This window comes from Anas platyrhynchos, chromosome 4 (genome assembly GCF_047663525.1).
Source record: "Anas platyrhynchos isolate ZD024472 breed Pekin duck chromosome 4, IASCAAS_PekinDuck_T2T, whole genome shotgun sequence".
Lineage (NCBI taxonomy): Eukaryota > Metazoa > Chordata > Aves > Anseriformes > Anatidae > Anas > Anas platyrhynchos.
This window is the reverse complement of record NC_092590.1, coordinates 32,041,237-32,298,055: the sequence shown is the minus strand read 5'-3', so window position 1 is coordinate 32,298,055 and position 256,819 is coordinate 32,041,237. Positions and strand designations below refer to the sequence as shown.

General features: G+C 35.3%; 1 long non-coding RNA gene across 3 annotated transcripts; it reads right to left on the bottom strand.

Moving 5' to 3' along the window:
• Nucleotides 1-58,390: 58,390 nt before the first annotated feature.
• Nucleotides 58,391-251,440, bottom strand: LOC106016068 (uncharacterized). Of its 3 annotated transcripts, XR_005265792.2 has the most exons (7): nt 160,074-160,144; nt 159,912-159,983; nt 92,818-92,984; nt 75,951-75,982; nt 69,267-69,349; nt 61,319-61,353; nt 58,391-59,393 (listed from the first exon to the last, which is right to left on the bottom strand). It is a non-coding gene; the product is annotated as an uncharacterized lncRNA (long non-coding RNA). The 3 variants fall into 3 exon arrangements; XR_011809039.1 differs by lacking the exons at nt 159,912-159,983; nt 160,074-160,144 and adding an exon at nt 251,304-251,440; XR_011809038.1 differs by lacking the exon at nt 75,951-75,982.
• Between the last annotated feature and the right edge of the window lie 5,379 nt (nt 251,441-256,819).

Genomic DNA, 256,819 nt, shown 5'->3' with positions numbered 1-256,819 from the left:
TAACTAGAGAGGTTTTCTCAGAATCTTCACTTACTTTCTCTATTTATTTACCCATTCATTCTCATTAACAGCTCTCAGAGTTCCGGGATGCCACAAAGGAAATGTAACAGGTGTGTAGAGAGAGATATCAGCATCTAAGGAACAAAGATTGCATTTTCTTGAATTCATAAGCTGTTGAAAAGAAACTATTAATTGTCACAAATAAAATTTCCTAGATAATAGATATTCAAGTAACCTGTTTCACCTTTTCCCATTTTTAAATTTTTATTTTTATTTTCATCCTAGAGTGCTATTTGAAAATGGGATTTAATACCAAGGCTTGACACTAAGAAGGATGATGGTGTGAGATGGTTAGCATATGGTGAGTAAAACTATCTGTAGCAGAAAGCACAAGTCTGACTCCCTAGACATGTTTCTTCTCTTTTGAACAGGTGTGTGGGACATAAATAGACAGAAACAGGTTGTGGGAACCATTTCATCTTGAACAGTGGTAGACGAAATCTGTTGTTTCTCAGTAGTTCCACAGTAGAATCTTCTTTTAGGGATAGAACAATTTTCTCTTGGTGCTATGGACTAGCCAGCAAGCAAAAATATTACTCTTAAGTTACAGTACCATGTTTGTTCTGCTGCTAGAACTCCAAAATTGGAGTTGCTGCTTTTTGGTACTCTATTTTCTCCTGTAATTATTAAAGAGTTAAAACCCACTGTTGAACAGTAAATAACATACTGCTGCAATAATTTGCTTAGCGTATTTTAAACGCTGCAGTTGCATAGTAATCTGAACTGTGAAGGAATGCATCAATTTTTTCAAAAGGCTTTACTCTGCAGAACACAATTTCAATTTCCATAAAGGTGAGATATATATAAAAATACGTAAGTGTGCATCTTGTGTGGTTTATATGCCAATACATATATTCTGCAAAAAATAACTGGAAAAAAATAAATGTTTCTTGTTCTATGCTTCTCTAAAATATATTTGCATTATGAAACAAGCTCTTAATGTTACACTGAGAACAAATGGAAGTATAACCATTTTGCAAATGCAGAGTAATCACTAACATCTGCATGCACTTCCTATAACCCTTGTTACTTAGACTCCTCTCATATCTTAATGCTCTTTTTTTCCCCGCCTCACTTTTCCATTCAATAAGTGGTTTTAGAAAATCTTTTCATGAAGCAGAGGCAAATAAATACTTGATCTTTTCATCTTTATACAAAGTACTTGATATTGCAATTCATTTGATTCTTTTCATGACTTTCTTGTAGGTGCAATAAAAGCATACATAGCCTTCCAAATAATTCCAGATAGCTCTCTTATTGTAGGGTGCCATTATATTCCTTAAATTCCTGAACTTTAAAATTAATTTATAATATAAATATATAATTTATTTTAAAATATAAATGTGTACATGAGTGTACAATATTTGTATATGGTATCAAAATGGAGAACATAAATATTTTATGAAGACAAACATAAATTGAAAAAAAAAAAAAAAAAGAAAATGCCACCACCTTTTCCTATTTCTCATATATGGAAACAATTGTGATAATTCTCAGGTACCAATACAATTTCTCCTTACTTTTAGTATCTTATTTTCACAACATTTTGGAAGAATCATTGTTATTTTACTCTTATGACTTAAATAATAAAGAAGTAGAGCAAAGGACATGAATGATATGGGCTGGTCCACAATTGTGGAGCTTTGTAAATTATGGTGTGAGAGAATGTAACTGCAGCTAGATATAGAAATCCTCTGAATAAATCCAACTCAGCTCTCAAAAAGTAAATATCACAGCCTTTTTGGTGTATCAGTGTGAATGTAACAGCTCAGATGAGGGGTTAGATTAATTATCCTGGTGTCATTGCTATAAAAACATGTCTATCTTCTTTATGGGATCCAAGTTAGTAAGACCGTAAAGTATAAGGCTGTGCTCTGTCAACATGTTCAGTGCTTACTGTGGCATTTCTATATGGTAATGATGTGCGTAGCTCACATGTGACCTCAGAGACTACTCAGCTCTAATTGCCTTTTAGCTCCAACATGCTATTGCTTTCCCCTCCATTTCTTCTTCTGTTCTCTTCTCTTTTCTGTATCTGAAAATGGTCATATGTATATTCTTGAGCAAAGAGAAATTTAAGTACATCTTTTCCTCTGATTTTGATCATATGCTGGAACTCAAAAATGTAAAATTTATATCTCAGGATCTTCACCTACTTCTTTGTTTCAATTTCTATCTCATGAATATTCCATGGTAAACTGCTGTCCTGAATTTGTAAAAGAGAAATCTGAGGAGATATTCTGAGTGTCATTTCTGATATTTGCAGTCCCTTGAGTGAAACATTGGGGAAAAATTATCATAGGCAAAGACTCCTAGCTTTAGATCTTTCTTCCACTCTTTCCCTTTGCAATATTTAACTCTGTGAACATGAGGGTGTGCGTACTGTATTTCTGATTCTTTTGGAACTATATGACACACTTTCTCTGGTATACTAAATTGGTTAGCTCAATTTTATTTGCACTCACTTTCAATCTGGTTGTACATCCATGTCAGCAAAGTCTTGTAAACTCCTTCATGGAATACTTTCATGATGCTAATGAACCAACAGACTAAACTCTTTGGGAGATTTCATGCATGCATACTTGTAATTCACCTCAGTATAATATCCTTCTATGCCAGAAATCCCGCTCAAAATATCAAAATATGTTTTGTTTTATAGTGACAAAGATGATGAGAATCATCTTTGATTCTTTGATGATTCAAAGAATCATCAGAATCATCTTTGACGATTCTTCCAAATTGAAGAATTTCAATTTGTTGATGCTTTTGTGTTCTCCTTACAACCACTTGGACAAGAATTTGTTTCTGAATGCTCATAAAGATGTATCCGTTTGGAGTTAATCCGATACAAGCTGCAGATTTGGAGTTAATGGCCTTGGAAGGATGCCTTCTCTTCTTTAGTTCAGTTATATATAGAAATCAGTAGATGCTGTAAGCACCTCTTATTCAACAACTTCTGCTTCAGGGACAGTAGTTCTTTTCTTTCACAATTATCTGATTTGCCAGTATCTTCTCTTTTTCCCTACCCACTGCTAAAGATGAAAAGATTGAAAAGTACCATTAGTTACAAGAACTTGTTTGTTTGTTTGGCTCGTTTTTCTTGTTCTGATTTGAAATTAATCATATTCTTGCCCTTTCTTTTATCCCTGCCCTGTGTGTTCTACTTATTAGTAAGAAGATTGAAAGCACACAAGCAGATCTGTTTTCTAAAAGCACGAGTGAAAATAACTGCTTTGACTCCTGTGTACAAGCATTTCTTTAAATCTTTAAAATTGCTATCTTTATAAAACAAAAGCTTTGTAAGAACTTAACTATAATTCACTGTAGTTCATTTATGAATCTACAGTTATTATCAAACCAATTTTATGAACACTAAGCTTTATGAACACTAAACTAAGGTTCATTCTTCTGTGCTGCTTGTACTTTATTCCTACAGAATCCTACTGCTATGGACCAAAAATAATTTGTCGAAAACAGAGAAAGTCCTCTGTCAGTACAGGTGCACGTGAAACTATTTTGTCTGGACAACTGTTAGGGATACATACTGTAGGGTTTTTTTTTTGCTTTATTTACCAGCAATATTGCTTCATTTTTCCCTCCCACAGAAATTGTACAGATCTGTGCTGCTGTTTCAGGCACCCTTGCTCTGTGCTAGAACAGAGTGTAAGCCTCTGTCCTGATCTACATATAGGTAAATTGCAAACGTGGATTATGGTCTGGTATATAGCAAACAAACTGCTTCAAACAGGTAGTGACATTTTACTCCTTAGTCTTCATTATTTATTTTATAAGTCAGTACACACAAGGTGCAGTGGAGGGAGAATAGTTCTTCCATTGACTCCAGGCACTGCCCCACAGAGGGATGTCTGTAAATAGCGCAACTTGTATTCAGCGCAGTTACTGAATTATTACTGGTCTCCACTATTACTGGTCTCAAGTACAAACAGCCCTTTTACATCAGCCATCAAAAGCTTTACATTTTGCTAGAAGAATACATGTAAACACAGGGACAGATTAGCCTCTGGATGGATGGAGAAATGAGCAGAAAGTAAGTGATTTATGTAGTACACAAGTCAGGTTATGTCAGGCAATGAGTTATTTTGGTTTTGGAGATTTATTCATTTTCTGAGGGGAGAAAAAAAAATGACGAAGAAGGGGAATCTTTATTTGAGAAGGAAAACCTTCATTGGTTTCTAATGGAACACAGAATATAGACAAAGATTGCAAGACCTGTGAGAGAAATGTGTAAGACTCTAGTACCAGGTACTGGGGCACAAGTGCTGGAAGCAAGGCTGCAGGACCTCCAGGAGGGAAGGCTGGTGCTGCCCTGTACCTGATGCAGACAACCCCAGCTGGCTCCAAGGGCATGGCTGGGCATTTGGCTACAAGCTGGGGCCAACATACCACAATTCTCTAGACTCCAGGGTGAATACAGTATTTTAATAAACATAAATTGTAATGAAATTCTACAGATGCATTTTACAACATGCAAATGACCCATAAATTAAAGGAGTAATTATGACACATGCATCCTTGTTTGTTCAAAAAATAAATAAATAAAAAAAAGGACTCAAACTAGAGTGCCTGGTGCCAAAGCAGTTACAGAAATATACGGGAGTAGAAAGGGAAGCTGGCACCTCCTTTTTTCTCCAAAACTCACCACCACAAGTGATCAATAGTTCATCAGATTTAAATGCTTTTTGCTGCATTTTGTAGGGACAAAATGAGAGAATTAGGACAGATCACCACCGAATGAGAAAATGTATACTGTTCTGTACTCTAGGGAACTTCTCAGATATTTTGGTGCCCTGAGCAAGGCAGATATTTTTGGCAGTGTGAGGAAGGGCTAAAAGATCAGACAAGTGTTATTTGTAGCTGTCATTATTGTTGCAAAGATATTGGTCTCCTAGGAGGCCAAAGAGAGGGCTTAAAGCTGCCTTAACTGCTCTGTTTTTTTACATTTTTTTTACATTTTTACATTTCACCTCCACCCTTCTCCATTATGTTGCTAAGTGAACACCAGCTCTCTTTGTATTTTATGGTAATGTTTAAGTTTAGAACAATATTTTGTCAAGTAAGACATCAAAAATGATAGAGTCATAGAATGGCTTGGGTTGGAAAGGACCTTGAAGATCATATAGTTCTAGTGGGATGACACCCACTTGATCAGGTTGCCCAGGGCCTTGTACAACCTGGTCTTGAACACTTCCAGGCGTGGGGCATCCACAGCTTCTTTGGGCCACTTGTTCCTGTGCCTCACCACTCTCTGAGTGAATGATTTCCTCCTAACCTCTAATCTAAATCTGCCCTCTTTTAGTTTAAAACCATTCCTCCTTGTCCTGTCATTATCTGACTGAGCAAAAAGTTGCTCTCCATCTTTTTTTATAAGTCCCCTTTAAGTATTGAAAAGCTGCAGTTGAGGACACCACACAGCCTTCTCTTCTTCAGGTTGAATAGCCCCCACTCTCAGCCTTTCTTCATAGGAGAGGTGCTCCAGCCCTCTGATCATCCTCGTAGCCTTCCTCTGGAGCTGCTCTAACAGGTCCACATCCTTTTGGGATGTGGAGCCCCAGACCTGGATGCAGTGCTGGTGGGACCTCACAAGGGGGCAATCCCCTCTGGTGACCCACTGCCCACTCCTCTGGTGATACAGCCCAGGATGCAGTTCATCTTCTGGGCTGCAAGTGCACACTGCTGGCTTATGTCAAACTTTTTGTTCACCAGAACCCCCAAGTCTCTCTCTGCAGAGCTGCTCTCAATGAGTTATTCTTCCAGTCTATACTCATGTTTGGGATTGCCCCAGCCCAGGTGCAGCACCTTGCACTTGAACTTGTTGAACCTTGTTAGGTTCATGTGAGAACACTTCTCAAACTTGTCCAGGTCCCTTTAGATGGCTTCCTTTCCTTCTGTTGTATCAACTGCACCACTCAATTTAGAGTCATCTGCAAACTTGCTGAGGGTGCACTTGATCCCATTGTCTATGTTGTCGAGAAAGATATTAAACCTTACCAGTCCCGGGACAGACCCCCAAGGGACACTATTCATCACCAGCTCCACCTGGATATATAGCCATTGACCACCACTCTCTGGGTGCAATCTTCAAAAAATAGTGTAAGTAATGTAAACATTGCATTAGGTTTTTTAGTCTCTTCTTTTTTAAATATTGGCACAGGAGATTTGCACTTATATGTAATAGCTCCGAGGGACTTACACTGCCAAAATTTAGGTTAAATTAATAAAAGCTATACAAATTTGTTAAATAAACATATGGCTCCTTTACAGCTATATCTGCAAATAGCAACCAGAGATATTTATTTGTTTTCCACAGGTATTAAATTTCTGTTGGCCAAATTGTGCCTTCAGCTATAACCATGCTGAGGCTGTTTAAAGTAAGTTTTTATTTTCTGTAATGACTGATGTGCTATGAGGTATCAGGAAACTTGCCTGAAGAAATTTTTCTTGATAGATACAGGAGCAAATCCCTATTCATTGAAAGGATAAAAGTGAACAATTTTCTAGGTCTAAATAACATTATAAATTAATGGAACTTCTAACGAGGGATCAGAGTGATTTTGTTTCAAAAAGTATTTTCTTTTTCTAAGTGTTTCTTATTAATAAAATATGATTTCAAGTATGAAAGTAGATCAAATTGATTTTGTATCAACTGACACAAGTGCCAATAAGACTGGTCTGAGATCAATATAACAGCACTTAGAACAATGTTCTTAATTTTTTGCTTAGCCAACAAATTAAATGAAGTAAATACTACATGTGCAGATTTTCTGAGAAGGAAAATAATCAGACTATTATTAGCACTAGCAGTATTCTTTATTCACATGTCCCAACAAATCCACAGATTTTTCTGTTTGTTGTTGGTGGTGGTGTTTTTTTTTTTTGTTTGTTTGTTTTAGTATAAAAAGGCAACAATGGAAAACACTTTCATGTTTTCTGTAAAGTTCCATTTAGGCTCTATTTAATTCATAAAATGATGTGATTTTCTTGTTAACCTAAACATTCAGATCAGTATTTTCTGTTTGATTGCTTAGCATTTTTTGGTAATTATTTTCATGGTCATATTTAATTTCATTTAGACTATAAAGCTGTTGTGATAAACATCAAGCCTTTACGTGTTTTTGTACTAGTGCAGTGGTGGTGTTATGTGGATAAGAACCTCTGAATTCATTTGTAAGATAAACTGCAAAATAACTGTAAGTGACAGAAATTGCTGAATTCAAGTGACCGGGGATAGTTTTTGTTTGTATGTTCAATTTTAATCATAACTGAGAAAAAACATTCTGTGAGATTTTAGTGCTAATAACTAAACTGATGTCAGTTCAAACACTAGAAATGTTTGAAAAGGTCTAACTCCCTGCTGCTCTTCAATTCATAAACTTGTCAATTATTTGCAGGAGAAAAAAAAAAAAAAAAAAAAAAGAGGAAGGAAATAACATTCCAGTACCCAGCAATTTACTAACGTGTTGTAACTAGCTTTTCTTGGAACAATGAGATTATCCCAGAGCATACTATAGTTGAAATTACTTAGAAATCTCTATACCCAGAAACACAAAAAGACTTACAGCTGATAAAACCTTCCTATGAGGCCCGGAACAAACAGAGTAAGCATGTGGCTCCTTTATGTTTGTTCTCCAGAAAATGTTAACAAGTCTGACTGGGATTTAAATATTTATAGTAGAAATCTAATTTTTATAGTTACTATGTAGTACTATAGGGACTGTGGCGAAACAAGCAATAGCAAGCTAACAGTAAAGACAGCTTTAGAAGTGACATTTACTTCATAAGTGACAGCATATGCTTTGTCTACCATCTTCAGCTGTGGAAATGCCAAAACTTTGTCTCTGTTCTTACAAGATGATGACTACCCTCAACTCCCCATGGGCTAAGTTCTGCTGTCTTTGTTTACTGAAGTAAGTTTGGAGATATCTCATTTATCAAGGCAATTGCCATGGATTCACATGGTAAGGTAGTGGTAGCAAAATTCAGTCATTTATTTAGGTTGCAATGCAGAGTGCTTCTAAACATGCAGAGTGAGACCCTTAATTTGCCATCTGTTTGAAATAGCAAAATCTCACCAACGAAGTTAGCATATATTTTTGTAATTTTCTCTTGGTCTAATTGCTGGATATTATTTATTTATTTATTTTAAATCCCGCTCTTGTCATAATGTGCCTTACAGATCAAAGGGTATAAAATGCAGAAATATGCATATGAACACCAAAGTGAGAACAAGTCAAGACTGTGTGGCTCCTTCAGATCACTACTGGGTTATTTGCAAAGAAACACCTCCTGGACCTCTTTTGTCCACAAGCCAGCATAGAATCTGTAGATCCCAGTAGTGGTGCAGCACTGTTACTCTTCACAGTCCTTCTCCCTAGCTACAGCCAAACTACACTGGTTGTTTTCTACCCCTTACTGTAGACCTTGGAGCTCTAGGCTGGAGACATTAATTCTGTGTGGTCCATGTGCCATCTATATCTAAGATGGGAAAAAAGACAGATGGCTCTTTTCCCACTTGCCTGAAACAAGCCAGCCAGGCATATTGCAGTTCTAATACGTTTTTTTCCATTAAACTAAAAATTAGGAATTCACAAAGAAGAAATTCACTATAGTGTGCAATCTTTTATTGAATTTGCAGTATGACGATGATCCAAAGTAATTGAAACCATATAGATAAATCATAATAATACTTTGGTTTCTAAATTCTATATAGTAAGTTAAAAAAGTCAGTACCAGTTTTGTAAAACTGTTTATTTTCAGTTAATGTAGTTAACAGTTGTGATATTTGCTACTTTTATGGATAAGTGAGTTGTAGCACTAGGCAGAGATCAGTGTTACCCAAAATTGAGTCATTACTAGTCCTTCAAATATCGAGATCCAATTTCTCAGTTCAGTCACTCAGAGTCAGTTAGGGATAATTTGGGACTTGGTGTTTCTGTGGTGTAGGGTTGTAGATTTTTCTCTCATTTTTTGGGGGGGCATATTCACTGAGTAGAGCTGTTCCTTCACTTTACAGTCTTCTCCAAGGATTTTTTTTTCTTTCTAAAATTTATAATTTGTGCTAGACACCCAAGGTAACACCACATTTAGAGCTGTAAAGTAGTAATATCATGAATTGTGTGTGTGGTTAAGATATTTAGGTAAACTCCGCTGTTTTATTTGTCAGTGACACTACCGGCTGAAAGCAGAGGCATACAATTTCTCCTGACAAAACCACATCTACTACAAGCAGGAAGAAAGTTGCATGCTACGCCTGATAACTTCCTGAGATCACCTTCCTGCACATGTAGGAAAAATCTTTCAGGTTGTGGATCAAGTAGATTTAAAACAATCTTGGCTTCATTTAGAACATCTTTGCTTTCAAGAGACACCCTACAACATATTCCAAAGTCCAGTCTTTTAGTGTTTGCAAATATTATTTGTTAATTCTATGAAGCTTTTATTGTAAAGAAACAAACAAACAAAATATTTAAATATTGTGTAGATTTGTTTGGAGATCAGAATAGTAATGTCTATGTGTATGAATGATTATTATAGAAGTATAAACTACTGATAAAATAGAGACAGAATTTGTGCTATCAGCCACAGTCATCCATTTTGTAATTATGTAATTATCCATTTTTGTAATTATTAAAAGATAACATTACAGTAAGAGTATCAGTGTATGGGTTTCCATATTTCAGATATATAGTTGCAAGTCTTGTTCTTTATCATGTAAATGTGCATTAGCCACAGGGAATCTGAAATTCAAAAGTTTGCACACAGGTGAAATGGAGGATTTTTGTTTTGCTTTGTGTCAATCAAACATATCAAGAGAGAAGGGCTTCTGCTTCTTTATCTATTTGCTTCATCTTTTTGATTGGATTTCTACAGTTAATGGTTAGTCATATTGTTAGTAAACAACTTCAGAGAGAAAATAACTGAGGCAAATCTGGGCATACATCCAGTCCTGAGAGTGGTGTTAAAATAAATTCACACAAACTAATAAAAGGACTGCTGCAGCTAAGGACCGGTGTTAGCCCTTATCACTCAGAATGGAGAGTTTATAAGACTGATTTATATTATTGTTTGGTACTTGCAGTGTTAGATCACATAAATTTTGTTAGGTAAACTACCACTTTGACAAGTATTTCTGTAGTTTAGTACCCCTGAGCCTCTAGGAGTTGCATCACAACTAGAAATAACAACTATGAAATGAAGTTTTCTAAATATGCCCCAAAATGAAAGCAATAAGAACTGAGACGAGATTTTTAGGTAAGACTCACTATCTCAGGTTTATTTTTATTTATTTATTTATTAAGAAAAGAAGGGCAAAATAGTTAACTTTCAAGTTCGACTTTCTTATAGATAGGAATAATCATCATACGGGCATGGAAAAAAACATAAAATATTTGCCTTATTTATTTGTTCTGTTTTTGAAATAAACAACAATAAACAAACACCAAAGAGGTACAAGATAAAATATGAGTCAAAACAAATTTGTATTTGTTTACAGTACAGCAAGTCATTTAGTTCAACTTGTGATTGTGAGATGATGCAGGATACTTACAGCTACATTTGCAGTTATATATTTTTAGCATCTAAACTATTATTTTCCTTAACTTTGAACAGAATAATTAACTACAGAATCATAGAACCATAGAATCATTAAGGTTGGAAAAGACCTCCAAGATCATGTGGTCTAACCATCACCCTACTACCAATGTCACCCAGTAAACCATGTCCCTAAACACCAGGTCCAGCTGCATGCAGCTGCAATGGACAGGGGGAAAAGGGAGGCCTCTGTGCCTATTCATGTCTGAGAGCGAGCATTCTCAGAAGCACTATATTGAATAAGATGCAGCCCTGTGTATACTTAGTTTGATTTAACTTTAAAAAAGGGTTCAATACAATTGTTGATAATATTGAGTTTTATGCCACTTAATTATAAAATTATTAAGTACATGTTTAAATTATTAAAAATAATTTTAAAAATATATATTTGTCCTACTATTAATTTTTCAATGCCAATTCCCACAAGGAATGGAGGGACTTCAGTGTTAAAAACTTGGTCATATGTTGTGTGTGGAATGCTCACAAGAACAAAGCTACATTAGTCAGAGGCATATAGTCAGAGGCTTGCAAAGGTGATTGGCTCCGGGGCAGACGCTTTCTGCAGTGGAGCGGGGGATTGGACAGGCAGGGCTAATTTTTCCGGCACCGAGTTCACTCCAGGGAGCCACAAGGACCCGGCAGCCCTGGCGAGGGAGGGGAACGAGGCGAGAACGAGGCGTAGGCGGAGCCAGCAACGCCCCCTCCCCGGCCGTTCATAAGCTGCCCCTCGGGAGTGTGAACGACCAGGAGTGCGGCGACCAGGACAGGCAAATAGGGCGTGACGCGGCAGTTAGCATGGCAGTTAGCACAGGCAGGGCAGCAGGAAGGGCAGAGCGCTTCCCCTGCCCATACAAACACCTCCTTAACGGCGGTCTACCGCTAGCTCAGCTGCAATGGTGTACACCAGGCACAGTGTGCTCTCCAGGAAGTCTGTACACACCCAGACCGACTGCCCGCTCAAAACTGCGGCAGTTCAGGTCTCCGGGTGCAGGGAGTGCCTGAGCCTGTTGCTACCACCTGCGGGGGGCAAAGAGACTGTGTGAGTGAGGTGCCAGCAGATGGACGACCTGGTCCGCCTTGTGGCAGAACTCAAGGAGGAGATCGAGAGGTTGAGGGATATCAGGGAGTGTGAGCAGGAGATAGACTTGCGCAGCAACTCCCTGTGCGGCCTGAAGGGCAGGCCCCAGGGTGAGACACCCCAAATGGCGGTGGACCCCCTGCCCTGTTGCTGTCGGGCAGAGGCAGGGGACCTAGGAGTTGAGGAGGAATGGAGACAGGTCCCTGCTCGACATTGCAGGCGATGCCCTCCCCTACCAGCCCCACCTTCCCAGGTGCCCTTACCCAACAGGTTTGAGGCCCTGGAGCTTGAGAGACCAGTAGCTGAGGAAGAGGTAGGAAGTCTACCCAGGAGGATGCCTAGGGCAAGGAAGTCAACTCCACGCCTCAGGACTGCCTCCACCAGGACAGAAAGAAGGGTGATTGTTGTGGCTGACTCCCTTCTCAGGGGAACATTTTGTCGGCCTGACCCTACCCGTAGGGAAGTCTGCTGCTTCCTTGGGTCCAGGGTCAGGGACATTGCCAGAAAGCTTCCCAACCTGGTTCACCCCTCTGACTATTATCCTCTTTTAATAGTCTAGGCTGGTAGTGATGACATTGAAGAGAGAAGCCTGAAGATCATCACATGGGACTTCAGGGGACTGGGATGGTTAGTGGATGGAGCGGGAGTACAGGTGGTGTTTTCTTCCATCCCTACGGTGGCAGGGAAGGGTACAGAGAGGACACAGAAAGCCCACCTGATAAACACGTGGCTCAGAGGCTGGTGCCAACACAGAATTTTTTTGTTTTTTTGACCATGGGGCGCTTTAGTCATCACCCGGCCTGATGGCCGCAGACGGGTCCCTATCTCTAGGGGGAAAACGGACCCTGGGCCAGGAGCTGGCAGGGCTCATTGAGAGGGCTTTAAACTAGGTGAGAAGGGGGATGGGGCTGAAACAAGGCTTGTTAGAGCTGTGCCGGGGTAACAATGGCAAGGCTGGGAGAGAAGGCAATGGCCCAACTGAAGTGCATCTACACTAATGCACGCAGCATGGGTAACGAACAGGAGGAGCTGGAAGCCATTGTGTGGCAGGCAGGCTACGACTTGGTTGCCATCACGGAAACATGGTGGGACCACTCTCATGACTGGAGTGCTGCAATGTCTGGCTATAGGCTCTTCAGAAGGGACAGGCAGCATGGAAGGGGTGATGGTGTGGCTCTCTGTATCAGAGAGAGTTTTGATGTCGCGGAACTTGAGTCTGGGAATGACAAGGTTGAGTCCCAATGGGTTAGGATCAGTGAGAAGGCCAACAAGGCAAGCATCCTGGTGGGGGTCTGTTATAGACTGCCGAACCAGGATGAGGAGACTGATGAGGAGTTCTACAGGCAGCTGACAAAAGTTGTGAAATCGTCAGCACTTGTTCTTGTGGGGGACTTCAACTTCCCTGACATATCCTGGAAGCACAACACAGCCCAGAGAAAGCAGTCTAGGAGGTTCCTGGAGAGCATGGAAGATAGCTTCCTGATGCAGCTGGTTAGTGAGCCTACCAGGGGAGGTGCCCCACTAGACCTTCTCTTCACAAACAGAGAAGGACTGGCGGGAGATGTGGTGGTTGGAAACTGTCTTGGGCAGAGTGACCATGAAATGGTAGAGTTCTCCATTCTCGGAGAAGCCAGGAAGGGGACCAGTAAAACCACTGTATTGGATTTCTAGAGGGCTGACTTTGAACTGTTCAGGACACTGGTTGGCAGAGTCCCTCGGGAGGCGGTTCTGAAGGGCAGAGGAGTCCAGGAAGGCTGGGCGCTCTTCAAGAAGGAAATCTCAATGGCACAGGAGCGGTCTGTCCCCATGTGCCCACAGATGAGTCGATGGGGAAGAAGACCGGCCTGGCTGAACAGAGAATTGTGGCTTGAGCTTAGGAGGAAAAAGAGGGTTTACAATCTTTGGAAAAGAGGGCGGGCCATCTGGATGAGGGGGTCGTGTGCACCCTCAGTAAGTTCACAGATGACACCTAGTTAGGTGCGTGTGTCCATCTGCTTGAGGGTAGGAAGGCTCCGCAGGAGGATCTGGATAGGCTGGACCGATGGGCTGAGGTAAACTGTAATTTTAATTATTAATTTATTTTTTTTTTTTCTTCTAATGATATTTCAAAGATTTAAGATATTTCAAAATCAGCATCAAATAGATACAGCATCATGTCCTATTTCCATGCAGGCTTCCCTGAAAATGCTTCTCTGAAACAAATAAGACTTATTCACGTCAGACCAGGCAGGGCTCAAATTTTGAAATATATTTCAAAATGTATCTCTTCTCAAACCAAATAATTTCAGTTCTTTGTTTTCTTGAGCATCGTGTTTTGTATCTTCCTGTCATCCTCTCAACTCCATCAGTTTATTTCTTTGGAAATACAGTGACCAAACCTTGATATGGTATTCCAGCTGAAACACTGTATATGCTCAATAAATTAGGAGAAATTTCTCTGATGTCTTAGAGGTGTCATGTTTGTTTATGCATCCAAGTATACTTTTTCTTGTTTTGTGACAGCTTGATGTTAGTAACTAATGCTTTCTTTGTGATCTGCATAGACTACAAAATTATGACTACTGAACTAACTCATATCCATCTTGCATTGGTGCTTAGCTTTACCTTTCAGTTGCTTATGTTATACTTGCTTTTCATTATCCTATTACTGCTATTGACAAGCTGTATTATCACTGGCAAGCTATGTTTACAGAGGTAGTTTTAGAGTTGAAGTTTTTTCACTTAAAAGCTCTATTCAGTTTTTGATAAAATTGTCACGTAGATGTGAAGGCTCAGTGTTGGGTAGGGTTATTTTCAGTAAGAATGAACAGTAAGGGACTCCAACTAGATTAGGCTGTCACAATTCTCTCCCTCTCGTGAGATCACAAATAGAAGACACTTAAGGCAGCACATGCTGGTTTGGTAAGGAGGAATTAAAAAATGCATACACAAATATGCATTAGATTTGGTGGTAATGAGGGCAGTATAGTATTTGTTTCTGGCTAATAACAGCAGATATCAGTGTGTGCCATTGGCAAAGAAAAATAATCCATGTTCTGATTCAGAATGGGACCTTCACCTCTGCTGTGTCTTCCTTACCAAAAGGTTGTATATGCACTAAAAATCCAGACTCCCATTAGGTCTTTACCACTCCTTGTTTCTCCTGTTATTTAAGGTCCTTTTGTAGGGGGTTAGTATATCTGGGTAATACTGTTCTCCAAGTACCATTAGGATGTTCTGGTTATTGCCTGGAGCTATATAAGATACGAATTCAGCAAGAGATGTAGATCAGAAGAAGAAAAAGATGTCAAAGCTGAGAAGCCCCCCGGCCTTGCAGAAGTTCAGAGAGAAGCGCGGGAATGGTAGGAGAGAATCTCCATCTGTCTGGGGCTTCAGGCACCAGTGGTTCCTTAGTGTCTGCTGTACTCACCTGTAGCTTGTGCTTTAATTTTTCTGAAGACTGAAATGTTTTGCTAACTACAGTTTTTCCACCTGATAGAGCATCTCTAAGTGAAACCCGGTGGCTTTTGATGTACAGAAGGACAGACAAAATAGTAATTGAAATTTCTAAAGAAACAACAGGGGTTAGACATGAAAAGAAGCTTTTGAGGCCTTCAGTTGCTTACGTGTCTGGAGTATGCTGCAACACCCTGTGGGCTGCTTGAGACTGCAGATTTTTCTTTATCATTCTGCATTCACATCGTAGGAAGACAGTGGTACTTGCCTAACATATGAAAACATCTAATGATACCTCTGGCTTTAATTTGTATGAAATTATGAAGGTTTCCACAGAAGCAGACATTTTGTCTTATCTTGTACCTGAAAAGTTCAGTTCTGTCATTGGCCAGAAGAAGATAAACTGTGTGAAGAGTCTGTCAAAAAATGAGTGTATTTTTCTGCATGTTAGTGATACAAACAGGATGAAATACTGTTTTTGTTGCAGTCAATGAGAGATTTCTGCTTGACTTAGTCAAGACAGGGTGTCACCCACAGAGGCAAAGCTGAAGCTAAAATAAGCCTTTGGTCTTCTTTGGATTCAGCAGTTATTCTAACCACCATCCAAGTTAGATAAGAAACTCAATAGCACTCACTTAAACATCTACTTGGATAGTTTAACGCTATCCCAGTGGAAACAGTCTCATTCTTTCCTTACTCTCAGGGAGCTTAAATGCAAAATCATATGTTTTATGTTTCGGAGTAGTGAATATTGTCTGAAAAGTCCCAAAAGTAACATCCCTTATTTCTTTGTGATGTATAGAAGTATATTCTACCAGTTTCCTTGCATGCTACTTTAATGAGAAGAAAAAAAAAAAAGGTAAAAAAAAAATGAACAAGTACCCAACAGCGATACCCCAAAATGACCTGTCTAAATATTACCTTTACTCTTCAATCTGTAAACAATGTTGCATTGGGAAGCAGACCACAGAACAGCAGTCATTAACCTGAATGTTGCTTGATCTTAGCAATCAATATGGGTTTATCAAACCACTGCATTTGCTAAAACTGCAGTGCTTCTGGCATAGGTCCAAGCAGATTTTAGACTTCAGAGTGATGACAATAGGATTCACTTGCCTGCACAATCAGATGACTGCAGACCTTTCAGCTGTCATTGAATGTAACAGCTTTGACAAATGTCACAGTCACATGGAAGCTTGTGGGGTATGTTATCTTGCTTTCCCTCTCATTGCATCCAGAGCGCACAGAGTGAAAAATATCCAGAGGACCTCTTTGAGTCAAAAAAGATTCATCACAGAGTATTATGAATTATTATTATTATATTATTTTTCCCTGAAACTGAAGGGTTAGGATGTCTTTGTTTATTTCAGTGAAGAAGCTAGGGACTTGATATAATATCGCCTTTAGTTTCTTAATAAGTGAATGCACTCATGTATGTCACCTCTAATTTAACCACAGGTAGTCTGCCTCCTATGTGTCATGTTGTGCTTTCAGGATAAGATATGGTAGTTCAGACAAGTATATTTTCCTCATGTTTAGATGGAATCCTACTGAAATTTTAAAAGAAATGTTGGATTCAAAATGCTTTGTAGTTTTTTTAATTATGTTAATGTAAAATAAGTGTACCACAGTTACACAGATACAGTGCTTTAAGAACCTTCATGTCTTTGCCCAAAGCTGAAGCCATAAACTACAGAATAAGCATTGTACAGGATTTGAAGAGGAGCTGCTTTACTTTAGTAAATAGCATATATATGCTGCGGCCAGATGGGGGGGTACTATATTTTCATTGGTTTGTCATGAAGAGCTAACAAAAATATACATTAGTTTTTCATGATGAACCATAGGCTTTTCCCACTAAAGTTGATGTCAAAATTGATATTGACCTCAGTGCTGTCAGAGCAAAGCACTGATGACTTGCAATGCCAAAACACATTCTGCCTTTTTTTGTTACATCTTACTCCTAATGTTTCTGTACCTTTCATTATAAAGATCCACTGACTTTTTCTCTCACTTGTCTCAGGAAAAGCATCCTGTTAACGAGAGCAGTGGTTTTTAGCCATTCAAGCATAGTTTTCAGCAATACTGTTCTAAAAATGTTTTAAATGATACTATTAGTGTCTGTGTACTGACTGTGTTACCCCACAGAAGACTCAATTTCACTTAAATGCAGAGTAATGAGGTATTATTAAGAAGTGGATATGAAAGCTTTTGTGTCATGATTTAAAAAAAAAAAAAAAAAAGAGAGAGAAAAGTGACACTGTGAAGTGAAAAGAAGTGAAGTGAAAAAGTGAAGTGAAGAGAAAAGTGAAGGAAGGGTTGAGGGAATGAAAGGTTAAGTATAGATTTGGAAAATGGAAAGAGCAAGAAAATATAGAAGAAAAAATAGAGGGATATAGAGGTAGGAGGGGCTGGCTTTAAGCCCAGTACACTGACAGCTTAGATTTCACCATACACCTACAAAACATGCAAAAATGTTTACATGTAAATATTTGAATACATATATTAAATAATCATTATATAAAAATGTAAATCCATGTCCATACATTAAAAAGTAAACAATACTTACATGTGAAATATTTACACAGACTCACCTTTCTGTGAGAAAAATGGGGAAGAGAAAGGGTAAGCAACACATAGCATCCCTTGTATTCATCATAACTAAGCTGAGCAGAGAGGAGAACATTTTCAGTGTATCTGATGGCCAGTCACACAAAAAGGTTATTTCGTAGGAACAAAGGGGAAGTGCAGGTTGGAATGGGGCCTAGAACTGTGGCTCTGGGACAGTTCAAGTGTTGATTCAGCCATATTTCAATACAAAATTAGACTAAGTAAAATAGTCTGTAATTTCAAGGCAAGATATAAATTTCATAACATGAAAAGTAAATAATGCTAGTGTCATTGTGCCAAGAACAGAAGACTTTCTGGAGTACTTGCTGCTACTCTGACAGAACAACATGAATTCTCCTGCAGACTACAATCTAAATTTTATTGAACAAATACACAAAAAGGCATGGAATCTTTTTGACAACAGCTGAAATTAATTACCTAATAGCTTTAAGTATCAATCTTATTCTCACCTTCCCGTAAAATATTTGCTTGTCATCAGCCTTTTTGAATTTGGTTTTTGGGACTGGAGTTGCCTTCACAGCACTCTTAATCTAAGTAATTTGGTAAATTTAATCTGTTTGTGAGTCTGTGTGTGAGATATCCTGGACTCAGCAAGAACTACTCACTAAATACTAACAAGGAGAAAAATCCAGTTTGTGGTTCCTTGAATATATGCAGGTTAAGGAAAAGGCTTGTGCAATCGTTGTGGTATCTTAAGAATTGAGAAGAAAAATGAGCATTCTTACTACTTTGCAAAAGGTTTATAAAACAATGTTTCTTACATTTGCAACTGGCAGCTGTTCTGTTGTTTCTGATGGGGTCTACTGTAGCAAAAAGTGGGCTTAAGTAGGTCACAAATATAAGCATGAAATACAGAACTTTTGAATTAACACAGATTGTCACACTCAAATATATATTATGACAGTTGAAGGTTTTTTTTTTTTTTTTTTTTTTTTTTTTTTTTTTTCTGTTTTGTTTATGTTGTCTGAAACACCAGAGATTATTTTTATTCAGAATATTAACAGCTTGCAGAACGGGAGAATGACATGGTGTTTCCTAGCTACTTTGAGAGAGGAAGGTGCAGAGATGTACAGTATTTTGTTTTCTTGCATTGTACCTCTGGGCTAGCCTTAGAGATGTCACAACTACCAGGCTAAGGAAGGTGGCTGGTCTTCCTAGGCAAACTAGAGGGGGAGTCCCCTTTAGGCAGTGAGCCAAAGAAATCAGCATAATTTTTTTCAAAGTACTTTTGCAACTGTGTCAAATGACTGGAAAACACTATGAATGGTACTTGACTAAACTTTTTAATTTGGGTGCCCAAAGTCAGGTGGTGTGAATGCTATACGAATGTTACATATGTTATGCCATCTCTATAACATTGTCACTGATGTATAGTGGACTTTTAAGGCATGAAAAACAAAAGCATAGCTACAAATGAAATAAAATTACTAGAAATGTTTCTATCCTCCCACTCCGACTGTGTCCCCACAATTTTGCTACAAAGAAATACATATTGAACTGCACCTTCTTAATTTGAATGAATTTTTTTTTTTTTCCCCAACATTTAGATGTTACAAAAAATATTAATTTTGATTAAATATTTAAATATGTAACCTGAAATCTCATGAGAGTCTGACCCAAGCTCTGGAACGCTGCGGTTTTCTCCAAGAGCATTGTTTTCATCTTGACATTGCTGCTAACTGCAGCTCAGTACAGATACATAATGGCCCAGTCTACTTAGAGGCAATCAAGAAACATTGCTTCTACTAAGATGTCTGACCAAGCATTGCATTATATTTCAACACCAACCTTTAAATTTGGGAATTATGAAAACCACTGTAAACCACAGAGACTGAAAAACTACAATTAAAAATACATCTTTCTGTCTGCAGTGTCATAAATTAAATTTGTTAACATCATGATAATGATTATGGATAATATTATCACAAGCAACTCAGGTAAAATGGACTACACAGAGCATAAGCAGCTACTAAAGCCCTAGTATTTCTATTTCCTTCCAGGGACATTATTCTTATTTGTTAACATCATAACCTACTCAATTTGAGTTAGGTGTGCTTGTGATGTTGCCAAATCCAGAAATCCAGGCTGAGTGTTCCTGAAGAGCAAAGAACACATTCATAGTAAATCAAGAAAAGACTGGTTTTCTTTTCTAATTCATGGATATATTGAAGTACCTCACGGCATTGCAGCATAATGGCAACAAAATGTATGTCTAATCAAGTGTGTTGCCAAAAAGCAAACAAAACAACTATTTTTTCCCCACTCTGTACTAAGAAAGATGCAGAATATTCGCACTTCACAGAATGACTAAATTTTGAATGATACATGAAATAACAAAAACCTGTATGACCTACTGCTCAGAGAAAATGCAGACAACATTGTGCTTTCATATTTAGGAGAGCTGTATCTGCTAGTTGTGAAATATACAATCTGATTGTAAACTAAGTCCAAGAAACCTCAAACATCTTCACATTAAAGCCAAAGTAAAAGAGCTGTCCACCTCACTTTTCTTTCTTCTTCTTTCTTTTTTTTTTTTCTTTTTTTCTTCCCCTTACTTTCTTTGCCTTCCTTACGAAGTCAGTTAGTCAGTTGGAATACAGAAAGCCCTTCTTCTCACAGACTGCAAATGCACCCTTTAACCTTTAAAATAAGAAGTGAAATCTAGAGCACATATCAGTTTAACCTTGGAAAGATCTTTAACAACTTCTGAATAATTTCTTCATTTATTTCCTTTTCATTTGACTGTTTCTTACTTTTTTTTTTTTTTCTAATTTAATCCATTAACTGGTTTGTGTAGAGAAAAATAACTGGAGTTGGGAAGTTAGATCAGAAGATGAAGAAAGTAGCTTTTCAGGGAAACAGAAAGGTGTTATTTATCCTGTTGTGCAGCACAGCTGGAGTGCTCTCAGGGGCAGAAAATGTTCATGCTGAAAATTCAGTGGAAAAATCAATAGCAGTAGTAGGAGGATGCTTTTATCATTTTAATGATCATACACTCAGCAAAATTTTAAAGTTCTGACTAACAGCATGATCATAAGTGAGAATGGCAGGTACTACTGGAAAGAACAGCATAATGTCTATCAAAAGCAGTGAGTTTTATTTTTTACACCCTTATAAGCAGAATGATTGTTAGTATTATTCATGACTAGAGACCATGTGGTGCAACAGAAAGTCCTTTACAATGATATAGATTCAGAATTCTAACTAAGAGTAAGAAGTGCATGGGGCCAGTCCTGTTCTAACTGGAAAGTAAGAGTTTTGCCAGCAATCAGACTGCAGAATTTCTGTATCTTCAGTGTAATGCACAGAAACAGTGAATCCTGAAAAAGAAAGGCTCTTTCAGAAGACCAAGCTTTGCATCTCTGGGTAGCTCTGAATAATAGAGCAAACCTTTTCTAACAATTCTAATGCCTTTACTCCCCACAAACTGGTAAAACACTAGATCTCCTTTTATTACCTTACTTTTGGTTGCATCTTCTACATGCTTTAAAGGGAAATACATATTTATTTTTCAGCATATATGTAGAAAACATAGGAAGCATATATAAAATGAACTCCTGGTTCAAGAAAAATGATGCCTATTTTATAGTTACTCTGCAGAAAAAATATGCAAATCCCTTTATGTGAAGAAGTTATTGTGTTTGACCCACCATTATTTACTGAAGAGATTTACTAGAAGAGAACATTGCTAGAGTTTCTGACATCTCTGATTTATCAAGCAGTCTGTGATACTCTAAGGCATTAATTACATTTAACTGGGAAACATAAAGTAATGATTTTTGCTGAATAATTTAAGAGATTAATATTTTAGTTTTATGAATAGGCAGTTTTATTTTAAGATGTACTTTATGATCTCTTTTGGTAAGTCCATTCAAAAATGCATATTAAAGTTGTGGGCATTTTTTAACTCTTACTATCCCTTTTTTTGGCTATTAGTGTGTGTTTACTTGGGTCTTCTTGCTTAGGGTCAGAATTTGCCTAAATGTCAAACAGTTAGGAAATGAAAGCCCAGAGTGAGGTATTTTAAGACATAATTTGGTAAAGAAAAACAAATTTTTGCAAAGATTGAACATAACCTTGAAAGTTTGCTAACCCCTTTACTAAAATGTAGAAGACATTGAGAAAGAGAGAGGGCAAAATAAAAGATCAGAAGGGGAGGGAGACACAAAGAGCTTTTCCTACTTACAGAAGAATAGTTTTCCTTATAGCTTTACATCCCTCATTCAAGGACAGCATAAGTTTAATATCAATGCAGACGTTGGACCTGGGAACATCATAATGATATTGCCTTTTAAAGACTAGAGGCAAAGTGTTACTCCAGTAACTGTCAGAAAATAAAGTGAATCTACTTCCAATTTCAGATGTTTCTTGTGGTGTGTTGTTATTTGAAATCAGAGAGATCTGATAGATTCCATATCTGAAAATCCAAATCCAAAGTCTGAGAATCCAAATTGAAAAATACTTTGAAATGCTTTTGTCTTGTTTTGCTTTTTTTTTTTTTTTTTTAGAGGAAGTCCAGGTAAACCTGGACTTACTAAAGCAAAACTGATGTGCTGGAATAGTACATATTGATATGTGTGTAAATACTTTGTGTCTATCTAAGAATGTAGCACAATATTCAGTCTGAAAAGAGACTGAAACAATGTGAATGGTAATACAAAGCTACAGTTAAGTATATAAAGTTGTGATGAGGGTTACAGGTAAAAAGAAGTAAATGTGAAGCATCACAAATTTTTTTTGTTGGCCTTTTGAATCCGAGTTAAAAAAAAAAAAATAAAGATATAATTAAATAAACTTTTCCTAGAGTAAGACTTTATTACAGCATTCACTAGAATCTTCACAGACATTGAAATTCCTTTAAATTATATTGTAAAGTATAATAAATCTATTGTATTTTTTTCCAGAATTTCACAAAAAGAAATAAATGACATCAGACTCAATGCCTGTTTGAAGAGAAAGTATGCTGCCTGTGATTTTGGAAATGGTGATAACTGCACATTAGCAAGAGTGAATATTTCAGGGTACTCCATTTCACGTTCCTGGCCTCCCTATCCAACATGGTAGAGATTTTGTAAATTAATGCCGTATACCAGGCCTGGACAAGGTTCTCAGAAAATGTAAATCAGCATAAATCTAATGAAGACAATTGACCAAAGCCAGATGACAAATCAAATTGGTTCAGTTAATCTTAATTCTGATTTATTTTTTAAATAGTTAATTTACAATTTTTTTAATATACTTCCTTGTTTTAATAAATACTAAATAATGAATGGTATTATATTCCATCTATCTTATTTATAGCTAAAACAGGAAACTGTGAATGATTCACACAGAACTCTCTCAGATAAACTGTTAGTTCACATTGATTCAAGTGCTGCAGCAGACATAGATTCTGCTTGTCTTCTTTTTGTCCCCTACTCATCTCAGCATTTTTATTTTCCCTGTCATACCCCGTCTCACATTTTACATCCTATATCCTGTGTTTATCTGAAAGACATTGCTAGATACTGCTTTTTTTCTTTAGAGTTGGAAGTAAGGTAAATAAGACCATGCTGATAAAGAACTGCAGAGGATCTGAAGAATGGAGGAAATGATGACAAAATGAGAGGCTATTGTCTCTTCCTTATTCTTGAATAGTACCCTAGTGAAAGATCGCAGTGTCACATGGTCAAGTCCTGGTGGCTACTGAGTTAGTTGGCGCATAGAAAGAAGTTTAGTTTTGAGAAGATTATGGAAAAGAGAAGAATCTACATGAACACAGAAAATGGAGAAGAGTGCTCAGAGAAAGATTTGCTGCTGCAGAAAAAAACAAGTCATATTAGATGGCAGGTTTAGAAAATAAATAAATAAATAAATGAAAATAGCAGTTAGTACAGCATAGAAGGGAATGCTAGGGGACAACTACTACAACTTAGGAAAGCAGAAGACAAGATACCAAGTCATATGAAACAAGAAAGACCAGCAGATATTATCTGAGGCTGAATTAAATTCCAAGGTAAACACAGCAAAATCTGCTGTTGACAGGACACTTGACAGATTCCTGCTAAATTATCAAGAATGACTTTGCTAAATTATGATACCATCAAAGAATTAGAATCTTGAAGGATTTCAAAGTTTTTTTTGTTGTTGTTGTTGTTTTGTCTGTAAACAAATAAACAAAAAAGGAGTGTAATTAGCCTGGATCAAACTCAATTTGAAAAAGAACAAATTGTAAAAGTGATAGAGTGATGTCAGGATCTTTATTTATTTATTTATTTATTTATTTATTTATTTATCTATTTATTTATTTATTTTGCATTTTATTACCTACCTCTTTTATTCAGTAAATAATAACAAATTATGATCCTGTATTAGATTTAGTTTCATTAAGAAGTAACCAAGATTTATGGGTTGTAGATAACATGGGGAACTAAAGATTCATCTCTGTGCCTGGGAAGATCATAGAGCATTTCTCTTGGAAGCAAGCAATGTTAAAAACATGCAAGAGGAGGAGGTGAGCTGAGACAGCCAGCATGCCTTCATCCAGGTTTTGTTTTTTATTTGTTTATTTTGTTTTCATTTTGACCTGTACAAAAGTGTTTCTGGTTATTTAATTCTGTACTGAAAACCCATCATGTAAATGTCAGCCCCTTCTTTACTTTGTATATTGCATTCATGGTGGTCAACTATTGTCAATATAACTTCAGAGTTGTTCCAATTATTTAGAAGAAAGTGCTGCTGTTATAATTGCTAACTATATATTGCTGTTCCTAAGTGCAACCAATTTTTGTGACAGTTTGGGATAATCACATATTAAACCTTCGTGAAGTAAGCTTGAATTTTAATAAAGGATTTCTACCTTCAAAAACATGAACCCTTCCAATGTTCAGATTGAGGGCTTCAGATTTCATGCAGTTATTTGTTGCTGAAAGGTGTGAGAAGGTCAGGAATGAAAATACAGATACTGTGCTAATGCTGGCAGTTTCAATTCTGCATCTGTTGGCTTCTCCATATTGCAGCTGAACTCTGATAAATTATACCAATTTATAATTCTAAAGTGGTCCCATGGGTATCTTTTTCTTCTGCATTTTGGTATCTGCAGTGATACAGTTTTACAGGTTGCCTTTATGTAGCAAATATAGCAGACTGCTTTTCACTGCAATTGTCATGCTGTGCAGGAGGACTGTATTAGGATTTGGGAAAAGGCCATTGTTACTATCCTTTAGGAAAGCTCTCACCTCAGCTAATGTATTCTTTCATCCTGCAAGTTCTAGTGTGATATGAAAGAAGGCATAGAGAGTTATTTTTTAGCTTAACACAAAGTCCATTGGAAAAAGCCTGGGAAGTACCTCAGAGGGTCGACTCAACTGTTCATCCCAAAAACTGCAAGGAGCGGGACTCTGCATAAGAGAAATTTTCTGTGCTACATTTTGTGATAGTCTCTAATCTGTGATTATACTTTTATTTATGATTATACTGCCTTACTGACATGCACAAGATGAAATATTTAGAAACAAAAATTAAAAAGTGAAACAAATTTACCATTGCATTTTATCTATTTGTATTATTATTTATTTTTCAAGATGTTCTTCCAGCATAGCATTTTTCTTTCTTTTTTTTTTTTTTTGTAATTTCAAAGCCTGTGAGTTTCACTCATCTACAGTTCTTTTTCTGTTCAGGTTGATTACATTTTACAAAGAAGAAGTTGTTTTAACAATCTTACATGAGTCAGTATTTTCTGTGTAAGAACAAATATATCAAACATGATGAGGATTTTGTGGTTTTATATTGTTTTTATTTGTAGAGGGGTTTGTAGAATAAGAACACAATTTATAATAAAATACTGGAATTCTTCTCCTGATGCTTATACTCCATTATAAATAATTCATTTAAGGTTAGACCATGGTTAAATATTATTTTACAGCTATTTTAATATGATTATTCGTGGATCTTTCAAATTTTAATTGATGATGAATATGATCCAATATACATTTCTTAAATAAATATGCAATCTTGAATCCCATGAAGTTGACTAGCTAATAAAAACCTTTGATTACCAAGAATAAAATTCATCCTATATCACAATTCATCGCTATTTCTGTCATTTAATAATTTTTAATGGAATTAAGTGATGTTTATATATTTATTGCTGTTTAATTTATTTATACACTACTGAGTTTTATGACATTTCTAAGTAAATTAATTACATCTATCATTTTCCCCACTCTTCAATCTGTACACATGATTAGAGGCCATTTGAATTAATATCTATATGTATCCTGAACAGAAGAGGTATGTTTGAGGTACGTTTGCAGATGTTTGACTATGGTAATTCTATTAAAATGTTAGTAAAATAATACATGAACATCTGAGGTGAAAATAAGCAGAAGATGTAACCATTCTGTATATAATTATACTGTATATAATCTGTTAGCTTATGCCTATGATAATGGCACTGAGAATATATTTAAATAATGTAAAACTTTATCTGAATTATGAAGTATCTACTTAAAAATCTGCCTTCTGTCATACTACAATATAATATCTTTCCAACATGTTAGTTGCTATTATGTAGTAGTTCTAAATATTACTCATATTGGAATTAATTTCTTCTTCCAATAAAAATGTGCATGCTAAAAATGAAGCACCAATAGCTGACAATATGCCATAAAAATCACATCAAGGATAAATAGATGTCTGTTCCAATAGGAAATGAATATTTAAAAAAAAATTCTCCCCTATATCTTATAACTTAGAAGTAGAAATGCTTCAGTATTAACAATTAAAATTAGTATTTCAGTAACCAGTAAGAGGAAAAATAAATGGAACAATGGAATTAAGGGAAAACGGTGACATATTACCATATGAGCATTTAAGATAGCTAACATTCAACATTTCTTATTTCCCATCTCCCCCCGCCCAGTACTTACAAATGGAACAGAACATATCAGACCACGTACTTAGATAAGGCATTAGGCTTTTATTCCTGGTATTCATAAAGTTCAGTGGAACTGAGAAGGTATGAACTTCCAAATCAGAATAATTTCCAGTAAAGATTAATAATTTTCCCTCAGTGCTAAAGCACATTAAAGTAGATTATTAATTGCAACAGTTTATCTATATACATATATATTTATATAAAAGTAAAAAATAAAAATAAAAAATAAGTGCTATACTACCAATGTCTTCCCATTGTTTAATACTGTTTAACACAAACCATGTAAGGTTCAAATATATTACATCATAAAAACAAGCTTGATCCCCATCTTCACTATCAGCCACCATCCGTTGCATGAGTACAATCACTGTCCTTGATGTAGATCACACAGATCTTTTTCCAAGACCAGAGATTAGACTAAATGCTGGATTTTAATGTCTTTATTATCTCCATATGTGGTTTATTACTGAAAACTGACATGGAAATTTAAGTACTGAAGGTTAGACCTGAAAGGTAACATTATTATTCACAATGCTTTAAATGAATTCTCCTCATAACAACTTGGACACAATCAATTATCTCAAAGTTATGTGGAAGATGGAAGATTACATTTAGATTTTTTTTCTTCTGTTATTTGTTCATTGGTTTCTAAAGACAGAGCTAAGAATTCAGGTTTGATATACAAAGGACTGTGAATGCGTCACATACATAACCAACTGATTGATGTACAGTACCATGTTTAAGTAATGTTGCAATACTTAGGAATAATATTTGGTAGCTATCTGCTAGTCTCGATTTAATATCTTTTATAAAATGATAATACAATTTGAAGTATATTAAAAGTTAACATTTTGAGATGGAGAACAAAGAAATACCACCAACTGTAACTGCACAAAATTGTTACTTTCGAAGATGTGAGCTGTGTTTTAAACTGATAGTGCTTTTATATGTTTAAGTAATTGACAGGTAGTTAGGATGGTGTTTTTAAGGGAGGTTTATTGCCACAATCAGTGTTGAAATTGTGCAAATGGTCCAAATATAGCCTCCAGATTCCTTTACCAGAATTTGATCTAAAATGTCCATTTGTCTGTATATTTCCTGAGGGAATTTAAAAAATAAAATAAAATTGCCTGCCACTGAATCTACATACAAATTACATTAGCCAATGAAATTCTTAAATCTTAAAAGGCCAGTTTTTGAAGCTCATGGTAATGATGACAGTGATCAGGTAAAATTCCCAGAACAGATAGATGGGTTAGCAGTGGTAACTGTTGGTACATTCTACTATTCTTATTGCTTAATATACCTTAAAAACTGTTCTGTGGGAGTTAAAACTCATTAATAAATAAACACATACCCGTGGAAAAATGCTTTCAGCTTGAATTTTAAGGAAATGATGTTGGTGTTTATCATAAGATATAGGTAGAATTTTCCCATTCTCCATGACTCCGTCCTTGCATTAATAGGGAAGCACAAGAATCATGCCAACTTCTTAGGATGCCAAACAATATTTAGCAATAGATATGTATATATTGCACAGTATGCAGAATACTGGTCCTTTACATTTTCAACAGAACAGTCAAAGAATATCAACAATTAATACTGTAAATCTGTGTAAAGTTTTTTGGTTTTTTCTTTGTGTTTTTTTTTTTTTTTTTCAGTCATTTGAAATACCAGTTGTGATGTTAAGCACAAAATAAGACTACAAATGTGTTTAAATAACTTTGGATCTAGCTTAAACTGACGAAGGAAGGAAGGAAGGAAGGAAGGAAGGAAGGAAGGAAGGAAGGAAGGAAGGAAGGAAGGAAGGAAGGAAGGAAGGAAGGAAGGAAGGAAGAAAAGAAATTAAGCCACCTTTGCACCTCTCAGTGCAGCATGCTGAGTTACGAAGAGAGAATACGATTCAGTTGTTTTTATATCATCATCCCTATACAAGAAAGCACTTTACACAGAGTCAAACACAAACTGCAAAGTAAAATAAGCTTTTAAAACCAAATTTTAAACAAGAAACATATTTAAAGAATGGGTGACAATTAGAATAAGAATTTCACATTCACTGGCCATCATTTGTTTAAAGGGTCTTGTGCTTAAAAATATCAGTACTTAGCAATGACTAGGAGTTGAGTTTAGATGGAATAGAAAAGATTTTTAAGTACCTAAAACAAAACAAAACAAAACAAACAAAAAAAGTTTGAAGGAAATATCCTTCATATGTTATGTGTAAATGTACTTGTGCCACTGGGACTCATTTATGTATAAAAATAAAATAAAATAAAATAAAATAAAATAAAATAAAATAAAATAAAATAAAATAAAATAAAATAAAAACAAAAAAATGAATTAAACAAGTTAAGACCAATTCTTTGAAGATGAAGCTACTTGAGCTACTGGATCAAGCATGAACATGAACTCTAAGAAGACAATGTATTAGTCTGTTATTTTTTTCCATTGTTACATCTTTTTCCAACAACAGAAAAATAATCAAGCTCCTTTCTAGTACGAACTCCAAAGTACTTGCTTAGCAGAGCATGAAGAACTGCCTTTTTCTGAGGTGATGGGGGGGAAGAAGAAAGGATTCTAAGTAGCTTTAAAGGCATAATTTATGAAACAAAAAAAAAAAAAAAAAAAAAAAAAAAAAAAAAAAAAAAAAAAGCCTATGTCAGAATCTGGGTCAACATGCTAAAGACCAGAGGAAAAAAATACATTCAGCTATAAATTATGACAGCTTCTTATTTGCCACAGGAGTAAACATATATAATATTATTTAAAATACTCATATTCACGTAATTATAGAAAGATGATTAGGGTACTGAAGCATCTTTTATACAAGGAGAGGGTGAGAGATCTGGGACTGTTTAGCCTGAAGAGGTGAAGGTTCAGGAGGACTATCTCAGTGTGTACAAATATCAGATGGAGAAAGTACAGAAGACAGAGCTAGACTCTTCTCATTGATGCCCAGTGAAAAGACAACAGATGGGGCATAAACTGAAATACAGGAAATTTCACTTAAACAAAAGAAAAAACTTATTTACTGTAAGGGTGATTGACCACTGGAACAAGGTATCCAGTCTGTTTCTGTAGTCTCCATCCTTGGAGACAGTCAAAACCTGAAGACATGGTTCTGAGCAACATGCTTTTAAGCAGGGGGTTAGACTAGATAATCTCCCCTCCAGCCTCAGTGATTCTGTAATTTCGTGGCACATTTCCTATCAACGTGGATAAGTAAGCATTCTAAAGAAGAAATAATTCTGGCAAATAGTAATAATAATAATAATTAATAATAACAATAGTTTAGAATTGACTAGTCTCCATTTGTCATACTTGTCAGTTAGATGAGTGTCTTGTATTCTTTATTTCCGTTGCTTGAAACTGGCCCTGCCTTGCCAATGACTGCAATGACAATGAATTTGTCAAATATGTCTTTTATTTATTCTGGCAGTAAGTATCCACAAAATATTGTAGTCTCTGTGCTATAAACTATGTCTCTCAGTCGGGAGTTTTTACATAGCTGAAACATTACAGGGTAAGTCAGCAAAGGCCCTCTAGCTGTTAGAAAAAATAAATAAATAAAAAAAAAAATGCTGCACTAGACATGACTTTCTTCTGGGCACAATCCTCTTATAAGCAAGCTGTTCAACAAAAGTATTTCTTACACATATGGAAAAAGTCAGATTTACCTCCTAATAAGATGTTCTCTTCTCATGTTATGATTGGAAGAAAGGAGTGGTGGTCCTCATACAATCTGCTAAACTATGATCAAAGCAACTAAAGACTGACTGACATGAATGGCAAGCAATCAACACTTCATATAAACTTGAAGTGGTTATGTTTTTTAAATACTTGGTTTTATTTATTTATTTATTTTTAATGTTTATGCACTATGTTTTTATCATCGTTCAGTCCTAGTTCAATTACGCATTTGTACTCAGGAAAGAATTTATAACATTTGAATAATTTTGGCTTTAACACAGCAGAAAAGTAAGTTATAAAATAGAGGGAGGATAAACTACTAGTTTAGAAGGGGCAATAGTGATATTCAGATGAAAGAATAGTTGTACAAATCTATGAGTTGTGCACAATACCTTCTATTTGACACAGAGAGTGTCAAATATAGAGGATCTAGTCATCTTGGAAACATAAACCTAATTTAGAGGGTCTAGCAGACCTTGACTCTTATGTATATATGCAAATCATAGGAAATCCCATATTCCCTCGCACATAATTTTTCCGTGTATATCACTAAAGGTGTTCTCTTTTTCATTGTTTTGCAGGTCATTGTATGGCCTCAGTGTATTTTATGTCATGGAGGAATACACTTATAAAGTACGTGTTTAAAATTCAAGGCAATATTTCAGAGAAAAGGATACTTTACCCTAGTATATGAAACAAGGCCATTCTATGCACCCAGAATGTAAATGTTTATTCTGTCACATTTTTAGAATAGATGGCACTAGCAGGAGCAAATAATTCCTGTTGTTTTGATAGCATGGGGCAGAGAATGATTGAGCTGTATGGCCAGCACTGTATCACTTTGCCATGCTACCTTTCTCTTCCATCCAAAGATTTCAGTGTAGGTTGATTTCCCACACCCTACTTTCTTTGCTCATGATTTCACCACTCCAGACATATATTTTGGTGTCCTATTATAAAACAAAGAAAAACAAAACAAAACAAAAACAACCAACCAAAACCACTTCTGACAGTTGTGGAACTTCCTTCTAGTATTTTTTCTCAGGTTGTTCCAGGGATCTGGCACCAACAGCAAAGGAACATGAGGAGAGGGTAGTAATCCTGGCCTTTATTTGAGGAAATTTGTCCCAGGTGCACAGATAATTTGATTCAGTAGACCTCCTTTGGCACTTAAACCCAGATGGCCTGCTGTGCAGTGATGGAGAGCTACAGTTCCATGGTTATACTCAAGAGGCTTCATCTGGCCTGCTGGAAGGCCAGGCCCCAACATGGCTGATCCCATGTGACTTGGAATAGTTGCTCTACATGCTCCAAATTGCAAAGGAGGTGTGCAATTCTTGGTTATCTTTCAGCGGCTCCTATTCCAGATTCTCCTCCTTTGAGGAGAATCTCCTCCGCCTGGCAGTAATAAGCTATAGGCCCAGATATGGTGACAGGAAACTGATTATGAAGCATGCTTGTAGGGAAAGAGAATAAAGTAAAAAAGATATGGATACGCTATCTTCAACAAAATGTTTTTTGTTTGTTTGCTTTTATTTGTGTGGTTTTTGTTGTTGTTTGTTTTTAAAGACAAAATTCTGATGCATTTTAAATGATAGCAGTGGCATTGTATTATGTTTGATTTGTTGATTATACTTTAAATTGTAGCTTCTGGTATATAATTCAGCTGCTAGAGGACCAGAGAACTAATTTTCACTAATAAAGTAAGAATTTACTGTCATATTTTACCTGAATGATGTAATAAGACTGACTTAATGACAGCAGAATAAGATTGGGATGTATGTTATTTATGGGATGTATGTTATTTATGACCCAGGTAGGTTCTTCTCTGTTAACTTAAAAATCATTTTAAAATAGATCCTTTTTCAGTTGTTGTTACATTACGGAACTGTACTGAACATCCTATAAGTGCCCATTCATTAAATTTACTGTCAATTCTTTCATGTGAATAATTTACAGCAAATGATCTCCAAAAAAATCAATATTAGACTTCTGAATTTCCAAAGCCTTAGGAAATGAAGAAGTAAAGCTTTTATATTAATTAGCAATAGATTTTGCTTTTCCCCTGCCATTGAAAACAAAACAAAACAAAACAAAACAAAAACAACAACAAGACAAACAAACAAACAAACAACAACAAAAAGACTTTCTGACTCGTATTAAATATTAGTACTTTTCAGTTATATATTAAAACATGGTATGCATCCTAGGACTGCTTCTGGCAATGATTTCCTTATTTGCATGGTGAGGGCTGATGTATAGGAATTAGAAGGTCTAATCATAAGGTTTAGTGGAGGGCTTGTTAGGACTTGTTTGTGTTAGGTCAGGTTGGACTAGATGATTTTGGAGGTCTCTTCCAACCTAGATGATTCTGTGATTCCCTTCTCATGGACCGATATGCTGGGAACTCAATCAGTCAACAGAGTATCGATAAAACAGGTAACTACAATGCTTATTTTTGATATCAGTAAGTAAAACTTGCTTTAGTGTGCAAATAAGCCGTTGTAGCAGTCTCCACCACTTCTCAGAAGCAGAGGCTCCCAGCCCTGTGTGTGTGAGCTTCTATGGCCAGGTGGCATCACAGCCCCACGATCAGTCCGCCATGGCATACCTTTCTAGCAGGCTCAAGTATTTTTCTCCTGTTAGTTCTGGATTCATGGTTCAAACCAAGGCTCAAAAGTCTGTTTGTATTGTACTCACCTCTTGTTCAGGGCAAGGACTTGATAGTCCTATCTCACACACATACAATACCTTTTTAATGACTTTAGCATGAGCTTAAGATCTTATTCTTTCCTTTTTCAAGTGGGTCAAAAATCTGCCAATTAATTGCTTACATGTTACTTTACAAGGGAAAAATCTATGCACTATACATCATATAATTTCCTTGACGAAATGAGATTGCAAGGGGAAAAGTAGTAGAAATAAGAAAATGCATTTCTGATTTACATTCAAAGAGAAATGAATGTTTTCCATAAACATAAGCATGCCAGAAAGATGTGAAAGTGAGTTGATACGTAACTGTTTGTCCCCAAGAGCTGTTTAATTCCTTAGTTGTCACTTTTGTACCTACCATCAAACTAGTTATTGAATCACAGATATTTTGGAAGGGGGGAAAAGAGAGGAGTTCATTAAGAAGCTATGGATTTTATTCAACCTTCAGATGCAGAGTGCAGATATGGTAAAAAGCATTTTAAGCTAAGCTTCTTTATTTAGCACTTAGAGTACCTATAAAGAGTGAAGTATGGCTCTTGTCTCATAAGTCTGTTATTCCAGCCTTAACTACTTGCTTTATAAATGTGTATTCATGAACAAACACACACTTCTATCTAAATTATATATAAAAGAAAAGGGGGAAGAAATCAGGTGACTCACAACCATAAAGGTGAATAGCCATGTGATAGGGACCTCACCTCCTTCCACCTCAAAGATGTTTTAAGCTTGTAAGGATATAAAGATTTTTTTATTATTATTTATTTATAATTATTAGAATATAAGCTCTCGTGGAACGAACTGCAGCATCTTGTTTTTATAAGATAAAACAAGTGGGTTTTATCATCTTTGTTTCTACCTTCAGATACTAACAAAATAAAAAATCAGTTTAAGCTTTAGCCTGAAAAGGGCCCAGGTCTTTCACTGTTTGGAAGGCTACTAGATATTTATTAGCACCCAACATGGTATTAGATTTTAAAGGATAAAGTTTGTTCTGCTCACCATTTCAGAAGCTACCCTAATGTATTAAGCTAAGAAGTAGCTGAATAGCCACCAGTACCTCTAAAGACATCATTAAGTTGTGAGATGGGATTCAGACACTGTTTTACTTACTTAAAATTTTTCACTGGCTGGCTATTTCCTGCTCAGTGCAATTGTTCCCAGATCTTTAGGAGCTTCCTAGACATCAGATACAGAAAATAAATAAATAAATAAATAAAAGTTCTTTCAGGCAACTAAATTCTCTACCAGCTTTCCACTTTTTTTCAACCTCTTTAGGATAGTATGAATGTGACATATAAATAATCGCTTCTCACTCTGGTAATAACATTCCAAAGTTTTCCTTTGAATTTCAGAAACCAAGAAAATGAAATTAGAGAAATGTTTTATTGCTTTCTTTTGTTAATGTTACCTGTCAGATATTAAACAGTGTGTGAATTTTTTGTAGCAATTGAGGTTAAATAATTTATTTTTAAGTAAGGATACAAACTAGCAAATGAGTAGTTTTTAATCTCTTTCTAAAGCCTGCATCATGAAGGCAGATATTATGCAAGCACCCAATGAAATATCTAACATCTTAAGCTATTCACATTAGAACAAGTAGAATATTGTCTTCAGCGGAAAATCAATTGACCCTCTGCTAGCATAGCATCTATTATGCAGATCCCAGTTGCATTCTTGTAGATTTGATTAGACTTTTTATTTCAAATAACAGTGATAAAAAACTTACTCAGCTTTCACATGTGAAAATCCTTCATTAATCAACCCTATTTTTTTAATAATTCATTTGCTACTTACATAAGTATTTACAAACTAAAGCAATGTTTTGGATGATGGTGTTATTTCACCCTTTGTGGAGAACCATTCCCCAAGTCATGCCGTATTAATTCCGATACGCATGAGTGAAATATTTTAAAAAATGATTTAGCAACAGAAATAATTGGTACTCTGTGCCCCATTTGAATTGTCAGAGCATCAAAATGTAACCAGTGAACAAAAAAAGAAATCATTAATGAGAAGACTTTAACAAGCAAGTAGGAGCCAAAGTCATTGTTCTCATTCACATATAATCAGTTTGCATTACTCAAGCAGCACGAGGAAAAACCATGTACAAGTGCGAACTAATGGATAAAATCATATATTATAGAGATAGGAGTAATTGAGAAAATAAATGTGTTAGGAGGAGACTGAAGAAATATGTGATATACATGTATGTACATTAGGAGACATAAGTAGGCTGATTATTCTAGAAGTGTAGATGAAAGTCTAGTATGGTACTGTAAATGTGATTATTGTCTGATCTACAGACATAAGAGATTGTAAAGAAACAATAGTCAATAGGCTACTGAAGCTTCTGTAGATGCCAAATAAATGCATTTTCTTGGGCTGAGTGAGAAGATTATCAGGAAAGAAAACAAAGGGCACTGCAGTTGCACTGAACTAGTAATCAGTCACTAACCAAACCAGGTCTGGAAAATGTGATTTTTTTCACATCAGGAAGTGTGGTTCTGATGCAAATCTGGGAAGATACCGGATGCTTTAGGTTGCATGAAATTACAAGTGATCTCAGGAGGATGATCCTGAGAATTGAATAATCACAAATCACAATATATGGATAAATGTCTGCTTTCATATATATAGAAAGAAATGTAGAAAAAAGAACCTAAAATGCCAAATTATTATACTACCTCTATCCCTTATTCAATAGCATCTACACTGCTTTCATAAATTACACAAGTGTTAGTGCATAGATAAGCATTAATATTGTCATGCTGGGAGCTCCAACCTCAGAAACGTGGTGTGACACAGCACCTGGAATATGAATCATAACATTTAGTTCAAGCAATTGTTCGTAATATTGTTCCTATTACTGATTTTACAGACATTTTTAGTAACAGAAATCCTCATATTATTAATTTTCTATTGACTGCATTCTAAGTTGAGCATGTTTTAGTATGGATAATATTGCAACTTTTTTTTTTAATTTTGATTTTTTTCTGTGTTTTTAAATTATTAAGTAATATCATTTTTTGTCATTCTTTAAAGGACAAGGATACTCTGATTATATTTAAATGGTAACTACACCTAACACCTTTAGGTTTAAAAAGGAACTTCAATTATGATGACATCTCCATACAGGACTTTGAAAATTGAAATGATATATTTTCTACATCTGCTTACAGTCATGAAATGAATTTGACTTCTGAAGACTTCTGAAGACTTTTTCACTTGCCTGCCTTATTGCTAACATGTCAAAGAACATGCTACATAGAAACCTTTCTGTTGTACAAGTCAATAAATGTAGAGGACTTTGTGTTCTCTGTTTTTCCAAGGTGTGTATCTATACATTCTGACAAAACCTCCCATGACCTTTCCTTCATCCCACACTGATATTTTTTTATGTAACCAACAGTCATGACCTGCTTTTGTCATTACTGACAGTGTTATGAATCTCTTCTATAGTCACAACAGTCTGATTTTATATGAGATATTCCTTCACAGTAAGAGAGTTTTTGATGATCAACAATGCTTCTGAGAAGTAAGTACATCTTAGTATGTAACATGTAAAAATAATTTTTCTTGGTAAAAAAAAAAAAAAAAAAGTCTTTTTATTTAACCATGTCTTTTATTCTGTGGGTAAACACTAATTTCAAAGCTATTTGTTTTGTGATCTGCCACATTTGCAGGTGAAAAAATTACATGTGTAAAATTGGTTTATCTAGGGTTTTCACACAAGCACATTATCTCACATTGCATTTTGTTTGTAAGTGAAAGTACTTTCACACAATTATTACTCTTTGTGAATGATTTCAGCAGAACAAAAATAGGTACGTGTCGACACAACTCCACTGAACTGTGGGATGATTTGCAACATTTGAAGATGTAACTGAGAGACCACATTTGAACTCGCTTGAACTACAGTCCAATATAGTCTTCAGACTGAAAGATAGAAGAAATATCATATAAAGCCCATAAGACATTAAAAAATGTGCATTATCTGACTGCCTACTGAATCCTGATCATGTACATTATATTCATTACTGGGTTGCAGAGACTTGTTTATAAATAATATTAAGTCCAATTATACAAAACCATGACAACTGGGAGATAATGCTGACATTCAGTTAATTTTTTCACTGCCTTAACACTGCTTTTATTCAGCTTTTGTTTACATTATATGTAATGCCCTTGTTTCAAAGCTATACTTCTTTCATTCCAAATTACTTTGTATTGCTGATACTTTTTTGTATTGGTCCAAAATTACACTTTCAAGAAGTTGAACAAGTAGATGCACTCTCTACAGCAGAGGCAATGTAGTCAGGAAAATATTGCAGGTAGCTCCACATTCCCACTACTCAAAAAATCCTACATTCCTGAAATGCATAGAGGACTATATTTGACAGAAAGACTTAGCATTGCAATGACTGCTGTTCTACTGGTAGTAGCTCTACTGATAGTTCTACTACCAGTTTAAGTCCTCAATAACAAACAATAAATTTGGGCTTATAGGGAATTAAGAGAAATATATGTGGATATTGATAGGCAGAAAGGAGCTTCCCCCATACCTCCCCTGTCCACCCAGTAGCTGCCTAGACCAGTTATAGTCTCAAGTAATTCAGCACAGCTCAAGTCTATGTTAATACTTGACCAAATAATTTAATCATTGGGCAGGCCTGTATTCCAGGGTGAATGTCCCTCCTTTGGAAAATGCCCACTTTCAATTAAGCAGTTTCAGTGTTCACTGGAACAAGTACTAGACCCCACAAATGAACTAAGTTTGCAATTCTTCCCTCTACTTTCTCTTTGTTCCAGTTACCATTTCATTATCTTCTTGTAGAAAAAAAAAATAATTAAATACCTTCAGCTGAAAAAAATTCAGAGCAAGAGAGATCTGTCCCAAACTATCTGGTAATATTGCAATTAGGGCGCTCTGCTGAGAAGTAAAATACTTTCATCAAAATGCAATCAGATAAGGAAGAGACATTAACTGAGTCCCAGCTGAGCACCCTGTCAGCTTGCAGCTGTGCTCTGTGGCAGGAGTGGACACTTCTCCACATTTTTTTTTTCTCAGGGAATTCAGATTGCTCAGAGCATGCCTGTGAGATCAGGCCCTGAAGGTCTAATCTGTGAATCCCACTGTCAATGAGATACAGCATAGAAAAAAGCAGCTTTACTATAGGCATTTCTCTTCATCCCCAGCAGCAGAAATGTAGGCACTCCTAAGCTTTTCTGGGTGTTTTGAGGCTGTAAGTTTTGGTCATTTCACATGGTGTGTGCCAACCTGTCTAGCTGCACCTGATGAGGAGCTGCAGTAACGGTATCTCTCACAGGCTGCTGCAACGCACTGGGCATCATCCTGCTCCCAGTACAGAATATAGAATTACACACTTTGTGACTCAAGGACTCATCACATTACATGCTGCTGTAGAGTGCCATTAATATATTGTTTATTTGAGAAGCTGCTTGCCTGAAATCTGTGATACAAGTTTGATGTATAATATTCACCTTTGCACTGTCATTAGGTTTGAAATTATTTGTCAGTTTGGGGGAAAATGGTACCTTTTATCTAGACAGGATATCATGCAGGGATGTATCTGTAAGATATGTACACCAGACAAAACCTTTTTGCTAGAAAATTCAAAATATTTTATTTTCAGTGTGTTTCAAACAGATTTTAAAAGAAAGAAAAAATAGGTCAGGAACTATGACAACTTGAACAATAGAAAGATTCACTGTAAAATGCATCTGTGAGATGCATAAGCAAATTACAGTCTGAGGAGGAAAAATAAGATATTCTAAACTGATAATTCTGTGTAAGTCTGTTTAATACAGTGGTGCCTTGAGACTTTTCATATCCTCCATTTTCCTTGATGTTTAGTAGTTTTATATTTAAAAAAAAATATATCTGAATAAAATACATTAAAACTCATAAGGTTCCTTTTTCACTTTCTCTCTTAAGGAATCCTTTCACGTCAGTCTGCTTTCATGCTTGTCAGTACGTGACTATCTGAAAGGCTTCTGCAATGCTGAAAGTGACAACCATACATACCCATAACTAAACCTCACTGCAGGTCAGAATCTGTCATTCCTTTTCCCCTCTGTCACCATTGTGGTCTATACCTTAGCAACAGTTTGAAAGCTGCACCTCGGCTCTCTGTGCTGACTTGAAAGAAGTTTCTGCTGAACTTATATCAATGAAATGAAATGAGAATAAGACAATAGTTGACCACTTATATTATAAGTGAATACTTATGGTATTTTGTAGATATAGTTCCAGTTGTCAGCTGGAGTCTGATAGCATCTGGCCATGCAATGAAGAACTGCATCACCATAAGTAGATAAGGAATAGGGTGACTGAGGATTTTGTACTTTACCACTACTATTTCTGATGAGAGTGCAGTGTTCTTGGAGGCTATATAAACCACCACCAAAAAGAAAACTGTTCATTGTTATTAGGAACCTATGATGTTCTGCTGCAAGTTCTTGTTTCTTGATGTTAGCCCTCTGTTCTTTAACTGCCTTTGCTTTTTTTGATTTGTTGTTCTTTTCTGTAGCTTCCTCCCCTCCTTTTCTTTTTTTTTTCCCCGAGGAGATTTTTTACAACCTACTCTTCAAAAACAACATACCCAATCGGTCAGAACAGACCCCTCTAGAGAAAGCCTGTTTATACTGCTTTGTTTATTTTAGTGTAATATTATTGGCTTTACAGGTTGAAATATTTTTTACTTTTCAAAGAGCAGCTCCAAACCTTTCAAAGACTTTTGTTAAATGTCCTTATTCAAGTTTTATACATTTACATTTGGACTGCATTAGATATCTACAAATACATGTAGTCACATCACCATATAAAATCAAAAATTGAGCATGTAAGAACTCTTTCAAAGACAACAAAACCAAACTGTGTTAGTGGTATAAGCAACCTGTGTGCATACTCATGGTAACGTATACTGTATTGAACATTATTTGGATAGGACAGTATTTAAAATAATATTTTTTTGAAAGAACATTTCTCCCTCTATAAGCCTGTAATATTCACAGTCTCTTTGTAAGTAAGGACTTCTTAAAGACTATATCTCTAGAAACCAATGTGCCTAGAATTAGGACCACCAAACGGACAAGTTAATATCAGTGCAGTGGAAACATTAATATACATGTAGTAGTTAAAAGGCTTACAGAAAAGTAGATCATTAATCTTTTCACTAATTCACTCAAGTCCATTGTATGCATATCAGTACCTGGGACTAATTGTCCCATGTTAACAGCTTTTACTGAAAGCTTTGTCTTGAAAGAGTGAGTAAAGATTTCCTAACAACAACCTAATTCTTTATTTATTTTCAACTGTTTCATTAACATTTTAATTTCACATGTTTCAGAGGTGTTGCAAAGTCATCATGCACATATTTAAATACAAAATACTCAGAAGACTTCATTTCACGGAACTGAGCCACACTTAATGTGTGAGGTGTCAGTTTGAAATGTTTAACTATAAGGTAACATTTAAACAAGCCTTAAGGCCAAATTTATCAAGAAGTTTAAGTGAATGTTTCAGTACTTTTTTGAACTGCAGTCTTAATCATTTTGCCAGAATAATATACGCATTATATTTTTCTAACAAATCTGATCATCTTGTATAATGTCTCATCCAGATAATAATTCTTGCTTTCTAAAATTTTCAATCTTCAGGAAGAATAGGGATGCTTAAGAAGATGCAAAGAAATCAGAAAAAGTGAAAAATATTTCTATAAATGTTGAATTCCAATACAATTTGATGTTCTTTGGAACTAGAGAAGTTAAGCAGACTCAGTCTTAAAAGAGGCCACATGAAAAATTCATCACAATGCTAAAGCAGACTAGGGAGAAGAAGCTGCATGGGCTACGGAAAGAGTTAATGGAACTTTCTCTTGTGTTACAGTTCTATTACTGAATAATGCAGCTGTTTTATTTTTCAAAATTGAGATTAAAAGTTGTATAAAACTGTTACAGAGGAATGATGCTATCCCTTTAGTGTAAGGAAACATAACAACACTAGGAACTGGTTTGTTATACTCTTCCATTAGGTTGTCTGCTTAAAGTTGATTGTTACTTTTAAGTCCTTTAGAGCAGACTTATTGCTGAGGAATACCACACACATTTATATAACACATATAAGAAACTAATAGCACACTTTTACTACCCCCTTTACACTATGGGAAGCCAAACCAAACCAAACCAAACTAAACTAAACAAAAAACATGCTTTCACTTAGACAAAACATTTTTTTCCATGGCACTGAAGTACTTTATTAGAAAGTCCCTTTGACACACAGGATAAATGCCAAATCTATTCTGTAATAACCAGGCCTGAAAAGAATGATTATATGGTCATGGTCTGCCTAGACCTGCTGGTATGCTGGTATGGCTGGTATGCCTAAAACACAGCAGGCCAACATGTGAACTTCCTGCCCACAGCCATACAAAGGCCAGTAGCTGGCTTCTGGACTCCCTCCTGGTGCTCTTTTGGATCTTGTACCCCTTAGCAGACTCCTAATGCATAACTGAAAGAGTTTTTGCTTCCTATTCAAAGGAAAACTATGTAAAGTCTTACGTTTGAGGCTCAGAACTGGTCCATATTAGCATATAAGAAAATTCTAGCTGTTAATTATAAATCACGTATTACTAAAAAATTCTTGGTCAGATTAAAGTCATTTAGAACCTCATCTTCCAGGCCATTAAATCACTTGTATTTGTACAGCATACTTGTGATCTATTTTCTTTTCCTTTCCTTTCTGTCACTGAAAAATAACATTTGAAAGATTTCTTTTTGCATCTGACAAATATTCCATCTTATGATTTCTCTTACCTTTTCTGCACACATAAGATTGAACTCCCAGGGAACTCCATGAAAGCCTATTTCTGTTACTTTAGATTCTACACAGTGGCAAAAGTGTAACTTTTTAATGTTATATTTAAAATGATAATTATATACTGAAAAAAAAAATGACTAGAGAATTACTGTGTGGGAGACAGCCTTCTATAGGTACACATTTTTCAGTACTTCAGTGTCGATGATTGAATAGCTACAGCTACTGATGTCGATGATTGAATAGCTACAGCTACTGATGTGCATCTGAATGCTCTAGGAGGAACATAGTACATTAGCTCAAAAGAATTGCTGAACAGGTGTTTTCTTCCTCCCCACAGAGATTGCTAGAAACAGTATTAAATTGCCCTGTACATATTTGTGTAAAATATAGATGAGCTTGTGTTTTATTTATATAAGTGTCATCCTCATACACCTAAAGATGAAAGAAGAACACCCACCTCCATTATTGCAAGTGAAAACGATGTATTAGAATACCAGAAAATAGTTAAAATACAATGTATTTCAAACAGAATAAAAAGGAAATATATAAATAAAACACAATAAAAAACCTGAAATTCTAAATAGGGCATGTGGGACACAAATGATGATAAAGCTGGTTTGGTTGATTCTTTATGTGGTATCCTGAAAAAATGTGTGGGAAAAAAAAAAAAAAAAAAAAAAGGATAGTCAAGGGTGACCTGTGGTAACTTCCAAGATAATTTTTTTTTTTTTTTTTTGAAACGAGGCAAATATATGAAAGAAATGATTTTTTTATACATGCAGTATGAACCACTTCATAGCTTAAAAGAGATGTGTCAATCATTGACTACCAAAACAGAACAAGGTTTAAGTTCCATAACAAACAATTTTAAGAAAAACTAAAAAAAAACAACAGAGAATGCAAGAACGGCTGCTTCCAATTTAGTTCTAGAGTATCAGTTTTTATCACAGAACTAGGAAATAGAACTAGAAGGAAACTCAAGATTCTATCTAAGCTGTTTCTTGGTCAGAGGATATGAACCACTGAAACAAAGCTGTTCTTGAGAGATATTTGTTTGATCTCTTCTTAACGTCTAAGAAAAACCATAGGAGAAAATTAGTGGAAAAGAATTCTATGCTGTTTGCAATGCAGTCTGTTTAATAACATCCCAAACAATTAAAAAGATACTACTCGAGACAAGGTTTAAATATAAGAAAGAGTAAGGAAAATATAAAAATTTTCTTTTTACAATAGCTTTTCCTATTATATATATACATAATATTATCCTATATTGTCCTAGTATAATTTAGTATTTTTTTCTTTAAGCTTTTATTTTAAATACAATTACACTGCAAGAGCATACTTCTCTTCTTAAAAGTAATATAGCAAAAATAATGCTCCTAATGGAGATATTAGCAAAGATTAATCTAGCACATACTTTTATTATATGTTTATTTTTCAGTAAATATTGACATGTTGTCATTCCTCTAAAGGGTGATTTTCCTTACTACAAGACCACTTTGAACTTCACTAATCTATGTGGAATTAAATTGAATTGCTATCCACTGATTTTCTTTTCTTTTTTTTTTTTTTCTTTTTTTTTTTTACAACCTTATTTATAATTGTCAAGGTGTTTTCTTTTTATTGGAAAAAAAGTGTGTGCTATCATGGCCATTATTTAAAGCCTACAAAACAAACAACAAGCAAAAACACACACACACAAAACACACCAAAGAGAAATTTTTCAAATAAAAATCTCTCAGGTATCTGAACTAAAAGAGCATAACTTCTGTCATTTATTGCTGTTTTCAAAAACACCAGTGTTACACTTCAAGGTTCTACCAAAATGAAAGTCATAGCACACATGGATTATTGGTAGAAAAGTGTCTTAGAGATGCACTTGTTTGTAATTTAGCTGAGTTTACAGTAATTTCTCCTTATTGGCTATTGACTGGAATTGATGGCTTCCTGTTTTGCCACAACTGGGACTTAATAAGAGAAAATATTCTCATTAAAACCTATACTGGAGCATTTCATCACCTGCCTTTAAAAAAGAAAAAAAGGGCATGGATGGCATAGAGATGCCATCCATTCTTATCCCTTCCCTCTTCTCCTCCCCTCAACCCCTTCACATAGCTCTCTTTGAATCAAGAGTTTGAGGAGAATGTTAGAACTTTCTTAAATTTACTTGAGGACAGTTTAATAATGAATGCTTTGAGTTTTACATAAGTATGTATATGAGGATAAATCACATTATGACTTTTACAAATGAAAGATCTAGTCATGAAATAATTGAGTTTATATTAAAAAAAAAAAAGCAGAAGCCGTTTACAAGAGATAAAAATAATAGCAGTTGGGTAAGAAACTAGAAGACTAAGAAAAACAGCAACTGAAAACTATAAGATATAAAAACTGGAAACACACAAGTAGATGATTAAGGGCTTCAGATGAAAAGATAATGCTGAGGGAATGCTGACAAGTGACAACTCACCTGCAGCATACTTCTCAATATATTTGATAGAGGACATTTTCATGTTAGTTATGATTTCTGTTTTTATTGTGTTTATTAAAATAATTGAAATAGCAAAGACTGAAATAAGAACCGCACTGCTGATGTGCAGGCTGCTTGGAGGTACCTTGCTCTTCCTAACAGGTAATGCTGGGGAACAGGCCATGCAGAATGTTCCTAGCATGAAAGTTCATCAGAAAATACTGTAAAGATTTTTCTTTGTTTTGTTTTGTTTGTTTGTTTCTATCATCTGCAGATAATCAGGTTACAGAATGCACCATTCATCTGATCTGAAGTTCTACCTTGCTATTGATAGGATTAATGATACAGATCAATTTGGGAGAGAAAAGGCTGCATGGAAAGGGAAGGAATGAGTCCCTGTGTCATCTGAAGTTTTTTTCATTTTTCTCCAGTATGATACTAGTACTAGTCAGTGTGAAGACTGAAGGCCCTGAAGGCAGCATAGACATGATAGGAGGGAACATATAGATACTCCTCCCAGGACACAGAGCAGCCATCTGGACAGTAGTTGTGCTCATCTTTATTCAGGGAGGCTATACACACCTCAGGCTCTGAAGAGCCATAAGGGTTGACTGATTAGAGAATATTTTCTGAGACTAAATACTGTACTTAAAACACCATGACAATTAATACAAACACAACTGAGAATACGGGCTCAGCTGGGCATGGGTAGCCATGGTTTTCAAATCACTTGCTGATTTTGTAATGGCTGACTTGAAAGTCCAGCTGTGATATGCAACTACTACACATTATAATTATTTGAAAGGGAATACACTAAATGCGAAAAGAAAATGCTAATGAGTTGTTTTGCTTGTTGTTACATTTTATTGTACAATATACTGACAGTCTTCTCAAGATTTATGGTGGTATGTCTTCCAGAATAGTAAATGCTGTTTTATTTGCTGTGTATCTCAGAGCTCCTATGAATATAAAGAGTTGGCTTGATACAGAAGGGTGGGTAAGCAGTGTTGTGGGTCTTTTGTACCATAACAGACAAAAGATACCATATTAGGCGGAAAATAATCGATTTTGGTAGAATGGTAATTTATTATCTCCAGTTTTAAAACTGTATTCACATCTTTTCTAAGCACTTCATTGCTACAGGAATCAGAAAAGAGAATTGGCAAACTTACATTTAGATAACCACAGGAAGCAAAAGCTAAGCAGTGACAGCTGAAATGATCAAGTATAACTGCATATGTATATGTATAAAGAGTGTTTTGAATAGCTTTTTAAAATAACAGCTTTACAACTAGCAGTTACTGACTCCTGGAAATTCTGGTGGCTGAGTAAGAAAGAGAATAGCCACCTGTGATGAGGGTGTACTAGCAAAGAAAAGCTCTCTCCATTCCCTACACTCCTTATCCCATTTCTAAGCAGACTGCCTTCAGCAAATGATCTCTGCTCACACCACTGCAATGGAAGGTGAATACAGTTTGCACAATTAATAACAGAAGACATTGCATGCTCAAATCAGTAGGTCAAATCAAAACAGTAGTTTCTTTCATATATTAGCCTTATGTTCATTATCAGTAATTCTTTTCATACGTATATTGTATTCTGTGTTGGAGTTATTGTTTTAAATTGAGGCATTGTAACTGAACACATTGATAAGGCTTTCGTTGGGCTGCAGATAGGAAAAAAGAATGAAAATATTTTTTTTTTTTTTGTAGTGTGGTTTTGAAAGCTGATGTTAGAGATGTGTATTAGCTAAGAATGGTAGAGATTCAGCAAAACAAGGGTTGAGGGCTGGGGGCTTAGGTGAAAGCCGAGGTTTACTAATGGCAAGGAGGACTAGGAGACAGTAGAAGAAGACTCTCCCGTGTTGACTCTGCCAGCTCACTGGAATGTTTCTCAAAAGTCCACTAGGAACAACATTAGGTGTAACAGAGGCTTCTCCAAGTAAGAGGCAATAAATGATTGATTGGGTTGTACTTGCTGCTACAACAACTAACTCCTTATTTTGCGTTACTTAATACCAACCATGTTCTAGATCAGTTCATTTTATCCCATTTGTTTAATAATATTTTATTTAATATTAGATTCTAAGACTGAAGGAAAATGATCCCTTAGGTAAGCAGAAGAAATAAAACTTGTTTTTTGCCTCCTCCCCTCTCTCAACAGTGAGACAATGTTGATTTAGCAGAGCAAATACAAACTGACAGGGGTTTTCAGTTATTATTATTATTTATGATAGCTATCCTGGTTTGCTTAGATACACATTGAAAAAAAGGAAGTAGTAGTAGAATGATGAAAAACACAATAACACAAAAGGAAAGCAAAAGAAATCCTCTAAAAAAGGAAAGATTCAAGTAAATATCAGCTCTCTGAACTATGAATAAAAGGACTGAACCAGGCTACAGGATGTTTAACTGTAGTCATTCTCATTTTTTAAAATGGAGGAAAAATCTGGAAGGCTTTGATTTCATCTAAATTTTTTTTTGATAACACTTTCTCCTAAACGGTTGTATTTTAAGAATTTATACAATTTTAACCCTTTTAGCAGCAAGTGCAATTTACAACATTCAAAAAAAAAAAAAATCCACATTTTTAACAAGATGCTAATGAGGAACACTGCCAGGAGAAACAAAAGAAAATAAAAAGAAAATATGTTAGAGGTAGGTATGCAGCCTCTTGTAAGGGTAGCATTCATTGAATTCACTAGATTTCAGTTAAACTTCTGTGGATATTTTTTCTGGTTTTGTCTTTTTGTCCTATCCCCTTGGTGATACTCTTTACAGTAGGCTGACATGCATTCACAAGATACATCGAAATGAGCTTGTACCCAGTCTTCCAAAGTACATGCTCTACTGCATGTTTCAGATTGTAGGCACCACTTGTAAAGCCTAGGAAAACTATCAGTAGATTGAAATGTGGTTTGATATAAAATAAATTCAAATCTCATGAAAATTTAGGCCTGCACTCGTCTGAATGTCATCTTTGTATACAGAGCACATTCTTGGCCAGAGCACATTCTTTGCAAAGATCTAGGTTGCCCAATTTAGCTGCTTCATGAATAAAACATAGGTGTTTGGTTCTGGCACACTCGTTAACATATCTAACTTAAAGTTTCTCCACATACTTCAAGCATGGGTGTATCTAAAACTTCTCTAGCAATATTGGCCAGATATAAGGCAACTCTTTATTGATAGTTACAGACCTGTCAACAAAGTGTTCAGCCAAATGCACTTTGCCTTTCTTTGGAACTGCCTTAGTCAGAAAGACTGTTCATCATCAGCAGAAGCAGCAGAAGGATACACAAATTAATGCAAAGCAAGCAAATGATCCTTGGAGAGGACCTACTGCCTAATTTTATGATTAAATATGTATATAAAATATCTTTATTTCTGTATTTAAGTAGTTTTGTTTGGGGCAGATTTGACTCTATTTTCTGGGACGTAGTACTTTATGCTTGTCTTTAGTCCTTATTGAATTTTATCTTATTGATTTCAGACTGTTTCTCCAGTCTATCAAGAACATTGCAAATTCCAATCCTGTCCTCCAAAGTGCTTGCAAACATTTCCATTGGATTTTATAAGGAGACCATTTATTCCATAATGAAAATCATTAATGGAGATATTGAACACTTTCTTGTCCCGTACAGACTGCTACTAAACTCCCCTGATGTAGCCTGAGAGTAAATCATGAATCAATAAAGTCAGAGTGTCAAAAAAGTAGTGATTCTTAAGGTATCATAGCTACAGTTTTCTCCACTGTTGACCAAGTGAGTTCTCACACTGAAAGCAAAATAAAACAAATCAACAAACAAACAAACAAAACAAACAAACAAACAAAAAACACTGGTTTGACTTAACTTCTTCCTCATAAATTCCTACTGGCCATTTCTAAGCATCTTGTTATTCTAACAAATCAAACTCTGCTCTTCTAAAATTGATTCAGCAATTAATCTTGCACTTTGCTTATGGCACCTCTTTAATCCAAGTTACTTCACCGGAAATTATGACGTTTAAGTGCTTATTCTGTCAGGCATTTATTTCTGGAAGCTGACACTGGGTATGTTACATTAATTACTCTGGTATTTTGAAGACTTAGAACACACACAATTAGCACAGGTGCCCATTTTTATACTTTTCTCATAAGCACATACTGTATCCTTTGGTTTACTGCATTACTCTTAATAGGTTGAAACACAGAAAATTTTTCATCAAAAAAGGAGGGGGAAGGGAAGAGAAGAGAGACAAGAACGAGGTTATTACTAACTGTATACTACTGAATTCCTCTCATGGAAACAGACTTCACTGACACATCTATATAGCCTGTTACTTGGCAACCTTGACACATTAGATATTAGATGTCATCTGTGTCCCTTTAGGGAAGGGAAGGGAAGGGAAGGGAAGGGAAGGGAAGGGAAGGGAAGGGAAGGGAAGGGAAGGGAAGGGAAGGGAAGGGAAGGGAAGGGAAGGGAAGGGAAGGGAAGGGAAGGGAAGGGAAGGGAAGGGAAGGGAAGGGAAGGGAAGGGAAGGGAAGGGAAGGGAAGGGAAGGGAAGGGAAGGGAAGGGAAGGGGGAAACTTTAAAAAGGCCAAACCAAAATTGGGCTTTGTCTTTCCAATGCACTGAAACATATTCTTTTCAGACATCTCGTTCAGTCAAAGTCTATGTTATTAGCAGTTATTCAAACCAGACGAATATACCTCTAAAATCAAGCCCATAAATAGAGAACTAACTATGAGCAGCTAGAACCAACAGAGTTTAATAATTCATGCTGTTATTAATATCTATTGTGTTCTTTTACCATTGCCTTTTTCCATCTTTATCCCTCCCCCCCCCCCCCCCACCCCCCTCCCACCCTACCCACTCCCCCCCATTTTGGAATGGCAATTAATACAACAGTTCTGTGAAACCAATGAAGTGATGGAAGATAGCCTTTAGTATAAAGCCTTGGCATTATCAGTCACTAAAAATAAATTATGACATACTAATTAGGCCAAAGTATGGCAATTTGAATGAATAAGCTCTTCAAAATACTAGTCAACTGAAATCCTCACCAGGGAAATGGATCGTGAATCCCTCCCTATCCTCCTCCAAAAAAAAGTGTACTGCAATAGGAATGGGGCGATCAAAAGCTGTACAGGCACCCTGGAAAAAAAAAAAAAAAAAAAAAAAAAAAAAAAGAGCATTGGGAGATTACGAAAGAGATCTTCAAGATAATGAGATTTTTGGAAAGAAGAGGGTGGATTGAGATAAAATCTTCACATCTCTGCCAAGATGACACTTATAAGATCCAGGGAAACTCATAAAACTGTTAGACAGTAGGATCCATATTCAAAACATGAAAAAGGTATCTTTCCTTACAACAGATTTTTGCTAAAATACATTCTGGATTTAAGAAGTTAAGAGGGTCTCAGGGAAACTGTGGAAAAAGTTGAGAGGGGTAGCCAATGTGGGTTGCTAAATAGGCCTACCATACTGGGCCTGAAAATCCTTTCATTTGACAATAGTTTGAAGTTTAGATGATATTGCAGGGTATGGGCAAATCTATTTGCCCTGCTCCTAGTCTTCCCTAGGCATCTGCTTAGGTTCAAGGTTGGCAATAGAATGCTGGGTTAGAGTGACTCAGTTTGGACCAGTGAAGTCATTCTCATATTCTTTCACCAGATCAAAGCCTATAAAAGCCATTAACTTTGATTGTGTGGATAATGTGTATCAAGTCCTGCACTGGCAAAAAGATGCATTCGTCAGTGGATGGGCATCCTTAAGTTTGTACTCAATTATGCACCAAAGTATTCTCATCAAACTGTTTATGAAACAGTAGGACAGCTCTTAATCTGGACAAAGAGTTCTGCAAGAATTCCTTGCTGTGTGATAGTGACTGTGCAACTACCATAGTTTTGCACTGAAACATGAAATACGACTAGACTCACAGGAAACTAGAACCTTCATTACTTCTGGTATGTTTTCCACCATGCAGTCACTATGCTCTGCTGTATTCCTCAGTTATTGCAGGAACCACCTGGATTGACACCATTTGTTGTTGTAGCTGACAACATGTACCAGATCACATTCAGTAATAAGCCCAAGGTTCCTCTGCTGAAAGTAAGAGAAGGGTGATAAGGCAAAGAGTGGTCTGCCAGGTAATGGAAAAGCTCAGACTTCTACTAACCCTGCAATGAACTCTTTCAGCAGGTACTACCTAGCACAAACAGACAAAACATTATTTTCCAGTTCTTCGTCCTTCCTGTCCACGCCTACCAATCCATAAAAGTGTATAGGCACCTAGGATATCTGTCAGTTAAACCCTAAAATTAGTTTCATACTTAAAGATGCACTGAAGTGCTTTTCTGGACCAGCGCCAGACACTCAGCATCTTACAAAATCAAGTTCATATTTATGAGTGCTTCATAAGTGAAGAAAATCATAAAATTGAATGGTTTCATTCCCATAAAAAGGAAATATGAAACACTCAGTGAAAAGTAACCATGTGTTAAGCACTCAGAGAATATTTTTTCTTTGTTAATTAAGCAAAAATTTCATCTGGGTGGGGCACTTCCTGGCAGCTGATGTTCAGATGAGAGTCATGAGTTTTAATTGCCACTTAAATCTAGGGCATGTTATTGAGCAAACAGGTGGAGCATATCCACTTTGAATGTATGCAAACAGCTTTATTTATTGTAGATATGAGAATGAGTTTTCTGATTGGTTTCTTTTCATTCCAAGCAAGTTATGGCCAATTGCAGTCAGTGCAGATTTTCTGCGTGGGATATAACAGTGTTTACACAGAGAAACATTTCAAAGAGAACCCTTACTGTTTTAAAATCTGTACTAATGTGAAAGTAAAACTACCAAGCAAGCATATTCCATTTATATGTCAGAAATGAGGGTTATTAATTGAAATATGTGGCTGAAAATAATCTATTAAAGACTGACGGGAATCACTGGCAACCATTTCTAGGCTGACACTTTGCATGATATAAAGGTTGGTTAGGAATCAGCTATTAAAGTATCCAAAATCAGTATCCAATCTATGTACTGGGATCTGGAAAACAAATCAGTGTTTTACATTCCTGTTTCTAGCATACAGAGAAAGGGAGAATGCATTTGTAAAATGTATTCAGTTTTATTCTAATAGTAAGCAGTTAGCAATTAAGAAAACTTTCTCTCCTTTGAATCACCTATCAATACAAATATATATATATATACACTATATATATATATATATATATGTGTCATGTAAACAGCTCTCAGAGGCAACATACTAGTTCAATGAGTTTTTAAATTAAGTAGTAGGAGATGATATGCAATCTATTTCACCTGTTCGGGGCAAGTCTGGAAAACACTTCTGAGCAAAGGCTGTAGATGTAAATTGGATGTGTCTTCAGCCTTTTAGTTTATACTTCTGATTTTCAGTTATCAAAGCCCTTGATTCCTTTATCAGTATATGTGAAAGGTGGAAGTTGACCCTTGCCTATGTTAGTGTTTTCATGCTTTGTGACCTGTATCACTTTAATCACGGTACCTGAAACTGTGAAGTTTACAATGCAGACTTACAGAGCTTACAAAGGATTGCATCTGATATTCTTTCATTTCACTAACATAAGACAAGTTTGCAAAAATATTTACCACTATGTTTTTCTCTTGCATAAATTTATATATACATTTTGCTATATCCAACATTTCTTCAAGAACAGTAATGCTTGTTCCTATTACACAGAGTATTAAAAGGATGTTATCTTTTGTAAGTGATATCCAATTTAGAAATAAAGCTTATGCATTTTTATAAAAAAAAAAAAAAAAAAAAAAGGTTGTTGTTCTTAGGGTTTTTTGTTTGTTTGTTTTTCCCAATAACATGAATTGTAAATTGTTAGTGGAGAACTGAGCCCTGTCAGGTAGAAAAAGCAAAAACAAACAAACAAAAAAAATCCTGTGGTAATCACATGAACGTTGCGAAAAAGAGATCACTACTTTTGCTACATTTTTGTATGGGAAATGACCTGTGAGATGTACTTTGAGAACCTGTGCATTTGCCTGTAGGTCATCTTGAGTGTTTACATCTATACTGGGTTGGTTTGAAGACAATGTCAACTATAGGAAATGAGATAAGCTAATGTCTAAACCACAAACAAAAGGGAAGGACTAACAAAAGACCACTTTTGTGATTCAAAGCAAGCTAGGATATGTTAGGAAATTCAGGAACTATGAAACAGAGGGCCAAAGGCAAGAGCATGGTTAGAGGCCAGACAGATGATCAGTTAAATAGGGAGTCATAGCACTGAAAATGACCATGGAAGAGGATCAAGCAAGAAACAGAGGGATGCAAAGTGGGTATAAGCATAAATAATATCTGGAACAACAGGAAGCATGGAGAGCAAATGGTATGGAAACGGAGTATCAATGAGGATCTCAACCAAAGAATTGCTCTCCAGGAAATCTATATCAACCAAAGAGTCCTTGTCAAGGCATTAGCTTAGCAATTTTGGATTGGGATAGGGTCAATTTCTACATGTGAAGAGTAATAGCCAATGATGGATTCTTTGCAGGCTGTAAAAGTATTTCTATATCAGAAGTAAAAAAAAAATATATATAAATAAAACGTTAAAGTCAATTTATTCTTAGTAACAAGTGGCTACCAACTCTCACTGTGGTAGGCAGAATGTAACCTTTTAATACAGCCTGAAAAATTTTCCAATGTACATCTGCTTAGAATATAACCAAACTTCATAACCTGCTTCATAATCAGGAAACATAATATCAGACTTAGAACAGTACTTCAGAAAGGTGGTCACAATGGTAGTCTTGAGTTACCAAAAGAAAACATAATCTTAATTACAGTGAACTGTGTCTTTGACATGAGCTTTAAAATTATTTCTCTCCTCTTTCCCTAAAGAGTGAATTAATTTAGTTTTGTCATATATCTTAATAGGATTTGTTTCTCAGTAAGGCCTTTTTAATCAGAGCTCATATTTGAAGGTGACAATAACAGTTTTCAATGAGGAGGGATAAAACCAAATCATAAGGAGCTATTGTTAGGACACAATGACAAAAATAAGTTTTTTTTAAAAGAAGAAATATATAAAAAAAGTGTGGATATTATTGCTATATAAAAAGAAAGTGGAGATCCTAGAAAACATTTGAACAATTTAAAGTTTGAGAATCTGTTTTACATTTTTTCACTTTAAAGTGTTTCATTCATTAAGGTAATTGCTAATTGTTTATTTAAAATTTTGAGACTTTAAAAACTATTGCTGTTGTTTGGGACATAGATCCCCCCTCCAGTAAATGCAACTTTTATTTAATTATTTATTGAAAATAAAAAATAAGGAGTAATGAGAGCTATTTGGGTCTTTGTTTTCAAGTCATTAATTTTGCTTAAGAATTAAAATCATTATATAGGTTACAATAATGGGTTGATAATCTTTGTTGGTGTTCTATTTGAATGTACAATGTGAGAAACAATTTGAAATGAATAAAAATATGGCATGATGAGAACCAGCTATTACTGAATGCCAGAAATAATCTTTAAACAATAGCCAAACATAGAGATTGCTTTAATGACACCATATCTGAAGAACGGTTTCAGCAGAATGCAATTAGGATAAAGATGCTGCTTTAGCATTGCAAGGCCATTTGAAGAAAATATCTTTTGGTATTTACTAGCAAGGCTATCTAAAATGATTCTTTCTTTCAAAAAGAAAAACTGAATTATCTTGTGTTTCCATAGTCGACTAAGATGGATATAGGACAGATCTTCCAATACTTAAAAGGATGTGGCAATGATAGAAAAAATCATTTTGGGTAGAAAAGTATGGAAGAAATATGGGACAGAAAAAAATCAATTCCTTAAAATGTATTTCAACTCAAAGTAGAGTTTTATATATTTTGCTTCTTCTAGAAGACTTGACCAAAGGCTGTAGCTTATGTTAGCTATCTAAAATTAATTGCCTCAGACCCTGTTCCACTAGAACACAGGAGAAAAATGAGCTGATGAAAAACATACCAAAGAGATAAAATCTACTTCCAGACAGGAGACATACCATCTTAATCCTTCCTCACCCCTTACTTCTGAAGGCAATACAAGTTGTTACAACTGTTGTTATGATACAAAATTGAGTATAAAATTATCAATGTTCAAATCGTCTCTTGTTATCTGCACTAGTTTCCATCATGTACTGTTTTTTGCCAGGACACTTAATATATTTCTTCATAGTATCTTGTATAATGATATGTTTTGGATTTGGCATTTGTCTTCCCAAGTCACTGATACATGTGATGAGTCCTGCTTTCAAGAAAATGGCTGAACATCTGCCTGCTGATGGGAAGTAGTGAATGAATTCCTAGTTTTGTTTTCCTTGTGTGCACAGCTTTTGCTTTATCTATTAAACTGCTTATCTCAGACCACAAGTTCTTTTTTTTTTTTCTTCCCAATGCTTTTCATCACTGCTGGACATGAGTGAGCAGCCATGTAGAGCTGAGCTGCCTGCCAAGTTTTACCCACAACACAGACAGGTGAAATGATCTGGATGATCAGCTGACATTATTAGAAACAGCTTTTAAAAATATAATTTATCACAATATAATTATCTGCATCAATATCAAATAAAATTTCAAATTTAAAGGCTTGCTCAAATATTTACATGTGTTATTTCAAGTCAGTCTAACCACCGTTTTCACCCCCTTTATTCTGAAGACTCAATTTTATCGCATATTGTTTATAGAGAGGGTATGTGCTAGCCTAACCAGCTGTGACATGTGAAGTGAAGGCAGCAGAACCATACCTACAGAAAGTCTTGTGGCTGGTTCTCACAGGAGACTGCTCACGTCTCCACAGAGGAGTGCTTCATACAGACTCATCACTGCATGTGCATGATATGACACTGCTTACATCATGTGTATATAATTATCACAGAGCAAGACTTTTCAAATTTGTCTCAATGCTCTATACTTAAGCCCTTTTCACCAAAAATACCTGTTTTTCCTCTTATGAACACTTCTGTTAATGGGCCTTTTGAAGATTATTTAACTTACTCTATTTTATTACCTGCAACATAGCAGTCTTGAAATGGGAACATTGAAGTTAACCATGACCTTTTTTAATCTTACAGTTTAAGGTTCAACTCTGTACTAGTATTTAAGCATCTGTTGTCTATTATTATTCAACTAGTATGTGATTTTCTCCTAAATTTATTCTTGCCCACATAGCTCCCTTTGCAAGATCAGTATGTAGTTGCAATTATTAGTATCCATATTTTAGACACTCCTCAGTTTTGTCTTTATCCATTGACAATTGCTTAACACAATATGCCTAACTTTTGTATAGTTAGCAGGATAACAGTTCTTAAACTCTTTTCTGGAAAGGTGAAGCTCTCCAAAGTTTCTTTTTCCCTTTCTTTTTCCAATCTTGTATGCATTTTTTCTCCCTCTCATAAGCATTAATTTCTCCACAGGCTCTTCACTGTTATTGAAAATGTATTGACTTGAAAAGAGTTGAAGGGATTTATTTCTTGCTTCTTTCCTGCTATGTATTTGGCATATGCTACCTTTTGCTTTTGCAGCACTGCATTTAACATTTCTGTAAAGAAATAGAAGCAAGTGCTACAAAACAAAGAGCACTAAGATTCATGAGAATGCTTTTTCTTCTAATAGTATTACAGTGAAGTTGAACAGATGTTACTTTTAATGATAAATTCTTTCCAGAGGATTTTTTTATCTATTTTTTTCTAGAAATTTCACCTGTATTTTATATAGATAGAACTCTTAAAATAACCTGGCTTTTTCAAAAATGGAATTCAGCTAAAGAATTGAAATGGTAATATTTGTTGAGGAATAAAGTAGGGACACAACTGAACCATACCAATATTAGCACATTGGCATCCATACGCTGATTTACTGAAATCTTCATATTCTTTTTTAGTTATCTAATATTTTTAGCAAAGTCATTATAAAAATGTTTGCTTTTATTATTAGTGTTTCAAAAATCTGCTTCTGATTATGTTTATTGATACTATTAATGCAAGCACATGCTTCACAAATCATGCTAAAAAGAGAATATGTACAATAAAATTAAAAATCTGTCAAAGCTAGAACAGAAGTCTCTAAACTTGATATCTCATTTCTAAGGCTCTATAAGCAATTTCCTTTTACTGCTTGATAATTGTCTGTTCCATGTTTCCTCTTAGACTACAATAGAGGGGTTATGGAAATCACAAGGTCTTTAAATATAACAGCAAATAAATATAACAGCAAATGTTTTTTATATTATCAATGGTCTACAGCATCACCTATTTGCAAGGTTGTTCAACTGCGGTATGTAGGAATGAAAATAGAATTTTCATTCACAGAATGGAACAGCAATTAAAAAGTCATTATTTTCTGTGGAATTACATCTAGTATGCTTTTACTTGGGCTAAATTTTGGAAGACTTCAAAGTTTTTGCTAGTCATTGCTAGGTAAGGAAAAGTTACTTTTAATGGTGCTAAGTGATTCTAAGAATTTCTCTGATTAAATGTGTTATTTCATCATGTGTCTTATTGTGTTATGAGAAAGATATCAAAAATTTGATAGGATTTGGTCAGGAATACCTTACTTATTACAGAAGAGGGGAAAGGGTAAGACAGAAATAAAATGTTAACTGATGTGGCTAGCATTAATTCAGCTGTGAGACAGATTGATCCATAAGGAGGGGAAACATAAAGAGAAACAGGTTACACAGACATGGACTGTGAATAAAGAACTGTGTCCAACCAAAAGAGATTGTGGGATAAACAAGGAAAACCTTAGCATGAGATGGGTTGTCTTCAGATTGGGTAGAGAAAAGAGAAAATGACTTTGTGAGAAACAGGAATCAGACAGTAATTATTCTTTCTGAGGAAAGAAGGATACTGGCAGAAACACACTAGAAAGTAAAGCTAGCTAGAAAGTAAAACTAGGAAGCTGAGGAGGAGAGAGTCCTAATGGGGACTGGGTAAATGGGGTCTGGAAGGAGCAGCCTGAAGAAAAGAACATTGCAATACATATTTGTGTTATGAGAGATTGTAACATATAATACTTAAAATAACAAAGAGTCCTATGATAATTCTTGGCAGTTTGACAAGTGCTACGCGTATATGGAAAAAAGGCTGGACTCTGGTGCTCTGTGCTGGAAGCTTCAACACACATAAGCTAACTGTGTAGACTAGGATGATAGGAGGGTGAAACACAGACTAGGGTGGACTGCAAGGTAGGAAGAGAATGCTGTATTTGGTCAAAGTGCACAGCAAACAATGTACAGCTCTCTCTCTATATATACCTATTGTGTCTCATTTTCTGTCAAGCAATGCATTTGCAGAAAGGCTGTCTCAAGGTTCACTGGCAAATTCCAGAGTTTTCTAACTTCGAAACGATGTTCTGACAGTTCTTTTAATGAAGTGTTACAATATTTTATATAAGCAATATTTAAAGGAAATGTATTTCTACAATACTGTTATTACCCAGAATTGACTGGTTTTTGTGCTAAAAACTAGGACGATGTAATCTGCTGGAGAGCTTGTAACTCAAAGCATCAGTCCTATAAAAAGCTCTTATGGGATTTTTACAGTTTAAAGGTTGATGGGTGTACCATCTCTTACAATTGTTAAAGAGCTTAAGATATATAGTTAGAGAACACCTTTCTAACAGTTGTACAGCCTAAGCTTTAATAGAGCTATTCAAGAAACAGACTACAGTAACTTCAGAAACATTTGGGTCAGCATGGTTCCTCGGGGAACCATAGAAATTTCTGGATGCCCAAAAGACAAATTGCCACTTACACTAGCTGGAAGTGCTTCAGCAGACCTATGCTGAAACAACACGTCTCTACTCAGCCACAGTAATAGAGTCTGATATCAATGCGATCAAACACCTCTGAAACCAAGAAGACTGACTCTGTCAACTGTGCTAACTAGGTTAGTTTTCTTGTGCCTGAGAAACACCAGCCAAACTTGATTTTTTATATTACAGATAACAATAACAACAAAACACAAAGAACAATAACAGAAAAACAAAAACAAAACCCAAAACTTTCATCAAATATTAAGTCCAAATATATAGTTCAATATATAGTCCATTTCTTTCTAAGGAAGCTGTATTCCATTTTAAGGGAGGACAAATAAGCTTCATTAATTCTGTATTCTTATCTATGGCATATCTTTTCCTCAGTAGTATCTGCTAAAAAGAAGGCAAATGGAAAACAACCCAAACAACCCAAACCACCCCATCCAATGAAGATTAAGATCAAAATGAAGATCAAAACAGCATTGCCCCAAGTTACCAAGTGCCTCTTCAAACTCAGGTCTTTGTTCAGAGAAAATCCATCTGAGATCCTACCAGCAAGCTGAAATTAATCTAACTCCTGGTAAGATTTGATCTCAAATAGATCTGTAAACCTTGACTCATGCTGAAGTTTATGAATCTCCAGCTCTAACTTGTGAATCTAAACTCACACACTTGTGTTTTGAAAATCCAGGGAAATAGGTCCTTGCTTTGTCACTGACTGTGGGTGATTAAAATATAAGATTAAACTAGTTCTAGAATAATCTTTTCACTAAAATATGAGAAAAAGAACAAGCAGGTGTATCTGCAAGTACCTAAAGTAAAGGGAGCTATGATGTCAAGGACAAATGTTAGAGAAATGGAGAAATATGAGTGCATGCAGTTGTAGGAATGTATGCACACATGCGTGTGTGCACACATACCTGTGTTAGTGTGATTACAATACCTTGAGGTTAGCTACAGAACAGCATTTAGAAATTTGTTGTTGTTTCTCAACATTTCATAACAACCTAGTGTTACTGTTTATCTGTTGCACTAATACAGGTTTTGAATGTATAGTCCGTTGACTGTTGTCTAATGATATATCAAATTAACAAATCAATAAACTGCTTCGATCATGATTTGGCTGAAGCTAAGTTAAATGAGTAGTCTTCTCCTGTGACAGTCATATACCTTTAGAAAGAAAAAAAAATCAGTTTGGAAGGCTGTAATATACAGTTTACGCCATTACTTTTTTTTTTTTCCTCTCATATTAAGGGAAACAGAATGCAGGTAAAGTCTATTAAATGAAAGAATGGCATTGAGTAAGACTAACAAAATTTTTGTGGTGAGGCACAAGACAGGAAAAAAAACACACATGAATATGGTAAAAAGTATTTTAGTATTTCTTCTATATAAATGCAAAACAAATGAAATAACAGAACCCTTTATGGGTTTCTATTATAATGTAGAAAATCTGTTCTGGTATTTGTATTATCCTTTCAATAATTACATATCTTTTGGAAAGGAACACAGAAATATTAATGGCAATGCATGTACTATTTATTCACAGAAGAAAAAAAGGCAGTTAGGGTAGAGACTATAGCTATATGTTTTGTATAGCCAGGTTCATAATTAATATCTATCAAAGTTCAGAAGATCCTTCAGCTGTCTTTAAAGTGAATACTGCAATTTAGATTCCAGAAAATCTCCATTCTTAACTTCTTCCTGAGCAATCAAATTGCCTTTCAGGTTTGCTTACTTAAAAATGACCTGAGTTATTCAGTTATTCTGAACCTGAAGGGCCCTTTACTATGCTTAAAAATGTAAGGTCTAAGAGTGTCTAACTCTTCACTGAAATGAGACACTACAGTTAAAAAAAAAAGAAAAAAGAAAAAAAAAGGTCAAGTCCTATATGCTATATGTCAAGTTCTTTCTTGTTTCTTGTTAATCCCTTCTTGTATTGGAAACTCCTTTAGAGAGCTCCAGGACTGATCTCATATTAACCAAGAGATAAATACACCACAGAATTGAACTTTGTAATAGTCAAATTCAGTGTTAGCTACTGATGTCATCGGAACATGATTGGTTTCTATCACAGAGCAACTGATCTGCCGTGATTACTTTTCAGAATAGCAGATAATTGACTGACTCTTTTTCCTTAGAAGATGTTTAGAGCTGAAGCAGGGTGATACACACTGGACTGAGATTAGTTTTTGAAGTTGTATGAGTACCTAGAGGTCTTCAAAGAAATATCAACATAATTTTCAGCAAATCAGGAAGCTGCAGCTACTTGCAGACTATTACTACTGCTACTAATAACAACTTAGGTATCAAAAATACAAAAATGAAATTACCTTTAACTTTCTGCTTAGGATCAGCCTATATAAATCTGCAGCAGCAAAGTGGCTGCCTGACATTTGCAGCCAACACAACTTGAGCTCCTACCAGATGACTTAGCTGTTTGACAAATTTGTAGGGAGGATTGATGTAGTTTATGTGCGGCCTCAAGAACAATAAGCTTATGATGTCTATGCTACTGAAATAATTGGAACATTGATTTAGTGGTTTTGAACAGAAATTATGAGTAAGTTGAGGATCTTAATGTACCCACACTAATGAATAGGTTGTTCAGATTATAGTATTTTCTGAACAGATGCTTATGACTGTCAATAAGAGGGCAGCCTTTTAAGATTTTCTTTGGCTGAAAGACCAGTTCCTAATTATGTCTCTGACTTGAGGCATTTTGGCTTATATTCACTAAAGTTCTGAAGTGCTGAGTAAAATCAAAATCTAAAGCTTTCATAATCTGCACAAGACAGAAACGGAAATAAATATGGAAATGCACCAAAATTAGCAGACAGGAGAAATCTGTGCCATAATTCTCCCTCCCCTGGGTTGACTTGGAGCTGTTTTCCTTTCATCTCCTTCCTGAGATTTTGCTGAGAGGGAGGCATTCAGCTTCTCCATTCTAAATGTTACTAATGCTTGAAATACGTCGCTTTACAGTAAAACAGCTTAAAATCTTTATAAGCAGATCCAGAAGTGTCATAGTATACAGGAAATAATGCAGTTAAAAAAAAAAAAAAAGGCACAAAGAAACAAAAAAACAAACTCACCGAACTCTGACATACATGCGTGTCCTTCTTGAGGTCTGGAGAAAAAAAAAAAAAAAAAAAACAAGCAGTACGAATCAAATTGAAAAGCCTTTGATAGATTTACTACACTTCACTTAGATTCATCTGAAAATGAATATTGCATTATATTGCATCACCTTAATAAAATACTGCCCCTCTAAGCAAAGAATTTTCATTTTATATTGTGATAACGTTCTAGAGTGATTCCATAGAGTCAACTCAGACATTTGATCTTCTGGAAGGTTTGACACTGAGAACAGATGTACTCAGCACCTGAGAGTTATTGCATTAAGGCTTTATTATTTTTATTTTTTTTTTCAAGTCATCAGTGACAGACATATTGAGTGCTGTTGTTGATTTCACTGTCATTGCATTTCTATAGCTTAAACATTATAATATGTATTTTCAGTTAACACTTCAAGGGAGAAACTTATGGCGATTTCAGATGTGCCATGCCAAAGCTCTTGTGTATCTGCTTGATACTACAGGAGAGAAGTACTTTCACAGTCATCATTTTAATCAGTTCTTGCTCAGCTATTGTCTGTATTAGTTGCTTTCCTCTCTAGAAACAGACTTGTCTATCACGATGATTTTAAAATGCACATTTACAACTAGAAGGACTTAATCTAGAGGCATGTAATAAATTATTTTCAGTACAGAACCTCTCAAATTTTTAAGACATTCATCTTGTTTCAACTCATGTCTGCTTTGTGTTCATTTTCAATTACTCATCTAAACAGTTTCTTATGACAGTAGGGGGAGGACTCTAGAAAAAGGGTCTGAAATTCTTAACTATGACAGCATAGAGGTTGCAGTCTGTTCAAAAAACACTTGGTTTCATGTTTATCAGTGCACTCCTGTTGCTTTTTTGTTCCCCTCCATATTTCTGTTTTAGTCAATGATTCTTTTTCTGTCCATCTTTATTTTATTATCTCTTTAGGACAGACAGCATCCTTTGTTCTTCCCCTTCTTTGGTGTATAATCTACGAGCTATTGCTGAGACCACTCAACAGTACTCCTGAAGAACTGTTGTGAGATGAATCATCCATGCTGCATTTTTGTATTAAATTCAATCTCCTGTAGAAAATTGAAAGCAAAATATATGGTTTCTTTAAAGAAGGATACAGAATTTGATTCCAAGCTTTCTTATGCCCTTTAAGGATTGGGAAAAGAGAAAGAAGTATTTATCTAATAGTTATTAAGTATTTTTATTCATATGCATGATTAAACTCTTGTTCATTATAGGACTTACAATATTTTAATTACATAGGTTAAGAAAATAATATAATTCTTTTTCTGGTATGTGTCTCTGTGAAGTGTCAAAACCTCAGTTCATTGCATGCAGCCTGGTGGTAGCTGGTACAGCTTAAGACATGTTAAATGTGGTGAAAAAAGTAGGAAATAGTTTGAAAATGTTATTCCAGTCATTGGAGTAGAACTACAGAAAGACTTTGTAAGAATTCAAATTTTTTAAACCTTCATCCTGAATTATAAAAGCTATGACAGTACCTTAGGAAAAACAAGTGTTACTTTGTGTTATCCACATGTACACATTTACAGTGTCAGAAAGGCATTTCTTTATCAGGGTTGACATTAGTACATTCAAACATATGTCTCAAGGAACATTACTAGGGACTCATCTAACATTACGTTTTAGTAACACATTGTAAAAGAAATAAATTGTAATTAGTAACTACATTTTAAATTGTACACTGTTATGTGATTGCTAATTTTTACTATTAAAATGTGTTTTTTATGCATGTATATGCAATAACATACAGCAAGATTGTCTGGGGCTTAGGTCAGCTCTTCGTATTTACAACAGGAAGCTACCTAAAGCAAGTAGGTAAGTGAGGTTGACTGTGAGGTAGCTCCCATTCATTTTATCTAAATTTATTCCAACATCATGATATGTCTTTTGGGGGACTTCAGAATAACAGTGGGTAGAAGACTGTGAACCACAGGATCTGCCATTTAGAGCAATTTTGTTCTGTTTTGTCCTCCTTTACTTTTGAAGGTACAGAGAATGCTGCTTTAATCAGCATCGTTATCCTACGCTTTTCTTTTTCTTATTGTTGTATAAATACTTCACTATGGCTGTTCTAATTATAATGACTAGCAAACAAGTGTCCTGTTTGGTAAGTTGAAGAATAGAACCTTAAAACTACCATATTTTCCCTGTAGAATGCCTCTCTTTTTTCCACTATGCTTTCAATACTTTGTCTATACAGCAAATCTATAAGTAAGGTATATCTAAGCTTACTGTGAGCTTAATTTTCCTGTTTGTTTTTCTCATCCATATCCAGTTTCATCTGCCTAATCTAATCTTAAGCATCCTTTCAAAATGTTTCACTTTCCTATCTACTCTCCCTGTTATGCACAATATCAATATAGTTTTATTGATAATGTCTATATGATTCTCTAATCATACCACCAGAGTGCTCAGCTTTGGAAACATGCATTACATGTAGGTCTAGGGTCAGCAGTAAAGCCTCCTGAGCATTTTCCACCTCCAATTACAATCAATTCCTCAACTAAGTACACAGCCAAACTCCAGCTGTCAGGCAGAAGAAAATCTGAGAGTGAAGGTCACCACTCTAGAGAAAATCTTTTATGTGGTGATCAGACAGGCTCAATCAGGGAATAACTAACTATGACAGATAAGGTGGCCTTACCAGGCACATTGTCAGTGAGCAAGTCCCTTGTTGAAACCTACACATGCCAGATGGAGAAAATCAAAGTGGGGGCTTTGCATCATTTTTCTAATTGCAACAGGCAATGATGGGGGAGATGCAAAAATGTGTCCTTTTTAAAATCTAAGGGGCAAGCAATAAGAATTCATAATTATATGACTCTTGGAATTCTGGGATAAAATGTGCTATCCTAACTTTGGCAATATTATTAAAAATACAGAAAATAGTGCAATTTGAAGACAGTAAAATGTAACACAAAGTAAGCCTGGCAATAATAATGTAATTGAATTTTCTTCATAGACACCAACAATTAGCATATTGAGAGAACAGCTGACTCCAAATAGTTTATCTGCTTTCAAACACATTTTGTTTCCACCAAAAAAAAAAAAAAACCTTCTTTAATATTCTTGAATTTTTTTTTAAGTTCTTTCTCAATTTTCAAACATTACAGAACTTCCAATGATATAGGAAGGCCTTCCTCTGAAACTTTTTTTTTGACTAGTACTTTTCCCAAAACAGTGAGAATCAGGTAACTCCCAACTCTTGCTTCTCAGAACCAGAACAAAAATTCCATCACAGTGGAATATGATTTCTCCTCTGTCCCAGCTCCATACCGGTCCCTCAGGTCCAGTTACCGTCCCCAAAGAGCAGAGCTCAGCGCCTGCACCTCCACTCTCCTCATGAAGAAGCTGCAGGCCGCCATGAGGCCTCCCCTCAGCCTCCTCTGCTCTGGGCTGAACAAACCAAAGAACTTCAGCCTCTCCTCATGTGTCTTCCCCTCTATACCCATCACCATTTTCTTAGTCCTTCTTTGGACACACTTTAATTGTTTTATGTCCTTCTTATACAGTGGCAACCCTCTAATTTGTCAAGCTGTCTCTGCATGGCATCTCTGCCCTGGCTGGAGTTAACAGCTCTTCCTAATTTAGTGTTGTCCACAAACTTACTTAGTATATGTTTGAGTCCTGCATCCAAGTAATTTATGAAAGCATTAGAGAAACAGCCCTAAAATGGAGCCCTGCAGAACCCCATTAGTGACTGAACTGAAAGTATTAAAAAAAAAAAAAAAGACAAATTTACCTGGAGTATTTTTTTTTTTTATATATGTATCATATCCAGAGCAGGTTTTAAGGCTGCAAAGCCTAATTATAATGTCACAATGTAAGTCATATTCTACCAGCTGTGGCCGCAATTGAGGACTAAATCTTTCTTTGTAAAAACACAGTAGTATGAAGAAGTCCATAATTTCTCATCAACTGCCAGTATTTAGACTTCCATTTCATTTCTCTCTGGACATTTTTTTCCCCTCTTTCTTTCAGAATGTATTCAGGTTTCACATTTCTTAACACGCTTAACCCTTTCCAATAAACCTTTAAAATTTACTTCTCTGTTGCTTGCATGACCACATCTCTAGGCCTTTCAAATTACCAGTCCTCATGAACTTACTGAAGTACATCAGCCTGCTTATTTGAGTTCATATTAATGACTATTAATTGGTTTTGTAACTTCAAACCTTTCTTTTCTCTTTTTTTTTTGTTGTTTTGTTTTGTTGTTAGTTTGGTTTTAATTCATAAGCTTAAACCTTTTCACATAGAAGAATTTCAGTTTCCTTGCAGAAGATGTATCTAATAACTACTAAAATTAGGTGAAAGATAGTTCTGTGGAATTGGAGTATTTTAAGCAAACTTTAATGCAAGCAATGTGTTAAAGTTATGACTACAGGAAAAAAAAATTACTTTGCTTTGGATCTCACATCTCCGGGCCATACACCATAAATCATAATTTTTTTTTTTCCCCACAGCATTTAGTTTTCACTGCAGCACCCTCTTGGTCCAGAAAGAATAACATGATCTGATCATTTAAGCATTCTGTGATAGAGAAGGCTAACTAAATCCTCTGGATACCGCTTAAGTCTCTACTTCAGGAGATAGTCTCTCCTGTCAAGGAAGATAGTCTAGAGACTATCCAAAAGAGTTTGGCCAAACTCTTTTGAATTTCTCTCATTAATAATGATGTTTAGAACTGAACCAGAATTCTCTTTGCTTCTCCTTGGCTATTTTTTCTCTACAGATTTTGTGTAACATTGCCCCCATCAAAACAGAGGTTCACTTTTTTGTTTTTGTGCTGAAAGAATGAAATTATATGTTGGAAACCCTGCCGTCAGATGTTGCAATTAAAAAAAAAAAAAAGTTTCCTTTTCATCTCAAAGATGTTTATCTCCTTTGGTACAGTATTTTCACTTATTCTTCCAGTCCATCCTTAGCTTGTCCACAGCTTCCCCTTTCTTCCAAACCATTCTAGGCTTTGTGCCTGGCTCTCTGTAAATCACTCTGTGCTGGATTAGTCTGTATCCTGGCTAATTCTCCTAAAATCTTTATCCAAACGCATTAATCATAAGTAGCTATCAGCTAGCCTTCCTTCTTTCCATTTCTGTCTGAGAACGCGAAGTTGTGTTATCTTTCCTAAGAAAGCCTTTTTACATTTTCCCCTCTGTAAACATAGGCTTTCTACAGTATCTCTTGTTAAAGAGGAAGTAGAATAGAACAGTTCAGTTGGAAGGGACCTACAAAGATCGTATAGTGCAACTACCTTACCACTTTAAGGCTAACCAAAAATTAAAGCATGTTATATTGAAGGCATTATCCAAATGCCTCTTGAACGCAAAAACAGGCATGGGGCATCAACCACCTCTCTAGGAAGCCGTTTGCAGTGTTTGAACACCCTCACGGTGAGGAATGTTTCCTGGTGTCCAGTCTGACTCTACCACGGAGCACTTTCATGCTGTTCCCATCCTTCGTGTTATTGGGTCCAGGGAGAGGAGACTAGCACCTCTCTCTACACTTTCCCTCCACAGGAAGTTGCAGAAAGCAGCGAAGTCACCTCTTGGCCTCCTTTTCTCCAAACTAGACAATCCAAGTGTCCTTAACCTCTCCTTATAGGAAATGCCTTCCATCCCTTTTACCAGCTAGGCTGTCTTCCCTTCCTTGACTTTACATGTCTAAATTACATTCCAGTGAGCTTCAGCTCAGGAATGGCAAGATCTAGGACTATATTTGGAAAAACAACCCCCTTAATAGCTGACAGAAACATAGAGAATAGAAAACAAAATGAAACATGATGCCCCAGTACTCCTTTCAAAATATTATTGTAATTAATTACTCAGAAATAGTCATCTCTTTATAATCCATCCACAGTCTAAACAAAGGATATATATTAAATAATATGCTTAGCTATGTTAAATAGTTATTATGCAAACATTTAGAAAAACCCATTCCTGAAATATACTACATATGTGCCATGTATTGTAATGCAGATTTGTTACTTGGCAGCACGGCAGAATCGTCTAATAGACCTAGACATATATAACAGATGTTGCTATGCAGTGTCCTTGAGTTGTAAGATAGTTGATCTCCCTAAGCAAGGCTCATCTGTGTCATATCAGGTAAAACAGAATATTCCCCTGCAGCTTACTCTAGAGATAAGGGGAAAAAACATAAAAAATAATAATAAAAAAAAAGATTCAGAATGAAATTTGCATTTTTGTTTCTTCATTTTAGGTTTTTAATGTTATGTACTTTCTAGAAGCATTGACTGTATATGTCTTGATATTCATTTCAGAAGTGTACCTAAATATATATATATATTTATTATACTGTTCTAGTGTATTTTTGATGATATTAAGTGCACTAACCTTCACAAAAACTTTTTTTTCACATATACTTGTTTTAGAAATAGACTTTTAGGTTTCCTCTTTCTTTCATTACCTAAAATATTGTTTATTGGCAAGTGAAATCGATAATGGCAATCACAGTTTTAACCCTTCTAGTAATTTCATGGATATAAAATTATGGCAAAGAAAATAAATAATGGATAATTATTAAAAATATATTGTTTTTATTACTTTTGGGTGTTTGTTGTCATGGTTATTAGCTTTGGAGTTCATGTTTTCAGATTGTTGCTCTTTCGCTCATTACGACTTCATGGGAGAAACAGAAATGAGGTATTTTGTGTAATTTTGTGAGTTTATATAACCTTCGGTTAGCAATAAAAACATTATATCTTGTAATGATCAACATAAATTCAGTACACTAGGTCATATTTAGTAGTAGCTTATGGAAGAAACAGCAGGTGCATTATACATAAAAAGTAAGCAGTTATTCTGCATCAGATTCCCCTTCTTGCTTTGATTAACCATCAAGCACAATAGAAAAGCGGTATACAACACACACTCAATTCCAATACACAGATACAACATTCAATACAGTAATAAATTAGCATAGGACTTTGTGTACTTTTTTACATTACTTATCTGATTTTCTAGTATAGCTGTAGAGGACATGCCTGAATATTTCAAAAGCAATCCTTCCTCAAAATCTCTACACTTGTTTTCAGTTATAACTTAAAATACATTTTATTTTACTCTTATATCATAGAGATGTTGTGGAGATAGCCTGCTTTTAAAGGAGATTTACTCTTAGTTTGCTTTATCTGGATAAGCTGAAGAACATCTTAATAGATTGTTTTACTGAATCACAAAGTTTATGGCACATACATTCTGTCTAACTTCTAGATCTCTAACAGATACCTAGATATCTACCATATATCAATAATGGACCTCTGGAGATTGAGATTTTAGAGGAGAAAAGCCTTCAAATCAAACTGCAAGAGGTATTAAAACAACAGCATTGAAATGAACACAGGAATACCCTGGAAAAAGTCATTCCTCAACTTTATTTACTTACAGGGGCATCACACAACTTAAATGATGTGCTGAAAACAACTTATAAAAGAAAGAAAGGGAACAAACCTAAAAACAACATCAAAAAACAGACTACATTGAGCAGTATTTTCAGTCTGTAAGTTCTTTTTGTTGACAATTATTATTATTTTTTTTTTTTTTTTTTTTTAATTTAAATGGAAATTACTTATGCTTAATTAGGCCATCATTTGGAGGAATGTCATATGGTATGAATAACTAACTTTTCAGTAAGCTAAAAACGCATAAATGTATGTCAGGTACTGATACTTAAATTCATATTGTTCCATGGAAGTATATCCATAACACTTAACCACTTAGAGCTGACTGACAATGGCTTCATCATATGACTGATTATAGACATCCCAAGGATATGCATGCCATGAGAAGCATATAAAAAAAGTTGCTTAACATACTTGTAAAAATTCTCCCACGTGCATCGTGTAATCCGTCTTGTGAGGTTGCAAGAATATAACCTTACCCATTTCACTGAAGGTTTCTTTGGTCACAGCAGGTGTCCACTGCATTGTCAATCCTCCTGAGTGAAATAGCTGTTAAAAATAACTAAAAAAAATAAATAAAATATCAGACATTGCTGCTGTCTCTATATAAATCTGGAACACAGAAAGAATTTCAGTATGCCATAGCCTAAACAGGATAAATAAAAAGATAGGGAAAAAATATTCCTTAAAATAGTCTTTTATTTCCTCAAAACTGTTAAAATCTAGGGAAGGTGAGTGGTTTTTTATTTTTTTATTTTTTTTCCTGGAAATGAAAACAGAAAATTTTTGACAGGGTATGTTTTCACTTAGATTTCTAATCTGTCCAGAGAAGATATTATACAGCTTGAAGATAGTTCATTTTATGAAATTTTCTGATAGTTCATTTCTGAACCCTTGTAAATCATTTTTATAACTGTGCCTTCACTTCTTTTTTCATGTGTACAGTGACAGTGCATAGTGAGACTTTACATATAAAATCCTATAAATTCAGTAAACCTAAATTTTTAAACACACTGTTTATATTCAATATTTACTTTAAGTTTCATAACTAACATTATTACTGATTTCTAGGACTGGAAAACTATTACTTATTTTATCTTTCCTCACAGGGCCACTAAGAACACTTTATTTACATTCTGCTTCATGTCCTAGTATTGTTGGTGGCTTTCTACAGAGGTTTACTTTCTACACTTAAAGGAAGAGATAGGTCAGATGTATTTCAGTAAAACAAGAGCTTAGAAAAAGAGATAGCATAGAGTTAGAAATGAAACACTGAAATCACCAGATTGTTGCTGCTATACCTCTGACCTATGCCAAACTTCTTGCCAAACTGAAACATCTGTATCTTAAAATATTTGTTCTGAGCAGAACTTTTATTATCAGCTTAAAAACTGTGATTTATTTTATTTTACTGAAAGCATGAGAAAAGTTATGTTTAACACTTTATTTTCTATGTAGAACTTTGTAAAAGTAAAACTGGCTTCACCTGATGCTTATATCAGCAATCTTGTTTCAGAGCTGTTGGAAACATTATCACTAAAAAGCCAGCAACAAAGGCAAGGAGGCAACCAGGCATACACATGTACAATTCTGGTTAAACTTATTACAATGATCACAAATACAAGAGTTACTTTCAAATATACTGAAAATCCAGGATTCTCATGTTTTAGTCTACATGCAGAAATGTTCTGCTGACTACTGGCTGATTTACTAGCAGTAGCTCTGCTACTGTAGAAGGCAATGTTGATTAAGATACAGCTGTATCCTTCACTATGAGTAGGATGCTTTTAAGACTCAAGTGTGTCCATTCAACTGCTGTAATAAATCATCTATTCAAATGAATGGACTACCAGAACACATCAGCTGTATTTGCATTTATCAGCATTAAAAAACTTTTAATTAATTTGTGTTCACCGTACCCATGCTAAAATATATTTTAATTTGTTATTATGCAGATTAAGCTTTGCATCAATATTTAAAAGTGTACTTCAACTGTCACCACTATAAATAAATCCAAGACACAGCAGAAACAGTACAGTAAGGGTGAAAAAAGACATAATTCTTTCAAGACAACTCTTCAAAATACCAAAAATAAGCACATTCTTTATCTGAAGGCTAAAATTCCAGTCTTGGATAAAAGCCTATGACCTTGGATTAAACTTTCACCTTGATCTTCCAGGCAACAAAAGCCTTAAACCAAGTTCATTCAAAACCTACTCTATAATACAAAAGCTTTCATAAAGTTGTCAAAATTTGTAGAACTCAGAAATAACATATATCAGGACTCCCATTAACATATGCAGGAGAGAGAAAATCAAGTCACCCAAATACCATCACATGGACAAAGACTGACGAACATATTCTGCTTCTCTGTATTTTGATAGAGGACAGATAACAAAACATTTCATAACTCTCTTGTCCATTTTCATGCTTTTTCAGGAAAAAAATACCTACCTGTGCAACTGAAGGCATTTATACTCCATTGAGGGGAATAGAAAAAAAAAAGTTATGCTATGCCATTCCATCCTAATCTCCAGATTTATATTAATTGACCTCGGCTGTGGTGGTGGTGCAGTGGTTTCTGTGGTGAAACTCTTATCTGAATCCCTGATGTTACCCCCTTCCCTACAAAAAGATTCAAAGAGATTCATTTTGTTTAACTTTGAAAAAACAAACAAACAACAATGGAAAAGTTCCCAGTTGTGTTCTAAATATGGTGCAAGTTGTCACATGCCACATAGTATGTGCTCTTGCTTCTGGAGCTAATTGTCTGTTTGTGAAAGACAGAATAAAATATCACCCATCACATATGCTGCTACTTACAATTTTGTTCGTTTGTTTGTTTTGGTAAGTTTATCTGCTTTCCACAAATAAGTGAAAACTTCCTTGGTGACATTAAAACTGTCACACTGAATACCTGGCAAAGAGTCTTAAATGCAGAAGGCAGAATTTAACAGTAGTAGTCAATAGTCAGACTGGTAACAAAAGAATCAATTTTATTTATTTCATTTAATCTGCTTCTGACTAGAACAGTGACCTGAGGTGCTTTAGATAACTTGTCTCTTGCATAAACCATTCTCATTTGGCCTCCCAAACTGTAAATTACTACTTTTTTTGAGTCTTATTTCAAGTGATAGCCATGTTTAAATTATTTAGAATGAAATCAACACAATAAATAGGCAAAACATTTGAAATATATTCTCTCCTTTCTAGAATATTCCTTCTTTGACCAGTCTAGTCCACTAAAGTGGACAGGAAAGTTAACGGTCTTTACATGGTGCTTGACTGTAATCACATCTGCAGGCTCATGGCCATAGATATGATTAATTTATCATCATTCAGAATGTCACAACTGACTTATCTACTTATTTCCATGTGCCTGAAAAAGCCTTAAATAATCATGAAATCTACCTTTAAAACTCACAGACATCTGAAAATATATGAACTGTTATATTGAGTCCTTCTGACCTGAACAATACACAATATGAATATAGCAGGATTTCTGAGCTGAGTTTCGAACATCACACACACATCGTAAGAATGACATTATTTTCTTCAAAACATCACTATTTTTAGGGACATTGTCATTTTTAATGACCTATTACCATAACTGTAACACCTCTCTATCACTGTAAATAAATTGGGCATGTAAATCCAAAAAGAAATTATAGAGACACAAAATAAAATTGAGTTTGACAACTAAATTTTACTGGACATTTTGAGGAAGGACTTAAATGTTTGAGAAATACATAATATAGAAATACGGTTACTTTTTGTAAGAAAGACTCATGTGAAATTAGATTGAGTATGGGCTGAGAAAAAGTAGTTTATAGACTGCTGCAGATAATGATATAAATAGAAATATTAATTTATGCTCTGCCTAGGAATTTCTACCTCAAATGTTACCATGCTTTGTAGCAGGTGACCAAATTTAATGAGACAGATGGTAAAAACAGCTGTGACATTTTAAGAGATTGTCTTTCACCATCCTATTACATTGGACATATTTGGGCATATTGTCCAAAGGTGCAGAAATGCCCTGTTAATACCTAAGTTAAAGATGAATGGAATTAGTCTGAACAGACACTAAAAATGTTTTGAATCAATTCAGCCAACTTTGCATGAAAGCAGATAATGAATGTTCATAAACTTTGTTCTTCCAACCAAGTGGTGGTGTCAATAACCTCCAAATGGAGGAGTAAAAACAGACTAACTAATTAACAGGTTTCACTGACATGGGATCTTCTGTGGTGCATGAATACTGTCTGAGATTAAAAGAAATTTCCCAGTTAAATAAATCAAGATGAAAAGGTAATGGTTTACAGTTTTGATTGAATAACTTTGAAAAGAGTTTATCAAGTGTCTTTTTCCCCCCTCTGATCATTTAAATGAGCAAGTTGCTTTTAAAGCAACTAACTGTACCCTTACTTCATTCACAGAACTCCCTTTGAAATAGCAATGTGAAGAAAAGAACAACGTAAAATAGGTTTAATGTACAAATAAATATTGAATATTTTTCAATTTTTTTTTAATTTTAATTATACACTTATTAAAAGTTAAGTGTTCTGTCATATGGTGAAAAAGAAATTATAACCATCAATCATCTTATTTCAACAGCATGTGTTTTATATTTTTACATTTGTCTAAGCAGAATGCTTGAGAAAACATTACCTGTTCCCAGTTCAGTCATTTTTCATTTTATTTTTTGTTTAGCTGTATCCTTTGTAAATCTTTAGCATCTCCCCTATTCTGTTTGCATTCTACTTTAAACTCATTTTTCTTCTAGTTTTATTTTCCCCTTGGCTTCGTCATGAAAGTTTGACACTGAAAATTCATTTCAATCATTTAAAATGTATGCTATTCCATGTACTGTAGCAGCATGGAGAGAAATATAACATTTGAATTAGCATAGGGAGAAACTATTAAATTCAGCAAACTACTTATAATAATACAATAAAAAAATTTCCAAGCAGCAGTCTGAAGGAAAATGTTGTTTCATACCTTAATTTATCATTTCAACCAGAAAACTTTAATCATTAACAGAAGGCTTTAATGCTATGATGTGAGTGGTAAAGGTAGCATGTAGGTGCAATTATTTTACAGCTAAGAGAGATTATTTTTAAATATTATACGTTAATTTTTCTTTTATCTAATTTTCTCTTTCTCCTATGGTATGTTTTCCAATACATCCCTTCATTCCAATCTGCATGGAAAGCAGAGAATTCCTCTTAATAATAGGTAACGTAGACTGGAAAAACAAGTAGGTTGAGTTGTAACATAAGACATTTAAATAAAAAAATAAGCACTCCAATTCACTGATGCTTATTCTCACCTTAACTGATTCTTTTTACTTCTGCAAAAGAGGACTAAACCTTTAGAAAAAGGACTTGTTCACTATGTTTCTTCTAGTCATGTTGAAAGTATCCCAATCTCAAGTCTACACAAGAAATTAGGTGTGTACAATCAAAGAGAAATATTAAGTAAGTTGAACATTTTTGGAAAGATTCATATAATTATATATAAATAAACACATAAGAAGTTTGGTTTCAATAGAAACAGTAATATATTGATAAATTAACAGTATTAGAAAATAAGCATCAATTTTTTTTTATTATTTTTTTTTAATTTCCCCAGAGGCAGTACCTGTTAAAAAGATGTCTAAAAACATTTACAAGATGCTAAAAAAATTGTCGTTATAATAAAAATATTCATTTTCAGTCTTCATTGATGAGTATCCTTAGGTTTAAATCTTCCCCAATTATTAAAGGTATATATAACAATGTTTTATTAACAACAGCTCCTGTGCTGTGTATTTTATATGGTTTTGGGCTGATACATAATTAAAAATAATTAAAATAAATAAATAATCATTCTTCTGGGCTTTCTATATATTTCTGTGTGTTTAACAAACTGAAGGATTATATAAGCATTCATTTTAAATGTGTGAATGTGTGAGATGTTTTTTGTGTGTGTATGGATGCATGAGTGTGTTTGTTGACACACATGTCTAGCAATTTCTGTGTAAAACAGTGGACGCCTTTGTATGTAGTATTATAATGCATTCATAAGTTTTGAAGTAGTCACAGAAGATTTAATAACAGGAGACAGAAATATTTTGTCCTAAGGCAGTTCACCACCACAAATATTATTTTATCATCCTTGTTGAAATATTCTTTTGTTCCTGGAGTATAGTGTATATTTGTAGTTGAAACACAACGTTTCCTTAAAAGGAAAATATCTTCACATTAGGAAAGGAATTAAACAGTCTTAATGCAGGTAAGAATATCATCCTTCTCCCTTTCCTCTAAAACCAAAACAAAACACAACCAACCAAATCAAACCAAACCAATCCACAAAATATAAATGCCTACCATAAAGTAAGCGTTCAGTAAAACAAAATAAAATTGAAGTGAAATGTCTGGCATAGGATGAAAGAGCCTGTGTAATGGTAGTTAAAGCATAATATCTTTAAGCCTGAGGATAAAATGAAGTGCAGATGTGTCACTCTTTGAATAAAAACAAACTAATGGTTTTGCTATAGAATCATAACTACAAGGTTTGTAGGAGCAGATAAGATTATATCAGTTTTTATGTGCTGTTTAAGGTGTATCATGGTTTCTTGCTGAACTTGTCTTTGGATTAAGAAGCTCTCAATTTCAAAAGTGCTGTCAAATATTCCAAATGCTGACTTTACTTTTCTAATTAAGAATCATAATACATGGCTTCTACGTACTTTTTTGTTTGTTTGTTTGTTTGTTTTTTTATGGGAGGCTTTTTTTTTTTTCTCTTTAATTTACACAGGATCTGAAACCACATACAGTGGTACATCTTATATTCCATAATTTCTCATTCTTCTTGAAAGCATTCATCTTACTTTTGTATAACTGCCCAATAACCAATATTTTGCACTATATCTAACCGTATCATCACCTTTTCAGAAATAAGTGAGGATAAGGGAAATGGTCTTGCTGTAAAGGAAGCTATTCTTTTTTAAAGGTCCTGTACATGAAGAATTGGATATGGCTGTTCCACAGACTTCCTGAGCTACCTGGGACAATTAGGGGAGGCCACTGCATTTACAAATTGCCACTGAGTAACAGCTAACAACCTCAGAATTACAGCATCAAACCATATTACATTTTACACACAGTTACAATCTTCACCTTTTTCCTCTGTGTCCCTGATCCAAGGTGTGCTAGAGGAGAGAAAAAAAACATATTAACATATAAGCGTACAGAATCAGAAGATTCATTCGTAGAAAATTACCCTCCTATGTACAGCAGCTTGAACACACTTACTTAAATGTCCTCCTGGGAGAGTTCAGGCATGTAAAGAGGCAACTGTCCTTTTACTCCCCCCAGACATCCACATCCATTTATCTACTTTCATATTTTCTACACGTAGAGATGTTTTTCATTTATATTAAGTCTGCATTAATAATTCTTCACTTTGTCATAGTTTTCAAGTTAAGAGCAGGTAAAACAGGCAAGAGGACTGCATGTTTGTACCATTTACACTACCTGATGCTGCTATAATATGCTGTCTCAAATGCATGACTGAATAAAGGGAGAAAGTCTGGGAATACAAAAGATAATGTTCTAGTTGTGAAGAATGGTTTCCATTTTCTGTACATTTAATTTTTATGTTACAGAAAATAATATTGCAGTAAAGAATTCTTAGACATATAAATTTACATAGAGAGAAAGAAAAATGTTCCATGCAGAATGTGACAAGCAAAATTTTCAGTAGGAAAAGAATGCGCAAAAGTTAAATAATTTTTCTTTTCAAAATGATGCTTATTTTCATTAATTTTCTTTTTGTAGTCACATTAGCTGTAGAAAGAAAAAAGGCTACACTCTGTTAATCAGCATAAGCTGGAAACACAATATTAATGCTTGTTACAAACAGAAAACTGAAAATCTCTGTGTTCCCGCAATAGCAATATTCAACATTCAAATGTCATAAATGTATCTTAAAGAGGCAGAAAAGCATAATTTCTCAACATACTTTCACTATTAAAATCAGAATTATGCATTGGCAACATATTTAACAGTTCTTATTGCTTCTGCTTAGAAGAAAACTGATTATGCTGATAGAGTAGGGGGAGAGTTTTCCAAATCACTGTCTGATTTTTCTTAAGAATTGAACTAAGCATAGTAGCAGCATTTTATAAAATCTCATGATAAAATTGCATTATAATTTGCAAAACAAGTTTGACCTTCTTTTTTTTTTCCATTTTATTTCAAAACCTACTCAGTCGTATCATTACTGTTATAATAAAAATCTACTTTCTAAATATCATAAAATAGCCTAATATTGTGCAGCAGTGTAAGTTTTAGTCCTGCTTATGTAGTAAATTTTTTATTGTTCCCTGGAATTTTAGTTTTTGTCTAATAGCAGGGAACAAAACCACAAGCAGGGTTAAAAAAAAAAAAAAAAAAAAAAGTACAATGTTAAATCAGTTAGAGAAGTGAAAATATATTTCCTGCAACTCATTGTCTGAATCCAATTCACAGAAAGCACACAACATTCTTTTCTTGCTGAATCTATTCAAATTCAAACTCAAATTTGAATATCATTAACTTCTCCAAGCATCCAGGAAGAGCTGTTTCAGAAAGAAGGGGAAAATGGGAAAGAGAAAGTGAACTAGTCCAAATTATTTCCACTTCATTCACTTGATTCTCTCCAAATAAACAGTCCAACTCTTTACACACTATTAATTAGCATTGGGATGTGATCTGTGTTTCATATGAGAATTTGGAAACAACACTAGATTTTTCTATGTGTACAAACTTCTGCAGAAAGTCTGCAGTACTGTAGGCTAGACTGGAGCCTTTGGCTGTTTATCGATGAAGGTGGGTAAGAGGAATAAACTGTATGACATTGAAATTTCTCCATCACTGTTAAGAATAAGAGCAGAGAACAACCATACTCTAAAAATCACTCCCTAGAGAAAGAAAACAACACCAACATAGAAAAGAAGAAAAAACAAACAAACAAACAAAAAAATCATAAGACATTCTTTATAAAGTTGAGTCTTCTCAGAATGAAATGAAAACAAAGAAACAAAAGCCTGAGTATAGAATATCATGAATGAATATGTTAAATGAAAGCGATACAGTCACACAGAGAAGATGCAAAAGGCAAGAGTTGTTCCTTGCCTGCTCTATTCCAAACCTGTTTGATGGTTTGGATAACAGTCACAAGGGATGCTACTGTTCCCTCACTTCTGATAGAAAAGCACTCACATTGTTTACTATTGTCAATTTCCTCTCTTGCTCCAAGAGAACTAGAGCAGCATGACTCCTAGAGAGACACTAAACCTAACTCAGGATTAGAAGGGAAAATGATGAGTATCCCCTATCTATTATTTTCTTTTCCTCCTTCATTGCTTTTCTTTTACCTTATTGTTTATAGCTTAGTTAGTGCTGAAGTCATCCAGCCAAATAGCATTTTCTGATCTACAAAATACAAAATGTATTTATAATTTCTCTTAGATTTGGAGAATGAATCATTCCACACAAAAAAATGGATTTGTTAAAGCATACTCCTGAGACCCTTTGGTAGTTATCATTGAACTGTATTTTAACATACAATAGAATACTTTGAAAAGTTTTTATTTTTCTAGTAAGTGTTCTCTGCAACAGTTTTAACAGCAGTAGTAATTCAGGTCAGTTTTTTCTTCCTTTTTTACTTGTCTTCTACAAATATGCTCTTTCAGTCATTTTACATGGAAATTGTTCCATGCAGCAACTGAAGTTTTCTTTCAATATTCAACTAAACCTTTGTGAAGAAGTATGAGGTGGGGCAACTTGAGCCAGATATTTACAGTTCCATGAATTTCTGTAGAGAATAATTTCTAGGGATAGATTAAAAAAATGCAAAAAGGAAAACTATTAAAAATGTAGTTTATGAATTTATATCAAAATTACTGTTCTCAATTCATTAGTAATGTATCTGTCTAGAGGAGTGTTGGTTTGTGGAGATGATTGTTGATTCTTTAGTCTGTTTTGCTTTGTCTTGTTTCCAACAAAAAAATTAGATTCTCAACTGAGCTTTTGAGCTTTATAAAATGTCCTTTTTTTTTTTTTTTTTTTTTTTTTTTTGAGTGCTCCCACCATCAATAGGTATTGCTATTGACAGCTTTTATGTAGCTGGTTTAAATTGTAAGAACAGAAACTGCAAGAGTACAAAATAAACACTCAAAACTATGAAAGACATTTTCAAAAGGGTTTTACCACTGTTGCATTTGATAAAAACACGCCAAATAGCATGAGAAAAGGATACAAATGTAAGAGCAAGACAAAAAAGTAAAAGTGTACCGAGTTAATGAATCATTAGAAAAATAGCCTGGTCTCAATTGTCTGATATATCTCATGGAAATTATTTCCAGTAAGGTGTAGAATTTTAATTCTAGTGTATGCAGAAATAGCACCACCAGAAAATGAGGCTCACTTTAGCCAGAAGTTAAAATGGATTTGTGTCATTTAATTACCTACAATTTACTAATAGCACATGGCCTCCCAACGCTTCAAATCAGGCCTTGTCCATGATTTGCTAGAAAAGCTAATATGGTTTTAAAGCAATAAAAAAATAAGAATAAATATCCAACAGGAATATCCAACAGCATGCAGTAGATAGCTGTACTTACTGTGACTAGTTTCATTCTGTAACCTTTTCTTCATAACTTCTACACTCCAAATTATATGTTTAGTGTTTATATGTATCTGAACTTGCCCAAAGAGAGGTTGGCTCCAGCAGAGAAAGCTGGATAGGGAGAAGACCACTTATGTCTCCAAGGAAGTGCTGAGTATCATCAAGGGAGTATCAGTGGGATTGGCTGGAGAACTGACAAGAGAAACCCAGTGCTGAAGCTGGAGCTCCTGCACCAGTCTATGCAGACACAATGGGTGGCAGGAGGAATTATTATTATTTTTTTTTTTACAATTTTAAAAATACAATTTACAAATACAATTTAGGTTAACTTGAACCTTATGCCTTTTGGTCTTTTGGGGGAGTTTCTCCAAGTGGAATCTTAAACATGTATTCTGCAGCAGTAGCTAAATCAATATCACATTTTTATGTATGCACAGATGCAGAGAAAGACTACTGTTAAGACAGTGTGCTCACAAAGGATTAAAAATGGGGGGGGACCGTGCACCTTTATGAAATGATGATGACAAAGATGGCTATTAACAGAATATTTCTGTAAGTGATAAGTTCAGGCAAAATGGCAATTTCCTTCACATGTCCTAAAAGGAGGGGGCAGAGTAAAAATCAGCTAACTCTTCTCTTCATTTGTTTCTGTCTCAATCATATTAGTTTGAGTTCCGCTAACATACCACTTGAAATGCTTTCCTACTCTTTATAATGGAAGTAGCACTGTTACCAATTTCACTGGCTTGCAAGTATTTTTTGCAAGTATTACTGAATTAGTTCCTGTAATACTGGTCCCTTTAACTTACTGATGCATTTCGGGTTTTTGAACAGGTATTTTCTTATATTTTTTATGCCTTTGATGTTATTTTTCTGGCTTGCTAACATCACTTTCTTTATTGTTAACTGATTTCCATTATTTTCCCTTCCATCCTCTATAACTTCATGCCATTTGCAATGAAGTTGCTGAACACTGATCATACCTCTTTTACATCTGTTGCTTTTCCCTACAGTAAGAATCATTTTTATCCATCCATTTTCTGCTGTATTTCTTCATCCCCTTGCCTTCGACAACAAACACAGTACCATTTTTTCCTGTCTCCTTTCTCTTTATCAACAGAAGTAATCTAGATTTTGGTTTAGCATCAAAGACCTAAATAAAACACATCATCAGGAAGTAACTTGCTACAGTGGTACATAATTGTTCTTTATTTCAGTCTGCTTTAATATCATATCACTCCAAATTACTTATCCTTCTTCTCTCAAATAAATAAATAAATAAATAAATCTGTGTATGTCAACTTAGATTCATGCCACTTGTGAGAGTATTCTGGAAAATACTTTACTTTTTCTTTCTGAAGAAGTAACTTCTTTTATAAAAGTATAAAATTTTTGATTTGTGCAGAAAAATATCTCCCTGTTTGCTTTATTATTTCTTTTCAATTTTTCAGGAAAAGTCTATTCTAAATTCAAAATCAAGTTTTCTCTGATTAGCTGTTATAACTGAGTAGTCTTTTGGAATTCTACACTGCACCTTTTCTGTGGAAATGAAAAACTTCCATAACTGTGTAAAATAAAACTTTCCACTTTATATAACCTAAAAAGATTATGCTGACATATGCTTATTTTTTCCCCTCAACAAGACTACTTTGACCATTGGTTCTTTTTGCAAAGAATGGATATTAAGATTATTAATACTACAACTCAAATCAAATACAAAGTTATCAGTCACCATCAGAGAACACAGAAATCACACCTTTGTTTTGTTAGATGCAGTACAAAAACCAGAAAGATAGTGTGTTGTACCACAACTTTTCAATGTAGAGACATGGCAAATACAGAAAAAATATCAATCAAAAATCAGTAAACTTCATGCTTAGTCATATACTTCTATTTTTCTCTTGTTTTCTCGATCCTAGAATAATTTATTCAAATGGCTATATATTTACTCAAACAAAGCTTTCTCCCTGAGTGACTTTCTTTATTTCTACTTCCATATTTACAAGTGGATGTAAATGTATATTGCTTGCTTTATCCAACTCAGTCAAATGTTTTGATTTCTAGATTAATCTTTAAGGTTTACACTAGATTACAGGTACAGCTGGATTTAAAAGAAAGTTCCCTTAGTTTCAATACAGACACTGATTTTGTATTAATGGAAATTGGGGTAAAAGTCTAATTCAGGAATTAACTAATTTTATTATTACTAACAAAACACAAAGGACAAAAGTAAACAATCTTACCTAAACCATAAGCTTCTGCAACTGTAACAAAATAAAGAAGTAACAATATAAATCATGCATATTGAGATGTACCTTTTTTCTACTTTCTTGATAATAGTATTTTAGGTAACTCCACAATTACATTTCAGAAAACCTACTGTAGTAATACTTGAAATGCAACTAGACTGTAGTTTCAAAATACTAAACTGTAATTTGAGATTCCATTAACTGTCAACTTCTTCTAATTAGACTAACAGTCAGTGAGAGTCAAACTTGTAAGTTACACAACTGAAAAAGAGAGGGAGAGAAGTGTATTTAACAACCTCACTGGTAAGGGGCATTAAGAGAGAGAAGTACAGAGCAGGAGAGTGGAGGCATGCACTGGGGAAGGCTCTAAACATAAAAATAAAAGAAGGATGAAAAAAGTAGAGCTCAAATTCCACCATTGTCTTCCTAAGAAAACAAGAATTGAATGTGGTGTGCAGAGATGTTATAGTGTAGAAGGTTATATATTGGACACACACACACAAAAATAAAAATAAAATACTTGCAGATAAATCAGTTGTACAAATGTGATATTAAATAGTTAATTTTAAAACGTGTTTTGTGAGGTTTTATTATGTTACTCTGATTAACTGAGTTTCTAATGAGAATCTACTTTTTATTAAAAATAATGAAAGCAGGGATTTAATAGAGGAAATGAATAGCATAGAGGTGAGTCTTTATTATCAGCAAGTTGAACAAACTTAAAAAAATAATCTGAGTTTAAAAAGAGATTTTTAATGTTTCTTAAATCTATTCTACAGAGGAACCCTACTACTTTTGTTTCAAAGAAGCTTAGCAGCATTTTTTATTGTTGTTTCAGTCATAAGATTCTTCTCTTTCTGTATGGTCCTTCATATTGAAAAACAATGAAATTCTAAGTATACATAGTTTCCTTGGCAGTTTAAATTATTCCAAGTTGTCTAATGCTAACATGTCGTATGGAAATAGATACTTCATTGCAATTCTTGAAAGAGAGCTGTGGAAAAAGATGAGAAGTAGCACTGTTGAGGAACGTATTTTTTCTTAGTACCCAGGGATCATATTTTCGTAGAATTTGTATATCTTAAATCTGAACTGTACAATCTAAGAAGAAAATTTATATTCCACAACTAATAACGTATAACTGTGCAAGTTATAATTACTGGAACTAAGAGAAGCTACGGTATGGAAAACGGGCTATTGCCCAGTAAAATTAAGTACTTCTATCTGATTTCCAATATTTATACCTAACATGTTCACCATTCAAAGGTGCTTATCTGTAGTTAGCTCTTGAAACGATGCTCCTTCAGTGCTGGCACCCACATCAATTGTCCAGTTTGCTTACAGCATAGTCTGTTTCTACCAGCACTTCTGTTCAAATTGTAAAGGATAAACTGGCTCTTCTACCTGCACACTCATCACCACCAAGCCCCCCCAAAAAGCCATTTAGTTCCACATGATATGACTTGAGGCCTTACTTTTCCTAAGGTGCTGGAAAAGATCCTGCCACTAGAGCCTCAGGACATTGCCAGCTATGGTAACTGATATGCGGTGTGAACGGGCTGCTCATAACTTTCCTATGACTGGTTAATACATCGCAAATGGCTGAAGAGAGAACCCTGAAAGTAGTATAAGAACAAGCTCAAAGCAAATTTCCAGCTGTGTTGCATTAGTTCCACTCCCTGGAAGACTGCCTGCTTCAGTGTACCAGGTGAAGTGGTGTCATCAAAATAAGTGTACAGGATTTGACTAGCACAGAGCAGCACAACAGGAAGCTGTGCAAGAGGAAAGCTCTATCTAATATGCTTCTTTTGTGGCTCACAAGCCATGCATTTCTCGTAAAACAAGCTGCAAAACCTCCGTGTTTGGCTTAATGTGTATTGTTTCCTTTAGCTTTCCTTCAGAGGCAGTAGCACTAACAGCACCAGGCATCTGGGACAAACACTGAAGTATAGGATCTCTCAGTCAACATGTATTAAGTGGATTGCCTTAAAATCTTGTAGATTCTGAGCAGTTTTACAGATTTGGGGAAGTTTAAGAAAATCTCTTCTGCTACTAGAGAAGATTCACCAAGAGTAGGAAATCACATATATTTCCAGATCTTAACATGGAGTAGAAAGGCAGGAGAATGATTGAGCAAGTGATTTAAAAAAAAATAAATGAATAATAAGAAAGGCCATATAAAGTTGCTCTGAAACTCACCTCTCCTTAACGGACAGAATAGTAATTGCACAAGTGCAAAAACCAGGACAGCTGACTGCACTGATTTGAAATCCACCTTTTTTTTTCTCACATTATATACAATTCCTCAAATTGCCATTGTTTTCCACCAGTTTTAGGCTTTTGTAGCCTCTGTGACAGTGATGCTATATACCAACTTAAAACTAAAATGATTCAGTGGCTGATGGGGTCCTGAAATGTTTTCACTGCCATATACAACCCCCTGTACATGTATGCATGAAGTAAGCAGATATAGATAAATTATGAACACAGATGTTCTGTCTCCCCAAGCCTTTTCTACATGGTGTTGTGGTAAACAGTGCATAATAGTGTGCATTATTTTGCCAGACTGAAATGCCATAATCTAACATGAGTATTTAGTTCTTATCAATTATCACTAGAGAGGAAATAGTACTAGAAAACTTCAAAATGCTAAAGACTGTTGCTGATACAAATACCAATGTCAATTATTGTTTAATCAAAACACAACCATCACAACCAAAAACAGTGCCTAGAACTATCCAAGTAGAAAATGAGGGGTAGCAAGATTCTCGTAAGATAAAACAAACATGGGAAATCAGATAACAAATATACAGTGAATGTAAAGCGTGCTTACACTTGAAGAGTATCTCAGCATAAATACAACCACTTAGGTAAATGGACTTTAAGATATATGACAAAACTGCTTATCTTAGGGTACTTGATTGACTGATAAGCTTTAGAAATGTGAGAGCTGATGAACAAAAGAGCTTCTATGAAATCATATTAAAAAAAAAGAATATAATTATCTTGTAACACAGAAAATAAATTTCCTCTGAAATAATAAAAATATTTTAAAAACAATAAAAAGTCTTTTTAAGAGTATGTGAATACCATAACACTTTTATAGGGCTGAAGGCATAGATCTATTTGATCACACCTCTGATCTTTCTATTCCCAAATGCAGATTATCACATATATCTTCCATAATGATTTGGTCCTACATTTAACTCCATGGAATCATTCCAGTCTTTTTTTTTTCTCCTTTCCAGAAACATGTTCTTGCTTTCAATTCAATTCATTTTTTGTCCTTTAAAATACAGAAACAATAGCTAAATGCAGATAAGATAACAAAGATAACTTTTATTCTTGTAATGACTTTAAAAAATATATATAAAAAAAAATCCCATCCACTACAGCAGTGAAATGATTCAAACTGAGATCTGCTGAGTGTAAAATGCTTCAGTTCACCCCCCCCCCTTTTTTTTTTATTTTTATTTTAATGTAAATCTCTGAGTGTTAAAATTAGAAAGAGAATGTTTAAATGATTGCTTAACACACTAATGCTTCCTACCTTGGTTCACTGATCAGGTACAGTCTCCAGGCCCACTTTGATTCCATTGGGATTTTGGGCTCAGAGACCACATTTCTGAATTTATGCTCTGTTGCCACATAAGTCATCTATTTATTTTTATCAGGGATAAAGATCGCTTCTAGACAGAAGGAAAAAAAAAAAAAAAAAGCCATAACCTTTGACAGCATTTGAGTACAACGTGACTATACCATCAGGGAAATTTCACAAACCTTGAAAATATTCTGTGGTAATTTCCTAATATTTATTATTAATTTTATTTTAAAATATCTTACACACCAAGAAATACACTGTGCTTCCTGTGAAACATGAGTAAATTATCTTTTTCATAAGGCCCACTCCATTAGTTGTTAATTCTACAATGTCATAAGAATTGATCCATGATATAACACTAATACAAATTGGTATTTAACGTAAAGAAGGTACTTAAAAACTTGTAATAGAACCAGCAATGAACTTCTTAAGTGAAATAGCCAGCAAATAAATCTCTTAGATTTTAATATCAAGCTGCATATCATGACAGTAATTGCATATATGGCATGGCAGAGATCCTATGTGTAGCCCTAAAATTGCCTTACTAAGAAGCTGTTAATAGTTCAAAGAGAACTCAAAAAATGGCAACACGAACTGAACATATGAAAGAAGTTTTTGAAACAGAAAAAAATGAAGGCACATATACCTCGGTTAAAATAGGAATTACAAATGAATGGCTTAGGATAATAACAACCTGCTACTGAAGGATGTAAATCTTTCACTAAACAAGTGAAAGGAAGATGTTAATTGGTCCAGGAAAGTAGGAACACTGACAAATTTAGCCAATAAAAATTAAGGTCAAAACAAAAACAAAACACAAACAAAACCAAAAAAGCCAAACAAAAATGACATTGTAAATAATTTAATTGTGAAACAATATCTTAAGGTAAACAAAATAAATTATATAATTTGCTTCATTTAAATAACATGCTTAAATCAAAGCATTAGAATACATACTGAGCCCCCCACTTCAGCAGCTATTATTTTGCTCTAATAAAATATCACAAGCCTAGTGATATTATCAAAGACTACTAGACTAGAGCAATTACCTAGAAAAAAAAATAAAAAGAATAGCACATTATAAGTCTTGCTTTCTCATATCTATTACTATTATACATATATACATGTAGCTATATAGCTATAGCTATATCCATCAGCATTTTTCAGGCAAGACTGCATGCTTCCTATATTTCAGATAGAGTAAAAGCAAAAATTCCTGCATAAAAGTTATTTGTAATTATGAGAAGACAAGAGAAGCACTGAAAAGAGAGAAAATTCTTACAGTTCTTATTTAAGTTCATTCTTACAATTCTTATTTTTGATTGCCTGAAGCATAGAGAACTAAACACAATAAATACTGATAAATGCTGATTACTTAGTTTTTCCTCTCTGCAAGTAAAACCTCTACTGATATATTGTAATGCAACTTAACTTGTTGACTGAAAATCTGAAGAAAAAAGTCAAAGTTGATTTTTCTCACAAAATCCAAAGGACTAAATATACACGTGAAACTGACTTTAGCCTCTCAAGACGTATAAGCATATAACAAAGAAAACTAAGAGCAGCAGAAGCTGGTATATTTATCAGTGAGGTATATTACATGCTAAATAGAAAATTTCTCTTGGATGTTTGTAACTAAGTTGTCATTGCTATCCATGAAAGAAGTTATTTACAACAGAAAATGATAGTAGAATGATTTTTAGCTGCCTTAGAGGATACAGCAACTGAAAACAGCAGAACTCATATTGTTGCACACCAAGATGTTCTTGTGTACCAGGTTGCTTGGTGTCAATTGCCCTCACAATACTCTTTGAGAACCATTGCTGTAGAGTATTTTTTTTAATGCAGTCAAAATGGCTTCTTAACTTTTGTTTCATTTTTTCACTGATTTTCAACTACTTTCACAGCTAATATTTAAGTAATATCTTTGTTTTAGTTAGACCACTATCGGTCAAAGCATCTTTTCATTGTAGTAGGACTTCAGATTTTAGGCTTCCTACAGTCCTTTAATTCATTCCCATTCAAATTTTCTTTCTTTTTTTTTTTTTTTTTTTAAATGCTAGATGAGTCTTCAGATAATTTCCTTCTCTTAAATGACTGAATATTCTGTCAGTGTTGATTGCTCTTGTGAAGGTGGTTTCTTTGTACTACATTTATATGACCTTGTGTCACACGACAGTATGTACCTACCAATGGCAATGAAGTGGTAAGGAGAGAAGAGAAGGGATCTGGAGTAAACCTACACTGAAACTTGGACATTTTTACATTATTTCTTAAGTAAATTGGGTTGTTCATCTATGAAATTTCATTGAAACTAATTATGCCTGTGTAGATGGCCTTCCTTTACGTTCCATTCAATTGACTCCACCAGAATTGAATTTCTATTTTGTGAACAATTTCCATTTTGATTTAATGTCTTCCTGAATAATTTAAAAATGAAGAGTTAAGGATGTACTTATAAAGATATGTATACAAGTGTAAGAAATTTTCCTTAAGAAAGATCAATAGCAAGAACTAAACTTACTTAAAAATCACTCATAACTGAGATCTGAGTCTTTCAAATAAGATTGTTCTTTTGCAATTAAAGGAATGTCAACATTATGTTGATAACCCTTGCTGCACTGTAGCTCAGATTAAGATAAGACATAGCAGGAGGTATTTAGTAAAAAAATCTGCTATCAACTGTGAAACAGTTCATCTTTTCTTACACATAGCATCTTTGAAACTAGTGACAGTAGTTCCCCATGCAAAGAACCATATAGTAACATACTGCATAGAGCAGAGAGCAAAGACAATATATGACAATGAGAAAGAGTCATTTAGGATTACATATTTTCACAGCAAACACTGATGTGCTGAAGTTGGAGAATGCTAATTTTCTGGACTTCTGAGGAGTATTAAACATTGAGATTTTTTAGAAATGTGGTTGATTAAAAATAAAATGTATTGATGCAACAGGAGATGAAAGGTAAGAAAAATATTAAACATCTTGCAAGATCAGATGACCATACACCTTTCTGGGTCAAAATTTTTATGCCCAGGTGCATTTTTTATGCCTGATGCATTCTTAAATCTGAACACTAGTATCTAAATGCAATTGGAGTGCTTTCTGCTTGTTTCATAAAATGGCATGCAACAATATTCTTATCCAAGATTTCTTCCGAGAAAGACACCTCAAATTCATATGAAACTACCTACCTCACATTATACCCATTTGGACTAACATGAACTCGGAGAGTAGATTTTCTGAACACATTAGTAACAAATTAAATAAATATACTGGTAATACAAAGAATAACTTAGTTTGAATTTTATTACTAGAGTTTTACTTCTGCTACTTTGTATGTGACCTACATTTAGTTTTTTTCTGAAAGCAGGCTCCTCCTTAAACTCTTGCTTTAACCCCAATCCTGGGGCTGATTAACCCCAAAGCCAACAACAAATAACATCTTTCCATAACTGAAAATGTTTTTGTTTTTTAAGTTTATTATTTACAGTTAGCAAATCACTTGAAAGAGTGATTTGTTTACTAAAAACAGTGCAAACCAATGTATTTGTTTTGCTGGCCAACCAATAACGTACATAGGAATTTTATGAAAAGTTAAAAACAGAAAATAAAAACATCAGTAATGAAATATATTTCCAATATCTTAAAATTTTTGGTAGTAACATTTTTTTTTTCTGAAAATTTGATATAAAATATTTTCAAGACTTACAGCTCCCTTTACATCTAAATCAATAATATTTTTTTCTCTACCTTTATTATTCGCCCCACTAAGTTTCTGTGATAACCTTAACAGACTGAAAAAAAGCATGTGCTCACCTTCAGGTGATACAAGTTATTAGTCCATTTTCTTCACAAAAGGTTTTTTTTTTTCCCCCACACAAAGTAAAACCCTAAAGCTATCTCTAACCTCATTTAATCCTTTCAATACCTTGATAACCTGCCCTGCAGTATTTTGTCTTTATCACACTCATGAAAGAGAGTGCTTTCGTCTGCAACTTTTCATGGCAACAAAATTGCACCTCAGACTTGTGCTATAAGACATGACACTGCAATGTATGAAACATGAGTTATCAAAAAAGTAAAGGAATCCTGAAACTCTTTTCCAAAGGCAAAACTTCAGTGCAGGTTATCAGGCTGGACAGCCTGATAACATCAAACCCAGCCCAAATATGACCTTCAGTGAGATGACTCAAACTATCTCAGGTTGCTTCTGGACAATCAGGATTTGTACACTATCCACCTTCAGTATGATTTTTTCACTGAGACAACAAAACAGATAGCTGCACATCTATGTTTAATGCCTTCTAATAATTTCCTCTTTTCCTTTCCAACTCCAACCACAACCAAAGGTAATGCAGTAAGTGGGAAAAAAATAAAAATGCCCTCCCTAAAGTCCACACACACAAAAAAAAGGCACCGCCTGCTCCCCACTCCCCAAAAGACTCCTGAGATAGCTCACAGACCCTGCAGTTTTGAAATGTTAAGATTACTAGCTAAACTTAGGGTCTTTAATTTACATATAATATATAGCCACATTCAGTGGAGTGAAGGATGTGGCTCCTTCTCTCTGGGGCTGGCTGAGAGACGAAAGAATGTGACCTTACTTCCAATTTAGTATCACACACAGACTTGTCTATCACACTATTATTTATGAAAAACTAAAGAAAGTATCCTGAAAAAAAATAAAAAAATGGAAAAAATAAAAATAGCTTAGTGCAGATTCATATGACAGAAATTAGAAGCATTAAGACATTTAATCTAAACATCAAAGCTCAGAGTAAGAAAGAGAAAGAGAATCACAAACACTTAGTAAAATCTAAGACGGTCTTTTATACCTTTTCCCTCTAGTTTCTTCTTTTCATTTTCCTGAGATTTTCTTATACATTCCTCTACTTTCACCAAAACACAAAGACACTGATAACCTTTCTTCACAGTTTTCATGAACAAAGTGAACAATCAGTGCTCCCTTATCAAAAACAAAAACAACAAACACATATGAAAACTCTTGAAAAATCCATAGTTACTACATCTTTTTTTCCTAATTGATAATCTTAAACACTTGTTGTAATTTTCTGAAGGAGAAGAATCTTCTTTCTAGCACATAGTGGAGGAAGGGGATGTTTTTATTTGTTACTATTGTAGTACATTTATACACCTTTTTTTTTTTTTTAAATGATTTTTGTATATCAAGATCAAATTCTGCAAGGGATTAGGGAGGTTCATCCTAGATATGCTGAGTGGCTGTCTATTGACATGAATAGAAGAGTTAGCAGATATTGAGAATGGCTTCCAGCTCTCAAATGATGGAAGTTTGGGAGGTTATAAGTCATGTCTTAAAAATTATGCCTATGTTGTCCTTATGAAGTAAGAACTGTAAGGTGGGAGGCAGATAAGGAAAAAAAAAAAAAAAAAACAACACACAAACATTTCAATTCAAAAAGTACTTACACATACATGCTTTACATTAATTCCACTGTTTTACTGGCCTTTGATGGAACTCAAACCACATGGCTACAGAAACAAACTGGATTCAGAATAACTTTGTTATTCTTATTCTCTGTAGGATTGTATTTTCTTAGTTTATAATTAAAAGTTTATGCTTTCTGAAATTAGTATTTCTGGCATGTTTGGGCTTTGTTTACATTTCTGGCTTGTAGGGTCATTTTGAGTTCTTTTTTTGCTAGAGTGCTTTTAATCCACAGGCAAAATGTTTCTATGAGTCATTTAGCCTTTGCAAATGATTTTCTGGTCCTAATGAGTATGTAGTTTCAATGAGATGTTTAGATGAGTTCTCCCACATTAAACTCAATATGGATGCATTCCTATAGACTGTGTGTTTCTGCCACGATTCTTCTGCTATTACCCTACACAATTTTGGATTTCTGTTTTTCAGTACACTTGTTCTTTGCTAATTTTAAGCTATGCCTAATATGAGCTCACTTCAGGAAGACAATCACCAGAAGTAAATGCTACCTTGCTTCTGCAAGCATCCACACCTTTTAGAGCTTAAGGGAGGCATATTTTACACTGATCTGCTACCCTTGTTCCATGTTCCCTCTCTCCTTTGCCTCCATTATAAACCACTCTACATCAATCCAAGTAACTGAAAACTATGTGGGAATTGAATTTGTAAATCAGAAATAAAAAGGCTAATGCTTTTTAGGAAGGTTGCAGTCATATCAAAACTGTTTGTCTTCTTCTCTTGCTTACTTTCTAAACCTCAGTTGCTGAGCACAGCACATCATTCACTGAAAACCAACTCATACATGTCGAGAAGAAAAATGCAATATAATTTTAAAACTCCTAGATATATCTGGAGAAGAGAGGTATATATCATTAAACATTTTGTCAGGTCAAAACTCACAATCATCTTCATATCAATTATTAGTAGTGATTAGAGATTTTCATGCTGAATGTTACACACCACAGTTAGGTCAATACAGTAACAGCTTGCTCACAGAAGGTGAGAAGAAGGACAGAGAAGTTTATTGCAGAGAAGTTTATTTATGGACACAGAACTACTAGTAGGGAAACCAGAACTCTTTTCATAAGCTTTTCCTATGACATTAAGTAACAGATGTACGTCACCATCTGTGAAACTAGAATAAGTACTGTTTCCTTTTCGTGTGTTTTAAGGAAGGTTTGTCCTCAAACTAAAATAAATAAATAAATAGAAAACAAGACACAAAGGAAATTGCAGAAAATATTTTTCAGTTACTAACAACCAAACATATGATAATGAGAGAGAGATTATATTTTCTCTGGTTTTCATTTGCAGTGTATTTTACTTTTTTTTTTTTTTTGTGTACAAATGTACTTCTTGGAAAATTTTTTCAATTTTTTTTCCTTTGCTATGATCTTTCAAATCTTACATGTTCATTGATAATAAGAAAATTATTGAAGCAATCATCTGTTTCTTAAGTATTAAAACAATCCTGCATTCTTAAAGCCTTTTCATGATCTACACTTCTATTGTTATGCGTCAAATCTCAGGTCACATTTGTGAAACGTAATTCATTGATCTTTTCCCTTACATTTTACTTTAGCTGTATCTGGTTCTAATGCTAGCAAGAATTCTGTTTCCAGACTTCTCTACTTGCAATAGTGCTTTGCAGATTTTCTGTTATTCATCCTCTACAGGAAGAAGAGTTAGATTTGTTCTAATGATGATTATAAAGTGACCGCATGGCATGAAATTTACCAAATATAATTGTGGGTAGTGACATTTCAAGGCTTTAAAGTTAAACTTTGTTTACTTTTAGAAAGTTTACTTTTTTTTTTTTTTTACTTTGTTTGCTTTTTTAAACTTTTTAGAAACTTTTTAGAAAAGTTTTTTTACTTTTTACTTCTTAAAAAAGTAAAACCTTTTTTCAACAGATATATAAGGCTTTTGTGATCCACAAAACTATTTAGAGAAGTTATTTTAGTTAAAAGGGAAAAAAAAATCCTAACAAAAACAATTGAATATCGTCATTTTAGTTTGACATTGCCACATCTAACTGTAGCATGAAACTCACCTGAAACAGTCAAAGGGGACTGCTCTAGTTCTTGATTGTTGCTGCTACAATCTGGTCTAGGATATGTCATCAACGTCCAGGACCCCACAGCTTTGAGCTAACTGCAGCAACGGTAACAGCTGTGTTTCTTCCATCTTCAAAGCCAGCTATGGGGAATACAAGACTACCTAAGTATGGAAAAACATAACCGTCATGTAAGGTTTTGTAGCATAAGGAGGAAGGCTTCACCTGGTTTCCTTACTTATCAAGAGAGATCTTACGTATATTAATTCTGTCCCTTTTTGTTATGACAGACAAGTTACATAAATATGAGACAGTATGAACAATTGGCTTTCCTGGTGTGACAGGCTGCACATTACACATCCATAATTACCTTGGACTTTTGTAAAAGGGAGAGACAACTATGGACTACTGATAGTATACCATTAACGATGAAGCTCACGTGAATGAATGGACAGGTTAAGCTGTATGTGCTTGCCAAATTTCTAATCCTTCAGACAATTAATACAAGATGCTTAGGAAACAGATGGTCAGACATCCAAAAGTGAAATCAGAATCTCTCTTATGGTCCACAGGGAACAGTCACTGGCAACAGAATTGAAGGAGATTAACATGTTGTTGACAGCCTATTCAATCTTCTCCATCATTTATTTAAAAGAAGTAATTATTCTCTGCAAGACACCTGACTTACCTTTCTATCCTTCTAGTGAAATTCTTCCTAAGAGAAGACCTACAAGTGTTTTCTGTCATATTGAGTTTAGACATCTCTGAAGCACAAGAAGCCATAATACTGGTGTTCTCAGTATCTAAAGAGACATTTGGGGAAATGCCAGCATGCCTGTCAGGAGTTAGGAACGTTGTGTTCTTTTATTCAACTTAACTTCACATTTAACCTGGAGAATGCTATTGTATTCCTTTTTATTATAGACTAGATAAGCAAACTTAGTGGGAAGTTAGCCTAGTGATGAGTTTAGACACTTAGAAATTTTACTTGCCTTTGCAACTCATATATTTTTTTGCTTTTCGCATGAAGTTTTTCAGTTTGTTTTCTGTCAGTAGGGCATACTATACTGTTGTGTAGTGTAGATATAAAACCATCTGACTGTCTCTAATCTCTTCCATGGTGTCACAAAACCAGCCTTATGTATGAGCAACTCCAGGAGATGCTGCTGGGCTCCTGAAAAACTTGGACAGGTGGAAACATTCTGATATTTCTTTTCTTGTTGCATTTCACAAGACCATTCCTTGTTCTGGAGTAAGTATTCGAGAATACTGTTCTGATTTTTCTGCCCCATAAATTGATAGGGATTAACCCTAACATGCACTCAGGTCTTTTGCTGAATAGGAGTTCAACAAAAAAAGTCCCTTTACATACCCAAGCCCTTGGCAAATTTAAGATGGACTAAAAAGCTCAGACCACAACAATTTGTGCCCTCACTGTGCATAGATTTGTTATAGCATTTTGAGAAAGCACAATCAGATACTGTGCTGAAATTCATATAGACAGAATTCCCAAGGGATATTTTGCCTTCTTTAAACTATATTTAGAAACAATATTCTAGGCCACAACATCTAAACAAAATGGTAATCCTAAAGGAAGTTGAATCTTTAGAGTAAAATTTATTCTGCTGCCCTTTGATGAAGTACAAATTTGTGAATGCTATCAAACAGTAGATAAAACTGTGTCAAAATACTTCATGCAGACACTGAAACTACTTTCCTTTGATTCTAGGGATTCAGAAAAAAATACATTTTTGTTGTTGTTTATAAGAAATAGATAGCAAAGTGTACTAAAATTAGAATTGAATTTATTCCTTTGTATTTAAAAAATAAAAAAGAAAAAGAAAACTTCAGAATTCAGGCAGAATTTTTTTCTACATGAAGATTTGTCTACGTAATTCCCATGAACAGATACTTTTAAATAATATTAGACCATAGAGAAAATGAAGACCATAGAGAAAACACAAACATCTAATGAGTTTTAAAAATCAATGAGAAAGTATAACACTTGATTAAACAATGCCTCTGCTCTATATGAACTCTACAGTGAATCTCAGCTGTTCATGTGGTCCAATTTCTCTGTTTTGCTTGTTTGTGTTTTATGTTGTTTTTTTTTTTTCTGAAATAATGATATTTATAATTGTTGATTATCATTATAAAATGATGTTTGGAATACTTTGGTGCAATAAAGGTAGTTTTGAAATGCGTTCATTCTTTCTATGATATTCACAGACATTGATATATCTGTGAGACAGTCCATAAGACAGCACTCCTGACATTTTATGATTTTTTTCATTTAACAACTGGCAACTTTTTCAGCACATTGCACAAGAGAACATTTACACTTACAAATCATAATTTATTTTTTTTTCTGTTACTCATAATAAACTATTTTTCTCACTTGGTTCTATTATATGATATGAATGTATGGTTACACCAAACTTATGAAATGGACTGCTATATACCTATTGATGCACTGGAGATCAAAGAAATAACCCACAGAACTGACAGAAATCCCATGTATTATTCTTGGCTTTTCTGTTGTGAATTGTGAATATTCTGACAATTTCTACCACATACAATAACAGACAGCAATTTTTACTATCAATATAATAAATCTCAAAGACATAATTAGCCTCATATAGCCTTTTAAGGAACTTTAAAGATGACAAATTTTGTAGGAGGTACCGTTCAAACTTGTGCTCAAGCTCAGCATTGTCTCAGATTTTCAAATTGCCCTCTTCCATTTATTTGTGTCATAAATTGGGTATTCTTATCCCCAAATGCAAAAATTTCTCCTCATCTTTCATGACATTCTACATGTATGTACATAATACAATAGTGTGTGAAAAGACTCGATTAATTGAAGAACATAAATTATAACTAACTTTGCAGTCTGATACAGCTTGTCTTTCTACTTTAGTTTCCAATTTTGTATGGTGTAGTTTTCTGTTTGACTTCATTCTGCTTTTGATCTAAGAATGTCAAAAAAATGTCAATTACAGTTGACTCACAAAATGCTTTCAAGGTAATTAACTAATAATTCTTATTCAGACCTATATGCAGATTATAATGATTGACACTAAGCAAAATTTTAAATTAATATGTGAACCTCCACAGACTTCCTCACATGTATAACCATCTTTACATGTAGATCCTCAGTTGACTTAAAAGTTGTTCATAAGTAAGCCTTTATCTTACCCCTGCTTGCCAAAATATCCTTTTTGATTTCCTAATTCTTTTATTTATGAGTAAAACACTTGGAATTCCTTTGACACTAAATAGGGAATATGTGATGGCAATAATTACCAGCATTATGAAAATGTTGAATATGAAGTAGGAAGACCTAACTTTTGTAATTCAAATCATATTGACTGATCCAGGAAGAACACGTTTTATTTTTTTCCTTTTTTTTTTTTTTTTTTTTTTCCTGATCAGCGTATTTCAGTACGGATCCCTACCTTGTTTTTACCTGTTTTCACATACAGACTTGCATAAAAATTTCTGAGCTTATACCAACAACAGAAATAACAAAAAAGATTATTTTTGTTTATGTTTAAGGAAGATAAAGGCTCTTCAAAGAACACAGTCCTAAGAAAATTCTTTAATTAGTCACCAATTCTACTAAATCCTTTCCAAAACAATTAAACTCTGTTATAAAACCAGGCAAGAGTTTTCTTTCATTCCTCGTAGTCTGATAACAAACTGCATTCTCTTTCCCAGGCTAACTTAAACAGCAGCATGTTTGTATCCCTCTGTTCTGACATCTATATTTTCTTAGCTGTTTTTCCCCTCACTACTCTTAACTATCATCTTCTTCTACTATGATGTATTTATAGACCATTCAGCTTTTGTTTAACAATACTGTTAGCCAAGCTTTTACATATTCCTATTAGTAAATACATTACTCATTTCCATGTTGATCTTGAAGGTAAAGATATCTCTTCCTTACACTTAGACCAAATTTAGACTACTCACTTTTTAAAATGGATGATCCAGTATTTCATAGAACAACACTAAAAAATGCTGTTGTTATTGTTTTTAAGATACAATAGAACAACAACAAGAAATCTTTTGGTAGAATTACCCTATGGTTTTCAATATTTGCAATTCCATTTTCACATTAAAATTTTGAGGATGCCAGCTTAGGCTGCTTTATAACTACAACTTCCATTTTAAATTCTAAGCTCATGAACATGAAAGAAAGCACACTTCCTGTTCACATAATGTCCTAAACATACCTGAGCTTCATTTTCATTGAAGCTAATATGTGCAATCTTGTTTCGAGAGACTTCATACCAATAAATATGTCACGAATGCTTTCTTGTTAATGTTGAATTACCTTAATTGAGTTGGCATTCAATTCTGTTAATCAACATTCATCTTATCTTAGTTGAAGTAGTTTAACCTGAGTTCAATTAAATTCATTTTCAGGCTCATTCTTAGAAAATTGCATTCACAATTATACTTTGCACAGGAATATCTATATTGTCAAGAATGAGAACTGTGATATTTCAATTTCTCTATATGCCCCCAAAATAAAAGTTAAATCTGATTTCCTAACTGTTCTCTTATGATTAAGATTTTGGACCCAAGCATTTAACCTACTACACCATTTTTCTCTATTGATTGTATTTTCCTAGTAGGGACTAATAAGGAATACATGCTCATTCTCTCTTCTCTTAAAAAAGAGGGAGAAAGAGCAAGTGAAGCCATGAGGCAGAAAGCTCAAAGCAATCTAAGGTAAATACCTAACAACTATGGAGTGATTTTTGCTACAGGATGTTCTGGATACTGAAATTTACATGGCCTGAAAAAGTAATAGGACAAATACCTGAAGAAAAGATAAATCGGTGATTATTAAACATATAAATACCACCTCTTGCTGAGAAATACCCTGAACTTTGGAAGCTAGGTTAGTATTCCTGGGAAGTATCACTTCACATGTAGCCTGTTTCCTGCTCTAGACATACATAACTGGCTGTTGATTGCTGCTGAAGAGAGGTCACTTGGCTTAAGATGCATTTGATCTATACTTACATACCCTTATACATATTAGTATGTTCTAACTGCTCAGATATTCAGAATTATAATCCTGTTCAATGACATACAAAAACATTCACCACTAGCACAATGTTTAAGCCAGCACAACCCAGTATCAGGGGAGTCCTCTCCTGACTACATTATTGTAAAGGATGAGGGAAATGCAGGAACAGTAAGTGGTGAAGGAACAGGTGCTGTCTGCAATAGACATGAAAGTGTAGAGACGTGATCCTTTCTGTGGTCCAGTCTTTACTCTGGCTGGCCTCTGTTGTTCATGTCTATTAGTAATCACCATCTATGTCAGTATAAGTTACTTTAAGGAGCAAAATAACTCAGTATTTTTTCCAGTAAGTAAATTGCTATGAGTCCGTACTGTGGTAATGCCATTGAATACAGACATGTCTTACATAAATACAAAAGATGTCAATACATTTTGCAGTCACATCTCTTGATATATTTCACCTGTTGTAGCATTTTTTTTCCTGTTTTCAGTTTTTTAAAGAAATCGATCCAAAAGCATATACTGTAGTTGTCAAACTATCTCTGTTGAGATTTAAAACCTATAAAAAATATTTTAATTACAGTATGTTCTGATATATGAGGAAATACTTTATGACTCTGGTGTCTATGTTCAATGGTTTCGTATAATTTTTGATTCACGGCACACATATACTTGGCTTAATTCTCTATATTTTACTGGGTAAGAATTTGACATTCTTTAATGGGATATATAATATTAGAATGTTATATTAGCTTCAGATGTTTGCTCTGGGGTAATATTTATTGATAGCTACATATTCACTATGTTGCATATACATTCACTATGTTATTCATGTATTTTTAAATCTCTTGCTTGCTTTCGAGATGGGAAGTTATTTCTTATTTAGTTCATTGCTTGCTGTCAAAGAAGCAGCACAGACTGTTCCTAGGGTTTTCTTTCTTTATTTTTTATTACTCATTTCCAACAGAAGTCACTTATGTTTTTCCATAGGTATGAGAGCAAGGCCAAAACTGTAAATTCTATATTCAAACACTAAAAAGTATAAAAGAAAAGCTTGCCCACATTAATTCTTAAGAAATATGTGCTTTCACTGTTTTCTTTGTTTATTATCTTTTGTAGCAGGTCTTGGAGAGATTAAAAATAATCTTAAACAGTACAATACCAAGAGAATAGAACTGACATTCTGTGAATATACAAAAGTGAAGGTTGCAGAAGATGCCCTTCTTGGAATAATAAAGTCTGGCAGTTTTTATTTTATCCTAGCAAACTCATTTCTCAGGTCAATTTCCAAGTTGAGTGAAACAATGGTTAAAAGAAACTCTTAGTTTCACTAACTGCTCCATTCAAGAATGTTCCCTGTTAACATGTGAAAGACTTATAATTTCTTTAAAAGCAGTTCAATAACTAAATTTGACTGAAATCAGTCTTTTAATTACCCGAGTTCCTTTGATAGTCTGTTTTGGGGCTGGGATGGGTTATTCACAAAGGATAGTTTTAACTCAGCTTCCTGAGGCCTTTTCTACTGGTAACAGAATGAGAGATGTTCTTTTAAAAGACAAATTGGAGCACAAAATCACCCTCTGGAAAAGGCTTTCCACTTCCCTAAGTACAGATGAAGCCTGGCAGACGTGAAGACCACAGAAATAAGAGGGTTTTGAAAATTTGAATGTTTGTTAACTTGGGTAATTTTCTTTCTATATAGTTTAAGCAAGGTAACGTGCTATAGTAGGAAGAATAGATACTCGCTAAATCATATTCATGTTTTGAACAAAAGATATTAAGACATATCACTTAGAATTTAATATCTCTTTTACAAAGTAAGTCTCATATCTTCTCCTGAAGGAAAGTATGAAGATACTTCAATAATTCAAGACCTCAGTTATTCAGGGAGGCTAGATATTTTAACTACTAAAGCACTGGTGACAAGGACAGCTATGTCTGTTTTTTCATATCTTGCTTTTCTGTCCTGCCTTGACAAGCCCATGCATGACTTCTTTCAAAATGATACTGTGAATATGATTCTTCTGATCACAAATTAATTCTTACCATCAGGAAAGAAGGTTGGCTGGTACAACAGCTAATAAAAATATAGCAAACAATTTATATACTTGAATATTTTGTATTGCTACTGCAGGTAGAGCCTGAAGTTGCTGTTCCAAATCTGAAAATAAAGCATAGAAGAAAATACTTAGCTGAAATATACAGGAGCTCATCTCAGTGAATCTTCCTCATTGCTACTAAATGAACCTGATGTTTGCTGATATAATTTTAGCTTAACATAAAGAATTTTTGATAGCAATAATATATGTATATATACATATCATTTTTAATCTGTCCCAGGACAGAAACTTCAAACTTCCTATAACAGGAAATTCAAAGAAAAAAAAACACCACTATTCAGAAATAGAGATGTGATATTTCTGGGGCCTAGGATTTGAGTCAGTATTTTGACCCAAATATATGGACTAGAAAATATTTCAAACCATAACCTCTGATGAAATATTTTTGGTTTGTCAAACTATATTCTGCAACAAAATCTTTCTTGGGAACTTGTTTCATGTTCTTGTTGTACATCTACAACATTACATGTATTTCAGTTTAGAAAACTATAAATTATAAGCTTTTATCACTTAGAGAAAAAAGATTTTATAGGGCTGTATTATTTGCTAACCACACAGGCATACAGGAAAAAAAAAAAGGCACTAGCAATACAGACCCTTGAATATTCACTTCTGTCTACAACTATCTTTATACCTATTATATCTTTTCTAAATAAGGTAACCTATAGTCACATATGCATACATGAAACCTGTTTGCTCTGCACAGCTTTGGACCCCTTTTCTGGAAATATGTGTTTTTAGTATTTTAAATGTTAAAATATTTAATGAATACTTTTCATGCACAATGGTACAAGAATATCTACTTCTAAACAAAGTGACTTGCTATGGTAAGTTACAATAAACTGAAAACTACAGAAAATATATCTACCATATACATTAACAAAGAAAACCAACCAGCCACAAAATCTTACTTATTACTTAAGACATATTATTTATTTTACCTTAAAAACGTTCAAATGTTAGTAGAGACTAATGTTTGTATCTTGGCGTTTGTAAATGGTTGAAGTGGTAGACTGAACTGAATCTCCATGATAGATGTTTCTAGGTGATGACACTAAACAAAAACAACAACAACAAAAAAAGCTACCTACCTAATAGATCTTTGTTAGATGTTCTAATATACCTAATACTGCTGTATCTATACATTGCAGTTTTCAGGTCTTTCTAATTCTGCTTCAGTAAATATCAGTGCATTTTGAAGTAACATAAGGAAAATACTTTCAAACCCATTACTGCAACTGGTTAGTTCAGAAAACCATCAGCTGTGGCATTAACTATCCAGACTTCTCCCTCAACGATGTTCACATCTTTTGTGTTGTAAACAACTTTCAATTATGTGGAAAATCTGAGAAAACTAGTGACTGGGAATGGAATTTCGTTTTCACAATGTGGAAACAAAGACTTCTCTCAAGTCGACAGCTCTAACAGATGTATCTTATGTGCTAAACATGAGGATGTTAACACAGAAATTGAATGCTCAAATCAAATAATGACTATACTGTGACCTATAAGAGAAATGCAGGATATTGGTGTTGATTTCATACTTTTATGCAATTAGATGACAGCATGTTACAATGAAAATAGTTTTCACAGAAATAAAGTATTTGGTAAAGTTAGTTTTCAATAAACATAAGTTTGATGGTGTGACCTTAAGAAAAGCATTGCATTTTAGTCCACTTGCAAAATCTCCATTGTCAATTTATAACACTAAAACTTTTTAGTTCCAAGGGTTAAGCAAATGTTCAGTGACACTGACTGTGGTACAAAATAATCTTGGTAGTGTCCTCCAGATTTTCATTGTGTGTTGAATTATGATGCTGGTGTGTGTAAAAATAAAATATGAAATTAAAATATCAAGACTTGGATAGTAGAACAAGATGAATAATTTCCTAGGATTTCAAAGAATTACAAAGAATTCTTTTAAAGCATTACATAATATGGGCCATTGAATATAGAGATATTGCCATATCTGGCAATAGCTCTATCTGAAATAGAAATAGATTCAGAGATATATTTAATTTAAATTTATGATATTTTATCTGGTTATTGAGAATCTATTAGTTATTCTTTTTAATGATTCTATTCAGTTATTAACATTAAATCATAATATTAGCAGTAATATTTGCTTTTATTTTTATTATTTTTTTTTCCTTTTTCCTGAATGTATCCAGCAACAGCTTCTGAGGAACAGATTCTGGAATGTCTTTGCCTGGGTAAAGACATTTCATTCTAACAAAGATGGATTTCAGATGTAAATGACAGTTGATTATAACATTATTTTTTAAATTTAATTTTAATAAGCTAAAGCTGGTAATTGCAGAAGAATTCCAGAACATTTTTCCAATCTTTTCTATTTCTTTTTTTGTTTGTTTGTTTGTTTATTTTAAGTGTGGACATCAAAACATCCATGATATAGCATGACAATAGAATTGCAAATTGACTGTCCTGCTTCAAGTATTTTACTGTTTATTCAAGAATCATATAAGCTATTTTCTAACCATTGCATTCGTCAGGTGTTTTCTAATTTTCTAGCCATTGGGATGCCTGAGAATGCTTCCAAAAATTGGACATCTGTCCTAAATATATGAGTTGCAATATTCACCTATATGTTTGTAATCCTGATTTTCTTTATATTGATTCATATGGTACAACGAGCTGACGAAAACCAGATTTGCCTGTAGAATTTATTTTTCCTTTACCTTGTACTTCAACACTAACATTTTAAAACTATAATGTTTTATGGTATACCATTAAGTAAAGCATGGACTAAATCACTGAACGTAGTCTTCATTGTGTATGCTTAAAATAATGGAGATTTCCTTTTTAAAATATTATAGTGGCCTTTAATGTGTATGGATATATATTTCTGAAACTTTTTACCCCATCTCTTCACATACAAATGAAACAAAAATCTAACTGCTACATATACATTCTACTTTTTTCAGATGTACATACAATCTTTGAGCTGTCTGCAGATGAGTTTAGAAGTGGTAAGAACACATTCAGACTTCAAAATATGACTTTAATATTAGTGGGATAGAATAATATTCTGAGACTCTCTCTACTCTCTAATTCCAAATTTTAAATAATTTCCTAAAGTATTTCACTACCCATACTGAAATAACCATCAAAACTAACAATTGACAGCACCAAATTATTTTTCATCACATGTATACTAAGCAATAAAATACAAAAAAAAAAAAATCAAGTAAACAAATAGTAAGCAAACATTCATCAATAGGTCCTCCAATTTTGACAAAACTGGTTTCCAAAAAAGGACTAAACACCAAAGGGAAGACTTAAGTCACTCTCCTCCTTTCAAAACCCCAAATAATTAATTGTTACACAAACTGTCTGAGCAAAGCTAAGATGCTTCTTATAGCATCCATCGTTAATGATTCTATAGTAGAATCATTATAGGGTAGTTGCAAAAGGTTAAATGTCTTAAATATTCATAATAGGGGATTCTGAGATATAGCAATGGCATCTTTAACTTGGGGCCAAAGGGTATCAGTGTCAGAAGTACAGTTAAAATCTCACAGGTTTACACCTCCTAGTCATACACTAACACTATTTGTTTATGCTTATTTCTAAGACATCAAGAGCAAAATTATATCCTACAGCCATCTTCTAATGTAAAAGCCTTTAAAAAATGTGCATTTGGTTTGTAATATCATTTATATATCAAAAATGACCTATACCACACTAAGTAGTTCTACAGAGAATCATTAATGTTATCAAGAATTAAAGCTTAAACCTCTGCTGTTACTAGAGAAAGAATAAGTGAAAGGGAATAAATCAAAGAGCTATGTGTGTCCTGAAACAGAAACCATAATTTACCACTTCAAAGAGATCATAGAGAGCATGAACCAAAACAGCAAAGCTAGTGACATAACCTCAAAAGTAATTGAAAAGCATCTTCCCTAAAATTGAGGCATAGGAAGAACAACCATGCATAATAGCAGGATCGAAATGTTCAATAATAATAGTACTGTAGGCTTGGAAGAAAATGCATGCTACAGTCTACATGTTTTCTGAAATGTCAAGCGCGCATCTTGGAAAGGTACAATGAGCATCTTTCCCAGTTACAGAGAACACGAAAATGAGTCTTCTCTGGATACCTGAAGGCTTCTTTCAGCAATCTATACGCTCAGTCCTGACACTGATGCCAAGCTACCCTGCTGAGCTTAAATTTAACATCTATGTCAAGAATGAGAAATGAGTTGACAAGATTTAGCTTCTACAAATTGCATTTATAGGCTGTGAATAAGTAATCTAGCATGTTTTTGATTTATTACAATTTGAAAAATTGCAATATAAAAGTGACAATTTCTTCAACTATAATTTCCTTGTTTGGACACTTGTCAGGAAAAGTGAGTACCATGGAAATAATAGAGCATCTCAACATGTATCACCTTTGTGTTTAGGCTTTTCTCTATAGTGTAGATCCCTTAATATTTATGTCATTCATAGTGATTAAGTCATACGGCATGATTTTTATGTATATGTAATGTGTATTTTTTGTATATATTTTATGTATATGCACACATGTATGCGTGCAAGTGTATATATATATATACACACACACACACTTAACACATCTGTGGTTTCCCTCTGATTCTTCAGTTCCTTAGGAATCTAAAAAACATGAGAAAAGGAGAGAGGCATCTTCTCATTTCCTTTCAATTATCTTGTTCCTTCTTTCTATCAACTAGAAATACTACAGAGAATCTTTGAATGTTGCAAAATTTCTGTATTTTTGAATGTACAGGAAGATTTAAAAGATGTCAAAGAAATAATTAGGGTCATAAAAGGAGAAGACTATTATTTGTTAGTTTGTTTTTTCTTAATTTGCAAATATACTCCTAAGTAAAATAAGTAAAAACTAAAACTACTGCTTTTTTTTTTTTTTTTCAAATAAAATTGTAAGGCTAAGAAAGGCTAAAAAAATCCTAAATGCTCAGAATACATCCTCAAAGTATGCAATAATATTAATAGGAAAAACATTGGTGCAAGCATATTTGTTTTACTGTGCTTTTCAGCTCAAATAAAAGGAAGCATAAACAAATTGTTCTCTGGTTTCCCTAATGATTCCAATGTGATACAATAAATAAATAAATAAATAGGATTTGAGTAGTCTTGAGGTTTGAAAAATACTACTGCTTGTTATTGTTTATTAGTAAACATTATTGTTTATTAGTAAAACAAAGGTCTTGTTGGACATCAGTTTTCTTTTGCAATATTATGTTTCAGCCTGATTCTTTATTTATTGAAGGGCACTGGCTTACCATCATTTTAATATAAATAGAGTGTAGTTCCTACTGTATCTTAACTAATGTATAGAATCTAAAACCTTTCAAAATCTCAGATAATGCAATATATGCTCCCTTCTCAGAATTAAGAAAAAAGGAAAACCAACTCAGTGGCCTTAGACTAATTAATTAGCTGTCCCTTGTCTATAGCATGTATTAATCAGGATTTTGATTCACTTTCACAGAAAACTGTTTTGATAGATACAACCAGTTAGGCAATTAGAGAGAAAATAGAATATGCGTTGTGTCAAGAGAGCACTAGCTGTGAAAAAGTCTTTACTTCTCATCTAAGCATTATTTCTTTGGCACATTCACTCCTTATTCAGCTCTACTGAAAAAGGATAGAGCCATACACTTTTTTGTCTCTGGGCCTTTTCTTCTGGTAAAGAACTGTAGTAGTCATGATTTCAGGAACATCTGTTTGCATGACTGCTGTCTTGGCAGCAAAGAGATTTTGTCCAGTAGAATGCCAACACATTCAATATGCTGTTAATGGGTTGTTCACACCTAGAGTCACTCAATCATGAAGTTCCTGAACCCTAAGACATTTCAGCAACTTTTATTCAACTAGTTAATATCTTACGAAAGTTTTCTGTTCTCATCCTCTGCCTCTTCTGAGTTTTACTGATTAGTAAGAAACTACATGAAACGGGAATTATTTCTTTACCACACGTTCCACATGCTAATTTCAGAAAGACATTTTAGTTCACAAATTTAGCTTGTTTGCCTTTATCTAGCATTGTTTTTCCTCCTGTATTCATGACTGCTAAACAATATCAATATCTAACTGAAGTAATTAATAAACAGTAAAAAACTAGCAATGTCTTCTTGAAAAAAAAAAAATCTTCATAAAGCCCTGAAGGCATAATCATCACATAACTGTTATTATCCATCTATTTGGTTATTTAGTTTCACTATTGGTTGGCTTGGTGTTCAGAAGTCCCAGTCTCTTCCTATATAGGTAAAATCTCATAAATAACACAATATCAGAATGTCTCAAAAATAATTCAGAGAGAAACTAAGGATATATTTTGCCTTTCCCTCAAATGCTTGCATCACAAAATTACAGACTTCTTTCTTTCAGTGCTGAGATAAAAACACAAACTATACCCAGGAAACATTTTGATCGTCCCCTACTCCATCAATAGCTCAAGTGCCACTACCAAAATTAAATAATGTCAGTTTATAGAAAGCATAGGAGACTTTCTCCAGATGAAACTCCTAGTTATCTGCATCTGTCCTTTTTACACTGCTAACCCACTCTGCTTCCTCAGTCTGTCTTCCTAGCATAGTACGGTAATGATGAGAGAGAATATATTTTCCAAAAACTCTCAGCACATGGAAAGCAATGTCAGTAACCACATTTTAATATGAATGAGTGGAAGAAGTTGGTTCACAAACCCTTAACAATTCCTGATTGGCACAGGTAAGGTGGATTTAAAAAGAAAATTAAGTCTCTCATGTACATTTTCAAAAACTGGTGAAGATCACTACATTCTCTAGATTTATTGCTACTTACTACATTTTATGATAGAAAAATGGACTTCAGGACTGAGAAATTAACATTTGAACGGTAGCTATTTTAATATATGGTAATCAAGTAACTCTGAAGGCAAGGGCTGTTCTAGCAAAGAATGGCCAAAACCAATTATGCCATCCAACCATGCAATTATGTATCACTTAGAGTAATTTTGCTCTCTTATGGAAGCTTACATATTAGAAATATTTATAGGAAGTTATGTTTATTTTCTCTGTTTTATGAGAAAAATACTTCAGTATAATAAAATTATAATTGAAAAAGAAACAAAAGAACTGGATTTATTTTTTCAGGACATTGAAGTTGCTGGATGCACCTATATCACTATACAGAAAACAGTTTACTGAAGTAAGGATTGTTATCAATCTTTCTGCTAGTTAAGAGCCACCAGTTGTTTCAGGTCAGAATTATGAATATTTAATACTAAATACAAGTGCTAATTGTGTTAGAGAAACATGGAATTGGATGCAGATCTGCACAGCCGTTATGGGAATGTAAAACATTATTCTAATTGGGCAGTTATAAGTGCTGGGAAAGAGGAAAACCATAAAAAAGGGACAGATAATTTGCTTAGGCAAGGGAAACATACAAACAAATACAAACAGTGGAAAAAGCATTTTTATCCATAGACTGCTTTCTGTGTATCATCTGCAGTGGAGCCCAGAGTTTGTCTAGGACAGAAAGAGTTTTTAGGATCCATATTTTCAACAGCAAGAAAACACAGGAAGCCATGATGCTGAAAACTATCTGCAGCTTTACTGGATCATCTATTCATCATTATTGGCAAGGGCTGGATGCTAAGACAGTCTTTAAATCATTGCTTGGCTTTTTTACACTGATAATAGTAAAAAGAGAGCTCAAGTGTGGTGCATATGACAGCATGGCAACCATTTATAAATACCAAAGGACTGACTTGGTGTTGGACAAAGGGCCTAAATATTTCTGAAATTCTAAAAAGAAAAAAATAAAATAAATTGCCACTTCATTCTAGAAAATGGTTTCAGAAAAGATTTGGCTATAAATTGGTCATTTTTATTTACATTTAAAAGTAAAAATTACCTGATCAACCTATAAAATACCATCAGTCCTTTATATTTTCCCTACATAATAATGACAGTGTAATTACAATTAGAAATGCTTTCCGGTTTTATATATGCATATTTACAATATGGAAAGAAAGAACATAAACATGCACTCATAATACTAAGATCAAACATCTAAAGATCTTGTTATTCAACACAATTTGGGGGCTGTTACTGATATTAAGAATAACAACAATGCTGGTTTTAGTCATGCAGGCTTGCAAGCAAAAGCTATCTTAGCTGGTCACCATTTCTGCTTTAATTTTACATGGTTCCAACTTTAAAGTGAAAGACTGGTATACAGAAGGCTAGATATGTTCTTCACTTAGGTAAGTACACTTTTGTATCAGTATAAAGACCCTATTCAGACTTTCTGTGCCCTTCCACTTGAAGGAAATGAAGAAAATTAAGAATCCTCCATTATGGTCAGTTATACAACATTTTAAGTAGATCTGAAAACTCAAGATGCTACATCATTATCTCAGAAAATGAAGACAGAAACCATAAATAATCTAACTGTAAGCACACTAACAGACAAAAACTGTAACCTAAAACACTCAGCCATAAAAAAGTAAATTTATAAACACTGAGATATTTCAAATTTTACATTTGAAATTTATTTTCTTAAAATTATTAGATTCTTATGTCAAAATTGTACTTTAACAAGCTTTTCTTTATTTTAAGCCAAAAATCTTGAGCTTTTATATTTTAAGCAGCTGTCATAAAACCTACATACATAATAAATATAACTTTAATATATATATATATATATATATAATTAATTGAGGGAGAGAAAAATGTATTTATTTCATACAATTTTTCTCAGAATGGGTTCTCTATCTTTTTTAATCAACTCCGTGAGATCTTAATTGGATACCTACTGGATACTATAGCAAAGGAAGAAGCAGGAACTGTGTCCATTTACGTGTAATTTTGTGTAAGGCAGGTGATTGAAAGTCAGTCATGAATGAAACGTGAGAGGGCTTTACTCTTTACTCTTTTTTTTTTTTCCTCCTCGTTTTCTTCGGAAAACTGAAATACAGGAGAATTCTTATGTATCCCACTTACATTTAGACAGTGCACACTTTTACTACACAGCTGTCGCATTAAAGGGGTGTAGCTGATTAACCGTTACGGGCCCGGTTGGATTCAGAGTACTGAACCAGTCGGACATTCACCAAAACTGGGGGTCCGTTCGGACATTCACCAAAAACGTAATAACCGCCTGGGGGTCCGCTCAGACATTCACCAAAAACGTATTAACCACCTGGGGGTCCGTTCAGACATTCACCAACAATGCATTAACCGTCTGGGGGTCTGGTTAGATTCAGAACACTGAACTATCACGGATAACCACCCTCACCCTAGTTGCATTAATGAGAGCTATCACAATGCAATCAAGTATGGTTTATTACAGCAACAGATAATCAGGTTCTTTTGGATTGCCGGTGATAGTGACTATCTGCAAAAGCAAGCTAGTATGCATGAAATACACAGGTGTTGTAGGAGTTGTAGGTGTTACAGATGTTACAAGTGTTACAAGTGTTACAGATGTTATAGGTGTTACAGGTGCACAGCCTAGAAATAAACGTGTTAAAAGGATCAAAGACTCTATAGAGATTTATAAGCAAATATTCAGATCTCACCCAAAGGCGTCCCAATGGGGGGGGAAGATAGGCTCAGCCCGTCGACTGATCCCAGGAGTCAGGAGGTCCTAAGGATGTTGTATGTCCTCGGGATGGTATCTCCCCTGACGATGGTATCTTCCCCAACATCCCCTCTCTCTTGGGCCAATTTATATTATTTTCTATCTTTTAGGTGGAGCTTGAGTGGCTCTAGTCAAGCATATCTTAGTTATGATTGGTGTAAATTTTTCCCGTCTCCGTTTAAAGTAATAGGCTCTGAGAAATTCAGAGCGCATGCTCAGTGAGGGGTGGTTGCACCTTGGAGGCGGGTAGGTTTTGGGATGGAGGTGTGTTTTGGTATTATAATGATATTATAATGAGCAAAAAGTACACTAGGGTACAGCATTTGTCAAAACATGACAGGTCTTTGGCTTAGGGTGGCAAAAAGTGCAGCTTTGTGCACAAGAACAATCGAGGCCCCACCTGATTACAGAGCCTAGCCGTGGTGTCTCCACTCCACTCCACGCTCCGTGGTGTTCCTTAGAGCTAGCACACCAAGTTTCCCCAGCACGATAGCATCTAAGGTTGGGAGCCTAGGTAATGCAGTTATGCCCTACCCTGAAAGCCTCTTCAATGCTGTACCTTTTCCTTAAAAGTGTGAATGTTAGTTTTATTTTCCTAGTTACTTCAGGCATTTACACCACAACAGCTTAATGCACCTGTGCAGAAGCCAAGTCTCTTTTACCTTTACTCTTGTCACAGTTTCTGTTCTGATGAAGCTACGGAAATACAACACCTAAAAGCCATACCTCTGCATTGTAAAACATACACATTCATGTTGGTTGCAAACACTGACTTTGGTCTTGACCTTGGGATTCATGTATTTTACACTGGAGCAAAGCGTCATAGAAAGGCAAATGCAGCATAAACGGAGCTGAATAAAAGCAAAATAGTTCACCATTTTTCTGGTAATTTGGTCATGACATTATTTTAGATCATGCTGTAACCCCTCAAGTTTTTAGAAGAGCTTTTTCACTGAAACTCAGTAATAACACAATGCTAACACTGAGAAACAAACCTTGAAACAAGGTTGATCTATTTTTCTTATTCAGCTGCAAGTATAAAGAAATGAGAAATACTCAAAAATGTAATATATAATTATGACATCTGTGTTCATATTTAACTATCAGATTTTCACAATGTACTTCAAACATAGGAACTCTTCTCAAACATACCCAATGGCTCCTTAATATGCCTCTTTCTAGCAAAGATTAATTAAATTTTTGTTTGTTTGTTTTAGTCTGTGTTTATAGAAATAAAGCATACAGACTGAGAATTGTAGTATCCAAAAATGCATTCTGTTACTTTAATTTATCAAACCTCATTTTTAAATGTTTCCATAACCATGGATAGAAAAGAAATCTCTCAATTGAGTATACTAGTTTAACAGAGCTTCACTCTCAAAAAGCAAAACTAATGGATTAAGTCTGGCCCCTATAAAAAATACACTGCCAAACTACTGCTAAATAGATAAGAACACCTTGGACACACGGAAAACATTAAAAAGGAAATAAAAATAAAATCTGAGGAAGGAGAGCAATAATATATCTGTCTCACTTATCCTATTACAATCACTGCCAGTCAGCTTTACTTTTGAATCAATTGGCAAAGTCATTCACTTCTCAGGCAGGCAGCACTCAATGTGTTGTTCTATATAAAAAAAAAATAAAAATAGGTATGTGCCATGAAAAACAAGATAACACTCAAAATGACAAAAACATTTATAATCATGGTCCATATAAACAAGACCACTCATCAAATACTAATGTCAACAAATGTAGCCGGGCGTTAGATACCATAGGCAATTATAGTGGTCGTCTCAGCAAGAAACAGGACTGCCTAAATTCTTCATTCATGATTGATTGGAAATGCCAAGTTATTAAAACTGCAATCCCAGGGCAAATGTAGTTTATTCAGGGCATTACTTTTTCACTTTTATCCTTCATCATATGTGACAGGTACCTACACCATCTCTCCTCAGGCTTGAGCAAGATGAAGACATTAGTCTTCAATCCTTTTTTAAAGGTAATTTAGAGAGGTGAACAAGACTTACACAAAAAGAACCATAAGCTGGTGCAATCAACCTTGAAGAAATGCCCCAAAGCTTGGACAAAGCAGCTATGTAGTTTCTCCAATTTAATTGGTTCTGCTGAAGAAGATAGACTGCATTGCTTTTCTTTCTTCACCAAGTTGTGTCTTTAATTACCACTGCTCTTTAAATTCTATGAAAGCATGTCTCAAAAGAAAACATGGTGGTTGGCCACTACCTTGACTAAAGCATCACAAATGCATTTTTTGATGAAGCAGACCATAGCGGTACTTCAGTGGAAGACAGACATATAATAAATGCTCATAACTTCAATGTAATTGGTTGATTGCTTCAGAAAGTGAAGGGATCACATGGATGAACAATAAGATACTTCAACGTAATCCCCTTCAGGTTTAAACCTACATTCCAGATGAGGGCAACACACTCTTGGACACCTTTTAAAGAAGAAAACTAGTGCACAGTGAGCTTGTGCAGTCTTAGTGCAGAGCAGTTTACTTACTCCTGGAATATTTTCTCATCCATACTCCCTTTGTACAAACCTCAAGGGACTAGATAATACATAATATAAATGCTAATCCTTTAAATGCACCTTGTTAAAAGGTCTCTTAAAATTTAGTACAACTGAAACTAATATTTGCCATAGGTCGGTAATATGAATCTATAGAAATGGGTACAAAAGTCTAAGGTGTATAAAAAACATATTCTAGAAGCTTTTTGAGTACTAGATGAGATGTAATGCAATTTTCTATGACATACTACAGGGCATCTATTGCATCAACAAGGGCTTTTTTCAAGAAATTATTAAATTTTAAGGATTATGCTTTCAGCAGCAAGTATAGTAAAAAAGATCCCAATGGTTATGATTAGCATGAGCGGGAACTGCATGACTGATTCTTAACATACAGAAATTTAGTTATGATAAATGTTGGTCTACATCAACTTTTATTACTGTCTAGAAGAGACTTGCTGTACAGAGACAGTACCCACTGAGAAGATTTAACTCCTTCCATAGCTGTAGATGGGGCAGAACAGTTGGGATCCATAACACAGATAAAAGAAGTAAATTAAACAACCGGTATTAAACAACTTAACTCTCAAGTCCCTGCAAAGGAATCTACAGTAGTAAGATAGAAGTTGTTCCACTGAAGAAATAGGTGGAATTAACAAAAGAAAAATAAAATCATAAGGCTAAAGTGAAGAAATAAAGAAAATCCCAAGTTTTAAAGAAATTGAAACATGAGTCATATATGGGCTGAATATAACACAGAATTATATCTGAAAGTGTGTATAGAGATATAGCTGTTAGGTTTAACCACTGCAAATTGTCAATCTCACAGGAATTCACTATTGCAATTTAGAAGACAAGAGCACAAGAAAAGTTATAACTCTAAGTACATTTTTGAAACCACATGCCATAAAACTAATTATTTTTCCTCATTCTATCTACTACATATGTGGTAGACCAAATTCAGTTTTGTGGGTTTGGAACAGTAACGTGACTATGACTTGTGTAAGATAAGATACCCTATTAGAGAGATACTGATGAAGAGACACAAAGCTAAATTTTACTGTTAATGTCCTTTGCAAAGGAAAAGACTGGGGAAGGTAAGGTAAATTCATTATTTGGAGAAAAGAAAAAAAAAAAAAAAAAAGAGAGAGAGAGAGAGAGAGAGAGAAATACTCCCAAATGCCATTGTTTGGTTTTGTTTCTTATGAGGTAATACACAGATAGCTCTACCTCTTCTACCAACAGCTGATCAGAATTACTGAGTTACAACTTATTATTTGTTGGAAGTGTTACTAAAAAAAATACTAAAAAATAGAGCTACTACTTTCCTTACGATCAGGGAAGTGTTTCTCATCAGATGTTGGGATAAAAGTGACAGGATTATCTGGTCTTTAAATTATTCTTCAAATAGGCAGAAACATCTCTGTTAAAAAATCCTACTGTTAGAAATATTTCATAAGTGGGAAGATGGGTGAAACAGCTCTGTTATTATTTCATGAGATGAAAGGGCAGATCCTGAGGGAGAACCAAAAAATAAGAGCTCTTCTTATTTTGCAAATGAAGAGAAAAAATGATCAAACTGTCAGGCTTAATAGAAGAAAAAGTTTAATTGAGAGAAACACTAACCTTCTTTCAGCTCTAATAATTTTTAAGGCATTTAGGCCTCCCTTAAATCTTTCTCTGCTCTAAAATGGCTGAGTTCAACATGAGCAATCTATGGTTCTTCTTTCTACATCAGTTTAATCAAAGCTGCACTTTAACAGAAACAAAAATTTAATTAAGAAAAAAAACAACACAACACTTGCTTCTCCTTTCAGTTAGACAAAATGTCAGAATCCTTTCAGTTTGAAGAAACTGGGGACTGTTCTCAAAATGTCACCTAAGATGTCTGAGTTCGTGGAAACAACCTGAGAAATGTTATACATCCAAATTATCTTGACTTGGATTTTTTTTTATGTTTGTGTCTCTTCTCTCGTTCCTGTGCACACTGGCTGCACTAATGATGTGAACTGCTGGACCTCTAACTTTAGTATTACTCATGCATTAGGCATTAGTCAAAATGTCACCATAAACAGATGCTAGAGAAAGAGGCAAACTGCGTATCATGTCCTCTCTATTTTCCTTTTGGCTGTGGAACTAGAGGGGTGGGAGTTATTGATTAGTTTTATGTCTGTACCTATATTGTTCACTTTGGCACTTGCTAGAGGCAAAACACTAGTCTTCTTGCTGAGAAATTTTGTCTGTTTCAGGATACTGTGATGACATATTGCTAAATCCTTATAAATATACTTGTATGTGTACACTGAAATAGCTGCAGAGCATGTCTTCAGCCTTCAGAGATCAACACCTGTCAATATTGAAGTTTTACTTGTTAGATGTCTTGCACTTCTTAGAAATACTGTATCTGCTACTGTAAAAAGTTTGCTCCATAAATAATAATGAAAAAAAAAAAAAAAAACACTCTCAGAAATGAGAAAAATACCTTGTTTAAATACAATATATTTATCTTAAATAAGAGGAAACATCAAGGTTACCACAGAGCAACACAAGAGGCTGAAGTCAAAATAAACTAGAGGAAAAAAGTTAAAACACTTTAAGCATAAAAACAAACAAACAAGACATCTCCCTTGTACTTTCCTGAAGGCAAGTTAAAAATGAGACATCTCCCAAGCCAGACTTTTTCAGCATTTCTTACCTGATCATCTGTGTGCATGATGGTAAATGTATCGTTTCACTGTTCAAGAAAGATATGATTTTCAGTATTTTGTTGTGTACTGCTGATCAGATACACATACCACTTCTGGAATAAACCCACCTCTGAGAAGGTAGTTCTGACAGAGAGGAAATGATAACTCTGAAGAGAGAAAGATGATTATATACACCACCAGAGCTCTTTCTCCGTTTACAAAAGTAAACAAATAAATAAATAATCTTGATTGAGCGATTAAAAGATATGAACTCCATCTTTTCCTTATTAGCTAAAACATAACAAGCATTCACAATGAAGTTGCTTACTTTATTAAACATGTATCTTATTTAATTACAAAATAATATAACTATGATTTTACGTGCAAACATAAATGTGTATAACATCTCTATGATTATCATACACATACATTTATGGATATAAAAACACGGAGACCAGAAATCATTTTAAAAGTACAGATTTAAAAAGGGGAAAAAAAAAAAAAAAAAAAAAAAAAAAGAGTTGGATTTCACCTATTAAGTTTAAACTCCTAAATCCTTCACTGCAAAATGTCCTGTTTGGACAAACTAAAATACTTTTAAGAAATATATACATACATATATATACAAGAAATATATACATATTTCTTAAAAGTATTTTAGTTATATACATATATATATATATATAGAGAGAGAGATTTCTTCCTACAAACAGAAAAAACAAATTTTGATATTGCTGTTTTCTTTTCTCCTGCTGGCAGGATCTCTGCAGATATCATTGCATCTCTGCTGCCTACAGGTGAATAATGAGCTAAGCCTTCCCCCCAGATGACATTACAGATGTTGAGGAGGCAGTCCACTGTTTTTCACGGAGTTTAGTGTCAAACTATCACTCAGTGATCTATCAGCTAAACAAGATACTAACTGAATGCAAGTGGGTTAGCATCTAGCAATATATAAACAGTAATTTTCTCTTTTGCATATTGAATACACTTTGCTACTTTGTTTGTATGGCATTTTATTCCTGGATTACACTAATACACTAAATGATTTTCTCACACCTTGCCATACAGCTATAGATCTAGTAATACTCCATTTAAATATGCTTAAAGTTACCTTGGAATCTGAAAATAACTTTTATTAGTTTAATTGAAACTCCAGTGAGTTTTCGAAACAACTATCCCATGGGTGTTCTTCTTGAGATTGTTCCTATGACACTATATAGAAATCACATGAACTGAAAGATTTTGCATGCCTTTTCCTCCTACCATTTTTACATATTCACGTTGGTTGTGCATTTTTCCTGCCCGCAAAAAAAGATGAAGTTAAACACTCTTCAGAGAAAGATTAAAAATTGAATTCACCAAATGACCATGGATTTCAAGACAGATACCTATGTGATTTTTACAGGAGAAATTTAAGATTTTTTAATAAATATAATACATTTTAAAATAGATAAAACGGTAAATAAATAATAACTGTAAATAAAATTAAAAAAATAATATTTTTTCCGTGTTTCTGACAAAATTCATATTTGTAAAAAGATATGTATTTTAGTATTTAACAGAGACTTAAACTCTAATTGATAAGATGTGGTCTGAATTGGTTTAAATGGTAAAATGAATGTGACAGCAAAGTGAAAGCAGTGAAAAGTAGCGCAGAAAATGATACCAATAACTACTTGTGAAACAGAACACTGTGAGAACATAGAAATGGCTGCGTCAGAGTTCAATATGTTAGTCAGGACCAGATGATTTGGAGAAAAGTTAACTTTCTGAAAGCTCCATCTTTCACAGAAAGTCCTAGTCCAAATCACTTTTGTAATCACTGTATATACCGAAGTAAGACTTTTTCATTAATTTATTAATAGCTTGTAATGTCAGAGTGGTTTTTATCTTTGTCTCAATGGCCTTGTCACAAAAAATGCATAATTGCCTCTTCTAACAGTTACCTTAGCTCAGACCTATCATCCTCCTAGGGTATGACTTCACCTTTAAAATAAAGTTATTTAGCAAATCTGGATCCCATGAAACTAAAGCAGAAACCTTTTTCTCCTCTAAAAGTAGAAATGCACTAAGCAGACTGAGAACTTAACATTATTTTTTTCTGAACCTCAAGTGCAATGTTGAGAGCTGGGGCAGGACAGATATTTCATTAAGCTGCAGCAGTTGAACAAGTGAAATAACAGCTGAGCAGAAGAATAAAGCACATGCCAAAGCAACATCCTCAAAAATGTGTAGCCCAGGGACTGAGCCCAAGAGTTGGAAAATCTCTGTGAATTCAGTTGCCTTATAAAAGGATAAGATCTAAAGTGCTGAGGGAGGAAAAAGCAGATGCCTGGTTTGGTTCCAGCTGCCCTCACAGAAGAGCTCTAAATCCTGGCCACATTGATGGCTATGAGCATCAATGGCCATTGCCATCTGCACTAACCATGTAATATCAGCTTTGTGGTTTGTATACTAATTTAAGGCAGAAGTGTTAAGGACTGACTTCTTTAAATAAGCAATAATTAAGATTGGTAATGTGTAAGAACTAATTATTAACTCAAGTTATTACTAGTGTGTTACTAATGAATGTCGATCAGCTTTCTAAATGCTTCTGACATGGTGATCTCTAACTTTGCAACTAATATACTTTGTATGTATATATTTATATACATATACATATATTCAGCTGCAAAGCCTACCATTAAATTTAGGAGTCAGCCTAAAGTAACTTCATGGTGCTGTCTTTGAATAGTGCACTTGCATTCTGAAACACGGGTACATGCGTTTGTTGGTTGTTTTTTTTTTTGGTTGGTTGGTTGGTTGTTTTGTTTGTTTGTTTGTTTTTGTTTGCTTTTTTAAGCTGATACTGAAAAATACATAACAGTTTGTTTTCTTTAGGGAAGGGGTATTAAGATACCCCTTAAAAAGGGGTATCTTAAAGATATTTAAGAACATTTTTAATATCGTCAGCACTGGGAACAGTTCTGTCATGGACAGTATTTTGCTCATTTTGTCTCTCCTCCAGATCATTAACGCTAAGAGTACATTAAACCAGAGTGGTTCTCTTATATTTAAACACACCAGTGTTAACATTTCACCCTCTTCAAAGACGATGACTTCTTCAGGCTATTTGTTTTCCATGTTACATCCCACTTCTGACCTGTGACAGAATTTTAGCTCTCCACTTACAGCTGTTCATTTTAATGACTTCTTGTGAAAGAAGACTTTGCAAAATGTATTTTGAAAGCTTAGACATGTCTTATCTATCTCCTTCACTCTGTTTTATTGACACCCTTGGGGAACCCTGCTACGTTAAATTACAGGCACATTTTTTTCCCTTATAGAAACTAATCTCCTTATAATATCATACTTATAATATCTCCTTGTAATATCTGTTGTGTTTCATAATTTGATTTTTAAATTGTTATTTCAACCACGTTACGTACTGAAGATCCGTGATTTCTAGGATCTCCTATGTCCCCCTTTCAAGAATAGGTAAAATATTCTCTAACACTGAAGCTCATTTTAATGAATCTCTGGGATTGTGTTTGGAAAATTCTGCTGTTTAATTTGTAATTTGGTAACAGAACTGGTTTTGATACTTCACACCCTAGTAGTGTCTCATCTTTAATATCTGAGAAATTAGTATTACTTTTCTCAAAAGCATGAATATTTCCAGAGGATGCATTTAATAGTTATTCACTAGTAAATAGCACTATTGTTCTCATTAATTATGCAAAGACTATTTTATTTACAGGAGAAAAGAAGTGACAGCATCATTCCCTGTGCATCTTCTCCACTTCTCTGACAAAAAATCCTCAAGTTCTTTTTACCATAGATGAAGAAAGACATAGTTATGGGAGTTCTCTTGACAAATACTGGTACTATATTTCTGAGTACTCCCATTTGCCCTAAAATACTGGACATATTGTTAGATTAATATTGTAAAATTAGATATGTCACTAAATACCTGTCTTATTCATTGAAAAGAAAAAAAAAAAAAAACAGTCAAAAATTCAGTATTTTCACTTATGTACGAGCAGATAAATTTTCCTAACTAATCTTTAAAAGATTTCTTTTTTTTCCATGAGCACAGATGAAATTAGTTGTGGAGAGGAAAAGCAACTTTCAAATTTCTATTGGAAGCAATTCATGAACCCAATTACTAGAGTGCCAGAACACCTTCTGAAGCATTTTGAAGCATCTTGAATATTTCATAACATTCAGGCTAGACCAGAATATGCATATTTATTTCAAGATGGTTTATGAATATTATATCCTGTTAAAACTGTATTAATTCCAACAATAATTATACTGTATATCAGCTAAAGAAAATAGTATCTTTCAGAATAAGAAGCAAGCTTTAGACATAAAAAAAATCTTAAGATTTTTGTTCTCCAACACTAATTTGCAAAATATCTAAAATGAATAAATGATTCATCACTTCTACTATCTTGGGTATACTGAAACAGTCATCTCACCTATAAGCTATACAAATTAATTGAATAACTTCCTAGGAAACGATACAACTCAAAGATTCTTTGGAAATTTAATATCTGCAATATGATAAAAAAGTTTTTGCAATGTTCAGGAGCAATGGACCTAATTTCTGACTAGTCTAAAACAAACAAAAATACTACTTCAGAACAAGTAGATATAAATTCAATAAAATGTTACTGATTATGTAAGTTACAACAATATATTTTAAATCAAAAAACATTTTTAATAAGAAATATATTTTTCCCTCTTTCCATGGTCATACAGAAACTGTTAATAGAAACAAGAGATTTTATGGGTATTTAAAGTTCTCTAATACAGGTAATTTATTACCATGATTCACATTTCTGCATGCTTCACTTAAAACCAGTGTTTTATATAATTTTGGTATTCAATATTGAAAAATTTTCTATTTCTTCAAGTAGCATTTTTCACTAAATCACTTATGGATATGTTGTATAGAATTTCTATGGTTATGATTAAAACTCTGGTAATCTACTAATTTATAAAGAACGTTAAATTTAGTCTACCACAAAAAAAGTAACAAAGATGAAGTGAAAGTAAAGCAGACAAGCATACATTAGTAAGGTTGCAGAAAATAATGTACCTAACCCTGCACAGTTATGGAAAATATCTTCCTGGTTCCTGATTAGATGTTGATTATGAAAAAAAAATTCTCATATATACAGTTCTAACTCTCATCTTAGGAAAAGATCAGCTCTAAAATCTTTCAGTCATACTTGCAGTTGAGTAGTCTCTGTTTCATTTAACAAGTGTTTAAGAGTTTCCTCAGTTCCTCAGAAAGTTCTCACAGCTTCAGTCTTTAAAGCTTCTACTCAAGCTCTGTGGTTTAAGTTCAATAACCTTTCTTACCTTAAATAATATTGAATGCAACTTTTTTTTTTAATGTTTCTGATTAAAAACTGTTATTACTTTTCCACATCTAATTGAACAAAAGTGAAGTACACAGACCAACATTTTCATGTATTTCTTAACTGCCTAAATGAAAGTCTACATGCCATAAAATAAATAAATAAATAGGCAATAAATGGGAAAGTATTATAGGTAAAGATGACTATTTTACCATAAGTAAAATAAAAATCATTTAAATATCATAGAAGCATAGAATAGCTTAGTTTAGAAGGGATATTAAAGATCCTTCCCATTCTGCACCCGTCCCCTCTGCCATGAGCAGGGACACCTCCCACCAACCCAGGTTGCCCAAGTCCCCATCCAACTCGGATTTCAATAGTGCCAGGGATGGGGCATCCACAGCTTCTCTAGGCAACACGTTCCAGTGACTCACCACCCTCTGAGTAAAGAATTTTGTCCTAATATCTAATCTAAATCTCCCTTTTAGGGATTTTTTAGGGAAGGAGTTCCTCCTTCTCCTATTACTACACTCCCTGACAAAAAGTTCTCTTGCATTCTTGTAGGCCCGTTAGGTACTGGAAGACTGCTATATGGTTTTCCCAGAGCCTTCTCTTCTCCAGGCTGAACAACCCCAACTCCCTCATCTTGCAACGAAACTCTACACACTTCCACTAAGACAAAGAAACCCATGCTGTTCTGCACCATTTGGATGGTACCAACAGGCACTGCCTGGAATCAATCCATCAGGGGCTCACAGCAGTTCTCTCAGGAGTAGAGATGAGCTAAGTAGCTAAATTCAAATTTTATTCCAGTTTTGAATTTTCCACAGATTCACTGATATTTGAAACAAAAACTTTGGTTTAGTCCCGGCTCTAGCTGCCAGGATAAACTGTAGCAAGGATTTGTGTCAACGGTAGTCTGAGAGATCTGCTTTACTAGAAAGCTCTCAGTAAAGGAACAGCAAAGTGCACTGGCACACATCCAGAAAAGCACTTACATGGATGCTTCAATCAAAACTCCTGAGTCATCTCAATCAATACCTTAAAATCTCATTTTTATTTTTTTTTCACATTTCTATCACTTTGGGCATGTCTGTAGCACTCTGCAGGCTTTAATTATAACTACCCTTTGTCATCTGGCTGTCTAAATTCTGAAAAAAGTAAAACATGCACACAAACTCCTTATGACCTGATAAATGAAACAGTAAATTACTCTGTATATATGGATAAAGTAAAGTCATGTAGCTTAACTGGTTTTAAGATAAAATTAAATGGATAAAATAATAAAACTCATTCTGTTTTTAAAAGCAGCTTGCTTTATGCACATCTATTCCTTGAAGAATGGTTCCTCAGCAATGACTCCACTATTTGGCTGGTTAATAAATTTAATTGTCTACATGACTGCTAAATTTTCCTTTTACTTGATTTGTAACCACTTAAATATGTAGTTCTGCTTCAGATGAGTTCTCTCACCAATCATTCCTACAAATGACACGTACAAAGATCACACTCCTGAAAGTAAACAGGATATTTTTAACGACACCAAATTGTGAAAGGTAACAGAGAAGGAAACACTTTTCATATCCTGAGTCTGCACATACACAAGAACAGACAACCGCAACAAAAACAACAGCATTCTTTTTTTTTCCCTCTGCATTTGATTTCATTGGATGCATAGCATTTCAGATGAAAAACAAAAACAGGAAAACGATAGGAGGGAGGGAGGAATTTGGATGCTATTCAAATGTGTTTTCTCTTTTAATTCTTTTTTTTTTTAATTTACTTGAAAAAAAATAATTTCTTTTTCCTTTTTTTCTTTCCCCCAAATTTTAAAGTATCAGTGAGTCACCTACAGAACAAAAAGGTCATACTAGTTTTGTTTTTCCATGTGTTCGATATGATAAGGCACTTACAAGATTACCAACCTTTTAAAGTCCATTCAGCAAATGAAACAAGATCCAAGACACAAAATTCATATTTCTGGAAACAATGTTTCTGGCTGGATTTAAGCAGAATTCAGACTAGCAACAGGTAATGAACTAAAACCACATAGACTTAAAAGTCCAGAGTACAACCTGCCATCTACATTCACTGGTCTAAACTATTCTCAGATGTATCCTTTGGAGGAGGTTAGGCAGAGTCTGCCTTTTTCTAGTGTTTAATTAATACTTCATGTAATATTATTTTAAACAGTACTTTTGCCAGGAATCCATCTTCAGAGATATGGTTAGTCATTCACATTTATGTATGGTCCTCATAGAACCACTCGTCAGAACCTCCTCGACCTCCATGGGGCATTTGGTTGTGCTATCAAATAAAGCAAAAATGACAAAGAACTTTCTTTTATCTACTCTCATCTGATAGATTTACTGATCTAGCTGTTGAAATAACTTATAAATGCCAGATATGACTACCCAGGAAATTCACTGTAAGATGTTCTTTACCAACAACGGTGCAGCCCCGCAGGAGCAAGCAGGACTGGTGATTTAACAAGTGCAGCCCAGTGATCATCAGAAAGGCGTGAGGTGACAGTCAGGGATGAGGTCAACCTTCAAGTCCAGCAAAAACATGGGGGCTAGCAGAGGACTGGGTTGGGCACAGGGTTACATACTCCATAGCTCAGGCAAGGACCTGAGCTTAAAGAAAGCTCCTGAACCAAAGGCAGAGGATACGTGGGTGCACTGAGGCAATAAGTTTTTGAGGGTGCCTTGAAGCACTAATACCCTGTGAGCCAAGTGCTGCATAGTAACAGAGTTATTCCAGATTTAACCAGGTTTTGCCTAATGCATGCCTAATGAAATGTCTACCAGCTTGTATATTCATATTCTCAGATCAGATAAAAACATTTCTTATGTCATATAAGTTGGAAGTAATTAGTTTCTTTGTGTTTTTCATGTTGTCCGTTGCAGTTGTCAAACTTTTGTACCTTTATTTATTCTTGAACTAACTGATTATGGGGTCATTTCAGAATATTTGGATGTTAATTTTTAAAGCATAAATATACATTTTTTTTTTATATTTTACTTAATTATAGTTTTTAGAAAGCTGGTAACGAAATCCATGTCTTACTCTGAGACTTAGCTACATGACAATCTGCAGCATACTATATGCAAAGAAATACAGTATAACGACAGAAAATTGAGTATTCCTCTCCTTATACTTCAGAAAAAAAAAAGGGGGTACTTTTTCTTGATATGTTAAACATAAATTAACCATTTCTTTCCCTCCTTTTAGTCCTTTTATTTAAAATAGCAATCATTGTTTTGGAAAGACATAATTTGTTTGGGAAAATACAATCATAGTTTTGGAAAATACAGAAAAAAATGGATATCATAAAAATGATGGTCTCTGATATCAGAACTTGGCTTACAAGTAAATATGAAACAAAGTACTATAGGGAAGACTGGAAAAAATCGCTCAACATCAACACCTTCAGAGACTTCACTGACCAAGACACACAACATATTTTTGTCAGAACAAATGCACTTTCTCAAATTCCCCATTTCAGGCATTCTTCCAAACTTTAGCCAATCGATTTTTAGACATCTCCACACATCAATATATTCCAGTCTTTATGTACCACAACTTTTGGGTTCTTGTCCCAGCCATTAACAACCCCCTCCCCCCCCTTACTCCTTGCTACAGGATTTGCCCCCACCTGTTCTGCTCAGAAGTTTTATCATTGTTAACTTTGCAGTAACTAAGTATAGATTTACAACTAATTTATATATCACAGTAAGAAATATGGCAGAACTCATTTTAGGTGACTTGCTCTCCAGAACATAATGTAATCCCCAAGACACATTGCTAAGTTTCTGGACTCCATTTATGAAGTGTGTAAAAATCTGGGAAAAACAAACAAACAAACAAACAAGAGCCAACCACCTAAGTTAGTCAATGCTAACGTTAATGTCAATGTTGATGTCTGAAAGAAAAGACAACTCATTTAAAGAGATACCTTCTAATCCAATATCTCAACCATTATCTCTTAGCCAAGTAAGACCAAGATAGCATTCCTTTCTCTTGAGGAAAGAAAAGTGACAGAGAATGCAATTTATCTGTGTGAGAAGGAGTAAAGAAACAAAAACTCAGGAATGTCTGGTTATGGAACAAACTAGAGAGAGTTCTTCACTATTTGATTTGACACCCTCACAAAAAAAGCAAGAAAGAAAATTAATGCTTCTGCCTTTGAAAGAAAGAGATAAGCTAAAAGAGCTTCTAGAGGCAGCAGTACAACCAGTAAGCAAAACAGAGGGTATGACACTGTGCTGGAAAAGATTTGGACTAGATTGCGTTGAATGTCTCTGAGGGTGGGGCTGAATTTTCACTGCAGCCCTGCTGGATTAGGAAAAACTACATTGTTCCAGAGGTTATAGCTACCATTTCCTCATGGACTATCAGTAAAAAGCAGGCAACAAAGGTTATTTATTACACCTCCTACTGTTTCCTCAAAAGATCAGAACAACATGAGTTAAATTATAGAAGAAAAAGGAAGACTATATCTGAAAAATGTCCTGAGGGAGATTAGCCAGAAAATCTTAATCCTCTTCAAGCAGTGGAAGCCCTGTTGCTTATGATTTAAGAAAATTCTGGACAAAACACTACAAGATGAACAATAGAGAACACTTGTGCAGTGACAGGAGATGAACTCAGTGATCTAATAGGAGTCATCCCCTTCTAGCTTTGATTATTCTGTGTTTAAATCGCTCTTTAAATTTCAAGAGTTGTATTAACGATATGCTACTGCCCTAGGATAAACTTTGAAAAATGTATTAAATGCATTCATCCATACTACAGCTCTTTCCATGAGCCAAACTCTTCCTTCTCTCATATTTCTGCAATGTCTTGAAATCAGTACGAGAACTTTGAGTAACTACTATTTATTCCTTTTGAGGAGATGTGGCTTGTTTAGGATTCAACTGACCGAAAAGTTTTACAGCTCCAAAAACATCTGAGGACTTATGGTTGATTAGCCTGTATCTGAAGACCAAGTGCAATAACATAACACAAGATAGATTTCAGTTCTGTGTGGGCCAAATACTATATTCAACTGCAGCAGCATAAAAGACAACAGCATTTACTTTCAGCTCCAATTGCCATTAAATGAAAATAACCTTGGAAGAGAAAGAGTCCTCTTCTGAAAATACAGACATTGTAACCTCTATGATGTTTATAATACCTCTGAAAAAAAAAAAAAAAAAAAGTATTATAATGGTTGCTTTCTTCAGTGGCTCTGTCACCTGATCCCTTCCCTAATTTTCATTTGATTTGCATCTTTATAATAATTTTCTCATTTGTGTTAGCGAGCTGAACATGCATGAACTACATTTGCAGCAGTAATAGACTTGTGGATCTTCTGACAAGTTCAAATGAGCTTAAAGGACTGTTTTCTGAATAAATGGCCCTTTGATTCTCCGGGCAGGCTCAAAAGAAAATGAGCCCTATTATCCCTTTAGTTATCTGCACAGAATGTTTCTTTTGAATAGAAGTTAAATTGTTGTTACAAGCTTCTTGGTTTCCCTTATTGTTTGTATATTTTTTAAAGAGTTGATTGAAAAAAGTTCAAGAAATAACCACTTGGAACAAATAAAAGCTTTTCGTTCCTTGGTTTGAAAATACAGCAATGTCAATTATGTCCCAGAGAGGGGCATATTATCAACCACAAAAGTATAAGAGAACTCTGCATCTAATTTATGAGCTAAGCCACAATAAGAGTCTTACAAAAACTGCTGTGGCAGAAGATTAAACCATTTTAGTGAGCAGCATGGTAACTCAGTATGGGGACCATTTCTAATGCAGGACTTACTGTTGTCAATTTCTAATGCATCCACCAGGATTAGAAAATATAACAGCAGTCACAGCAAGTTTTCTTTAATAATTATTTTAGCAGTAGGGAAATAGAATTCTTTATGTGGCAAGCAAGAAACCACTGCTTATCCTCAATGAAAGGTCCAACATCTCAATCCAACAAGGTCTTTAATCAAGAATTTAATCCTAAATACATAAGTGATCTAATTGCACTGAAAAGTCAGTCTCCAGAAAATCTTATATTACGGTACACGTAAGTAGCCAGAGCCTTTTCCAATACACCAGCTCAAAACACTTTCTCTCCATTTGTTGTACAGTGTAAAGGATAACTGATTATATATAAAATAGTATGGTAAGATTCTGGCACCAAATCATGCTATCTTCTTTAGCAGAAAAGGAGTATGGTATCTTTTTCCCTTCATTCATCCAGGCAGTAGCAATTTGTCAGCCAGCATGTGCTGATACAAAGCCTGTAACTGTCCCAAAGAAACAGATGAACAGATATTTTTGCCAGAGCTCTTAAATATATTCCTTCCCACTAGGGGACTGGGGGGAGCCATGTTTATTTAAAAGTACTGAAACTTCTACTGTAAAGCTTTTTTTTTTTTTTTTTTTTTTTTTTTTTTTTAAATCTGCTTGGCAGTAAGTTTGTTGTTTCAGGTAAGTGGAGCACCATCCTGGCTAACAACCCGTGCTCCATCTCCACTAGTACAACTGATATACCTACTGCAGCAGCCATGATTTATCTCCTAGCACTGGGCAGTGAATTAATATTAGCTACAATATAAGATTATTTAATCTTAATTAAGGTTGATTTTTGCAATGCACAATGTAGACCACAGTATGACTGGATCTGCACATGTGTAGAGAAAGATGCTAAACCAGAATGTTTTGCTTGCCCATACATCCCAGACACTGTACTATCACTCATGACAAGGAACACCTTGCCTGATCTCACAGGCAACCAATTGCCACTTCCAAAGTCCATGCTTCTCTCTAGGAAAGAGGTTTCCCTGATTCAAAGGCTTATCATATTCCACAGAACTCAGTAGCATGAATGAACTACCTAAATCAGGGCCACAGAGGGAAACTGTATACCCTGATGGGACTCAAGACCTTCCTTTGAGGAAATCAAGTGATTGGAGAGGTAGGACACCCAGAAGAAAAGGAAAGTAACAAAGCTTTACATCAGAACAATTTCAAAGGTGGAATAAACGAGCAAGACCAAATTTACATATGATAAAGTTATTGGTTCAGTTGGTAGCCAGCCTTTAACAAAGCCAAATATTCCTTGTTTTCTTTTTTCTTGCTTTTCTCTTATTCTGTGTTCTATACCTTGAAATTCTTGTCACACATTTTTGTAATCCATCAACACACTGTTACACCCTGCCTATTGCAATATATGAAACTAGTAAAATGGTTGATGCAAACAAAACCACAATGTGCCTAAAAATCTCTAGTGAAAAAAAATCCAGGTGAGCAGGAGTGAAAGAATTCTCCAAAAAGACCACTGCAAAAGGAAGGCATATCAAGGTGTGGTTTTCTTTTTTTTAATGCTACTCTGTTTGTAGAGCATTAAGTATGTTATTGCTGTCATTGGAGGTCTGAGGCAACTTGCTAATCTCAGATGATTAAGAGGACATTCAAAACATATTTACTGTTTCTCTATGAGTTTTTCTCTTCAGCATTATCATATCATAGTTAATGATTTTCAGTGGGACTTTGACATTAATGAGGTTCTTTAATGAGGAAGCCTATTAACATTCACACTTGGGAATTAAAAGGTCATCCTGGTCGATGAGCAAATGAATCTTACTCCCTCTGGAAACTATTAGACAACCTGTGTTTGCCTTTGTTTGATAATCATTGCACCTGCACTACAAGAAGATCAGAAAGTTTGGTGTTACTCTGCAAACAAAAGGCTTTGCCACACATCACGAGGATTTACCTCCCATTTCTCCTTTGTTTTACCGCAAGAGGCTGCTGTTTCATCAGCTGCACTGGCAGACTGTGACACCAAGCCAGTGCCTTAAATTTTACTCTTCAAACTTATGGGATTTCAACGACAACAAATTGCAGCTGTGTGAATGTGTGCACATGTGGGCACACACATGCCTATAGTAACAACAGACTTTTAAGAGAAAAGCACAACACAAAACACAGTCTAGATTATTCATTATCATGATAATACAAGAAAGATGAGGATGTTTAGTTTTTGTATGTTGGAAAACAGCAGTAATGGCCACTACTTTGTAGAAGACCTAACTTTCTTTGACATGCCTGCATTTCTTAATCTTTAATCTTTCCAGTACAGTATCCTTTCAAGTCATTTTGGCTAAAAAAGCAACAGTTGCACTCACGAATAATGCAGCTTCCCTTTCCTTTCCCTTTTCCTACCACCCCCCCCACCCTAATTTTTCCTAATAAATATCAATGAACCATAAGACTACCTTGCATTCTTTTTCCATACGATGTTTTATTTTAAACACAATATAGATATTCAGCATTCCAGAAAGCATGCATAGGCAAAGAGTTGTTGTAAAAATAATATAACTAATTCAAAGAGCAAACGGTGAGAATGTAGGACACATACAGTAATACAGCAACAGAGAAATGTTGGTATCAAAAAAGGGGAGAGTGAGGGTGGGGAAGATAAATCCTTACTTGGGTTTCATACTGGAATATTAATCTGATGGCAGAATATAAAGGAAGGTCTGGAGGATGATAATCATGATCAGAACACATTTTGCTGCTTACTCCTAACGCTCAATTTAGAGAGAACTCCATCATGATCTCCAAAGCTTTTGTAATATTCCTGCCTGTGGGTCTTTGTACCCTGAATCTCTGAAGGTTGGTTTGTTTGTTTGTTTTCCATAATCCCTACCCCTCTCCCTCTCCTCTCTACCTTATTCCGTCTGCCAGGCTTTTAATTTTTATTTTTTTTTTCAGTGATCCAATTTTCCTCTTCTCTTACTCCTACCTTTGTGCTTTGACTACTAGAATAGCTTCCCTTTTTGGTATGTGGCAGTCAAACACACTTCTGCTTTCTTTAAGAGGACCTTCCATGTTCATTTAAGCTTCAGTTTGACAAGCATGCAAACAGAGGCTTAATTTTAGATTTAAACTCCAGTGAGATAAAGCACATCTTCAGTGGCTTCTTTGAATCAGGACCTTAGATACATAATTCAAATCCTAGGCTCTTTTAAGGTGTTTAGATAATAATTAATGTATTTATAAGTTATGAAGCATGCCAAAAATTTAAAATCCATATTTATACAGCAGCAATATTTCCATATAGAGCAATGAATTCAAAATTGCCCATGTCTGATTCTTTTAATTTGGAATGACTCTGTGTTTTAAACCAATTGAATATTATCCGTGTGTGTTCATTGTCTAAAATCATATTGATAAATTGTATCTAGCACTTCTAAATTATTTTTATTAAGAAAGTAAGTAAAAAAAATCCTGAATTAATATATAGAGCAAAATATCTATGAAACCCTTCCTTGTTCTAACACTAACATCCAACTTTCTTTGAGAATAATAGATCCCAGAAGATAAAAGATAATTTTAGCAGCAATTCAGGTTGTATGTTATCTCTACTTCAACTCTGAAGTCATGCAAATCCCTAAAAAAGTAGTGCTTATTTTTCCAGATTGGTTCTTTCTCAACTTGAGACGTTTGTTATCAATACACATGCAAGAATTTATGATAACGAGCTAATGCTAGGCACCAGTCCAGAGTCTGAGCTCCATTTCACTGGTGTAGATCTAGAATAGCTATTAGTTCCAGTAGGACTGTTTGTATTTATACCAGTGTGTTATCATTTCATAACAGGAACAATTGTTATTCTGTTTTGAAATGGATTTTTTTGCTGCCATGTTAAATAAGAAAGTTGGGTCTCCATACCAGAAGAAAGCATTTTAATTCTAAATCCTTAATGACTCACATAATATATTGAAATGATAAAATAATGGTCCTCTCTGAGCTTGTCCATCAGCAGCCTTTTTCTGATTCAGCAGAACACCTGTCTTAAAGGAAATTATTGCAAACCTGGGAATTCAACACATGTCTTGAACACATCTTGGCATGTATGAAATCTATGGACATTATCAAAAATCAACCAAACAAAAAACAATAGCATTTCCTTCTTTTGCCATCTATTGCCATGTCCCATTTTACACAATAGCTATACTTCTGAAGCAAACATATAGATATATGTACAGAATGCTATATAATACATTTTAAAAACAGAACTTTTAATTATTATTTGGCAAGTTACAGTCTAGTCATTTAGCAGCAACGTGTGTTATATATTAGTGCAAAGAATACAAGAAGTTTATTACATACTTCCATTCCCTTTCACTTACCTCTAAAAAGTATTAGATGGAAAAATCTAGTTGAGAATTTATGTTCAAAAACCAGTTCAACAGACTGTTGAAGATGTGGTTGCATGCATGAGACATGATAGTTTTGTTTATTTTACTAATATATATTAAGTGGAAAAGATAAACTAATAGTAATATTTATTCAGATGAAACAGACAACTAAGAGAGCTGCTGTTACATTTTAACTTCATTAAGTAGCGTAGTGCTTTTTTTCTCAGTTTGTACATAGTCAGATTTTAGGCCACTAAAAATATCTCCAAATTAAAAACATGTATTTACTTCACATTGTTTTATAGTGCATAAGCATAATAATTGCATATCACAACATGCAACAACAAGAAAAAGCTACAGTTTGAGTCATGAAATTAGATATTATTAGATATTTAAGACTATAAATCTTAATCTTGTTACATTCGCTAGATTTCTCTTCCAGCACAGATCTTTCTACCGTTGGGTCTTGAGTCTCTTGTTTTGCTTTTAGAGCACCATCTCTGACTTAGCTGACTGGTTATTGGCCCATCATTGTTAATACACTTACACAGCAACAGCAAAATTGAAACCCTTTTTAACTTATAAGTAGCTAACCCATTTTACTGTAGCAATGTATACCTTACTTGTGAAAATATTTACTGAACAAACAAGCTACCGTCATAGAAGTGAAGCAATCAGCAAGATATTTTAGCTTACAGCACACAATTATTCACAGTTATCTAAAGTAGTTCCCAAGATCTGCAGTTATCACTACTTATCAGGTTTTTTGGTGGCCTCTTAATGCTGATCAGGAAGGATGAATCACAGAATCACAGAATTATCTAGGTTGGAAGAGACCTCAAGATCATCGAGTCCAACCTCTGACCTAACACTAACAGTCCCCACTAAACCATATCCCTAAGCTCTACATCTAAACGTCTTTTGAAGACTTCCAGGGATGGTGACTCCACCACCTCCCTGGGCAGCCTGTTCCAGTGCCTAACAACCCTTTCAGTAAAGAAGTTCTTCCTAACATCTAACCTAAAACTCCCCTGGCGCAACTTAAGCCCATGAAGTTACACTGCAGCTTGTATGGGGTCCTTATTTAAAGCATGTTACATTGTATTATTCTAAAACAAACAAATAAACAAAAAACCAGCTTTTCTGAACTATATTTCCCTGTAGAAATGTCTCGAGGTCACTCATTTACCTAAAACTGTCCAAATAACAGAGCTAGGACAATATCAGAAAAAGCCCAGTTGAATCTTCAAATTATGAATTAGTGAAATTCATGTTAATTAAACCAGTAAAGTTAGGCATGTGGAACAGAAAAAATGTTGAAACTAATAATCAAATGATCATGATTTGTATGGTAGTAAACCATACAAATGGTGGTTAAGGAATTATTGAATTAGAACACACACACAGTCATGTGACCGATAACTGACCACTTCTGCTGAAGACCTATAAATCTGTTACACATGTACATATAAATCTTTGTGTAGATCTGTCTGATGCAATACATGTTCATTACATCTATAAATCAGTACACTTCAAGTATGTCACATTTTTAGAATATATTATAATAATTTTAAATCCTGGTAATAAAAATGAATAAAATGGTCAAATATAATGCAAACAAATAGAAGAAACCTCATAAAACCATAAATACATAAGGAAGATTATAAAGGATATAAATTCCAGGATGTAATTTCAGTTTTGCTTATCAAAAGAAGTATGAATAACTAAAATAGCAATGGTAGCAAAAATCTCAGTGCCACATATTACTCTTTAGTGAACTTCACTTGGAATGGTCCCCTAAACAATTAGGATAGAACGGTTTTGCAGACTTCTGGTGCAATTATACCAATATTCAGCAATTTCCAAATATCACTATATGATATGTAGTAATAGTAGAAAATAATAGATAGTATGGTACTGAATACACGGAACCAATTCACTATGGCATTCAGGCATGTTTATAAAACCATCAACAGAATCAACTCCGGAGTTGCAAAGAAATGAGAAAAAAATGTAAACAAAAGGTTTCTACTGTGGAATTATATCCAGTATTTCATATGTTCATTATCTTTCTCATTTCATGAAGAAAGTAGTCTGAGAAATACATAGCAAATATTATTGCCTTTACATCATGATACTAGAACTTTTTTCAGATGCAATCCTACTTATGATAAGAAAAAAACAAAAACAACAAACAAACCAAACAAAGAAAACACACACACACACACACACAAAGATATTTCATTAGCATTGCACAGACTGTGGAGCTAATACTTCATGACATGAATTCCCAGGCAACTTTCTAAAAGCTTACGTAAGAGAGAGGCCTAGAAAAGAATGTAATCAGTACCAATTTTTCATGTTCATCTCTAAACTGAGATCTCATTAGACAAGCCTTTTTGTATAAAAACCTAAGAACAATAATACACTAGAAAGAAGTTATAGACCTTTACACTGTTGTACTTTAAAATAGAAGAAAACAAGAAATCAAACAAAAGAATTTTTGGTGCTTTGGTTTTCTCTGCAACTCCCTAAAAGTGTATAGATTTTACACGTTTAAGTAAGTCTACATCTATTGTTTGTTTTTATTGTCCTTTATCCAGAAAAACAGGTATGTTTTTGAATTAAAAGAAGATATTTATACACCAAACATACCTTCCTACTTAATTAAGAAAAACATAATGATAGCAAATATCATGTATTCTAAAATTCAAAACAAAATAAAATTCTTTGATTCTGAATATCGTATGTTTTCTTACAGAATTTTTTTTTGACTATGTTTCCAAGTTTGACTCAATTCTTTGTTGATGCAGACCTGGCAAACAATTCAAAAGATCTATTACAGAAAATTCTCCTAAAATTGGGAATTAACACAAATATTTCTGAAAATGGGATCTCCAGATTGTTTTACTCCCTTTTCCAAGCAAAGCAGAAGAAATAACTTAAGATTTGTATTCTGAAAACACTGGTAGTTTTTGAACTCAGTAGCTTTGGGTCAGTATATGCAAAACTAGGCTATTTCCTTCACTGTGGCAGTAATAAAAAAGACATATTGTGTATGTATATTGTTAATTGCCATTAAAAATGCCCAGAACAATTAGCTTGTTTTGGATGTTTTCTCTATTTTGTAATTAAAATACTTCCATTAGGAATAACAATACATTGCTACAAGGAATAAATGAAGCATAAACTTGTAGTCAGGCTTCTTAAGACAGAAGAAGGTATTTTTAAAACACATATAGTGCTACAGTTTTATTATTTTCAATGTGAAGGGAAACGGCAGGAACTTGACCATACTACAAAATACACCTGTGGGGACTTTCAATTTTCACTGAAGGTTTTCACCCTTCACCCAATATCTAGGATCAGAGCTCTATCAAGGATTGCTTTCACTAAAGGTTTATCAATTTTTTGTTGATCCTGGTAATTCCAGTTCAATTTTTAAGAACTTTCTTAAAAAATAAATAGCACACTAAGAACTCCACCAGTACACAAAACTTTTTTGAGCTCTGTGGAAAAACAAAAACAACAAGGACAACACTGACTCTCTTCACCTTTCACAGTCTTAAGAACATAGTGGACTCTTGCACTAATACTCCAAGCATAAAGACTTCAGTATTTAGCACCAGATTAGAGCAGGCACAATACAACACAGTCAGAATTCTATTCTAAACTTCCTTAACAACCTTTACAATTTCACTTACATAAGAATGGAAAACTGATGAATAGTTTTTTGTAGTATTTGACTTCACTTTTTATTAGGAAATAAAAAGTCAGGGGAGGATGAAACGACCTCTGGCAGGTGACAGTGGAACTGCATCTGCAATGACCATTCTGACAAGGAACAAGAGCTGTAGGTAGAAGAGACTCTCTCCAACTATCCAACTATGTATAGTCAAAAAATATCACCTGAAGGCTTGTTCTCACAGATTCCCTTCATAGGCTAGACAAGATAAGCACTCAGAGTCCCCTCCTTTTTTTCTGCCTCTCCTTTTTATAATATCTGATGTGGAAATTGTTTATTCTTTAAAAAGCATTATTTCACTCCTCCAAAAAAGTATTCACAGAAATGGATGGTGAAATCTGTATGAGACCAGATACACAGAACTACCAAAACAGTAAGTAATTTCTTAGGAATTGAGTATTCTCACAGTCAAATAAAAGGAGATCTTGAACTCTTCCTGAACAGGCTGTAGAGATATTCTGCCAAGGTAGTTTTACTTGGCAAAACACGGTTCCATTCTCTATAAAATATCTGTATTTCTCATCATGAAGAAAGTAGGCCCCCAGCATAGCTTGCTATAGCAGCCCTCTAGAAAAGAGAAGAGATGATTTTAGGTTTTTTCCTTGTCCTCAGTTTTCTGGATTTAGTATTATTTTCTTTCCTCCCTATAGAAGTCTGAAACAATCTGGAAGTAACACACTGTTCATTCTGTTCTACAAAATCACTGGTTCATTTCAATGAGAAATGACAAAAGCTACTCAAACTCCCAGCTATATTTATTTCTCTTTGGCTGCCCAAACTTACAGTGATCAGCACTAGCTGATCTGCACAGTCTTAACAACACTGTCAATCACAAAGTTGTTTAGTAAAGCATGATCTGCTAGAACTTGGAAATTGACTCACAAAGCTTGTGCTAGAGGCACTCACAGTATTATTGATTTGTATTCAGACCAGTCTTCCCTCCATTTATCTTTCCAACAAAAAGTGACCTGATATCTATCTGTAAAGCAAATGCATGGGGAGACGTTTCTGGGTGTAGACTGTTATTTATCCTGTACAGAACCATATAAAAGGATTTCAAATTAAAGATTAAGAATTTTATAAATGAATAGACTGTTTTGGTGGGGTTTCTTTCTTTCTTTGTTTGTTTTACATTTAAGGCTTGGTCTAAAAAAAAGACTGATCTGATCTGCATAGAAAATGTCTCCGCAGAATCTGCCATGTTTTCTAAAAAGAAATGGAAGCAGAATCCAGGCAGTGAATTCAGGCTAGAATTAGCAGCCAGGGGTAGAGACAGATTTTGCTGCCATATCTTACAAGTGTCCTTTTTATACAGATAAATCTTCAGAATGGAAACTAGATGTGGTTAACATTTACTTATGGAAATTACCATTGCACCCAAACCTGAATGAGTTTCTTAAAGACAAAAACATTTAAGTTTAAGATCATCAATACCATGAACTACATAATTCATGAACTTATTAGCACAAATATGTTCTCACAACCAAAGGATAGTAACTAACTACAAATACAGAATTACATGTCATACTGAACATTCCTCTCTCAGAGCTCATCTTCCTAAACACCTTCCCAATAATTTGTTTAATGTCTAAAGTAAACATTTAGAATGTCAGACCCTAAAAGGTTATTGTGATCTGGAAAAACAAGTACATTTCTCTAGTGGATGAGTAAATGCCAATAAAGATTAGGGAGTAACAGTGAAGTAGACAAGGAAAGCAAGACAAGGCAGTCCCAGAGAGCCAGATACTGTCTACTATGCCCTTATCTGCATTAGCTACTGATTAATTGTTGAAGCTTCCTTCACCAGCTTCTTTTATGAAATACATTAAATTATACAGAATATGAGGCAAACTATTAAAGGCATGATTTTATTATCAACTTATTCTGTTTGGTTAGCTAAAACCTTTGCAATATACAGTGGAATTTATTATGCCTCCACTAGAGTTTATACATAAAATGCTTGGAATAATCTTTTTTTACTCATACATAAAATGCTTGGAATAATCTTTTCAACCTGAAATTAAACTGCTTTTCTTTTCCTTAAATTTTTAAGGAGAGGGATCTTTCTTTTTTAAAGATCAGCTTTCCTTTCAGATAAAAAAAATAAAATAAAATAAAATAAAATAAAAACAGAGGTCAATTCACATCTCTTTAGGAATTGCTTGTAGTTGTGAGATAGAGCAATTTACTAAATACCAAATAAATTCTTGTTAACCTCCATTTTTTCTATATTAAAATTGCTTTTGTTTTCTAATAATTGATTTTCCAACAAGATGGTAAATACACTTTTACTCAAAATAATGCCGTTGCAAAGCCTGGACAGTCTTTGTTGCTAAAAGAGCAAAAAAAGTGCACTTTTAGATTAATATATTAATTCTCTAATGAACTTGTTAATGATTGATGCCTAATTCTAGCTAGAAATAAGCTACAATTTATATTGGTAGATTGTGAGTCTACCCTTATCTTTTATATCTTTGCATTTTCCACTTGTCCAAACATGCCCTAGAATTAAAGATAACTGACATATTTATCAATATTTCTGACAGAAAACAAAACCAACTCTCACCTCCCACCTTCAAAAATTCCTTGTTACACTGAGCAAAAAATAATGGAAAAATTGAGAATTACGATTTTATTTATTTATTTATTTTGGTCTCTAAAGATTATAAATAGGTCAGGAGAGGTTAGGAAAAGCTCATGCTGAAATGATCTCCTTTCTAAAAATGAAAAGTTTTCCTGTAGCTCTAACTCAAGAAATCTTTTCTCCTTAATTGCAGCACTCTACTAGCACTCACTTCTAGAGTGGAAATTATACTACTACTAGTGCATCAACATATCTTACAACATTATCTTCAGATTGCTGGCAGTACCATATCACAATGTCCAATATTATTGTGTTCATATAATAAACAAAATAAGAATCCTGAAAACTCTGCAAGTATGTTTTTTAAATGTACAGATTTTTGCTACTAATGAATCAGTTAGTACTTTTAAAGTATCGTTTTGAAGCTTTATATAGAGAATTCAATGTTTTTTATTCACAGCCATGCCAGACTGCAGAAGATAAGAATTTTTGATTACAAGCTATAAAAACCTGAATTCTGTTATGAAGCTCCAGTAATTCATAACTTTGAGGCAGTACCAATAAATGGAAAGCAGAAAAACTAATCAGAAGAGTTAGAGTTTTGGAGAAAATTGACCATTATTTCTAATGAATTCTCCTTACCTGTTCAGAAATTCCAATGCAATTTCTTCTCTCTATATTTTATGATTTAATATTTTCTACACAACTATAGCTACGCAAATGATCAAATCAATAAGTTACTTCTTAAGAGTCACTTAATTTCTGTACCACTAGGCCAAAATCAAATAAATTCCCTTGTGCATTTTAAATATCCTCTTTGATTAGTAGATAATCTCTAATAAAGTAAAATGTTTTCTTATCCAGGATGCATGTCAGTTAAGCCTGATGAAATACTTCTTGCAAAACAAACCATGCCTCTTTCTTTTCTCCAATATTCCTATTGTGAAATGTGAAAATGCCAGGAGAGGGGAGAAACAAACTATTTCAAACTAGAATTAGGACAAAAAGAAAGGAAGAGTTATTCTGGCCAACTGTTTAGAAATCAACCAAACAAAATTACTTACATGTATATATAAACCCAATTTCATGTTTCAAATACCAGACTGATGCTTGATACATCAGTGATACCTGATGAGCAGCACAAGTGATACACAAGTAATACCTGATACTTGAGTAGTAACGTTACCGTTTATAATTGAGAGTTGTCTCTGAATATAAAAGATGTGCACACGTTATCTGTTTCACTCCAGAAACTAGTCTAAAAATAATAATACTTTGAAAATATGTATCTAGAAATCAAAATATTTAAAACATCATACACAGTATGAAATGAGAAGTGAAATATCATCTTTTATCAGTCAAAAATCCTGGGAGTATTGGCCACAATTAGGTATGAATTTGTTAAAGCAAAGCCAGCCCTGGAAATTTCCCATGATTCTAATAGAAGATATCATACATTTGGAGGGATAGTTGTAGCAGGTATCAAATGAATTCTTGTGTACACCATGTTTTAGGGTGAAAGATTACCCTTATGTAATATTGTTAGGGAAACACAAAGGACAAAAACAACAATAATTCTATTTCCCTATTGCTACATCAAAATGGAAATTACGATTACTAAACACTCCTTTTACCATGTACTTTAAGGAAAAAATCCTGCACGTCAGTAAATAAACATATTTTTGTTGACCTATTTAAATATGAGGTTAGCTTTAATATATCTACAATTCATTTACAAACCGAACAGTTGTAGGCAAGCCTCATACAATATAATCAAAAAGAAAATCAATAATTGTGTTTTGAATAAGCTTGCTTTCCCTGAAATACTTGATTTCTCAACAGTCATTAAAACTTTCTCTTGCATTCCTTGTGGGTTAAGTCTATGTAACACTCTATCACATTCGTATCTACGAATAACATTACCACTGTGTATTAGTGTAGTGAAATTAATATACATTCACCAATTACACTTTTGGAATTTCACGTTATACAAGCCTCTTTTATTCTCATGCCAGAAATTACTTTGAAGCTATTGGGATTAACTGTTGTTCTCCACACAATATTAATGTAAAAGGTTTTTGAGCTCCTTCGCAGAAAGTAGTGGCTGCAAGAACGAGTGTCTCAAACATACAAAATAAAAAAAATGTATATGCTTAAAATGGCAACTTCGGAGCCTGCTCAAAGAAACTTTGGCTGTGGTTTTGAGGGAGAACTATGGTAGGAGTCTCACTGGAGGACAGCTCAAGTACAACAGCATCAAAATGCAGCTAGATGAAAGATGATGGAGAAGGCTCGTGTTCAAACACTCACTGTTACAGCCAAACCCCATTTATTTCAGTTTGCTTTTAAGTACATGAATTTGGACAAGTTACTTACTTTACACTGACAACTCTAAAATGGGCAAAGGTATCCTTTTTTACTATTATTATTTATTATTACTAGTATTATTATTTTCTTAAGAACGCAACCACTACCCTTACAAATAATACAACAACAAAAAAGGGTTAGCAAGAAAAAATGAGCACAGGAACAGGCTGCCCAGAGAGGTTGTGGAGCCTCCCTCCTAGGAGATCTTTAAAAGTCATCTGGACATGGTCTTGAGCAACAAGCTCTAGGTGTACCTAGAGCTTGTTACTAGGGTTGGACCAAAGGTCTTTTCCTACCTCTGCCTAGGATTCTAGGAAAATATTAGGACTAGTATCTAGTTCAAGTAGGTGAATGGTCTCTGTAACTCTTCCTTCACTCTAGATACAAATATTTGCAATTTAGCAGAATTATTTCATGTGTTTTACATTTCATCATGAGATTCTCCAGGGATTTGGGGTCAAGATTTAAATACAGTGAGATAGCACATTCTCTTACGTGTAGTCTAGCATTAGATTCTGTTATGACAGATAACAGTATTTAATTTCTTAATTTAAAATAAATGTAATTTCTCAAAGTCTTTTGCAAAGAATAGTCATGTTTTACTGGTTCTGTCTACTTTATTATCATCAACATAATGATTTTAATGTTATTTTGATTACAAAAGTTCTGCTGGACCTCTTAGTATAAAAGATGGAATTAGAATTAGCTATCTGAAGGTAACATTACTGCAGTCAGTCCTCTGATTATCATGGCTGGCAAAGAAGATACTTCAGAATTGTTATTCAATCAAAACAGCTTTGTAAAAAACAGTCCTATCATTTGGCTTTGCTTACCACAGCCTTGCACAATCAATAGGTTTATCTGTACTGCAGCCAGACAGTAAGGTCCCTTCCAACCTAAACTATTCTATGATTCTATAAACACGTGTAAGTATCCAGAGCACAGAAGGAGTGGTCTTGCATGCAGGTGGAAAGAAGGCAGCACAAGGCAGTCAGTCACACACCCCCTTGAAATTTTGCTGCTCCTATGGAATTATATCTTTTGCAGCTATCCTAATCTTGTATCTCAGTCAATCATCTCTTTGGTTGTAATGGGTACCTATCATGAGTAATAGATGAAAACACAGCATCATAAACCCAGTTTGTGTTTCAAGACTCTTGGCAATTATTCCCAAGTGATTAAAAAAAAAAAAAGTGTTCTATGATTTGCACATTTGTCCATAACGAAAGGGAGCTAATTCAATAGCTAGTGAACTGAGAGGATGCTTACATATTGTTGTCATCTTTGGATGGAAGGGATAGTACGAAGATTTCACATTAGTATTCAGAATGTTTTGAATTTTTGTCTAATATGCAAATAAGATCATGCAATTTAAACCTCTTTGGGACTACATTACTAAGTTCTCAAGAACAGTACATGAGCTAGCATAGTTACTTATTTTTCTATAACAGACATAGACAGTGACTTTCTCATAAACACACAAATTATATTTTGAAGGCTTGATCTTTTTTTTAATCACCCTGCAAAGACTAAAAGAATGTCTAACTAGTGAGTTGACTATTACAATTAAATATTTTTGTTTTGCTTCACACTTCAGGGCTATTTGGAAGTGAGACCTTTCAGAACTATCACAAAGGGTTGCTGATAGTGTTTTGGAACCTATATGGAGAGTGAATGCCAATACATCTATAATTTACAAATAGTATTTCTGCTGAAATACACACACACATACACAAATACACACATACATACTCTTGTGTTACCTTTCAAGATTGAACTAATTTGACATTTGTCAAAAGATCTTTGGTTTTTCAATGTCACATAAAGAAAACATTTAAAAAGAAGCAGCCTCAGTCAGTCAAATATCAGAATTATTTATTTTTTTTTTATTATTGAGGGTGAACTGTATTATTTAACCCATCACCTCCAAATTTATAAACACTTATTAAAGGTCACCCATGACAAGCTTTTCTCCTGATTGCTCCCAATAGTTACCCCCAATGTAAAAATATATATTTTTTTCCTCTTCAATCTTCCTTCATTTTTATGCATGATAGTGTTTGTTTCAGAGCAAATAAATTGCACTTCTCCTCATCATATTTTTTTTTTTTTTTTAATTACTTGACTATACTAACTCCCTTTTAATATTTTTTTCTATGTTTGCTGCTTCCCTTATAGCTCAGCTGATCCAGATCTTCAACCAAAGCTCTTTCCAGTGAAGTGAAGGAGTAGGAAAAAGGACAGAAAGATATTGGTTAAAATTTGTTTTACCTCTCAATATTTTAGATTGTTTGTAGCAAACCTGATTTTCAATGTAATTTTGGGCTGCTAAAAATAAACCCAGGACATTTTGAAACCAAAGGCCTCAGAAGTTCTCTTCAACAGGGCAGAACATGGCTCTTCCAATGCGTTGCTGACTAGAAAGCAGCATTTAGTCACATGTTGTACCATCTTGCCAGGTAATCTGACCAATTTCTATGAAAATGTTGGCTCTACATTTTTTCAGGATTGTATCTGAAGTGACAGGCTTGCTGTTCTGAACTGTCCCCTCCTGCCATATAGATAGATAACTGTTTCAGTGGTCTTTCAGCTGAACATCATTGCAAAATTAACTCTTCAGCATTATTCTTCCTAAGGTGGTGAGATCCAATGCTATATTGTTCAAACACCAAACTATCATAGCTAGCACAGTATTATAAAATTTCTACATGTGTGATTCAGGTTCTGAAAGTAGAAACACATTAGCAGAAATCAAAAAGGACCTTCTTGCCCTTTGTATCACCTTTGTAATCTAAAGTAAAGCATAGGAACCATTGCAGCACTGAGGTTCTCATGCCAAAGCAAATCCCAGTACTCCTCAGCTTATGATGCTATAGTGAAGCTGGAGAACATTCAACACAATTCCTACATCTTTCTGACTAACTAAATACGGGTTGTTATTGTTAGGTCTTCAGTCATGTAAACAGGTTTTAATCAGAGCACCACCGCTCATACAGCATGAGTATGACTGAAAAACATTACTGCTACATAAATTAGGCAGAAATAAACTCTGCTTTATTGTTAAAAATGAAATATCCATCTGTAAAATTCTGTATGAATGACTCATGTAATAAATTGGAATATGGAATAAAGCATTTGCCTTACAGTACAGTCTCAGAACTTAATCCTAGTCCTTACTAATACTTAGCTGCCCTTCAAAAATAAAAACAAATCTGGTGTCTGCCACAAAACTTTTACATTCTAGAAGAAGTGGCAGAAGAGTGAGAAAGACAGCATTGGGTTCAGATCCTTTTACAGCAGTGGGAACAGGACGATATTCATGATACATTTCACATAAATAACTTTATTCATTTCTTTGTCTACAATAATGATTGATAATAAGTATAATTCATCTAATTATACATTGTCTAATGATAATGAGTGATAATATTATATAATGAGATAATATTAAGAGTGGCTAGAGAGCCACAGAAGAAAGGGGTCTAGGGGTGCTGCTTGACAGCAGGCTCAATATAAGTCAGCAGCATGTAGCCAAATGAGCAAACCACATTTTGGTGTGTATTAAACACAAAATAGCCACCTGGACAGAAAAGGTGATTCTCCTGCTACGTTTAGTGTTGGTGCAACATCACCAAAATTTAGTTCTGGTCTGGACAACATGAAAAGGATGTTAAGGTCCTTAAAAGAGTCCAGAAGAGAGCAACATAGCATATAAAATTGCTGGAAGGCATGTCCTATAAGGAGAGGGTGAGAACACCTGGGTTGTCTAGTTTGGTGAAAAAGAGATTAAGAAGTGACCTCACTGCTCTCTGCAACTTCCTGCAGGGAATAGGAGAGGGAGGGTGCCCATCTCTGTTCCCTGGTCACTAGTGACAGGACACATGGGAACAGCACAAGGGAATGGGGGAAGGGGAAGTTCACACTGGACATCAGGAAAAATGTCTTTACTGTGAGGGTGGTCAAACACTGTAATAGGTTTCCTAGAGAGGTGGTTGAAGTCCCATGCCTGTCAGCGTTCAAGGGGCGTTTGTGCAATACCCTCAACAACATGCTTTAATTTTTGATTAGTCCTAAAGTGGTCAAGCAGTTGGACTTCATGATCTTTTAAGGTCCTTTCCAACTGAATTATTGATCATATTTCATTATGATCATTTCTATTTATCATGTTTTATTAGCATCATTTCTCTTTAATGAATGTAAAGTAGCTATCTAACAGGTCCATACCTTTTCAATTTAGCTCACATTTAGTCCATCACTAGTTGCCACCTCCTCCACTGAAAGCTGGTTGAACCACCACCTTGAAGAAAGAAGTCTTTCATTCATCTATGAAAAGGTATTTTTACAGTTACTTGAAACGTATGCTTTAGCTTCAACATACTATCAAGAATAAACCTTCACCTGTTTCCTTTTTTCTTTCTTCAACTTCTTTGGATGTATAATACTAAAACAAATGTTTTTCTTTTCTATCACTCAGAAAAATCACGTATACGATAGGACCTGCCTATTTTTCTACATTCTTCAGTAGTGAAAACAGAATTTAGTTATGTAATATTACAGGTGTTTTTTTCTCTTGACATGCTGATTAATATATTACATTTCATAATCTGTGAAAGATTTATTGCGTAGTTAATCCTACACTTTGATATAAGAATTATTTTTTTTAAAAAAAAAGTCCTCTTGAAATTTCTTTGAAAATCTGAAATATCTAATTACATTTCTTTGTAAGTTGGAATGGTAAAAATATCAAGAATGGAAATTCCACAGTTCCATATACTCAGTGCATTTCAAAAGCTTGCATTACACTAAGGAATATAATCTTAGTCTTTTTTTTTTTTAAATGTAGCAATTATGACATTAGTTTATCTCCACAAGCGTTCAAATTCCTCAATGAGAATGCTGGGAAATGTACCTTGAGCCATTTTTAGCATGTGTACAGGAAAACAAATAGGAATTGTTCAGGCTGTCATTGTTCCTTTTTATAATGGCTCACTACTTAAATGCATAATATTACATTTCTTTTTACATAGCTTTCCAAAGCAAAAATAGGATTATAGCATCAGAACAATTTGTGGTTCATGTGATCCTCAGAAATGATGAAAATGATGCTTCTCTCTCAAAAAACTCTCAATCTTCCTACATTTTTTTCACTCTAGTGGAGGCTTTTCTTTTTGATATCAATGGTATCAAAACTTTAGGAAAAATAAAAACACGCACACACAAAAAACATATCAACACCTGTTTGTTTTTCTAAAAGATACTATATGTTTACAGAGCTTATGTACTTTGCTAAAACCCCAATAAGTGCTTAAGAATATATCTTTTCAGTATTCCTTATAAGAATGAATTCATTACAAGTCTTCTGTCACCATGTATGAAGAGAACATTTCTTTCTCTGTTTACCTGTGGAGTACAACTGATTTAGTCCTACAGAAACACATCAGCCTCCTGAAGGACTCGCAAGTCACAAAGAGCAAAGGTCAACAAAGCACATAGTCAAATATATGCTCCCTCTTATCCTCCTCCTCTCTTATTCCTCCACAGCTGCTGCAAAACTGAAATAGCATGGCTATGAGCAAGAGAAAAAGCAAGGAATAGAGCTGAATGGGAACAAGTATCCCAGCGCAATGACAAACCTTGCCATGGAAAACCCAGGGACTTCAGAAGTGCAATGATGAGAACTTGGGGGAAGAAATGCCAGGACAAACAGCAGGCCCTTGGTCAAGGCCTTCCTCTGTACAGCTACCACAAGCCTTGCCCAGAGCAGCAGCTTTGTCCTGTGGCTCTCACAGTACAGACTTTGCACTAGTTTTTGGATACTTGGCAGAGTAGTTCCATAACAAACTAAAAGATATTTTCATGACAGAAATTTTGTTTGAACTGAGGCATTTGCCACAAACAACATTGATATCTATTATTCACTTCATTGTGTGCTAATTCTGGTGTAACACCATGATAACAAAAACTATGTTCAGAGGCTTCTTTTAGGCCAGAGTGACTTAGTTTTACAGCAAATATGGATTTCTAACACGTTTTGGGAAAGCAAAATAAACTTCACTATATCACTATCAACCCTATATGTCACATGAAGCTGAGCTGAAACATAAAACAACTCAGATGGCCCTGGCTTTTTTGACACTTGTCTTCTGCAAAGTGCTGGCCACAGCATGTCTAGAGAGGGTGAGTACAGGAGGTAAAAGTCTGGGAGAGAAGAAAAACTCACCACCCTGTCTTTCCTTAGTTGGAAAAAAGTAACATTTTAGAATAAAGCTTAATCCCTGATAAGGCCCTTGTAAAATTTTATTTTTCTACTCCCTCCTTTGAGGATGTTCAGAAGTATTTTTAATATATTTGGCATAAATTATATTTGTTTGTATAGTTATATATAGTGAATGTGTGTGTATAAAATAGTTGCTACTTCTGAGAAGAGGTTTTCTCCCAGGCTATTGTAGCCATAATAAACCAGATCAGGCTGACATTGCATTCAGAAAGTACATACAGAAAGAAGTTAAATAAACACGGATATCTCATAATGAAGTCTGTTTGGTTGATAAGGGAAACTATCTAAATGCTGAATTCATTTTTCTTCCAGTTATTGCAGAAAAGTACTGCATAAAGGAGACAGATAGTAATGTGACACTCATTTCAAAACTAAAATTGAAGATGTAAAGTTGTCATGAAACCTGGGTCAGATTTGAAGGAACAAATGCCTTGCTTACCTCCCAACTGGATTTATACCCAAACACACTTTTAGTACAGACCCACAGAACTCATGTCTCATTTGGGATTTTTAACTTTGACACTAATTTCTATAAGTTTGCATTAAAAACAGAGGGGAAGCTGACACCTTTATATTTGCTAGATGGAAAGGGGAATTAATCTGGAAAATCACTAGCTTGCCTCTTGAAAAACAAATGTTTAAAGGAAACATTCCATTTTCAGCATCATGCAAAGATCTACCACTTTACAGATTCATTGAAGCTCAATACAATAAATAAGATAAATATTTTCCCAGTTTCAACACAAAGTCCACCAAAAGTATCTGACAATTATCTAGTATGCTTAGTTTCTTAAAATACAATATATTAGACATACATAGAACTATAAAATCTGTAGATTTTTGGCAAATATTTGCCAGATTTCCTATTCAATAGTTATGTCATGGTTGCAAGGCAGATTTTTTTAATACCTGAATATATACGGTATGCTACATGTTCTCAAATATTACCCTTCACAAGCATTATCATTCACACTGAATGGAGAGGAAGAAATTGGTCACTCTGTATTTTACTCTAGGGTTAAAACAAATACACATGAGCAACAGCAAAATAGCCAATAATACTAACACACAGGGATTTGCCAGACAAATGCAAGGAAGAAGGAAGGAAAAAAACGGAAGAAGAAAAAAAAAAAAGGAGCAATTTAGCAATCAGCTACCCAGAAGCAGAATTACATAAACACTGAATCCTGAGGGGATGTTCTGAGTTTGTTAAATCGACATAGTCACTACTAAGGAAAGTAACATTCATTCATAAATAAGTGTTTTTTAGCCTCCTGCTGCCATAGTTATTCTCTTGACATAAATAAACCAGTAATTACTGTTTTTCTTCTATTAACAATTGTCGATAAGATTGTATTTCAGCAATTTTGGCTGTAATTGGGTATTCTGAGATTTTTTCTTTCCTCTGTATAACCAAATTTAATATTCAGTAATACATACAGAAGTAATAGTCTTACACTTCAACACTTCAATTTTCTTTTTTTTTTTTTCAGTACTCTCAGAAACCTTTGATACACTGGATGGCAAGATGTCTGAGGATACAGATATGAGAGCCAAGCTCAACTCACTGCATGCTTGTCTTTTCTATGAGGGAGATGAAGACTAAAAATATGCATCATCTCTTCCTGGTCTTGGTCACATAAAAAGAAACTGCTTTAGTTCACTTCTATTCTGATGAGCATATAAATGTACACATGTATATGTTATACATACAAGATAGAGGAAACACTGACTTGGTGGTGGTGGTGGGTTTTTGTCTGTATAATTAGATGCAGATGGTGTAATCATTCACTGTAGTAAAATTGGATTCTTCATCTTTTTTCCCTGCACAGACTGCCTATGCATATAGAGATAATTTTTGCCATAAATATAATAACTGAACACCTGAAAGCCCTTCAATCTTTCAGAACTGAAAAATAAAAAAAAAAAAATAAAATCGGAAATTCAATGTAAATATTTCTGTCTTCTAGTAACTGGGAAGGAATGGCTGGAAAACCCTTGCTCACTGACCAAAGGTGAGATAGAAGCAATTCCAGACCACTGGCTGTAATGGTTCCTCATCTGTAGGAAAAAAACATCAGTAATGATCAAAGTTTACATTAGGAATGTAAGACCACCAACTAGTTATTCATGCTCAGTTTCAAGCTACCATTGAGGAACATAGCTCTTCTGCATCGAGTATTGTTCAGATACATTACATGTGCACTACTTACAGCTGTCCCTTTCCATCTATACAAACTGTTCCAAATTACTTTCTGCCAGAGTTTACTTCTTAAACAAGTACTACAACCAATTTTGACAATTTGTCACTCCACCAGATACCTACGTCTAATGTTCTTCTGATATATATATATTTTTTTTTAGAGTATGAGTTCACAGAAGAGCTATACTGCCCTTCCAAAGCATTTATCTTTTTGTACAAGTCATGTTAGATTAGCTTATATCTTGCTATGAGAAGCTGAACATTGTCATTAACTCCTTTAAACCATGAACGAACATTTATGCTGTTGTGTAAGCACAGACTACAAGAATAACCAGTCCATTACATTCGACTGAGATCCTCAATCCATTATTATCCTGGAAACATGAATCTGTTCTCTCATCACAGACAGACATTCCAACATGTATCAGTATTTTGTTATCTCCATACCAGATAAAATTTGTGTCTAACTTCAGTATTTGTCCTATCAACTAAGTTGTGTGCTAGTCTGTCTGCCAGGTTACACAAACCTTTTCCACTGAAAACAATTATATTAACCTTGACGATGACTTCTTCTCCAATCCATCCTTCATTCTTCACTTTTGACCCTCTTGTCATGGCAAATATCACTTGTTTAACCATTCTCTTCTAAATGATAGAAAATTACTATTTCTTCCTGCTGGAAGAACACTATCACTCATATTTTGAAATAAATTATTAAGACAGCTAAAGAGAAATAGAGAAGACATATTTCAAATAAATACTAAAAGAGTTCTCCCGAAGAACTCTTTGCTTAGAAAAAAAATAATCTTGCTTAAAGACATTCAAAGCTATTAATGGACAACTGCTTAATTATTATGCGTTAACCAGTGGCATAGCTCATTGTAGCGAGCAAGTTTTTGTTTCCTTTTAGGAATTATGCACTACACAGTATCCTGTGGGTGGATTTCCTGATTTAATTCAGAACAGGATTCTTTGCCTAACAGGCCTGTTTATCCCAATGTTATTTCACAAGACCTGTCATAATTACAGAATTCAAGCAATTAGAGAAGTTCCAACAAACCAATCAATTAACTCCAGTGTGTATCAGAATGTAACATGAGCATGGTTTGTATCATTACAATTTAGGTCACAGTCACAAATTTTCATTACAGTGAGATAAATTCCAAGCTGCGAGCTTGATGAATGTTAGACAGTAGAAGTGTAACAGCAATTCAGCAAGGGACATTAAAAACATTAATGAACAAACATAATGGTCTGACAGTGAAACTTCTAAGAATGCTAAACAGTTCCCTGTAAAAATAAAACCAGGAAACCATAACAGCTTATAATAAAGGCTTTCCCAAAAGACAGGAAACGTAACTGAAAGCAAAATTCTTCAATTAGTAGTAGTTAATTTGGAGCATAACTGGGTCCTGCATAAAGCAACTAGGAAGAGCATATAGTTAATTGAAGACAAAGCTGTGAATTAGTCTCAAAATAAACATTTGGTACTACTAAATTCCACAGAATATGCCTTAAATTAGTATAGCTAAAGATAAGAGAGGTGCTGTAGTTTTCTGGAGCTTCTTATAGTAGAAGCATCTTTAATAACTGAATTATTTCTTCAGTAACCATCATTACCCATTGTTTGGTTGCATTCCCAACAGTTCCTTCGATATCTGCATTCAAGTTTCTTTGATGGTGTGTCCAAGCACGCAAGAATTAAACGTAACTGTCAGTCTGTCTGTAGTCCGAGACCATACTATGACAGTAATAGACATGTGTTACTTGAAATGCTAAGCCAGATGGCAGGCAATGGATGCCTAGCTGATATTTTTTAGCACTGTATACAATATATGACCATTTGAAGGATTCCCACATTAAGAAATAACAATAACAATTTCTGGAAGTGTTTAAAATATACAAAAGCTTGAAAGCTGAAGTGCTGAAAGGCTCCAGGTCAAGAATAAAACTTTGAAGATAACCTTCAAGAAAATTTGTTTTCATAACTCTTTCCAGATAATCAGAGAAGTAAACTCTTTTAGAAACTTTAATAATCATTTAAAGCTTCTGTATTACCGTAGAATAAGTTAGTGTAAGATGAATTATTCATTTATTAATTCATTAAAAACAGTGATTTTTTCCCCCACATCTTGAGCCATTAAAATAGTATTTCATGTTCTTTTCTGTGTTTTTGCTGATGTTCACCTTATTTTTTATTAAGTTTCATGCTCTTTTTGGAACACGGCTTTTGTAAATCTCATACAATCTGACAAAAATTAAATTAGCAGAGGTCTAAGATTAATGACAGTTAAAAAGCTACACGGGCAATTAATTCTCTGTGATTAGCTTTGTTGTTAACTAGACATACTTTTTAAAAAAGGTAAAGTTTAGATATCTGATGAAGGCTACTACAGGAGGACAAAAAGAATGAAAATGCTTCTTTATGTCAATTGGTACTCTGTGCCATTTTAAAGCTGGCATTACAATTTTTGCCAGCCTAACCAGATGGCCATAAGCATTGCTATTCAGGGCAAAACAAAATGTGCATCAGCTTGGAGTATCTGGAAAATGTTCTTATCCAAGGAATATAAAAACTGATATTGGAGCCAGATTTTCTTATCAGTTATAGAAGTGTAAAAGTATACATATGAAAAGCTGAATTTCCTTTTTGTAGTCTTGACATCAGAGACAAAAAATTTTGTCCTTTTATAGAAAACCATCAGTAACAAATCCAGTTTTAGGTCCACTCAGATCTGAATTTGTATGGATTGCTTCTCAAGACTTAGACTGTCATATGAGATTGACTGCACTATTGTCTTGTTCCTTGTTTTAATGAGTGGACCTATACCAACATTTTATTTTGTAGTCTGGTAGTACACAGAGATTCAAAACTCCTCAGGAACCCACACAACATACACTGTATGTCATTTTTTCACCTTAGGTCTTAATCCAGTTAGGAAAATGGAAAGAAAGTGGATGGAGTGACTATAACTTAATTTTCATCTAGCAAGCAATCTGGATACAACTCACTTAAGTGTCACCTTGAATACAGAAAATGTGACTGTAAACACAGGGGAGTTCTCTTATTTGCTCTGACCATTTCTAGTGTAAGACTAGGTCTAGTGCACTTTAACGTGTATCAAGTAAGATTAGATTTGAATTTCTTACTTTCTTTTCCTTTCAAACATCTACAAGAAGAACTGTCCTAATACATCTTTTATTTGATAACATTAAACATCTGTCTCATTTGACTTCATACTTTACTACTACCTCAGTTATACAGCCTTTTGTCCAGCCTCAAAAATGAGCAAATATAATCCTCTAGCTATTTTTTATTTTATTTATTTTTTTTTTGTCTCTTGCTGGTTTGATGACCTTTGGTTACTCAGAGAGAACACTATAATTACTGATGTATCTTAGACTTTATATTTTAATGACTCTTCAGGTACTAGCAACTCCTGGAGAACACATGCAAGTTTTGTTATCTACTGTGTTACCTACAAAGGATTTTTTTCTACAATACAGAATAAAGAGTCTGGGAATAGAAGGGGAAGAAAAAAAGGAAAGATATACTTAAGATAGTCCACACACTTCACTGTATAGACAACTTCAAAAAAAAAAAAATCAGAATTGTTTATTAGAGTCAAGTAAATATTAAATACAGAAACATTACATACATCATGATCTCAGGACCTGTTCATCTATCTAACTCTGTGGGAATTCATCGTTTCTCATGTGAAATTGTTCATCCAAACACCTTATTTAAGATTAATACCCAATATAATGCATTAGCCACACATTTAACATGCAAAAGTAGTAGTCAAACTACTACTAAAAAGTAAACTTAAGCACAATCGTATTTCCTTTTATCATGAAAATTGTACAACCATTCCTATAAAAAATTTAAAATCTTGTGGCATTGTTAAGATAACATAGTATTTTTTTTTAAACACAACCAAACAAAACAAACAAAAAAGCAAGGAAGAAAAAATCCATGCAAGTAATAGCAAGTTACACCTAGAAAAAACTGAAGTAGAGGTTAGATCAAATAACTTATATCCCTGCAAGCAATGTTAGAGAAGAGAAAGAATTTGAAAGGAAAACCGTAACTTGCATGTCCAGCTGTGACATGATAATACATGTACATCTCCTGTCAACTGCCTCCAGCCTGAACCCAGCTGATTGCTGTTACCCTTCTACCACAAACAATTGCTCCTGGTGATTTTGCTGCCTAAAATTCTCAAATAATTGTGCATTAACCTATTTCAGTCAAAACTTAATTCACCAAATACCTGGTATTTTGCTTAAATAAGCATTGTCTATTTTATCAAAATAGATTAGGGATTCCCTTCAGACAGAGTATAATGCTATTTAGAACATGTCATGCACTTCAATATTAGCTGTGATCTGTGGACAATGTACATGTATATCTAGGACGCTGTACTGTGTATGTTAATACAGCTGTTTGTACTTTGTACTTGCAACTTTCCTCATTTACATTTAGCTAATCAGCTTGTACTTGTGTCTTAGTGTTATTTATTTACAGTTTTACTTTTTCAAAATGTACAAAAGCAGTTTTTACAGGTTACATTATTTCTGGAAATTTTTACCACCAACAAAGTACAGGACTAATTAAAAATGCTTGATTCTTTATAATGTTGAACGACCTGTATTTGATCTGGCTCCAGAACTGAGTCACAGGTGGAAATTCTAAGTTTCTGAGTTTCAGAGCTTCAAAGTAAAACTAAACCATACTGGCATGGTTCATTCACTTTCAATTGGTCTTGGTACTTTGAAAGGTACTAGCTGCTGTAGTATGGGAGAACATCTAAGAAAATAGGTAGATAAGGAAGCAAAATGAAGGTCTGTTGTGACTTAAATGTTAACTCATCTTGGAGTTAATATTTGCCTAGAACTCCGACAGATGAGAAACATTGACTCTTACAGTAATGAAATTGCAACTAATCATACAGTAAATCTTAAGCCTAAATTTTATCCACTATACGTAGAAAAATGAGTATAAAACACTTTTCTATCTTTGGAGTATTCTATAAATAATCACGCTGAAGCATGTTATCTTCTGCTGCCTCTGCTTTTGACAATAACTCTCATGTAACATTTACAGTGAGTGAGACAGGGAATTAAAGTTAATTAGCATCTTAATCTTAACATTTTGCTTCACAAAAATTAATGGAACTTTTTCACCAAGTTGGAGAAAAAATAGCCCCTAATGATAGCAGACTGACTATAACTACACTTTTAAATACAAATCAAGATTAAAAAAAAAAAAAAACACAACCAGTTATTTATATAAACACACCAATGCAAATATTACTATATATATATTTTTTTTTAGCAGGTAATGCATGTAGCCATATAATCAATATTCAATTTTTAGTCTATTTTACATATTGAACTTGAACAATTATGTAGAAAATTGTATAGTAGTCTCACTTCGCATTTCTTTGCTGGAAATTTACTGCTATTTTCTATCAAACATAATGCAATATATGTTTAAATTACAAAAGGAATGCTTTTGTTCCCTAGCTTACTAGCTCACTACTGATATACAATGAAAATAGAAAGCCAAGTAACTATATATGGTGCCTTCAAATGTAATCTCTGGAATGTCAAAACAATTATTGGCTAATGCGCTTACGTTTGATTCAGATTATTATATCACTATTTTGAAGTACGGAATATATCAGCACAAAATAATTGCTGTGGTTATCTTATTGTGACATTCGTAACAAAGCAGAAATACTGACATCTATGACTCAGCCAAAGATATTAACCTAATTAACTCTGCAATGAAGGAGATACTGTACTCCTTTCACTTGAATTTCCAGGAAAAAAATTCTTCCTTTTTTTTCCTCCTAAATCTTAAAAAGTGTCTGGCTCCAGAACAATTATTTTTGCATCATTGCTATATTGAAAGATAGGAGAAGCACTCTTTGTGCATTTTCAACTCAAAACTAGGTCACCTGATCACACTATTTAGCTAAATTGAAAATAATGATTGATAACATCAAAACCAAGTCTTCCGTTGCTCCATCTCTACTCTTCATTCACTGCCTAAAATTGGAGCAGATAATTTTTGACCCTATGAATAGCAATAGCAAACAGTCCCTTACAGTAATGAGATTTTAACCCATAAATTAAGTTTACCATTCATTTCATATTTTATTTCATATAAACATTAAAGGCTTTTTAATATTCTTCTCATTTTATGATTTCATTCATACCCTCAAGAAGTATGAACTATTTCACAATACACACATTTGTACATTTTCCTGTAGTCTTTATGGTACTTATGTGGAAAACGGTTGTAAATACAATCCCTTCATGAACTGGAAAAAGGGGTGTGGAGTTAGTATGATTTGTACATTTCTCCTTATGTTCACAATCTTCCAAAAGGAAAAACCCACACAAAATTATGGAAAAATACAATATGGAAAGACAGAACATGAATATTCAAAAAAATATCTGAAAACTACTTGAAGGTGTCACTAACATTTTAAATATATTTATCATTCATACACTACATGGTGATCATGTGACACCAACTATTCACAGCTACTGTTGCCTTTTATATATGTACATGTGTACTGCAAATGCATGGGTATGCAGAGGAAAGACCTTTAATAATGGACAGAAGGGTATCATATTATATTAATTAAAAAAGTCTTTAGAGTAAAAGTGAACATACTATGGAAATTATGGATTTCTAATACTACTGTAGATTTTCAGTATTTTGTTATTGCAACATGAACAAATGTCTGTTTACTAGAACTCTGATCAGCATTAACAATTTGCACTTATTTTGAAGGGTACAGAGCAACAGTTATTTATCAAAGGTAATCTGAAACACAGCCATTATTGTAGGCTTAATTCTATGCTGGTGTAAGGTAAAGAACTAGGCCATTTAGCAACTTTTATTACCCTTACTTGACATGTCACACATTAAAATACATGTATTTGTAATTGCTTAGAAGAGCACAAAATAAGACAGTCCTTTATGTGGACATAACTCTCCCATCAAATGTAACATTTCATTTTTTCTGTTGTACCAGCTCAAGGACAACAAAACTTAATCCCACAAACCTTACTCAAATAGCTGTGTTAATGTTCACCTTTGTGTTTCTCAGGCGTATAAACACTGTACCTCAAAAACTCGCCCTGAGGGAGCAAAGAACCAACATAAAAATGAGAACAAAAAAAAATGTATTTTTTTCTCCAAACCTACTTTTATTGAGTGTAATTCAAAAGATGTATTTTCAGATATAAGATGGAAACTAAGGCTGTTGGCACATTGCACAATGAAGCGTTATGAACCTGAGCAGAACAAACAGATACTCATGAACAGAATACTGATGTCAAAGCTGTACAATGCTCACTTCAGTTGTTTTCTAGCTGTTCTAGTCCCTCTAGAACTTTCACAAAAGTTCTATGTAATATATATGGCACATGATTCAGTTGTCCCACAACAACATAAATCTAAGAAATTATTTCCAGTCACTTACTAGAAATACTAACTGAATGTTGCCAAACGGAATAAAACATTGCTAATTGAATGGTAATTATTTCTTAATTATATACTTTTCCACAGTTATCTAACATGACTTGGTTGAAAGCAGATCATTCTGAAGGAATATGTATTTTGACTTAAAGTAACTAAGATTTTTTTTTTTTTTAAATGAACAGGATGACATTTTAGACAACATAAAAGGGTATGAGACGGAGAGAGAAAAAAAAAAGTCTTACAGATCCCATTAAATGTCCTGGGGTCCAAGCAGTAAAAGATTCTGGTCATTGCATTTCAAATGAAGAAAAGGGGAAAAGGGAAAAAAATTACCACCAAAATACTTTGTTTTTTTTCTTCTTACCAAAAATTATGTTAATTACTTTCTGTACTTATTTCTGAGCCTAAAGTTTCACATGACATGAAAATTCCTCAGTTTTTCTTCTTTAAAGTAAAAAACATAATGCAGTCAAGATTTTTATTTACACTGTCAAGAAACATTTCTTATTTCTTCTGTGACTGATAACTGTTACCACACTTCTAGATACCAGTTCACTGAGAAACATGGATATACTCAAAACCTGCCTGGACACAATCCTGGGTGGCCTGGTCAAGCTGGCCCTGCCTGAATAGGGGAGTTAAACCAGATCATCTCAGAACGTCCCTTTTTACCTCAACCATTCTGTGATTCTGTGAAAAGTGTGGCAGAATAGTTCAAAGAAAAATTAAACTTCCCATATCCCATTATCTTCCCTCTCTATTAAAATGAAGCCACAGACTTCTCCCAGCTTAAGTCTGTGCTAAAGAAAAATAGCACAGGCAAAACTAAAAGAATCTTTTTTCTTTTACAATGCTTACCAACTCTCAAAAGACAGAGGACAAAATCTTGTAGTGTCAAAAGTTTGCAGTTCACTTTTTTCCACCTAATTGATATTATGTCACAAGAATCCAATTTGCAGTGTGGAATAATTAAAAGTGGAAAACGATAATTAGTTGGCTCCTATTTAAAGCTCCCAGTGGGAAAGACACAGACAAGTCTGTACAATATAGTACCTTGCTAAGAAAGGTCAAACCTTTGGGCTGTATTCAGAGTGAGACACAATATGTCATCAACCTCAAAGGTGAACGGCCTTTGCTTCCATAGAGTTAAGTGCTTGGATTGTGTTTCAGTGATCTAAAACAAAAGGAAGCCTCAATGGGAGTTAAACTTTCCATTGATATAAATGAGGGTAATTGGGACTTCGAAACAGACATCATCATTCTGCCCTTCTCATGATTGAAACTAGGATGATCAGAGAACTGAAGTCTACAACAGAAATAAATAATCTTTCTTGCTCGCTAGGGGAAGACATTTTGGTAAGTATGGAAACAATACAAAGAAATCATTCCTAATCTTACCACCTTTTCTAAATGTCACAATGCATATGATATCTAAAAGCAGTTTTGATTTATTAATCAGGAACTTAAGGTCACGCTGTCTCACAGGCTTGTGTAGAAAGAAGGAGTGCCTGAGAAATACTGTTATGCACAGTAGCTATTTGTCATGGGAGAAGTCTGCCTTCTTTATTTTGTTTAATATAATCTAAAAGAAAAATGTATCATTTGAGTTTTTAAATAAGCCTCTGAAAATGATTGAAGGATGTATATCTAGCTCTGGAGAGATTCCTTTGAAACCTGCTCTTAGATCTTTTAAGTATGTTAATTTATACTATCTATATGTAGATTAGTCACATTCAACACTGGTCACATTTCTAAGAGATTACAAAAATATATAAAATCCCACTGCATAAAATCTGTCCAGTGGATATTATAAAAATTTGGATGACATTTTGTTCCAAACAGCTGTAAAAAAGTTACTTTAACATGTCTCCCTATTTTATATATGTGGAAAATCTGAATGAACTGTGAACTTCACAGTGAATCAATTTTTATGTGAAGTTGCTTAATAGAAAGGAGTTAGTACATATATATATATATATATATGTAACTTCTCAAAAAATGTGTATTAACTTTTCTAATTATCCTACAACTTGCTTAAAAACATGCATTCTCAAAACAAGTCACGTTTTAACATTTCTCACAGCAATGGTTATACTTTATACACAATGAAATTTGTAAGGCATTTGAAGTGTTTTTCCATTTTCTATCAAGTATTTCATACAGCTAGATTTATTATCAGTTTTGAAACAGCATTTAGGAGACTCAGTTCATTTCCATTTAGATTTTTAACCTTCAGTGTCCATTTTGATCTTTCAAACCAAAGTCAAGTCAATGACTGGAGGATCAAAACAGAAGTGAGAGCAGATTAAGACTTCTTTTCTTCCAAGTGGTGAAAACAGGATAAGAGTTCTTATTGCAGCCGAGTAGGAAGTGACTTTGACACTGCATTTTCACATATTGCAATGATATAATAAGAAAATGATAAAGTGTTTCTTCTTTGGTAATCCAAAACCTAGACAAGTTGTACAATTTGAAGGTTATACCAAATTCATGTCATCAGTGCTGAGTGGACCAGATTCATGAGTCATAATGCATGCTGCATATAAAAATGGTTGTAAACAGGGAGACAGTTCTTGGATGGAACTGCATCCAGTACTAGAATGACTTCAATTAGGAGTCCACATATGTGCTAAGAGTCTAATTACTATTGCCATATGAGGATGGAACACCAGTAAGCATTAGTTGCCAGTCTTGAACCCCACCCAAAATCCCTTACATCCCTTACTAGGTAACAGCTGAGATTTCACACCACATATTTGAGCAGAAGACAATTACGTTAATTTTGTGAAGGAAAAATACAGACTTCAAGGGACAGAAAGGTAGAAAAGCTCTCAGACTAACAAGCCAAGTGTATTGCATACTTTTTTTTTTCCTCCAGATATAATAAAGAAGGCAGCTGATATACAGTAAAGTATCATAAGTAAATACAGCACTTCTAGTGCAGAAGAGTCTGTATTTCACTAATTCCTTGATACTGTGCCGTACAAAGCTATATTAAACAGCTGCAGTACCTCCAGTAAGCCATTGCACAGATGGAAGGAAGTACAGAGCATGTAGACTTGCAGAGAGTGGAACACACCGCTTTCTCCAACGCTTTTATTCAAGGTGTTCTGTTCAGCGTATATTATCTCCAGGAAATGTCGCTGTGTTTAGGAAAGCATAGCATTAGCTCATGCTTACTCCTGCTGAAATCACTGGAGACCATGCAGACAACAGATCTTGAAAAGCCCTACTGACAAGAGAACAGGCCAATATTTTCATATGAGTAAACCTGAAACATAACTACAGTAGTAGGAATGTGACAAAATTGTTCAATTAGATGATCTTTAAGGTCCCTTCCAACCCAAACCATTCTATGATTCTTGTGGGTCCCTTCCAACTCAGGATGGTCTGTGATACTAATTCAGCATAAATCAACACCTGCTAATTGCCAGGTCTCAAGCAGGTTTGCCCATCTGTGCTATACAGCTAGACTGCTACCCGAAGTCACCCTCAATATTTTAGGCTGGCATAATGATTTAAGACAACGAGGAGGGGGCAGAAGGGACATAGAAGAATACAGACATTGCCATAGTTTTAGGCAACTTGGTAAGTCTGAGCCATAAAAAACACACACAAAAATGTAATATTCATAATATTATATTATCATTATTTTATTTTGTTTTTCTTTCTGTGCTGTGAATCATGCTGAAAACCAATGGGCCCCCTTGGTTTCTTGTACATTTGTCAGAAGCACTCAAATTTTGTATAATGTATAAGTATGTTAGAATATAGCAATCAGAATTACAGGGTAGCACAGGCTGTGTACCCACTCTGTCATCTTCCTTGCACAGAAGGATGTTTATCCCCGATACCTCAGAGACTAGTTATTACAGGTGGGGAGGAAGATAAATTCTCTAAGCTGGTGGACCTTTTTCGAAAGTTTCTCCAAAGCTGAGACGGAGGCCTGTAGGGAAGAGGAGAGACTTTCTTTGTACTGCCAGAGTTGTTTAGCCAATTCATCCACTGCATGGACTTTCCAGTGGAGGTGCTCCCTGCTGTAGATGCCTGCCCATATCCTCCCACTCTCCCTGCCACTCCTAACTACCCTGCCTCAGGACAGATCTCTGGATGACACTCTTAAGTATTTGTTTCACCTTAGACAAAACACAAAGTGCGTTCAGGAGACATAACGATAAGAACATGCTGGTCTGAACATCCCAATGATAGTCAAAGTTTTGGAAAGCTACGATAACACTCCTGGAAGAGAAGAAAGGGAAAGAGAACAAGTAGGAAAAAACACCACCCACGACCCTACCTCAGAAACTACAATTATATCTCTCATGTCTTTTCTTCAGGTAGCCAATCTACAGAAGGGTCAGGGGGAAATGTCCAGCAATAGTTTCTTTCTTAAAAGTTATTTCTGTGAAGCTACAACTTCTGGTAATCTAAAGGATTTTGACTTACATATTGTTTTCACAATATTTCTTTTACCTACAGCCCATTCTCACAATTGACACTTCACAAAAGTAATGAGAACGCCACCAGTATCTACCCAAATCTGTTTCTTCTTACTGCAAAGCAAGATTTGAATTCACAGTAAGGCACCTTTTTCATACAGCCTGCTGTACAGTCTTAACAAATACTTAAAAACATTCTTGAAAGTCAGCCTTACCTTACCTCATACACTTGAGCTTCTGAGGTTGTTTTTTTTTTTTTTTTTTAAAATTATTATTGTGTTTTTTTTTTTTTTTTTAGTGCTGGGAAGGAAGCTTAGAATCTATGTAAGTAACTTCACTAAAAACAGAAGGTGAAGGAAGTACTCAAACTCCCCAACACAAAACAACTGTAGAACCCAGGTAGACTTACCTGCCAGCTTTTGAACTTGAGTCACTGCCAAACTATTTCACAGGGAAGAAGCACCACCAGGGTTTTCCTGTTCTGAGAAGGAACCACCAATGTAACTAGCTCACAGAGTCTCTGAACCTATTTCACAGAGATGGTAGAAAACACAAAGAAAAAGTAGCCTACTGGGGAACACTGAGTCCATTTCACCAGGACAGTAGAAAAGCACCCTTGGTAACCTGAGCCTCAAACTCCCCTAGGGAGGCAATTCCTCCCATAACTCCTCATGCTTCCTATATAGCAAAGGTCAAATGATACCCACCTGGCAGATTTCACTTAGCAAGGGTGGAGCCAAGAGACCTTGTGGAATAGGCTCCTCTACCTGGCTTCAGTCTTTTAAGGTCAATTGCTCCTTATCACTAATGGAAATAACCCAACAAGGGGCTTAGTGGTTAGAGCTGACCTAATGAATTAACTAGGAAAGGTGCACAAGGGTCATATTTCTGTTAATCATTCTGTGAGGAAAATTAGTACAGAGCCTGTTAAAATAAACAAACAAATAAATAAAAGGAAATAAAAAAGAAAATGACCTTAAAGGCAAACTTGCTATCATAGATTTTCATCTGTCTAGCCACCACAGATAAAGAATATAGCAATCAGAACTACTTTTCTTGACATTAATGTTATTTAAATCTGCTTTTCTGAGATGTCTTCCTTATGTAGGACTTTTCAAAACCTAGCCCCATGACCTCTGACCTCACTATTCACTTCGGCTGCGTATAAACTATCATGTATAAATGCCAGGATCCGGATCCTCACTCACTATTCAGGTCAAAGGCTGGGCTGAAGGTTTGGGCTTTGACTTGATTACATGCCTACATTTCTGTTTCCTGGCAGGTCATGGGAAGAAGATTGGCTGGCTTGGGGGAGCTTATTTACGTGTGGCTTTTAGGCTGCAGCCAAAGTGTTCCTCTAGATCTGGAAGTCTGAAGAGGGTTGCAGTCTCCAAGCTCAGATACAACCCCACGTTAGTCTCGCACAACTGATTTTTGTGTTCCTTGCACTAGCTGCTCCTTCATCTCCTCTTCAGAGACAAGGACAGGTGTCTCTTTTGTGCTCCTTCATTGGTAAACAAACCAGGATAGATTAAAGCCTCTTTCTTCAAGTCAGTAAGACACTGGGCTACAAAGATGGCGAAGGGCCTAGAGGGGAAGACGTATGAGGGGCGGCTGAGGTCACTGGGCCTGTTCAGCCTGGAAAAGAGGAGACTGAGGGGAGACCTCATTGTGGTCTACAGCTTCCTCATGAGGGGGAGTGGAGGGACAGGCACCGTTCTATTCTCTTCAGTCCCCAGTGATAGGACCAGCAGAAATGGTGTCAAGCTAAGGCAGAGGAGTTTTAGGCTAAACATCGTGAAGAGGTTCTTCACTGGTGATGAAGCAGTGGTGGCCGCACACTGGAACTGGCACTAAGCCTGTTGGAGTTTAAGCATTTGGACTGTGCACTTAGTCACATGGCCTGAATTTTTGGCTAGACCTGTGTGGTGCCAGCAGTTGGACTCGATGATCCTTACGGGAACATTCCAACTCAGGCTAGTCTATGATTCTATAATTTTGAAGTTCTTTTACTGTTGTCCTGAAACCAGAACTTCTCTGCAGTTCATCTCCCTCAGAGAATATGAAACAGCATGGATGATAAGGGGATGAAGTGCCAAGCCATTGGTAGCTATTATGAAAGTTAATATATAGAAATAACTGTATTTTTTGCACTAATTTATATTATTGTGTGAATACATCTCTAACTCAAAGAGTTAGTAATTGATTTCTTCCTATCTCCATATTTTCTTGTTGAAAAAGACTGAAAAAAAATCTAAGAAATGCTACACATCCCTCTAGCCTAGAGAAAACATCAGTTGAATAAAAATACCTTCACATATCTGTCCATGCAATTAAATTAGATCTGAGCTTCAACTGGCTTCTTCAAGGATGGAATTGGACAACAGGCACATTCTGGTTCAATACTTCCAATTCTATGAATCCTTTTTTTGAAATAAATCTATCTCATCCTTACCAAAACTCTAGAGACAATACAGTACTGACCTAAGAACCACCAGCCAAAACAAACATCTAAAAACTGTTTGAGAAACTTTGGTGCTTTGGATATTTACGGCAGTGAAACAATGTTTTATCTTACACTTACATATAGTACACCTTCAGAAAGTAATGGTGCTTTCACAGAGTCTGACAATAACCAAGTTAAACAAATAATGGTGGCAGTTCCTATTTTGTCACACAAGCAGAATAAGGATTATGGAAGTTATTGAAGATGGAAATGTTATACATGTATAAGATTTACAGCTGCATATCAGGAAACACAGAGGCTATACTTTCAAAAGTATGATTTTCTTCAACTTTTGCCTTAAAGCTGTGATTTGACACAATAATTCTAAATAATAGAAACAACAGCAAAGAAGTACAGATGGTAGTATATAGGGAGCACCATAAGGAGGAGTCAGATTTAGAAAAAGCCCTGTAAGGTAAAGGGGATTGATGATAACTCATATATGATAAGGAAAGGGAAGACAAATAAGTTTCTCCATCGGTACGCTATATGTGAATAATACATTCATATATTAGACCTAATCCTATCTTCGATATATCATCCATCTTAGACAGTAAGTAAAACTGCCGAGAAAAGAGGAGAATGAATGTGCACTGCAACTACTGCATGTAGAATCTACTGTATAACGAAAAATATAATGTAATGTAATGTAATATAATATAGAGAGAAATAAGTGAAAAAATGCAGCTTCAATTGAAAAGATGGAAATAAATAATAAAAAAAATAATATGCCAATACTATGCCTGCCCTCCCTTTTTGCTTGCTGAACAAAAAGTCAGAAGCCTTCTGGGCAACTGCAAAAAGGATGCACTTGAGGATTCATGAAATATATCAAAACCTAAATAAATTAAAATGAGATGGCAGTTACTCCACTTGAAGACTGTGAATGAGATAGAAGTACTAAGGCTCAGAGAAACAAACTATGCCAGATGGAAAAAACAAAAGAGGCATCTTGGAGGAGGAGGGCTCATTAAAAAAAAGTGACTAAAGATGTGACAGATCTTGTTGTGGGCAAATGGAAACAATATCAATGTGAGATACATGAAAGTAAGTTCATACAGAAACTGAAATTGTACATAAAAACTGTTCTGCCTCAAAGCAGAAGAATAAATGGGGTGTAGAAAGAGGTTTCATGTAAGATGTCATTTAAATAACTGGAATAAAGGAAACAGAAGTTGGGGAGGGGGGTCAGTACATTGTAGTTCCAAGAAGTGAAAGACACAAGAGTATATAAATTTCTACTCATCTCTGTAGACAGACTGTTAGGCTTGAGTTCTAAAACAGTAGAGGATAATCAGATTCATCACTAGAAATTGGAGATAATGAGACATTTTCCACATTTCCTTCAGTTTAACCAAAACAAGGGGCATTCCTATTCCTGCAGATAGTAATGAAAATCTATTGGACTGGAGATAAAACAGAAATAAATGTACTTTCAGGTTTATAGTTAAAGTACCTCCAACACAGGTGAAAGACACATGTTATAATCCCTACCATAAGTACGTTTGACCTTTAAAACAAATAGTTATTTTCTACCAAAGGAACAAGAAATCCTACGGGAGAGAGTTAACAGCTGCAACTATTCCACCATTAAAAACATACCAGGTAAAGTAGCTCTTGACTGTTTTTCTACACTGGATTCCTAAGGTCTGGGGAAGAGAACACCATATAAATGTTAAGCATTAATTTAAGTTTGATGCTAAGAAGATTCAGGCCACAAATCCACAAAGAAAAAAAAAATACATTAAGATGGAATACTCTTGAATATGGTTGTTTGGACTGCTTTGTTTTGTTTCAGTAAATAATGAGAAATTTTTAATAATTTGCTGTTTTATTAAAATAGTTGCAAAGTTTCACTGGTGGCTGAGCATCTTCTCAGTACAGATGATATGTGTAACAGTCATTCTCTGCACCTGATAAAACCTAGCCCATCAGGAAGGAAGGGTGGATATAACATCATTAGCAGTTGTTTCATTCCTTTGAACAAAAAGGCAGAATATAAAAGCTTTTGAAAAGCTATTTGACTTCCCTGAAGAGCCAAACTGATAAATTAAGTTTACCAGCAACCTAGTCACTGTTATGTTTTGGAATTTAATAGTGAGAAAATACTCCTTTAAGAAAAATAAAATAAAATAAAATAAAATAAAATAAAATAAAATAAAATAAAATAAAATAAAATACAAAATATTTTGTAGTCTACTAATTTGCCCTTATTACTTCCCTTTAACTCTGCACTACGTACACCCATCTGTTGTCTTCAGCTAAGAGCTTTCAGAGAAAGGACCATTACTTTGTCCTAAGATCCAGAGCAGTCAGAACAATGCACAGTTGTTCTGTGTGCCTCTCACGATACTGTAATGCAAAGAGCTGTTATTGAAAACTAAAAAAGAAAAAAAAAAAAAAAACCAATCCCTACATTGAGCATATTTTATTAGTAAAACACAGAATGAGCCACGGATTAAATAAATCATTAATTTCAATCATTTTCATATTTACTGTAATACTATTTCCAATATATAAACTGATTTTCTCCTTCCTTATTCAACCTAATTTCAAATATAATGCTTTTCAATGTATTTTCTCTGTAACACAAATTAATCCATGATTTGTTTCTTTTACTACACAGTACTTTTAATTTTCATTCCTAGCAGTTTTCTCAATGTGAAAAACATTTCTCTCATCAAGAAAGACTTGTATGCTTCAAAGTGTGACTGCCTCTGTCCTCAGCTATGGGGAATCTTGCTGACAATGGACTGGCTTTTGACCCACTTTGCAATGAGAGTCATTTAAAATGCTGCTTCTGCTCTACAGTGTTCCTAATTCCCTGAAGAAGGTCACTAAGTGCAAAAAGCTGGATTGAGCAGTTTGTTTGTGGCTAAAAGATAAATGCATTTTGAATTGCATGCAACTAAAAGTCTTCTCTTGGAGATTTTTTTGAGCTGGAAGGCTGAATCCAATTATGTTTTTACACTGCCAAAAGATAAACATGCTTTGAACTCCATCTTAATTTAAGAAAAGAAATTTATTTTTCTTCTAGTCCTGTGTTTGTCAGTGAGTAGCACCTCATTTCCTTAAGAACTTCTAATTCTGAGAATCAAAATGTAAAAAAGAATGCTCTATATATCGATAATACTGTTGGGAGCACAACTGAAGCACTATATAATTTATGTCAAGTGTTTTTGTATTTTTTTATTCTTCATCTACTAAATGTTTCTTGTCTTATGAAAAATCCTTCCCCTTCCTCCTCTCCATTCTTGCATCCCTGGCCTTTCCCCTCTCTCTTATTTATTTCAGTATCATGGAGCATGAATCTTCTGCAAAAAGAAAAACACTTCCTAATGAAAGAAAAACACTTCCTAATGAAAGAAAAATCTCCTTCTTATTCTAACATATAACACAAGCAACAATGACAGAGATCTATCATTGTTCTGTCCTTGTTACCAAGAGCCATATCCCGTCTGCAACAGCAAAAAAGCATATGATAAAGTCAACATCAAATACAGATATTAACAACTGAATGCTTAGCATTAAATTAGCTGCTTCATTTCACCAGAGCCTTCCCTTTCCTTTCCTGCCCATTTGTTTGCCCACTTCATCATTGGTGGTGTTCTGACCACAGTATGATTGGGAAAGATTTGTGAGGATGCATTTTCTTCTTGTTTTTAAAAGAAAATATTGACCTTCCTTCATTTTTTAATTCCAAAGGTCTTAAGCATCAAAGTTGGAAAGAGCAGAAGAAAGCTCCAAAGGTCTGTAGAGAAAAGCACCTGTTTGGGTTACTGTTCAGATAAACTATCTAGTACAAAAAACAAATATTAGAGAACATGATATACACACTTGGCAAGTTTTGTGAGTTCTTTTTAACTCTTACTTATTCTCAGACAATGTAAGGGAAACTATGCAAGAATCCTGCATACCACAAAGTGCTTCAGGTGGCTTAAATCCAAAACATCATCTTGAGCTCAATTTCAGTACTGTGCCAGGTACATCCTATCTTATCCTGGCATCATATTCATCTTTCTTTGGATCATAAAGTTGGTGACTCACATATCTTATGCTATCGAACATCTGCTTTGCAGCACCTTATCAAATCTGTTCAGAGGCAAAAGTAATTTAGAATGCTTTTCATTTCATATTACAAGCTCAAAAGGTTACATGTAAGTTTAAGATCACAACATAATTTTTTTGTTGGCTTAACGACAAATACCTTTCCCTTCTCTAAGGCTTTCTGTTAAACAAACCTCAGAACTAATGCCAACATAGACCAGATTCTAACAGAAACACTACTCTGTGTTGAATCACGAATTGTGTAATTTGCTCAAGGAATTATCAGTGCTCTGTGACTTTTTTTTTATACATAAAGATGTATCTACATATATATATATATATATATATATATATATATTTTCTTTTTTTTCCCCTGTGGCTAAAAAGTAAAGTGCTCTCTCTGCTCCTCTGTTACCTGCTAAGCGCTTGACAGTTGAGATTGGTGATTCCACAGCTCATTACCTGTTATCACAACCTACCTCTGATCTATTACAGACGTAGTGTCTATAATTTTGCAAAGCATCCTACCTATCTACAACAGTTCCTCTTGTAAAGCAAATCAGTCATTCACATTCTTCTCATTTATTATCAGCAACTTTGGCTGACAGAAGCCACAGCTAAGCATCTCTCCTAGAAGTCCCATATACTTCACTCTATGGTATTATCTAAAGACACCTTTTTTCAACCTAATTTATGTTTGCCAAATGCATTTATGAAAACCCCTGAGCATTTATAAATGTGTAGTAAAGTATCATTATAATATTGGTTGTAGTGGTTTTGTGTTACAATTGCAAAATTTGCTTGCGCAGATGTAGGATCTCCGAGCTTACAAAATCAAAATTAATACCTGATGCTCAATCTTTTAGCATTAAACCTAAACACATGCTTTTCTCAGACAATCCAACAACACACAGATAGATTGTTTATTTCTCACCTATTGACCTTCCCTACTGCAACACACGTACAAAATCCATGCAAACTTTAAAAGGAAAAGACATATAAAAGATTACTTCCATTAGGGAAGGTTAAAAACTCTACCAAACAACAACAAAACCAATGACTGAATCACTTTGGCACAGGGAGAACTTCTATTGTGTTTCCATCAAAGCTTTTTAACTTCTGTGTTTAATCTTTCATGACTAATTCTTCTCTACCTGGGCAATGTAGCATTTAAAGTTTCAAGGGGGAAGAAAAACAAACAATCAATTCAAGTATTTTTTTTCAAAACATGTGATTTAATAAGGGAAGATTTATTTGTATGCTCTCCTTGAATTAGACAATCTTTGAGGACAGTGCATGCGTAATGAAGTTAGCTGAGTATAGCTTCTAAAAACATTAAAACATTCGACCAGCTTCTACAATCTCTTGAAAGGTCTTTCCCTTCTTTCCAAAGCAACAGTAGTTATCACCACGGGACTAGGAAAACTGTGGAATACAAGGTATAAGCAGAGGCATCGATAGACAGTGCTGGAGATTGAGGATCTATCTTAGTTGTGCATAGGGACCCAAGGGGATCAGTAACAAAACACACTAAATTTATCAGTAGCTGTCTTACAGCTGTATGCCATGGCAAGAGAAAATAAATACTACTAATCCTATTTTTTATTTTCAGAGGTGGGATTATATTTGTATTATTTTTGTTCTTATATAATAAATATACAATTGTATAAGCACACACATACATATTTTATTCCCAAGAATCATTCTGCTTACAGCAGAAATAATAACTGACATCAAGGACTAATAAATTAAAATGCCTGAAGAAAAAACAAGCAAACAAACAAACAAACAAAAAAAAAAAACACACATAAAACAGAACTCTCCATTCTGAAATACTAAAAAGATCACAATCACAGCCTGTATTAAATTTATGATCACATTTCCTACAAGCACATTTCCTTCTTCAGGTTTCTTTTTCCAAGCATATGGTCAGCAATCCTCTACAGGATATAATAAGTTCAAAGTTCTAAGAGGATATACTACCTCCTGCTTCCATAAATGAGTTCATTTGCTTATAGGTGTAGTAGGGAAAGTGACAAAGACTAGCTATATCCTTTTCTGGGTTCACAGGATGACAGCAAGGGAAGAAATCAGGACAAATAATCCTTTCAGTTTTCCCCCTGAAATCCTTTTACAGGCATGGACTAGCTTTTAGGCATATGAGTGCATGGAACATTTATTCAGCTTAATATATTTTTTCCAATAGACTCAGTAGCTGGAAAAAAAAAAAATCTAGCAGAAAATGAATGTATAAAAACAGGATAAAAACTCTCCTGCAAATACAGAAGATAGGTCTTCAGCAACAGTGATATAAAATGAAACGTTAGAAAGAGATCTGCTGTGGAATGAGACATCACAAATGTATGTCTCATGTGTAGCGAAGAGTGTCTCTGCCTATGGTAGATGGAGTAGAAACAGATTATTTTTAGTCTCTTCTAATCCAAAGTATTCTATGATTCAACACAGAATGTCTCCATCTCCCTTGAATTTGCTAGTGAAAGAGCCCTAACTCTCGTTTTCCTCACATGCACTGAAGATAAAGAAAAGAATAGATGAGGTAAAGGGTGTGTTAAGAACTCTGAGCCCCAAAATGTTTGTTCACAATTGCTATGAGTTACAGCTCACTGATCAGTATGCAGTTTTAATTTCAAAACCACTAACAAGGTGTGAAATATTGCAACTGTGATTAAAGGCAGAAATGACACAGTACACCCATGAGTGAGGGAATTGATGTTTGACACCCCAAGGGACTATTGAAATTTTTTTCTTCTTTCAAGGCATTTGTAAAATCACTCAAAAGTGTGATCTTTTCCCCTCCCCTAAATAGCAAGTTGCTGTGAATGCTGTCCTAGTTAAGATTAATGTCAAAACAATCCAAATTTTGTCCTTAAAGTTCAGAATAGAAGCTGCACCAGACACTATATAAGCATGTCAACATAGCGTAAGAAAAATAAATATTTAAAAGAATATATTAAAGAAAATAATCAGAAAACTTTAAGTCATGCTGAGTTTAAGACACTTGCTTACTGCATGTTAATAACAGTTTCTGAGAGAAAGGGAAAATATAAGATGTTTTACTCTATTTTTTAAATTATTATTATTATTATTAATTATTATTAATAATAATATTTAACATACTGATGCTTTATGGCTTGTTTTCCCCAGGTAAAACTCCAAGTGTTTCCTCTAAAATCCAAAGATTCATGAAGATTGACCAAATATTGGGACAACTTCCATCCATAAAATTTAATGACCTGAACTCAGATGTTAATGGAAAATATTCATCTAGACATATTCTCCAGTCCTACTGAACTGCTTGGTTTTGTGATCTTGCTGTAAAAAAGAGTGCTTTGAAAACTAAGTTCAGTTGTCTTCCGAATACATAAATTTACCCACAAGAACTGTTACATTTGTGAAATAAAGCAAAGTTTCCTTTTCTTTCCTCTGCAACAGCCTGTCAGTTTGTGAACCAAGCAACACAAACTGCATCGCATACATAAGGTTTTCAAGAGAAATGGAGACTTCACAGGAGTGTGGGAAAGGTGTTTAGCTGTAGGTCAACCTCATGCACGCAGCTGGAAAAATTATGCAAAAATGAGATGAAAAGTGCAAAAGTGTAGGAAAGCTTTAATCCAAAACACTTGCACACACCCTCAATAAAGTGAGAATATCAAAGACAGAGTGCTGCTACTGTAGTCAGTAGACTGGAAGAGCAACTTGATGATCGAAACAGTGACTGAGTCTAGTTTCCGTTTAAGACAGGCAATCATCATTTTTGAAGCTGATTGAAGTTTAATGCCTTGCATTTTCTTCCTGATACACACTTCCTCACATAAAGCAATGGAAGGCTTCTCAAGGCTTTTCCAGTGCATATATGCATGTACTGTTCAGAATTAATTTGATGTAACACATTACTCTATGGTATGTCATGACTATCAGTTACCTGAAAAGTCCAAACTTTTGGAAAAGACGAGTAGTTTTGAGTTGCTAAAAAGGCTTTTCACAACAAGGGCTTTTCAAACTCAGGAGCCAAGTTACTTTAACATGCTGCATTGAATTATACTTGTTGAGGCTTGTGACCAATGGTTCAAACATACACAAGCACCTAGCTGTGTTCATCTTCATTAAGAACAGACCTCCTGAAGTATCTGAGGTAGTCCAGCACTGTATTAAGATGTTGTCCTAAGCAGGCAACATCTTCAGGACAGCTGTTATAGAGGCATCACTGCTTGCTGCTCACAGCAGGACTCATGCTCTTCATGCCTCAGAAATGGGCCTAGTTGCAAACCCTGCTACAAATCAACTGATCGCTTTGCACTGCAGCAGGCATATAATCTTGCAAACGAGAATGGGATGCTAGTTTTCAAGGGCTGGTCTTTTTGCACTATCTGGGGATCATACATCATTCACAACATGTCGCTCAGATTCTGTTAAAAACATAAATTAGTATTTGTCCATAAAACAAAAGAAGGAAATCTATTTTATTAGTCCCCTGGAGAATATAAACAAATTATGCAACATCACACTTTCACCTGGTAGAAAGGAATAAATTATGTATGTAAGAAGGGGAAATAAAAGTGGAAGCATCAAAGAAGGATAGAATATATCATAAGAATGCTGTTCACTTTACAGTATACAAGGCTCTATCACTTTTTCTATTCTGAACCTGCTTGCTCTGGAGGTCATCTTCGCCTCAAAACAATTCTTTTCTCTTGACATACTACCCTACAGCAGATGTGCTGTGTTTCTTTTAGTTTTGTCCATCTACATAACCAGCAAGGAAATCCTAAATGCCACTGTACAGGTACCTGTATTGTTGAGATTGAATGGGCAATTACCTCATATAAAATGCCAGCATAAAAGACTATTAAAACTAAAGCATAAGTGTACTGTATTACTGGATACTTAGAGTTTACAATTATCTTATGCACAGGTTAGGAATAGCAGGACCTTCCCCTTCACCCCCTTACCCCCCCCCCCCCCCCCCCAAAAAAAAAAAAGAGAAAAAAAAAGTAAAAAATAAAAAGGATATTGCAAAATTTTGGCCTAAGTCAGAACTGTACAATTATTATTATTTATTTTAAATTGCTTTTCAGTTTTGCCTAAACTATTTGAATCAAGCCTGATTTTTCACAGGGAACAAAGAAACTTCATTCTTCACTTTCTTGAGAGGAAGATCATACATAATGCCTCCATCTATTGCTATTCTGGTATGATCTGCTTATGCACATTCAAAGCTGTTTCCTCATGTTCCAGCAATATTTGCTAGTAGTACCACTCACCCTAACAGAGATGTAAATGTCAGTTGGGAGTTCTGCAGCAGCTTGCTGCAACAGAACTGCCGCAGCAAATGACAGGGCATAAATTAGATCTGATGACATTTCTGCCTCTAAAGTCTTGGCTCCTTCATAATGCTGCAGCTGCTTGGATCTTCATAGACCCATCTATCTCTTGCAGAACATTTCTAAACACTCTAAGCTAAGTTCTATCTTCAATCCAGGTATGAGAAAGCAACAAAAATATCACATTCACCTTTTCCTCTTGGATACTATTCTGTAACACGAAGGCAGAATGAAGGGTGCTAATCATGCTAAAGCATTGTTAAACAGGGTGCTTTGGCTAACACAGGCAAGGTATCATTTTGTCCTAATGATAAGCTACAATTTGCAAGAAAGAAGGATACAGGAAGTTTTCAGGGCTCTGCAATTAGGACAATAAGGTCTTAGAAGAACAAAAGGTAATTTTATTTTTTTTTTCCAAATTACATTTGTATATACATTTTGTAGTTTTATTCACAGAAGAACGTCCAATTACCCTTTTCTATAGGTCACAGTGTTTCTTATCTGGAGTTTCAAAAAGCAAAACAGTGAATGGAAGAGACTGCTAGCCTTAACTTTGCTGACTTAGACCTTATTTCACCAGAAGGGTTAAGGTATTACGAACTTTTGTTCATCCTTGCATCCATATAAGATGGACACAAAAGATGAAGAAAGAAATGTTGAAAGAAGAGAACTAAAAGAGTAGAGTACTGTAAAACATCAAGTGCTTATCAAACTGAACTAGGGTTTAGTTAGCTTACGACATTATTTAGATTCCCGTTTGCTTTATAACTAACTTGCAAAGAATAGAAGATAGTACAAAAATAATTTTTCAATAAATATTTCCAGAATGAACCATGTTTGCACTAGGATAAAAACTCATAGCTTGAAACACACAAAAACAAACAGTCCAAACAGAACTAATATCTGATCTGATATTGGCACAGGCTCCTGCAGGTTGTTTGCTCTCCTTTTGACATGTAATAATGGAGTAAGGATCCATTCAGCCTTACTACCCTTTTTGTACTACAGAGAAATAGTGTGATTTCACTTCTCTATATAATCTGCGTTACGTTAGAAAAATTTATTCAAAATATCCTATAGCTTGTCAGCGTCCAAAATGTATTTACATTTAGAGCATTTGATCTTCATCTAGCTGACTGAATTTCTTGTACATGGAAAATTTTTGTTAGAGGTGATAAATAAATTTACTTTTAGTTTCTCTACATCTGGAGAAGCCACAGGCAAGAAAGATTACAGAAATGTCCAAAGATTAGTTACAAATTTGAAACAAACAAAACCTTATAACAATAACTACTATTTGTCATACAGTTATGCATGCTCCAATAAATTCAAATAAACTTTTTCATCTCTCACATAAGCTCAATTCAACTGTTTAAAATGTAAAAAGATAAGCGTTTACAGAACATAGAAAGTAAAGCCTTATTTCAAAAAGCATTGAAGAGAATTACCACTATCAGTTTACATCTAAGTAATGTAGTTATGTAAGCACTTTAAGAAAAATGAATTCATAAAAGAAAAAAAAAATCTTTATGTGCAGTGTCTCAGTTGCTGGAATTAGTTCATTTATGCACAAGTACTTCATGGTTGCTTGAGGCAGTCAGCTGATGTCAAAGGAAGTTCTTCAATTACAATAAATTATGGATGTAAAATAAAGTATAGATATAGTAAGTGATGGACATCAACTGTTATAAACAATGATGCAGACAAATTCAGTTGCAATTGTTATATAGAGAGACTAGTTCCAAAAGCTAGCAAGTCTTATGTTCATTTTTAAATAACTCAGCTGATGAAAGCAGGTTATCGTGGACATTGAAGGTTTTCAGGCTGCATGCTTGAAATATCCAGTGTTCCAAAGGACTACTCGTTTACACTGGGACATGTAAAAGCATGATTTTCACTGACAAATGCCCCAGAGGACTAGACTGTATTCATAATCAATGGTATCATGGAGGTGTTTCTACATATCCTTACTAGCGAGAGTAGATCCCAACCTCTGGAACAAACAGAATACAGAAGCCCGGTGTATTCACAACATATGCATTTCATACTGGTTATCAGAAAATATGATCTATGATGGTATGCAACTACTGTCATGCATATACACATACAGACATACAAAGTGGTCTGGAAACCCAGGGTGATGAGGAGAAAGAAAAAAAAAAAAAAAAAAAAAAAAAAAAAAAGCACATTACCAGAAGACATTTGTGGCTGCATGAAACCTGGGAACTCCTGATTCACTCAGCTGATGGCTATAAGCTGCCATAAGTAAATCCAAGCTACACAGCATGACAAGAACACACAGATACTTGTAAATAGATCCTGTCAAAACAGCTTCTATAAACAGCCTCGTGAAAATAATTCAAAACTGTCAGACAGTTTTTTCAGACTGTATTTTCAGTATAAGAGAGAAAATATCTTCATTAAATCCTTTCCCGAATTTGATGACATCTCTTCAGATTGATTTTCCTAAGAATTTGAGATGAAAAGTAACTGTCTGGTTACTAAATTTCTTAATTTTTAATGTTACCTCATTTGTTTTATTTTTTTTTCTGACTCACAGTAATATTATGATTATAATATTATGGCCAAGAATGTTTATCTGTATTCTTAATTAAGAAAATGCAATTAAGACTGTATACTAGTCAACATCTATAGTTTTCAAGTGTTTTGAGGGATTGATAAAACTTTCAAAAATTATTTAAGCTGTATCTGGAGCAAGTTGTACAGGGTTTAGCATAGATTTGTGGATGCTCTCTGTGCCTGCTATGAACATTTGTTGGCTTTTCAAGTGTATATTTTCAATAGCTTAAACACCAAAATTCAGTCTATTCTTAGAGTTAAGAATAGAGAGCTGCTGGCTTACCATGACAGCCAAAGTCATTTATGTGAGAACAATCTCTGACAGACTAAGCCGAGGTTCTGTACTGTTCACTCCTGTAACAGCAATATGCCACAAACCACCTCTGCAAATTCTCGGTCAAAGGGCATCAGCAATCTCCCTCACAATGGTATAATGCCTCTCACTCCAAATGTTCCTGCATACCAATGTTATCACTATTCATTATAAAACAGAAAGAATTGGATTTGGTTTTTGCCCCCAAGTACTTCTGTTTTTTTCTTATCAAAACAAAATTTTTATTTATCTCAAAAGCCAATTTTGTCTTCTGGAACAAACATTAAACTTTGCTGGTTTCCACTATGGGACAAAAACAAAAGAAGTTGTCGTTCTTTGGGATTCTCTTATTATGCTAGTTGTAATTAACTTTCCCATTAGCCCGTTTTTAAGAGAAAAATGTTCAAAACACTAAGTTTAATAGAACAAAAGAAAATTTCTCTTCTGTTCAAGTCTTTCTCTCTACATAAGCTCAACCACCCAACAGAATTCCGCCCTCAAGGTTATTATATCTGCCACCTGATATCTTTTTTCAGCAGTCCTTCCTATTTATAATCTAAGGAACAACTACATCCTGGAGCTATTTGGAATCTTATAATCATAGCAAAACTTTTTGAGGGGTTTCTGGCTGTAATCCAGAGCAGGCTTCTTCTGCAAATGGGAACTGCCTCACAGGTAAACCAGGTTTCTCAGAGCCTCACACTAAGTTTTGAAACCCTTCATAACATCTCAGAGTAACTTGTCCAACAGGACAAGTTCACAGGAAAGATTAGGATATTCTATGATTCTATGATTTATCTTTTCCTTACACCCTTACATTCTATTGCAGACTGTGACTGTCACCTCCACTTCATTGTGAATGTCTGAGAAGAGTCTGGCTCCCTCTCCTCTGTAACCCTTCTCTATGTTATAACAGACTACAATTAGATTTCTCCCTTTCCAACAGCTTTCCTTTTTCCAGGCTAAATGAACAGAGTTCCTTTGGTTTCTCTTTGCATATCTACTGTTCCTGCCCACCTTAGTGTGCTCCTTCATAGTTCTTCCTCTGGTTTAACATCTCTTTTGCATTGATGACCATCAAACTGGACACAGGCTGTCTGTAGATGCTATGAGGAAAGGAAGACTGTAGATTTGGGAAAGGAATTGCAAAGAGGAACCAGCTCAGAATCTGCAATTACCAGAATGCCAACATAAAATAATTCCAGGAAGCACCAACATCAGCTTATGTCTATACCTTCTGAGCCTTCCCTTCTGCGTTTTGGCTGCTTACTGCAGTGTCCTACCTTTCTCACATAGACGTTTTCAGTCACCTGTTACCCCTTCTTCATATCTGTAGTCCTTAAACTTACCATACATGGAAATACTTAAAGTTAACCAAGACTACTTATTTTCTGATTTTTTTTTTTTTTAACTTCAAATTAAAAACATTGGGAACTGAGATCCAACAAAAAGCTGAAAATCACTGATTGCCTCCTAAAATTATACTATTAATAAAATGTTTCAAATCAAAAGCCATGTGACAGGCCACTCAGAGTGCTCTGCTGTCAGGGTCAAACAACAAATTCTGACAATCCTCTTTAACCCGCTTTTCCCCATCTCAATCACTCCATTTTTCCCACTAATTGAACACACATACTTCTTCCTGTTTCATTCTCAACAGGCCTTTTTCATCTTACCACAAAGAATTTAAAGCATAAATTCATTTTGTGCCATTCATGCCAAAGGCTGATTCTCAATCAATCAAATTTTATGCTATCTGCAATCCCTTGCAGCCCTCAACCAAAAGTAATATGACATAATTCGCAACCAGGGATCCTTTTTCCCCCCAAGATCTGCAAGGGAAATGGTTTATTTCCAGTGGTTTTCTGCTTACCTGGACTAGATTCTGTCTTATATATATATATATATATATATATATACACACATATAAATTTCAATAAAGATCCAAAATGAATATGAAGACTAATGGACAATGAATTCTGCTTACTAGCCAGAATTCTTCTGCTTTTAATCTTCCCCTTGTTTCTTTCTGAAGAAGAGTAAAGCAGATTGATGGTTGGCTTTGCACATTGGTGTTTCTCTCCAATTTAACATCTGCCATTAACTGTTTTTGTTTCTGATTTTTGCAGCACTATGTAAATAAGCACTAAGCATGGGAGCCAAAAATATAACTAGAAGATTCTGAAGTTATTTATAGCAAAAGGAATCTTTAAAGCACCATATTTTATTAAGATTTAAAAATAAATAAATAAATAAATAATACTCCCTGTAATATATCTAGGGTAATTAAGGCCAGTTTGGAATTCACTATCAATTTTCAACTAAGAGCTTTCTGTGAGGTTTCTAAATCTATTTTGAAGTTTGAAATGATACACATTTGAAATCCCGTTCTGATACAAAGTTTGTTTTGTATTTAGGAGTGTCAGTAACATCTTGCTATGAAGGGATGAGTAGAATTGCCCGTAGGCAAACTATTGAAATCCTAGCAATAAAACTCTCTCCTAGAATGCATGACATCTTTTTTTAATGCAGCGTTGTTCTTTATACAAATATATATATATATATATATTTATATGTATGTGTATATATATATACAGCTTTAATTCTCTTGACAACTGTTTTGCTCTGACAACACACCTTTGTAGAACAAACTCTGGGTGTAAATTTGCTGCATTATCATATTTTACTACTATACAAATATACTTGGTTTTCTTGTTTGGAGTCAGCCTTTTGCTGTCAAAAGAGGGAAGGAAAAAAGATAAGAAAACCATTTTTCTAAAGAAGAAACAACAAAATTAAGTACTTGCTCTGTTTGAGAACTTTAACTCATCAACAGTCTAATAAAATAGTTTTTAACTTTGTCTTACTAGCATTGTGTCAAAAGGTCTTATTTAATAGACTGGCTTTTAGTCTGTCACTTAGAATGACAGAAGTTGAACATTTTAGTTCTTATCATTGTACACTGAAAAACATGCAAGAAAGATGTTTAAAATAGAGTTCATCACTTGCTGTTCATTCTGCAATAGATTAAGTAAAGCTTCTAATTGCATAGATGCTCCTGGAGTTTATTCATTAACACCAGACATCAGACACTCTTCCTTGGATTTGGGGTTTATGATATAGAATGCTGCCAAAATGACAGTGTTACAAAAAGTTTTTAGAAAGATATGAAAGGAACGTCTTCTATTTTCTTTCCAAAAAGTATGCTAGAGGGCAGTTATCCATTTGATAAATTTGTGTTTTCAGTCACGCTTTTAGTAATGGCTGAACAAAATTCTAACATCTATGAAAAATAAAAAGAAACTGAAAGCTTTTGAAATGTATCAATTCCCCTCATAAAGCACTGTTTTGAGGAAGTAGATCTTGTAATCATCAGAACTCTGAATAAGGCATTTCAGCTTTGGGCTGCAAATTCATTTTTCAATTGAGATTTTCAGGCTATGCAGCTGCACCAGGATGTCTTACAACCTCAGAAGTCCAACAGAAGCTTTGCAAACATGTTTCTGGGGTAACTGCACTCAGTAAAAAAAAAAAAAGGAAACCTGTGCTAGATACCAAGCAGACTCCCAATACAGGGAGTGACCCCAACCCCCATCTCAGTAGGCCAGAAGCCACCTAAAGTCAGTGTCCTTAGGTGTATAGCTCCTTACATCAGGTGGCTAGTGATGGTCTATGGAGAATATGGAAGACATTGCATGTCTGAGTTCAAGCAACTGTATCAGAATAATACGAAATCTCTTATTATTTGGGATCAATAATGAGGAAAAATCAGGAAATACTTCCTTAAATTAGGATCTTATATTCAAACAAACAACAACAAAAGATATATATATGTATGTATATATATATATATATATATAAAATGGAAGATATATATGTATATATTGTAGTAACAAAAAGTACTAGTATGACCATATTTTAACTGGGGTAATACTTGAAATACCAGGATTCCCAAGAAGAGAGTGTACTTTAAAAATATTGCATATCTTATCCTGACATTATAATATATTTGTCTAAACTTACAATGAAATGAGCCATAGATCGGTTACTAATTAAAATCATGTGGGGACAAAATAGCTTGGCTTTATTCTAACAAACAAAACATTCATTGTTATTTTCCACAGAAGTGAGAAGAGGTGAGGGAGAACAAAAGGAAAGGTAGATTAGACTTCCCATTTTAAAGCAGTTATCTATTTCCTTTCCTTCTCTAGGAAGATTCAGTTGCCTCAACTGAATGAATAACAACCTATACAAAAAGATCTGGAAAATATGCCATACAATGAAAGAATGAAGGGGGTCAGACTATTCAGATTACCAAACAGAAGGTTAAGGAGTGAATCAATCTCAGTTTGTGAGTATCTACAGCAGGAACAAAGCTTTGGTAATGAGTTCTCCAATCTAACACATAAAGATACAACAAAGATGTAAGAGCAAGAAAACAAAGCTATATAAATTCAGAGTAGCAACACAGTGGTTTTGTTTGTTTCTTTTTTAAACAAGAATTAATCACAGGAGCAATTTTGCCAAGTGTTTCAGTGGATTCCCTGTCACTGTCATTGCTAATAATATTTGATGGGATGGCTTTCTTTTTTTTCTCCCCAAAAAAGACATGTTGCTCAGAGATACAAATAAGTCCTATCTTATTTGTATTTGTATAAGTCCTATTAGCTATGATAATACTGTTTCCTTCTTTCTTAATCATCTGAGTAATTATACCAGACATCACTAAGATGTGTATACTTTAAGGGCTTCCATCAATAAATTTACGAAATAGATTTATTGCTTTATATACAAGTGATGCTATATTTTTCTTTGAGAGGGCATAAACATTTTCAGAAATCATAAGGGTTATGTGCACATTCATTCTCCTTCTAGTGTTCAGGGACTATTTGGAACAAAGAAACAGCTAACTACAATGCCTTGAACAATAAATACCCCATGTTTCTGCCCACTTGCCACCCACAGCTATTCTGTAACCAGTTACCATTCTATAAAGTGGATACTTTAAATAGCAGAGACTGATTCTCCCTTCACACATATACCAGCAGAAAGCTATGCGCTGCAGGCAGGAAAGACAAGGTGAAACTTAGTTCTCTAATTATTCTGGTCAAGCTAGTAATAACTCAATGTAACAGGTATGTAAAAAAACAGCAAATACAAGCCACATCTACTCACTGCATAATAGAGTTTATGCATTGACAACTTATTTTTCTTCTCTGCATAACTTTTTCTCCTTCATTTACACCCTTAAATTTCCCCTTGGGTTTCAAAATGCATTGTTATCCAAGGCAAATCAATGCTGACAAAACAGTATGATACCAAACAAGTGTCCTTCAGCAGCAGTTCATCATTGTTTCTTACCTGGCACCATTCCAATATGATGGTAAAAACAACTGAATCCCACTGCCTGAGGACTTTGTGTGCTTACATTTGGCCTTTCATCACAGAACTAGCAACTATTTCACAGAAGACCATTTTTGGGAAGGAGAAATGACAAAACGGTGTTAAAAAATTGAACAACGTTAATGATTTTTACTGTCATTCTTCCCCAAAACACTTTTTCAGCTAGAAGTTGCAAATTGTAAAAACTGAGTCTTTTAATGTTTTTAAAACTCCTATTGATTCAGCACATCTCAAAGATTAGACCTGAAGATATTTTGCTTTTTCCTGCTATTTTACTCCTTCTGTTTTTGATTGTCATAAACCATCAAAACATAAAATGGTTACATTTTGATATGTGCCTGAAAGGAAAGTTTCCCATACCAGCTTAAATATTTGCCTCATGCTAAATTGCCATGAATCAGTTCAGGTCATTCTAATCACATTTTTCCAGAGGTTGGGGGGGGGGGAATCTTATCAGGTACCAGGCCCAAAACCTGTCCTTTATATAATATTAATTTTGGTCAAGCCAAAAATTAAACTAGGTTTTGGGCAGTTTTTTGGTTTTCTGAGTGCTGTTTTAAATTAATAGATCGCATCCCCAGCAATATTTTCTGGCTAGGAAAATAAACTGCACAGGAGGATAGGAAGCAATATCCATGGGAAGTAGAAAAGATTACTTTCTCACCTCAAGGCTAGATGTGTATATATATTTCTACATGGCAACATCCCCCAAATATTTTTTACTTCAAGCTTGTGATATGGGAGAACGGGGCCATGTTATATCTAGACCATAAGAAAAGTTACACTGAATGATGAAATTCATTGCAGATTTTTTACCTGGAGCACTCCACACACAGATGATGAAAATGCAGAAAATGTAAATCAATGTTGATCTTAGCCCAAGAATATTGGTCAGAGAATAGTAACTGTCTGGGGCTGGATTAGAAGTGAACTGAAATCAAATGAGAGATTTCTTGCAGACTGCACTTTTGCAGAGCTTTACCTTTAGTCCAAGAAATATACCGTGTTCTTGAGAAGTAAAACGTTTCTCTTTCAGTCCCACAGGGGATTTTTTATATATATAAATTACTCTTAATTGCATATTTATTCTTGTATGGGACTGTAAGAAGGTATTCGTGACAGCCTGTAGTTGTACTTATATAGAAAATGTCACAATATAAAATGATTTTTACTTCACAAGTGAAGAATGAGTCAATAATTCATACATGGCATAACCACAGGCCAAATTCACAAGTGTTTCTACAAATACCAACTCAAATCTATCCATGACATACTCTGTACTGTATTCAAGATTTTCATTTTATAGCTCATACTCATATATATATATACATGTATATATATATATATACATATATATATATATAATTCCTTTATTCTTTCTTTTGTCCTCAAGATTCCAATGTCACTTTCTAAGACTCCATTTGCTCTGACTCATTCTTCCCAGTTCATGAAAAATTTCAGTAACTGAGAGAAGTCCATTTTCAAGATAAGCACGGGGGTCATTTTGAAATTCTACTCTAAGAAACACAAGAATAAGAGAGGGATGCAAGAAGCCAGAGCTGTATGACATAATTGATATTCCTGGTCCTACAAACAAAAGCATCATTATGAGCAATTATTATCAAACAACAGTCTTGACTGTCCTTGGTTGGGGTGTAGAACTGGAGAGTGCTAAACTTTTTTATTTTTTTTATTATTTACCTGAAATAAATTTTTTATTATTTACCTGAAATAAATTTTACAATGATGCCTAAAGAACATGATAGGTACTTTTCTTTGCTTAGTCATAAATCTAAACAAGTGATTCATAGCAGTGACAGTATTTTCCTCCAAGATGCAACTTTTACATCTTGGTACTCAAAAAGGACAAAAAAAGTGAATCATTTTTTCATAGCAACTGAATCAATTTAGTTTAGCTACATAATGAAAATATGAAAAAAAAAAGTACACTGAATTATCAATGAGGTATACTTGCACTAAACTATTCTCACCTTCAGTTACAACGATGGTTTCCATGCTATACTGCCAAGTTTTTTATTTTTTACAATGATCATTTGCTTTAGGAAGAAAGATGACTGTAGAAACACTATGTAATGACATCATCAGGCAAACTGGGAATATGTATAAAAAACATTAAAAACATGCAGACAGAATATTATTAGAAAAAAAAATGTTGAAAATCCCTGCAAAATCCACAGGAATTTTAAACTGCTTGTAATTTCTGTTCCTATATAAATCTTCACTAATGTGCTTAACAGTATATGTACTGAAAAGAGATGGAATTTAGAATGTCACTGAAGCTACATACCACAGAAACAGATTAGATGAAGTCATGTCAAACTTTATCATGTACAATGATATGAACAAATAGCCATACGCAGCAAGAATTATGGATATGCCTTATCATAAGGATAAAAATGGTACCAAGGAAGACTGAATAAAGGATTGAGGATAAACTAAACCAAAAGGAAAAAAGCATTCACATTAAAACTGCCTGAAAGTACAATCCTGAAATAGCTTTGCTCAACGTCCGTCTAGTGTTTCAAATTCAACAAAAACATAAAAGTTCCAATTCCATGCTTCTCCACAACCAGAAGTAAGATGTGGGATTGCTATCAGCTTTCTGGTACTTGCTTTGTATTTTTTAAATTTTTCCCCCTCATTTTATAGAATGCAGAGTGCAGCTATACATCTTTCAGATAACTAAGAGTGACTGTGAGCACTGGTGATTTTGGTATGCTAAAGTCTTTAAATAAACATTTTTTCAATAATAAAAATATCCAAAAGAATAAAAAACAACATATTAAAGGAACAAAAAGATAAAATAAGTCATGTTCAAATGATAAAAAGAGACGGCAATTTAAATGTAAAACCAAAACAAAGCAAGCCAGGTAATACTAAAATGAAACTTGTAAAACATATAAAAGCTAAAAATAAAGATGTTTTCAAACACAGAAGTGGGATGACTGAAGAGTCAGTGGGGCCAGTAAATTATCGGGATACAAAAGCAACACTAAAAAAGGTGAGACCACTACAGAAGAGATAAGTGAATCCTTTCATTAGCCTCCTTCCTATGGAGGTCAGGAAGGTTACCTTCTTCACAAGAGATGAGATGGAGAAGCTATTAAAAAAGTGTCAATAGAAGAGGTTTTAGCACAAATTAATAAATCAAGCAGTAACAATTGTCATGACTAAGCAATTTGTGCAAGAGCAAAAGAATTCCAGTATTAAGTTGCAAACTTCAACACAAAGAGTTACAAACTATGGTATATGAACTATTACTTAAATCAGGCATTGTGGCAAGAATAAAAAACTGAACTGAAGAGATCATGACTCCTTTCCCAAGAGTTGTATGACTGAGGGGACTACAGACTAGTAAAGTGGCTACCCTACCAGGAAAATAGGTAGGAATTATTACAGACAACAGGAGTAATTGATTCACAGTTAGAGGTGAAATATTTGGTAAAATTCTGGATTGCTTTTATATGAAGAAGTCCCACGGAATCTATCAGCTTACTTTGAAAAAGTTAATGAGCATTGATTAATTGATAGAACTCACTTGTATTTCAAGAAAGTCAAGAAAGCTTTCAGCAAGGTTACTTCACAAAGATTCTTGAAGGAACCATGCTTCCCCAATCTAAGGCAAAAGTCTCTCCCACAGACTAATAACTAAAAGATATTAAATCCAAGAGAATAAATGTTCAGTTGTTTGATGGAGGGGGTCTGTGCCAGAGATGCTGTTCCAGTACTGTATTTCTGTATTTCAGTAGTTGAGGCTTTGGTACCATTGTGCAGAAGTGTGTTCTTTCCTCCTCTCTTGCATCTGGGGCAAGAGATGTAGATGAGGGTTTTAAGACAACTTGTTCAAAAAAAAAAAAAAAACAAAAAACTGAACTAGTATGGATCCTATTTAGAGGACTATTTGCCCATTTCAAGCTACAGAATGAAGTCCATAAATGTCCTACCTCCTTGGCTACAACTCCAAGAGTCACAGCTTTAAAACTTTGATAGTTACCTGCCACTTTTTCTGGTATATAAGGTATTAGAGAAAATGTTGAAACAGGAAAGTATGCAATTTTAGAATGCATTACTATTTCACATGAATTCTTTTTGTGGACAGTTTTAGCCTGCTATAAATTGAGTCAGTACATTAGCATCATTGTGTATGTCCTCTAGGCAAACAAACAAACAAAAAACAACACCACCACATACACACACAGAAAAAAAGAAAAAAAAAAAAAACACTTGTAATTTCTTGGCCACTGAAAACAATTACTCATATATGCAAAAGTATTTCTGCTCTGTAACAAACTAAAAGTCAATTCAGAATTTAGAAATAAAATTGATTTGGATAATGTTGTTCAAAGTAGTAGAACATAATTTTTTTTGTTGTTAATGAAATATAATTTCCAAAGAACCTTTAAAATGTCTCTTTGACATGACAGCAAAGATCTTAACTGTGCTTAAATTATATAGTATGTTCTCTATGACAGACTGCAAATACGTATCCAAATCTTTTGCACTCAAGTGATCCCCAAAAGCTTGTACGTGTGAAGTGTGAGTGAATAACAATGGGATATTATTTCTAATGACATAATATTATTTCTGTTGTTTTAATGATATATTTTTCTGCTATAATTTTGAAGTTTCATTCTTGACTCATGTCGTTCTTTATTCCATCCCTCCACCCCCCTTTTTTCCCTATCAAATGGGTTATTTTTAGGTCATCTGTATCAATGTAAATTCATATCCCCACTCTGCACTCTCTTTTCTGTTGATTTTTTTTTATTATTATTATTTACTCAAACAAAAGCAACACAGCTTTGATATACATTGATCAAATAATTGATAAAAAGCTGCCACGGCTATTGATCAGTTAATTTACAGAATTTCCTATTGGAAATGTTCCATCTTAATTTAATGATAAATGCATCTCCTGGGATAATATACTGCATTGTTTTCAACCTTGTGTTTATTCTATTCAAAATGCAATTAGTATCAAGGTAACAAGCAGCAATGTCGAATCTCAAAGGCAAACACCCTGTAACATACAGATAAACGTACAGAAAATGACAGTCAATTTTTTTGGAAGCTGGGCAAAACCACCTCTTGCATTCTCCTGAAGAACAATTTTGAAAGACTAAGAAAAAATTATTCTTAGAAAGGGAGAGGAAACATTATGAAACTACTGGATTTAGATATGAGCCTTCCAATTGCCTTTGAAATATTCATTTTTTTAAGTAAAGAGAAGTAAAGAGAGAGAGTAAATTAGAAGACGTTTGGACTTAGCCATAGATAGTTAATTTTTGCAAAGCTACAAATGTATAACTTAAATAGTAATATGACACCTTGACAGAGAAAAATATCTATAGCATCTTCTTTTAATTCCTATAAGCCCTGCTATACTGAACTTAGCTAGAGGAATCAGCATGTAAAATACTGCTGTGAAAAAGATGATTATGATTCATAAAAATGAAATAGAACACAATAAGCTCAATAAAGCTCTTTTCAGAGTAACTTCAATCAATCTTATCAACAGAATTTGCCACCACTGAATAACTTTCATAAGTGTGATAATTTCTCTGTTATTCCCACACAGCAGAAAATGTAAGTGCAAGCTAAGAATGGTGATCCGACATAGTCAGAGTAAAGACAAAATGGATTTCATGCACAAGGAAGCATTTTCTGTAGAATCCCTCAGACCATAGGGAGGAAAAAAAAAAAAAGAAATCAAAATTATTAAAACAGATGTTTTGTGTATACAGAGACATCCTCAAAGCAAAAGTCAACAAATTAATCAGCTGTTTATTTTTTATCATGTCTTCACTCTATTCGTTAAGTGCCTTATTTCATATACACAACTCAAAGGGTAAATTAGGAATAGATAACCCTTTACACATGACTGATAATGTGTACCCTGAAACCATGCATTCAGAAATAATTGTATAATGGTAAGATTTTGCTCTGAGGAAACGAGAAGAAAACTGCAGTAATTGGCACTCAAGTCTAATTAAGTACCAAAGTAAGTAGAAACTTCAATGAAGGATTTTGTATCTTTCTTGACCAGGTTATTTTTTTGTTCATATTATCATATTTTCTGTATTCACCATTTTATTTACTAGAACTGTTTATTTGGCTCTGGGTTGTCAACGACAATAGTTAAAGAAAGAGTTTAAAAATTATCTCACTTATAATAGACTTATTGGAGTTGATAAGTCTACTGTATTCTCATACTTACTGTGTGAGATATTAACTGTGTACCCTAGTTAATATAAACCATACCACATAGTTGTGTACTTTGGGGGTAAGACTTTCTATTCTAGGTCAAAAGTCTGCGAATAATAATAAAGTTTGAGGTAAATTTAAGAAAAATGCCTCTTATATTGAACATTCCACTTGGTTGAAGCTCAGCTACATAACTTAGGACAGAATTTCATCTCACCTGCAAAACCCTGTCTTGTAGTTGTGCAAAGGATTAACACCTCTCTCGAGAGCAAAAGGAACAGGCCCCCATTAGCCTCATTTCAGTTCTCCCTTAATTTGTTTAGAGTATTTAAATTGCATTTAAAGTTTTAGACAAGCAAACCCTATGAAACCTTAGAGGTAAAAGTCTTCCAAAATACATCTACTACAACTCTGTTTGAGGAGGACAGAAATTTGCCATTTGAGTGGCTTCCACAGTGTTCAGCAATATCAAATATAGCATGTAACTTTCTAGTTCATCATATCTCATGATTTATATATAAAAGGGCATATTTTATTTTGGTAGCATGATATATATATATATATATATAGCATGGTAGCATGATATATATATATATATATAAATATATAAATAAATATATATATTATATATATATATTATATTAATATATAAATATATATATATATTTTTTTTTTTTCTTTTTTCCTCCTGTAAAAAGGAGGAAGGTGAAAAATGGATTACAGAACAGAATAAGTTTAGTAACTAGCAAAAGGATGCCTTGCCACCCTAGGTTAATTTCATGCTTATCTTTGTTATCTACTGCTTGCAGTTTTGCTTTAGCAAATGCATGTTTTATGTCTGCTTGGTATTTTTGTTGTGTAGATTCAAAGATTATCATATTTAGATGACCAAAGAAAGTGGAAAACAATACACTCATCTCTCCCAGACTGATAATTGAAAACAACACAAACAACAAAAGAACACCGTATCTTCATGGTTACAAATATTTTATGGGTCAGGAAGTATCTAACAATATAAAATATTACTAGGCAGCCTATTTTCTATGGTAAAAACCCTACCAAACATACAATATAGTTTGCAAAAAAGATTATCTTGACCTCTGCAATATCAATTTTGTATATTTGAGCAATACCTGACATTAGTATGGTACCACACAGAACAGCTTTGAAAGCTAAACTAAACACAATATTTCTAATCACGTCATGAATCCAGGAGAATTAAAGTGAGGATTACCCAAAAAGTGATTTATTTATTTTTATTTTTTTTTACGGATACTTGCTGTAGCCCAATATGGGGTAGCAAATAAAGAACAGATAATTAACCTCTTAACCTTTTATAATCAATAAAACAGAATGCATGAAGATGATATAAAATCTTCAATTTAAATAAAATGTGACTTGATCCAAACACACTGTAGTATGAAGGAATTGTAGAATTCCAATAGAAATACTCAAATATGTGTAATATACCATATGTGAATGCCTCCAGCCCTGGCTATAGATCATCATAGCTTCTATTCTTTTTGTTGTTGCTGTTACAATTTCTTATTTTTTTTCTGAACTCAATATATTTATTCTTAACGTTAAAGAATTTCAGTGAATTTAAGAAAGCAGAAGAAAAAATAGCCTTCTGCCACTGTCATGCTAGTACAACAAAATTACAAAAGATTTCAGACTTCTGAGAGATGCCTTCCAATAAATCCCAGACATAAGTGAGACCATGCAAACCTCAAAGTTACATCACAATGAAAATACCTATTTTTAGAAAATACCAATATTATCTGCACTAATAAGCACTAATGGGAAGAAGTTTAATCACATCTTGAAAATGAGAGAAAACTGACAGAATGGGACTGCAAGAAAAACAACAGACAAGTTTAAAAATAGAAGACCATAGCCAGTCTGAAAGATGTTTCTGTAAACGTATTGTAGCTACTGCTGTCACAAAGAAAAGGACATAGTTGTAGTGGGGCAAGACTGCAAATAAAGCTTTACAGAACTATTAAAGTGAGTATTTTGTACCATGAGGATTCGTATCTTGTAATTGAGTCAGTGTATCATTACTGACAGCTATAACTTTTCTAAAAGGAAGGACCAAATATTTGTCTGCTGGGCTGTATCATAAGATGCCACAAAAATTGATTCAACGTCAATTTTTGTTAAGATCTGAGATTGTCTTGATTCAGATTGGTGCCTTAATGGGAAAGATAGTTGTAAATTAGTGCTAATATATCCTCCACAATCTGTATTTTAGGAGTTCCTACATAGTACATATCATCATGTTAATGTAAATCGTAATACCTAATAAATGTTTTTAATGAGAGTATAGTCAGAAACTGTGCATAACCTCTAGCAACTTGGAAGAAGTTATGAAGAAGTTCAGACTGCCTACCTTCTAACTGATCAACAGTAAACAAAATAACACAAAGTAAATTCCAAGTTATTCATGTCAAAAATTTATAAAGAGTGCAATCCCCACGTGTTCCTTTCCGGAACATATTAAAAAGTTTGGAATAAAGTTATGATCATATGCACATTTAAATATTTACATTTAGTTTTTTAATTACAAGACACCGTTAAGACCAATCAATTGGCATTCAGCATGCCCTGCATTTGTATTCAGAAGTTTGAATTACTTCACTTATCTGCTGTCCTATTTGCTGTTCTCCAACACTGGAAAACTCCCTCGGGCTTAGCATGAAACACCTCCAGTAGATTTTTTGTACACAGGATAGCTTTTAAGCAAGACACTACCACAATGCTCAGTTCAGAGATTCACACAGTGTGATTTCTATAACAAATTGCAGATATTGGGTCCCCAAATTATAACTTTTCCTGTTCCACTAACTAACAATAGTTTCTAGCATTGCATGAATTCTTTTCAGTTTTCACTGGAGAAAACTGTCAAGAGGTGGCAATGTGCTCTTCATGCTTCTCACTATCCCTTAAGCATATGTTTCAGTTTATTTCTAACTTAACTTTAGCCTTTCAACTCACTGGTCACTTTGCAGTCTAATACATTATTTATCTATTTACTTATTTATTTATTTTAACAACAAGATATCTCTCCTTTTTGAGCTACTGTGAAAAACAGCTGGTGGAAATAGCACCCTCACATTAGGAGTCCCAGCCCCGTAAGATGTCAGGAATTACTAACTGAAATACACAATGGGAGAAAAGGTTTACAAGGATATGTGCTAGCAGTCTTCCCACATTGTTACCCTACCTCAAACTGATCCATCCTTTAGCCGTTTTCTTTCAAAATATTTATTATTACTTTCTTGGCCAAATTCATGGGTTTGGCAACAGAGATATCACTGTCATTTAAAATGACCAATAGTAACAACTGCAACTTCAACCCATAGCCCAGTTAAATGCAGGAAGAATGACTAGTTTGCTAAGACTTGGAAGCACTAGGGAAGCCAGAGAATACCTCAGATAGTTAAGGCCGGTATCATGCTACCTTGAAACTGATATATATTTTTCAGAAGAGGAGAACTAGGAATAAATAGGCTGTTTCAGTTCTAGGAATTTCCAATTCTACTTTAGTGGAAAAAAAAAAAGTCAACCGTAAAGTAAAAATGCAGTAATTATATCCTTGGGATATATAATAATATATTAAATATAAAATTCTAACAAAAAGAAATTATGAGATTTTCATATGGATACAGGCTACACTTGTCATTATAGAACACTGCTATCCACTGAGATCCTTTTAGCTTACAGAGTGAAATAATCACATAAATTTACTTGTATTGATACATCTAGGTCATCATCTTACACAGGTCCTATTACATGAGATTGGAAGAATTGTTATTTATCTGATAGCACAGTTATTTTTATTTGCTCTATGGTACTTCTAATTGGGATTACTTCTTCTTATTACATTCTCTGTAATAATTTGTTCTGTTTTAAAGCCAAATGGTTTCCTGCATCTCATTAATAAATTAAGCTCTTTATTTCTATCCTAGAGGTCTGCAGTAAAATACACGCTTAATACAAAAGCGTAATTCCTTATTTATTTTTGCTTAATCATTTCTCTTCGTTATGTTGCAATGAGGGATTACAATTATGCTACATTAAGATGACACTTTTATTTTAAAAATAACATTGATCTATGTTTCACTTGATCTTGATTAACTTCCATCTAACAGGTATAATTTTCTGTTTACACAACCTATTAAATTTTCTGTGTAACTCTCCTTTATATTAATTAAGAGAAATGTAGATTAATAAAAATAATATTTTAACTAAGTAATAAGATAATTAACTATTTCAAGTGACCAAAAAGGAAAATTTCTCAGAATATTCATTTAAGTAAGTTTAGTAACAAAATACGGCATATAAACTCATTTTCAGTGGCCAAGATGGAAACTAGAACTTTTTGTTTATGTATCTTTTATAATTTTGAGGCTGTTTCTGTCACATAGTGAGCAGGAGTAGACACTCTTCAGAGAGGTAAATTAAAAAATAGGTAAATCATATTCTCTGCAAAGTCCATTAAAAACATTTTAGTTCCTTGTTTGCATTGCCTGTCCAAAAAGTACATAGTTCAATTGAATCTCCAGTAGGGTATAAAACAGACAGCAAAAGAAAAAAGTTAATGATATCAAGGTTTCAGAAGTTCAACAGCAGGTATATTATTTGATAGTTACTTGTCTGCCATCTAATTCCTAAACCCAAGTGATGCTTGATTTCAGAAGCAGTAAGCAAAGAGCACATGTTAAATATTTTCTTGTTTTCTGTCTTCCAGTATTTCATTCTTGTTTTCAGTAAGGAAGTCCACCTCAAATCTTGTAGTTGAAAAACAGCAATTACAAATTCCTTTGTAAGGTCTGGAAATGAAGATCATGTAAGAAGAGATACAATAAGCCCTGTCTATGCTCTAAGTCAAACAGAAATTAACTAGTTTGTCTAGAAGTCAGATAGCTGCACTGGCACAAAATTGTATTTGAAGTAATAAATCCTGCTTAGAGCCATAGTGCAGCACAACAGGAAACTGGACCAAAAAAAAAAAAAAGACTGGAATTCTTTGTATGTTTAGCATGTCTGGGGTCTGGATCTCCAAAATCATTTATCTGAATTGTGCTGTGTACTTAGTTCCTACTGAGGGTATGGATTTGTTTCTCATAAATGCTACCAAACTAACAAGTAGGCGGCCATCTGAATATGTTAAAATCTCAGCCAGAGGACTCTGACAGTCTCTGATGGAAAGGTCAGTTTTCAAATGAGAGATTTTTTTTTTTCCTTTATAAGCAGTAGCCCATAATGAATGATCAAATTGTACTTCACAATTGTAGCTCAACTAGAACATGGAAATTAATTGTGCCAATCAGTCAGCAAGCAGTAACCTGTCACAAGTGCCTAGACATATTAACTATGAAATGAGTCAAAAGAATAAATATTCAGTAGGAAAAACTGAGCGCATTGCATGTAGTTGTGTCTGCTTCCAGTAACATTCAGAGCACAGCTGTATTTGCTGTGTCAAACAGAGATGCAAGTCTAAAGCCAAAGTGGGATTAATTTAGCAAGGGTTGTAGGATCACCACAGACTGATCCCAGCATAACAAATTAGATGAAGCCTTCAGTTCCTCCTGCATGCTCGCCAAAATTGTTCTACAGTAGGCTGTGCCTGGAAAGACAGCTCTGAAAGCATGTTATCTGGGCAACCTCTTACAATTAAACCATGGATTAATCTGCTTGTTAATGTTTGTCATTGTGGACAGATACTTTAAAAATCCCAGATACATTACTGCTGCCCACTGTGACCATCTGCAACAATCAACTCCTTGGAATAAATTTGAAAGTAGCACTTCATTTTGAGTTGACTATAGATAATACAGCTGCTACTGCAGCAGCCTTTAAAAATTTGAAAATTTAGAGGAGATAATTAAAGCAAAGTAAGTTTTTTTTTTCCTTTTTTTTTTTTTTTTTTTTCCTGTGATTTCTACCAAGAGCTAGGATGATGCTGGAAATCAGTGGCTTGAAAAGACTGTACTTTTTATGCATATTATTACATATTATGTGTAAAGTATGTATACATGATATTATTTTTGTCTTAAGGATATTCTAGAAAAGTAACTCCTTTCAGATAAGCCCTGAATTCTCTATTTCTGTTAATGAAGCAGCTCAGCATACATCCACCCTTGCTGGTAGAGGAATGGGTCGGGAGGGTGGGGCAGGGAAGAACCACCAGGACTATATTCATAGCAACTGAACATCATGGATGCAAAGCATGAAATCAGTGGAGGAATAAATACTTCTTGAAAAAGGAGTGGTGAAAGAGAACACAAACCATGGCCCACTTGGGTAGACAGGCAGAGGTTAAAGGGAAACTACTCAAAATTGCTCAAGAAAATATCAGGACTCAGTTCTGAAGGACAAATATCCCTAAATATAAAAAAGTTTGTTTAGGACAGGTCTCAGTAACAGTAAGTGAGATAAACTCAAGCTAAAAATAATTAGTCTAGTTATATGCTGATTATTTAACCCTTTTTTTTCTGCTCATAATCTGGTTTCCAGCCTCTTAATCAAAAAAATTATCTTGCTTTATTGGGTTGTGCATTTTTGGGGAACTCGGACCCATGGACTAAACTTCTACAAATGATGTACATTCCAAATCTAGAAGAACTTAGACAAAGCCTTACCTACTAGGCTGACTGAAGAGGTGTACTGATTTACATAGCGAGGTTTTGGTAGTGGATGGTTGCAGGGGTGGCCTCCTTGAGAAGAATCCAGAAGCTGCCCCATGTTAGATAAGGGCCAGCTCCAGCTGGCTCCAAAAGGGACCCACCGCTGCACAGAACCAAGCCGAAAAGTGACACAGGTTGGGCCTCTGTGAAAGCAGATTTAAGAAAGCGGGGAAAAAAATCTGCTGCTCAACAGCAGCTGGGAGAGAGGAGTTAGAAGCAGCCCTGCAGCCCCCCGCAAACAAGGTAAGTGCAGCAGGAGGGCAGGAGGTGCTCCAGGCATGCAGCAGCAGTTCTCCTGCGGCCTGTGGAGAGGCCACTGGTGGAGCAGGCTGTCCCCCTGCAGCCCATGGGTCCCACATGGAGCAGATCTCCACGCTGCAGCCCCCCCATGGGTGGAGGAGCCCCCGGTGGAGCAGGTGGATGTGGCCTGGAGGAGGCTGTGGCCCATGCAGAGCCCCCTCAGGAGCAGGCCCTGGGTCAGAGCTGCAACCTGTGGAGAGGAGCCCACACAGGAGCAGAGGGTCTGGAGAAAGCTGCCACCCACCCGTGGGGGACCTGTGCTGGAACAGTTTGCTCCTGGGGGATGGACCCCATGGTACAGAGCCATGTGGGAGCAGTTCTTGAAGAGCTGCTGCCTGTGGGCAGCCCTCACAGTCTCAGTTCGGGAAGGATGGTATCCCGTGGGAGGGACCCCACGTGGAACAGAGGCAGAGAGTGACCGTGAAGGAGCAGCAGAGATGAAGTGTTAGGGAATGACCGCAGCCCCCATTCCTGGTTCCCCTGCGCTGCTCAGGGGAAGAAGTTGAGGTGAAGCGGGTGGGTGGGGGAAAGGTGTTTTTAGTTTGTTTGTGGTTTCTCACTGCTCTAGCTTATTAGAAATAGGTTAAATATATAAATATATGAATCTACCTATGCTGAGTCTGTTTTTCCTGCGATGATAAGGGCAGGGAGATCACTCAGCAGTTATCTCAGCCCTTTCCCTTTGAGTGGGGGTAAGGGGGGGAGTGAGAGAATGGTTGTGATGGAGCTCAGCTGCCCACTTCAGTAAACACCCCCCCCCCCCCAAAAAAAAATCTAAAAAAAAAGTAGTGCAAATGGTATAAGCAAGAAGAAGAAATTTGTCTTGACAAATTTGGATTATTGGACTATGCAAGGTCAGAGTCATCTCCCTAGCTAGGAAATGTCTTTTACCAGAGGGGAAACAAGACATAAAATGCTTGTACAAAAAGCCAACAGCAAAATAAATAAATAAATAAATAGCAAGGTGCAGTATGAGTTATTAAATGAAAAAAATGGAGTTTGGACTAAGAATTAGGTTGACTTGAATGTTACATGACATTATAGAATATCAGGGGAAAAAAAATAGTTTTTTTTATCACAGAAGTATATTTCGTTTCCCAAGCATGGTTTCTTTCCTTTCATTTTATAATAATAATAATTAGAATTATAATTATTATTGTTATTTAATTATTATTATTGTTATTTTATTATTATTATTATTATTATTATTATTATTATTATTATTATTATTGCCCAGCATATGCTCAATTTGAGAACATTCTGGCCATATTCAAGTCAGTGGAAAATTTGAAATCATCTTCAGCAGAACCAAGATGAAAAACTGAGTGCAGTCCCATTGATTTCAGCAAGACCACTAATTATCTGAAGCTATGTGCGAGCATGAATTTTCAAAGGAGCAGGGCCTTTGAACAATTTGTTTGTGTGTATTTACCAGTTAAGAAAACAACAACATTTTGAAGTGGGCTGCAACACTGACAGGTGTTTGGAATGGAATTAAGTGCACTATTTCATTTTGCTGAACCTCACATATGTGCAATTTAACTGAAATGAGCCTTCTGGCTCAGCGGGTATCAGTCCCCCACTGTGAGGCAAGTTAGATAACTAAAAGCAATTGCAGCACCCTGAAGTGGAGCTCAAGAGTGATCTGGGCTTGGTCTCTGTAACCAGGAGCTTGGATGTGCAGGCAGCCATCTCTCAAGCTGAGGCTCTTAAGCTTTCCAGACAGTTTCCAGGGTACTCATCTTTATGGAGTGGAAAGAACTCCAGACACAGAAATTTCAGATTTTTTCCCTGCAGTGTGGGATTTCTTGAAAAGCTCAGGATCTTTCCAGCTTACACCTAATTGCCTCTTCTGCACTGCTTCTGAAGTCAAAGGCAGCACAAAGGGAGCCCAAAGCCAAAACAGCACAAGTTTTGACATTCAGAATTGAAACTAGTTTTAACATTGCCAAGATACTTCTTTGGAAATTTTCTATCAGATTCACACAAGCAAGTTTCATTTCTCAAACATATTGAATTAAAATGGAGAATAAAAATTAAAAAAAAAAAAGAACTAACAGAGGTTATCACCTAGGCAATAGAAGAATACAACAACTAAATGTATTCTGAGAATAAAATCTACTCTTGTTCACATTTAAGTCACAGAAAACACTTTTTTTTCCTCATCCTCTTAAATGATCATTACTATCTTAAATGTTTTAGATGCTGTCCCTCTCCTTCCCCTCCCCCCCCGTGTTTTTTTTTTCTTTTTGTGCATTGTCATCACAGGCTGAGATGTAGAAACGTTCTTAGGAAGCATTTGCTTGTGTTATTGTTTTGTTGTAGATGTTTCTCTTTTTTAGGTGAGGAGTATGAGAACTACAGGAAAAAGTACTTCACAGTCTGTTCTTTGTACCGCTCCCATAAAAAAAAAAAAAAAAAAAAAGTTGAAATACATTTACATCTAGCATGTTACTTATACATTTACAGCCATTGCCTTGTTTAGTCAAGCTTCACATTTCAGAATATAGTTATTTATAATATACCATCAAATAAACTCTGCATGTAAAACACATCTTTACAAAATATATTGCAATATAATTTATCCTTTCAACGTTTGGCTGCCAAAAGGGCAGTTTAGTCCAATATATGTAAAAATTCTCGAGTCTCCCATTTGTAATTATTTCTTCAGAATTTATATAAATTGGGGTTTTATCATTTCCAAATATAGCATTTTGTAATTATATTAACTGTTCAATTTATTTTAAGTGTGTTGCTTTTTTTTTTCTTTCCCTCACCTGTGCAACAGGACATTTGAAGGACTGACTAATAATAAACAAGAAAATTCATGAGAACAGCATATTTTAAATGAGTTTTGCAAAACAGTTATGATAAATGAATCTCATATTTAAAGTGATGAACACCTGAGACACAATTTGGATCCTAAGATATATTCAGCTATCCAGCAAACATGAACTGTATTTCGTTATTTATATCATTGATCAAAACAACCAAAATTTCACACATCAGGAGAAAACACACTGAATGAACTGTTTATGAACAACCTACACATTACCATTTAATAATTAAGAACACTGAAAAATAGCCTTCTTTGGGAAACTTTTTTATATTTTTGCTTCCTTGTAAGAAAGCTATTTCTTATACTACACTATTTCTGATACTACACATATTGACATAGATGATTCTCATGACAAGAACCAAAAAGTGAGCCTGTTCATCACAGCAACTACATCTACAATCCAGTGTGAAATTCAAGCTTGCAGTATGGAAGTGGTTTGCAATTAGCCCTGCAAATGAACTTGGCATGCAAGACCATATAAGCAGGTATAAATTGGAATATGCTTTAGTTCACCATTCACTCTGACTGGGAACCTGCCTGGAACATCCACTTTGTTTTGTGCCTGAACTTTTCCTCTTTCAGAAATCCAAGGATGAGAAGAATCCTGGGTACCAGGCTAAGGTAAGGTCAGACAAAACCAGGGCTAGGAAGTGCTAAGGTTCTCTACGTTCCGCCAGCTAAAAATACATGCTTTGGAAGAACTGAGTTAAGGTTGTCTGGTGGTCTACATTATTGTTAGCCAAACTATCCAGCTCACAGCAAAGCAACATCAAAATTGTATCCAGCGCCTCAGTTTTCAGAGCTCCAGAATTCATCTCAAGTCTTTTCTTGATCAGATAATCAAAGCAGTCTATGATTACTAAATAACTAGAAATCTCTTTCTTCAAGAAAGCTGGGAGCATCAGTTGAAATACACGGTTGCCTTGGTCTTACACTTTTCCTGAGTTATGCAGTTTTAACAACTCCTAAAGACACACAAGAGATAGGTGGACTTCTGCTCTATAAAGTATCATTGAACGTTTCAGACTACTAGAGCCTCAGAAATTCAGACTGCAGTCTTCACTGAAGACTAGAGTCTCTTCTAAACTTTGCATGCTATTCTTTTGCCTTTGCACCTGGATATTCTTACAGTGAAAAACAAAAAACAAAAAACAAACAAACAAAAAAAACCTATATAAGTAGATAAATAGGAAAGGAACATCAGATAATTTACTTTAAAATCTATAACCAGGATTTTATCCCATTAGAAGAGAGAGAATTGGTTCACTAGAGAGAAGACATGCACTTTGTTATTCAGTGAAGTCAAGCATGAGAGAAATAAATAACCTCCCCCAGAATACGAGGAGTGCTCTGTCTTTTCATGAAAACATATCTGCTATACATAAATATACACAGATATTTATGTACTAACAATGTTCAGGGCAAGGGGGAGTGTGACAAGAATACACAGGTTCTGAACATCTGAAAAATCCAGATAACTGCACTGAGGTTATGAGAAAGTATTGAAGAATAACTGAACTATCAATATGCAAGCTAGAGTGGGCACTGGAAACTGCAATTGCATTAACATAATCTGTCACATTACTGTGGCTACTTTTTCCCTTTAGCTAAAGAAGGTTGTTTCTACAATATCTTAAAATATAAACTATAGATGATTGTTTTCACAGGTTAATTTCTTGGGGGTATAATTGGCAAAACTACAGAAATATTTTTGGGGAGTATGTGCACACGATGTATTTCAACATACATTAGTGATGTGTATATACTCCTTTTATATTCATTCAGCAAGTATTATGCATTACTCATATATATATTACACAAATACTGCCTAACAAATACAAACCAAATATTCACAGATGATCCAAGATCTACAGTGTATTCAAGAAATATATTCAAGCAATTGAAGTGTTTCCCTTATTGTCCCTTTCTTGGAAGCTGCATCTTTGAGGAAAGATTTGGAAAATATATATATATCTTTTTGTTACGAACAGAAGCAGAAGTTAAAATCTCTAGCTAGCTTTCTGAGAAGAGCTGAGTAAAAGAGTTAGAAAGTAGTACTGTGTGTTGTCAGTACTAAAGTCACCAAATTTTTTATTTTTTTTTTTCCCAAAAATAAGTACATGTTTTTTGCTAGTAGCTCCAAATACTATACTCATAGTTCATGATTCACTTCACTGGCCAAATGGATTTTTTGACAGCTCACAGAACTCTGTAGCTGTCAAGGTAAGTACCAGCAGGGAACCTGGAGCACAGCACAGAGTAAAAGAAGGTTTTTGTACATTAGGAAACAAGAGACCTTTACAAATGAACCTAATTACTTTATACTCTGCAAAGAATAACTAAATGATCTGGAAAATGAGAAATCTTTGAAAATATTAAGTTTTACCAGTACTATGCAATAGAATGCACGTTGAATTTAACACCACATGACTTACTAGCTTCATTAGCACAATCCTTAAGAAACATTCATTACCAAATGTTTGTTTCCTTTTAACTCATTAAAATGTTCATAAAAAACAGCAATTCTGAGGAAAAATCCAAGACAGTTTTTTTCTGAATGATTTTGAATTTCATTAATGATAGTTATTTTTATTTTTTCCTTCCAGATCTTCAGTGTGAAACAGTGATAAAAACCTATGCATTTAAATGTTTACAAAAATACAGTCCCCTATTTACTTTTGAAATTCATTGATAGGTTCTATAGCTTCTTTCCTGCCTCCAAGGAATTCTCAGTATACCATTAACTTGTTTCGAGTTTCTATCAGTAACCTGTGTTGAGAGCCATTCTCCATGCTCAGGCTTACACAGCCAAGTTTGTATAACAGGATCCCCAGGAATCTTAAATTGTTTAAAATTTTTTTCTCCACAAAATCACACTCATATGCTATGTGATTACCAACTCCAATATTTCAATGTTTCTCAAAGGCCAAGTTAAAAGTCATTCTGGTGTCATTGAAGGAGGTCTTAGTGAATATGAATGGATTTTGGTTTAGTTCAAAAGTACCAGTAGTTAATAATGGGATAATAGGCAACAGGAAATAAAAATAAAAAACCTCAGTACTGGTTTAATGTTTGATTGCTAATACTTGAAAGGGGATGGATGATCTGCAGAACAGAAGTTAAAATCTCTAGCTAACTTTCTGAGAAGAAAGAGCCGAGTAAAAAAGTTAGAAAGTAGTACTGTGTGTTGCCAGTACTAAAGTCACCGAAAGGTGGTAAACAACGTAAGCAAAGATAATACCTCCTGGAGACTATCAAAACACATATAGAGAACATGATATATTATGCAACTATGTCTGGGTAATGTGCAGATTTTAGAGCTGTGGTGGCAGCAAGCACTTTCATTTAGGAAATGTACAATCTCTAACTAACTGTATTTAGACTAGCCATTTTATAATTGTTTAAAGTACCTGTTTTCAAACACAAAAGACGTACTCAGTATCACATTACACTCACATGCAACAGCTTCAAGATTAAGCAATCGCATACTAGGAAGCCGGTATCTTTGAAAAGATATACAAATAAGAGAATAAATGTTTACACTGGTCATGGCACAGGTAACAAATGCTTTATCATTGTAACCCCAAACTGAATTTTACTGACATCACCTGATTCTCAACTGATGTAAAGAACTTCTAGAAGCAGTTACAACCATAATAAATATCAGAATCTTTGGCTTTCAGGTCTTGAAGGTCTCTGATAATTTCTGAGGGGAAAGACCAGTTATGGGATTTGAGTATATTTTTCTTCTTATACAAAAGAGCCAAAAATTAAGTAAACTAAGCTCAGGATTCTTAGCTCAGCTAGAATTTTGAAATTAAACTTGGCTCATGATGAGAGCAAACTATCAGAATAATATTGGATTAGCACCCTTCTGAAATCTTATGTGGCCCAATAGTTCTTTCAGACCTTAATTTTCTGGGGGGGGTGGGGAGGAGGGTGAAATAGTTTTTCTGTTTGTTTTTAAAGAAGAGAAATGAAAGGGAAGATATATTTGATGTTACTTTCTGATGTTTTTAACTCAAGCCAAACTGATTTTATTGCAAGAAAAAAAATGCAATATATTGAAAATAGAACAATTATTAAAGTTGTTTATCTGTATCAGAGACTGTTAGGTTTTGTATCTGCCAGGAAGTGTCTAGCACCAAGTGAGAAAAAAAATATAAATGAAAGCTTAATTTGAAAAAAAACTTGAAGTAAATTCAAAAACAACTGTTATAAATAGCAGTACCATTATACTATGAAGTTCTTAGCTTACATCAGTTAAAATGTGAGCTGTTAAAACTTGTTCCCTATCAGTAAATATGAACTAACTTTATGCACATTTACAAAAATAAAAATGAATAAAAACCATGAACCATCCCACACAGTGTACAAGCTGAATTTCTCTACGCTCTAACATCAAATTCAGAAAAATCTGAATTTTATTTTTAATTTTAATTTAATTTCTGTTGAAGAAGCAGAGCAGTCCTAGAACTGCAGTAGCACATGTGGTCCTCCCTGGATGCTTAGTCCTGTGAATCAAGAGCTAGGTTGAGCACTCAAAGAACATGCCTTCTGCCTATTTTCTTTCATCAGCATGTTATAGGAGAAGGACTGTGCTTGGTATTGCTTTCTCCTGACCTAGAAAATTTTCACAACTGAGTATCTTGAAATATCTTTTATTCGGAGAACTAATGATTCTAAAAGTTTGCTCATGTCTGGTTTTGTTTTAAAGTCTGTGTTCAAAACTTGTTCTGATCCTTGTAATGAGATTTCACTTGTTACAAGCATTTTAATATGTACGGATGACTGAGAGAGCAAATGGATGTTATGAGAATGTTTTTTATCATAGGGATTAATAGAGATAACAGATTATACCACCAACTACTGCTGTACTGGATCTGATGTCTTGGTTGTGTGAATAAAATAATAATATCTGATGTTTGAGTGTACAACAGAACAGCATATATATATAGCTCCTAAATAATCCATATTTTTACTGTAAAAAATAAAAATTTTTTAGATGGAAACTAAAAATATCAAAAGTAATATAGTGGTTTATGAGATTATGTTTCCGGTAAAAGAGAATGGAAAGGCCAAAGTACTGCTATAAAATGGGCATTAGCTACAGCACTTTATGAAGATTATACTTGTTCTATGATTTTCTGAAAACCAGGTATTGTAACTTTAATAACCAATATCAGCAGCCATGCATACAAAGAGGAGGGGAAAAAAAGATCATATCTTTTCCTTTGTGCCAGTACAGAAATTAGCAATGTTACCTTTTGTACAGACAAATATATCACAGCCAAAGAGGAAAAAATGTCTTTAATGGGTTGTTTCCTTTCTTTTAAATGGAAAGGAGGAGGCAGAAAGGGGTGCAGAACGTATTAAGTAGTTTTTGAATCCTTCAGGCAAACAAGCATAACACAGCCCTATCAGTATGGCATGACAACAATTTGCATAAGCTTTTATAAAAGATTTTCCATCTCTGAAGCTTGTGACAGAACATGGAAGAGATTATCTTTTAAAAAATACTTAAAAAAAATATGTTTTTGAAAGAGTAAATTTTGCATTTCCTTTTTCTTTTCCCAGCTGCATATAACTTTACTAAGCAGCACACAATTGCTCAGGAACAACATAAACAAGGAAGCAATCATGGAATCAGAGGACAACCAACCTGTACAAAATGTGAATAGTCACATCAGTCACTAGTCGTAGAGCTGATGAGAAAGTTGCGCCAGGGGAGTTTTAGGTTAGATGTTAGGAAGAATTTCTTTACTGAAAGGGTTGTTAGACATTGGAACAGGCTGCCCAGGGAGGTGGTTGAGTCACCATCCCTGGAAGTCTTCAAAAGACGTTTAGATGTAGAACTTAGGGATATGGTTTAGTGGGGACTGTTAGTGTTAGGTCAGAGGTTGGACTCGATGATCTTGAGGTCTCTTCCAACCTTGAGATTCTGTGATTCTGTGATTCTGTGATTCTGTGAAATCCCTGTCTACTGGAAGTCTTTTCAGCAAGTATTTTTCTTTTTTTGTTGTTGTTTGTTTTTGTGTCTCCCATGAAGACAACATATGGCTGACACAGTGTAAAGCAATACACCTTTAGAAAAACCCATAGCAACCTTTTTGGTATGTTATTTTCCCTCTTGCTATGCAGTTGGCTGCAAAGAAGTATATTAAATTGAACTTCACTTTATTTACTTCATTTATTTTCAAACTCAAATCCATTACATTTTCTGGCATCATAATTAAAAGGATGTTGGGGGAAAGTGTTGCATTTGTGGAAAAAATAAGTGACCAACATTGTTTTTATATGCAAACATTAAATCAGTCAGGATGTATTAGCTAGTAATAAATTATGACTTATTATTATAATTTTTAAGTTACGTGATGATAATACTAAGATGAACACTGCAGCACCATGTAATAAAGAATAAAAGCTATAAGGAAGATCAGAACATATACTACCCTGTGGCAGCCACAAGCTGCTTTATTAACACATCTAAACATAAGACATGATTATTATATTATCCAGTGAGTTACTTTGCTAACAAACAGGTCCTGAGTGACATAATGTATTTCAAAGTTGTAGAGACAATGAAGCATACATTTCTACAGAAACTGGAAAAGATTTTTTTGGGGACACAGGCCAGTTCCCTGTTATTCACCATTTAACAACTTCAGCTTAAAATTAATAACTATTTTACACGTAATATTGTTTTATCATTGATCATAACATCTATTTTTAAAGTGTGAAGGGTACTTAAATGATAAAAACAACCTTTAAAAGTAAACAGAAAAAAAATAAACATTCAAACGCCTTGTCTCTGAATAGAAATGCAACAAGAATCTTCAAAACAATTAGAAAAAATTGTTGATTTTTTTTTTTTTAACACAAATAAGTATCTGGACTTCCCCTTTTAAAGCACTGTGTTGAAATGAAATACAAGATGAATATGTATTTTACTGTTAGAATTTTATTTCTTTCTGAGTAAAGATATTTCTTTATATTCTGTAAGCACGGTTTGTTTTTTTGTTTTTGCTTTTCTTCTTCTGTGACTGAAGTTTTGAGACGGTGAAAAATTAAACACTGGGAATTTATCCCATTGCACATTTTGAAGATTGATGAAACTCTATCCACCTTGAATGACATACTGAATACATGGAACTGCAGATGTGGGAGCTATGAAGTGAAACAGAAAAGTTATTTGTGATTTATAAGCTCAGGAAGGCTTTACATCAAAACAGCAGGAAGGGGTCTCATACGGTCTAGAATGAATCCTGCTTCTTAGCAAAGAGGAAAATACCCTTAAGAACTAAAGTTGATTTAAAGGATGTAATCTTCCTGCAGGTAAAAACACCCCCCTATTGCTACTTATTCTAAATGAGGTCCTCAGTTTTGTTCCTTGCACCAAGCATTTCTTGGCTTCTGATGGATTTATTGCTTTGCAGCCTGCTTTCAACAAATGCTTCCCTTCCTCAACAGATGAGATCAGTGGCCTTAGACTTAAAGGTGAAGTATTCCATAATGTTGAAATCCATATGTTATATGCTGGTAAATTACAATAAGTACAGCCTGTCATGAACTGAGCCACAATTACTTGTGATTAGGCAGTTCCCCAAAAAGTTGTCCTCAACTTAAAGAGAAATTCGTTCATTACTCTATCTATATACATGTACACTCATACATCTGTATCTGTTTACATGTCTTCTCCATTTCATCATACATCACTAAACACAGGTGACTTTGAAACATGTGCATAATGATATCCCATGAAGGGATGTGAGACAACATTACAGCAACACCACACTGACTAGTACAAAAGTCTTCACAAAACTAAACTGGGAAACGTATGCTTTGCTCTCCTTTCCCTCCCTCACACAGAGGCTTAACATGACCTGTTGCATGTTATTTAGGCTCATGAGTGATGGAGGAAGAGAAGTTCTGGAAATGGGAAAGGGAAACCATGTTAAGCCAAGGGAAAACATGTTCTGGGCTTTTTCCTGGTAGTGAATGGCAGGCTCTTGTGATCGCATTAGACCTATATGTTATTTAAAATAATAGCATCTTAATAATTCAAGAGAGTATGAGGATCAGTATGTGTGAAGTGATCAAAAATACACAGGTATAATTCCAGGAGCCTTCTGTTGCATGACTGGACTTACTGCAGAGGATTTGGGACATGTCTTAACAGTTGGAAAACATCTAGAATGAATGAACCGTGGGAAGATTTTCACACTGCATTGAATCTGACAAAGGCCTGTCCCACCCACAGCAAGTAGCAAGTGGGACAACATCAGAGCAGAGAGACAAAGACTGAGGACAGAGGAACCCCCTTTGCTTCACCTGTCTGAAGTTATCCTGTACTTATTACAACAATAGTATTTTCTGTAAAATCAAGAGAGTTGTTTCCATAAGTCAAAGTAATGGTGTAATTTTTGCCTGTTAACAATGGTTAGTGGTAAAAGAGTAAAGGAGTGCTCTGAGGCAGACTCTTCTACCTGAGGGCATTCTGAAATAAGTTAATAAATAAATTAACAAATAAACCAACATTAGGAGGAAAAAAACAAACAAACAAACAAACAAAATGGTACAAGATATGTGTGGTTATCCCAGTGCAAATAAATAATTTTTTCATACAATTTTTTTAGTATCATTTCCAATGCCTTTTATTCCTTGTGGTGAGAGTCATTTTTAATAGCTATGTGGTGATACGATCTCATCCATTCAGCAAGCTGGGGTCGGTTGATTGGATAGGAGCGTTTTTGTTAGGGTGGGGTGGTGATGTGTCACATCCCTCCTTCCAGTCACAAGTCTCATATTTGACAATACTCTCCACACAGTTCTACTATTTAACAAGGTTATAATTAAGTTCCCCATGAGATTTGGAGAAGTCACAGAACCTTATTTAACTTTTCAGCTGTCTTGTGCATACTCAGTATGAAAACTTCATGGAATGCCTAAGGCTGTGTTACCTCCAGAGCACAGAAGTTAAGACTACTTTGTACACTTGAGCAGAATCCCAGCAACTTAAAAAGGTGGTCATTGCCACATATATAAAGGCAGAGAGTATCCAGGTTTCTGTGATGGCAAGTCAGAGTGAATGTTTTTAATCCCAGACAAGCAACTATCTCTATGTTGCTACTTTTACATCATACTGATAGAGGGACAGTGCATATTATTTTTTCTTGTGTGGAGATGTTTGGCCTTGTCTCACACCAAAGTTAGTGAATTGAATCTTAAAACAATCTACGTGTTTCTAAGTGAATGCTTTCCCATTTCACAGAGGATGCAAATGGAACAGTATAAAACAGAGTGCTTTGATCTAACAGTAGCGTTTTTTGCATGGTATGAACTCACTTTGCTCTCAAGACCATGGTCTTACTCACATAATCACATAAGTGGAAAAAACAAGCCTTCTAAAATTCATGATTTAGCAACATGGCCCTTACAGAGAACTGAACTATAGCCATAGCTGTAAGTACTTCACAGAAAACTCACTTGCTGAAAACCGCACAACTCAGACTCCACAGCTTCCACAGCAGAATCATCTGCAGGCCAATTTGTTGGGAACATTTATTTCTTAGTTCTCCTATTTCAAATAGACATTGAAGTTATTCAAAGTGATTAAGAGGTGAAGAGTTTTTCCCTGTTTTCTTTGAGCAGGATTATTGCACAAATCACTTCTGTTTTACTAGAAACAGTGAGATGTACAAGAGGTAAAGATAACCAAAAAAAGAGTTTCATCTAATACATCATCTGTTTCTGTTTTTTGTTTTTTTTTTTTTTTTTTGTTTGTTTGTTTGTTTTTGTTTGTTTGTTTGTTTCTTTTTTCTTTTTCCTCACCCAGAAACAGAAGCCTAAACATGCCATGTAATAGAAGAGGATATCCAAAATATACAATTCTGGACCTTCTGCCTCAAATTATTCTGGGTGAAAGTTTGGATTCCTCTAAAACTACTAAATCATAAACTACTTTGCTAATATAGTCAAAGCTTCCTTCAGGCCACATCCACCTGCTCCACCGGGGGCTCCTCCAGGGGCTGCAGCATGGAGATCTGCTCCATTTGGGACCCATGGGCTGCAGGGAGACAGCCTGCTCCACCAGGGGCCTCTCCACAGGCTGCAGGGGAACTGCTGCTGTGTGCCTGGAGCACCTCCTGCTGCACTCACTCCTCTCTCCAAGCTGCTGTGTTGCGGCACCTTTGTTTGTTAACCCTTTCTTAAATATGCTCCCACAGAAGCCCAACCAGCATTGCTTATTGGCTCTGCTCTGGGCAGCAGCAGGTGCCTTTTGGAGCCAGCTGGAGCTGGCCTTTATCCAACTTGAGACAGCTGCTAGATTCTTCTCACTGAGGCCACCCTTACAGGCAGGCCTCTGCTATCAAAACCTTGCCACCTAAACCCAATAAACCCTGTCAATAAGGAGTCAGGTTGGTCTACTGCAAAGCAGTACTAAAGCTTTGTTTAGCTGTACAAAATTGATAGCATCTGTTTCATATTTATTTTTTTCTTAATTAAAATAAACCTGCAAAATCAGCAGGTTTGGGTATTTCTGGGTTTACCTGAATGATGTTGAAAGCCAGGATTAAACATGTATCAGATTTTGGAAATATAACTGTTGGGATATTGTTACTGAGTGATCAGAACACTGGAGTGTAAACAGACAACTATGCAAATTCTTTATAGTGATGTTTCACAGACGTCTGACATTACTTTGCTATAATAACAACTGTTAATTAAATCCACTCAACTGAAACATATTCTAGGAATGACTGACTTAATTTATTGAGCATTTTGCATTTTAAGTTATTAATGAATGTCAAATGTGCTATATTTTTTGACACTAACTTCAGTAGCTTTCTTATATTGGAATAATTAGTTTTGCCATTATGGAAAAGAAACATGCTTTGATATCAAAGTTCATATTACTAGATGTTCTTCTTTATATATTTGTTAATATATATGTATATTATCAATAAGATCTCGTCATCCCTAACAACATGTTTTATTGGAAAACTAAATTCTTTTGTTTTTTATTCATTTTCCCACTTGTAAAGATAGTATACTGCCCTACAGATATTTCCATATTCTTCCTGTCCATGGAAAATTTTAATATTCAGGATACTAGACTATTAGTGATCACATTAAATTCCACTGCTTGGAGTCAGAGAGAGCTCCAGTACAGATTAACTATTTACTGCAGCACCAGTATCTAGATGCAAAGTCCAGGGGAGTAAAGAATTACACCTAATGGCTTTTACTGGTGTGGCTAAAATTACATGGGAAATTTACCCTAGCTCAACACAGCTGACAACACAGTATTTTATACAGCAACATGGCCCTGTAGAGCTGTCTTACAATGATTAGTCTCCTGAATGTCAGTGTCCTTTTTTTGACATGTGAACATTGCTGGAAGATGTTGAAACTTCATCACTAAGCTTTCCCATGACAAATCCATCAAAAATAGCCACATTAATAAAAAAGCGCCTTGTTTCCATTGCACACATATATCCATGTCTGCCCCAGAGAAGTGATAGGCATCTCCTCCAAGCAGCCATCCATTCCCAGAGCTCTGCCTTGAGTGCAGACTGGTCATGAACCAAGGAAAAGCAGACTTCTCTGGTGTTGCTCTTTCTAGGCAGCATTGCTTTTACAAACCAATTTGTGCAGTAACACAACTAATCTTCCCAAATTCAGGTTTATACACCCAGGAAAAAGCAAACTGCGGATCATTAAATGTGACGGTGACATCCACCTAAGGACTATCCCCATGTTGAATTACATGATTAACTGTCTTGATGGTGGAAGAAAAACTGGAGGCTCTGGAAGCCTATTTCAGCTGTTAGTCTTTGATATGCTTAAGCATGCAGTTAATCTATGTAGCAGTCAACCTAATGAATTAAAGATCACAGTATAATTAGACTGATTTAAAAGAATAAGAGAAAGGTTCTATAACTTAGTAATATGATAGTGTAACATTTGTATCATGACAAGGAACTACTTTAAAATCACATGGATTATAGCAATCATCAGGAACAGATCCTCATCCAGTAGAGCCCAGATAAAATCCAGGTCTTTCCTGGAAATCTTATATTTTCTATTTCATTTATAAGTCCAATAAAACTGTTTAAATAGATGTAGGAAAACACTATTGCTACTTCTGTGCCTACTTCTTCCCAATGGTTATGCATTAAATAATGTGGATAATGTACATCTAATGAATATTTCATCCACTCTGCTTGAGATCAGGCAGAGTACAATAAGGTTCACTAAGACTGATTAGGGTCATACAGAGCGCTTTGCTCTACCAGTCGTGCAAGCAATTCCCCTCCACCCCTGCTACCTTTAATACCTATATATTCAGTAGAGATGTGAAAAAAGTACCCAGGAAACTTTTATCATTTTTTGTCTATGATTCCACAGACATTGTTAAATTCTTGTTACAGTTATGCTAATACAGGGATTTAGTTCTGCAAATGCATTTTGCCACTTGTCAGGGATTTTTATCAAGCTTCAAAAAATAAATTACTGCAGAAAGAACCTAGTATGAAGCAATGTTAAGTTCTCTGGGAACTGTTGCTTTCTTATTAACTGCAACTGAAAACCGTTCAAAATAAAATAGCAAAATAATGGAGGAGATAATACTGATTTTAATAGTCAAGGTGACTGTATTTCACACCTATATAAATGACTGAAGTCGTTAGTTATGCACAAGCCATATTTTTAGTTTATCTTAAAGATGCCCTATTCCTCTCCAGTATACTACTGAAGTAGTGTTCATATATCACAGGCTCTATTGTATGTCAATGATGTTCTGGAATACAGACAAGAAGTTTGTTGTCATGAGTAATAGCATTGCTATGACACTCTCCTAACTCCTAAGTACTTTTTTGGATGGATCTTTAAAATTTCTTCTAGTTGCCAGAATTACTTCCAGCATTCAGTGTTTGTCAATAGTGGGTCTGGGGCAGGCAGTGGGGAAATAAAGCAATCGGGCAACAAAAGATGAGAAAGAGCATACTGTAACTGCCAGTGAATGTAAACATAGCTTGTTATTCACTGAGCGGTAAGACTTACAAGAGTAATACTAGTTCAGCAGAAATCCCTAACAATAGAAGCTCAGAATACCAACCGAGACTTCCAAGAGTGAAAACAAACCAAGAAGAATAAATATGGGCGATTAAAGGAAAGTAATCATTAGCACTGTGTAGAACTCCTTTTACAGAATATAATACAAGAACATAACCAGCATATGTGAAACAGCCTAAATATGAAGAAAATACAAAACAAGACAAACTACAAGACAGTTACAGTCCTTATGAGAATGGGAATCAAGAAAGAAGAGAGTTGCTCCAGAATTGTCTTTTCCATATAAGGATGTAGAACCTAATGAATGCCAATAATTCAACACCAGCAAAATACACCTCGTCTTTAGAAAATAAAAGTTTTTTTTAATTTGTTTTTTGTTTTTAATTTGCTACTTCCTACACTTTTTTATCTATTTTATGAAGTTGCAGTAGTAAAGTATCATCTTTTACTACATAAACAGAGAAAAAGAAATTAATGTTCTGCACTTAATTCTTAAAAGTAAAGTCAAATGTCTGTTACATTCATTAATATGTGTGACTCAGGGCAGAGACAGCTGACAGACTCCTGTGGACCACTAAAGGTTTCAATGGAAATTGGAAGTTCAGAGCTTTCATTTTTATCAAAATAAAACATTTTGGATGGCCTGAAGCAATAATAAATCACTTTCAAACGGTGCTCTGAATAAAAGATAAGTACAAATATCACAAGGATCAATAGCCTGGGGTTTTATCATTGTACTATAATTGCTAACATAATTTAGTTTTAATACTATCTAAAGATGTATTTAGATACCTAAAGGGATCAGAACAATGGAACAGAACATATAAGCTTAAAAATTGACTACTTTTCTCCCCTACAAAAATGGATCTTCAGCTGAAATTATTTGCTAACCAAATGAGACACTGAAACTACTACTTGAACCAACGTGACTAATTTCAAGATGTGAACTGGAAAAGCCTAGGAAAATGAGTTTTCTGCGTAATAAATATTTGCTGGTAAACATTTATTTCTCATATGAGTTTACCTTCCTATTTGATGCTAAAATTCAGGATTATTTTTTTTCTTAGTAATGAAACTCTAGCGACAAAATATTAATAATTCTACTAGTAACCCTGCCTTGTGCTGCACTACCACACTTCAATCCTGACCCAGAAGAAACAGTATTTCTGGAGACAAGAATAATTGAGTCAACATCCTCAGGGAGTGAAGACTGACAGTTGTCCCAAACATTCTGATTTATTTTGTTGTTTTATTATTAGCTAACAACATAACAATTTAACAACTAACAAACTTAATTCAAAGTAAAAATATTTAAGTGTGTTGTTCTGCAAGAGTTATTAGAAAAATCTTAAGTTTTTTCTGTTTAACATATTTGGAAAATAAACATGGGAATTGGTCAGAGAATATTGAGTTTACATTTTCCCTAACATAACATAGCTCTTCACTGTTAGCCATTCAGAACAAACTTAATGAAAATAGACTAAACACAATTATTTAGAATAATATGTAAGGTGAATGATAGTTATCCTATCCCTCCTTAAGCAAATACTTGGTTTTATACCAACTTCAGAATACAGACCTCTATTAAATAAGACCTTCAATGCCAATTAATAAGATAACAAAGAAAACCCTTCACTTCTCATATAAACAAAAGTGAAATCCAAGAACAATTCATAGAAGAAAAGTTATGCTGATCTTCAGTACAGTACTAATTTGTAGGAAACAACTGTTGACTGTCAACTTCAGCAATACCAACATTCTGTAAAATAACCTTTTCTAAATTACTTCTCCATAGCTTGCCTTTAAATACAAACATAAGAACTAAAGCCACTACTCTATTTCTATCTATGAATGAAATGCCACAACCTCAATTTAAGAAAAAGCATTCTGTGAGATCTTGCCCCAAATCAAAATACAATTCAAAATTACAGTAACAGAAACAAGCAGAAGGAAATATAGTAATGTGTTGATGGAGCAAAGTTAAAATGAAACAAAGTTAAGGAAGAAGACTGTGAAAACTGAAGTACTATAATTATAGCACAGTTCAAGAAAGTGAAAGTCATTTCTGCATATTTTAGAATACAGAGGCAGCTGGAATAATTGAGGGATAAGAGCTTAGCTGTTTCTGATATCCCCCAACTTTTTTATCCTGCTGTTATGCAATAGGCATCAATGTCCCAAATGTTTTATTAACACAGAACTAAGCCCCCGACAGGTGGGAGAGCACACTGCTTCACTGCTTTGCTTCTCACACTGCAGTGTTTCAGCAGCAGTACACAGTTCATTACCACATTACCTGTCAAGACACATCCACTTTTGCTATTTATGATTGAGAGACTATGCTACTTGTGAGAAGGTAAGATAAAATTACTTAATTTAAATAGTAGGGGACACTGTGATTTGACTTGCTCTGCCAATTATTTTCTCTCACAATCACTTTAAAAAAAAAAAAAAAAAACACATTGATTTTCCATAACTCTGATAGTCATTGATTCACAGGCAGTTGGTTTTCCATGCTTTTCCCATTTTCTTCATAGATTGATTTCCAGCTGAAAAGTCTGATCTCATGTTATTTACTTTTCTATTTGCTCTGGTAGTCTTTGATATTAAACTCTGAACTGGATATCTTCAACTCCACTAACATATTACTGTTTCAGCATGATTAGAACAGACTAAAAATCTCCAGTGACACAGAACTAGTTGGAAGAAAGCCTTCAGAATACAGTAGGTGATGGGCCTATGTTGTGGTGCAGCCCCATCAGGCAGCTCAGCAGCCCCAGATGCTCAGCCACCCTCCCCAGATGGGATGGGGAGAAAAAGGGAGAGGTAACAGTGCGAGAGCTCAGGGGCTGGGGCATGGACAGCTCAGTGGGGAAGGCAGAAGCTGTGCGAAGCGAAGCCCGACTGGGCCCCACTGGCTGCTTCCCACCAGCAGGCAGGTGCCAGCCGCTGCAGGCCAGCAGGGCTCCTCACGAGGGGCAGCTTCTCGGGGAGACAAACGGTGTCACTCCCAACATCCCCTTTCCTCCTACTCAGCCCCAGTTCTTATTGCTGCACATGACAACATGCAGCATGGGACATCCCTTTGTGCAGTCTGGGCCAGCTGTCCTGGCTGGGTCCCCTCCAGTTCCTGGAATGCCCCCGGCCCCTCATTGGCAGGGCAGCACGAGGAGCTGGGAAGGCCTCATCTATGGGCCAGCGCTGCTCTGCAACAGCTGAACATCCACGTGCTGTCATCACTATTTTCTTCAGAAGTCCAAAACACAGCATTGTGTGATCCTCTAATGAAGAAAATTCACTGTCTCAGCCAAAACTATGCTAGTATGGAGCTACAAAAGCATAGGAAATGGTAGCCCTATTGCTTCATTCACAAAATCTCTAGTTAGGGGGCTGGCATTCTTTTGTCTGGCACTTCATCAGTGCCTTCATAGGATGATGATGTAGGATAGGACTGAATCATACAGCATGAGTTGAGAGCTAAATTTCCCTTAGCTCCGATGTGTATAATCTCAAAGCCACATAAATTCAGCTATTCATGTTCATTACCACAGAAAGCGTACAGATTTCCTCTTCATCACATAAAACTTCTACCATTGCATCTAATTTTTGCTGTTTCCTAATACCATGTATTCAGATGTTGGGAAAAAAAAAACACACTCCCGTTTTATAATTTATATCAAAAAGTGATGATAACTGTTGGTTAGCTACTTTAATAGAAACTAAAAGTATTACTATTAGTATTACTAAAATGCAGAGAAAGACTACACTGTACTGCATCCCAAGAGAACCTACTGCTTTGAATTTTTCATTTTATTTCACTTAATTACTGAAAAAGATAAGCTAATACTTTCCAGAGATGTCAGTCTATTCACCAGGTCCCTCATAAAACATACTCATTTATTTTATAATTTGTGTCTGAAGAGATGATTGCTGAGGTTGAAAGCTATTGGTATATCACTGAAATCTGCTTAAATGATCTGTATCAGAAGTTGCCACATACTATGTTTTATAAAGACCTTTCAATTTTTACATTTGAAATGTGGGTTTTGTTTTTTTTGTTCTTGTTGTGTTGTTGTTTTTGACCTTTCTAAAGTTACACACCAGCTCATAGGGTTAGCATCAGCCCTGTATCCTTTATATCACACTAGTGTCAATGCTTTCATCCCAGCTCTTGGCTACACACTAGAAGTATCCAGAGGGAGGAAAACCATCATCACCTGAATTTTGAGAGTATTATTTTTGCTGTATAAGCTCTGAGACAAAATCTATGTAACAATATTACTAGATGGAGACTAGTTGTCAGTGCCAATAGAAAAGACTTCTGGATTACTACATTTGTAAATTATACAGAGGTAATAAACCTGGTTGTTGGAAAAAAAAAAAAAAAAAAGTCTATTTTAAAGGGACATGCAACGGGAAAATTTACCAGATTGTGCTTAAGTTTTAAGTATTCCTTATTCAAATTAAAGATCAACCACAAATGTAAAATGTAAAAGGCAAGTTTCCATTCATTTCTGCACAGTTTCCTAAACTCAGTTATGCAGGAGAGGAAAACAACATACACAAGCTGCTCAAAGGCCACAATCCCAACATGGATACCATTTTACTACAGATTTTTGCAGTTCTGCAACAGGATCCTCTGTGAGAAGTCAAGTCAATGTTCACCTTGATTTTTTAGGAAGGTATAATAAAAGCAATTCACTACAATCAATAGGAATCAAGTCATGCATTTACAAATATAGCTGATGAAGTAACTTTGAATGATATATCAGCTGTTATATGAAATATTTACACAATAGGTAAGAGGACGAATATTCTTTAGTTCCACATTTTTAACATGGAAGGTAACAATGAGTTCTATTGTTAACAAGCTTCTTACTGTTCTTGTTAGGAAGTTTAACCTAGTTAAATGTTTTTAAAGGAAGTGTCACAGTACAGTGATATGGCAAAGAAAAATATAAATAGATTAGCCAATTGATAGTAGTACCTGTAATGGTGTTTTAAAAGGCATTTTTATGCTATAATTATGGAAATTCAACTAGTAAAGTTTTAATTAATTCATGACTTAATGGTTGCAGAAATTTTGGCTGTGTAGAAATTGGAGATAAAAAACTAAATTGTTTATTTTTTCCTTTAGATTGTGTGGGAGGGTTGTTTTTTTCTTACCAACCTCAGCATCAGGCCTTTATTTAAGAGTCACAGAACAATACCTTCAGAATTAAGCAGTCATCCCCTTCCTCTGCTTTTGAAACTAAAATCATTTTGTGGGGGTATGAGTATCGCTGAGAAGTTCCTTCCAGGAATATATTCAGGTTCAGTTAAATTGTCTGAATACTTTATTATCTACCTATATCTATTAAAGGTACATTAACACTATCTATATTTTATCATCATCATTTGTCTTCCAAAGGGCCTAGAACACTTGTAAAATAAGCTACTATAGGCAGACTAATGCCAAAATCCAAGTTTTGCTTCTTAAAAATACAGGTCTCTGTATAGATGGCCAATAAACACACCACTATAGTACTCTTTCCATAGAAAAAAAAAAAAAAAAAAACAAACAACAGAACTTCTTCATTGAAATAAAGCAAACAAACAAAAAAAAATCACTATCAAGTAATTAATATTCTCTGAAAAGTCTGATGTTGGTCTACACCATACCTTTGGATACATTATAGTTCATTCATTAGGCAGATACCAAGATAGAAAGCTAAGTAATAGAATGTGTATTCTTAAAATGAGGCAGACAATTTACCTCAATATCATATAACCTTCTGTCGTGGTTTAACCCGGCCGGCAGCTAAACACCACGCAGCCGTTCGCTCACCCTCCCCCCTCCCTCTCTGGGACGGGGGAGAGAAATGGAAAGTGAAGCCCGTGAGTTGAGATAAAGACAGTTTAATAAGACAGGAAAATAATAATAACAAAATAATAATAACAATAATAACAATAATAATAATATGGTGATAATAGGGAAATAATAATAATATGTACAAACAAGTGATGCACAATGCAATTGCTCACCACTCGCTGACCGATGCCCAGCCTAACCCCGAGCAGTCCGGCCCCCTTCCCCCGGCTAGCCACCCCTATATATTGTTTAGCATGACGTCAGATGGTATGGAATACCCCTTTGGCTAGTTTGGGTCACCTGTCCGGGGTCTGTCCCCTCCCAGCTCTTACTGCACCCCCAGCCTGCCCGTTGGCAGGACAGAGCAAAAGGCTGAGATGTCCTTGGCTTAGTATAAGCACTGCTCTGCAACAATTAAAGCATCGGGGTGTTATCAGCACTCTTCTCATCCTAAGCCAAAACACAGCATTCCACCAGCTACTAGGAAGAAAATTAATTCTGTGCTAACTGAAACCAGGACATCTATCCACCCCTTATTCCATACCATTTATGTCATGCTCAGGTTACACTCTTTTCCATACATTCTAATTAGTCACCTATAGTAATCATGGTAGTGATAACATACAGTGTAATATACTAATTAACATGGTACAATTCAGTTTATGGGCTATTCTCACCCAGTATTAAATCTCCTTGAGGTACACACCGGACCTCTCCGTTCTTTTGCATCACCCACCAAGTGTATCCAGGTCCCTGAGCGAAAACAATTCCACGAATAGGTTTGCCTTTTCCTGAGGCAGGAGTAGCCCAGACTGTTTTACCCAGCATATTTTTTACATGCACTACAGGAACCTTATCCCCATCTACAGTACGTAACAGGTTTGATTGGGCAGGTCCAGCTCGGTTGGTAGATCCCCTAGTATTGACTAACCACGTGGCCTTTGCCAAATGCGTATCCCAGTTTTTGAACGTCCCAGCGCCCATTGCTTTCAAGGTAGTCTTTAACAGGCCATTGTATCGTTCAACTTTCCCGGAGGCTGGTGCATGATAGGGGATGTGATACACCCATTCAATACCATGTTCTTTGGCCCAAGTGTCTATAAGGTTGTTTCGGAAGTGAGTCCCATTGTCTGATTCTATTCTTTCTGGGGTGCCATGTCGCCATAGGACTTGCTTTTCAAGGCCCAGGATGGTGTTCCGGGCGGTGGCATGAGGCACAGGATATGTTTCCAGCCATCCAGTGGTTGCTTCCACCATTGTAAGTACGTGGCGCTTGCCATTGCGAGTTTGAGGGAGTGTGATGTAATCAATTTGCCAGGCCTCTCCATATTTATATTTCAGCCATCGTCCTCCATACCAAAGAGGCTTTGACCGTTTGGCTTGCTTGATTGCAGCACATGTTTCACAGTCATGAATAACCTGTGCTATAGCGTCCATGGTCAAGTCCACCCCTCGATCACGAGCCCATCTGTATGTTGCGTCTCTACCTTGATGGCCTGAGGTGTCATGGGCCCATCGGGCTATAAATAATTCACCTTTATGCTGCCAATCCAGGTCCACCTGAGCTACTTCAATCTTAGCAGCCTGATCCACCTGCTGGTTGTTTTGATGTTCTTCAGTAGCCCGATTCTTGGGCACATGAGCATCTACGTGGCGTACTTTCACAGCCAGGTTCTCTACCCGAGCAGCAATATCTTGCCACAATGCAGCAGCCCAGATGGGTTTGCCCCTGCGCTGCCAGTTGTTTTGCTTCCATTGCTGTAACCATCCCCACAGGGCATTTGCTACCATCCATGAATCGGTGTAGAGATAGAGAACTGGCCATTTTTCTCGTTCAGCAATGTCTAAAGCCAGCTGAATGGCTTTCACTTCTGCAAACTGACTCGATTCACCTTCTCCCTCAGCAGCTTCTGCAACTCGTCGCGTAGGACTCCATACAGCAGCCTTCCATCTCCGATGCTTCCCCACAATACGACAGGACCCATCAGTGAACAGGGCATATTTCTTTTCATTCTCTGGCAACTGGTTGTACAGTGGGGCTTCTTCAGCACGACCCACCTCCTCCTCTGATGATATCCCAAAGTATTTGCCTTCTGGCCAGTCCATGATCACTTCCAATATTCCTGGGCGACTGGGGTTTCCTATTCGAGCCCGCTGAGTAATCAGTGCAACCCACTTGCTCCATGTAGCATCAGTTGCATGATGCGTAGAGGGGACCCTTCCCTTGAACATCCAGCCTAGTACTGGCAATCGGGGTGCTAGGAGGAGTTGCGCTTCAGTACCGACCACCTCCGAAGCAGATCGAACTCCTTCATATGCTGCCAATATCTCCTTTTCAGTTGGAGTATAGCGGGCCTCAGATCCTCTGTATCCCCGACTCCAAAACCCCAGGGGCCGACCTCGAGTTTCCCCAGGTTCTTTCTGCCAGAGGCTCCAGGTGGGGCCGTTCTCCCCGGCTGCAGTGTAGAGCACATTCTTTACATCTGGTCCTGTTCGAACTGGCCCAAGGGCTACTGCATGGACTATTTCCTGCTTGATTTGTTCAAAGGCTTGTCGTTGTTCAGGGCCCCACTCAAACTCATTCTTCTTACGGGTTACTTGGTAGAGTGGGTTTACAATCAGACTGTAATTTGGGATGTGCATTCTCCAAAACCCCACAACACCTAGGAAAGTCTGTGTTTCTTTTTTGTTAGTTGGTGGAGACATAGCTGTTATTTTGTTGATCACATCCATTGGGATTTGACGACGTCCATCTTGCCATTTTATTCCTAAAAACTGGATCTCTCGTGCAGGTCCTTTGACTTTATTTTGTTTTATGGCAAAACCGGCTTTCAGAAGGATTTGGACTATCTTCTTCCCTTTCTCGAAAACTTCCTCTGCTGTGTCACCCCACACAATAATGTCATCGATGTACTGCAGGTGTTCAGGAGCTTCCCCCTGCTCTAGCGCAGACTGGATCAGTCCATGGCAAATGGTAGGGCTGTGTTTCCACCCCTGGGGCAGCCTATTCCAAGTATATTGGACTCCCCTCCAAGTGAAGGCAAATTGTGGCCTGCACTCTGCTGCTAGAGGGATGGAGAAAAATGCATTAGCGATATCAATTGTGGCGTACCACTTGGCTGCCTTCGATTCAAGTTCATACTGAAGTTCCAGCATGTCTGGCACTGCAGCACTCAGTGGTGGCGTGACTTCGTTCAGGCCGCGATAGTCCACTGTTAGTCTCCACTCGCCATTAGACTTTCTCACTGGCCATATGGGACTATTGAAAGGTGAATGGGTCTTGCTGATCACTCCTTGGCTCTCCAATTGACGAATTAGCTTATGGATGGGGATCAGGGAGTCTCGGTTAGTGCGATATTGCCGCCGGTGCACAGTTGTGGTAGCGATTGGCACTTGCTGTTCTTCGACCCTCAGCAACCCCACAACAGAGGGGTCCTCTGAGAGACCAGGCAAGGTAGATAATTGTTTAATGCCCTCTGTCTCTAAGGCAGCTATACCAAAAGCCCACCGGAACCCTTTTGGGTCCTTGCAATATCCTCTTCTAAGATAGTCTATGCCAAGGATACATGGAGCATCCGGGCCAGTCACAATGCGGTGCTTTTCCCACTCATTCCCAGTCAGACTCACTTCAGCCTCCAATACAGTCAACTGCTGAGATCCTCCTGTCACTCCACAAATATAGATGGGCTCTGGTCCTTTATAGCTCGATGGCATTATAGTACATTGTGCACCGGTGTCTACTAAAGCCTTATACTTCTGTGCGCGTGATGTGCCAGGCCATCGAATCCACACAGTCCAATAAACTCGATTGTCCCTTTCCTCCCCCTGGCTGGAGGCAGGGCCCCCCTAATCCTGGTCAGAATCTTCTTCGTTTCTGTGTTTGAAGGACTGTCTGCTGGAAGTTGGAGCAGCAAACTTTTCGGAGAATCCCTTTTTCCTGATTGTTTTCTTTTGCAACTCACGTACCCGTGCCTCTAGGGTCGCAGTAGATTTTCCATCCCATTTTCTCATGTCCTCTCCATGGTCTCGTAAGTAAAACCAGAGGGTGGCACGGGGTGAGTACCCACCATATCGTCTTCCTTGTGTGGGTGAACGCCTACCCCTGACAGCTGAGACACTGCTTTGTACAGGTGCGGAGGAGAATAATCTCTCTTCAAGTTGGTGAAACTTTTCAGAAAGTGTTTTCTCCCAGGTGTTCTCTTTTGGTCGGTGGACACTGGTTGGTTCAGGTGGGGAGGAAGATAGATTCTCTTTAAGTTGGTGGACCTCTTCAGAAAGTTTCTCCACAGCTGAGACGCAGGCCTGTAAGGAAGAGGAGAGACTTTCTTCGTACTGCCGGAGTTGTTTAGCCGCTTCATCTACTGTGGGTTCCTCATCCTCTTTCCAGGCCATTATTGCCAATGAGCTGGCATATGATGATGGTGCACTCCGTACAAACTTCCGCCACATGGGTCGTGTACACTTGACTTCATCTGGATCTTTGGATGTTTGTCTCTGGTCTGGATCCTCATAAATCACTTCCCGTACGGCTAATTCCCTCAGGTACTGGATTCCCTTCTCCATAGTGGTCCACTTGCCTGGTAGACATAAAAGTTCTTCCTTGAAGGGATACCTTTCCCTCACAGCTGAGAGAAGACGCCTCCAGAGGCTGGTGGATTGTGCTCCATCTGCAATTGCTTTGTCAATGCCGGCGTCTCGAGCAAGGGATCCCAGCCGCTTGGCTTCCCTGCCGTCTAATTCCACACAATTGGCTCCAGAGTCCCAGCACCGGAGCAGCCAGGTGACAAGCTGCTCACCTATACAGCGACCAAAATCTTTTCGCACATCTCGTAGCTCGCGCTCGTTTAGGCTTCGGGTAGTTACTGTTGCTTTTTCGGCATCCTCATCTTCCTCCTCCTGAATCCTTGATGGCCCAGCGTCGTCGTCATCTTCGTCATCTCTATACCTAGTTTTGGCAGAAGCCTTACCTGGGTTGGCAGAAGACTCTCTGCGTTCTAAACGACCTGAATCTCTATACCATTTTTTCACCTTCTCTACAGGGGCAGCTTGCACTGCTACTGCTCGTTTCTCTGACTTTGTTACAGAGTCTGCTACAGGGGTTGGAATACCCTCTGCAGGGGCAGCTTGCACTGCTACAGCTCGTTTCTCTGACCCCGTTACAGGGATTGGAATACCCTCTGCAGGGTCAACTTGCACTGCTACAGCTCGTTTCTCTGACACGGCCACAGGAGCTGGAGTGGCTGCAGGAGCTGGAGCAGTTGCAGGAACTGGAGCTGTAGCGGCTACAGGAGCTGGAGCTGGAGCTGGAGCAGTTGCAGGAGCTGGGACTGGAGCAGCAGTAGGAGCTGGAGCTGGAGCGGCTTCAGGAGCTGGAGCTGGAGCGGCTTCAGGAGCTGGAGCTGGAGCGGCTTCAGGAGCTGGAGCTGGAGCGGCTTCAGGAGCTGGGACTGGAGCGGCTGCAGGAGCTGGGGCTGGAGCGGCTGCAGGAGCTGGGGCTGGAGCGGCTGCAGGAGCTGGGGCTGGAGCGGCTGCAGGAGCTGGAGCTGGAGCTGGAGCAGCTGCAGGAACCGGATCTGGAGTGGCTGCAGGAGCTGGGGCTGGAGCGGCTGCAGAATCCACCGTAGGGGTCACAGTGGCCGTTGGATCTGTCACAGGGCTTGGAGTGGCCGCAGGGTCTGTCACTAAGTTGATAGCAGTATCAATGGCAGCTCGATAGGCATGAGCCAGGCCCCAGCACGTTACAATGATTTGTGTTACTTTAGAACTGCCAGAATCATGACACCTTTTTTTCAAGCATTCTGCCAGTTTTTGAGGATTTTGCCATTGTTCAGGGGTGAATTTCCAACACACTGGGGGTGCCAACTGCTCTAGATGCCTGCCCATATCCGCCCATACTCCCTGCCACCCACAACTATCCTGCCTCCGGGCAGATCTCCAGATGAGCTCCCCAAGTAGTTGTTTAACTTTAAGCAGAATCTGAAGTGCATTCATGAGGCAGAACAACAAGACTATGGTATTCTGAGTATTCCAGAAATACTCAATATCTTGGAGAGCTATTTTGACAAGCTCAGGGGATAAGAGAGTGGTGAAGGAGGAAGGCAGAGTGATCCAGGAGGATACAGGGGGGGTGAAGGAGAAAGGGAGAGTAAGCAAGTAAGGAAAAATATCCTCCCCTTTCCCCTCCACAGATTGACTCCCTAATGAAAAAAAACAATAGGTATAATTGCTAATAGTTTCCAAGATACAGTTTCCAAAGTACAGAGTCGACGATGTTACTGAATACAAATAACAAGTTAGAGTCATGACCACATATTTCATCGTCTCATAAGCCATTGCTACAACACACAGTACCATAATGATCTGAAACCAGGGCCCGGAGAGGATAAACAACACGACAGAGAGCAAATATGGAAAATAATGTACTATAATACTCAATTTGGAAAACAGGCGCAGCAGAGTTGAGATTAAAGCAATCAGCATTATGACAAGTGACTATTAAGCAGGTCTAATCCTTACACCAATTTTAGTTTAACACACTCTGGTCAGATCTGCCGTTATCTCAACCTTTCGGGCCCCACGTTGGGCGCCAAAAAGACTGTCGTGGTTTAACCCGGCCGGCAGCTAAACACCACGCAGCCGTTCGCTCACCCTCCCCCCTCCCTCTCTGGGACGGGGGAGAGAAATGGAAAGTGAAGCCCGTGAGTTGAGATAAAGACAGTTTAATAAGACAGGAAAATAATAATAACAAAATAATAATAACAATAATAACAATAATAATAATATGGTGATAATAGGGAAATAATAATAATATGTACAAACAAGTGATGCACAATGCAATTGCTCACCACTCGCTGACCGATGCCCAGCCTAACCCCGAGCAGTCCGGCCCCCTTCCCCCGGCTAGCCACCCCTATATATTGTTTAGCATGACGTCAGATGGTATGGAATACCCCTTTGGCTAGTTTGGGTCACCTGTCCGGGGTCTGTCCCCTCCCAGCTCTTACTGCACCCCCAGCCTGCCCGTTGGCAGGACAGAGCAAAAGGCTGAGATGTCCTTGGCTTAGTATAAGCACTGCTCTGCAACAATTAAAGCATCGGGGTGTTATCAGCACTCTTCTCATCCTAAGCCAAAACACAGCATTCCACCAGCTACTAGGAAGAAAATTAATTCTGTGCTAACTGAAACCAGGACACCTTCAACAAAAAAGAGATCATTAAAAATGAAGATGCAGCTTCTACTCTCTTCACAAATCATATTTTATTGTTTTACGTGATTTCTGCCCCCCCCCCATGAGCATTTGAAAGGTATACATCATAAATTTTTATGATCACATGAAGTGAGTAATATTCCAAGAAGGTAATAACTTTATAAATGGTAGAGAAATGAATGGCAAATAGGTTGGTGCTGCTGACTTTTACATACACCCTCCAATAACATTAATCAATTTAAAAGACTTCTATTCAAATTCTTATGTCCTTAAGCCTTCTTCAATACAGAACAGTCATTGCTTAATGCCAAATCCTACAGACTATTCTTCATTGCTGTTGGTATTTTCCACCTCTTATGTGTTACATTTTTGGCCAGTTGGTCTTAGTGTTGGAGAACTTAAAGGAACTACTGGGGCAATTCAAATACATGGACAGTAAAGTTTCTGACCATGATAAAGATGATATGTATAACATTTGGAGGCTTACTTGAAAAAATTGTTCTAATATTTGGTTATAAAGAACTTCTGTCACAAAAGCGAAGGTGTGCTATTGGCATTGACTAAATTTTATCGCAACCAGGTTCATTACAGTACAGAGGCAATGCTGCTGAACTTCACAATTATAGCTCTGCAAACATTATGAAGTTTAAAGGAACCCATGTCTGCTGTCTTTGCCTTCTACCTTACATCCCCTTCTTCCCCACCAAATAAATAAATTAATTAATTAAAAATCACACAACTGATGTGCCTGTGTAAACCTCACTTCCCTTCCAGACTTCAGATGTCTAGTTTTGAGCTCTAGCTTTGAGAGGACACAGATACACCTGCAGAGCATTCTTCCTATTTTCAAACCTAGGATAATTTGTGAAAAAGCACATAGACTAGAGCCAAGTGAGAGAGGAAGGGTACAACTGCAATCAAAGATAAACTTAGCAGCATCTCAGGAATTCAACAGGAAACCACTGGTATGCAAATGTACAGTTTTCAATAAAATACAGAAATTTTGAAGATGTCAACCCAGTAACAAGGAAGATCAGCCCCTTCAAAGCGACAATACAGACTAACCCTTCCATATCTGACTGGCAAAAATTCGGCCAAATATTTGGTGTCACTGCAAACATATTAATGCTTAGCCTCGTGATATCATACACATTTACCAAAGCCTAAATGCTTTGCAATTTTACCTTTTATAGTTCATTTGCATTCTTTCTACCCAGATGACAAAAATCATCCAAAGCAATCTGGGCAGTGAAGGCTGCACCCAAAATGGCCGTCAATACCAGGACCAAGACTCTCCATGACAGGCAGCCACAACACACATCCCTGACCAGCTCAGTTCCTTAAGGAAATCTCTGACATCAGAGAGAAATTACCCTCACTAAATAACTTGCAGGAAACTTCTAATATTCAAAGTAATACCTGCTAAGCATCTGATTTTCTGGCTTTTCTTTTGACCTTTCTTGTTATGGCTTGGCTTCTTGTAGCTGAGATGTGTTGAAGGAGTATAAAGATTGCTGGGATGTCATCTCAGATTCTCTGTACATGAAGAAATGCTCTCTATGATGGAAGGTAGGCAACAGGCAAACTGTAGCCCTCTCTGTCATTCAGGCAACATTTCATACTTCAGTTTCACTTAAAACCATTACCATTTGTGGGTAGTGTGCCAGTGACAGTTGTACACATAAATGAAAGAAATATGCTCTTCTTATAGAAAGACGTTTACTGAAGAAGAGGCAAGAATCTTCAAACAAGGACTTGGTAACTTTTCCACACGTTAATGATTCTATACATAGACTTTCCAAGGGGACACTAGGTACTTGTACCTAAAAGAGAGCTGAGATACTACCTTAGCTGGAGATACACAGGAATTAAAGTAGCCTCATATAATTGAATAGAAAAAATGATTTTGCTTTGGGAATTTGAGAGAAATCAGAAAGCTAGAGGATTAAAGAAGTCTGTTTGTGGACACTGAAATGCTAAAGGCAGAGGAAAACACTTACAGTCATGTAATGGCTCCAGTTAGTCTTTCTGCACAGGGCACTCCTTTCAGTTTATGAAGCACTGAAGTAAATTTATGAAAGTCTGGTTACTGTTCTGCCCTGGCCTTTGATCTTTAGGGGACAGGAAAAAAAAAAAATAGCTCCATGTTCTAAGCCTCAACTTTCCTGCTGATGAGCTAGGGAAGAAAGTGACAATTGTTTCTGTGAGAACAATCATTTGCTTATGAGAACTATCCAAAAGGCAAGCATTGCAACTTGCACAATCCAGTTTGTACTTGTGTGTAAGCCACAAGAATATGAGAATATGTAAAGAGGAAATTCCAAGCACTTCTTTTGCTTATTTCTTTAAGTCAATTACTAAATAATTACCAGTGGCAGAACTAATTTTTTGCTTTGAATATGCTGACATCTCTCAGTTACAAATATAGATGTTCATCTGAATTCCACTGAGGTCAGCTGTATGATTTCAGCTCCTTGCACGAAAGACACAAAAGTACAGTCCTGAATTTTAAGCATTTCCATGTTACCAGTCTCACAAAATATTCTACACAGGATGCAAGCTTAAAATGTACCCCTCTACACCTGTAATTACAAAAAATTAAAATGCAATTAAAAAGTACCTTAGGGTATAAAGTGCCCATGAATTAAAATTACTAATTATTTTTATTCATAACATCCCCAACTCTGTTGTTAATTTCTGTTGTTAAAGCAAGTTTCACAGAATTTTACAGCCATTGTATTTTACTGGCTGTCTGCCCACACTGAACAGATCTTACGCATGGTAAAAGACGAACAGGACAGGAGATCTGTAGGAGAAAAAGTTAAGAAACGTGGACCTTTGTTTAAAAAAAAAAAAAAAAAAAATGCTGTTTTTTCAATCTATTATCTCACAAGATGTAATTAGTAAATTACAAATAATTACAAATAGGATTGGTCTGTGAAGAATGTTTAATGGAAGCCTTAAGAGATCTGACATCTTACTTGGATAGAGTAATACTGGGCATTGTGGGAACTGTCACTCAGAGAAAAGTGTGTCTGTCTTTCCTAACCCAGCTTGTAATGTCACAAAGTAAATGCTGCCACAAATGCTACTCTCACACAGAATACAGTAGTAGCTGGAATGGTGCTTGGGAAGCTAAAAATATAGATAGATAAGTTGTATCTACTAGATCACATCGGTAAGAAATGCTCTGAAATATTTCCTAAGTCACTCCTCTTTGCACCCTCAGCCTTTTTGTTTCCCATATGGCTTCTTGTCTTCTTTCTAGATAAGGAGATCAACATAAGTGTACAGATGTAAGATGATAAAGAGTTGGTACTAGTAAATGGTTTTGTTAACTATTGCAACAAAAGTATCTGCATCTGGTGACATTTACATTTGATGCTTCATCCTCATATGGATTTCAACCAATTTAACAAATTTCTTCTAAGTAAAACAGGTATTTAAAAGATCCAGACTACCCCTGGGAACAGAGATGTCTTAACAGCAAGGTAGAATTTGATGCCTCCTTACCAAGAAAATTTCAACTAAACACATCTACATTTAATTTCAAATAAAGATGAATATGAAAAGCTGGAGGGCCTGCATAAACATTGAAGATTTAATTAGATAGAGCCTACAGAAATAGCTTTAAGTGCCCTATAGTTTAGTCCACAAATAACTGCATCATTATTTTTTTCATTAGATAGGCAACATTTTTCCTGTCACTGAGCACTGTACTGGAAACACTGATTATTTGTTGCTTAACCCAGGAAAGTTGCTTCCAAGCACTATAGTCCTCCTACATACTCCCAAACACATACTTTCTTTGATATCTTTTATAAACAAAATCAACTCAAAGACCCACTCTCAACAGCTAGCAGAAGCCCTGATTAATTCACTACTCAGTGTATACTTCATTCAATTTTTAATAATGTTTAACATTTGTCAGATATTTTTCGGCTCACTCACAGTATATAAAGAATTACAGGTAGTGTGTCAGATAAAACTGTCTGAAAAACATTTCTCCCCATTATGAAAAGATTTTTTTTTTGCCTTAAGTTTCATTACTTCAGCCAAATATTTCAGAATCTTTCTTCAAATACAGGATATTTAAAGTGAAACAAATTTTAAATATATTAAAATGTTTGTAGTAAATTTCAGGCTTTTTTTTTTGTTTAAGTCTTGTTTTAGTAGTAACACACATCAATCCTGAGAAGACTTTTAGTTTGAAAATTTTATAGTAATACAAATAAAGTGACTTCACCTTAGTTATATGTTTACAGCCAGTGTAGAGTGAATATTCATTATATCTCAGTTTCTTCTATGCTACACTGCTTTAACACTCACAATTTGTGAACTGCTTGTACTATGCTCCATATACATATATATACATGTATACATGTGTATATATATATATATATACATATATATATATATATATTCTGCTGCAGGATAACATTTGTAACTATTGAGGCAACAGGCAAGTCATTTCAACTCATAACCAATGTTCCCAGATTTATGTAATATTCCAAGAAAACACCTATATGTGCAGAATGTTCCCCCATGTTCCACTTCCCTCTCCCCTCCCATTTTCTGCAACCCTAAATGCCCAAATCAGACCCGTATAGGAAACAAGTAGCCACCAGTTATGGACAAGCATATTTGAATCATTCTCTTCACATTTTTGAGTGTCTAGTATTAGTTTCACTCAGCACGAACCCAATGCTTAGTATATTTATATTAAAATTAATAAATTTAAGTAATAAATCTAGCAGCTGTCATGTTTCTAAAGAAGAAACGTGAAAAAAACAACAGTATTAGGGAAGTAATTATCCCTTCTACACATGCCCTAGTGTTAAGTTTCACCATGGTCTGGCCTTATTTTGGCATGAATTGCGAGTACAATTTTAAAAACTAAGTTATTCAGTAATTCTAAGTTATCTCAAATTCCTTTTAAAAAATCAGTAGTCAAGTCTTGTAGAATATTATTCTACTTGCAGTTTTTAATATTAATGTCCCAGAAGAAAAGAAGTCTATTTCATCTGTTTAAAGCATTGTTAGAATTCAACATTCAGCAGCTGTTGGCTCAATTTATATCACACCAGGTTTTCTCAGCACTGTGCAATCTGAAGTAGATTAGATCCCATTGGTCTTGTGAAGAAAAAAGTCACTGATTTATCAAAAAAAAGGGGGGGAGATGGGAGGGGAGAGAGAGAAGGGGCAGAGGGAATGACAAACCAACAATTTGTTTTATTTCTTGGTAGTTTTTTCCTGTTTCAGAAATGTGCATAAAAGGCCTACTTCTGATAAATGAGCTAACTTCACAATCATATTAAAAGATCCAAATTTAAGGAAAGATTATTTTTTTTTTTATAACAAGCTATTAATTAAAAAGACATCAAAAACTGTTTGAAGTGAAATCCAATTTAAATTCATTATACATTTCATTTAAAGTATTCAAGCATAAGTTTTGACAATTGAGAGGTCCACTTAATGTTATATAAAAAAATAATGCACCTACTGTTCAGCTATCTACTTAAAGAAAACATTAAAAATAATGAATTGCAAAATTTCAAGGAAATGCCTCTTAATTAAAGCATTTCCATATGTCAAAACAGTATTCATTTTGGCTTTTCTTGCCAAAGAAAAAAAAAGTTTTTTCTTTTTTCCCCCCTCTAAAATTTACCTCAATTTTAACAAAAGATTTAAACTAAGGATTTACCAGCTTGCTTTTTGTAGATGTAATTATGCAATAGACTGAAGCCTGTTGAATCTAAGCCACTGAAAAAAATGATGAGCCCATGCATAGCAGCCTGTTGTTAAGGGGGGGTAGCTTGATGGGCTGAATCCTGTACTTCCTTGGATATCATAGAGAGCAAATGGGATGAAGATATACCATGTACTGATGGGGAAGGCAGAGTACTATGAGAGCTTATGTAGAAAGACCAGAACTAATCTAAATCTGTGGCAGAACCAGTTATCTACTTCCCTCTCCTAAAGTATGGCAAATGAATGAACATCTTACACAAAGTTATCAGGGAAAGAAATAGGATGATATCAGAACCATTCTATGAAAGGACAAGAAAAATATTTCCTCTACAAAAGCAGGAGATTCTGCCAGTAACTTCACTACAAAATTCAACAGTGAGGTTTCAGCTGCTATTATTCCAAGGCAACATCCTGTTTGCCTTACAAAGGAATTCTACATCTACCCACAATTGGTATGGCCCATTGTCAACAACTGGTCAGCGGATTTGCACAATTAATTTTCTGCTTCTATCAATGAAGCGCTCATCATGAAGATCAAAGCTCTGTTTCCCAACAATTACTCAGTCCCATGATATATAAATAAATACTGTTAGTTTCAAATAATCTAACATTTCTATTCACTTGTTGCAGTGATGTTACACATGAAAAATTAGTAAGAGAATTTATTCAAAAAGTGTACATTGAAGAAGCTTGTGAAGAAATATTTAACTTAAATGTGTCATCTGCACAGACGTGTGACTTTTCTAGATTTGAAATTAATCAAGAGATTGAGAACACAATAATATACAGGGTGAAAACCAGTATACATATCTCTCCTGTTTTTAACCACCTCTGTAATCATGGATTATGTTGGTTTTTGTTGTTTGTTTTTTTTGTTTTTTTTTTTTTTTTTTTTTTCACTGTGCTACAATGTTATAGATATTGAGCAGTTTAAACTCAACTGACTCCGCAGTTCAAGCCCCCAGATCAATCTGCTCTGGTGTAGCCTCACCTTAAGGTACTGGGGGCAGTTTGGGGCACACCGGGTATAAGAAGGGCATTAGCAGAGAGTGTCCAAAGGAGGGCTAATAAAATGATGAAGGGCCTAATGTTCAGCCCAGAACAGAGCAGGCTGAGGGAAGCCTGCAGCTTCCTCACAAGGGGAACAGAGGGCCAGGTGTTGAGCTCTGCTCTCTGTAGACAGTGAAAGGACCTGAGGGAATGGCCTGGAGCTGGGGCAGGGGAGAGTCAGGTGGGGTGTGAGGGCAAGGTTCTTCACCAAGAGGGTGGTCAGTGCTGGAATAGGCTTCCCAGGGCAGTGGTCATGGCCCCAAGCCTGCCGGAGTTCAAGAAGCATTTGAACTCTCAGCCTGATTTTTGTGTGGTCCTGTGCATGAGGTGGACTCCATAATCCTTGTGGGTCCCTTCCAACTCTGGATATTCTGTGATCCTACAATACGAGCTTCTAGTTTGTAGTAAAGCAAAAGCCAGATTGCTAAAGGACTGAGTACAGGTTATTGAAAACAAGTGAATGCATTCAGTTTTGTTCCAGTATATAGAACACAAAAGAAGCACATGTGAAAAAGATAGAAAGATAAAAAAATAAAAAATAAAAAAGATCCCATGTATTGATGTTCAGGTGAAAAAAATCCAAGCTTTTCCCCAAATGGAAAAGGAAGTACAGGAATATTAATTTATAGCTAAGAAAATGATAGTTATGTATTTTGTTATTTTATTTAAATAAATGTTCCAAATCTACATTATGTTATAGTTGCAAGAAATCCTGCCTAAGACAAGTTAGCATCATACAGCGTAACAGACCAATTAAAGCCAATGCAGGCATAGGGTGTTGTTATAGATCAAGTGACAGAAAAAAATATGGAAAAGCATAAACCTAAGAAATAATCACATGGATATGTTTCAGTTGTAAATACAATCATGAAATAACTCTTCCTTTTTTTTTTTTTTTTTTTAACATCTTCTGTAGAAAAAGATTATTTATCTCTCTCCAAATTTTATATCATGTCATGAAGTAATGCCTTCTCCTATTTTCAGATGTAACAGTTATTTGGAACCATTTGTAGATACTCTTCTATATGCTTTCCTGTTAGAATGGGTGAATAGATATAATCTATAATTTTAGGCTCCCTTGTTAATATTTTCATGAAATATTTTTTACTAATGTTTCCCAGGGAAAATTCCCATAAACACATCATTTTCAAAGTTAAGAGCAAATATTAAACTCAAAAGTCTTCTTAGAATTTCAAGTCTGACAGAGGATCTAGAAAAACTTTTTAATTATCTTAGAATGGTTTGGAAGGGACCTCAAAGATGATCTATTTCCAGCCCCCCTGCCATGGGCAGGAGCATCTCCAATTAGACCAGGCTGCTCAAATGAAATAAATGTGGTAAGAGGTGAAACAGAGGTGAAAGAGAAGGCTGCCAGATGTGACATACGCCTGTTTTCTCAATGTTTGTCTCTCACAAATTTTCCTCTCATGTAATTTTCCTCCATTTCACTCAATTCCACCTTCCTTTGTTGAAGAAACGTTTTCCCTTCCATTGCAGTCCTCAGTATGGTTTTCCACACCAGCATACTTGTTTTGCCTCCTCATATACAAGTCTAGTTTATTGACAGCTTCTCTGCAAAATATACTAAGTAAAACAAAAGGGGGGGGGGGGTTGTTTTCATCGAAAATTTCAAAGTATATTCTGAACGTACAGTAATATATCTATATACACACAGAGTACTGTAAAACTATGAATTTGCACAAATGTGGGAATTTAATTTAAAAATACAGCTTCACATTACATGTTCCATTTTGTTCTGAGAATATGAAGTAATTAATTTCCAGTGAAACATTCTCATGAAAAATGAGTACAAGCTAAAAAGCAGTAGAATGTATCGCATGCACATAATACAAATCCAATACATTGGAGAAAAAATGACATTTATGAAATTTGTGGTCAGCTGAGCTGCATAATGAATGCACACTATTTAAAAGCTTCAAATAAAAAAAAAGTCAACTAGTCTTTCCAAGGAAAGAGAGTGCAATCAGATATCCACGGGGGGATATACAACTCAGTGTAATCCCCTAACAAATAAAAAAAGATGTGCAATAACAGGCTATCATTAATCAGAAGATAAGAAACTGTATCAAGTGTGGAAAACAAACTAGCGTTCTTACCCTTAGACTGATTTTTTACTTGGAGATGTGTATTTTAAAAATATTTATTTAAAAGGGAATGTTGGAAAATCGAAGACATCTTTTTGTCTTTGTTCTTTCATACTGCATTCAATTTGGCATTTCTGCTACTATTTTGAACTAATTCAAGTGCTGAGTACCTGAAAGAACAAAAAGGCTTGATTACCTTAATTCACCAGGTTGGAAGCTGGAAGCTAATATACTGAAGGTCAGAGGGTCTTCCTGAAACTTTGAATGTTACTTTAGCAGCTTTGTGAAAAGCAAAATGCACATTTTTAATCAATTGAGTTTCATATCTTAAATATATTCAGCCTTGGCTGTATTATTGTATTATTGTTAAACTGTATTATTGTATGTGTTAAAAAGTGCTTTTCAAAGTACCGTAGAAACACGGAGAAGGTTTCTGCCTCTCCCCTCACTTTTTCTCCACACCAGTTGTATGAAACTGCTCCTCTAGCCTTCACAGAATCACAGAATCACAGAATTTCTAGGTTGGAAGAGACCTCAAGATCATCGAGTCCAACCTCTAACCTAACACTAACAGTCCCCACTAAACCATATCCCTAAGCTCTACATCTAAACGTCTTTTGAAGACTTCCAGGGATGGTGACTCCACCACCTCCCTGGGCAGCCTGTTCCAATGCCTCACAACCCTTTCAGTAAAGAAGCTCTTCCTAACATCTAACCTAAAACTCCCCTGGCGCAACTTTAGCCCGTTCCCCCTCGTCCTGTCACTTGCTTAAGTCCTTCAAAAAGTTTTTAAAACAAGGTGTCCTCCAACCAATAAAGAGGCAATTTATATAAAATATTTATTTTTGACCTGAAAACAGCATGCAAGATAGAAACACAACATTAAAACCCCAGAGGGAGCAGGCAGCTACAAAAAAGAATGTGCATTTCTGAGGAAGATTTATTCCACTGAAGCACAGAAATGCCTTCAAATGAAATAAGAACTCTTGGGCTTCACATGAGTATTTTAATTAAGTGGAAATGCCAAAATCAAAGTTACGGTTTTGGTCTTGAGTTTCCCCAGGTGGTAAATGTGATATGATAGCATGCCACAATGGGAGGAAAAAAAACAGGAGGCATTCAGAGCGTTGTTGAGCAGAAATACTCAGGAGTCACATGCATGCACTACTTACCATATAACTTAAGTAGGGCTGTTTAACTGAAAAGTACATAACATGATCTGATCTGCCAAGCATTCCTCAAGGTTTTAGTGATAAAATCCTTTGGAGATATCTTATCCTTAATACAACAGGGCAAACAAAAGCATTACTGAATTCCAATTTCTACTATTAACATCTCAGTATATTTACCTATAAAAATTTCAAAGATCCTCTCTTCAGAGTGTGGAAGTGTCTGTCAAAGTGAAAATGAAAAGGTAGAGTCTAAACTTCTTCTATCACTACCTCTAATGGAACTCTCCTTATTCCACATAGGGCAAAAAATAAAATTAGAGATGAATAATAAGGGTGAATAATCATGTGATCTAATGGTTTGCCTCAGTAGGGGACTGCAGTTAATGATCCAAGAAGTCACTTCAAGTGACTATTGGATATGGGCATACAAAAAACTGTACTAGAGTATGCAGGTTCTGCTGCATACAAGCATCACTGTTCATACAGTGCTTAAAAACAGTTTATCAACTAGAATAGCAAGTGCATATAAAAATCCAACAAAACTTATCAGCTGCCAGGAAAACTTTTAAGACCCATATGACCAAAATATTAGAAGACATCTGAAAATGGAGGTAGAAGGTATGGATTTAAGGTGTCTTATTCCTTTATTCACAATATCATCACTAAACAATTCTACCATTTCTTCAAGATGCTAATATAGTTAAAAAAAAAAAAAAAAGTCATGTGAGGCCCACTTACAAGATCAGCAAGGGGCATCCAACAAGAACAGACTAGAGACAACTAGAAGTAGAATTGCTGAACTAATAAAGGTTAAAAATAATGATAGTTTTTGAAAAATACTAGAAGCATTGAGTTTGAAATAATCATAAGTATAGAACTGTTAACTTAATGTTCTGTTTTAGATAATGATGCATGATACAAATAAAACCTTTACCTAATAACCTAATAAAACCTTTTTTGTTTTGCTGTGCAACTATTTGCAAAAAAATAAAAAATAAAATTAGCCTGTTCTTCAAGCTACAGACTCTATACAATATTCTTCCTGAATTTGTTTAAAACACACCAAGTGTAATCATGATTTCTTTTCTTTTTTTTTTTTTTTTTTAAACTTCAAAAGTAAAAGTAATAATAATACAATCTTGGATAAGCATAGTGACTTAGATCAGAATTCCAAATTTTTCATCCAAGTTTAGTTATTGTGCTTGCTTCTAGACTTAAAGAATATCCTTATATTTCAGGGAACATAATTTATATCTGCACTGCAATAAAGGATACAACTCCAATTTGGCTTTTTATCTTTAACAGGGTAAATTCTCCTACAGGTAAAACTCCATGGGTTCTGTCAACCATAATACCCATAAGATTAACCTAAACAGCCAGTTTTACAGAGCATTATGACTGAAGAGCTACCACACACAGTCATAAGATCCAGCTGATTAACAGCTTGATCCTAAAAATATTAACACCATTTGAAGAGTTTGAGGTGGTACAGCTTTAATTCAATACATTTTGTCCCTATTACACATCTTTTATTCTACTCGGGAATAAACAGTTGACTGATATCAAAGATTAGTAGAGTGAATAATAAGATGTAAAGAATGCATATCAGAAGTTGGAAAACATTGATAAAATGTCTGGAGCTGCAGATAATGGTTAAAGTTAATAGCATATTAACTCTGAAATTAAGAAAAAATGATGTTCAGAAACATCCTGGCCATACTGTTAATGTTAAAATCTTCAGCTCAAGATTTCCAAGACCATGTTAAAGCCACATGTTCTTCACAAAGAAGATGGTGACCTCCTCTAACTACTTAACTAAACAGACTTCCTAGCAATGTGATTGGACCTCTTCCAAATACATTAATCTTCCTAAATACTCATATAATAGTAAAAATTATAGAAGTCATCAAATTGGGAAGTCTTTCCCTTTCATGAGTTTTGATGTTCAGAATCCTTCCCCCACCCATGCACTTTATGAATAAGCTCTCAGTGTGAAAAACTGTTTATTTCTCTATTATTCTGTAACAAAACATCTAATATCGGTTCATTATTTTTAAGTTTGTGATCTTAACTCAAATCAATATGGTTATATTTTTATTTCACCTACCACGTCTGCCAGGGGAGAAACTACAAAGTTTCATATTTTACTTTATCCCTGCGGAAGTGAGATCAAAAATGGTTCACAAAAAGTTTTAAAAGTTCCCTAGCTCTAGTGACTCCAGTCACATATAGAACTCTGCTTGCTTTTCAGACCTAAATTGAGTTAAATGCTGCTGAGAAGATCCAATTTGCATGGTGGTTACTTTTCTAAGGTCATGTTTTCACCACTGTCTGCCTCAACCTCATTAGCTAAGCTGCTTGGAAATCACCTCAGGTCTTTATTTAGAACAGGTGAGTTCTACTGCACAGGGCTGATAAATCAAAGTGAGCACAGACTTGTTTAGAACAGATTTTGTTTTGGATTCTCATCAACATTTTTCTCGAGGACTATCATGTCACATACATACATCATCCACCAGACAAGCATGGTATTTGTAAGGAAGTTATAATCAGAGTTGTAGAGTTGTATTTTTCTGATTGATTCCAGTTGTTCTACAAGTTCTCTATTACCTGATCTTTATTTCTCATCACAATTAAAAGAAATCAAACCTCTAAAACACAAAGAATAAAAACAGATCTAAATAAGGACTGAGAAATTCTAACATGTAAATACCAGGGCACCATTCAGGTGTTGCCTAACACTAAGCCCATATACTCAGGATTCTGCTGTTGACATCCGCCTATGTTTTCAGTGGTTGTGGATTGTGACTAGTGAAGTCTTTATGCTACCAAATGCTTGGCCCTTACAGTAAGAATTATAAGCAGATCAGGCAATTCACCAGCTGAATACCTTTTATATTGACTCACTGTAAGATGAAATATACCTTACCATTTCCTTCTGCTGGGGGTACAGGGTGGTAACAAAACACATACACCACAACAACTAGAGTTCCACAAAACAGAGCACTGGTAAAGACAGAAACTTACGTTTGACACATATGTTAGTAGACAGTACCCCCCCCCCCCCCCCCCCCCACACACACACACACTTCTATAGCAGCTTTACTTTTGGGTGAGCTTTTGATGAACCAGTGAACTAAGCAACATTGTGGGAGAGGAACTGTATAGGTTTAAGTGACTAATTCAGGAGGTGGGGAGGGTTAATTACACTGTCAGACCACCAAGGTTTCCAAGTTTCCTCAAACAATAGAGGTATTTGATAGCCCTTTTCCTACCTCCAAACTCATATCAGTCCCTGACAGCATTGTCAACTTCAAAATCATCTCTTTCTCCACACATATACCTCCACCTTTTGGGGAGGTATGAGAACACTGAATTTCAGATTTGGCTTACACTACTGAAAAACCTTGAACCAACTTTCAGGAAGGTGAAGTCTGGTTATAAATGAAGTCTCAACTCAATCTGAATTTAGTAATATTCATAAAAGGAATATTCATAAAAAGTATAAAAGGTATAAAAGGCAAGTAAACAGCGCTGGGTGTGCGGGGAGTCTATACTCCACCAACACGCACACATGATCATCAAGCATTCTAAATATACAGAATATTGCTTTACATACTAAACCCGAGTATGCCTATTCACACGTACAATCAGGACAGGTAACCAACAATCCTTTAAGTTCCATGACTTAACAGTCTCCATTTTCCATTCCTTTTGAACAATATGTCTCGCTTTAAGTTGTCAAGCAACTCGGTCTTCGGGCCGTATGTATCCCATTCTTCCCGGATCGAAGAAAATCATATCCATCTCCTTTTCAAGGCCAATAAGGCCTGGGTCAAAAGGCACGTCCAGGTCAACAGGGGGCGTAACAGCAAAAGCCTTCGATGGCTGTGGCAGCAGAGGGGCCCATGGCATAGCAGTCACAGAATCAGTCGGATCAGTAAAGGAGCCTGCAGCTCCCTCACTGTCTGGCAAACCATACGTTTTTGACTGTGGCTCCACATGGCTCTTTAAGGCCTCATAGATTGATCACCAGGTGCCTAGCAATCCCACTGCAACTTTGTCGTTTTTAATTGCAGTGTCCCACACCTTGACATCAATTTAGTTCCATGTTTCAGGCTCATAAACCGTCCAATTGTTAATAAGGAGAATAAGCTGTAAGGTTACCAGGACAGTCTTTGTTCCTAAGGACGTATCATTCCCCATAATGTGCAACTGCTTACCAGCGAGGGGCAGCTGTGTGCGCGGGTCCGCCTCTCTCAGCTTCAGCTTCTTCCCAGCTCCAGTACGCCCATTTCCAGTGACTTTCTGTACGAGCTTCTCTGCGCAGTTTGCTGAGTTTGGCCGAACATGTCTTCATGAGGCGATCAATGTGCCTGTTCCCGTCTTGGTCTCCGTTCTGCTAGCCTGTTCTCATTCCTTCTTTCTGCTTCTTTATTGATGACATAACTTCATCACATCGTGTTGCCTTTTTTTTTTTTTTTTTTTTTTTTAAATCTTGGAGGGTAGGTTCCCCTCTTATACCCTTCACCCCACAGAAGTTCTTTTCAAAACAACTTTTCATTGGTCAAACAACTTTGCATGTAACAGCAACAGCAAACACCCAGAAACTCCCATGCCTTAACGGCTGGAGAACAAGAAACCGGAGACTGCATGGAGTCTCCTGAATCACCCTTCTTTGTTTCCTCTAAACTCTTTTACATTCCTGATGGCCTCATCGTTAAGAGTCTGATGCTATTAACCACGGGGCTTTCCGATCCCCATGGCCACACTCCCAAATCTCCCCCTTCTTTATTAATATCAACCATTTTCTCAATACGAATTACCATGCCGTATATAACACCACTCTATATAACAGTCTGAAGTGTCATTATTTTCTAGTGCCCAGACATATTAAACTGGGTTGTAGAGCAATGCCACTCTTAACTAGGGACACACATCCCTAAGTCCTCTTCTGGATTTAAGCATCTACATTCTTCCTTTCAAAAGGTATTCATTTTAAAAAAGCTCTCGTAAGACAAAGAAATTAGTAGTCTTTCAGCTAGCAAATAGAATGGTAGTTAAACCCAAGGTACAAATTAATTTCTACCTGAAAACATTCCAGTTTCTCAATTTCCCTTTTTGTCATGCTTTCATTTCATGTCATAAGAAAATACCAAAAGAGACCAAGACGTGGTACAGTGAACTTTAAACTTCAGTAATTAATCCTATTTTGAGATAATAGTTCAAAAACTGCTGCGTTGTTGCAGTTTGTTTTGGAGTTTTAACTAGAACATTGCAATTGTGGACAGAAGTAAAACCACGACTGAATTGTAATATAAGAAGCTTTGACAAATCAATTCCTTAGCATAATGAGCAGCACAGTCTAAGTTGGTATCTTGGCTTTTTACCAATAAACACTAACCAACAACAATGTAAGCATTCACTTATTTCATAGACTAAAATTTTTCATTATCATTGTGACAGAGATTGTACTTTTATGTTTATGTCTTCTAGTCTTTGGAGGACAAAAATACCGAGAAAAGTAAATTTTAGTTTTCACTGGCCTAACATGACAGGGAAAAAGGAACCATGATAATATCTCTCAGCACAACTGACATATAAAGAGAACAGAACAGTTTTGCTTTACTGATAGCCTACAGAGAACTGTGACTTTCCATTTAGACTCTGCCAAATTTTTCCTTTTTATCAGGAACTACATCCAAGTGTTTCCCTTGATGCACTAAGGGCATTCTACTTCATGAATGGAATAAAGGTCAAGTTCTTCTGCACTGACATCCACAGAAGTGCACAGAGCATAGAAATTTTTTTTGTTCACTGCTGATTCTCAGAGAAGTCTGCCTTCTCAGCTTCCATAGCTCTCTACTTCATCATCCAAAGGAAGCCATACAGCATAGATCATCACTACTGGGACAGCTGAGCAACCAGCTATGACCTCTTAACAGAAGAAAAAAGTTCTAATATACCTCTTATGGGCATATTGTTCATTTTGTTTGATGAAATAGTCACTATCCTGCTGACAAATCTGAACAAGCTCTCTAGTGTAACTCTCATTTATACAATCAGTGTGAACTTGTGCATTTTCACAATACTTTTCAAAGTTACTAAGTATATTCCCACTCTTAAAGATATCTAATAATCTATCCATTATATAAGCATAATCAGTATTTTCAACTGGTGCCTAATCCTGAAAGAAACCCCTTTTGCATTTCCACTGAGGTACTGCTCCTTTTCTGACCACACATATGATAAAAAGAGAAATCATGGATCAGTCTCATCAGAAAGCATTCCCTTATCAGTTTATCTAGGCATGATTCTAAGAATATTCTTCAACTACATGCAACCCCCAAAGGCAGCAGCACCAAGAATGGCTTCTTGCTTAAACTAGCCAAACAACTAGAATACTTCTCCAAAAAGTTGAAGATTAAGTCATCTCTCTTCTTCAGGGAAGCGCTGAAGTATTTCTACACTGCAATAAAGATGCAACAGCAACTCCCTCATTTAGATCTATGAACCAATTTCAAAAGCACAGAGGCAAATACTGTTGAAGTGCAACATGTCAGTACTTATCCCAATACTTTTGCAGTTCAACATGCTGAGCTACATGCTGCCAAAATAGTTGTTTGGCAGTACCCAGGTGGCCAATTTTAAATGAGGTTTTGTACACACGGATAAGTTTTAACTGCATTTACTGTATTTGAAGATAAAAACAGAAAGTGACATTAACTTTTGTAAATGGGTTCCAGATAAAAATCTTACAAAATAAACACTTTAAGCTTGACATTTGCACCAGGAAAGGTAGAAGAAACTACCGTAAAGGGGGGCAGAAAAAAAAAAAAAAAAAAAAAAAAAAAAACAAACACACACACACAAAACACCACATTAAAAGGAACATTGTTAAGTATATCAGATAGTCAAATTGACATTTGACTCTTCAAGAGTGAAAGAGCACCATTAGGTTTGGGAATCAACATTTAAAACAGTTAACTAGGTCACAGGTAAGGGAGATCCAGCTGACAGTCAGCTACAAGACTTTCAACAAGATTAGTTGCCAAAACTTCTTAAAGAAACTAATTAGTCATGGGATAAACTAATTAGTCGTGTGAACACAGAATTTGTTAAAACATTGGATAAAGTGGAGTTTAATAGCAGAGAAAGGCTGTGAAGGATTACATGTGCTGGGTTACACACTGTTCAACATTACAAGTTACATGGAAAAGGAAATAAACAACAAAGTGACAGATGATGAAATTATGTTGTTCCAAATAGAAGAGCTTAAGGTTGACTGCAAAGACAGACATAAGATTTTACAAAACTGCATAATATATTGGCAGAAGAAATTGAATACAAGTATCAGGTAAGGAATAAAAAACCACAACCCTCTACACATCGCAACAGGCTTACCACTACTAAAAATTGCAAGTTAGAGCTAAAATAGTAGTTCTGGAAAAAAAAATATATATATATATTTAAGCATTACAATGAACAAAATAAATTTTAAAAGTATGATGAAAGGTGTTGAGCCTTGACAGAGCCCACAATGAAGCTATCTGAATCTCAAAAATCAAGCAGATCTAAAAAAGGTTCAGAATTTGCAGTATAAGAGCTCAAAAATCCACAGCTGAAGGGCACATTCTGAATGTGTTTTTAGAACACAGAAGACGGCTACAATAAACTGTCTTTCCCCAGTAACTGTAGCATTAACATCACCACCTAAAAATACAGACTGGTGAGCAGTCTTTCAAAGACGGTGCAACAATTTTCTCTGATCACATAGAAACCTGAATGCATGCCCTGGGCAGTGCTTACATAGTAGCCAGTAGCGAGATTCATATGAACAGCAATATATTCCTTTACAGGATTTTAGATAATCCATTTTGTGTTCTATTTGGTGCCAGGTTGATTGCTCCAAAAACATGCTTAAGACAGAAAAAAATTCTCCTACATCACACTTTCTAGACTATCTCCCTCCAAGGTATGGAAGAGTTGGTTTGTTTCTGGTATTCACTTTGTCGCATTTTTAAATTAAAGCTTCTTGAGAGTAATTGTAGTATAATTTAAAATATTGGGCTTATCTTGTAAATTTATTCAAAACTAATGTGAATTTACTTCTATAGTATTTAGTTTTCTTGCCACATCCACTAGTCATGAAGTTATATTGACTGCTTACCCAGCACGTTACAGCCCACCTGCTCCTTGTACTCTCAAGAATAATCAAACCTAAAGAAACAGAATATTGCTTGATTTCAGAAATTACTCTATGTATTTAAAAAAATAAAAATACAACCCTTTGTATATTTCAATTGAAACACTTCAATTTAGGTCTGCATTTTAAATAGTTGGCCTTAAAGGACTGTTGAATAAAAGAATCATTACTGACCACGTTGTGTCCATCATAGCAAGATGTATTACACTGAAAACTGGTTGGGCTATTTTGTACTGAGACTGATAAAACATTAAAGTATGTTCTTATTTCAATTTGCAGTCATGCAGCATTGCAAAGAATGCACAGAAAAGCAAAACCACTTGATTGCAACAGACAATTCAGATTCCTCAACTGCCCCCTCCCCCCACACACACACCCTGTCCTTCCCCCTCCTCCCATTGCACCCCTGAGGGTGGGGAAGAGGAGAGGTTGGAAAAAAAATAAAAGTGGGAACTTATGCTTTCACATGTGTTTACAGAAATAAAGAACACCTTCATGTTCTTTATATTACCAAGTAGTCTGGACATCTGAACAAAACAATTTTGCTTTCTATCAGGCATATACTACAATTCTATTTTCTCTTCTTCTAATGTAACAATATCCAGTATACTCACTGTTTTATTTAGTGAGTGTAAAATAAACAAAATTAACTGTGCCAACATACAACCCCTGGTCAGAGCACAAATAGTCTACACAACTTGCAGTATTTGCAAACTATTGAGAACTCTGAAAGCTTGCAAAACAGATATGTAAGAAGAGTTAGGTATTTTTCTGAATGTCCAAGGAAGTAAACAGAAAGGGCAACATTTAACAGATTAAGGTATTATGCAGCCTGTTAACTCTTAAGACATTTCCTTCTCCTATTCTAGGTGCAGTAACCTCTGCAACCATGAGAGGAGGATTTGGCTTGCCTGTAAGAGCCTTTAAATCTATAAAGTGCACAAACCTACAAATGCATTCCATCGGTCACATTTTACAACTAATATAAGTGCTTTTCCAAGGCTTATGATATGTTGTGACATCCAATGGGGAGAACTCTTTTCTATAGACACTTCTTGAATGTTATCTTGTTCATGCCAGTTATTAAGGAGACAGTTTTCCATAAAGGATCCAGTAGTTTCAAAGACTGTCTTTTTTTTCAGGTTGTATTTTCTTTGCATTAGGAATGAATACATTTTCAGGCGAATTGTATTTGGCTTTTCTGGTGACCTGGAAAATATTTGAAGGCTCTATTTTAGTACAGAAAAAGCCTTTTTAAAAATATATTTTAATTTCATGAACTTGTTCTGATGCTGCTTTGAAAAGAGCTAAGGGCACTGAAGCCTGGTTTTGAGGTTGTACTGGAAAAGTTCCTAAATGAAATCACATGCTGCAATATTCCAGGTAATGACTTATTTTTCTCTTTTCATCTTTGCTTTTACGGATGTATTATTTTCACTTTTTCACCTCCTTGCACTCAGTCTGCAAAAAGAACCTGTCTCAAGGCAGAGAGAGGCCCTGATGCTGTCCTGCCTTGCTTGAACAAAACTATCAACTGATAGGAATGGCATGAGGTGTGGTAAGTGACAACAGTGAAAGAAGTAACCAACAAAGTCAACTTGCATGAAGCTGGAATCTAATCATAGAGGCAGATCAGGTGATCACAGGACAGACCGACTAAAAGACAATAAAAGGCAACAGCTGAGGCACATCATCCATAGTTCATTTGCAGACTACGAGCTTTGCACTTAAACTGGTGAGAAATCAGAAAAAAAAGAAATAGCATTACTTTTCCCTTTTAGTGGAAAGCTCCTGGGGCAAGTCCAAGGAATTCTTACTTTCAGCTGGTCTTGCATCTATTGTCATAGCTGTCACTGTCATCACTGATAGTAACTTATGTTGTCATACATGTACATCACCATGGAGATCCCATAACAACAATTAGTAGCTTTTGTTAGTCATACACTGTCATCAGAAGAGGATACAGCCTGTGTAAAAGAACTGTTCTGGTGCCCACATGAAGCATTTTATTAACTCATTCCTAGCCAAAATTCAAAACTGTAAAAGGATGATCATCTTTCTTTGCAGGTAATTCTGTGTTTCTGTTAGTAATGTGCACTTGTTGCCAAATGGAAGACCTCAGTATAAATGCCCTACTTGGTATTCAGTCCTTGGTCAAACAGCAGTTGGGTGATACATAAGTTAGCACATAAGCTGCAGCGAAGTTTGCTGGAAGATTTAGACATAGTGGTGATGAAACCAAGAAGGAAACATTTATTTTCCTCCAAAACTCAAAGCTTTTCTTCAGAGCAATGTCTCAGACCCAGAAAATGTAAAATAAAATAATAATTATAATAATAAAAAAAAGCTTCATGGCATAAATTTATTGTGGTAATACATGCAAAGGAGAATTTAAATTTTGGTATTGATAAACTGACAATAAACAAGAGATTTTCCTATACGGATGAGAATTCACAATATTTCCCATAATAATTAAAACAACTAACAAGTACCAGATAATTTTAGTCAATTCTCTGTTGTCAAGTAATGCTTCAGAGTTTTATAAATATCTGCTCAACAAGCGCATTAGAGTGGTGAAGTAAAACCTGGGGAATAGTACTAATTAATAAAAGACAGTCCATGCAGAAGTGTCACAGGGTGACTTGTCTGCAACAATGCAAAGGAAGGACTGCTTCATGCTGTAGTGCAACTGCATGGGCATCTGTGTCAATATTCAGTGAAACGGCACAGCTACTCTAATAGAATCAACAAATCACATTAAAGCTGTCACTCCTAACTGGGACAATGAACTGATGCATATCTTTAAAAAGATTATTTTACGGAAGGAAATTATTGTAAAACTCCAAAGCTATCAGTGAAATGGCTGGTGACCTTCAGTTTCCAAATGCAAATACTTTTAGCAATCTATGTCTATCATAATTGGTGAAATGTTCTGCTAATATGCTTAAAAGCTTTGTAAAGCTTCCACTATTCCTGAGCAATTGGTAGTGACAGGTTGTTGTTCTAACGAGTGCCGATACATGAGTGTAATATTAAAAATATACTCTGATTTTAAGCACTGTTTTTAACAGGAAGTATACTGAATTTTCAAAATGTTTATAGCTGATACAGTTTTAAAACATTTCAGAGCTTCAAACCATTTCTTCCTCCTATTACAGGATGTTTTTCTAAACACTACAAAGTCATGGAATTTATCTACTTTTGTAGCTAAAAGAAAAATCATAACCTTAGCCATTATACATGTCATTATAGCACCATGGCCAGAAGTTTAATAGCTTTGCTCATAAAAGTTGAGAATGATCACTTTTTTTTTTTAGTACACTATTGTAACCTAAGGAAAGCCTACACCTTACTTTTAATGAGGTATACATTACTTACTAAGGTTACAGTTTATTCAGTTTTTAATCAAAGCAGTTTGTCAGTGATATTTCAGTAAAGTTTAAAATTAATTTGTATGAAGCTTTTTTTTTTTTTTTGAATTGGGAAAAAGCAAGACAAGCTTTCTTTAAAAAAGTATCTAACTGTGGATATCAAACACCAGGTCGTGTATGTATTCCCCAGTTCACTTTAATACTCCTCAGGGCAAAAACTCACAAGAAAAAGCAGTTAGAGAAAAGTCTCATACAACTCAGGATAAATTATTTATGAATATTGTACATTTAGGACACACATTGTAAAGCCACAAAAGATTCTGAAGCAGCCTTCCAGAGCTGTCTAAACAAAGATTGTTTTATGATTGATAAATGATCCTGCAGCAATGACATAGCTCCAATGTCTTTCATACTGATAGACCTCTAGAAGTCATACCACAGAAAACAACTGTTGAAATTTTCTGTTTACCCTAAGTGCAAGAAACTCAGTGCTATGCATAAGATTTCTTAATAAAATCTTTAACCCACCTCTTGAGATAAACTACAAATATATTCATCAGTGGCCATCACCAGCATTTTGGAGAACAGCAACTGCTGACTGTAAGCCCTAAAACAAAGGAGTACAGTGATAGTCAAGCAGTCATCTTTGTAGAGCAGGTTAAAATTGTCCGCAGGAAAATAAAAATGGAGTTACACATAAGGACAAGAAGAGAACTGCCCAAAGCTGGTTAGACATTAGCTAGTGAAAAGCCTTCAAAGAATTAGACTGATATTTTCCTTCCTGGGGTTCTTATCATGTTCCTTCAGGTGTTGAAGGATTTTTTGGTAGCAAACAGTACACGGTAGGTTTTCCTAATTCTGTCTCAGAACTCAGATGCACACAACACGTGCAAAAAGATGCATGAAGTGTACAGTCATAATCACAGTATGAAGAAAAGATATTGAACACAATACCCACAATATAAAAGTAGTAAATTCAGGAGAATGATATCACTGTAGTTTCCCAGTGGATGGGAAAGAATTGATTCCAGATGTTGCAATTAGTTCATTGAGAAAGAAAAAAACAGATGACAGTAGAGAATATCAAATTCCAGGGTTGATTTATTCACAATTATTTGTAATGCCTAAGCAGGTGTCTTGACAGCAACAGCAAGTTTTACAACTCACAGGTGTAACACCCCTTTCAGATCTCCAGTGAAGGCAGCTGTGTTTGAACAGCTTCAGCCTGCCAGCAAACAGCTCTTCATACTCCTGTTTTTCCCAAGACACTGTTCCCAAAACTGCCGCAAGCTTGTTCCACCCTCTTTACAAGCAAACTAGAGGCTCTTTGTGCTTAGGCACAATCACAACCTTATTTAATATATTCCTGTTTTGCAACTGTGGGTATAGCAGAATCAGCAATTCCCTGGTATGCAGGGTAAGGATACTATTTGCAGTTTGAATTTTCCTCAGCTACAAGCCATGCACAACTAGCATGAAAAGTTTGTGGAATTTACCACAGAACTTATCAATCCGTTTTAGATATTCATAAATGCCCATTACCTAGGTGCACAATCAATGATGTATTTATCTTTATGCCATCTCTGTGGAAGGCCATTATCCTGACTTTATAGAGTGCGACACGGGAAATTAGAGTCTTGAATTCACATTGCACAACCGTGACTTGAATATCCATTCCTTAAACACAGTTAATACTAGCTGGTTTAAAGCAGGATTAAAAGACACCTCAATGCTCCACATATTAAAACAAAACTACCTAATAGGTAGTTTCCACAAGTAAAAAATGAATTTAAGATTTTCTGTGGTGTGGCTGCTTCATTTTGGCATGTAGGAGTGCATAATATTAAATCTTAGCATGGAAACCATCCTACTAAAGTCCTGTAGAAGTGAATAGACAGTCAAACAGCTTACCTGTGCTCTGTAAATTCTCAAAAACAGCTATACTCCAATTTGTTATTATTTTCAATGACACGAGCATAGTTTAGAAGCTAGATTATGATTTTGAGTATTTCAACAGTGAAAAGGAAATTGAGAAGAGATTCTTCATTGTACCTCCACTTTAGTTAACTAAACACTGAAAGCTGTGAGAAACGGTGGTACTCAAGAAAACTGAGAATCTATTAAAATTCACCATGACCGATTCACTGGTGAGCATCAGCACACTATTTCTAATCTCACTCAGATAAAGAGATGTCACAAATTTATTGTTGAACCATTTATTTTTTTTAAATTCATCCTTGCAAGGCCTATGTTTGATGGCTAGGTCTTTTTTGCTATTGGATATGTGGCCTAGCTATCCTGAGGAGTGGAGACAGGAGGCTAGCAGAGAACAAAAGTGCCTACTCACTTTCTAGAACAGCATTTTAGTTCTAATGAATCTCTTCCCAGCACCTGAGCACGTCAGAAGTGCAGCTTCCTCACATCATTGTGATCTCAGTTCCCTGCTCCTCAGTCAGCAGGGGCAGAGATTGACAGCTTGCTTAACTTCACAAGGAGAGAGACTACCTCTTGCCTCATGCGACTTAAAAGTGAGCCTTCTGGTGGGATAAGAGAGACAGGCTGCAATGGGAGACCCATCTGTTCTTACTCAACTAAAAGGAGGGTGGCTCTGATGCCAGGATTCAAAGGCAGAATGATGAAAATAGGGCAGCATGGAGGAGGCTCTTTACACTGAATGATGCCCTAGTTGAGGTCTCTTATGTTAAGTTTCAGATTTTATCCATGTCTAGAATAGCATGAAACATGTTCATTAAAATAATTCTATATCATTATACAATTATATTTTATTATGAAACATGACCAGTAACTGCAATCCACTTATAATTACTTCAGAAATAGAATATAATACCCAAATAGGCCTTTATAAAGTTGCAACAACCCCACCCCACAAAAAAGTCACCTTAACGGCATTTGTATGAACCACATATTAAATTTATGTTTATATAGAGAAAGATTATTTAGCTCCCCCAGTGGCTGAAAGGACAAAGTTAAATAGGTATTAGCAACTCATAAATCAATTTGTCACGTAAAATGGGAGAGTCAGAAGGAAAAAGCTACAGCTCCATAGAAACAAGTTGTTAGAGATTGCTGTCTCATGTTTGTTATTGCTAAGTTCACAAGCAGTCCAAGGATGATATTTTGATAACTACTCCTGAAACGTTAATATTTTGTGGCCTTCTTTCAGCCAAAGCACACAGTATTTGAATACTAAACTGTGACATAGCTCAGTTAAAGTCCTAGGAGAAAAATACCTGTTAACATTTTAGAGCATGAATAAACGGATTAGATTGAAAGGACAAATGCTTCAAATGCTTTTATAATCCTCAGTAAATTTCTAAGTGTGTGTGTGCTGCTGTTCAACTCTAAGAAAAACAGACTTGAATAACTCCCCCCACCTCCTGGGGGTGTGGGTGCTTTTAGGCTTGAATTGTTTCACATAGTAATCTCTGCTCATCCATTGACCTAATGATCTTTATTCTGTGACTTTAGCTGGAAATGCTACAACAGATTTTGGCTATTCAGAAACTTGTTCTCTCTGTAACATATGTTACAATTAGAGTGAAAGCGTGCAACCTCAAATAAAATTCTTCACTCTGATCAAGCAAAACAAGTGTCAAAAGCTAAGCCACGTAGAATTTGATCCACTAACAACAACAAAAAAATATTTAGTAACAGCTGAAAGTTGGAGAGAAGAAATTTCTTGAAATTCAACTGTTCTTGAATCATGTTAGACAGCAAAAGAGTGACTAGGTAACCTGAAGCCAGGGATAAAAACAAAGAAACAACAACAAAAACAATAAGATAACACGAGAAATCTCCATTGGCTTGTCTGAGGAATTGAAAGAAATTTTCAAGACATTTTTATTTTTTTCTAAACCACATCATAACATTTCTATAACAAAATTTAAACTATTCAGACACGACATGGATGTTTATGCTTTGTGTAAGTGGGCAACTAGAGCTGCATTACTGCTGGAACTTGTGTTTCACAGCAGCAGAATTTACGGCCTCTGGAACTGTCAATTTCATAATCTTGAAAACAATGAAGACGATAAATATGTTCACAGTAGGGGATTAGCTGGTCTGCTAACCTGTCCTTTGGGACACTACTAACAGCATTCTGTTTGTCAGGGCTGTCAGAAACAACGTGAGGTATTTTGAAGGTTTTGAGATACCTATCATTCACAGTCCTCCAGGGCTGCCTAGAGAACAGGAACACAGTTTCATGAGAAAATATCAAAGTTTTCATCCTGCATTAGAACAAAAATGATATCCTTGAAGACCTCCGGAAAAAGCACAAGAAAAAAAAAAAAAAAACTACTATATTTATAGCCCATTTTGCCATCCACATTATGGGTTTGAGCACCCATCTGGAGCATTGAGGGCTCAGGAGCATGTGCCTGCTGAAAAAGTCACACAAGTGCAATTTGGACCTATTTCTTGTTGTCCAAGTAAATGACTGACTTCTGCATATCCCACCTTTCATTCAGCCTTTCCCAAACAACAGTTTTTATAAAACATTAAACCTTCCAGCAAAACAGATGGTTTTCCTGATTTAGTATTTTTCTGAGAGGAAAAGACTTTCAGTACAACTCAGCGATTAGCAAGCACAGTTTTGGCCCACCCTATTTTGCTGCTGATAGCTAGCCGAGTGCCTCTGCAGTTGTCCCTCAGTTTTAAATTTGAAAAGCTACATGCTGGCTCTTGCCGTACAAGACATTTGTTAACTGCTGCCTATGAAACAGCAGCTATCCAGTTGGTAGTAGCTTCCGCTGTGAATCAGCATTAAACAGACACCACAGAGCATAACTGTAAGCCACTCTGATGTTCAACCTGTTCTTTGTGTGCATTTAAAGAACAATTAAAGAACTCAAGATAGTTTTCAAGTGTCTGTCATAAGTGGAGTGCATTTTAAAGTATGTTTACTTTTTTTTTTTTTACCATTAAAAATAAATAAAACAAACAAAAAAAAAATGAACCTTTTAATCTTGCCATCTACTTCTTGTTACATTTCTTCTTCCTATCCTCCAATTGAAACATCACTTTGAAATGAAGGAATGTCAGAATATTTATGATTTTTTTCATACTGAAACTTTCAAAGCATTCAGTAGTGCTTGAACATAAATATGTTTTTAAATGGTTCTGTTAAATATGAATTTAACGCATAATATCAGCAGTATCTACTGGCTTAAATCATTACAAGTTCCTTCAGCATTGTCTCTCATGAAGAGATCCATTTGGAGATCACATCTCCCAAAGTTAGGTATTTACATGGCCAGGCTTCTAAACCATCACCACAGTCAGTAGATATACAGCCATGAGAGCTAATGGATAAAAGTATTCAAAAAGGGGAAAAGAACCCCCCTCACTAGAAATCAGAATCTGACCATTTGTTTTTCATTCATATTCCTTTTAGCCAGTGAACACCTTTAACACTGTACTTTTCATTTTTAATCCACAAAATGGATTCCATGAAAAGCCTAGGCACATGAAAAAATTCAATGAAAAAAACAGGCACAGAAACATCAAGAGTTTCCCCACTTTGTTTCTAAAACTATTCAAAGCATCTTTTAGGTTATGTACTTTAAAATTAATGCAATCTTATTCAAATTTCTTTGATAAGATGCATTGTACTTTAAAAATATTTCAGTTAAGCTAATACAACATTATGAACATTATCATCACTTGTGCAAACTTTTTAAATGAGGAGATACTGGTCTGAACTGCATGCTTTATGTAACATTATAATCTGAGGCTCTCATGGAGACATGGGAGCTGGAGTGCTTTTCTGTATAGAATATATGCTTGGTACATAGCAGCCCTGCAATTCACTTTCATATGTGATTCTCCCTCCCCACCCCCACACTTCCATGTCATTTGAATAGCAGCTTTATGACTATTTTTGGCCTCCTGCTGTTAAGGGGCACAACTTTAATGGGAATTCTAAAGAATGCTCATTATGTACCAGAGAGCGCATAAGAGTCTTTTGGAATTATGCATCTCATCTGCGAAACTGAAATATGTTCTTTAGAAACAAGAAACATTACAGCCTCCTCTCACGAAAGAAAGAATATCAATATTCTGTAAGGAGAGACCACTCTTAGTATAAACACCTCAGTGTTTTCAATAGGTCACACTGAAATATGGTCTATTCAGAGACTTTCAAAGCAAAGAAGCAAATGAAAAGAACTCAGTTATCTTTCTTTCCTTGACCACAGGCATGGCTACAGAAGATTCTGGAATAAAGGGGGGGATGAAAGGAGGCAATAGACACTTGATCCAGATTTTCTGTAATCCTGACCCCAGTTCTCATATTTACATCTTTCCTCATTCTCATTTTATCTTTGTGAAGATTTGTGTGCTTTTTTCTTCACTTTTTTTTCCTCTTAACAGAATACGTATGTAGGCATCTTGTTTATTCTTTATACTATAAATCCTAAATCCATGTAATTACAGCTACTGTCAGGACACAGTCTAGTTTATTAAGGACCAGTCCACATCACCAACAACTCCTCACACCTGCAACACAGAGCTCTACAGTTCCCTGAAACAGACCACCTCAATGGTCACACATGCTACTTCAGACACCTGTTTTACGGACAGCCATATTGCATTTGGAGATTCCACTCTCATGGTTCTCTCTGTAAATTGCCTACAGTTTTAGTACATCCTGCAGCAGGCACCATCTTAGCTAATGTATTTTTGCTTATCCAAGGCATCTAGCAAGTATCCCAGCAGATGTACCCACAAAGGAGATGTCTCCAATAGAGGTTTTAAGAGATTTGTTCTGCAGTCTACTCTGAGTTTCTTCTTTCTGAGGCTTATCAGATAGTATATTAAACACAGGTTTATGATTGTTAACTGATATTTGAAATACTCCACATCACATGAAGCTTTAATCAGACTACTCCATACCAAACGTTCTCAGATTTTTTTTCTTAGGAGAATTAGTATTTTAATAGAAAACATATCAGAGATAAATTCAGCCAAGCAATATAATCCATCACTAAAGTAAAATGAATATATAGATGGCAAAAGAAAACCTTTTCAATGCATTTGGTTTCTCGGATGGCCATGACAAGCCAAATGGCTATATGTCCTCTATAACAAAGCACTCATCTGACTCCTTTCCTACAGCCTCTACACAGAAATAACATCCAGGAGCTCTAAAGTGTTTTTTTTTTTTTTTTTTTTTTTCCTTTTTCTTTTTTGAACAAATTTGGCTTAGCAACACACATCATCATTATGACATTTTTCCCCCATCATTCCTTTCTTTCGTCTCCCATTACTTGCAGGAAGAAGATTGCCAGCTCCACTCAGAGACTCTGCCCTAAAGCACCAAGCTGCCAACAGAGGCACCACTTTATTTTTAAGAGGTTGTTGCACACATAAAACAGAGCACTCAGAAACAGAAAGACTTCTAACCACAACCTTTTCAGAACGCATTGCACCCCTGCCACTCTAAGCTATAAGGAAGCAAAATAAGCACCCTAAAATTCCCATGCCACACACAAACTCAAAGACAGAAAAAGTTAGCATAAACCCCTACTAATCCCATTTCACACTACCTTGTCTCTATTTTATTTTCAGAACAGGAATCCTTTACATCCTTAAAGTCAGTAGCTCCTATCAAACACACGTAAAGATCTACCCCTCGCTACAGACCTCACAATATATTTCAAAGGCTTCCAAAATTTCTAATTCTAGCTAAACAATAATATAGCAATTTATAAGAAAATACTTGAGATTCATTGCATAATTACCTTAGCATCCAGCTGCAAGAGAATGTATCTTCATAGTTTGTTGATAGTTGCGTACCATATTTCTTATATAACACCAAACAGAACAAGAATAGTCCACCCTACTCTGGGGCAGGAAAAATTTTGAAGGAAGGAAGAGAGGAGAGAGGAAAAAAGGGAGAAGAAAAAAAATAAAGAAAAAAAAAAAAAAACACAGAAAAAAGTATCCCTGCTTTATTTAAATAATAAAAATGATTTTAAAAAGCTGAGTCTCAGCTGTGCACACACTCCCCCACAAGAAACTCACATCACAACTTCACAGGTGTGGGACAGGCAATTTTCAAAGAGGAGTTTGCAGCCCCAGCTGATCCTTAAATTCCTTTAATTTTTTTATTTTTTTTTTCTGTTTACCCAAGGGGAAAATACAAGATAAAACAAATTAATTCTCAAATCCAAAATTTTTATGTAATCCTTAAACATAATGGACAGAAGTCTAGCTATTTGTCAGTAACAAGCAAGTTCTATAGCCACACAATAATACTGTTTCCTCTGAAAAATGGCTAAAATATAGCAAACTTATGAATATATATATATATACATATAAAACTATCAATCAGAATCAAACTTTGAGGAGACATTCATTGGTTTCAGTAGCACAAACTTTTCTTGGTTCTAGATAACAGATTAATACTCAAAAAAGATAAAACAAATAGGCAATGGTTTCAGTTTATCTAGAGAAGTCCATAGTTCAAATTTTTGCTTTTTCTTAGTTCTGAATAGAGCTGGGAGCTGTTGTTCTGGGCAGTCCCTGTTACAATTACTCATGTACCAGCTTAGCGGCTGCTCCATTCTATTCTCAGCTGGCCAAACGAGAATCCCCTCCCTTCACTGTCAGAACACACACCTGATACTAGGGTAAAAATGAGTGCTTTCAACCTGCAAGTGCAAACATATGAAGCTGTAATAGAGAACATTTTCTTAGGTAGTGAAAGAAAATGGTTTTTTGGTGGTGTGTCTTCTGAAAAATATCAAACTATTGAAAAATTTCCTTGGTTGAAAATACTTTTTGGCTTTGCCCTGCTCTAGAAACATTACTAAGAAATTACTCCTAAGGAGCATATTATTTGCATTAGCTTTAAAGGAAGAAAATATCCTTAACAACTGGCACTACTAATCATAATGATGGGAAGGGGAATCATTAAGGAAATTTATGAAGCATTTCACTGACATCCCAACAGGGCAATAAGGCTTGTTCTAAATAATAAAAGTCAGTAATTGAGAGAGTACAACTTTGCTCTGGTTTGTTATGGACAATGACAAGGGTGATGTTGATACTTCAGTCATGCTGAATAAGGCTGCAACACAAGCCTTATTGCTTGGAAGTAATTTCTAAGTAATAGCCTAAGAAAAGACAGGGTCTTATAAGCAATCAGACCTGACTCTTCCCCTTCCTGCTGCACTGACAGTGAGCAAAGACTAGCAAGTACTTTGCTCAGTGGGCTCTTCTTAGCCAAAATTAAAATATTTGTTTGCTCTAATATAGGATGACCTTGGTAACATAAAGGTGGATAGGATCTTCTTATCACTGATATGACGGAGCTCGTATGTTTGGACTACAAACCAATTCTGATTATCCAAATAATGTTAAAAGACTGTATCCAGTTTATCTTTTGTCCTGTTAATTGTAAGAACTTATATGGAGTCATACCAAAGATTCATGCAATCTCCAATTTAGCAGAAGTTAGTAGTTGCTGTTTAGGAAACATATTAGAAAGAGGAAAAGTAGAGAATGGTCTTTCCATTTTCTGATAAGGATTTAGGGATTTCATGATTTTGAGATTCTATCTGGAGTTTTATTTTTAATAGTAATTGAAAAATTGGGACCCACTTAACATCTGAATAAGAACATAAAGGAACATTCTGCTTTTACCATAAAAAGTCTTCTGGTTCTGAAATTATCTAGAATCATTTTCATGAAAGGAAAATTAACCAGCTTGGTTAACTTCTTGAGTATTTGTCAAACAAGTCACATTTTCCAATGCATCTATTTTTTTATATTTTTTTTTTTTTAGAGAAAATAGTCTGGAAAATTCCTAGTGAAACAGAAGCCTCTGAAGACAGTTGGAGAAAGAGAGAAATTAAGATAATTCAGAATAAAATATGTTATTTCAAACAAGACGAAGAGGCTGTTACAAATGTCACTCTAATATATACATTCTAGTTTTATCTAAAGGAATCATCTGACAGACAGATTTGCAGGTTGTCATTAGAGCCAGCATCTGCAGCATGTTTCATCATCTGAATGCCCTGACTTAGTCCTTCTCTTTGACACTTCTCAGGTCGTAGAGGTTTTTTTTTTTTTAGAATTCAGGCAGCTTCTGTTAAACAAATATCCCACCTGTCACTTGTCCAAATAAATTTGCTTTCAAGCTTGAATATATATTGTCCTCTAACAGGTAGTAGCTGCTAATACTGGATCAGAAGAAGAAAATTTACTTCAACCAACAATAGGAGGGGTTTGGACTACATTATCGGAAAGGAAAAGTAGTTGCACAACTGTATTTTCAGCATCATTAAAAGGTCTGGGGTCATTCCCCACCCCACTTTTCTCCATCCCTTTCCTAGCCCTCTGCTTTCAGAGACAAGCACAAAAACTACATAGGTAGATAATTACTGTAATGAAAATTAAATTACTGTCTGTGGTTGTGTTACAATGCTGAGGATTTTATGACAGTTCACCAGCAAAGTGCATGCACCTAGAACCAAATCTTTGATGTGGTATGTCAGTGTATTTAGACACACTGGCACTTTTTGTATGTGGCTTCATCATTATGAATCTACATTCATATGCTTTCCAACAGATTTTAGAAACCTAGTTGCTATTCTGTGAACATGGACACAGCTTTTTTTGACCAATTCTTTCCTATAATTTTGACCAAGAACAAAATACAGTAGTAAGGATGATGTCATAAGCATTTTTGGGAAAAAAAATCCTCTTTAAATTGCTTTTGTGGGCTACCAGCATTGCCAGCTCTTTGTTCTACATTCAGACTAAAAGCTAATCTGTCTATTAGTAGGAAGTCCTAAAAGGCAATCAGTTTCAGAAACAGCAGAACTTGACAATATCTATTGTTTGAGGGGGAAAAGAAGAAGAAAAAAAAAAAAAAAAAAAAAAAAAAAAGCACATTATTCATTATGGAAGCAACTGAAAATGCAAAGCTCTGGCAAAGAGGTTACCGTGAATGACACATTGCTTGTTAATAGCTCATTCTTAAAATATTGGATTGAATCCATGCTACTTGCCTTCAGAACCCAACAGCAGATACCCTCCAGAATTTTAAAAGTACTAAGACATTAAGAAAACGTTAAGAAAATATCTTAATATTCACAAGCACTACATATGCTGGTTTTCATGTTTCTGTAGGCTGCAATAATGATGGCACTGCCTTTCATACTCCAAATTCTTGGAACACACTTGACAATAATTATGCCTTAACTTTTCCTCCTCATGGAAAATATAGAGATTTTCATGTTTTGAAAGTTTCATTTCATTTATGTACTTCACCTATTTTCAGATGCTGGAACAGTTAAACATCTGAAATAAAGATATAACAACACAGTTTATACATCTGTGAAATTAATAACAAACGTTGCTTTTCACACAAAAGGTCAGATTTTTGGAGACTCATCACAGTCATTTTGTACCCCAAATAGAATAGTTGGGATCCATATAATTACATAGCCCTAAGATATAGTTCAGGTAGATTACTAGTTGATTTTTAGGTGCAAGTAAGTTTTATCATTTATGCCTCCAATTGATAGAAGCTGTAAATAATGCTTATGATGAAAAATTATATCAAATGGGAGAGAGGTTGCATTACAGATCTCATACAAGATATTTTAAGCTTTGTTCAAGGAGTTCATAAACTGAGGAAAGTGCTTTACAGTCCAAAATGTTCTTCCAATATTTTATCCTTTAGTATAGAAGTGTTGCATAGTACGTTTTAATTATTCAGAAGGTTAAAGTTAGTATTGCCAAGACATGCAGACTAACTGTGTCTTCAAGAGAAATCAGAAGAACAAAATGAAATTAAATGAAACGAAATGTAAAATAGATCTCAATCCTGATTTAGAGATGGCAGTATGAAAAAGAAAAAGACATGGGCATGTTATATTCAATGAATCTTTATGGCAAACGTAACACAATATATGGAGCCAATAATTTATTTAAAACATAATAAAGATATTAACAGTCTAATTAAAATACAACCAACTGATTATTGTAACTGCAGTAATATTAACACATAGTCCAAATTCATACTGAAAAGCCTCACCAGTGATATCAATCAATTATATACAAGAAAATACAAGGTTAACGGTGCTAAAGTCCATCAAGCAGAGAGGTGGGGTGAGGATGGGGGTAACAGAGTTGCAACAAGTGATCATCATCCTGAGCTTTTTTTCTACCAGGACTTTCAGCTTAGGTTTGTGTGGGGAGTCCCTTCTGCCTCGATACTGGCATTCACTTGAGACTATTTTTACATGTTTTCTTATCAACCTGCTTCTTCCCCTTGTTGTCAACTGAAGCATGAAAGCTGCACCGTTAACTTCCTCAGCTTAATTGCTGTAAAAGACTATCGTTCCTTGGAGAATGAAAGAATGCCCAGGTCTGTCAGACTTTTACTGTAAAGGTTATTCACAGTACCTGAACTAAAACAAGTTAGGCAATAGTCATTACAGCACCAGAGAATTATTAAAATCAGATAAAATCATCTAAGGCCAAGGCAATATAAAACTTATGGCTTTTTACTGGTAATGGCAATGGTCATAATTGCAGAGCTACAGGTACGGAAAATATTCAATAATGGTCAGGTGGAGCAACATGCACTTGAAGATTATGCATTCACAGATTTTTGACTGCTCAGTCATTACAGCTTGAAAAGAGGAAATGAATTGAACAGAGCCTAAAATTCAATGAAAAATTGAAGGATCTGAAAAAAGAGTAAAACTGTGAGGTCAAAGATGTAGATAAAAATATATTACAGCATTTTAAAGCACTTTTTAGGTGGAAGAAGATGAAGCACTATCAATAAAGAAATTAATAAAAAGCTACTCAAAATGGATAACATTACCAAAAATTTCCATGAACTGAATGTCAAGTTTTGATGCCTTAAGTGTATTGTAATGGAACAAGAACTTTTTTCTCTTGAGTATGTGGGTCACTGTAGACTTCGACAGATGTGGGATTTGCTTTCATAATGGTCAATTCCAAGTTCCTAGTCCAAGAGATCCATCTTCTTGTGTGTTTAAATCATGCCCAGCCATAAACAAACAAAGAAACAAAAAGTCAGGTTTCAGGGTTACAGCTAGCTTCACCACTAGATGGCCGTGTTGTTTATTAGAGCATATCCTCTTCGACATCTGCTGTGAAAACAGCTTCTTGAGAAATGAATGTCTTACTCAGCAATAATGTATCTCTGTGTTCATGGCTAAATGGAAATAACGCGCATCTAGAAAAAAAAATAAATAAAGGACTTTCT